The sequence below is a fragment of the Lissotriton helveticus genome, chromosome 3_1 (genome assembly GCF_964261635.1).
Source record: "Lissotriton helveticus chromosome 3_1, aLisHel1.1, whole genome shotgun sequence".
In the NCBI taxonomy this organism is placed as follows: domain Eukaryota; kingdom Metazoa; phylum Chordata; class Amphibia; order Caudata; family Salamandridae; genus Lissotriton; species Lissotriton helveticus.
In genome coordinates, this window is record NC_136061.1 from 913,291,907 (window position 1) to 913,551,393 (window position 259,487).

At 47.4% G+C, this 259,487-nt stretch overlaps 1 protein-coding gene across 1 annotated transcript; it reads right to left on the reverse strand.

Annotated features, from left to right (window-relative positions):
* Window positions 1-32,154: 32,154 nt before the first annotated feature.
* On the reverse strand, window positions 32,155-220,625 carry AKIRIN1 (akirin 1). Its single transcript, XM_078681243.1, has 5 exons — window positions 220,056-220,625; window positions 167,406-167,549; window positions 121,529-121,660; window positions 80,188-80,259; window positions 32,155-33,965 (listed from the first exon to the last, which is right to left on the reverse strand). The coding sequence occupies exons 1-5, from the start codon at window positions 220,267-220,269 to the stop codon at window positions 33,955-33,957; spliced, it is 573 nt and encodes a 190-aa protein (XP_078537369.1). The 5' UTR covers window positions 220,270-220,625; the 3' UTR covers window positions 32,155-33,954.
* Window positions 220,626-259,487: the final 38,862 nt, after the last annotated feature.

A 259,487-nucleotide genomic window follows, 5' to 3' on the forward strand; every position in this document is an offset into this window, starting at 1 on the left:
ATTCGTTCAATATGCAGCTGATAATATTGATCACAATATTATTACAATAGATGGTCATGGTACTTTTCATGGGATGGGCATTATCGCCACTGTGACTCCAACTGGAAATGCTTGCAAATTTCATTCGCTCAGAGTATATCATCAGGTGCAGCAGTGGATGGGTATTCATATGGATCCATTACAGTGGAGATTTGAAGTGAAAGATGGAAGATTGGCTCCCATTAGAATGAGTCGAGCACCAGATCATTTATTAAAATTTGTGAAATGTGGCTGTATCAAGAGTGAATGTACGACTCTGCAATGTATATGAAAAAGACAGGGAATAGTGTGCACGGATGCGTGCACGGATTGTCGAGGAATAAGCTGGTGCAATTCCATGGAAGTGGACATGGACGATGATTGAAATCATACTATTATACTAAGGAGTGCTGTTTGAATTTATCTCTAACAATTTTCATTTGTCAGTGTCCTATTGAGAAGTGCTATATTATCTAGTTGAAATTTGTTTATCCTTTTCAAATGAGGTTAAAAAATGTAAATAAAAAATGTTAAAACTATGTTTGGCATATTAATATATAATTATCGTTGTTTAATTGTATTAATCCCAATTTGATATCGTCATCAGAAACAATTTTTGATTTTGATTTTTGACTTTCCCGTCCCTAAAAACATATAAAATGATACCACACATGGGCATATAAACAGTTATACCCTATTTCTCAAGTAATGGGCAGCCATTTTGCCATTTTGAAAAATCTGCCATATTGGATTAACGCGTCATGATAGAGTGGTAGACTTTTCACCATCGTTTTCTATGGAAAATTTTCAATAAGAATCCACTCACATAAATTCTATTGCAAATAGTTCTAGGTTAGCACATTTTTTGAACTAATTTGACTAGACTATACCTGGTTGGCAGGAGCCCAGGGCACACCCAGTCAAAGCACATCAGCAGTTCAGCAAAAAGTGGGGGCATACCAATGCAAGAAAGATGGTACTTTCCCACACTCTTCTAACATCAAGAGTGTGTAGAGCTTGTTCTTCCACTGAATCAGGTTGAGGAAAGAAAACATGCAACTCAACTGACACCACTTTAGGAAAAATGTAGGGTTAGTACGAAGAACCACTTCGTCTCTGTGAAGCTGAAAGAAGGGTTCTTGTAAGGTTGTTAATGCCTGAAGTTCACCATCACTCCTTTGTGAAGTAATTGCGATGAGGAAAGCAACGTCCATGATAGAAATTGGAGTTGACACCTATGCATTGGCTCAAAAGGTGGACCCATTAACCCTGTAAGTACTATGTTGAGATTCCACAGTGGTGCTGGTGGAAGCCTTGGTAGTATTACCCTTTTTTAATCCTTCCATAAAGGCTTTAATAACTGGTACTCCGAATAGAGACAAGTTTTGTTTATTTTGTAAGTACGCAGCTATTGCAGCTAGATGTACGCAGACAGATGTGTAGGCTAATCCAGATTGCTGTAAGTGTAATAAGTAACAGAAGATGTTCTGTATGGAAGCATCTAGTGGATTGATATTGTTATTATTACAATATATAACACCTTTTCCATTTAGCTGCATAACATGCTCTTGTAGTAGGTCTTCTGGCCTCTTTCAGGATATTCATAAAGCCTGGTGGAAGATTTAAATAACCAAACTCTATGACTTCAGGAGCCACATGGCTAGGTTGAGTTCTTTGGGGTCTGGGTGTCCATGGCTCTGTGTGAGGAGACTGTGGGGTGGGATTTTTCCATGGCTCTATGTGAGGAGACTGCAGGTGAGATGCAGCTTTTGGTGTGTGGAACTACTAACAGCTCCAACAGGGTTGACAAGCAGGAGTTATTGGGATCAGTGTGAGACATGTTTGCCAGAGCATCTGAACTACTAGTTGGACGAGTGGGAGAGTCGGAAAAACGTAGGCAAATATCCTTGACCAGTTCATCCATAGGGCTTTGCCCTTGGATAGTGGGTGTGGGAACCTGGAGGCAAAGTTTTAACATTTTGCTTTTTCTGCTGTTGCAAATAGGTCTATGTGAGGGAATCCCCGTTGTTGAAAGTACGGTAAGAGAACCTGAGGATTAAGTTCCCACTTGTGGGTTTGCGGTCTCTTTCTGCTTAGGAGATAGGCAATCTGATTGTTTACTCCTGGAAGGTGTTCGCTAGGAGATAAATTCTGTGGTATATTGCCCATTTCCAAATATTTTGTGCTAGGTGCAACAGTTTGAGAGAATGTGTCCACCCGTTTTTATATGTTATACATTGCTGTCATGTTGTCTATGCAAACTAGGACAGCTTTGTCTATTAGGAGAATTTTGAAGGCTTTGAGCGCTAGAAAGACTGCTAGTAGCTCTGATTGGTTTATGTGGAGATCTTTTTGCCGCTGACTCCACAAGCAGTGTATTGTGTGTTATTGTAGGTGAGCACCACAACCAGTCATTTTGTTCTATAGTCTGTGGAACAGGGTCGACGAAGCGCCACCCTTTGGACAGATTTTGTGGCTTCCACCACTTCAGAGTGATGGGTGCAGCCGTACACCAATATTAGATCGGTTAGACGACCCTGTGATTGGTTCCACTGTCTCGCTAAACATTGCTGAAAGGGGATGCATGTGAAGCTTTGCATGAGGTACGATTATTATGCAAGGCGCCATCATTTCCAACAGTTGCATGAAAGCTTTGACTGGTGAATGAATTTACATTGATAGAGCGCATGGCAACCAGAAGGCCTCCCAGCGCTAGGAGCGATCTCATCACATTACAGCCATTAGATGTTAAGGGAACAGGAAGGTGTTCAGGAGTTTCCGGAAGGATAAATAGTTGTCCTCCAAACGGATATGGTTGGGTAGCTGATTGCAGTATTTCGCTGCATTGTATGAAAACATGCGCCCCCACACCGAGCTTGATTTATCCTGGGAACAGCAGCCAGATGTTTATTCCCAGAACACAAGGACCTATTGGGACAGTAGGAGGAGATGATAGATTGGAGAATCGGTGGACCCTTGCACCACAAAGTATTATGGGCAATGCACAGAGCTTTAAATTGCACTCTCCCCGCGACCGGTAGCCAAGAGAGAGAGGTGATGGACGACTTTGTAGGGATTTGCATTAGAAGGCGTGCTGCACAGTTTTAAAGTCTGTAGTTTTTTTTATCGTTGACCTCGGGGATCCTAAGTAAAGCACGTTGGTGTAGTCAAGCCGAGACAGCATGAGGACATGCACCAGCAGTCTCCTAGCAATGAAGGGCAGCAGGGGAAGGATTTTCCTTACCATCTTTAAAATCCCATAACAGGTACCTGCCACCTTCCAAGCTTGGTCCTTAAAGTTTAAATTATGGTCCAGCCAAATACCAAGGCTTTTAATCTGATCTTTGGGGAGCAGCATAATGCCCAGGCACCCAGGCCAGAATGAGCAGGTGTTAAAGATGGGTGTTTTGCCCAGGAACATCAGCTCCGTTTTTGCCCCATTGAGTTTTAGAAAGGAGCCTTCCATCCATGCGGAGACTTTTTCCAGACATTCAGCCAAGTTGGTGTCCGAATTACTAGAATGTTTAAAGGAAACGATCAACTGTGTGTAGTCAGCATAGGTGACAATCCGGATGCCAAAAGGTTTGACGACACCCGCCAGAGAGCTCATATAAATATTAAAAAGCTTGGGGCTCAGGGAGGATCCCTGAGGCACCCCACATCTTAGAGGCATGCTTTCCGAGGTGAAGTTATCCTCAAATACTTGGAACGATCTGTCGTTTAAAAAGGGCTCTAGCCACTTAAGTGCTAATGATTGGTTGGCCCGAAACTGATTGAGAAGGGACTGAATGTTGCGAATTCTGTCTGTTTTGGGAGATGCTACAGCTTTTTGAGTATCTTAAGTGGCTCCCAGATAGAATTGTGTGTTTGAAGATGAGACTTCGACACATTAACTGTAAACCCCAGTTGATGGAGCAGGTGAATTGCAGTTTGAATGTGTTGGAGACACTTCTGGTAACTGTTGGCTTTGATGAGCCAATCGTCCAGATAGGGAAAGACATGGATCTGCTGTCTTCTCAGACTCTGCTTTCCAATGCTTTCCAAAATACTTAAAAAAAACTCCATAGGTATTTGATCAGGCCCTGCTGCCTTTCCAGAGGGTAAACTCATAAGGGCAGCTTCAATCTCCTGAGAATCTAATGGTAAATCTAATCTCTGCCGTTCTTCCTCTACTAACATCACTTTTTCAATACTTTCTAAATAAAATGCAATTTCCCCAGGATCTTTTTCTTGCTGCTCTTCGTATAATTTCATATAGAAATGTCTAAAGACTTCTCTAATCTCCTGCGTATCTGTTACCTCAGTCCCTAAACTATCTTTAATTGCCCTAATCTGTCCTATCGCTGTTTTTTGCCTTGCTCGCACTGCTAACGTTCGCCCCACCCTTTCACTAGCTTCATAGCTACGTATATTTTTGCCGCCTTAGTTGCTATATTTTCCTCTGCCTCACTCCTTATCTTTGCTAATTTAATAAGCGAAGCCTCCAATGATTTCCCTGTTACTATACATTCATTTAACTCTTCCTCAGCAAGGAGCATTTGTGATTTTACTATTTGAATTCTATGTTGTTCCTGTTTATGTTTATTCGCACTGTAACTGAGAGTCTCCCCTCTTATCCCCGCCTTGAAGCTATCCCATACAATACCATCTGATGCAGTACCTCTATTTATTGACAAATACTCCCCAATCCATTGCATCATATGTTGAATATAAACCTCATCCTCCAAAAGCACTCACGTCTGAGCATACCCTGCCACACTACCACCCCCTTTTGTACCGCTTTTGGCTGCCATTAGTGTGGCAGGGTATGCTCAGACGTGAGTCCCTTGCTCACTTTGCCACTGGATTCAAGCAAGCCGGCCTGAAGACGGCTGTAATGCCAGAAACCGGTCCTCGGAAGCTTGTTTCCGGTCCAGGGAAGGTATGGCCTGGTAGTTCGGGCTGGACTGTTCCCATGAGGCACAGGGTCAGACTGATTTGCATATAGCCATGTCTGAACTTGGGTGGCCGAGTGAGCTAAAGAATGGTGATGGATTAAACCCAGATCAGTTGACTGGCGGTGAGTGTTTGATTTGCTCAAACGCTCCGTCCATCATCCCCTTTTGTATCGCTTTGTTCGCCCTAAGTGTGGCAGGGTATGCTCAGACGGGAGTCCCTTGCTCACTTGGCCACTGGATTCAAGATAGCCTGGCTGATGAGGATTATGAATCCGAAACCGGTCCCAGGATGCTTGTTTCCGGTCCGGGGAAGACATGGCTTGGCAGTTCGGGCTGGACTGTTCCCATGAGAAACAGGGTCAGACTGATTTGCATATAGCCATGTCTGAACTGGGGTGGCCGAGTGAGCTAAAGAATGGTGATGGATTAAACCCAGATCAGTTGACTGAGGGTGAGTGTGTGATTTGCTCAAACGCTCCGTTCATCATCCCCTTTTGTATCACTTTGTTCGCCCTAAGTGTGGCAGGGTATGCTCAGACGTGAGTCCCTTGCTCACTTGGCCACTGGATTCAAGATAGCCTGGCTGATTAGGATTATGAATCCGAAACCGGTCCCAGGATGCTTGTTTCCGGTCCGGGGAAGACATGGCTTGGCAGTTCGGGCTGGACTGTTCCCATGAGAAACAGGGTCAGACTGATTTGCATATAGCCATGTCTGAACTGGGGTGGCCGAGTGAGCTAAAGAATGGTGATGGATTAAACCCAGATCAGTTGACTGGGGGTGATTGTTTGATTTGCTCAAACGCTCCGTCCATCATCCCCTTTTGTATCGTCTTCTCAGATGGGCTGCAACTACTGGTAAACACTCTGGGAGCAGTGATGACTCCAAACTGTAGTACATTGAATTCATAGTGCTGTCCTGTTATCAAAAACCTGAGATACTTGCGATGAGCGGGTTGAATTGGAATATGGAAATATGTGTCCTTTAAGTCTAGATTAGCCATAAAATCGCCTTGTTGTAGAAGTGGGAGCACCTGCTGAAGTGTCATAATGTGGAAATGATCAGACAGTATGTACTGATCGAGTTCTCTGAAGTCTAGAATAGGCCTCACCGAGTCGTCCTTCTTGGGAATGAAAAATTACAGGGAGAAAACCCCTGACCCTTGATATTTTAGAGGGTCTGGTTCTAGGGCTTCTTTGAGCAGTAGAGACTGTACTTCATGTTTGAGTAACTGTATAATGTTCTGGTGACATTTTGTGAACACGAGATGGAATGTTTGGAGAATTGTTGATAAGCTGCAGCCAATAACCATTTAGAATAATTCCTAATACTTCTTTGTCTGTTGACTGCTACATGGGAAGGAACTGTTGAAGACGTCCCCCGCGCAGGTGTTGAATAATAGGGAGAGTTATGTGGAGCAAAACCGTTGCCTTTACCATTGTTTCCTCTATATCCTCCTCTGAAGAAACCTCCTTTGGAGGAGGATTGATGGTTTCCTTTATACAAGGAAGTATTGGACCGAAGATGTATTTCTGGAGACACCACGGTAAAAGGAGCAATGAAAAGAACCACGGTTAGAAGGAGACTGTAATGCTCCCATAGATATGGCTACCTCTGTCTTGTTTCATCTTTTCTAAGGCCTAATCTCCTTCAGGTCCAAAAAGGTGTTGCTTATCAAATGGAGCATTTAGAATAAATTATTAACTTCTAGTTTGAAACCATTAATTCTTAACCAAGCGTTTCTCCTGAGTAACACACTGGTATTAATTTCTCTGGCTGCATTGTCAGCCACATCTAATTGATGAATTAGAGGAGAGTTTCCCTTCTTGCACTAAATCTTGTGCTTTAGCCTTGTGTTCATCCGGGAGATATTGTAGCACTTGCTCGATTTCATCCAAGTGAGCTCTATTGTATCTGGCTAAAAAGGCTTGGGTGTTAGCAATACACCAGTGATTTGTGCAGCTACTCTCTTACCAGAAACATCTAGCAACTTAGATTCTTTGTCTGGAGGGGGAGCATCTCCAGAGGTTTGCGAAGTAGCCCTTTTACGAGCGCTAGAAACCACTAGGAAGTCTGAGGCAACTTGTCCTTTAATGTATACTGGATCAGATGGAGCTCGTTTGTACTTTTTGTCTATTCTCGGAGTGAGAATTTGAGCTCTGACAGGGTCTTTAAATATATCATCACATGTCTCATCATGCCCTTAAGCATGGGGAGAGACTGGGTAGACCTGTGTGTGCTGCCAAATGTTTCAAACAAGAAATCGACCTCAAGTGAGTCTTTGTGTAACTACTCCATGGTACTGTGCAGCTCTAGCCAAGTTCTAAATACCCTACATTATCATCAGGAGGGGAAGGCTTTGCAGGGTAAAGATTTGGGTCATTATCTGCGGGCTGATCAAAATCGTAATCCCTCCAACGGTCTACTGGTAATGGATTATCCTTCTTATCTACATCATCTAAATTATGTTGGTGATAATCATCAGGCTGTGAGGGTGGAGAGTCCTGCAGTATAGTAGGCAGTGGCTCTAGTGCAGGAGAAAGTGGTGGTGGTGTAGGGGCACATATTGGAACAGAAGGAGAGGGATAAATACCAGTATTATTCTTCTGTAGTGGTATTGTATATGGAATGTCATCAGACTCTGATTTATGCTTCTGAGGCAGTCTAGTGATCAGACATCCTGTATCTGGATTGATGTACAATTCTTTTTGTCTAGGATCTGTTTTGAGAGGTGGAAAGTCAATAAATCTGATCCTGTGTTCTAGGAGGAATGTCTTTCGATTTCGGCACCGACTACTTCGGTACCGGAATATATTGCCCTTTCGGTGCGGAAGGTTTCGGCTCCGAAGACACTTTGGATTTGGACGTTGAATGTTTTGTAGTGTAGTTCCTATTATCCCAATAGGCTCTGCGCATTGGAATAATATCTTCAATAGTATAGACGGAGGACTGTGGTTAACTAGGTCTTCTACTGACGATATTAGACTTAAAGTTATGTGTGTGCCAGCTAGCTCAGAGTTCACTAGAAACTTTCTCGAATAGGCAAGGAGTTGTTTAACCTCCCTGGATAGACAAGAAGGGATTTAGATTCTGACAACCATAGAACATGACAACTTTGCTCTCCCCTAATCAAGAGTATATCTCTAGAGTCGTGTGAAAACAAAAGACAACTAGTTTACTCAGTCAGTACGTGCATTCTTAGTTTCACCAGTTTGTAGAGAAATAAGAGATGGGCGTGTTTCAATAAAAAGATGTTAATTATTGATCAGTCTCTTTTCTCATACAAGAGAAATTAATCGCTATTATTGCAATACTTATAGTTAAGTAAAGTGCATACAGTAAAAGCAGAATTATAAAATAATACTGTAAAAGTATTTATATGGTTTCTTAGCCATATGATACTTAAAATGGATAAAAGATATACATGGATATATACATTGACTAATCGTTCTCAACTGGTGCTTCTAACTACGCCTACCCCGGTGTACCTGACCTAAGCCTAATACTTGGGCGGGAGTAAATAAGTAGCAGTTTAAGTTAAGATAGTTTTGCTAAGGATCTGACTCAAGAATTCTCTGTAAGGGGTTAGTCAGTTCAGTACCTGGGATTTAGAAGGCTGGAGGGTTGGTATCTCTGTCTCAGGACTCGATATCCCAGTTACCCGCGAGGGCGGCTGGGAACGCCGGAGGCTGGATTTCTCGGCAGGAGAAGAGGCAGCGTCTCTCTCAGCGCGTCAAAAGGGAGGGGCAGCGTCCGTGGGCTTTTCTGCATCAGCTGGGCTCTCCGGCAAGTAGCGCTGCTCCAAGCTCGTCACCACCGTGTCTTAGCTTAGGGTAGCGTCGGTATATTTATACCTGAAAGGTGCCGTGTTTGACATAAGGATGGACATAAGACGTCAGCAAGAATGTCATAAGGACTGGTCGTTCTTACATTCTTTGCAGGAGTTCTCGAGCGAAATAAAAACAATAGCTGCGGGGGATTTCCCAGGTCTGCTGGAGGTTTGATTTGTTTTGAGAACTCGGTGTGCTTTCTAGGGGGCTGGAGGGATAGTGCTAGCTTAATGTGACAGCATGCGCTATGACCTAATCTGAAAACGGGTTTCTGTGCCGGTGTATGGACATTAGTAAATTAATAACCAGACAAGGGTCAGAAATAGGAGTATCAATATAGGTACCTTGATAAACACACTACACCCACTCCACGATTTTATGTACATATTTACTAAACTAAGCAATAGTAAACATAACTAACAGTGCATGTGTATACCGAACCACCCCAAAAGTAATTTTTGTTTGTTTTGAAAAATGGCGTATGCAAAATGCACGAAATGAGTATAGGTACTGTATGCATTCAAGCAGTATAATCATTCAAAAGGGAGATGCATATTATATATCTGCATGAATGATTTGCGAAATTACACATGAAATGGCTCTTGATACAGAAAAAAATTGCGAGACCATCTCATCACATATAAGCACAATTAATTGCATATAAACTAGAGGTTGAGGTATTTGTAATGTCTCTAGAATTCCTAAGAATAGAAGCTCTGTTCTCTAAGAATAGTTTTACTTTAAGCAGAAGATAAGTGCCAAAAAAGGTAAATATTTTGGAATTTGGAAAAAAAGTTTGCGCTATTCAGGGGAGAAGAGAAAAAATAGTTCACAGTCACTTTGTTTTCAAAAGACTGAAGGCCAAATTCAGAGTTCAGGGAACGCCGTGTGAAAGATTGTTTTCAAAGTCATTCTCTCTGTTCCGGTGAAAACATCATTTCAGACAGATTCTCGAAAAAACAGTCTACAGCTTCTGGTGAAAGTTCGACTAGGTTGGAAAATGTCGCTACCATGCAGTCATGCGCATGATTGCTTTCAATGATGGTTCGATCAGAACTGCTTACAGAAGGTCGTACCTGGTCGATGCTGCTTTCATCTTGTACTTCACTACCCTTCAATCGTAGCGGTGAAGGTTCCACGAATGCCGTCATCAGGATAGGTAGCCGCTGGGGACAGCACAATGCATGAGCCTTTACTGGACCCAACAAAGTATCTGCATCCAATGGTACTTCTGATTGTAGTGCAAGACAGGTGTCCAACACGCATTCTTCGCCGCATAGCATGCACCTTAATACAGGCATAACACAATTCTGCCAGATGGGTCTGAATGAAAGAAACCAGGTCATATTCAGATCTCGTAGCCGGGCTAAGCCAAGGACTTTAGTTATGCGGCCCCGGTAGCGGAAAGCTAGGATCGTTTCTTCCATTGTTGCTGGAGTCTTGTCTGTGACATAGCTTGCCATAACGAAGCAAGAGTAGCAAGAATAAAATGCCTGCTACGAGTCCCAACAGGAGTGGAAGTCCGCCAAAGATGGAATGGACGAAATTTGGAAAAATACCCAGGATCGCTTTGAATGGTGTTAAAGCTCCTGAAAAAACTGTCTTAAATACACTTTCGATACCACTTGTATCAGAAATATTTAAGATTTCGTTCAGCATTTCTGCGAAGTGTAGGGGGCAATTTGTTGATAACATTGAATGAATCTCTGCCGTTGTCCTTGCAACTTGGAGATCGTACGTTTCTTTTGATGACGTCAACTGGGTTGGCGTCTGTAGGAGCACAGTCTTCATTCTGCTTAAAGTATCAATTCGAATAGAAGAGATTTTTAAACTGGACCATAACCTTCCCTCCCTGTCTGGAGCATCATTCGGGAACAATACTCTTTCACAGCACATGACCCTGGAAGTCACGCTTACAAGATAAGGTTTTCCTGGCAGCAAGCCACAACATCTATGATCTACAATTAGAATGTAACTCCCGTTCGAAAGTCTTCTAAAGAATGGTTCTATTTGTGTTGCAGGTGTGCCTAACTGGTGACATGAAAGGTTATTGGAAGTCCCTTCACAGGCCCCATGCAAACTAATACCCTGACACAGAAGTATGTCACTTAGTGATTTTTCACAATTATTACCACTAAGAAATACACTCTGTCCGTTATTACTGACACATGTGTGTGTATAGGGCAAGTTCCATGTGGACTTAATGTATCCTTTACCCAACCTTTCATACTGGCCTGCCTGTATATATTTTTGGCAGTATTGAAACTGGAAAGTTATCGGAATATTTATTATCCCATGTATTATCCATTCAATGACAGGTCGTTCTGACATTGTCCATGGTAATCTCTCAAGTTTTTCAATGCTCAGAATTGTATAGTCAGCACCCTTTTGTGCCAAACTGATTTGTTTATCAGTAAGGTTAAAGATATTAAATAGTGACGTTGTGTTGATTAGACGCCAAGGCACATAGCCTGAACGCAGATTTTGTAACGTCCAGCCAAGCTGTACAATAGATTGTAATTGAGACTGACCGTGTTGTAACATCAGTAAGTCTTGTTCTATTATATCGATTGCAGAAGATACAATACTGTCCAGTGAATATATTCTGGAAGACAGAGTCATTAACCCATTGTCCACAACAGAAAGTGATTTTTCCAAATTAACACGGTCAATTTCCCGTATTTTTTCTGCTGTCTCAATTTGAGTTACTTTCCAAGCTTCGTTGTAAGCTGCATATATAGAGGCCGCTATGAAACGTTTTTGACGCTGTTTGCGTGGTCCCATGATGAAATCACGCAAGTCAGCACCTTCTTTAAGTAAAGTTAAGTGTTGCTTAATTTCTGACAGTGTGGATGTATGTAGCCATTGAAGGCAGAGTTTCCCCACACTGTAAGTGGTTACAATCCCTGGATGTTGTCTCTGGGAGTATCTTGGGTCTGGCCTGGTCAATGTGGACCCCTGTATTTTGTTCAGGAATCTGTCTTGACAGTTATTTGTGTCTGTGGGCCAGATCAACCATTGTTTCCAATCAGCATGTGTTCTGTTTTGGTTTAAAATATGGGATACGTCTATCTCAACATCCGTAGTGCTATTACTGGTAGGTGTTGGTTTTGGGATAGACGGTTTATTTAAGTCTTTAATTTTGGCTAGGCCAAGACAGGATGTTTGTTGAATTGTATCATTCAAAAATATAATTTGTTCTGGGATCATGCAGGCTCTAAATAATGATTCTGTACCTTGCACTTGCCAATCTTTTGTGCCCCAGATCGTTTTTGTTTCAATGTTATTATTCCAGAAATCAAAACCGAATGTATTCATTTTTTCAAAGAATGAGTGAATATATCAATTTTGTGTTTGTAAGCATGGTTTTCACTCCTGTCTTATTTAACAATTTGAAATAAAATGATTCTGCATTACTTGTGTTGAACCCTGAAAAATATGAATATTTATCAAAAAATGTCTTTGAACTGCCTTTTGGTGGAGTTGCACAATGTTCCCATTGGTTAAAATTTAAAACATTTCTAGGTTGAGTAGATTTATGCAGATAATGGTTACCATAATGGTTGTAACAAAACATTTGATCGTAATTAGATGAACCTTGTAAATAATCATGTTCTGTGAATTTAGCTGACATTACTAGATCAGACATCATATCATTAATACTTTCAAAGTCCCAATCATCAGCAAATGTGCTTGGTTTTACAAAGTCACTTAAAGAAATCTTGAATTGATGAGGATACTTCAGGAGCTCAACCGGACCATTGATTTCGTAATCAGTTTTGTCCCATGCTACCCCACCGGGTATAGGATTGGCTGTGAAGTTTACTGAAGAAAGTTCTCTTTTCTCGATGTGTGAAGACTTGTGTGGTTTTAGGACCAAGTTGATGTTCTGACTTGCTGTGTCCATTGTAGCATATTTTCCCTCAATGAAATGTCCCAAGCATAGTACCATGATGAGCCAAAGTATGAGGATGAATACTCCTAGTGCCACCCAAAGTTCAATCCATGGAGAAATCAGATAGGTTTCTTTTAGTTGATGAAAGAGTTCCTTTGTTTTATCTTTAAAAGTTTTTGTTGTCCGCTGTTCCTCAGGTTCACTCTGATCCTCAGAAAAATCATCGAAGTTGATGAAGTAGCCGGATGCTGTTCTGTCAATTGTTTCAATTGCTTCTGGACTCCTTTTCGTTTTTGGAATGTTCTTTATTTCATTAGCATAGTCTGTGGTTACATCATTGTAGACTGGTGTTTCTTGATTTAAGATTTTAATTTGGGTTTCAAGAGGTTTAAGTTCCATTGCTTTGTTGCATAGTCCTTGTTGAATCACTGTAGGTTTATCAATTGTGATTAGTCTTTCAGTTTGAACCTCTGTGTTTGTAGCAAACTTTGTGTTCTGCTACTTCTTGGGAGTCCACTTGGCCTACTACTTGTTATCAGCCACATGATTGTGGTTTAACCAGGTCGATGGATACAACTCTGTTCTCCTTTTTACCAGCAAGGGGCGGTAGTACTACTGATCTTGTCCCGTTGACAGACAAGACAGGAACTGCTTTCCTGTAAGAAGGCCCAAATTCCTTCTTCACCGCAATCTTCTCTCTGACCAGATCCCCGATTTTTGGAATCCAGACAGGCCTTGCTGGGACAGGTGGTTTCTCTTCAGTGGTTATTGGCTGCTGTTTCAACTTTATGTTGCTCAGGTCTTTTCTTGTTTCATTTAAGTCCTGTAAAATAGCCAAACGATCTTTGATATCAAAGCATTTTTCTTTAACCACTGAAGTTTGACTATCAAGGTCCTGGATTAACATTCTAGTCCCAAACAATAGTTCGTACGGACTGAGACCTCTTAGAGAATTTCTTAGCAGATTATTAAGACTACGTTGGACGCTTATTAAATGTTTGACCCACCCAGCTCCCGAACCCAATACCTTTGCGGTTATAGAATGCTTTATGTCACGGTTTTTTCTTTCCACAAATCCGTTTCCCTCAGGATGAAAGGGACAAGAGTACCACAACGCAATGCCCATGCTGGTCATGGCCTCCTTATAAGCTCGAGAGCTAAAAGCAGGACCCTGGTCAGAATGTAGCATGCCAATTGCGTATGTGCCGATAAAGACTAGCAAATCTTTTATAACAGTTCTGACGTCAGCCGAGAGCTGTGGTCTATATTATAAGTGAAAATAGTCTCTACATGTTAATATGACGCATTATTCATACTGGGTATTTTCTGTCGATAGCCTAATCCTTATTGGGTGAAACGCCATGGCAATACACCGTCTCGGTCCCCACTGCGATCTCTGTTGCAGTGTGGACAGTTTTTTGCAAATATGTGATGTTGCAGGCTCATTCCTGGCCACCAGTATGTTGATTGTAATTCTTCTAGAGAATGCTTAAGTGTAATGTGTCTAAGACCCTCACCCATATGTGCGTCTGCTATTAACAAGCCTCTCCTGTCCATGTTTGGAATCACTCTATCCCCCACTCCAGGGATTCGAGCAAAAGGAACGGAGTTTGCATCGATTATGTATGTATAATTGAGTGGATACATGATGGGTAGTGCTGAGCAGTCGCCTTTTGATGACGTTTTTACCACCAGCATTGTTTCCCCGTCAATGTATTTTACTGAATGCTTTTTTGTAGCTACGGAAGCTGATTTAGTTGTTTCCGCTGTGGCTGTCTCAGCCAATGAATTCCCTGCAACGTGAACGCCATCACGCTGATGACTCAGTGAGTGTATCACGTGAGTCTTTGGTAGTTCTTTCTTTAAAAGAACTATTTGTTCCCAAAGCGATTTTTGCTTGATTGTGGCACCTGTGTCATCTTTGTACCCGTTTTCAACCCATTTTTGCAAGTCGTTATTGTACGATTTGACGCAGTAATATGAATCGCACACTATTAGTGTCGGGAATTCGCGATCCGCATTATCTAGCGACATTTTTAACGCTATTATTTCAGTTTGTTGTTCAGAATTATTTTCCACTGAGTGTTTTTGAAAACAGAGGTTTTAATTTACCTCCGCGCCACACGTCTTTTGTAATCTCGCATGTGGCGTTATAAGCTTGCTCCCCCCAAACTGAGGGTTGAGCATGTCCGTCTGTATATATTACACAGGCGTACTGTTGTATGGGCAGAATGTCGCCAGGCAGAGGATATTCTCTTTCATATTCTAGATTTTTTAATTTTGTCATTTCTGGATCAAAATAGTATTTCACTCTGTCTGTAGCAAGATAATCTTCCCATTGTATCCATTTTGGATTTAGTGCCATTGTAGGTAAATAACATGGGCTTGTTAATGCCTCAAAGGCTGATTCTGATGTTCTGACTGTAATTTGTTTGCCGTCAGCTTGGTTTCTTTCTCTTGCTACAGCTGTCTGAACCGCGTGAACAATGTTTTCCTTAATGCTGAATGTTTTTTCAGCTTCTGTGTACAAGTGTGATTTGTATGCTATTGGTACCGTTTCTCCCTCATTAGAGGTTAGGTATGTGAATCCGCATCTTCCTGGGATGACTCGAATCACAAGGTTGCGTGTTTTATCGCGTGTTTGCAGTTTTGTTTTAACTAACATGTCTGTTTGTAAAGATCTCAAAATTTCTGTGTGTTTTTGAGTGCAATTGATTCTTTTAAAATCTGGTTTTATTAGATCATAGAGAGGTTTAACCCTCTCTGCATAGTTTATAATGTAAGTTCTTCCGAAATTCAGGAAACCTAGAATTGATTGCAAGTTTTTCAGTGTTCTAGGTGCTTGGATTACAGCACATTTCTCTAGGAAATTGTCAGCCAGGCTTTTGCCTTCACTTGATAATTCATATCCTAAAAATAGGACAGTCAGATGGGCAATTCTTGACTTCTTGAAGTTGAATTTGTAACCCTCTGCTGCGAACCCAAGTATTATGGTGTTCACTCTTTTCAAGTGAGTATCCAAGTCATCGTCTGTTAGATGGATGTCATCGACATAAGATAATGCCTCATCATCATATATTTGTAGTAACTCTGTTACTCTCGCTGAGAATAATCCTGGGCTGTTCTTGAACCCTTGGGGCAAACGACAGAAATTTTTTCTGCGAGCCATTTATTGAGAAAGCGGTCAAATATCTGCTTTCTGGTGCTATATTTTGACAAAAGAATCCATTAGAGATGTCTAATGTTTTGTATTTTTTGCGCACTATGCTATTCATTAGTGCTGCACTGTGTGAGTTTTGTACTGCAAACGTTTTGCAGCATGAGTTAAGGTGTCTGTAGTCCAAAACTAGACGATATGAATCATCTGGTTTGGAGACAGGAAACAAAGGATTGTTCATTTGTGAGGTGCATGTTTCAATCACCCCCTGGTATTCAAGTTGATCTAAGATCTCCCTGACCTGTTTTTTAGCTTCTAGCTTAATTGGGTACTGCCTCTGTGCAGTCGGTTGAGATTTTAACTGGATTTTGTGAGTAGGAGAGTCCTCATCCCATCCCACATGATTTTTATATAGTGCAGGAGCCTGGGCTACTGCCCACTTTCTTGCAAGTGTATATTTTTTATGAATTGGAATATGATTTGAGAAGGCAGGCATAATCAGTTCTTCGCCATGAGGGCACTCCCTGACAAACTGTGGTGGCCAGTCTTTTTCAGCTAGAAGGATGTCATAGCCCTTGGAGAGATTATCCCAAAATAGACCCCTTATTTTCCTAGTCTTATCTCCCTCTATACGTAAGGATATTTCATATATTTTATGAGGTTTGCTAACTCTGGTATCTGCAGTTTCCACCTGAATGTACTCATTCGTGTCCACTGTCTCCAGATAATTCATCAGGATCTTGCGAGCTATGCTCACTTCTCCTGCGATGTCTAGCATTGTCTGAGCCCACTCTCCGTTTTTCAGCTGAGTCCTCAGGATCCTCGGCATGTTTGATTATTTTAATGCTGGCTACCTTCTTCTTTGGAAATTGTAACTTTTTATTCTGATGAGCAGATTCTTTGTCTTTGGACTTGACGTGCTCTTCCCTGTGTTCTGACCGTCCTCTTCTTTCCGATTTCTGCGAGGAAGTCTGAAAAGATCGAGATGGACGTGTATCAATATCTTGATATCTATCAGGTTTCTTCAAATTATCCCTATTTCTAAGGTTGTATTTTTTCTCAGAGGGCTCCCTCTGGGGAGACTTGTTTCCTTGGTCCGGAGACCTTTCTCTCCGCCGAGGAGACCTTCCTCTGGACTGGAATCTTTTTTCTTTGGGAGTGGATTGTTTATTTCATCCCAGTTCTTTTTTGAAGATTATTTTTAATAAATACTTTTTCAGGATTTTCAATTAGTTGGGGTTTCACTGGTTTCCCACCCAAACTATCTCTTCCTAGTTCTTCATAGGATTTTTCTATGATTCTGGCAAGTTCAAATGGTTGGTCTGCTATATCTGTTTCCTTTAATCTTTGGCGGATCGCCACATTTGCTGCTTCCCCCTTTATGTTTGCTAGTAATATTGCTGAGACCTGCTTGAAGTCTTTCAGTAATTTCATACCCAGAGTTAAAGCAGGTTCTGGACCGTATTCATTTTGAATCTGTTTTAGCACCTCTGGTATTACCGCCATGGACGGAACACCATGTGTTTTTGTGTAAATGGAAGCAAAGACTGTACCCCAAGTGTCACAGTCCTCCACATGTGGTGCGATCCCCATTGGAAGACATAGTCAGAATTCTGTGTTTCTCAACAGGGGTGGTATCTGGAAATACCGCCTCTATTTGAGTGATTTTTTGTGCTAACCAGAATGGAATTTGTTCCCGTTTAATGGGTATTTTACCTAGACAGGACTGTATGTCCTGTGGTGTGATTTTATTTGTGTTGCCCTGATGAGGGGTCAGCTGTGGAATTTTAATAGCTGGTTGGACTGTTGAAGTCCGCATTACATATTGGACTAGTTGTCTGTGTATTTTAATCAGTTGTTTTAACTGTGTTAAAAGTTCTGGTATTGACATTTTTTCAATGTCTGGATGTGGTGTGTATCCGGCTAGAACCGGCCACGTCGCTCCTGGTCTACCTAGTGGACCGAGCCTGGTGATGTGATCATTATGTTTTAGGGCGCCTTTAAACCAGAGCAGGTGCTCTTGGTATTTGAGTGGTATTTCCACCTCCTCGAAAGGGGTGTACTCATTCGGAGGTTCCTCTATCTTGTAATAATGGAATTCCTTTGTTACAGCGTTTGCTGCTGGAAAATGTATCCATGAATAGAATACCTCTGTCTGCAGATATTCGTGTGCCTCGATTACGAATATGACTGTACCACCTCTCGGTGTTAGTCCATTTTCTATAAGTTTTAAAGTTATAGTTTTTCTTATGCTGACCGGGATGAGTATTGCACCCGGGTCAGTTTGCAGGAGACTTGTGTCATCCGCTAGGAGTTGAGCTGCTATTCTAGCTGCCTCCCTTTCTTCTTCATGGTCTGACATTTTACTGACAAGAAGGTTTTTTTTGTTGCAGATCAGGTTTCCACGGAAACAAAGATTAGATGCACAATATTTTGGAACACTTTATCCTTCAACGTTGAATAAACCAAAAAACTATACATAGGAGTCTCCTCCTACTAAGTTTGGCGGATTTAACCTTTCACCCACTCCAGACGTCTTTGGAGTTTTATGGGAAAAAGGGGTGTGTGTGAAAAAGCACGACTGAGTTACTCTAATGTCTTGCGTTAGATTTATCGCCTATCCAAACCGTTGGGCGCCATGTAGTGTAGTTCCTATTATCCCAATAGGCTCTGCGCATTGGAATAATATCTTCAATAGTATAGACGTAGGACTGTGGTTAACTAGGTCTTCTACTGACGATATTAGACTTAAAGTTATGTGTGTGCCAGCTAGCTCAGAGTTCACTAGAAACTTTCTCGAATAGGCAAGGAGGAGTTTAACCTCCCTGGATAGACAAGAAGGGATTTAGTTTCTGACAACCATAGAACATGACAACTTTGCTCTCCCCTAATCAAGAGTATATCTCTAGGGTGGACAGCAGCATGGCCGGCTAAGACGTGTCTTGCCGGAGCTCCGGCTGGGCTGCTCACTAATCCGTCGTTTGACAACACCCCGGGGATCACACCTTTCACCAGACGGTGTACGAACGTATCCAGCATCAGGTGGTCGCTTTGAGGCACCGACACCAGCGTGGACCTCCCCAAATCCTGTGGACCAAGCTCCGGACCGGGAGCGCCCGTGGTGGGCAAGATGGAGGCGAGGGACTAGGCGGCTGTAGCAGCGGAGCGAAACGGGCCTGTACGCCTGCCCGATCGCTGTGGCGGAGCCGGAATCACGGCGAAACCGGGACCGGACCTGGACCCCATTCTGGTGCTGATAGTGGTGTTCACACGGGAGCGGTAGAGCCAGATCCAAGTCCGGCCGCCTTTACCAAGATGGCGGCCGGTTGATTGATGATCCGGTACTCGGAGACCGAAGGAGGAGCGGGATAGGGCACACCCACGCGTCGCAACCCTTGGAGGTGGAGGTGACCGGGAACGGAGGGCCCCCTCCCCCCCCCACCGACGAAGGGACCGAGAGACTGAATCGGCGGAGCCTGTCCACGCCTCACTGGAGGAATCTGAGTGACACCAGCGACTGAGGTGAGCCCAGGGGGAGACGCGCCGAAGGAGGGGGCAGCCTAGGGAGAGGCCTTGCTGTAGTGGCCTACGAGGCAGGTGATTACCCCCGAGCCCACGTATGTAACACCCGAATCGGCGGCCCTCACCCCACACCCACCGACACGAACCACCGCTCCGCGGGGAGGACCCCCGGGGCACTGGGACCGGCGGCAGGGAAAGGCGGACGCCGGCAGCGAACATAGACCCCTTCTGGGGCGGCGCCGATCAGATACCCGGTCCACACAGCACGGAGCAACAGCGAGGGCACGAGAGAGGCTAGGGGTGTGCCACTGGTCACTGATTTCCCCGCAAAGAAGACGCTAAACCCGGCCGGACGGGGAAAAAGACCCTGCAGACATAGTGGGAAAACCAGGTCCCGGAAGTGGAGGCAGTGCCCCCCTGTCACCTCAAAACATCCGAGGTAACACTTTAGGGGGGCCGGCGCTACACGGGAGACGCTTGGGAAATCTACACGACTCGGGCAGAGGGCGAGGGGACAAGGCGGCCTTCACTGCCAACCCTAACACCAAGAGCCGCACAGCGGGAGACAGCGCGAAAAAGACAGTGAGCCCCTGATAGCAGAGGCGCTCCAGGGACAACACCAAGGAACAGGCTCCGGAGCGACAGGAGGCCGGGCGCAGGGAAGAACAGCCCCTGGAGACACAGAGGGGGGGTGGCCAGGTCGCTCCAAGCGGAACCCTGAGGTGGACGAGGTACCAGCCAACCTAAAGAGTACCACCAAACAAAACCCGGGCGGTGAACTACCCTCCCCTGGAGACACTGTCTTACAGACTGCAGAGCTTCGAGTGGCGGCAACCTCGAAAGGGACGGCGCCGGGAGTAAAACCTCCTATAAACAACGAGTTTCAAACGCAACAGGCGGCTCACCCGTAGCGCTTCCCGCCCCGATACGAGGATCACCATGGGGAAAAGAGACCCGATCACTAAGACAACGAAACAGGGCCCTATGGATAATTTTGCGACATCAAGGCCGGCAGCGGAGCAGCGGCCGGAAACACCTGGACCACAAACCGAAACAGCAATGCTACTGGCAGCCATCCAGGCCTCTAGGAGTGACATCCAGGAATCACGGGCGGCACTGGAGGTAAAAATTGGGGAAGTAGGATCCGAGATAACGTTGCTGCGCCAGGACTTTCGAAATCTAACTGAGCGAGGGACAGTGGCCGAAACCAGAGTCACGGACAATGAGGCATCGATTACTGCATTGAAAAAGGACATGGCAGAGCTTCAGGCTTCGCATCGCCACCTGCAATGGAAAGTGGACGATGCCGAAAATAGATCTCGGCGCAATAACCTTCGATTTGTAGGTTTTAGAGAGGGACTCGAGGGGAGGGATATGGCCTCCTTCCTCCACACATGGCTAAAGACTACTTTCCCGGCGGCACAGTTCTCTGCATGCTTCGTCATTGAGAGGGCGCACAGGGCGCTCCTGGCCAAACCACCAGAGGGAGCAAGACCGAGACCAGTCATAGCGAGATTCCTGAACTATGCTGACAGGGACCTAATACTTCGAGAAGCCAGGAAACTGGAGGAAATCCGCTTCGAAAATGCCACGATCATGATCTTCCCAGACTATAGCCAGGAAGTGTCAAAACAGCGCCGTTCCTTTGACTCAGTGAAGATGAAACTACGATCCATGAACATAGCCTACATGCTCCTTTTTCCGGCGAAGCTCAAAGTAATCTATAAAGACAACTCCATTTTTTTCACCTGGCAATGGCTTGAAGAACGCCCTATCCTGAACAGTAGGGAGGCAGCCGGAAGAGAAGCCATGGACAGATCACTGAGGGAAAAGGCGCGCTGGGAACAGCCGAAACCACAACGTAGGCGATCTGGAAAGAATAGGAGACGTAAGCCGGCGACGCCCTATCAGACTCGGGGTGCCAGTGAAAGAAGAGAGGGCAGATCGACATCTCCGAGTAACAACTCAGTAGCGGGCTCCAGGTTCAGCTGCCTGCGGAATGGCATCCGCTCGGAAGGAGACGAGGAGGAGGAATCGGAGGGACATGAATCCGGAAGAGACGGGGAGGACGGTCTTGGCGATTCGGTCCACCCTCTGGTCACCGAAATACAGTTGTTGGAGCAGGACTCGTCGGGGCGGGGTCCCGCAACAGACACTCAGGACTCGCACTCATGAGCACAGATCTCCCGAGGACACTGAGATAGCAGCCCGGTTACCGGGAACACGCAAGTTGACACGCCCTCCTATGTTGTTTTTCTTGTTTGCACAGTTGTTTGGTGTGTGATGGGGGGATATGTGGGAGGGCGACAGGCCTTCTCCCGCGGATGGTTAGGTCCCCGGTTGGGACGCGACTGGAAGGGGAGGGAGGTGGGGAGGGGGAGGTAGGGAGGGGATGGATTTTCTGCACACGCAAGTTGGGGGACCAGGGGAGTTGGGGAGGGAGACGGGAACCAGTTGAGAAACAGCAACAACACACCATGCCGTACCGTAAGCCACCCTTGCTCGGGTGACCCACTTGGAAGGATAGAGGAAATACACAATGGCAGACACACTAGATAACACTAGATAACGCACACACAGGTGACGCAGGAGTCACCGTACTATCATGGAATGTTAACGGTCTTGGGTCGAAAATTAAACGAAGCCTGGTAAATGCCTACCTTAAAAGGCTAGCGCCGGACATTATCCTACTCCAGGAAACCCCTCAGAGGCAATCAATGCGCTTTTATAGCGAGAGGCAGGCACATGGTGCTAGCACACGCAGGCTACACGACGGATTCCAGGGGGGCTGCGATCCTCATTAAAAAATCTACGCCGTTCACTACCACTCGTACATGGCTAGACCCGCAGGGGTCATACGCAGGAGTACAGGGAGTCTGGAGGAGGCGCAGGTACACAATCATCTCAGTCTATGCCCCCCCAAAACTGCAGGCACGCACCCTCAAGGCAATCACCGCTATCCTTCTAGATACGGCGGACACGATTCAGATAGTGGGGGGGGTTTCAACGACGTGATGTGTGCCGCAAGGGATAGATCGGGGACGCCACCCACAACAGGACGTGACACAGCACTAGCCCGGCAGATGCAAATCATAGGCCTCACTGATGTCTGGAGATGGCTACACCCTACACGGGAGGCCTACTCCTTCTACTCCGGGGCCCATAGTGTATTTTCCAGGCTGGATTATATATTCACGTCCCGACAGGATGTCTCTGTGAATGATCTAGCAGAATACAAGGCACGGGGAATCTCAGATCACTCCCCACTGTTTGCACATTTGGGACGGAGGAGGAGGGAGAGGAAAATGGAATGGCGCCTAGCAGCCTGGGAGATCCAAACACCAGAAATATTGAAGGGTATCAGAGCAGACAAAGGTATATGTGGATGAAAATGAGGGCACGGTCCAATCAGGGGTCACACTCTGGGAAGCAATGAAGCCAGTCCTCAGGGATCGCATACAAAGTAGGTTGGGAGAGGCCAATAGGAAGCTACAGGACACGGTCACTAGCGAAGAGGTTTCGATCTTAGCCCTCGAAGCGGAATACCACCAGAGGAAGGACGAGGCAATACTTAGGAAACTGTTAGACACACAGAGACACTATAGGGAACTTGTCACTGGGGAAGCATGCACACAGGCGCTGGCGACGCTCCACCGATTATATGACGTGGGGGATAAATCGGGTAAACTTTTGGCATGGCTGAGCAGGAAAGAAAGGGCAGCAAGATGGCTGGATAAGATTACACTACTGGAGAATAGGTCAGCAGGCACGGACGAGGCTATAGCAGAGGCCTTTGCAACGTACTACGAAAACTTCTATAGGGCCAGGAACCTGGGTGGCGAGGCTGAAGCACGCCACTATATGTGCGACATGGAGGTGCCGACCCTGTCCCCTGAGGACGCCACGGCCTTGGACGATGAGATGACACTAGAGGAAATAGCGGAGGCTGTGGCATCCCTGAAACCGGGGAAGACGCCGGGGCCCAACGGCTTCCCGGCGGAATTCTTCAAACGGACGGCTGACCTGTTACAACGTCACATAAAAACCCTATTTGTCGAGGCATTTCATGCGGCGAGCCTGCCTCCCGACCTCGCCTTAGCCACAATTGTCCCAATATACAAGGAGGGCAAACCTAGGGACGTATGTGCCTCCTACCGCCCAATTTCCCTCCTCAATATGGAGACAAAGATTTTGGCCACTATTCTTGCCAGACGCCTGCGGAGGGTAATTTCGGATCTGGTACACGCGGACCAGTCCGGTTTCCTCCCGGATAGGGCAACCAAATTGAATCTCCGCCGCACACATAACTGGCTGCAGGAAGTCCGAGGGAGGAGCGAGCCACACTGGTTCCTCTCGTTGGATGCAGAAAAGGCCTTCGATGCGGTCCATTGGCCGTTCTTGCTCGAGACGTTGCGGAGGTTCGGCTTTGGCCCCAAGTTCTTGAAGTGGATTCAGCTCCTGTACTCAGCCCCGAGGGCACGTGTGCGGGTCAATGGGAGGTTGTCGCGCGAATTCCACATCGGCAGAGGAACGCGCCAGGGGTGCCCACTGTCCCCCCTACTCTTCACACTAACAATAGAAATCTTAGCGATCAGGATTAGACGGAATCAGGGAATTAGGGGCTTCACATGGGGGAGTCTGAGGATAACAAGGAGAAAATTTCACTATATGCCGATGACGTCCTGTTTGTTACAGACCCGGACGCCACAATTCCGGTGCTGTTCAAAGAACTGGCTGATTTCGGTGCAAGGGCAGGTCACACTATTAATTGGCATAAATCGGTTCTATATGACCCGCAAGGCTTGGAGCGAAGGGACTGCCTGCCAGGACTTCTCATTCATACCACAGAGGGCTTCCAATATTTGGGAGTGTACATAACACTAGACAGGACGCTCTCCTTTAATAATAATGTGGCCCGCATCATGGCAAGCGCGAAGACAGAAATGGATCGGTGGCGACAGCTCCCGCTCACCTTATTGGGTCGCGCAGCGCTATATAAAATGGTCCTGCTCCCAAAGTTCCTCTATGCCCTTCAAAACGAATATTATCCGCTACCGGCTAACACTTTGAATAAAATCCATGCGGACCTGCGTGCATTCTTATGGCTGGGGAAACAGCAGAGAGTGGCCTTATCCACACTGCAGCGACACCAGTACAGTGGAGGGATTTCCCTTCCCAACCTAGAAGCATATTATTGGGCGGAGCATCTTACTCCGATTAATGACTGGCTACACTCGGCAATGGATCACCCTACCTATGCACTAGAAAGGTCGAAATGGTCTACTACCAACGTACTGTACTACTTGTACAGAGGGACTGGAGGGAAGCAACTTCTGCCGGCCACTAGGATTACGCTGACTGCGTGGCATAAGGCGACCAAACGCATGGGATGGGACAAGCGGCCCACCCGGCAGACGCCACTATGGCACTGTAAATGGCTGGGTGAACTCAACAAATTGAAAGGCTTCCGAAGATGGGATGACATTGGCATTTCAACAATAGGGGACGTGATCTCCAGGGGAGAACTGAAAACGTTTCACGTGCTTCAGGGAGATTATGGCTTACATAACACACAGTATTACAAATACACGCAACTGAGACACGCCTGGAGGGCACAAAATATCACTCTGACAGACATCCCAGAATACGCTCCACTGGAGGGTAGGTTACTGCAGGAGCAGATTGGGGGCGGGGCAGTATCTCTCACATATAGAACACTGACCAACAATATGTTAGGTACACTACAAGACTTGCGAAACAAGTGGGAGGCAGACACGGGGGTCATGGAGGACCTAGACTGGGAGATGGTTCTTATGCACCCGCGCGAGGTAGCGATTAAGTCTAGGCTTCGACTCATACAGCTGAAGGTGCTCCACAGAGCCTATTTCAATAGGGTACGCCTTTTTAAAATGGGGAAGGTCACAGACACAGCGTGCCTTAGGTGCCACCAGCAGGATGGCGACTTCTATCACACACTCTGGGGTTGCGAAATCATACAAGCGTACTGGGGAGAAATATTTGTAAAATTAGATGAGGTACTGGAAACGACTACCATGCGACCCAAGGTTGGCTTTGTTGGGTATGACAACCGAAGTGGACCTGGCCCGCCCCTTGATCATCTTCCTAGTCCTGGCTTTGGTGGTGGCGAAGAGAGACATTGCACGATACTGGGGGGCTGCCGAACCGCCAGACTTGGAGGAATGGAGGAGGGGACTAGACTTATACATGGCGGCAGAGAGAGTGACTTATAAAGCCAGGGGTTGCCCCAAAAAGTTTCGGAGAGTGTGGGCAAAGTGGAGACAATACCATGGACTAGAGTGAAGCCACAGGGAACCTGAGTGGGAGTTTCGGAGAACTTACCTGGTGACACAGGCCCAACAGCGGCGACTGGAGGTGGCCATGTCCCAGACCGTACTGTACAACCCAGATCTGAATAGTGGGTGGGGATACGCCAGGAGGGGGTGGGAAGGACCCGGGGGGGGGGAGGTGGACATGGAGGTGGCTGTTTCGGGGGTTGTTCTTTCATTTCTAAGTTACCTACAACGATGTTTGTTAAAACTCCACGTATTTAGTTGATTCATGTGGAATCCTGAGAGGCTAAAAAAGAAAAAGTTGCGTAACTGACGGGCAATGGCTGAATGTTGAAGCCAGTCTGTGTGCTCATTTTTTCATTTGTGATACTTTTAATGCAACAATAAAAAGTAATAAAAAAAAATTAAAAAAAGAGTATATCTCTAGAGTCGTGTGAAAACAAAAGACAACTAGTTTACTCAGTCAGTACGAGCATTCTTAGTTTCACCAGTTTGTAGAGAAATAAGAGATGGGCGTGTTTCAATAAAAAGATGTTATTTATTGATCAGTCTCTTTTCTCATACAAGAGAAATGAATCGCTATTATTGCAATACTTATAGTTAAGTAAAGTGCATACAGTAAAAACAGAATTATAAAATACTGTAAAAGCATTTATACGGTTTCTTAGCCATATGATACTTAAAATGGAAAAAAGATATACATACATATATACATTGACTAATCGTTCTCAACTGGTGCTTCTAACTACGCCTACCCCGGTGTACCTGACCTAAGCCTAATACTTGGGCGGGAGTAAATAAGTAGCAGTTTAAGTTAAGATAGTTTTGCTAAGGATCTGACTCAAGAATTCTCTGTAAGGGGTTAGTCAGTTCAGTACTTGGGATTTAGAAGGCTGGAGCGTTGGTATCTGTCTCAGGACTCGATATCCCAGTTACCCGCGAGGGCGGCTGGGAACGCCGGAGGCTGGATTTCTCGGCAGGAGAAGAGGCAGCGTCTCTCTCAGCGCGTCAAAAGGGAGGTTCAGCGTCCGTGGGCTTTTCTGCATCAGCTGGGCTCTCCGGCAAGTAGCGCTGCTCCAAGCTCGTCACCACCGTGTCTTAGCTTAGGGTAGCGTCGGTATATTTATACCTGAAAGGTGCAGTGTTTGACGTAAGGATGGACATAAGACGTCAGCAAGAATGTCATAAGGACTGGTCGTTCTTACATTCTTTGCAGGAGTTCTCGAGCGAAATCAAAACAATAGCTGCGGGGGATTTCCCAGGTCTGCTGGAGGTTTGATTTGTTTTGAGAACTCGGTGTGCTTTCTAGGGGGCTGGAGGGATAGTGCTTGCTTAATGTGACAGCATGCGCTATGACCTAATCTGAAAACGGGTTTCTGTGCCGGTGTATGGACATTAGTGAATTAATAACCGGACAAGGGTCAGAAATAGGAGTATCAATATAGGTACCTAGATAAACACACTACAGTTTCAGCTCCGAAGCGTGTTTCGGCTCAAACGCCCTGGTTTCAGCTCCAACTCCATTTTAGGTTAACTCCGTCCCGAGCCGGAAGGCTTGATTACTTGTTTCAGTGCTGGACCCAAAGGCGAGGCGTTAGAAACAGTCTCTGTGCTGACCGTGACCCGTAGGTAGGGGTGGAACCGAAGCCTTTTGTTTGATAGGATTTGGATTTCGGGGCAAGGGGTGTTCTGTACTCACGCGACCTTCACCTTGGCCCAATGGCAAGTCCTCTTCTGTCTTTGAGTCGGTTTCATGCACCGAGATAGACTGCTGCTCCACCTACTCTTCGGCACCTTGTGCATCACATTACTCCTGCTCAGAACCTTCGCCGAAGATGTCCAGTGTATACTTGACATTCTGGCTCTGCATTTCAGGACATTGAGCCCGGCGATCGTGGAGTCTTTTTGGATCGTAACGATCAGCATGTGTCACAGTACTGTTCCTTGTGCTCGGGAGACAAGCACAAGTTGCACACTTCATGTGAGTCGATGCGCGAGTACTTCACGTGGCACAGGGGATAGAATTTGAACTGAGTCTGTTCCATCCACTGCAAGGTGGACAGACGGCGTAAGGACCGACGGGCTTCCATGAGTTCCCCGATCTAAACTGACGTTTTTCTTCGACAGATGCAATACTCGGAGAAGTGGGATACGTGCACGAAAACAAAACCATAGAGGGTAGAGTGGGTTGCGATCAGAGGGGAACCCGAAGAACGGCTTCGAACCCGAGCGTAGCAATTCACGTTTGAACCCGTTGGCGAAAAAAAAACTATCGAACAATGGGGTGGATGCCCATGCACATTTGTTACCGAAAGGAGTCACCTTCTCTTGTGACTGGAAGGACTTCTTCGAAGAAAAACAAGTTGAAATCCAGTACACTAGATAGATGGATTCTACTTCAATCTGAGCCAGATTTTAAAGGCATATTTTCAGATCCCCCACAGTTTGCTTATAAAAGGTCTTGTAATCATAAAGAGATTTTGAATAGACCTCAACGAAAATCAGAAGTTCCCCTGAAGGGCAAGACTAAATGCATGAACTGCTCACACTGTAATAATGTAATCACTGGCAAAATGCAACTCAACCCCGATCAGGTAAATCGATCTCTTTAAATTTCAATGCCAATTGCAACAGTCACCATGGTATTTATTTAATCAAATGCCCGTGTGATTTGTATTATGTCGGGAAGACTGAGAGAATTCTTCGCACTCGCATTACTGAGTAAAAGAGTCGGATCAGGACTAAAACAATCAGTTCCCAGTTAGCACAACATTGGCATGCAGAAAGACACTATCACTCAGTTGAGATTTGGGGTTCTTGAGAATCGTCCAGATAGAGATATGTCCAAACTTTTATCACAACGTGAAACTCACTGGATCTGGTACCTGCAGACACTGTCTTGTTTTCTATAATGTGATTTCATGTGCTCTCAAACTTGAATTGCCTTGTTTTTCACAATATGCATCTTGTTTGGGATTTATGCTGGATAGGCGGTTGATTTCAGCATGTTTATGTACCTAGCTTTGTGATTGTTTTACTGTTTTGCTTTATTGTACATTTGTTGACGTTTCATCTTGTTTATTCCTTCATCATATATCACGATCATGTTCACTTTGGCCCCCTTTTATGACTTAATGTTTTTTTCCAAACTATTTATCTTCTTGGCAGGTTTTTGTGCTTATTTAGTTTGTTGTTTTGTTTTTTCCCTTTGTGGGTTGCACGGATACACACACTCTGTCATGGCCGCTCCATTTTTCGAGCACAGTCTCTCTTCAATTACTATCACGTCCACTTTGAACTCGCTTTTAATGAGCACACACGCCGCTGCGCCTTCGCTGCAACTGGCGTTTTTGCACTGGAATCTCCAACCCTCAGCGCTATTTTTTTCAGTGAGTGCCCACAATAGTTGATTTCTTCTTAAGCCGTCTACTTTATTTTAACCGCTGAACTCACCAAAGACCTTGTTTATAGGATAACCGTCGCAGTGCGAAATTGGGCACAAGCCGCTGCGCCTTCGGTGCTCCGGGTTTCCCAACTGAGTCTATAGCATCACAGCGTTTGAACGACTGGTGAGTGTTCAGCACGCATCCGTTTGATATATTCAGAGATGTCGTTCTATTTGAACTCGAGATTTCATTGTAGCACTTGTTCCACAGGTCACTCGTTCGTATCACATTCTTTCACGTATGGCTGATTGCTTTGGATCTAGGTAAGCGCTTTGGTTCAGCCCACTTGTGCTCCCTTTTTCCTCTACGGTTTGTGACTTTCTGGTGTTCATTATTGGACACTCCTTTTTACAGATTTTCGTTTTTGTAAGTGGTTGCCTTACTTGGTGTTCTGAGGAGATTCCTCTTGAAGCCGCGGTATGTCGCATAGCTTTCTTTTCCAGTGATGGCACTGATGCTGGTTGTTTGATCACTAATGTGGGTGATGGTTGTTAGGTAACAGATGTGCACATGTATCACCTTATCCTATATCTTGTTTTTTCACTTCCTTGTCTCTGGTTCACATCATTTTCACTTTTTTTGGTTTGACTTTTCACGCATGTCATGGCCAGACTGAACGTCGTACTTTTCCCCTCCCTCTTTTGAATAAGCCTGATATCTTGTATACTCGTTAGATTCTTATAAAATGTATTAATGTTCTGCAGATTCCCCTGACGAAGGGCTCTTTTCTTTAGCCTGAAATGCATTGGGACTTTTAATCAACTATTGATGCTGACGTTAAGCACACCTATTTTGATTTTGTGAACTGCTTCTTCAATTTTCAAGAATAAACAACTCACAGCCATCAATCATTCGAAGACTGGATGAATACGTTTGGAGATTATTATTGTTGGGACTGTTGAAAAATGTATCAAGTCATCAGACTCTCTAACAATGATGTATTTATATTCTGTACACTTGTCAGCGACACCCCTGTAGTGCACTGGGTATTCCCAGATAGAGATCTGGGAACCTTTTTCTCAGTTTGAAAGCAGACTGCGTGCAGGGCCCCCAACCTGGTGCACACATAATTGTGATAATTTATGGTTTGAAAGGTTGAATTGTTGACTTTGTCTACATTAGATTATTGAGTGCATTACAGCTGCATATTGTTTATTGTTCACAAAATCAATGTACAGCATGTGAATCCAGAAAAGATTCAGGCTTCAAAATGAAATGGTTTCAATCAATCAATCAGGAGCCTGTAGGAGTAGTTTTGCAGCTTGAATAATTTACTGGATTCCCATGCAATCCACCCACGTCCCCGGGAGATAAAGGAACAGAAGTGAACAAAGAACCAAAAAAAAGATTAGTCTGAAGATGGCGACCGCGCATGGAAGCTTACGGGGAAGGTGTAGGATGTCAGCACATGCAAATGGTGGGATGGCTGACGCCCCCAGAAAAAAATAAAAAATAGAGGACTACTAACGCAAAGGAGACTTCTGGACACAACCACTAGATAATGCACAGCATGTGAATCCAGAAAATGATGTAACACTACTCCTACAGACAAGAAACAATGTTGTTACCCGTAGCAATCAGTTTGTAGCATCTAGTGCTATAGATTGATATACATACTACCAACCTCCCTGGAAGAAAGCACTAGGTAATATGTGAACAAGGTATATTTTTATTTTCTCCTTAATACCTGCAAACCTACAGGTACACAAACAATATAACACTTTACTTTCTATACACAAAACCTTACCCCCTAAACGGGAAAAACAATCTAAGGTGAAATCGCTGTCCTGGTACATTGAGGAATTCAGAGGAGGGATCAGAACTTCCATGTAAATAACCTAACCTCTTCCCCCCCCACCCCCCCCAACAGTAGATTTCCTATAGCTATGATAATGGTCTGTAACTCAGCATTTGGCTAGGCATGTGGCGAGTGATGAACACTGATGAAACAAGTCATGAGTGCCTAGGGTAGATTTGTAAAGCCAAACCAGGGAAATTTCTTCTGCAATCAGGGTTCCATCACTCTGTTGGATGTTTCCTTTGACAATGTACAAATATCACTAAGCTTGTTTGATAAGACTTGTTGCTGGCGAGCTGGCTTTACTCCATAAAATATTTTGTGATAGTGATTGTTATGGAAGCTAGTATGGTAGTAATGTCATTAACGTCTTCAAATAGGTTATCGGTGGACACTGTTTAGTACTTGTAATTGAAAGCCTGGGTTGATAACCTTTATAGAGACTAAGCTGTCATAAGTAAGAAACAGGTGTGATGGGATGAGTAGAAAAGTGGGGGTTAATGATGAAACCTACCCTGAAATGCCTGAATCCTCTTTGGTCCACCCTCGAAAATGTCTTTCACGAATTGTTTATTATTGTTGAGCTCACTGTTCCCTTTATATTTAGTCACCTTTAGGACTATGCCAATTATTCAAATCATTTCAAGTGGAGGATCCAAAACTATGTTGTCCTCACAGATAAGTGTAATGTATCTGCTATGGTAGGGATTTTGCAATAGTAGTGCAAAATGTACTTTGTATTTCTAGCTCTTTTTAATCATTAGGTATTGTATAGTGTGTTTTCACTTGCCTTAGTATCTCGTGCAAACCTACTACACAGGATGACGTTTGCCTGTCTTTGTGTTGGCGTTATCAGCATTCACTTTTTCTGTACAGCATGTTTATAGTGCTAGCTGATATATTGTCTCTGTATTTTCAAATATTATTGTGTGTTTTCTTTGCTGGTGGGAACTGGGATTATGGAAGAGAGAGGCACATCATGTGTTTTGCGCAGGTCTAAACCAAGGTTCTGTGAATAAGCCTCAGAATTTACCAATTTTGCCCCTAGCACTACTTGGAGTCCTTGTAGACATTGAAACAACTAACTGTATTCAAGAGTTTACTACTAGCAACACTGACCCATAAGCTGGAGATTTATCAGGGAGAGGTTTTGTAGTATTGGAGTTAAACAGATAAAATTTCCCAAACAGAAATCACACTTCATGATGTATTATGAACACAACGACTCAGGACAAATAAATAATTGGATTATTTTATTAGACTGCAACTAAGCTTGTTAACACTATCTATTTAAAGACTGTACAAAGAGTATGGTGCACTTTTTGGTTAGGTTCAATCAAAACATTCACAGATGGCAATCCTTAAATGTGGATGAAGAACATGACAATATTTCTCACATGCGATCTGCACAAACAGCATTTATCCGAGACGACCACCCGAGTGGGCCTGACCATGTAAGCCAAATGAAAAAACTTAATAAAATCATCAAAATTATATAAAAAGGCTATCCATTTTATTTTAACTAAAAATACAAATTTTTCCTACAAGAGGTCATTTGAGAAATCACTTAATACATGAAACAAGGCATTGTACAGTATGGTCCTTGAGAAATTTACAAAAAAAATATGTTTAGTGTACAGTCAAATACCTCTGAAAAAAGGCGTTTCAATATTCAACTTTAATCACAAATGTACAGGAATTTGGGATTACACATGCAATTTACTACAGTAGATGCATAAATTGCATGATTTAACTTAAGATACATGCAAATGCTGGATTTAAATTTCTGTGAAATATAAAAATAATAAAATACCACCTAATACTTAAAAAAAAAAAAAAGTATATATATATAAATCTTGAATACTCGGCTATCAAATTAGTTTAGTAACGTTGAGCAATTATATTAAGACACTGCTCAAAACATGCTTTTCAATGTGCCAGTTAGACCGTCTGCTCTGCAATGTTTGCTACCAGGTAGGAAGCACTTTTCTCTGATAAGGGAACAGTTCATTTAAACATTTTAACCTTCATTTGATGCCATTTTATTGCCAATCGTAAACTTTTGTGGGATGCTATTGGTGTTGTAATCCATAAAACTACACAGTTAAATTTTTATTAACTGTGTTCTGAATTCAAATGTTAAATTTATCAGACTAAACTAATCGTTACCAGTGCAAAAAAACACCCCACTGACCTATCAAAGCCATTCTTTCCGTAAACATTCATAGGCAATCATGGGTTAACGAAACTCAAATGCTCATGGCTGCACACATACACACACTTCTTTTTGCAAAAGGCACCAAAAATCCAGACATATAAAGAACAAAAACAGAGGCACCAAGTTTGCAACGACCCCATGTGCTTATGGAAATCAAAAATGCATTGCAGCAAGCTGCTAGGGAGTACATTTTTTATCCTGTAATTTGAACAGTTTTCCAATTGAATGCAAAAGAAAAACGGTGTCCCTTTAGGCTCCTCCTCAATACAATCTTACTACAAACAATATTAGTATGCTGTGCCTAAAAGAAATAAAAAAAATATATACATATTCAAGGAAAATGTGAAGTCGGTCAATTTTCATCATTCAAATACAAACCACCATCAAGAATCATCCTCTGGATTCAATGTTACTAAACATAATTGTAGTGCATCAAATCTCGTAACCAGGAACCCTCATATGAAGTATACAAATCTGAAACAAAAATGAAATAATTTCTTCTGGAATTGTATCATGTAAAAAGGTAAAGTTCCATTTGTTTAGTGACACTAAATGGAGGATGATATAAGCTGCTGCTGAGAAAGCTTCTTCTGGGTTGAAATGACATGGCAGGGTACAGTCACTTATTGAGCGAGCAAAAAAATAAATCTATTTGTGCCAACTGGATAATCGAGAATGAGGGTTTTGTTCCAGAGTGAAAATAAACCAGCAATGGTTCCCAAGACACAAAGGTTGAATAAAAATGTGGCACCAGTTTGCAAAAATGTACAGCAGCTGTTGTCTTGAGGTCAAAAGATGGTAACCCAGGCGTGTCAGACGGCTTCAGGATACATCTGCAGGAAGAAAACAATGGTTTTATTGGTAAATGCTAAATGTCACTGTTCCTTTAATTAAATAACAGTACACTACTGTAATGTTATGTCGTAAAACTCTAACACCTATGGTTCCCTTCTTTAATATGCCTGAGAGGACATTCTCTTTCAAACTCAGATGGAACTACATCCATGACCTACAAGAGCAGAGGTATGTCTCTGCCTCAATCTGATCACTATACAGCCCATCACAAGAAAGACCAAAAAAACTACAAAGACAGGAAATTTGCAAGTTATTGTAATCTATTCTTTACATTAAACCCCACTGAAAAGGGACATTTTGCTGACCAAAGTGGAATCTCGATACTGGAGTTCCACCATCTGCCCTCATCAATGGAACTCAATCTTGCTCCATTAAATGCACTACAAAAATCTTGTAATGACCATTGGCATCAGCCCTCTGTACATGTTCATTTATCAATAATAAAGAATCACTAACTTCAGCTTGACTGTCCATCTCCTGTTACCCGTTGCACCAAATAAAAGCTTTAGCTCTTTTAGTTCAGCTTTACTCATGATGAAAATAGCTCTGAGAGGCAGTGTATTAAGCAGTATGAAATTATCAAGTGATGGACTGCTAGGAACATGTTTTTTCATAAGCTTGCGGCATACAGGAGAGATGCAACACAACATCTCGGGGCCGAGTCTGTAAGGAACAGCACAATTTTAACAACCATCTAAATAATAAAGCAGGTGTAATCTCCTTGTAGCCCGCTTCAATAATGTGCAGTTCTCAATCTCGATAACTGTATTTCTGCCGGCATGGTATCCCTTCTCTGTCCCGCCACTTCCCTGTCCACGAATCCTTACCTGTCACTCCATACAGGGTGGTTCACTTCCCTAGCAGCCCTACATTCTAGCTTTTATTGCAAACAGGTAAAGTAGTAGTAGTATGGTCCGAATAAGAGATTCAATGTCCTACCACCTTAGCGAAGCCCACATCTCCCCCCTCCGTTACCGATCGGATGCCAAAGGCTACAGCGAGGCAGGTCATCACACTCCACCTGTCCCTCCCCCTATCCACCTTAATTCTTGAGCCTCATTGCCTTTTCTTGATCTTGGAGGGAAATGCTCTGGTCTGATCACAATTAGACCACTACAATCCAACAAATGTAGCAGCACCAGAGTGTCTTAAGTAAACTTGAACTTCCCCAAAATACAGCTGTATTATGGGGCTGTTGAAACAACAGTGCAGCTTTACTACAGAAGATAAACTGGCAAGGTTTGAGGTAATCAGCATTGAATTAATGGCACTCGATCATAAACCTTTGGCAGAAAACACTACAATTTGTTTTTGCAGGAAACACGGCAAATTGTTTTGGCCTTCAAATGTATGTATAATACTTCTGCGCGGATGCTATTGACAATCATATGCAAACTGTTGCTTGGACAAGATTAGTGAAAATACCTTTTCAGTGGCTCTGGTTGAATCACGGTACAGCGCCTTTCTGATACTATGTACAGAAATGAACATTCTTGGGTTTCAAACACAAAGATCTAGCTTAATAAAATAAGATGGTGCGTTATATCCTTAATGTGGCACAATGAATCCCCTAGCACTAAGAAGCTTTAATCTATGCGTGCTTTAGAAATAAAATATCCCATAATATGCTGCACAGCTCACGTTGATTAAGTTCCCTGGAGTCTTCTGATGACCTTCCTTGGTGATTTCTGTCTTTTCTTCTCTTCTTTCTCCAAAAATGTCTGGAGCCCAAACGGGAACGATCCAGACCCGACCGCGGAAAAAAAGAATCTGAAGATGGCGCCCAAGAGTGGGAGCTTCCGCAGGAAGCATGCCGACGTCACCGGAAATGCACCCAAAGGGGGTGTGACGCAGACGCCCATCTGGGCTACAAAAAAAACAAAACAAAAAAAAAACCAAAGAAAAGACTACGAATCCGGACCCAACCACAAGACCGCGGAATAACGCACAGCATAGTGAATCCAGAAAGATTCACGCTGCAAAGCTTTTTTTGCTCGTTGCTGCCAGACGCCACGAATTTCCTGCTGACCCTTGCTGCTTGCAACGGACCCGCCCGCCTCCCGCTGCCCTGCCGCTCTCCTTCCACCTGGAGCGGGGCCGCCGAGTGGAGACCGGTGAGGGGCGGACTACATTTCCCAGACGCCCTAGCAGTGAGCCGCATCACCTGTGAGCGCCAGGAGGCGCTTAAAAGAGTCATCAGCCCCATTGTGAGGGGGAATATCTTTTTTTGCTCTTGTTGCTGCCAGACGCCACAAATTTCCTGCTGACCCTCGCTGCTTGCTACGGACACGCCCGCCTGTCTCCCGCTGCCCTGCCGCTCTCCTTCCACCTGGAGCGGGGCCGCCGAGTGGAGACCGGCGAGGGGCGGACTACGTTTCCCAGACGCCCTAGCGGTGAGCCGCATCACCTGTGAGCGCCAGGAGGCGCTTAAAAGAGTCCTCAGCCCCGTCTCACGGGACGCCGGGCGAAGCCCGGGCCAAGGGCGGGCCCGTTTTAGCCCGTTATAGACTGGTAAGACTGGACTGGGCCACGTTATTTGCATTTTCTATTCCAGATCGCTCTCTGCTGTCTGAAATTTTGAAATTTCTCCTATACTGTTATTCTGTGACAGTATACTTCTATTTATCATCATTTGTGTTTAGCCATGACCAGAGGGTCTAGAAGCAAAACAGCGCTGAACGCCGCTCAGATAACAGGTCCAATAGATCTTTTCATCACCAGGACAAATGAGGCGATAGACCAGAGTATAATTATGTTGGAGCGCAGGGTATCTCATGAGCTGGCAATAGAGAGAAGGTCTTCTATAGGCCCTCTTGCTTCTGCCCTAACCCCGGCTCAGCCAGGATCGATCACCCCCCTGTTGTTGCCATCTGAAACCATAGCAGTGATCCACACTGTCCCTAGTACGGTGGATCTCTCTGCTACCCAGTTGTCCCTCGATTCGGATTTAACTGATGATCTAGAAAAAACACCTGATTTACATCAATGTCAAGCTCATGCTGAACCTCCGGAAAAAAATGCTAAGGGGAGGAGGGAGGGCGCCATAGCAAAGCAGGCAAAGAAAAAAAAGATTAACTTCAACTTAAACAAATCTATACCTCCCCCAAATATCCCTACACTGGGCTTAAATCAGTCCATCCAGTGCCCCCTAAATGCTAGCAATACCCCTCTGTTTAATACTTCAGGATTGCCCGAGAACCCAAATATCACGGGGGGGGGGTAGGGGGCATATGTAAATCTTGTGCATCCAACACCCAATTACTAAACAGTATGGGGGAGCTACTTAAACGCTACTTACAGCCAGTAGAGCGAAGTCTAATGAACATTGAAAAACAACTAGCGAAGCTGAATACACCACCTTTCACCCGGAAAACATTAGGCCCATCTAATGCAGGGGGGGGGGGGGGGGGGGGAATCCAAAGTCATTAGTACATCAGCCCAACTAGCTCAACCTGATTCCCGTGCTAATCCGATACAAGCTGCAAAAGTTGCAAACGCGCAACCAGAGCGGAAAACAACACAAGATACCACCCAGGTTACTTTACGATCCAGGCAGGCAAAGCCCAATACAACTCAAGAAAACTCTCAGGCTACTCCTGGTCCGTCAAAGGGTCCAATTCAGACAGTTAAGTCGAAAGCTACACCACTCATACCTCCTAAAGGGCTGGTTTCGCAGCCTTTGGGCGATGGAAAGAAGGGAGTGAGGTTCAGGCGTCCGACACATCTTCCACCTGAGGCGACCCCATATACTGTCATCCTTACTGGGGTCCCAGAGTTGTCGGAAAACAGACAAACCTTCCTGGTCCCTTAGAAACAAGGTGCTGCAGTGGCCGAGTATAAACAGACCGTTCCAACCACCAAATTCCGGCCGAATTTCTTCGGTACGAAGAGTATCGTGGATTGGTGAATCAAGAAAAAGCATACAGGGTGATTGCGTTATAATCAACTGCGACGATTCCTCCACGGTTGATTATATCTGCTCCTGGCCTACCCTGGCAAAAAAGGGAGGGATCGACGCCCACCGCCTCTCCTTTTTTTACTCACCATCAAACACCTTTGACCATGGAGAACCCCCAAGTTGGGAGGAGGGTCCTGACTGGTCTTGGAACCAAGTGGGCCATTGGAGCAGGAATAGGACTAGAGACTGGGAAGCTCGGTCTTGGCTTCCTAGAAGAGAACAGTCTAATTGGGAAGGCTGGAGGGGTATTTCAACTAGAAATAGATACGACTGCCTAGACATGGTCGATTGACCACTAGGGTATCCAATTGGGGTAAAACAGCATCATAGAATCTATTCTACTTCTCCAAACTTAGGAAGAGCACCCAACCCGTGCAACAAAATACATTCTCCCCGTCACACCAGCCCAACCCTGCTAAGTACCAATCTCGCCCCCCTTTGGCCATCACCATTGGCATCACCCTCCTCATATCAATCAGCTATAGGCTCCACATTTGAGGGGCCCGACGTTATAGATGCCAATGAGGAATATGACATGTCCCCCCATGAGGAAACTAATATAGGAACCCGAGATACGATAGGGCACAGTGCAGTTAATAGTGCGAGCCCACACTTACGGGAAAAAGATACAACACAAATAGCGAGGAGAGCCAGCGTGGCCCTAACATCATGGAACATTGCTGGTCTCTCCAAGAAATCGAAGGACCAAACATTCTTATCCTTCGCCGATAAATTTTACATCATATGCCTCCATGAGTGTTGGGATCAGGAGGAGTCCCACATTGAGGGCTTCAGTACCCTCTTCATCCCGTCTATTTGGGGTAATCGAGGTAGGAGATCTGGAGGCCTCTGTACGTGTGTTTCTAATCTGGCAAATTTGACAGTGAAGAGATTTGAAAATGAGGAGGTCAATAACAGGGAGTGTAAATCCCTGCAGGGTTTCTCTGTTAAAGGGAAATGGCTGAGCCTTTTTCTGATCAACTTATATAATAACATCTTGAAAGAAGAAGCCAAAGCACTCAGAGGATTTAACTCATATTTTAAAGAGAGGAATGGGCGAAGTTGACTGTATAATAGTAGGAGACTTCAACTGTCATTTATGTCCTCATAGTGGCTCTGACATTTGTGGCATAACAAATCTAAAAGGGGAATCTAGCACGCATTTTTAACATACCATTTTTGGTAACATGCTAAACCAATTAATGCATGACTGGGACCTAGGCTATGCCAATGAACTCTGAGCCCGCGGTCGATTTTCAACCGACCTTCCATGGTCGAGGGGCAGGCACCATTATAGATTTTATGTTGTTGTCTAACAACAAACAGGGTTCTGTACAGGGTTTTAAAACAGAAGAGCTAGTAATGAGTGACCACTTCCCAACTAGCATCAGTCTTGATGCGGGCAACATTGATAGCCACGCACCAAGCCTGTCTGAAAAATTATATCGTCATTCAATTTCCCTGTCCAGAAGAAATGGGTATGCCATTAAGTGGGCCAAGGTTGACCCGAATAACTTTTTAAAGGAGGTAATCATGAAAGACCGTGAGCATTTCATGACGTGTCTGGAACAACATCCCAATCCCCATAAGATTAGAGTGGCCTACGACAAGATAGTTGCTACTATAAATGATAAATTGACTAGGAAACGAAAAGACGTTGAAATGGTTAGATCAAACGGCTGGTTCAATTCTGCCTGCACCAGAGCCCAGAAAGCTCTCTTACAGGCTGTAAAGACCCTCCCGAAAGATATTAAGCTAGTTAGAACAGCTAGGCAGGACTATAAACAGGCACTACAAAACAGGAAAAACGAACTGAAAAATCTTGCCTGGGAGGCGTTTATCAAGGCTAGCGCTCTTCGATAATATTTCATTCTGGAGAGAAGTTAATGCCCCGTTCTTCGTGGAGAGAAAGACTGACTCTCTGGAGGTAGCTATAGCCGAGGAAGTGTGGGTCAGTTATTTTACGGCATTGTACAAAAATGATGAATTACCGATGTCAAACTCCTGCGCGACATTATCACATATTGCCACTGCCCCGCAGCCTGAAGTACCACACACTACAGACACTTTTCCATTGAATATAGTTTTCTCTCCATTAGAGGTTGAGCAGGCCATCCGAGAGAGTGCCAATTCTAAAGCCCCAGGGCCAGATGTTATCCCCATCGATTTATTTAAAGAAAACATGGATCTATGGGCCCCGCTCCTCACAAATGTTTTGAATGCTTATAGTCAAACAGGCTTTCCAGCCACATGGCAGGAAGCCATTGTAATTCCTATCTACAAAAAAGGAGATAGACAGGACCCTAAATGCTACAGGCCAATCTCCCTGCTTGACACTCTGATGAAAGTAGCAGGGAGAGTCCTACTTACCAAACTACAATCCTGGGCCAAAACTGAGGGGGTCCTATCTAAATTCCGATATGGATTTAAGAGGGGGCTGGGCACAGTTGAGCAGGGACTTAATCTGGCACTAATAACTAGCAAATATATGGTGGCCAAAAAGGGGAATTTATACATGACGTTTGTCGATTTAAGCTCGGCTTTTGACTGCTTGAATCACAAAGTCTTATGGATTACCCTGACCAATATGGGGATAGACCCATCAGTGTTGAATTTTATATAAGAACTCTATAGAGGTGCAGGAGCAACGGTCCGTCATGGAAAAAATGGAGAACGCACCAAGAAGTTCCCTATAGAAAAGGGCGTTCGACAGGGCTGTATCCTCGCACCTTTTCTTTTTAATTTGTATATTAACAAAGTGGCAGACTTTTTGGTTAATCTGGAAGTTGACTATCCAAAAATAAACGGCTCGTCGGTACCTATATTACTCTATGCCGACGATGCCGTAATAATGTCACGAACTCAGGTGGGCCTTCAAAAGGCATTAACGGGGTTTTCCAACTTTTATGGGCTCTAGAGATCTGAAGACAAACGTGGGAAAAACTTTTACCATGTGTTGCACGTTAAAAAAGTAATTCCAAAATAGACTGCAAAACTTTTGTTAATCAGACAAAGATAGGCGTGACAAAAACTTTTTCATATTTAGGCATCACTTTTAATAATAGAGGAACCTGGACTACAGCTACCGCTACCCGCAACCTGGCCTTCTCCCGCACCATTGGCGCAGTAAAACAATTTGCCAAGAGACTGGGTGGTAAACCCATAGACACTCTGCTTAAGATTTTTGCAGCTAAATGTGTCTCTACTGCGACCTATGGGGCTGGTATTTGGAGGATGACCGACTGCACACAAATTCAAATAGCGGAAAATGCCTTTTTCAGGTATCTGTTAGCTGTTCCAAGATCAATCTCTACAACCATATGCCATAAAGAACTAGATCGGGTTCATATTACAGATTTAATTAAGATAAGACCAGTCATGTTGTGGCACAAGATATGGTCCTCTAAGGACACAGCTTTTAGCAGGGAAGTGATCCAAGACTGTATGAACCAATCAGCGGCTAGGAAATTCACCTGGCTATACTATGTTAAAAAATTTCTGAACTCTGTTGGCCATCCAGAACTTTATGTAACCCCCAGCTCATGTGCTTTAATGTCGAAAAAAGTTTTAAAAGAAACTTGCCTTGAGCTGTTAGAAGATAGGCGGTGGTACCTGGATGGAAATAAGTCCACGATCGTTTCTCATCGTCACATTCTACATGGTCCAGGTTTACACCCATACCTGGCCCCGGTACTTTCCAGCTACCCCAGAATGCTACTAACAAGGATGAGGACCGATTGTTTTTATAGGCTGATATCATTTCCTGCCCCGAATGACTGGTCTGCCAGGCTAAAAAATTGTCCATGTGATGATCTATCTACGCAGTCAAACATCCACTGCATCTTTTTTTGCAAATACTATGAGTGGGGCAGAAAGAGGTACTTGTTGCCCCTCCTAAAGATGTGGGGATTGAGACAATGCAAACCAGCTCTGATCAGAATATATATGTTACAAGATGAATCTACTATGGTTGCAGCTGTTAAATTTCTGAAGTATGTAGTAAGATGTAGAGGCTCGATGGCATAATGATTGTATGACTGTACTGCATACTATTCGATTCAACAGTATTTATTAACTATCTTGGACTTCTCTAGTGTTTTTTAAAATGGTTTTTTAATGCCCCCTTCTTTTAATGTTTTTATGTAAAATAATGCATCAAATCATACCATAGTATTTGTGGATGAAATGTTTTCTTTAAAAAAAAATGTATGTGCTTTTATGGTCTTTTAACAAATACCGAATAAAGCTATCTTTGACTTTGAACATACACTCTGGTTTCAAAAACTCTAAATGGGCTAAAACAGTAAGTGTTGAAATATTTGCATAGCTGGATAGCTTGAAAATGAGCACTGGCACCAGCAGTAAGGATAAGTTACTTACCTGTAATCCTAGTTCTCTTCCAGGGGTATCCTCATCAAAGTCATAAGCACTGAATATTCCCGCCCATGTGCGGGACCCCGGAAACAATATAAAAATATATATGTAAAAAACACATATCTCGCTCCACATATATGTATGTACATATATTATTTTTCTCACACCAATGCAGCTCCATAACTGAGGTTAAAACAATGTAAACACATATACATGCACTGCAATTAGTAAGGAAGCAAAAGAAAAAACACATTAGATCAAATAACCTTTGAACTTTGAGTTTTAATTAGTAGACCACTCATAAATCCTGAAAATTGCTTGCAAATAGACATTGTTAGCCCTCAGGCTGCATTGCAAAACAATAGCATAGAAAATGAAACCATTTTCAACAAAAAACTGGCACCGTGCCTTTAAGGCAGCCATGACCCCAGGCTTTCCATCATGCCTCAGGGGTGACAGTTAGGTCAGTTGTTCTTTGCATAACCCTGAAGACGGGGCTCAACCACAAGATTGAAATAGTACAACATCTCATTTACCTGGGGAGGCGGGTGGGTTGCTTATGAGTTTGATGAGGATACCCCTGGAAGAGAACTAGGATTACAGGTAAGTAACATATGCTTCTCTTCCAGGGGATCCTCATCAGTAGTCATAAGCACTGAATAGAATAGCAAGCCCAACAACCACTTGCAGGTAAATGAGAAGTATATGACCCCAACCAAGTCATGACAGCCAAATAATTCAGCTGTTAAACAGATTCCTCAGTGAGGCCTGGCCCACCTGGGTATCTGCTCTAGTGTCAGAATCAAGACAGTAATGTTTGGTAAATGTATGGACAGACCTCCAGGTCGCCGCTTTACAGATCTCAGACATGGGTACATCATGTAGGTAAGCCGCCGTGGCCGCTCTACCTCTAGTGGAATGTGCCTTAGGAGTAAACCCCAAAGGTCTTTGCGCCAATTGGTAAGCAAGTTTGATGCACGAAACGATCCACCTGGAAATGGAACGTTTCGATGCTGCATGGCCAGTTCTGATCGATCCATAGTTAATAAACAATTGATCAGAATGTCGAATAGACTTTGACCTGTCTAGATAGAACTTTAACACCCTCTTCAGATCTAAAGAGTGTAACGCCCTCAGCTGGAGTAGAGGGATTAGGAAAGAAAGTGGGTAAAGAGATAGACTGATTGACATGAAAATCTGACACCACTTTCGGCAGGAAAGAAGGGTGCGTTCTGAGCACCACTCTGTTCAAATGAAAAACTGTATACGGTTCTTTAGTACACAGGGCCTGAATTTCACTCACCCTACGGGCTGACGTAATCGCTACCAAAAAAGCTGCTTTCCAGGAAATATGCTGTAAAGTAGCTTTATGAATGGGCTCAAAAGGTGGGCCCATCAACTTTGATAGGACTAGGTTCAGTTCCCAGGGAGGAGAAGGAGGCCGTACAGGAGGGTATACCTTTTTCAGACCTTGCAGGAAATCTTTTACTGCTGGCAACTAAAAAAAAAAGAGGTTTGTGAAGGTGATCGCCTATAAGCAGTTATAGCGGCTAAATGCACCTTAAGGGAGTTAAACTTCAAACCTGCTTTAGCAAGATACAATAAGTATGGAAGAACTGCCTCTTCCTGACTCTTCACCGGATTATGACCATTCTGCACGCACCACATACAGAACCTCTTCCACTTGCATGCGTAAGAATGTCTCGGGGAAGGACGTCGTGCTTCTCTCAGAATGGACATGCAGTCTTGTGGCAGTCCTAGATGGCCGTACTGAATGACCTCAGGAGCCATGCTGCCAAGTTCAGTGACGGAAGGTTGGGATGGTGAATCCTCCCGTTCATCTTCGATAACAGGTCCGGCCTGCATGGAAGCCTCTTGTGAGGAGACACTGACAGGTGAAGGAGATCCGTGTACCACCATTGCCTCGGCCAGTCGGGGGCAATCAGGATCATTGTTGTGCACGTGTGATTCAGCTTGCTCACCACCTTCGGGATCAGAGGAAGGGGTGGAAAGGCGTACACAAATTCCCCTGACCAATCGATCAAAAGAGCATTCCCCCTCGTTCCTGGTCGATAGAACCTCGAGGAGAAGCTTGGGCATTTGCTGTTTACGTCGTCCGCGAAGAGATCTATAGAAGGACGACCCCAAGCCTGGAAAACGTCGTCTAGTACTTCGTCGTTGAGAACCCAGTCCTCTCTGTCCTCGAAGTGTCGACTTAGTGCGTCCGCCCTCACGTTTTGCTCTCCTGGGAGGTGGACTGCTTGAACAGACAACTTGCGAGCCAGAAGCCAATGCCAGATGCCCTGAGCTTCTAGTGACAGAGTCCTTGAGCGGGTTTCTCCCTGCTTGTTTAAATAGTACATAGTGGTGGTGTTGTCCGTTTGTTCTAGCACCACCTCTGTCTGAATCGAGGGAAGGAAAGCTTTTAGAGCCAGGTGGACTGCTCTCAACTCCAGCAAGTTGATGTGGTAGGTGCTTTCTTTTGACGACCACAGACCTTGCACCTGAAGAGGGCCCATGTGCGCCCCCCAGCCTTGCAATGATGCGTCTGTGATGATCGTTTGCGTAGGAGGAGATTGATGGAAGAGAACTCCCACTTGCATGTTTTCCTTCTTCGTCCACCACGGAATGGAAGCTCGTGCTACCTCCGACAAAGTGATCTGATCGTCCCATCGATCTGATTGCTGGTCCCATTTGTCCTCCAGATCCTGCTGAAGAGGACGCATCCGAAGTCTGGCGCTCGGTACCAAAAATATGCAGGAAGCCATCGACCCCAAGAGGGAGACTATCTTTCGAACTTTGAGTCCTGTTGCGAAGAACTTGCTGGCACTTGAGCGCTATTGAAAACTGTCTCTCCTCCGAAGGAAACACTTTTCCTACCTCGGAGTCTAGCAGAGCTCCTAGGAAGTGAATCTTCTGAGTGGGATGGGAGACAGACTTCGTGAAGTTGACATGCAGGCCTAGACGTTGACTAAGTTCTATGCATGTCTGGAATAGATTCCGTACATTGTCTGGAGTTGGACCTTTCAACAGCCAATCGTCTAAGTATGGGTATACGAAGACTCCCCTGCGGCGCAGAGCTGCCGCCACCACTGCGACACTTTGTGAACACTCAGGGGGGCCGACTTCAACCCAAAAGGAAGGACTTTGAACTGGTAGTGAGAGGTCCCCACCCGGAACCGAAGGAATCTTCTGTGATCTGGTCGTATCGGGACATGAAAATATGCGTCTTGAAGGTCCACCGAACACATCCAATCCCCCTTCCTGAGATGTGGATATATTTGATGGAGCGCCAACATGCGGAATTTTTCTTTTCGTACATGTAGATTGAGTGTTCTCAAGTCCAGAATAGGTCTATTCTGCCTTCTGGTCCTGTTTTCTGACCAGAAAATACCTCGAGTATACTCCTTTCCCCCTTTGAGCCACCGGAACCCTCTCGATGGCTGATTTCTCGAGGAGTGTCGCTACTTCTTTCTTTAACATTTGTAGCTGGTGGCTTGACGTTGACATCGGAGGAACTGGCGGAGGTAGACAATGGAAACGAAGACAGTACCCATTCTGCAGCGTAGACAACACCCATTGATCTTTTGTAATGGCCTGCCACTCTGTTCTGTGATGTGCAATGCTTCCCCCCACTGGAGTGGGCTACGGCGCTGGGGGAAGTGAAGACTCATTGCTTCTGCTGAGACTTATTGAAGTTGTTGCCTTGGCGCTGATTCCCATTTCCTTTGGAATTGCGCTTGCCTTTGTATTGTGATTTCTGTTGGCCTTGTTGGTTCTGGCCCTTCTGCCATTGAGGGGTTTGAACCCTCTGCTTCGAAGTTCCCTTGTTGTCCGAACGGAACTTCTTCCTAAATTCCTTTTTCTTTTCAAGCCCCACGGCTTTGAGGGTGTCCAACTCAGTCTTCATACGCTGCATCTCCTCATCAGCACTCGCACCAAAGAGAGACTTGCCCGAAAAAGGAAGATTTAGAATCCTGGCTTGAGCCTCGGGTTTTAATGCCGTAAGGCGCAACCATGAGGATTTCCTCGCTGTGATTCCATGCGCATAACCATGCACAGCCAGCGTTGCCCCATCTGCCGCCGCTCCTATAATCTGATTGGAGACTTGACTGCCCTCAATCAGAACCTCCTCAAAGTCCTTTCTATCCTCCTGAGGAAGTTTTTCAGAAAATCTCTGAAGTGAGTCCCACAGAGATCTATCATATCTGCCGAGCAGCGCTTCCGCATTGGAGACTTTGAGGAAAGAAGCTGAGGTGTTACAAACTCTTCTCCCCCAGGAATCTTGCACCTTGCTGTCCTTATCCGGAGGCACCGTGGATGAGGAAGCTACCGCATTGGATTTTCTAGCTGCCGCAATGATTACTGAATCAGGCGGGGGATCAGATTTGAGGAACAGAGGATCCTCATCAGGAGGACGATACTTCTTGAGAATCCTCGCTGGGACGGACTTCACCGTTGCCGGCGTCAGGAAGACTTCATTTACTGGGTCCGTTATACCCGGGACCATCGGCAACAAAGGTTTGGGTGCCGTTCTGTGCTGTAGGGTTTCAAATATGACTGTCGTCTTGATCTGTGGAGCAGTCATAGGCACTCCTAGCTTCAGGGCTCCCCTGCCCAAGATATCCTGGAATGAAAAAATATCCTCAGTTGGAGATATCCTTGAGCGTGGACTGTTTGTCAAGGTCGGAGAGTAATCCCTGTGAGAGCGGGTCTTCGAAGAACTTTAAGAACTACGAGTCCTCCTGGACCTAGATCTTCTACTTGAGCACGTTCTAGAGTGCGATCGGTCTCTGCGACGAGATCCTCTCTTACTTGAGTGCCTAGAACGTGACCGTTCCTTACGGCGATGAGCCTGGTCTCGATGTGCTTTCAGCCGATCAGCTGTCTCCTTGTCCTTGGTGAAGAGGTCTATACCACCGTGGGGAAAGACGAACAGGAGGAGATTTGTGTGCGGAATCCTTCACTGGAGAACGTGATCGTGGAGGTTGATCCGCTTGGTCCTGTTGCGATTTTGCAGGGGACTTGGATCTCTCCCTATCCGAAACACTGTTTCGTCCATCCGAAGATCCGCCACTGAGATGCTGAGGAGGATGAGGATAGGCTCACTATAGATCTAGAGGAAGACCTGGAACGAGATCTCTCTTCTGTGACTCTCCTTCTCTTGGCAGGAGGCTCCTGTAGTGGAGATTGTCCCACCTCCGCAGCTGATGCAGATCCTGGAGAACCTAACTGAGACATTAATACTTGAGACTGGTCCAATGGTTCACCCTCCTTTTCCTGCAGCACCTGCTGCAAAGGCGACCTCTCCTGTGATCTTGAAGGAGAGATGTTCAGGAGCTGCGAAACACTCCGTTCTCTGGATCTCTGCTGATCCATCGACAGTGGCTGTATCGACGCCGAGCAGGTAGAAGCTCCCTCGACGTCGACCGTGGCTTCCTCGATGCCGACCTCGGGTGACGAGTGTCCTTCGGCATAGAGCCCCTCACCGTCGAAGGTTGTCTACTCGACGACGACTGAGGCTGCTTCGACGCCGATCGCCGGTGCTCTGTCGGCGACGGGGTGTGCCTTGAGGCCGAATGCCGCTTACCCGAATGCGACGGAGGCTGCCTCGACGTCGAACGCCATTGATCGGGCGTCGACGTGGGCTGCTTTGACGTCGATCGACTATGTGTCGATAGAGGCACCCTCGACGCCGAACGACCATGACTAGTCGTCGACGGAGGATGGCTCGACGCCGAACGCCGGTGGCCAGGCGTCGACGGAGAATGCCTCGACGTCATAGCATGACGATGCTGCTTCGACGTCAGGTGGCTCGCCGTCGAACTGTTCTGCTTCGACGGTGACCTATCCCTCGACGCTGTCTGTAGCGGAGGTACCTTCGATGTTGACGCTGAAGACATCTTCTTCGTCGCCGACTGCTTCTCCAACGCCGATCTCGACGCCGAATGTGAACCAGTCGGGGCTTCTTTCGACGTCGACCGCGTCTTCCGACTTTTCTGCTTCTTGGGAGATCTTCCTCTCTCAGAAAGCCCATAAACACGAATTCTCTCACGTTCTTTCAGAGTTCTGGATGATAAAACCTGGCAGTGTTCACAGGTTTTCGATGAGTGAGATTCTGGTAGGCACAGGATACACACTGAATGAGTGTCAGTCTTGGCCATCTTCCTTCCACATGAAGGGCACTTGTCAAAGAGTGAAGGCATCTGACAGAAAAATTACCTTTTTTAAGCCAAAAAAAGGTAGAAGTAACACCCTAAGTCAAAAAGACGTCGAGTGAAAGCAAAAAATTGTAGATAAGAATATTTTTTGACAAAAAGTCAAAAAGAAAGGGAGCTGTTTCACCAGGGTCCTGACTGAAGGAGCCGGAAAGAACAACTGACCTAACTGTCACCCCTGAGGCATGATGGGAAGCCTGGGGTCATGGCTGCCTTAAAGGCACGGTGCCAGTTTTTTGTTGAAAATGGTTTCATTTTCTATGCTATTGTTTTGCAATGCAGCCTGAGGGCTAACAATGTCTATTTGCAAGCAATTTTCAGGATTATGAGTGGTCTACTCATTAAAACACAAAGTTCAAAGGTTATTTGATCTAATGTGTTTTTTCTTTTGCTTCCTTACTAATTGCAGTGCATGTATATGTGTTTACATTGTTTTAGCCTCAGTTATGGATCTGCATTGGTGTGAGAAAAATAATATATGTACATACATATATGTGGAGCGAGATATATGTGTTTTTTACATATATATTTTTATATTGTTTCCGGGGTCCCGCACATGGGCGGGAATATTCAGTGCTTATGACTTTGATGAGGATCCCCTGGAAGAGAATTTTAGACTGAGGTGCTATGAGTGTACCGGGAGGACAGGGGCTAACGTATAGTTTACGTGTCAGTGTAGTTTTGCAGCTTGAAGAATTTTCTGAATTCACATGCTGTGCATTATTCCACCATCTAGTGGTTGGATCCGGAATGGTTGTATTTCTTTTTTGTGTTGTTGGTGGTGGGCGTCGACATACAACCATTTGGTGTCCTTTGTGCTTTCTCCGGAAGCTCCCACCTTAGGTCACCATCTACAGATTTTTTTTCTTCTTTTACTCGAGTCTCATCTTTCTGGTGGTGGAGGGTGGGTTTGCTAGTGAATCCAGAAACTTCTTCAAGTGGCAAAACCACACCGACAGGTAAGAAACTATCTGTTTAGCAGCGTCTTTGCTGGATTCACAAGCTGTGCATAGATTTTGTAGCGGTTTGCTAGTCTTTATGGCGGTGCTATTCTTTTTGCTCCTTCCAGGCAACTTTTGACTGTGAGAAGTGAAAAAACTCTTTCCAGTTTCTCCTCTTGTAGAGGCTACAATTGCTGCTAATTGAACCTTTAATGACGTGTAGCTTGGATTACCTTGTAATAAATGCGGCAGGTATTTTAGAACGGTTTCCCTTGGGATCGAGAGGTTTTCTTCACGGCACCATTGAAAGTATCTCTTCCATTTTGCTGTGTAACATTTTCTTGCTGTTCGTTTTCTTGAGTCCATTGTACTTTCTAGCAGTTTGAGGTGTGCAAATTCTAAGTCCTCAGGAGCCATGCCGTTAGGCTTAGGCTCTCGGGTGCTGGGTGAAGTACCCATTCGTTTTGCATTGTTAATAGGTCTTATCTTTTTGGAAGCCTGTGCACGGTTCCCTGTATGATCTCCATTATCTCCGAGAACCAGGTTTGTCTGGCCCATTGTGGTCCAATGAGAATCATGGTCATGTGGCTGATCTTGCATTTGTCGATCACTTTGTGGTGATGTGGTATTGGGGGGAAAAGCGTAAACAAATATCCCTGACCAGTTTATCCATAGCGCATTCCCTAGGGTCTGCTTGCAAGGTTGTCTGGATGCGAAGTGTTGGTATTTTGCATTGTGGTAAGTTGCAAATAGGTCAATTTGTGGAGTCCCTCATTTCCTGAATATTTTGTGTAGTTCTGATTGATTCAGTTCCCATTCGTGGGATGCTGACGTCTGCCTCTACATTGTCTTTTCCTGGCAAGTGTACCGCAATTATGTCTATTATCTTTGGGATTGCTCATTTCCATAGTTGTTGAGCCAGCGTGGAGTGCTAAAGACTGTTCCTCCTTGCTTATGTAAAACATGGTGGTTGTTTGGTCTGTGTTTATTAACACTTTCTTTCCGTAAAGCTCCTTCTGCAAGGCTTTTAAGGCTAGGAACACAGTTTTTAGCTCCAGGAAATTGATGTGTTTTACTGCTTACTCGTGTTTCACAACCCTCTTACTCTGAGGCTGTTCATATGTGCTTTCCATCTTATCTGGGAAGCATATGTTGTTATGGTTACTGTTGGAGTTGGTTGTGTGAAAAATCTTCCCTGCACTAGGTTTGTTTTGGTCCACCATAACATCACCTGATTAACTGTTTGTGTGACTACCACTATATCACCCAACTCTGTGTTGCCTGTGACCATTGCTCTTGAAGTCATTCCTGGAACAGCCTCATGTGCAAGCGAATGTTGGGGATTAAATGAATGCATGAATCCATCATTCCTAGACTCTTCCTCACTGTCAGAGCTTACCCCTTGTGGTACAGATGTGTCTCCTCCCGCAGCAGTGCTAATGTTCTCTTTTCGCTTGGGAACACCTTCCCTACTATAGTAATGTACAATATACGATGGTCCCAGTAAATAGTATTTTGCCACAGGACACGCAAAACATACAGTAACAAATTATAAACAAATAATGCAGAAATTTAGTGATTGACCAGTGTTATTTAATCACACCGGCAGGTTCTCAAATGCATACATTTACAAAGTAAAATTTGTACATCCCCGGCTCCGGCGGCAGGTCAGCCCAGCACCATGTGACTCTGGGCAATAGCTCGCTTAATCTTCCCGACGGCCCCCCAGCGCCTAGAGACCCTTACGGGTGATTGCGCGCTTTACAAATGTGGACTTTACTTTTACACAAAAGTGCCCAGAGAGACGGGGAAAAGAAGGATTGATATAGGGGTTGTGGGTTGGTTTCGTGAGGATGAAGTGAAATGAAGGGTAAAGGAATTGTGCAAGCAGTTAATTCCTAGTCTAACAGAAAAACAGGACTTTATACTTCCTCCATACACATTAGTTTGCATGATTTAACATAACCAAGCTACACAGAAAAAATACAGTTGAACAATCTCTGTTGTATTGTGGCTGGCACAGAAAGATGTGTTGAGGTTTCAACCCCAATTATGTTGTAGGTTTATTGGTACCTTACGTGGGGGTCTTCATCAGGGCTAAGATAAGGCAGTGGGCACCGTATAAGGCCCTACAGGGAGGGCTGGGGTGTAAAAGATCAGGCATGTGGGCTCCAATACAGAGAGAGCATTTGTAAAAAAGGGTTCTTCTATAGTTAATGCCTCAAGCTCACCCTTTCTTCTGAGTGATGTGATAGCAACGAGGAAAGCAACTTTCCATGTGAGAAATTGCAGTTCACATTTATGCAATGGCTGAAAGGGTGGACCCATTAGTCTGGTGAGAACAATATTGAGATTCTACACGGGAGCAGGTGGACATCTCAGGGGGAATGACTAGAGTCCCTTCATAAAGGCTTTGATAAAAGGCACTCTAAAAAGAGATATCAGTGGTCTATTCCGGAGGTATGCAGCTATTGCCGCCAGATGTAAGTTTATGGAAGTGTACGCTAAATTAGAACGTTGTAGATGTAACAAATAATGTTTTGTACAGAAGCATCAAGCGGGTTGATGGGGTTGTTATTACATTAGATAACAAACCGCTTCCATTTTGCTGCATAGCAGGCTCTGGTGGTAGGGAGTCTAGCCTTTTTGATAATATTCATGCAGTCTGGCGGTAAATTAAGATAGCCAAACTCGAATATTTCAGGAGCCAGATCGACAGATTGAGTTGACTGGGGTGTGGATATCTTATGTCTCCATGGCTCGGTGTGAGATGATTGGTTGTAAGACATAGCTTCTGGTAAGAAACTACCGAGAGTTCGAATAGGGATGTGAACCAAGGCGGACGTGCCCACATGGGAGCAACTAGGTTTAGCGTCAGGGACGCTTGTTTGAGTTTCCGAACCACTGATGTAATGAGTGGGAGAGGCGGAAAAGTGTAAGCAAATATCCCTGACCAATTCATCCATAGTGCATTGCCTCTGGACAATGGGCGAGGATACCTGGACGCAAAGTTTAGGCATTTTGCGTTTTGGTATGTAGCAAACAGGTCTATGTGAGGGATGCCCCAACATTGAAAGTATGGAAGGAGGACCAGAGGGTGGAGTTCCCATTTGTATATTTGCTGCCTCTGTCTGCTGAGATCTGAAATCTGGTTTACGACTCCTGGGAGGTGTTCGGCTAGGAGGTAAAGTCTGTGGCGAACGGCCCTCCTCCAGATGTCTTGGGCTAAGTAGGTCATTTGGAGAGAGTGTCCCCTTCTGTTTATGTATGTAACACATGGCTGCCATGTTGTCTGTACGAATTATGACAGCTGTGACCTCTGGGTGAGTTTAAAACACCTTGAGTGCTAGGAATATTGCAAGAAGCTCTAGGTGATTGATGTGAAACAACTTTTGTTGTTGGCTCCACAAGCGGTGCACTGTGTGCGGTTGTAGATGAGTACGACCGCTTACCAACACTAGATTGGTCAATAGACCTTGTGACTGGTTCCACTGAGTGGCTAAGCATTCTTGAAACGGACTCATGTGCACTCTGGCATGGGGAACAATCATAATGCAGGATGTCATCATCCCCAGTAGCTGCTTGTAAATTCGAGCTGGAATCCAATAATTGGATTGAAAGCGGAGAACTAAAGCCTATTTCGAATTCTGGCTACACTGGAAAAAGCGAGAGCTTTTTGAGTATCTATTGTGGCTCCTAGGCAGTCCTTTGTATTGGCTGGTTGGAGATGTGACTTTGGCACATTGATAGTGAACCCAAGTTAATGCAGTAACTGATTGTCCTAAAAGTGCACTGCAGACATTGTAGCTACATGTTGGCTTTGATTATACAATCGTCCATGTACGGGAAGACATGGATGCTTGGTCTCTTCAGGTGACAAGACACTTTTTGAAAACTCTGGGGGCAATGGTGATCTCAAATGGGAGTACCCGGAACTGATAATGTTGATCGGTTACCACAAACCTGAGGAATTTGCGATGAGCAGGGTGAACTGGTATATGAAAGTAGGTGTCTTTTAGATCTAGAGTAGATAGAAAGTCGCCTTTTTGTTGTAGAGGATGTACCTGTTGAAGTGTCACCATGTGGAAATGGTCTGACTTAATGTACCGGTTGAGTTGTCTAAGATCTAAAATTGGTCTGAGGGAACCATCTTTTTTGGCATTAGGAAATAAAAGGAGTATACGCCCGACCCGTGATGTTGGGGTGGCACAGGCTCTATAGCCCCTTTTAGAAGCAGAGACTGCACCTATTGTTTGAGTTGTAGATGATCTGGTGATAGTTTGTGTGGCTTTGGTGGGATATTTGGAGGAGTGTTGATAAATTCCAGGCAGTAACCAGGCAGTAACCAGAATGGATAATTTGGAGTACCCAACAACTGTCTGTTGTTATCGACTGCCAGACCGGCCGAAAATCTGACAGTGTTAAGTGGTCAGGGGGAAGTCAAGGTAAGTCACTGCTTTGTGTTGGCGGGGGAGATGCGAGTGTTCGAACCCCTGCCCCTGCCTTTACCGTTGTTACCACTGTAACCTCCCCTGAAATAACCCCTAGAAGAAAAGGGTTGGCTATTGCCCTTATAGGTGGCTTCTGAATAGGTATTCTTGGAACCTCCTTGGTAAAAGGAGCGTCAAAAGGAACCACGACTGTGTGGACTGAAGGCCTCCCACAGATTTGGCTACCTCAGTATCTTTCTTCATTTTTTAAGTAAAGAGTCTACTACTGGGCAAAATAGATGTTCCTTGTCGAATGGGGTATTTAATATGGAGGTTTGAACCTCAGGTTTAAACCAGATATGAGGAGCCAGGCATGCCTCCTTAAAAGGACACTAGTGTTGATAGCTCAAGCAGCAGTGTCCGCAGCATCTAGAGAACATCTCATTTGATTGTTGGAAATAAGTTGCCCTTCATGAACCAGATCTTGTGCTTTTGATTTGTTTTCCTGGGGTAAATATGGGATTAGTTGGTCCATTTCATCTAAGTGCGCACAGCCGTATCGCGTTAGCAATGCCCGAGTGTTGGAGGCACGCCAGAAATTGGCTGCCTGAAGCTACCCTTTTCCCAGAAGCGTCAATACGTTTTGATTCCTAATCGAGGTGGAGCATCTCCTGATGTCGGAGTTGGCTCTCTTTCTTGCACTTGACACAACCAGGGAGTCTAGTGGCAATTGTCCCCTTATAATGGGTCATGGTGCTGGCTTGTAATTCTTGTCCACTCTAGGGGTAAGAATACGAGCTCTGACTGGGTCATTAAAAGTGTCATCTACATACTGGACCATCCTTTTTAGCATGGGTAGTGTATGTGATGACTTCTGTGTGCCACTGAGGGTTTCAAAGAGAAAATCCTCTTCGAATGACTGCGTGTGTAGCTGCACCCCATGGTAGTTGGCTGCCCTACCCAGTAACTCAATGCATCATACACTATCATGTATTTTCAAAATGTAATAACTCCCAAAAATCCTAGGTTTGTGATCTCTGCTATAAAGGAATGAATATGCTACTTACCAGTATGCATCTGTTCTTGGCATGTAGGGCTGCTAACATTCATATCTTAGCATTAGATCGCCGCCTAGTGTTGGGCTCGGATGATTGCACATTGTTGTCCTGGAAGAGTCTTCGAAGTATCCTGAGATAGGTGGCTCCTCCCCTGGACTACAGTGCGCATGGGCATCGGCTCCATCCCCAGATTGTTTTTCGCCATTGTGGCAGAAGATGGAGTGAAAAGTGTAAAGGATGTCCATGCTAATGAATAAATACAATAGTATATCTGCAGCTGCGACAGGCACCGGGGAGGAGGGCGGGCGATATGAATGTTAGCAGCCCTACATGCCAAGAACAGATGCATACTGGTAAGTAGCATATTCAGTTCGAGGCATGTGGGCTGCTAAATTCATATCTTAGCATAGAATACATAGCAGTCCCTCCATCAGCGGCGGTTGCCCGTGCCAGCTGCAGAAACCTGAAAAAGTGTCTTCAGAACAGCCTGTCCTACAGCAGCTTGCTGCTTGGAATGCACATCAACACAGTAGTGTTTAGTAAAGGTGTGTGGTGTAACCCACGTGGCTGCTCTGCAAATATCCTCTAAAGGAATGTTCCCTAGGAAAGCCATGGATGCCCCCAGTTTGCGTGTGGAGTGCGCTCTGGGGGGTATTGTTAAAGTGCGCTTGGCTTTTTGATAACATATCTGGATGCATTTAACAATCCATCTGGCTATCCCTGCTTTGGAAATCGGGTTGCCTTTGTGTTGTGGTGCGAAGGCAACAAAGAGTTGTTTTGTTTTTCTAAAGGGTTGTGTTCTGTCTATGTAGTACATCAACGCCCTCCGTACATCTAAGGTATGGAGCATTCTTTCCGCCACCGTTTGCGGGTTTTGAAAGAATGCTGGTAAGTCAATAGTTTGGTTTAGATGAAACTGTGACACCACCTTCGGAAGGAATTTGGGGTTAGTGCGTAGCACTACCCTATTTGGATGGATTTGAATGAATGGCTCTTGGATTGTGAGCGCCTGCAGCTCACTGACACGCCTCAGAGACGTAATAGCTACAAGGAAAGCTACTTTCCACGTAAGGAACTGGAGTTCACACGAGTGCAGTGGCTCAAATGGCGGTCCCATCAGTCTGGTGAGAACGACATTGAGGTTCCACACCGGAGCTGGCGGTGTTCTTGGGGGAATGACTCGTTTCAGACCTTCAAGGAAGGCTTTAATGGCAGGCACCCTGAAGACAGAGAGGTGCTGCCTGTTCTGGAGATAAGCCGCTATGGCGGATAGATGTATCCGAATGGAAGTGTACGCTAGATTGCACTTGTAAAGATGCAACAGATAGCAGATGATGTTGGGGATAGATGCATCTAGCGGGTTGATGTCATTGGCTGTACAGTAAATGACAAAACGCTTCCACTTTGCAGCATAGCATGCTCTAGTAGTTGGTTTCCTCGCCTCCTTGATGATGTGCATGCACTCCGGAGGTAGGTTAAGGTATCCAAACTCTAGGACTTCAGGAGCCAGATCGCCAGGTTGAGCTGTTGTGGATCTGGATGCTGAATGTCTCCATGGTTCTGCGTCAAAAGACTGGGCGTGAGGCGCAGTCTTTGATGCGGCACCACTGAGAGTTCGAGGAACGTGGTGTACCAAGCCTGGCGCGCCCACGTTGGAGCAACCAGGATGAGAGTCATCTCGTGCTGCCTTAGCTTTCTTGCGACCAGCGGTATTAGAGGGGCTGGCGGAAAAGCGTACGCAAATTTGCCTGACCAGTTCATCCATATCGCATTCCCCTGCGACTGTGGGTGAGGGAACCTGGCGGCAAAGAGTTGGCATTTTGCGTTCTCTGCTGTGGCAAACAGGTCTATCTCCGGATGACCCCACTGCTGGAAGTACGGGTGGAGAACAGATGGGTGTATCTCCCACTCGTGCATTTGATGGCTGTATCTGCTGAGCAGATCCGCCATCTGATTGTCCTTTCCTGGGAGGTGTTCTGCCATGAGGAAAATGTTCCTCTGAATGGCCCACTTCCACATGCTCTGAGCCAGATGAGACAGCTGTGGCGAGTGGGTGCCCCCCTGCTTTTGAATGTAGTACATCGCGGTCATGTTGTCCGTCCGGACTAGCACGACTTTGTTGCACAGATGTACAATGAAGGACTTGAGCGCCATGAAGATTGCCATCAGTTCCAGATAGTTGATGTGCATCTTTTGTTGCTGCGTCGTCCATAGTCCCTGCACTGTGTAAGTGAGCACATGAGCTCCCCATCCCTGGAGAGATGCGTCCGTTGTCAGGACAATCTGCGGCACGGGCTCTTGGAACAGTCGGCCCTTGCAAAGGTTGTGTGGAGTCCACCAATGCAGAGAGTCGTATGCCCGACTGGTAACCAACACTAGGTCTGTCAATTGCCCACGAGCCTGTGTCCACTGATTCGCTAAGCACTCCTGGAGCGGGCGCATATGTAGCCGTGCGTGAGGGACTTATAAAGATGCAGGAGGCCATCATGCCTATCAATTGCATGAACACTCTCGCTGGAAGCGAGTGTTGTGGCCTGAACTTTTGGATCAGAGCCTGCATGCTGTCTATCCTGACTTGGTTTGGCTGAGCCATGGCCGTCAGGGTGTTGATCGTTGCACCTAGGAACTGCCGGACATGCGCCGGCTGAAGATGCGATTTTGGGTAGTTCAGAGAGAAACCCAGATCGTGAAGAAGGTGAATTGTAGTCGACATGTCTGCGGCGCACTGTTGCTCTGACTTGGCTTGCACGAGCCAGTCGTCTAGGTAGGGGTAGACATGGATGTTCTGCCTCCTGAGGTGCGCCGCTACTGTCGCCAGACACTTGGTGAACACCCTCGGGGCTGTTGTGACTCCGAAGGGTAGGACTTTGAACTGGTAGTGCCTGCCTTGAATAGTGAACCTGAGGTATTTCCTGTGTGACGGGTGTAGTGGAATGTGGAAATAAGCATCCTTGAGATCTAAGGTTGCTAAGAAGTCTCCCTGGTTTAGCAAGGGAAGAATCTGTTGCAGTGTAAGCATGTGGAAATGTTCTGATAGTATGTACAGGTTGAGGGGACGTAGATCTAGAATGGGCCTGAGAGATCCGTCCTTCTTTGGAATAAGGAAGTACAGGGAATATACCCCCGTGCCTTCCTCCCCCACCGGCACGAGCTCGATTGCTCCCTTTTGCAGCATCACCACTACTTCCTGCTGCAATAAGAGCAAGTGCTCTGCGGACATAGGCCGTTGCCTTGGCGGGATGTTGGGTGGAGTGGACTTCAACTCTAGGCAATAACCATACTGGACTAGTTGTCGCACCCACCTGTCTGTGGTGATGTTTCTCCAGACGGGCAGGAACTGCTGCAGTCTCCCCCCGACAGGTGTTAGGTGGTCGGGGGGCAGTGACAGAGAGTCACTGTTTGCTGGGAGTAGAGGTGCGGGAGCTGTTGTTTCCTCTGCCGCGACCTCTGTTGCTGTTATTCCTGTAACCTCCCTTGTTCTGTTTAGTGAATGAGGATTGTGCCCCACCTTTTGCGAACTGGGATTGTTGACCCATTTGTCCTCTGGTGACTCCACGTGCACCTGAGCGACGAAAATTGCTGCCACGAAACTGTTGTGACTGTAGGGCCCCCATAGACTTAGCAGTTTCTGTGTCTTTCTTTATTTTCTCTAGGGTGGTGTCAACATCCGGACCAAACAGACTATCAGGATTGACTGGCTGATTAAGAATTGTTGTCTGAATATCCGGTTTAAACCCTGAGATGCGGAGCCACGCTTGTCGTCTCAGCATAACGCTAGTGTTGATAGCTCTAGCAGCTGTGTCCGCAGCGTCAAGTGCACACTTGATGGCTGCGTTTGAGATTAGCTTCCCTTCCTCAATAAGCAGTTTGGTGCCCTCTTGGAACTGTGGAGGCAGGTGTTGTACAATCTGTTCTAGGGTGTCGTAGTGCGCCCTATCATAACGCGCCAAGAGCGCCTGTGTATTGGCGATGCGCCAAAAGTTTGATGCCTGTGCAGCTACTCTTTTGCCCCCTGCCTCTAGCACTTTGGATTCCTTATCCGGGGGAGGAGCATCACCCGTAGTCTGGGAGTTGGCACGTTTCCTGGCATTGGCGACCACAAGAGAGTCCAGTGGCAATTGTCCCCGAATGTATGCGGGGTCTCCAGGAGCAGGTCTGTACTTTTTTTCAATGCGAGGGTTGACCACTCTCGCTCTCGTAGGCTCCTTAAATATGTCCCCAGCATGCTTGAGGACTCCTTTAAGCATAGGCAGTGTCTTTACTGTCCTTTCAGAGACTGAAAAAGTGTCGAAAAGGAAGTCTTCCTCAACAGGGTCGGCATGCATGTCCACATCGTGATTGGCTGCCGCCCTTTCGAGTAGTGCATGAAAGCCTGCTGAATCCTCAGTCGGGGATGCCCGTGCATTAAAAGGCTGCGGGTCCTGCCCCGCACCTTGGGTGTTCTGGTCACCAGTGTCATCATATGAATCCGGTTGCACATCAGGTTCATTGATTGGGAAATTGTACTGCTCGTCCTCATCATACCCCTCACCCGCAGAGTGTTCTGGGGAGGGAGTAGGGCTCCGTCTCGGAGGAGGCTGGATTGGTTCCGTGAGGCCTGAGGCGTCAAGGGGCACCCTCTTCTTCTTTAGTGGGATGACATAGGGGTCCACTGGCTCTGAAGTGATTTTCCTCTTATAGAGGGTCAGTTTGCCTGTGTCAGCGTCGATGAAATGCTCCGAATCGTCCTCGGATTCGAGTACCTGACGTGGAAGTGGGCCAGTCGGTGAAGAAATCACCTGTTTCGGTGCCGATTTGGTTGAAAATGCTTTTGGCGCCTCCTTCGGCGGCAAAATAAAGAGAAGTTTCCCAGACGGCTTCTCCGGAGTGTCTTTTCGCGGCTGCGTTGACGGTATCGGAGCCGACGGGGCAAAGGCCTTCTCCCTGATTCTTTTCAGTGATTCGGCTATGGGGGACGGCACACTCACAGTTTGTGTCGGCGCTGACGAGGATGGTCTGATTTTCCCCTCGGATCCGACGTCCTTGTGGGCCTTGTGCGCTTTGGGCGCGGATCCTGTCTTTACCGCCTCCGATTCCTGCGTTCGGGGCACAGACTTCTTTCCGTGTGCCTGCGTAGCCTCCTTGGAGCCGACTTTGGCGGGTTTTGACGGCGTCGTAGCCGCTGACCCGTGCCGACCATCTTTCTTGGAGGACCCCTCCTCTGGCGTCGGTTTCGATTTCGCAGCATCGGAATCGACGGACTTCTTCGACTTCTGCGGACCGGAGGTCGACGGAGTCGATGGGGTAGCGGGCACGGTCGCTTTCACCGGCACGGTAGCCATCTTAGGGACACTCGAGTCCTTAACTTTCGGTTTCGTTTTCGGGTCGGCCATTTTAGGTGTTGTCGATCCCGATGGTTTCGGTTTCGAAACAGTCTGCCCAGCAAGTAAGTCCGTGGCCGGGCCCGAAGGCGGGGCTGTGGCTTGCGGCAACGGGTCCTGGGTAAGGCCGACAGGCGATCCCGTGTCCCGGTCGGTATCCTCGTAACCTTCGGGGCAGAGCTCGTCCCCTGAGCTGTCTGCCGCGGCCCCATAAATCTCATCGTCGTCTCCTACCTCGTCGACGTATTCAAGGCCTTGACCCGCGACTCCGTCGTCGTCTCCCGGATCCGCCTCGACCTCCGTCTCGGGTGGGGAGATTTGGAGATGATGACCCTGGTCCTCTTCGTCTTGGTCGCCGAAGATGTTCTCCGGATCCGGGGCCGCTTGTTTAGCTTCCATGCGCATCGCGCGCCGAAGCTTGAGAGTCTTCTTTGAGCGGAATTGTGCACACAACTTGCACTTGCCGTCGTGGTGGTCAGGCGAAAGGCATTTGTTACACACGGGGTGTAGATCGATGTGTGGGTACTTGGACCCACAGAGCGGGCAGTACTTAAACGGGCTCCGCTCCATGGCCGAAAAGGCTTGCAGTCGTGTCGCGATGAGAAGGCCTCAAAGTTCCGAGAGCGAAGAAAACTCCGCTTATTCCGGCTCCAAGAGACGGAAGACTCGAGACCGTGCGCAGACAATACCGACGCAAGAAAATCGAGGCCTTTTGGCCGCTAAAAGTTAGTTTTTCTTGGTTCCGACAGTAAGACGTCGAGACCACATCCGAACCCAATGGCGGAAAAAAACAATCTGGGGATGGAGCCGATGCCCATGCGCACTGTAGTCCAGGGGAGGAGCCACCTATCTCAGGATACTTCGAAGACTCTTCCAGGACAACAATGTGCAATCATCCGAGCCCAACACTAGGCGGCGATCTAATGCTAAGATATGAATTTAGCAGCCCACATGCCTCGAACCTCAAAATATGTTTCATGTTTTGCATTCATGTCCAACATTGCAAGAGGCTCGAACCAAACGATGTAATTATGTAACCTCAAACGCTCTGATTCTCATGTAAAGAGCTCGGATACCTCAGTTTCTAGCCAGCGCTATATGAAACTTCGCAAATAAAATAAATCTGGTGCAGAGGGTTTGGTAGAGTACAAGTCAGGATCATTGCCCGTGGGCGAATTGGTGTTATAATCGTCCCATGGGTCTTCTAATGGCTGATCATCATCCCTATCCTGATCATCATCCCTATCCTGATCATCATCCCCATAATCCTGGTTGTCAGGTGTATGTGGTGGTTAATGTTCAGGTGAAAATTGTTGATGCTGTGGGGAAGGTGGTGATGAAAAAAGAGGCGGTAGAGGAGGGAGAGGGTTGGTTCAAACAGATCTCTTCTTCAAAGGGATGTGATATTCTTCTTCTGAATCAGCCCTTTTTAGGTCGAGCAGACCTAAAAAGCATGCGAAGCATGCTTTGTCTGCGAAGACAACTATTGCTGGCGTGTCTGGGGGAATGTGAGACAGCGATCGCCCACGCGCCTCGCTGTTTCAGATTCCTCCTCGAGAGCGCGCACGTCGCCGTGCACATCCCCTGCCTCTGATTCTCACCTAAACACGCAGTCAGGCACACACAGACGCGGGCACATACAAGCGCACGCACACACAGCCACACACGCACATGCACCCCCACCCTCCCCCACACACAGCCACACACGCACCCCCACCACTCACGGGCGCGCACGCACACACACACACACACACACACACACACACACACACACACACACACACACACACACACACACACACACACACACAGATACAACCCCCCCTCCCACTCACCGTGCTCTTTCTGCCTCGTCCATGTCCCTCTCTCCGTCGGCAGCCATTGGGTGTGTTTCGGCATGGGAGCTCCACAGCGCTGGTGGTCACTCGGGACGGGACCCGGGACTTCAGCTGCCTTAGCGCCGGGGCTCCCTCTCCAGCAAAAAGCGCGCATGCACGGGCAGCCCCCGCCCTCAGTCGCAGCCCAGTCCTGAGAGCTGCTTTCGGTTTCGCTGTAACTCTGTCTGAGGTTCATCCGCCCGGCACGTAGGTCTTCAAATAAACGGGACAAATCCCCCCTCTGTACTAATTTACATCAGTTGTGGCCGTGAAATGCTCCGATGCACAGGACGGAAGAGAAGGTGATACGAGGGACGCTGGTCTTGGACGCTGGCTGCCACGGCGCACCGTCGATGGACAGGAACAAAAGAGGTAAGGACCCCGAGCCTTTAATTCACTGCTGCCTCCTCTGAGTCCCGGCCCGGAGCCTCTAACGGATCCAGAGTGGTGCAGGGCTACCGTCCTCCCCTCAGCAGTGCCAGCATCCCTGCGGCAGGGGACCCTGCAGGACATGCAGAGGCAGCTCAGATCAGCGGTGCACTGCCACATTCAGAGATGCCAGTGTGACACTGGCATCTCTGAATGTGGCAGTGCACCGCTGATCTGGGTCTCCGGATTCTCCCCAAAGCAGCGCGCCCGGCCAGAAAACTGCGTGGAAACATTTCAAAACAGAGGCATGGGAAACACGTTAAACATGTGTTGGCAGAGAACCAGTGGAAAAAAAAGTGCCACACGGTTTAAACTGAGCATGCATGGTAGCTGCTGCTTGCTGGCACAGCTGGGAGCTTGTCGTGCTGTCCTTATTGCATCTTGGTTGCATCACGCAGGCCAGGGTGATGCTGTTTCTGGCGCTAGGGTTCGCGAGCTGCAACGTGGGGGGTTTCGGTGTGATGGTGTGGACAAGGCAGGCTATGTCTAGGCACTGTAACTGTCATGCTAAATGAACCGTGAGGCCTCTCCGTGCTGTAATGTGTGCCTCAGCTGTAACAATTCACTGAAATTGGGACTTAAGAGGTGTCACCCGTAGTTACTTCTTTTGTCATGCTAGTGTTTCACTTCCTCCAAATGTCATCAGTTCCTTCATATTCTTCTTCTGCCTCTCGTTCTCCCATCAACCTTTTCCCCTTACTTTCACTATTTTTAGTCGACGGTTGCCTTCCACCTCTACTTTCACACTTTCTCCGTGTCACACGTGTTCCTACACTGTAAACCACCCCCCCACCCAACATCTGTACTAATTAACACCAGTTTCTGCTCCCTACTATCCATTTTCTGATGGCTCTCGCCATTTCGCCTTGTGAAAATCTCCTTTGACTTTAACCCATTACACCTTTCCCCTCGTGGTCACTTCTTGCTACTCTGACCCATTCTGTCTGCCCTGCACCTTTGCTGCGGACTGCTCACAAACTTCTCCCATTGGAACCCCCTCCTCCTCCTATTACACATCCCAGAAAGCCAAGAGAAAACAAGTGAGCTACCCACGTATGGGATTTGGAAGACCGGAAGTTCCGCATCCATGTTGTGTACCCACCGCACATTGTGATCACTGCCCATGCTGTCATATTTGCACATGTCCCGGGTCCACGTTTCACTCTGTAGCATCTTTACGTACACCGCTGAGGGCAGGTACAAGGGGGAGAGAGTCGTAGGAAAAAGGGTTGTTTTTTCTGTATGCCTTCTTAGTGTTACATATTGCAATTGCTTCCATATAGCGCTTCAAAGTCCTGACGAGGCGCTATGCTTGTATTCCTCCTAGAAACTTTGCCCAGTGGTCCTGTTGGCTCTTTTTTAGGTCTCCCACCAGGCACACACACCACCAGCCGTCAGTGCACGCTTCCACCAGGCACACACACCACCAGCCGTCAATGCACGCTTCCACCAGGCACACACACCACCAGCCGTCAGTGCACGCTTCCACCAGGCACACACACCACCCGCCGTCAGTGCACGCTTCCACCAGGCACACACACCACCAGCCGTCAGTGCACGCTTCCACCAGGCACACACCCCACCAGCCGCCAGTGCACGCATCCACCAGGCACACACACCACCAGCAGGCATCAGTGCACGCATCAATTGTTAACGCATCCACAATTTACTATTGTAGCAATCGCAGTATGGTGCACTTTACTTCTAAACATGTCAGTGCACACTTTTCCACCAGGCACACACACCACCAGCCTTCAGTGCATGCTTCCAGACGCACACACACCACCAGCCGTCAGTGCACGCTTTCACCAGGGATACACACCACTGGCCGTCAGTGCACACTCACCAGGCACAGACACAACCAGCCGTCCGTGCGCGCTTTCACCGGACACAAACACCACCAGCCGTCAGTGCACGCTTCTACCACACACACACCACCAGACGTCAGTGCATGATTTCACCTGGCACACACACACACACCACCAGCCGTCAGTGCACACTTTCACCGGGCACAAACAGCACCAGCCTTCAGTGCACGCTTCCACCAGGCACACACCACCAGCTGTCAGTGCACGCTTTCATCAAGCACACACACACACACCACCAGCCGTCAGTGCACGCTTTCATCAGGCACACACCACCAGCCGTCAGTGCACGCTTTCACCAGGCACACACCACCAGCAGTCAGTGCACGCTTCCATCAGGCACACACCACCATCCGTCAGTGCACGCTTTCACCAAACACACACACCACCAGCTGTCCGTGCACGCTTTCACCAAGCACACACAATACCAGCCGTCAGGGCACACTTCCACCAGGCACACACACCACCAACCGTCAGTGCACACTTCCACCAGGCACACACACCACCAGCCATCAGTGCACCATTTCTACAGGCACACACACCACCAGCCATTAGTGCACACATCAATTGTTAACGCATCCACAATTAACTATTGTAGAAATCGCAGTATGGCACACTTTACTTTCCGCGCAACCACTGCATCACTCAGCGCAACCACAGCATCACTGGTTCAAATATGTTCTCTCAATGTTTCAAGCTTTATTACAAATGTCACAAAAAGATGTTAATATTTCACTTCTGTTCTTGGATTTTCGTCACAATAAAATACACTGAACATAATCTTCACAAAAGTTATTTACAAAAGTTTAAGCTATTGCCATTATAAATTAGAATCACTTTTAAGTAATTATTAAAAAGAAATAAAAGCCATTGTTATTTGTAATATCAACACATGTAAGTCACGTAAATACAAAACATGTTGCATTACCAATGCTATAGGTGTCACATTTGTGAAAGTTATAACTATTGGCATTGTAAATGACAAAGCTATTAATTACGTTATTTAAAAAAAAAAACATAAATAAAAAATTTGTCATTTACCATACCAATAGCTCAAACTTTCCTAATGCGAGACCTATTGCATTGCAAATGCTTGTTTTTTTTTAGAGTCACTTTAGTGGTGATATGGCCAGCCTGTGGATGGATATACAAAATCTTTTGTTTCGGATCTGGTTTTACGGTTGGGGTCTCGAAACTGGGCTTTGCAGTTGTTTTCTGCACTTCTGTCTGTTTCGGTGCCAAAATTTTCGGTGCAGGAGTGGAAACTGCTGATGTCTTCGGTTCGGACGATTTTTGTGGCGCCTAATGGTGAGGGTCGGTGCTGGACTTGTGTTTTGACCCCGAAGGTCCAGGCTCTGAATCCGGTTTGGAGGGAGTCTTTTCGGATCCGGAAGGCTTTTTGATAGGCTTCGGTGCCGAGCCAGAGGACGGGGCGTCAGAAGCGCGATCTCTGTGCCGACCGGGGCCAGAGGGCACGGGTTGGACCAGAGCCTTCTTTTTACTTGGAATTGTTTCTTGGGACGAGGGTGGAGCTGTACTCATGGTACGTTGACCATGTGAGATGTCTTCCTCTCGGTCAGAGTTGCGGTCTTAGATGGCAATCGGCTCCTGCTCCTCCTCGGTTCCCATGGCCTCGCCGTCGGATTGTTAACCGAAGATGAACGGAATAGAGCTTGTGTGCTGGCTCTGCATGTCGTGATGTCAAGGCAGACGGTCACAGAGTGTCTGTTTGGGGCTGAAAGAAAGGCACGCGGGGGACAAACACTGATTACACACTACGCGAGTCGGTGCGCGGGTATTTTGCGTGACAGAGGGCAGAATTTGAAGGGAGTTTGGTCCATCGAGAGCAGGTCGACCCGACGCGGGGAGGCCCGATGGCCTTCCACAAACTTTACGTTCGAATGATTATTTTAAGTTTTCACGATGCGCGATAGAAAGCAAGACGCGATTAAAAACACTACCGTCGAGGGTGAGTATCTTGTGCACCGAGGGGAACCGAAGGAACGGTGTCCAACCGGAGCGCAACGATATACATCCGAACCAGATGGCGGAAAAATAAACAATCTAACAATGGAGTCGATGTCCAAATTACCGAAAGGAGGAGTCACCTACTTGTGACTGGAAAGACTTCTTTGAAGAAAAACAAAGTGCAAACATCCGGGCACAACACCAGATGGCGATCTATGCACAGCATATGATCTACAGCTCATATGCCTCTTTCCCTTGATCCAGTACACTTGGTAGCATGGGTAGAACCTGGCTCCTGGATTGCTTAGGCAGTAAAGTTGCTACTAGAAAGCATGATTGTGGCTTTTCCTCCTCACGTTGCACTCCATATGTGTCTGCTGCCCTTTTTATGACTTTGTTGTACATCCCAATGTCATCGGTGGTGAAGGCCTTAAGGCCTTCACCACCTCTTCTGGCGATTCGGCATTAAGATCCTGCCATTGTAGATCTTGAACCCAGAGGTCGCCGAGCCCACATACGTTGGTGCAACATCGTCTTCATCCTCGAAGGAAAAATCCTCTTCTTTGTCGAGCGGTTCGGGAGTCGTTGGCGGCTGCACTTCCTCAACCAATTTCTCTGCTTCCGTCAATGCTTTCGACGGTATCTTGAAATGCTTCAAGCGGTCGTCGAATTCCTTTTTCCGTTGCAAAATATTCACCATCTCCACCTCTAGCCTCTTTCTTGTTTCGGCATCAAGACCCTCAGCTTTTCTCCTCATGCTAGACGACGCTGTCGTCGAAGGCTGTTTGGACTTCTCTTGTTTCATCGTTGAGGCGTCTTTTTCGTGACAGTCTTTTGGCGTCTTCAATTTTGAGAGTTTGTGCCCTCAGAGTCTTTATCTAAGGATCCAACTGATATTTTTTTTTTTTTTTTTTTGGAGGAGGCTGCGTTGTCGACTGTTTCGACGCCAAGGATCCTTTTGAGGTCTTTGAGACATTTTTTCGTGTCTCATCCTGTTTTTGTGAGGTTGACAGCTTTTTTTTTTTTAAACTATCATTTTATAATTAACAATCCACATATATCATGATGCTTGGTGTGCAGGAACATTAAACGCAGGTTCAAAAATAAACAAATAAGAACACAAATTATAATTAAACCGATACATTCCTTTATCTGACATGGCTGATGGTTATCTTCCAATTGCAGTATGTGGATTCCTACTTCCCTGTTTGAATGCCCATTTTTGCCAAGCCAACCCTGTTTTGCTACCATGGATGTAATATATCATAAAGGATCCTCTCTTCTCTCCACTGGCTATACACTCAGACTCTGTCCCTCTGTGACGGGTGATGCATCTGGTGTCTCTTGGGACCGGAGGTATCCCCCATATTTATTTGGGAAATTTATTAAGCGCTCAAATACCCGAGGGTGTCTCGGCGCTGAGTGTTTTTTGAACTAGTTCATGAGAAGTTATTGCTTAAACAGCCAGGTCTTTATCTGTCTGCGGAAAGAAAGAAGGGAAGTAGAGGTTTTGATATGATGTGGAAGACTGTTCCATAGTTTGATGGTGGTCACTATGAAGGATCTGTCTCCCCAGGAGACTTTCTTAGTCCTGGGGACCTGTATGAGACCAGCAGTTGAAGTTCGAAGGGATCTAGCAGGTTTATAAGGGCAAAGTGAGTCTTTCAGAAATTCTGGGCCTTGAGCGCGAATTGCCTTATATGCAATGCAAAGAGCTTTAAATTTAGTTCTCTTCTTTACTGGTAACCAGTGAAGCTTTCGAATTGTGCCAGATATGGAGGTATACTTGGGGCTTGCTGTGATCAATCTGGCCGCAGCATTCTGCACCAGTTGCAATTTTTTTAGAACACCTTCTTGAGCATTGACTAGAAGGGCATTGCAGTAGTCTATGCGGGCCATGACAAGTGCGCTGATCAGAGTTTTTGCCATATTCATGGGGAGATAGGGTAGGAGTTTTTTTATCATTCTCATGGTGTAGAATGAGGAGGATACTACCGCATTAACGTGGTGCATGAACGTGAGTTTAGTATCCAGTATAACTCCAAGATTTCTTGCCTTGGTCACTGGGGGAGGGGGTGGTCCGAGGGCATCAGGCCACCATGTGGGGGACCAGGCAGGGGAGAGGTTACCAAACAACATCACCTCCGTTTTATCGGAGTTTAGTTTCAAACAATTTGTGGACATCCAATTGCTTATTGCCAGCATTCCCAGATTAAAATTAGAGGCCACTTCATCTCCATTTTTGTTTATGGCTAAGACAATCTGGGTGTCGTCAGCGTAAGATGTTACCGCCAGGTGATGGATTTTTATGATCCTCGCTAAGTCTGACACATAAATGTTGAATAGTGTAGGACTTAGCGAGGATCCCTGGGGAACACCGCAGGGGAGAGTGAAAGGAGGTGAGTTAAAATTGCCGAAGGCAACTGACTGTACTCGATCAGCGAGAAATGAGGCGATGAGGTCTTTCGCCGCCCCTGTAATGCCTGCCGCTGTGACACGGTCGATCAAGATGGAGTGATCGACCGTGTCAAAGGCTGCAGACAGGTCCAGTAAAATAAGCACTGCTGATCCTCCATCATCGAGAGTCTTCCTGATTTCCTCTGTAGCTTTAATAAGCGCAGTTTCCGTCCCGTGTCCCTTCCGGAAGCCAAATTGTGTGTCATCCAGACAGTTGTTTTGGTCTATAAAATCTGAGATTTGAGTGTTCATGATTTTTTCCACAATTTTGGCGGGGAGCGGGAGGCAGGCGATTGGTCGATAATTGGCGACTATCGACGGATCTAGTGAGCTTTTCTTGATGAGAGGTTTGATGGTGGCTTTCTTCCAGATGGAGGGGAAGGTAGTGGACAAGAACATGGCATTAAAAATTTCAGTGAGTTTTGGGCCTATAATTTCTGGAAAGTTTTTGAGAATAGAAGGGGGGCATGGGTCTTCCGGAGATCCAGAGTTCGTGGTACATATGAGATGGGATACCAGTTCTGAAGAAATCTGGGTGAATTCTTGGAAGGAGCCAGAAGGGCTTGAGTGAGGGGGACTAGAACATGCCCGGGCCAGTGGAGTGTGGGCATTGGGAGTGAAGGGTGGGTGTCCAATGCTGGTAGCATGGGCTTTAAATTGGGTAAAAATATCTGTGACTTTTGTTTGGAAATGATTTGCCAAGGAGTTACATAACTCTTGGGTGTGTGTGATTGGGGTGGTCGCTGCTTGTCCAGAGAGGCGCGTCACTACCTGGAAAAGTTGTTTAGTCGAGTCTTGTGCAAGATTGATTTGATTGCTATAAAATTTACTTTTCTCCATGATAATTAGTTGTTTGTAATTGGATATCATGTTTTTGTAGAGGGATTTTTGATCTGGGTCGTAGTCACGTCTCCATTTGCGTTCCTGACGCCTACACTTTTGTTTTTCCTGTCTAAGCGTATCATTGAACCAGGGTGAGGATTTAAGAATCCTGTTGGTGGATTGTTTCTTTAGTGGAACTGTCAGATTGACAGTGTTTAGTATCCAGTTAGTGTAGTTATTAGCACCTAGTTCAGGATCAGTCAAAGTGGGTGGCAAGGAAGTTAATAGTGAGGACTGAGAAGCGGAGATGTCGATGCTTTTCCATGCTCTAAATTGATTCGTGGGAGGGGGAGTATTAACTAGGGGGGGAGTAGGTTGTAGGAAAAAGTCAAAAAGAATGGCAGAGTGGTCCGTCCAGGTGAAGGGAAGGAGGTCCTTTACCACAAGTGATTTCTCGCTGGAGAAAAGACCATCCAAAAGATGGCCCGCAGTATGCGTGGAACCAGTGACTAGTTGTGGGAGTCCTATTGCATCTAATTCAGATAACAGGGCGGTGGTGTCGGGGTTATCCTGCAGCTCAAGGTGGAAATTAAAATCACCCAAAATGGTGTAGTAGCTTTCACCTGCCAATGGTTCTAAAAAAATGGGTAAGTTAACGAGAAAAGGACTGCGAGGTCCAGGGGGGCGGTAAATAAGTATGCCTTTGAAAGGGGGAGCATTTGGAATAGAGATAGTGAAAGACAAAGCTTCACAACATGGGGTGGGAATGGTTTCTGTTCGTACTGTTAGGTTTCTACGGTATATAATGGCTAATCCGCCTCCTTTTTTTGGGGGTGGTCTGTCCAGTCTAACATTTGAATATCCTTCGGGGGTGGCCGTAACGAAGTCAGGTCCACAGGAGAGATCGCCCCATGTTTCAGTGATGAAGAGGAGATCGATATTGTAAACCTCAATGAAATTGGAGATCTCATATTTTTGCTTGGGCAAGGAGCGTACATTTAATAGTGCAGCTATATATGGTTTAGGCGGTATGATCTTTTTATTTGTGTTAGTTATTGGTGAGCATCGGTAATTATTAGTGATAAAGAAGCAACTAGGGCAAATATAGGGAAGAAAGTATGGCTGTTTAGCCAAATCGAGACGCTGGCATTGATGAGAAGTGGTATTTAGCAAATGCAGATAGTCGGAGTCATACTTAAGGATTGTTGCTGGCGTAGGAGTAGAAAAACTGGCAGGGGAGGTGGCCCTGGGCCCGGTGCGGACGGGCTTGCCTTAGGCGCACCTTCGGCGCGCTGACGGCGCGCCCGCTGCGCTCGTCCGCTGCGCGGCCGGGGGTTGCACATATTATATAGGGGAGGTGAGGGGGCGTGTCCAGAGCAGTGGGTGTCGCCTGGCTGGCGAAATGGCGGCAGTTTAGAAACCCGCAGCAGCGCTCAATCAGCTGCGCGGGGAAGCCCTGACCTTGGTTCAAAGTGAGCGGAGAGCAGGAACCACAGGTAAACACAGTATCACACAAAAGAATTTTTAAAAATGAATTAGACAAAATGCGGAGTGCTCCCGGCTGTGCCTCAGGAGTTCTAACAACACTATATCTTTAGATCGCGACGTGGGTGGTTGAAGTTCTGCAAACAGTTTGCTCGTGGTCTCACAGGTTGATGGCTCTTACCTCTTTCGATGTCTTCTTCTCAACCTCTACGACTGGGAGGTCCATGTCCTCATCCATATCAGAGCCTCCTCTTCGCTGGAAAGGCCCAGATCATGAAGCGACTGTGCTGGCCCCTGGCCCTGCATGTTGTAGTTGGCCTTTCTGTCTCTCGCTTACCCACAAGGTTTTTGGGGTGAAGAACAAGCATGTGTTGCAATCTTCACTTCGGCGATCCAGCAGCAGGCAAAGGTTGCAGACTAGATGCTGATCTTTGAGCGTATATATGACAATTCTTGCAGAAATTGAAAGGTGCCCTGTCCATTACCGCGCAGAGGGACCCCCCCCGCATGCGCATTCTCGGTGTCGAAGTTCCAGACTTTACCCTTTTCGGCGCACTCTGGCTCGTTGGATAGTAGTCCGGTAGGTTAAAAAGCCTTTTATCGCAGTTTTGTATAAGTTTCACCTATTTTTGTCGATTTGGCTCTCCAAATCTCTGGAGCTCCTGACGTACCGATCCAGATCCAACTGCGGAAAAAAAGAATCTGAATATGGCGACCAAAGGTGGGAGCTTCCGGAGGAAGCACATCAACGTCACAGGAGGACACCAAATGGTGGTATGTCGACCCCTACTAACCACAACAAAACAAGCATTTACAATGCAACGGTCTCGGCATTGCAAAAGTTAGAGCTATTAGCATTGTACATGACATGATTAATTTAACACGTGAATGTCGAAAGATTTTTAGGCAATGAGCTGTCCTTAGCCCCAGGTGTATGGTATGTGGGAGAATGCACTGAACTGCCCGCAACACATATCATTCGTTTGTTTTTGTTCCTTGTGTATCACTATTGGTCCTTTTGTGAAGCGCTCTGACACCTTCGAGTAAAGTCCGCGCTATATAAAATTGCATAAATAAATTCACGCGGTCTTTGGGAGGCACGGCGGCCTCATTAAGTGATTACTTGGGGGGGTGTAATGAGGAGGTAATGTCCTGGTTGCTAGGTTTATGGCATGACATATAGCGGTCGCAGATGCTTCGGGCACTTGCACAAAGCAGCGCAGCAAACTGAAAGCAGGAAAACTCGGTGAATCTTATCTTTTTTTTTTTTTTTGTTTTATATAGCGCGAACTAGACCCGAACCGAATCAGGTATCAGAGCGCTTTACATAGCACCAGTTACGTTACATGAGAACAGAGACACATTCATTTTTAGGCACGGGGAGATTAAGTGATTTGCCCAGAATCACAAGGAGGTTACCGAGACTCGAACCCAGGTCCCCAGGTCCGAGGTCGAGCACCCTAGCCGTTAGGCCAACTCCTCTCCCCTAACCTTACTTATAAGTGCTGCTCTGCACCAATCTGAAATGTGGAATAACAAGGTGGGAGAATATATAACAAGAAAAATAAAGAAATGAAAGAAATACAAAGAGATGCAAACTTAGAGGTATTACAAAAACATAGGGGTCAAAAAAGGGAGCAAGGAAAAGAGACAGACTGAAGAATAAAAAAGGATAGACGGTGATTGGAGATGAATAATGGAATGAGAAAGACGGTGAGTCTGTTCTTTGGTTTAGAAGAATATAGAAAGGGAGAGAGTTAGAAATAGACAGAGCTGTTGAAATAGAAACAGATTTTTTTTTTGTCAAAAATAAATTGAAAAAAATAAAAACAACCCGAGTGAGAAAGAGATAGGGATATAGAAAATTAAATGAATAACGAAAGAAAAACAACAAAATGAGGAGCGAGAAATAGAACGAGGGTGGATGAACGAGAGATAGGGGAAGGGAGGGCAGCGAAGGGGAATGGAGAGAGAAATATGTAGAGCGAGAAACAGAGGGCGAAGGAGAGCGCGAATGCCCCAGAGCTATCTCTTACTGCACAGAGACGGTTCCTTGGATTGCTGGTCAGGAGCTGATGGATCCCTGGGTGGAAGGGGCTGCTGGACAGGAGCTGGGGGCACGGCTGGAAGGGGCTGCTGCAGGAAGGGGCTGCTGCGACGGGGCGGTGAAATGCACTACTGCAGGCAACAGCACTGGTGCACACGGCTGCTGGAGGAACAGAGAGGCACAGGGCTTCACCTGCCGGGGATGGAGGCCATCGCCATCCATGCTGAGAGTTGGGAGGGATGGTCGGGGCTGGGCAGGAGCGGGGTTGGAGGCGGCAGGCCGGGGGTGCCGGGCTCTATATGGGCGGAGATGACACAGATACACAAATCATAACAACATAGGAGTGACCAATGTAATTCAAGCTTCTGCATATGCCGAGTCAAAAAACCACAAAGAAACGCACTGAAATACGCTCTATGGTGAGCAGAGGAAGTACAGGCAAACAGAGGAGAAAAAAGCCCAGGGACAGCCATGGTGAACAAGAAAGCAGGCATAGAGGGCATATAAAAACTTGGCGGCAAAGGGCAAATCGAGTGAAGAAGTGGTAACAAAGCAACACCGTGCAGTGTGAGCATATTACTTGAATTGTTCAAGTTAGGAAACAAGGGCACACAGAGCAGCATCAGCACGGAGAACAATAGCACTGCGCAAGGTAATGAAAACATTGGCACAGTAAGCAGAAAAGCTGGTCAAGTACTGGGGTGTGTCGTAGAATAAAGCACTGCAAGCCTCGGGTAAATCTTCAATGATACAGACAGTGTGAGACCCGCGCGGCCGTGAAACTGATGCGGCTGCGCGTCCGCGAAAGTGAAAGTATCTTGACACCTTCGGGTAAAGTTTGCGCTATATAAAATCGCACAAATAAATTCACGCGGTCTTTGTACAGCGCCTCAAGGGACTCTAAAGCGCTACACGTTAAAGGGCTGCATCAACCAGAGAGAGTACTGTGGAAACGGGACCGACGACCGAGGAAACAGTGAGCGCCAGGCTGAGAGGAAACACTCCGGATAACATCCTCGGTGGTGAATATACACAAACGCACACACATAAACAGAGAGGGTGGAGAATGCAGCGTGGGGGGGGCTGTATGTGCGTGCGTGGGTGGGTGCATGGGCGCTTGTGTCTGTCTGGTCTGAGAGAATGCAGCGAGCGCGTTCGCGTGCACGTTTCGAATCGCCTCCAAGGCGATGCGCGCGGCCAGGAATGTCTCCTGGAAAGGAGACACGGCCACAATAAGTTGTCGGCGGAGACGCGCTTCCGCGCGTTCAGCCGAGCCCTAAAAACTAAAAAATACAATTATTCCGGACCCAACCACTAGATGGCGGAGTAATGCAGAACATGTGAATCCAGAAAAGATTCAAGCTACAAAACTGCATTTCAGTGGTCCCTCTCCCACTAGGCACTGGCACTATGATTAACTGATCTGGCAGTCGCCACTGATCAGTAGATGTACACCCACGTCTCTGAGATATGGTAAGTCACAACTTCAACCACTTGCACTAAAGAGCTGGTTGAAAATTTGTACTGTATTATTTAACTAGCAGCCCGTCCCGACGTTGTCCGGGTATGAATTGCTGCTGGATTAACCTGCAGAACCCGTACCTCAAATTCACGGGTACCATTTCCGCCGTTTCTCTCCCCTTCCTTGACCTCACCATCAGGCTTGATCCTTCAGAGATTACCACTACTCTCTATAGGAAAGAAACCGACAGGAACAGTCTCCTCCCTTATCAGAGCCACCACACTCGAGCCTTGAGGGATAACCTACCCTTTGGACAATTTCTCCGAATTCGCAGAAATTGCATGTCATTGACTGATTTTGTACGTGAAGCTTCTACCCTCCAACATAAACTCCAGGATAAAGGCTACCCGACCAGACTTTTGAAACAATCATTAAAAAGGGCACGCAACAACAATAGAGAAGCCTTGTTGGAGACGAATACTAAGCCAATAGATGATGTCATTACTTGCGTGACAACATACACCAAGAATTCCACCTTCATCAAGAAGACGATCAACTCACACTGGGGCACTCTGAACTCCGCTGGGCAGGATATCCCACGTCCACGCTTTGCTTTCAAAAGAACTGCTAACCTTAAGGACACCCTGACCCACACTCGACCCAAGAAGTCAAGCATCCACCGTGAGAACACCCTTTGGGACTTGCCACCAGTGGTTGGGCACTTCAGTTGTGGCAGCTGCATCGTCTGCCCTCAAGCCATACAAAGCAAAGAGATCAAGCTGACAACAACGTTTACCTGGCACATGAACAAACACACCAACTGTAACAGTAGCCGATGCATATACATGCTCATATGTCCCTGTGGGCTTAAATACATAGGCATGACTATGCGAACTGTGAAAACACGGATAATTGAGCATAATAGTAACATTCGCTGTACTAAGACACACACCAGGCTCTATGAACACTGCAAAGAAGCGGGACACAGGGCAGACAACCTTCAATGGATAGTCTTGGAATGTCACCCCTCCATCAACCAACATGCACTATATAGACTGGAACAGAGGTGGGTGCACCGTCTACAATTGGACACCTGTGGTTTGAACGATTCCATTCCGTGGAATCAACTAGCAAGATGACTCCGCCAGTTGACCACCCCAAATCTGCCTAGTGCTTAAGAGACTGGTCATCCTTCCTTTATATAATTTGCACAACAATATCACACCAGTCCTACGGACACAGAGGCACTTTTAATCTGAGGCTATACTAGTCCCATGGGCACCGTGGTATCTCCACCCCTGAGTCAACCCCCGGGTCATTCTGTCCCATCTGGCCTTGTTATTTACCCAACCATGGCCACTATATCTCTAAGTCAGTTATCGGTCCTCCAACTACGGGTGGTCCCAGCCTGGGTGGAGCTGCCCCACATAATACATTGGATGCGCCTGTGATACCCCTAACCGCACACACCTCCTGGTTACCCCACTAACGTCTGGTTAGTCCCCTGTTTTGACTGCGGCTCCGACATGTCTCGGGATACTCCCGGTAGTGGCATCTTCAATTTCTCAAAATAGAAAAACGTCGCCTGTCACCATCTGTGATAGTAAAATTATAGTAAATATATGGAACCTTACTCTGAGGAACCTTTTTTGCGACTGAGTGGATCTTTGGCGCTGCCTCGCTGTGCTTTGCGAGTCACGTCACTCCACCCTACTCCCTATGCACGCCTATTACCGCGGTTGCATTTTCACGTCCTTTGACCTGTAAAGCCAAACTACACTTCCCATCATCACTACCGAGTGGCCCCTGATTGGCGCCCCTGGCGACTCCGTCACGATGGCCACGCCCCACTCGCACGCCCTGCTCTTAATGGCGGCTGTGTTCCTGCTCTTCACCGGCTGTTCCGCGTGTAGCACACGCCGTCCGTATGGGGGTAGGTGATATCGGCGCAATCTCCCCGCCGCTAAGGTAAGCCCGCTGGACCGAGCAATCGCTCGCCGCCGCTCCCTGATAACGGCATACATGCAGGGGCCCACGTGGGGCGCCCCGCACCGCCGGGCTGTCTAGGCTGTGCATTCAGCTAGCTTGTAGCTGCCCCTCGAGCCATCATTTCTCTTAAGTTTTAACCCCTAACTACCGATGGTTCAATCATTGAACACCTCTGCTTTCTGGTGTTCATAAGCGGGTTAAGACACCCCTGTGGTTGCACACCATAGAGTTACGTGACAGCCTGGCGAGGTGGAGCCACCGGTGGTCCCTTGCCTTACATTAATTACGTCCCTGGTGACAACCCCATGTGTTGATCCTGCTTTTACATGCTTCCTTCCCCTGTTCATTCCTCCCACAGGGCTAGGTCCCTAGCGCAGTCCCCACAGGAACTAGCCGCGCAGACTGCCATTGGGCTCACAAGGGTAGGTTACATGAATCATATAACAACCATCCCACAGAGTGTCTGTCTTCCTCCTTTTGGCTTAGTGGCTTTCCATTTTTAATGAATATCTTCTATCACGGTGGCTGTAGTGTTAGTAAACAACATACCACCTTTTAATGAGTAGTACTCACACATGCCCCAAATGCTCTCTGGGTCATGTCATGTTGCATGTAATAACGGTCTCTCTCCCCTCACCACATTGCACTCCAATATTCCTCTGACACCTAGTAGATCATGTATAACTGGGTGCGTGATTGACTTTTGGGGTGAAGACAACGCTTAGTTTGTCAGCGTTGTAATCAATAACGATAATGTAGCAATTGTTATGTTTACTTGATCCCTAGGTCTGACGGTAATGCAGTATTCCTCGCCCGCTATAGACCTAGACCTCTCACCCTGTAGCTCACCTTTTGGGCACATAAGGATTATATGAGCACTTTTTCGGTCCTGAAGAATTGCCCTGCCGGGCATGAAACATGTTGACCAAGTGGAGGGTTGATATGAGGCCACACTAATAGTTACGTTGGTCCTCAGTACCCCTCTCTGCACTTTTTAACAAAGTGGCTAGCCACATGAATAAAGGTTCCCTCGTGGACTATCCAACTTTTTTTAAATTATTCACCTTTTGCTCACTACCTCACTTTTTCTAGCCTTACAAGTTTCTACATATCACGGCAAGGAACAAAAGACCTCCGTAAAAGAGTGACACTTGTTGTCACCCGTCGGGCATTGCAGCGCCGGCTCGACGTAGGAGCAGGAAGCCGATGATTTAAACAACATCCCAAGTAGGCTGAATGAGACATGTCATCCAGCTCATCAGTTGTGTGAGGCTTCCTTAGTTCAGTCAAGGAACTTGCTGACCTTCTAGCATTTCACACCCCCTTGCTGACTCTCAGCTAGCTGGGAGAGAGACCTTATTACCTGTTTAACCCTAGGGGAACTGTGTACAACCTTGCTTCTTCCATGAATTGCTGCCGGCCAGTAGAATACTGTTTTGTAGGATTTCGTTTTGATAGCATTTCTTATCTGTGACAGGCCTGTGAAACCCTCCGATTCACAGTGCACTGCTGATGCACTTAAGAGTGCGCGTTCAGTAGTGTGTGAACTCGAGTTTCCCTACTTTATTTTTCCTTGCAATATTATATAGCGCGAACTCGACAAACATGGCATGAGCACAATTTACATTACAGAAGAACACATTCATTTGTGGTAGGCACGGGGAGACAAAGTGATTTGCCTGGAATCAGAGGATGTTGAGCTGATGCCGAGATTCGAACGTAGCTCCCCAGCTCTAAAGTTCGCAATTCTAGAACTTGTGGCGGGATGTGTGTCTAAAAGTTTATGTCGGTGCTGGCCATCAATGAGAGAGACCTGTGCATATGAGTATGTTGCTGGAGATGTGGGCCGCCGTGCCACCAATGTACTTACCGGGGGAGGGTAAACACCCATTATTCTGCAACTTTCTTTCCGCATACCATGACTCCGCATACTTTCATTACGAAAGTACCATGACTCCGCAATGCCATTATAATGCATGGCATTACATTTTATATACTTTTACCACGCATACATTTACAACGAAATTCGTTGTAAATTCATGAATGGTAAAAGCATGTTTTTTTAATGTTTGGATAAGGTAAGTATGGGTACTGAGGTATATGTTTTGGGGTGTTTGGGTATTTTAAGGGTTCAGATATAGTTTTGGGTTATGGGGTACAGGGGTGGGTTTAGGAATAGGTATGGGTTTTGGGGTACAGGGGTATTTTTAGGGTTCAGGGCTAGGTTTGGGGTACAGGGGTATTTTAGGGTTCAGGGGTAGGTTTGGGTTTTGGAGTACAGGGTTATTTTTATGGTTCAGGGCTAGGTTGGAGTTTTGGGGTACAGGGATATTTGTAGGGTTCAGGGATAGGTTTGGGTTTTGGACAGGGGTATTTTAAGGGTTCAGGGCTAGGTTTGGGTTTTGGGGTACAGGGGTAATTTAGGGTTCAGGTGTAGGTGTGGGTTTTGGGGTACAGGGGTATTTTTAGGGTTCAGGGCTAGGTTTGGGTTTTGTGGTACATGGGTTATTTTTATGGTTCAGGGCTAGGTTTGAGTTTTGGGGTACAGGGGTATTTTTAGGGTTCAGGGGTAGGTTTGGGTTTTGGGGTACAGGGGTATTTTAAGGGTTCAGGGGTAGGTTTGGGATTTGAGGTACAGGGGTATTTATAGGGTTCAGGGCTAGGTTTGGGGTACAGGGGTATTTTTAGGGTTTAGGGATAGGTTTGGGTTTTGAGGTACAGGGTATATTTATAGGGTTAAGATGGGTTCGTGTTTAAGGGTATTGGGGTATTCTACGGAGTAAGGGTGGGTTATGATTATGGGGTGCAGGGGTATTTAAAGGGAGCAGGGTGGACACCCGGAGCTGGAATGTACAGAACCTGGGAAGAAAAAACAATGAAATATTGGGCACAACGCTCGCTTTTTTTTCTTGTAATCCTGCGCCCCACACACGCCCACATCCCCAGCACACGCCCACAGCACACGATATAAGACATGGCATGAAGGGCGGAACGTACCACACGCCCCCAGCATTTGTCACGCCCCCCAGCACACGCCCACAGCACAACGTAGACACGCCCACAAGGGACTACTTTGCTGGCACGGTTCTTTTACCTTTTAAATGTATATGGTGGGCGTCTGCATAGCCTATGTCCTTCTGCTGCAACTGCCCTTTCCAACCCTGTATTGGGTGTTGTGATTGGTGCTGTGGTTCCTGAGATTACCCGCCTCAAAGGTTTGGGCTCTCTCTTTATTACATTAGTATAGATTAGGGGGGGTGTAATGGAATGCTGGCAGTTTTTTCCTTTCCGTATATCTTCTACTGGAGTGCTGTTCCCAACACCCACTTCACAGGGACAGATTCAGTAACTGGGAACTTTCACTAGTCAAACAAATATCATTGCCCTAGTAGGCACCCAAAAAGATTTTTCACAACCAATCAGATTTGTACATTTTCAAAAAGCAAAATGAAACACTCACAGCTGGCAGGCCGTGCTCCATACCGCCGCATGATCTGGTCATGTGTGAATTTCACGAAAGAATCATATTGTTCTGCAGAAAAAAACATAATGGAATACTGGTTTAATATAAAACTCACCATGGCCTAAACATGTTCGCAAATGAATTTCATCTTTTTTTTTTAACAGAGTGCACGGTTCTCCATCTGAAGGTCTGTTTGGTGGGTTTTCAAATTCGAAATCATGACGATTTAAATACTGTAATTAATGTTTCTTTTTGGGGGTGAGGGGATTTTTTAGGCTTGCTATATGTATCCCCTTAAAAGCTGCAAACCTAGTTTGTACACTCATAATAGGTTTGATTCCTTGACAAAGCCTGACATGGTGCATATAACTGAGAAAGAAACCGGACCAATGGAAAAATGCTTAGAAAACAAATGTTTACGAAAGCTGAAGACTGGTTTTGAACTGGAATGTGAAACAGAGGTGGTCTGTAAAACTCAAATATATCCCAACCCAACACCACCCCTTAGAGCAGAGGTCTTCAAACTGTGGGGCGCACCCCCCTGGGGCCCGTGACTGCATTCCTAGGGGGGCGCAAATGCCTCAGCAAAGAATTGTAAATTAAGTTTGCCTGGAAGTGTGGCCTTTTTTATTTGGTGCATTTCCAGGCCGTTTTTATTTACAAACAGACTTGAAGTGTAAAATATAGAAACCCCTTGCTATCTGGGTTGGGGTCACAGTGTGGTGGCAGGGTAAAATAAGTGGCTAATTAGAACAAATGATTCTGTAAGGATTTTGTTATTTTATACCCAGTTCCAAAGGAAAAAGAATAACCCACACACAATGGATAAAACAAATGCAAGTTAAACAACCTGTTTATTCTGGGCAAATCATTTAATCTCCTGTGACTACAAACAAAAGTTACCTTGTGTAATGTAATTTGTGCTCATGTAAAGCGCTGCAACATCCTGGGTCAAATGTGCGCTATATAAACCTACCACAAAGAAAAGGAATCTTATTGTGCCAAATGTGACATCTCAGTTGGTTAATGTGATCACTGTAGATGTCGGTGTGTGAGACCAGATAGGCACAGTATTGTATCCTAGTTGGCGCAGTGTGGAATACTGAATTTTTTATTTATAGTGCTCTGAAGTCCCGTCCTGTGACAGAAAGTCATTGTGGTTAGGCTTAACGAAGCTTAACTCAGTTGTCTAAAACCAAGAGACTGAACAACCAAAGTACCCTCAAGACATTGTAGCTGCCTTGTGAAAATCACTGCAAGTTAGCCTTATGATTCAACAAAAAACCTACAATCTTGAATGTGCAACCATTTTTTTCTGTTCCAGGTTTTTATGATTTATATAAAAGAAGGATATTAGAACTAGGGCTCACGGTTTTATGGTATTTATTTTTTTTGACATTTCCATCTGTATTTATCCATATTTATTATGGGTTTTGTGAAAAAAATAAATTAGAAACTGGTATATTTCAACATTTTTTGAATCAATAAATCTGCAGTCATGCTTGAATGCCTGCCAGGTTTCAGTGATAGAAACACCTGAAGAAGACATATCAATGCACTTATATGAAAATATGCACATTTCAGGATTAGCCTTGTGCAGATCTACAGCTGTTTATGCCTCTTTACTGAAATTCCTCTCTTTTTTAACCCCCTTACCTAGCAATCTACACAGTTATTGGCCTGGCAGTCACGGCAAATTGTAATTAGAATCACTCAAAAAACACCCAAATTCTATTTTTATCCACATTTAAAAAATAAACATTCAAGAAAATAAATGGTTTCGGTCTGCATTTATCCGTAAAAATCAGTAAGGAACCCGGGGAGCCGTAATTAGAACACACCTAATCAGTAACCTATGACTGTTTCAGCAATTGGCATGGTATACCATTAGGACAAAAGAAATAATGAACTGCACCATACCTTCTGGTTTTTTAATAAATGTATAGAACAGGTTGATTGATGAAGTGAAAGAAATTCCTCTTCATAAAGGGGGTAATGATCCAATTCTCCCAAACACCATCTGTGTTGCCTAGGACAGCCCATCAACCTTTGTCAATTGCAAAGTGTAGGAACAGTTGCCCCCACTTTATGCCTAATGTGGATGTACTTTGACTGTGCCTTGGGCACCTGCAAACCAGGTACCCAGGGTCTATGTTATTTTCCTAAACTGTACTGTTGGAAAACCCAATTGGCAATTCTCTGGCCACATGCAAGTCCCCTATTAAAGGTACCATAGGTCCCAAGGGCCCTGGGACCAGGGACGGCCTCTAATGACTGTAGCACCTATTGTGCCACCCTTTGAGTACCTTTACACAAAAACATTGCCATTGCAGGCTGCGTGTTTTGGTGCAGAATAAAGTGAAGAGTCAACATGGAACACATCCCTGTGTGCCATGCATACAAACCACTGCCCTGGCATAGTTAAGCCACCACTCTAGCAAGGTGGCCTATACCAGTGGTGAGAGTAGAGGTGCACGAGCCTTGTACCCACACAGTGTCTAAGTCAATTCATTGTATGTGCAGTAATGCCATAAACAGTATATGGTCGGGGTTTGTCATTACAAACTCCACAGTTCCATAATGACTACTGAAAACTGGGAAGTTTGCTTTGAAACTTCTTAGCACATTAAACCCACACTGATGCAGTGTGGGATTTAATGAAAAATGCACTCAAGAGGGCATCATAGAGATGCCCCCTGAAAAACGACCTACCTAGTGACCTGGCTGAGTGGCTGCTCGCCAGCTGCCACCACCAGACATGTTTCTAGACCCCTGGGTCGAGAATCGGCCGCTCTCTGGGTCCTGGAACAAATCCTGGGATGGGGTGCCAAGCCTCCTTCCCCAGGATGGGCTTGCCACCTTTGTGAGCTACTCCACCCATTTCCTGCTTCCAGAAAGTGGCCTCCGCCGGCAGTTCTGACCCCCACTTTCGGCGGGAGAATCAGTTGGAAAACAAGTTAGGAGGAGAGGTGACCCCCACCTTTGTCAACCCCACCCCTCAGGCAGGGAAGGCAAGGCGAAGCACAGCTCTCAATCCCCACCATCTTGAAGATGTGAGGACCCAGACAACCAGATTGAGGCTTATGCCCCCCTCCCACTGGAGGGTGGCATAATAGGGGGTGTACCCACCCCAAGGAAGGGACCAATTGGTTCTGACCTGCACCTACCTGTAATGCCCCTAAATTTGGAATTTTGGGGCAACCCTGAACCTTGCCTCCTCAGACAAGAAGAAACCAGAAGGATAGAAGAGCCGAGCTGAAGAAGGAGCATACCAACTGACTTGGCCAAAGCCCTACCGGCCTGTTCCGACCTCGACCTGCTACAGCCAAATCTCAGAGAATCCTGCAGCCCCCGAGAACCCAGAGGACCTGCCCTGTCTTCCCAAACCAGACTGTCTCCAGTGAGCACCGGATTTGCTCACCCACAGACTCTGGCTCCAGCCAAATACGCAAATCTGCACCACTCTGCACCAGTCGCCCACGGCCTGAGTGGCCCAACACTACGAGGTCTCCTTCCCAGCAAACCTGACCTGGGATCTGGTGATCCTTGACCCACGCGACCGGAGCCGGTAGGAGAAACCCGATGCCAAAAGACAACCCTGCACCCAACGTATCACGGCCTTGGGTAGCCGAACTGACCGTGTCCCGGCATCCCCAGGCATCCCAACTTACCTCTCCAACAAGTGGTCACCTCCAGAAGTTCTTCGTCCCCAAGCCTGCAGTTTTATTTGCAACCGGATAATCCACGGAGAAACCAATAGGGCACCCATACCCAGCTGCCCTTGTGCGACTGTAGATGCACCTTGTGTGCTAAATCGGATCCCCCTTTGCCCGGAGCCTAACACCAGGACCTTTGCTCCCAGAACCTTGTGGCCTGCTCGTGAGCAGCTACCAATCGGAGGCCCGCTATCCCCCATTAGGTAACATTGGGCCTCCGCACTCTGCACCCGGCCGCCCGGGTCCGCTGAGGGTGCTTTGAGGGTTATTTGTGTGTGCATCCTCGACCCTTGTCCTAACCTAAGAATACCAACTCTAAAACCTACGTACTTACCGATAACACTATTTTCCCCCCTAGGGCTGCTTTTCTGTGAAAAAGCTTCCTAGAGTGGAGTTGGTTTGTATGGAACCCTAAGAAACTGCAAATGTAAAAAAACGGATTTACTTTCCTTTTCTCTAGGAAATGTCAGTGTGATATCTAGGCATATCACACTGGTTAGAAAAAGTAACTTAAAAAAGTAATCTGAAAAGTAACGTACACCGTAATCTGAAAAGAAACTGTAAAGTAATTTTGACTGTGGACTTACTTATACACCAACCAGTTGAATTCTACTGCGTTTCAACTGCATTACTCTTGCAAAGTATTATTCACTTAGATGTGCCAGGCCTGGCTTGGTTCTACAAATAAACATACAACTAAATAATGTTTTTTTACAAATTGGTCTGAGTTCAGTCTTTAAGTGTGTGACATTTCTTGCCGGAGTGTGTACAATTAATGCTTAAGACTACCCTCTGATTAAGCTTTACTGGTCGCCCACACTACCACAAAGAGAGAGTAAGGTATCTACTTTTACCTCTGCCTAGCTTTGGGGGTCCACTGGACTCTATGAACAATATACCTTACTTTGGTAAAGTATATACAGAGCCAGCTTCCTATACATAGCATTCATCAATCCAGCAATGGTGAGGGGTTTGTTGGCTTCAGGAAGTTACATGAACATCATTGCGTCTTGGAGATGGTAAGGGTTATTAAGGGAGGATGACGATGGGAAAGCGGCTAAAAAAAACATTACCTTTTTGCCGCATCTCTCCATCATAGCCTTTCCCTCGCTCAGCCACAGGAAGCACACACAGGCTTCTAGTCACCCAATCACAATGCTGCCTGGTCTGAGCGCGTGTTTCGGTGCTCAGACGCTGACTGGCGGCCTGGGCATGTTCTCCACGTAGGCTGTAATGCAGCCTGCATGGAGAACATGCGAAGTGCGCAAGACTGTTTTGGGCCGTCCAAGCAGGCATTGCGCACTTTAGGAGGGTGCTACCACTTCTCCACTGCCCCCTTAAGCAAAGCTGTGGGCAGAAGTAGGAGTAATTTTATTTTCCCTGTTTCTCACCGCAAAAAAGCAGTGAGGGGACGCTCCTCCGCCTTAGCGGAGGAGCCGCCACTGCTTGCACTCCGTGTACAATCACAGCAAACCTACTTCCCAGCACTGTTACCTCCATGCATTGTGTCACTAAAGACACATATTTACCACACACTCAATCTGCAAGCAATGCTTATTAATATAGCCTTTCTATGTTGTACCGGAGTGTGCTAACGGTATGTGCTGGGATTGTGTGCGAGTGTGTTTGCAATCACCTTGCTCACACTTCACCCTTCATGTATTGGGTTCTCTCAAGCACACATACACCCAGCACGTGTTTCGTTGCGCATGCACTGCATAGCACTAACTCTCTCATGTAATGTATTCCTCACCAGCATACATAGACAAGTACATGCACTAACCATTTTCGTACTACACACTACGGCTCTGCCCCTCTAATATAACCTTTCAAGGCACACATACATCCAGCACAGAGTCACTACTGGGCAGCACTCTACATCTATCTGATGTAGGCTAAGGGTGATTGAAGCAAACAGCATCAGCATTTAAAAAAAGGTGAGTTAGCCTGTAGAACTTACTCCAGTAACACAGGATAAGGAAACAAGTTACTTACCTGTAACTTCAGTTATCCAGTATTGGTATCTTTCATAGATTCACATGCCTGAATCATTCCCCGTCGCAGGAGTCCCACGGTATATAAAAAAGCAGTGCCAAAAGGAGTAGTTTCTTACCTGTAACTCCAGTTCTGTAGTAGGGATATCTCGGTTATAGTAATAATCTAGTGAATAGTCCCGCTCATGTGCGGGGACCCCGGAGCAATCAAAAATAATCTCTTAAGCGGTCTTCTGTGCAGTCCTGCATAGACACTTAATAGAGAATTAAAGAGAAATAATGCATGCAAGGCTACACTGTCCAGTACTTCAACTAGAAATGCAAAAGATATTCCACCAATATCATATTCAGCACAGTCTGCCAAGTTTCACCCATAGAGAAACACCCCCCCTTCACCAAATCCTTGGAATGAGAGAGGAAGGTATGGACAGACAAGCCCCCATAGGCTGCCATTATGTGGCTTAAAAAGGGATACCGTGCCTTTAAGGAAACTTTCCAGAACTCTTGGTATCCCAGAATGCACAGCAACTCCCTCCACTTTCAGTTCTTTTTGGAGGTGTATAAAGCTAGACCTGTAGCATTCGATATTCCATCATTTTCTCCACCGGGGAGAAGGGCGGACGCTTAGGACTATAACAGAGATACCCCTACTACAGAACTGGAGTTACAGGTAAGAAACTCCTCCTTCTGTAGTAGGGGATCTCTGTGTATAGTCATAATCTAGTGAATAGAATGGCAAGCCCATCTCCACAACCAAACCTGCGGTGGAGAAAAAAGACAACACCACTACTGTGCAAACAGATTTCGCAACAAAGCCTGCCCAACCTGAGCATATGCTCTTGCATCAGCGTCCAGACAGTAGTGCTTCGCAAAGGTATGGACCGACTTCCACGTGGCAGCCCTGCAGATGTCTGCAATGGGAACATTACGGAGCAAAGCTGTCGTAGCCGCTTTCCCCATGGTGAAATGAGCCTTAGGCTTACCCCCTAAGGTCTTATTAGCCTTTTGATAACATAACTGGATACAGGACACAATCCACCTAGAGATGGACTGTTTAGAGGTAGCAAGACCAGTCCTGACCGACCCATAGTTGATAAACAATTGGTCTGACCTACGAATATCCTTGGATTTATCCAGATAGAATTTCAACACCCTTCTGACATCCAGGGAATGAAGAGATCTTTCCGCTGGAGTGGAAGGATTCTGAAAAAACGTAGGTAAAGTTATAGTCTGGTTAACATGAAAATCAGAAATCACCTTAGAAAGGAACTTAGGGTGGGTACGCATCACAACCTTCGCAGCATGAAATACAGTATAAGGTTCCTGGCAACACAATGCCTGAATTTCACTCACCCTGCGGGCCGATGTAGTGGCCACGAGGAACGCCTCCTTCCAAGACCAGGTGCTGCAGTGAAGCCTTGTGAATAGGCTCGAAAGGTTCCTTTATCAGCCTAGACAGCACCACATTCAGTTCCCACGAAGGCGAATGAAGCCGAACAGGAGGGAACACTTTCTACAACCCTTCCAAAAAATCCTTAATCACAGGAATCTGGAAGAAGGACGTCTGCGAAGGGCATTTTCTGTAAGCAGTCAATGCAGCCAGATGAACCTTAATGGAATGGAAATTAAGGCCAGACTGAGCTAGATGCAGAAGGTATGGAAGGATGACATCCTCCTTGCAGGTCATCGGATCATAGTTCTTAGACATGCACCAGATGCAGAATCTCTTCCATTTGTAAGCATAAGAGGTCCTAGTAGAAGGCCTCTTAGCCTCCTTTAATATGTCCATGCAATCCTCAGGAAGATTTAAGTGGCCATATTGCACTATCTCAGGAGCCATGCCGCCAAACTCAACGATGAGAGGTTGGGGTGCACCATCTGCCCCCCGAACTTCGTGAGAAGGTCGGGCCGACACGGCAGCCGCCGATGAGGTAGGATCAACCGGTGAAGCAGGTCCGTGAACCACCACTGCCTGGGCCATTCCGGAGCAATGAGGATCATCCGCACCCGGGACTGGGCCAGCTTGATGAGCACTGCCGGAATCAGGGGAATGGGTGGAAAAGCGTACAGAAAGCTGTTCGACCAGCTGATCCATAACGCGTTCCCTAGAGTACCCGGCTGATAATACCTTGAGGCGAAGCCGCGGCATTTGCTGTTTTCGGCGGTGGTGAACAGATCTACGTCTGGAGTGCCCCACATAGCGAAGATGTCGTCAAGCACCTCGTCGTTTATGACCCACTCGTGGTTTTCGTGAAGCAACCTGCTGAGGGCGTCCGCCTGAACATTCTGCACACCGGGCAGATGAGTTGCCGTTATCGTCAGTCCTCTGGCTAACAGCCAGTAACCAGATCGCCTGCGCTTCCTGTGACAGTGTGCGCAATCTTGAGCCCCCCTGCTTGTTGAGGTAATACATCGTGGTCGTATTGTCTGTCTGCACAAGCAAGGAGTTGGTCTGGAAGGACGGATGAAAGGCCTTCAGTGCCAAGTGAACAGCTTAGAGTTCCAAGAAATTGATGTGATACGTGTACTCTGCCAGAGACCACGTCCCTTGGATCTGTAGATGGTCGGAATGTGCTCCCCAGCCCAGGATCCGTCACGATAGTCTGAGTCGGGATGTCCTTGTGGAAAGGCACCCCTGCGAGGAGATTCTCTGCCGAGCACACCATCTCAGGGACTGTTGGGCGTGAAGAGCCAACCGGATCCTGTCGTCCCAGCACCCTTTCCTCTGGTCCCACTGGTCCTCCAAACATTCCAGCAGCGGCCTCATGTGTAGGCGCGCATGCGGAGTGAGGAAGATGCAAGAGGTCATCGACCCCAGTAGAGAAGACACAGTCCTCACTGTTGTAGATGGAGCAGCTATGAGAGCCTAAGCCTTCCGAAGGAGCGATAAGTGTCTCTCCTCCGAAGGAGACACGCTCGCTGACAGCGTATTGATGGAGGCTCCCAAGTACTGCAGGCACTGGATCGGAATCGGTACAGACTTGGACAAATTTATGTGCAACCCCAGTCTGTTCAGCAGGACGGCCGTCCTGTTGAAGTGCAATTGTGCTTCCTGGAAGGTGGAGGCGTTGATCAACCAGTCGTCCAGGTACGGGTAGACAAATACCTTGGTCTTTCTCAGGTGCGCTGCCACCACAGCCATGCATTTCGAAAAAGTCCTGGGTGCAGACTTCAGTCCAAACAGTAGTACGGTGTACTAATAGTGATTGGTGCCGACGAGGAAGCGTAGGAACTTTCGGTGTTTCCGTGCAATGGGCACATGGAAGTACGCATCTTGCAGATCTATCGTGCACAGCCAGTCTCCTCTCTGCAGCTGAGGATAAATCTGGTGCAAAGACAGCATGCAAAACTTTTCCCAGCGAATCCACTGGTTTCCTTGTCGCAAATCCAGAATGGGCCTAAACTTGTTCTTGTCCTTCCGTACTAGAAAGAAGCTGGAGTAAAGACCCTTTCCCCTTTGAGACAGAGGGACGTCTTTTATCGCCCTTTTTCTTAACAGGGTATCGGCCTCCGCCTGGAGCTCACGCAGCTGGAAGTGCGAGGCAACCAGTGGAATTGCTGGAGGCGGGCTGGTGAAACGAAGACTGTATCCATTGCAAACAATATTCCACACCCACTTGTCCTGAGTAATGTTTCTCCACTCTGCCAAGTAATGTTGGATGCTTCCCCCCACCGGAGCGGGTAACGGATGAAGGGGAAGTTGCCTCCGCGACTAAAGGCCCGGCTGGGTCTAGGCCCTGAGGTGCTGAGTGTTGACCACCTCAACCCCTTTGGCGCTTTTGGAACGGTCTTCGCTGGAACTGCTGATGCTGCTGTTGTTGCTGTCCAGCCTGCCGACCTTGCCCTCTACCTTGCGCCCCGTACCGCCTCTGGAACGGGCAGAAGGTCTTTTTCTGTTCCTTAGGCTTCTCCAACCCGACAGCCGTCAGGGTTTCCGCCTCCACCTACATGCGGGCCATCTCGTCGTCCGCATGTTTCCCGAAGAGGGTCTCGCCCGAAAAGGGTAGATTGGCAACTCTCTGCTGCTCCTCTGGCTTAAAGGATGTGAGAAGTAACAAGGCGTAGCGCCTCAGGTTGACCAATGGCAGTACCCGTGGGCTGCCAATAGGGAGGAATCCGCAGCCGAGCTTATCACCTGGTTGGAGACCAGCAGTCCTTCGGTAAGGATCTCTTGGATATCTTCCCTTGTCTTCCGGGGAAGGTGTTCTGCGCTGTTGGAGGGACTCCCACAGAGCCCGAGCATAACGTTCCAACAGTGCTGAAGCACTTGCGGCCTTCGTTGAAGTGGAGGTCGTCCCGCAAACCTTCCTGCCTGCCGAATCCATCCAGCGGCTCTCCTTGTCAGGAGTCACTGTCGATGACTGGGTGGCGGCGTGCTGTTTTCTTGCTGCCGTCACAATCACAGAGTCCGGTGCAGGATCCAAACGAAGAAACGCTGGGTCAGAGTCAGGAGCCTTATATTTCTTCAGCAGCCTGGAAGGAGCCGATCTCGTAGCCGCAGGGGTGAGGAACAGCTCCATGGCAGGTTCCACCAGCCCAGGCACCAGGGGCAGCAAAGGGCAAGATAACTGCTTCTTGTGCAGAGGTTCGAAAATGACGGAAGTCGATGGTGTGGGCACAGTGAGCGTGATGCCCAGCTTAGTCGCTGCTCGCAGCAACACGTCCTGGAAGGAGACTGTCGTCTACCGGAGACACCCTCGTCCAAGGGGAGTCCGACAGAGTAGGTGAGTAGTCCCTGGCACTGTATGAATCCGTGTGGCGGGATCTTGACCGGTCCCTCCTGTGGCGCCATCAGGATCTCCTAGAAGAGCGACGGCGACTCCTGGATCTATCCCTCTGTCTGGAGCGAGATCTCGACCTCCGTGGCCTCGGACGGTCCACGGGCCGTAGAGGAGGGAGCTGTGGAGGCCTAAACGGGAGCCTAGGTTGTGGTGGCCCCCGTAGGCGGCGTCGGGAGATGTGGCAATGAGACCGACCTCGGCAGAGGTGGTGGTGTAGGAGGAGGACGATGAGGAGGAGGAGGTGGAGGAGGTGGAGGAGGCGCCTGTTTACGCGGAGGAGGGTCCTTGGGTAACAGAGGAGGTGTAAGTGACCTTGGCTTGGAGGGCGAATAGACTTCAGAGTGCTCCTAGCTCGGAGACTCTTCCACTCCTTTTCTTCGCCTGACCTGAAGGGGGCGACCTCGAGGGCGCACCCCTGGTAGCCGAACGACAGCGCCGCCGCGACAGTGGACTCATGGAAACCGAGGACTCAGTCCTGGCCTCCTGGAAGACGATGCTTTTCTCCTAGACGCTGAGCGACGTCGACGACCGTCTTCGACGTCGACGACCGTCTTCGACGTCGACGACAGTCTTCGACGTCGACGACAGTCTTCGACGTCGACGACAGTCTTCGACGTCGACGACCGTCTTCGACGCCGACGACCGTCTTCGACGTCGACGACCGTCTTCGACGTCGACGACCGTCTTCGACGTCGACGACCGTCTTCGACGTCGACGACCGTCTTCGACGTCGACGACAGTCTTCGACGTCGACGACAGTCTTCGACGTCGACGACAGTCTTCGACGTCGACGACAGTCGTCGACGTCGAAGACGGTCGTCGACGTCGAAGACGGTCGTCGACGTCGAAGACGGTCGTCGACGTCGAAGACGGTCGTCGACGTCGAAGACTGTCTTCGACGTCAACGACCGTCTTCGACGTCGACGTCGAAGACTGTCGTCGACGTCGAAGACTGTCGTCGACGTCGAAGACTGTCGTCGACGTCGAAGACTGACGTCGAAGACTGTCGTCGACGTCGAAGACTGTCGTCGACGTCGAAGACTGTCGTCGACGTCGAAGACAGTCTTCGACGTCGACGACAGTCTTCGACGTCGACGACAGTCTTCGACGTCGACGACAGTCTTCGACGTCGACGTCAGTCTTCGACGTCGACGACAGTCTTCGACGTCGACGACAGTCTTCGACGTCGACGACAGTCTTCGACGTCGACGACAGTCTTCGACGTCGACGACAGTCTTCGACGTCGACGACAGTCTTCGACGTCGACGACAGTCTTCGACGTCGACGACAGTCTTCGACGTCGACGACAGTCTTCGACGTCGACGACAGTCTTCGACGTCAGTCTTCGACGTCGACGACAGTCTTCGACGTCGACGACAGTCTTCGACGTCGACGACAGTCTTCGACGTCGACGTCGAAGACGGTCGTTGACGTCGAAGACAGTCTTCGACGTCGATGACCGTCTTCGACGTCGAACGCCGAGTCGCCGTTGATGGTGAACGGCGGTGTCGCCTCGACAGCGAGCGCCTTCCTCTTGAACCCTCGACGTCGAAGATGGCTCGACGGCAATGCGGTCCTCGACGTCAACCTCGTCTGAGGTCTCGACGTCAATCCCCTCGACGTCGAACATAGATGTCGCTTCGACCCAGAGCCCTGGGGAGACGGGGAGCAGACCGTGGCCATTCCTCTCGACGCCGAAGCTATAGACACCGACGGAGACCGGTGGCATTTTCTGGCCTTCTCCTTGCTGGGGAGCCCCCCCAGAGGCCGACGCACAGGCAGAGGAAGAGGTCCCATCATGCCCAGACCCACCTGGACCCTGCTGCTTTCTTTGCTCCAGTCCTTGGAGCCTGATCTTCTGTCTGTCCTTCAGGGTCCTGCTGGAGAACTGCTGGCAGATCTCACACCATCAAGGAACATGAGAAGAAGGGAGACACAGGATACACACCCTGTGTGGATCTGATTTTTCCTTTTTCCCGGCACACTCAGGACATTTATCAAATAAGGCAGCCATATTTGACAAAAAAGCACTAGAAAACTCCAGCAAAGCAAAGCAGAAGCAAAAATAAGTCGAGTGAACACTAACACTTTAAAAGTGCCAACAAATTACACAAAACACCCAAAAAGGGAGAGCTCAATGCTCCAGGGTCCTGCTAGCAGGAGCCGGAAAAAAGACTTGAAAGTGGAGGGAGTTGCTGTGCATTCTGGGATACCAAGAGTGTTCTGGAAAGTTTCCTTAAAGGCACGGTATCCCTTTTTAAGCCATATAATGGCAGCCTATGGGGGGGCTTGTCAGTCCATACCTTCGTCTCTATCATTCCAAGGATTTGGTGAAGGGGGGTGAAACTTGGCAGACTGTGCTGAATAGGATATTGGTGGAATATCTTTTGCATTTCTAGTTGAAGTACTGGACAGTGTAGCCTTGCATGTATAGGCTGCATTATTTGTCTTTAATTCTCTCTTAAGTGTCTATGCAGGACTGCACAGAAGACAGTTTAGGAGATTATTTTTGATTGCTCCGGGGTCCCCGCACATGAGCGGGACTATTCACTAGATTATGACTATACACAGATATACCCTACTACAGAAGTAAATTACAGTAGTAGGCCCTATGAGAAGGCCTCAGGCCTACATTGTAGTAGCCTATCTACCTCATTATGCTAAAAAGACCAAAGTCTTTGTTCCAACCAATCAGCTCACAGCACCCTCTAGAACCCTCTCTGCAGAGCCAGTTCTCCTCAGATTTTAGTTAGCACAAGTGGGAATGAGTATCCCAAAATGAGAGAACTGACTCTCCGGGGATGAGGGTGGGTGCATGTGAATCTATGAAAGATACCAATACTGGATAACTGAAGTTACAGGTAAGTAACTTGTTTTCTTATCCAGTATTGGGGAATCTTTCATAGATTCACATGCCTTAATCAGAATAGCAAGCAGTAAGCCAGGCAAAAGTCGGTTGAGGATGGTGGGAGACTTATCGTGGTACACTCCCATAAACTTATGTTTAACAACCAACAATTGCAAAGTAAATGATCCACTAATAAAAAAAACATGACTAAATTCCAAAGAGTAGTCATATAGTATTCCAAAGGAAAGGAATATTAGCATAACAAAGTAAACTGTAATACATGTATTTCTGTTATCTTTACAGAAATATTGAATAGTAAACACTCATTCTAAAATGAACCCAACATTTTTACCTGAATATGTTTTTAAGGAAACAGGTGACCTAAAACCGCTTGACCAACTGCCGCATCCTCTTGATTTGCTGATTGCAGGCAGTAATGTCTTGTAAACGTGTGGACATTCTTCCATGTCGCAGCATGGCAAATGTTCTCTAGCGTCACTCCTGCAAACAATGCTGTAGACGCTGCCACAGCCCTTGTAGAGTGAGACCTTACAGGCCTTTGTAGTGGTCGGTTAGCCTTAAGGGAGAAATGGATCGCAGAGGCTATCCATATGGAAATTGTGGCTTTAGTGACCGCTTTTCCTAGTGTAGTTTGGCCATAAGCCACGTATAGCTGATCTGACTTCCTGAAGTTCTTTGAAGATAAAACTTTAAACATCGTTTAATGTCCAAAAAATGTAGTGTTCTTTCCGCCGGGGTTGTAGGATTTGGGAAGAAAACCCGCAATTTCGCTGGTTTATTCAGATGGAACTGAGAAGGCACTTTGGGTATGAAAGTTGGATTCGTTCGAAGAGTGACATACTCTTGAGAAAAATGTAAGACAGGTTCTTTGATAGTGAAAGCCTGAATTTCTCCTATTCTCCTGGCAGAAGTTAGGGCTAAAAGTAGGGCGACCTTCCATGTCAAGAATTTGAGGTCTGCTTTGTGGATCGGTTCAAACGGGTGCTTCATCAGCTGTGAGAGGACCGTGTTGAGTTCCCATTCTGGTGGTGAAGGTTTAACTGGAGGATAAGTCCGGAAAAGACCCCCCATGAATTGTTTTATTAGCGATGAAGAGCATAGTGATGGAGTGTCCGCCACTTTCCTGAACGTGGATAAAGCTGCTAAATGGACCTTTATGGACGAGAAAGAAAGACCAGAGCGAGCCAAATGTAAAAGATAAAGCAGGAGCAGAAACTCTTCCATTTGAGACGATAAGTCTTCGACGTGCTCTGGGCTTGTGCTTTTTTTCAAGATGTCCCGGCAGTCTTAAGGAATTTGGAGGTGTTGAAATTCTAATAAGTTAGGAGCCATGTGTGCAATTTCAGAGATTGAGGGTCTGTGTGAAGTATCTGAGCCCGTTGTGTGACAGTAGTGTTGAAGCCGTTAGAAGTTTGATCGGAGGCTCCTGTGACAGCAACATGAGCTCCTGAAACCAATATTGACGAGGCCATCTGGGAGCAATTAGAAGGAGATGGCAGCTCTCCAATTTCTTCTTGCGCAACACTCGCGGAATCAGTGGGATCGGAGGAAAGGCGTATGCATAGATCCCTGACCAACGCATGGACAGGGCATTCCCTCTTGATGGTGTCTGCTGGCGTAATATTGGCACTTCTTGTTCTGCTGGGTCGCAAATAAGTCCAACGTTGGTTTGCCCCAAGTCTGACACACCTTGATCAATTGCGTGTTGTCCAGCTCCCACTCGTGGCAATCCGACAAGGATCTGCTTAGTTTGTCTGCCAGGGCATTGTGCAGACCCCCGACAACATCCGCCTTGAGTTATGTTGTGAAGCATCAGCCATTCTCATAACTCTTGAGCCTCTTGATAGTGTAGCTGACCTTGTCCCTCCTTGTTTGTTTACATAAAACATGCTGGTGGTATTGTCCGTTCGGTCCAGGACTGAAGACCCCGCGATTCTGAGGAGGAACGCTTGTAGAGATAGAAAGATGGCTCTCAACTCTAGACCGTTGATGTGGCATTTCTTGTGTTTGAGACCATTTGCCTTGCACCGGCAAGTCTTGGAGATGGCCTCCCCAGCCCTCCATGGACGCATCCGTCGTCAGGGTGAAGTCTGGAGTTTGCAAGAATGTGAGTCCTTGTCTTAGATTGTGTAGCTGTGTCCACCATTGAAGAGCATCCACCATGCGTGGGGTCACTTTGATAATGTCCTCGAAGGAGCCTGTTGCTTGTTGCCATTGAAGATGTAGCTCCTCCTGTAGAGGCCGCATTTTGAGACGTGCCAGCGGAATGAGATTTATGGCTGAAGAACACATTCCCAGAAGTGAAGCGAAGAGGCGAACAGAAAGTGACTCTTTTTGATAGCTTTATGTCCAATGCCTGTAGACGGAGCTGCCTTTCTTGAGACAAGAATGCCTTGCTTTGTATCGTGTCCAGACAAGCTCCTAGGAAAAGCAGGATTCTTCTTGGGATCAATTGAGACTTGTTTTCGTTGACAGTGAGACCTAGGGATGCAAAGAGATTGCGGCACACTTATGTCGTTCTGCACCCTGCATTTTGATGGACCTTTGACTTGCCAGTCGTCCAAGTACCGGAAAACCTGGATCCCTGATGAGCGTAGTGCTGCCGCTACCGGGGCCAGGCACTTTGTAAAAATCCTTGGAGCCGACTTGAGACCAAATGGGAGTACTTTGAACTGATAATGGGCGCCAGCCACAGTGAAACGGAGATACTTTCGATGTTTTGGGTGAATTGGGATGAGGAAGCATGCGTCTTCTATGTCCAAAGAAGCAATAAAATCTCCCTTGTTGAGGCAATTTAAAATTTCCGATCGAGTGACCATGCGGAAACCCTGCTTCTTGAGATATTTGTTGAGATTGCGCAGGACTAGGATCGGTCGCCATACCCCTGATTTCTTTTTTATGGGGAAAAAACGGGAATAGAAGCCTGTCCGCCTCTGATGTACTGGATCTTTTTCTATAGCGTTCTTGAGGAGCATTGAATGAACTTCCTTTACTTGAACAATAAGTTAAGACAAGGGGAGGGGGACCCCTGGGCAGAGTTATTGGTGGTTTGGTGACAAACACCAGGGTGTGACCATGTTGAACTAAGTCCAGTACCCACTGAACGGATGTAATCCGCTGCCACTGTTTTTTAAAGGCAGATATCTTCGCGCCCACAGGGAGGGAAGTAAATACGGTTGGCGCCCGGCTGATCTCACTGTTTTCTGTGAGTGTCTCGCCCTGGATTGTTTGTGCGCTTTCGTCCGCCGTGGCGAGAGAAACTAGCTGTTCCCGACTGGCGATAAGAAGACTGATAATTTTGCCAGTACTGAGGCTGATATGGTCTGCCTGGTTGGTAGTAGCTTCCTCTAGAGAAGTATCCACACCCTCTAGCACCTCTAAAAGATCCTCTCTTATACAGTAATGAACCTAGGGATCTTCCAGTGTCAGTATCCGTCTTGATTGCCTGGAGAGCCTCGTCTATGTGTTTCCCAAATAGAGACTCTCAGTCATAAGCCATGTCCAGGATCTTTAGTTGGACTTCGGGCCTAAAGGTGGTAGCCTTTAGCCAGCCTTGTCGTCTGAGAACTGCAGCTTCTGCCAGCTGTCTAAAGTTCGTATTTGCAATAGCCAAAGCGCAGCAGATGGTTTCTGCAGCTGCACGTTCCCCCTCCCTTAAGATCTTGCGTGCCTCCTGCCTTTTATCCTCTGGGATTAGATTAATCATACCAGCCATCTCAGACCACATTTGGCGATTATACATTTGGCAATCATAGCGCCCTATATTCGCCAAGAATTTGCAGCTCTGATCGAGGCAGCAGCCATGGTGGATTTTTTTTTACCGATAAGGTCCAAACGACGCCCCTCCTTATCCGGTGGTGTAGTGATGGGGGTGGCTGGGTTTTTCGTCCTTTGTTGCGCGGCTTGCGAGATGACGGAATCCGGCCACGGGTGTTCAATGAGGCATGCAGGACTATTGAGAGGAGCGTGATATTTTTTTATCAATCCTTGGTAACACGGCCGGCACAGAAGCAGGTTTTTTCATCACTTTGACGCCTTCTTTCCTGGTATAATCTATAATAGGAATGGGTCTTGACACCTTCCTAGTTTCTTTTTTAAAATCATGAAGAAAACATTCCGTCTGTTCCACTGTTACTGGCAACTGAAATCTAGTTGCAGCTCGCTGCATGAGATAATGGAATCCACCTAGGTCTTCAGGCGGCGAGTCTGAAGGTTGTGGGGTTGGTGGAGACAGCATGGAAATAACAGTCATCCCACGGATCCAACGGAGGATTATTAGGTAACTCTCCTTCCTCTACTTCTTCATCCAAAGAGGTGATCGGGGTCTGTGTAGGCAAAGCAGGTTGTGGGGTTTCCGTGACTGGAGACCTGGGCAATGGAACCTCAGGTTGAGGAACGGGGACAGCAGGTTGGGCTTGAGGCACGACCTGTTGAGGTGGAAAACGTTGTTTATAGTCTGCCAACATAGCCTGTAAATCTTGGGTGAGGCTTGGTGGTAAATGACTGGCCTCTGAAACTTGAGACCGCCTCTGGTATTCTGTATGATGAGGTACTACAATGTCCTCCTGATGATAATGCCCGGAATAAGTATCCTCTTCTTCATCAACATCCTCCTGGCATTTAATATTCAATTCTGAGGGATGGTGAGCTATTCCGAAAGCTCCCTCATTGTCATCATCCTCAAAATCCTCCTCTTCGTCATCAGCATAAGTCTCTAGGAGATGAGAGGGCATAAGTGGCGAGATGCAAGATCCTTGCTGTCTCTGGTATGATACTAATTGAAAGGTCTTTGAAGAAAGTGGTGTAGAGAAAGCCTGTTTCGCAGTTAAAGGCTTAACTGAAGCAGTATCTATTAGTCTTGATGACACCGGTGATAATGGTGACTTTGGTACCTGTACTGTCACAGTCGTCGACGACAGGTTCATCGTAGACAGGTTCATCGTAAACGGGGTCGACGACAAAGGATTAGTCGTCGATGGACTCTACAATCGTCGACGGGGCCGCCGTCGACGGACTTGTCGATGTCGTAGACGGGCTCATCGTCGATGGACCTTGCTTCTTCCTCGACGAGACTGTCGTCGACGGTACCGTAGATGACTTCGTCGACGGGGGCTTCTTTGTCGACGAGTGCTTCTTCGTCGATGAGGCTGTCGTCGACGAGTTCTTTTAGCCACAATGCAGATTCTAGTAGACTTCATAGCCGTCGAAGAAGTAGTAGAAGTTGAGATGGTAGTCACAGATGAGGAGACAGAAGAGCTCTTACTCATGGTTTTCCTTGAGAGCTGAGGCTCCAGCGATAGAAGATGGAGATCTCTGTGAAGAGCCTGAAGTGGAGTGGGAAGTCTTAACATGTTTTCTCCCCTCACTTGGATAATTCTCTTGAGATTTCGCTCTCTTACTGGAGGTAGAGGCTCTGTCTTCATCAGTAGAAGAGGATTTTAGCCATAAAAGGACTCTGGCCTCCCTATCCCTTAAGAGTCTTGAAAGGGAAAGTGCAGTAGATCTTACAATTTTTTGCCTCAAGTTTAGGATAAAGGGAATAAATGCAGTCCTTATGTTGGCCATCAACATGGGCCCTTTTCTTCTCGCATGATCTGCAAGGCCATCTTGTCAGACATCCTGAAGCTTACAGAAAACGGAGTCAAGACTCAGGGAGACTCCCTTCCACACGACGTGCGGTGAAAATCTGAGGAGAACTGGTTCTGCAGAGAGGGTTCTAGAGGGTGCTGTAAGTTGATTGGTTGGAGCAAAGACTTTGGTCTTTTTAGCATAATATGGTAGATAGGCTACTACAATCTAGGCCTTAGGCCTTCTCATAGGGCCTACTACTACTACTACTTTTGGCACTGCTTTTTTATATACCATGGGGCTCCCGCCTCGGCGACGTGGAATGATTCAGGCATGTGAATCTATGAAGGATACCCCAATACTGGATAACAATCCTTGGCATCGCCAATAGGTCTCACCTTTGGGACCATAAAAAGTGTTTAGCCATGCAGCATATTATCCTGGGTGCTGTGCACCACGGGTTGAATAGCTATAAAACTACTACACACTGGGTCATTCAAACTGATTCGGGAATACATGCTTGCCTCGGCCGCATGCTTCTTCCTAGTCAGCATCTGGGAATTCAAAGCAACGCAGGAGGCCAGGGGTGGATTGAAAGCCACTACAGGAGGGTGGGAGAGAACTGAAAGCAACGTCAGGAGAATGAGGGGGAATTGAAAGTAGCGATGGGTGGGGAGGTAAATTGAAAGTAGCGATGGGAGGACAGGGGGAGGGGGGGGATTAAAAACTCAACGATGGGAGGGTGAGAAGGTTTGAAAACATGGTTCCAGCCTGCAGCCGATCACATGCTCATCACAGCACTCTTGCGATTCGCAGATACTGTGTTAGTAATTAGGGTGGGCATATATTATTAAAGAGGACACCCTCTACTACTCCAGGGGGCTTGGCTCGTGGTGTAACAGAAAGCGTGTCTCTGCAACTGTAACCACGCCCAACCACAGCACTGTCCAGCCCTGGACACCCTTCTCCAACTCAAGGCAACAATTCAGACATGAGCGCTACTGCTCGGCTACTCATAATGCCTGGTCCTCCCACTTTCTTGCTTACGTAGTAATTAAAAACTAAGTTTTTACATGTTTTGGTATAAAAGGTAAAACTTCGACCTGCACACAGATCCCCCCGTGAGTTTGGCTGAAGTCACGCTTCAACTGTATATCCTGCCTAGTGATTCAGCTTCAGAGATCAAAGCCAATAGTTTTGGGTTCAAATCTCCACATACTCACTTGAAAAACCTGTAAGGCGTTGGGCACAAGGATTACTCTTCATATGGCTACCAATTATTAGAACCATTAAGTTTAAAGCCAAATCTTTGTGAACCACAGCCGTAAAGACTGCAATCCTCTTGTTCATTTGTCCAACATCCATCGATCTAGCTTTTGATAGGGACATTTCACCTTAAAACCATGCCATGGGAAATTTTCTAAAAAGTGATAGTTTACCAGTCATCCCCATCAATGGCTGTGATTTAGTCATAGTCTGAAGGTAGCCATAGCAGACTGGCCTTCAGATGGGCAATTCAGTGAAACTGGACCTTTGTCCCACAGACAACTGGAGGGAAAAAGCTATAAAATGTTTCATGCTGATAAACCAATGGCACAGGAACGGATTCTAGAAGGTGGAAATGTAACTATTTTTCATGAGGAGACGCAGTTGAGATGGGAAGAGATAAGCCCACTACCAAGAAAATGGACAAGGGCATGTAGTGGGCTGGACAAATGGAAGGCAAACCTAACGCGATTGATAAGAGTGCCAAAGCAGATGAATGCAGCTAACATCGAAGCAGAGAAAAGGAAACAAGAGTGATCTACGGTTTGGATCAAAGATAACATATGACATACAGTAAACAAATGCATGGCTTCAACTTTGCTCCCCCTGCTGGACCTCGGTTAGACCCTGATAAATTATGCAATCTCCACAGTCGCTCTTACAACTCTAAGAGTTTAATGATTTATCGCTAGACAGTTAAGGGAAGAGAAATTTACTTAAAAGGCCAGACAAAGATGAAATGTTAAAGTCAAGGTTGTATCAAGTGGTGTAGATTTACAAAAAATATCTGTTCAGCAAGGAGTTTAAGAATGCAACACGTTAACAGGGGAATCAATGGAGGTCTTCACCAAACTGACACCAGCTGAACAGGGTACGGAAAGGAACAATGTGCAGGCACAAAGACCGGAAATTTGTGTTGCTCTCACAGATGCCGGATTGCAAGCACAAATAGGTAAAAAGACGGTCCATTTGAAGGAACCTTTAGCGCAAAATTTGTTATTGCCGTAGGCAGCTGGATTGGGGATGTAAATGATCTTGACAGTAGGGGAGATGTGGCCACCACTATAGAGGCTATGCTGTAGTAATCCTTGCTTACTACTCTCGGAGCTGTAATCCATTTGGCTTTTCATTAGTATCTTCATGCACACTGAATTTTTGAGATTCAGGAGTGATCCACCGACTGCCAGGGGATGGATTTTCTCAGACAAAATGAACAAAAACTATTACTACCCTTGGTTAACAGTTTTTTCAACATCATTAAGTAAATGTTGTTCAGGGCAAATTCTTGCCTATAAAGCTGCCAAATATATCCATTAGAGGTGCATTGAAGTCCATGAAGAAAATTAGTTGCCTACCTGTAACTACGATTCTCCAGTATTGTTTTTTCTCATCGATTCACATGCTTGAATCAACCCAGTCGTCACTAAGAGTCCCACTGTATAATTCTAAAGCAGTAAACATCACAATCATAGGCTACAATGCAATGAACAGTCACTGAAATAGCCTAACTTCTTTTGTAAAAAAAAAAACCAAAAAACTTAAGTAATAACCAAACAGATGACCGCACCCTGTAGAACACGAACACTCCCAAGAGAGTCTAAGTTCTTCAAATGTTCAAGCATAAGTGTGAAGCTATATTCTTGAGCAAATAAGGGAAGCCTCTCCGGGGAGGAGGATGGGTCGCATGTGAATCTATGAAAGATACCAATACTGCAGAAAAGTAGTTACAGGTAACTCATTTTGTTTTTCAGTATTGGATCACATGCTTAACAGAGTAGACAGCAGTTGTATAAACTAAACATTTAGAGAATATAAATACCCTTTGTGGAGGATGGGTAACAATATACACATTTATAAATTTCCGCTCCAGGATGCACTAAAACCGGATCACTCCCAGACGGATGCCCTTCGTGGTGATGCGCCACGTCAATGTAACCGCTCCTTACTTCTTACTGGTCTCAAAAAGAATGCAGGCACTCGCGGGAAGAGTTACGATGTTGTTTATTTACCAACAGCAGACAAACATGTTTCGATATTCCTTCTTCAGTGTATACTCTCGGCACTGATAGAGGCCATTTTTAACCTAGTCCCATTGTATAGCATGGACATAGAAAGAGGGCTTCCGTGACATAGTAATCTCAATTCATTATTCAGATATTCTGACAACATTTTAGAAGACATTATTTTATCTCTTTATAGTGTATAATCCTCAATCTGTAAACTCAGCTGATAGTGCTTTCTGAATACATCTTAAATCGCCATTTTCATTCGAACTATTTTCAATCATCATTTTCTTCCCGATTCATGAAACATATATTGTTATATCTCAGTGATTTTACGTTGCCTATATGATCTACAAGACGCCTATTTCGTCCTTTCTTATGGATTATTCATCTTAATGTAATCTCGCGAGACCTCGGAGTATAGCGTTTCATGATTTATTTGTGGATCGGCAAGTCTCACTATGTCCCACATACATATAGCATCATAAATTGACCTTTAAATTTACATTATATTCCGTTTAGGAGCAACTTCGTTTTCTGACTACTCAGTTTATTTCCAAAAAGAAGAGGGTGGTTTACGTTTCGAAGGTGCCAAGAACAAAAATGTTTCCATTTCAATCTATAGGTTTTGTTGTTGGACTCAGCTTTAGCTCTGGACAAAACACCCCTACAGTCCTGAGGGATGTCTAGATCCTTGAACTCAATGAATTCAGGTGCCAAGCATGCAACTGAAGAGAAGCTGGATGCGAATGCAGGATTGGTCCTTTGTTCATGGTCAATAGGGTTGTGGTCACTGGAAGGCAAATAGGAGCTCTGTGAACCAGTCTTGGCAGGGCCAACACAGAGCTTTGAGGATCAGCTGGCACTGTTCACTTTTCATCTTCATGAGAACCCTGGAAATAAGAGGGCATGGGGGAAAAGCATAAGCAAAGATTCCTGAGCATCGTATCGAAAACTCATTCCCCCATGGCTCTCTCTGAGGTTCCCAGCTGGCGAAGAACCAGCATTTTTGGTTCTCTTGAGATGCGAAGTGGTCTAAGTTGGGTGTTCCCCATTTCGGTAATATGGAGTTGAGAATTAGCGGACTGAGTTCCCACTTCAGACATGTCTGACCGATTCTGCTCAAGGTGTCTGCTAGATTGTTCTTGACGCCCGGAAGATGGTTCACCTTGATGAGATGCAGTGTAGTAATGCCCTTTTCCAGATTTTCTGAGCTTCCAAGGATAAAGTCTGAGACCTTGTCCCTCCCAGATTGTTGAAGTAGTGAATGTAGGTGGTGTTGTCCATTCGAATGAGGATGGAGGATGCTTGTATATGTGGAAGAAACAATTGAAGAGCTAGGAAAATTGCCCTCACTAGCAGGAAGTTGATGTGCATCTTGGAAAAAGACAGTTCATTTGCTGCTCACTTGGAGGTCCTGAAGGCGAGCTTAACAGCCTTCTAGTGAGGCATCCACGGTCAGAACTAATTTAGAAGTGGAGAGAGAAAGGTCTGACCCGCAGAGAGATTGCTGGTGAACTCCCACCGGAGAAGTGCTTTTTTCATGGTCGGAGTGATCTGAATAATGTCAACTGATCCAGTCACTTGAAGCCATTGGTTATCTAACTTTTCTTTGAAGGGCCTCATTCTGAGACGTGTGGAGTATCATGAGAATGGCTGAGGACATCATGCCGACAAGGATTTGAGGAGACAAACAGACGCGAACTCTTCGTTGGATAGTTTGTCAGCAAGCGACTTCAATGTGTTTTGCCTTTCTTCGACAAGAATGCCTTGTTTTGGAGGGTATCTTAGGTTGCTGCAAGAAAAGTTATCCATTGAGAGGGTGTGAGAACAGAGTTTTTGTAATTGACTGAAAGCCCCAGAGAGCGAAATAGTTGTAGGAAGATTGATATGGATTCCGAAGTCTGGTGAAGAGAAGATGCTTTCACCAACCAGTTTGAGAGACGGGAAGATCTGTAGACCCCGTATCTTAGGTGTGCTGTCACAGGAGCAAGAAATTTGGTGAATAGTAGAGGAGCTGAGCGGGGACCGAAGGGGAGGACTCTGAATTGATAGGGAGCACATGCCACACTGAAACAGAGAAACCTATGGTGTTTGCGATGGATAGGAATATGGAAATATGCATCCTGTAGATTGATGCTGGCTAGAAAATCCGAATGGTTCAGCAACTGTAATATCTCCTGGAGAGCTACTATGTGGAAGGATTTTTTCTGTAGGTATTTGTTGAGCTTTCTGAGGTCCAGAATGGGACGCCATTCTCCAGAATTTCTTTACAAGAAAAAAGCAGGAGTAGAAGACCATTCCTCTCCGAGTGAGGAACTCTCTCAAAGGTTCCTTTTTGCAGCAAGATAAATGCCTCCTTCCTGAATAACTGAAGATAAGATGGCAGAGATATTTGTGGTGGATGAGGAGGTGGTACTGTGACAAACTCCTTCCTCCCAATTATGGTCAGTTAAAGGTATTGCCCTTACAGCTTTTCGTGACGGTTCTTTAAAATCAAAGAAAGCAATCAGAGTGCTTGACTCATGGGCAGCTGAAACTGAGGCAGCTCTTTCAAGTAATGCATGGAAACCACATATGTCCTCCCACAGAGAATTCATTGTTTGAGGAGTTGGAGAAGCAGGTGAGTGAATAATGTATTCTTACCAATCACTACTAGCTGTCTAGCGCTCCAAATTTCACCTTCCTCTACGTCACCAGAGGATATATCCTTCCGCGGAGGAATAATATCTGTTCCAGGCATCATTCTAGATATACGAGGAGGCATGAGTGGTGGAGAAGCTGGCAGAGGTGGACCTGCACCCACATATGAAGGGAAACTAGTGCAATAATCCTGTAACATGGCTTGCAGAGCCTAAACCAATGCTACAGCAATGCTAACCAGGGGATCATAAGCAGGTTCCATATACTGTAAGGTTTTAGCATGCTGCTGATGAAACTCTTGTAGCTAATAGTACTCATATTCATGCTTATCCTCTTGATATTTCACATTAAGTTGTGAAGGACTATGTGTGGGGCCAATAGACCATCACCTGACTCTTCCAAGAAAGGTGTAGGAGGTAAAGGTGAAACCACAGAAGGGTTCTGAAGAAAACGCCTCATCGACGGGAACGCCGATGAAACAAAGAGGAGTAAGTTGCAACACTGAAGGGCTTTTTAAGCCAGGTGAAGTAGGCATTGTTGTCAGTTTCACAGACGGTAGCGGTGGTTGTGTTGATGATAGGAATTAATGGTGAAGTAGTCTCCTTCAATGAAGTTAATACACTCACTGTCGTCGACTAGGATGTTGTCGACTAGTATGTTGTCGGCAATGAGGAGCTACTCTGTGATGAAGGTACCTTCGCCGGCGGTAAGGAGGAGCCACAGTCGACAGTGAATCTGAAACCTTCGGCAATGGTGTTTTTTTTTCCCCAGACGATGAGAACGGTGACAACGATGAAGGAGAAATACGCTCTGATGGTGACTTTTGCGTCAACTCTGATCTCGCAGACTGTGCAGTCGACGACAAGTGTTTTTTAGTGATCTGAATCTTCATTATAGAAGGCTCTGAAGAGGTTTTTCATGTTTTGAGGCCGGATGGAATTTTTCCTCAGTAGGAAATGAACGCTTTCCTTTTTTTTGAGGAGCTTGCAGCTTCATGGTCAGACTTTATGGAAGCTTTATTATGGCCTTCAGGAGATTCCTGTGACACCTCTCCTTTCATGTTTTTGCAGAGAGATTTGAGAGGTAAAACTTTCATCGACTACATCAGATTTATTTTTAAGCCTCTGTAACCAAATAAGCAACCTACCCTCTGTTTTTTAGGCTTTTAGTTGAAAAGGTCCTACACATTTTGCAGTCCTTTACTTTATGCTGAGGATACAAACAGTAAATTCAGTTTCCATATGGGTCTTCAGTATGAAGTCTCTTGTTACCGCAAGAACCACGTAATCTGAAGAGGCCATTCTTAGAATAATCAGACATGGTTTTCTTGAAATTCGAGAATAATATCAGAAAAATGAAAGAAAAAAAACTGAGCAAAGCTCAGGGAGAGTCCCTGTCATACGACGTGCGGTAGAAAATCTGAGAAACTTAGCCTCTTTGGGGAGTGTTCTACAGGGTGCGGTCGTCCGATTGCTTATTACTTAAGATTGGTTCTTTTTTTATTTTACAAAAGAAGGTAGACAGGCTATTGTAGTGACTGCTCATTGCATTGTAGCCTACGATTGTGATGTTTACTGCTTTAGAATGACACAGTGGGACTCCCACAGCGACGGGATTATTCAAGCATGTGAACCTATAAACGATCCAATACTGGAGAAATTTCTCTTAGCACGTCAGTTAGGGACAGACTGAATTGGGACACCTGCTGCTTTGGATCCTCTGCTGCGCTCTGCGACGGTAGAAAGAAACCTTCTGGAGCCTCCGTCATCAACCAAGCAACGAAGAAATCAGGAACTGAAGTATTCAATGGGTTTATGTTTTTTACTTTGTTCACAAGCAATTATGTAAAGCAGTATTGCTGATTGTCTATGGCAGGCCCTACAAAATTGTTTGACAAATCTAACGCACGGCCGATAACTTTTGCCTTCTACCTCTCAACTACTGTCGCACAAGTTACTACTTGTGTAACGATATATCTGTAAGAGACATTAGTTAGTATTAGATTCCTTACCTTAGAATATCCCCAGGCGTCAGACTGGATCAGGAAACTTTTGCGTAGCAGTACCCTTGCGCGTCGGTAGGCGTCGTCTGCAGCTCCGCGTCCGTCGTCGGCGTCGTGATGACGTCGGAGTACTTAGACGCCGCCTCCGCGTGCTGACGTCAGTTCTTAGACACAGCTTTTCCGCGCCAGAAACGCAGAGCCATGTTAAAAACCAACACTGGTGCCATTGAAACTAGGGCCCTGAAGGGGACAACCCTAACCCTAGATATTGGTTCACAGAACGGGGAGGATGGGTGGGTCGGTAAGGAATCTAATACTAACTAATGTTTCTTACAGATATATCGTTACACAAGTAGTAACTTGTGCATCTGAACGAGACACGTTAGTATTAGATTCCTTACCTTAGAATAGATACCCCAGCAATACCAACCCCGGTGGTGGGTCTGCGAACCAAAATCACACCAGAAAGTCCCGGAGGACGGAACGGCCAAAGAAGCCATCCCTCCGGACTTGGCTGTCCAGGCAGTAGTGTCTTGCGAACGTGTGCAGCGATGCCCACGTAGCTGCCTGACAGATGTCTTGTAAAGGCACTCCCCTGCCCAGGGCAGTGGTAGTCGCCGTGGCTCGGGTAGAATGAGCCCGCAATCCAGCAGGAGGCTCCTTCCTAGCCAGGGAGTAGCATGCCTGGATACACAGGATGATCCACCGGGAGATGGTCCTCTTGTGCACCGCTTTCCCCTTCTTCGCGCCCACGTAACCAACAAAGAGTTGGTCATCCACCCGGAACTGGCGTGTGTGATCCAAGTAAAATGAGAGCGCACGTTTTGGGTCCAGACGATGGAGCCGCTCTTCCTCTTTAGAGGGATGCGGTGGCGGGAAGAAGGTTGGCAAGGTGTGGAAGGCCATGACAACCTTGGGCAGGAAAGAAGGTTTGGTACGCAGCACCACTTTGTCCGGATGGACAGAAAGGAAAGTTGGGGTACAAGAAAGGGCCTGGAGCTCACTCACTCTCCTGGCAGAGGTGATGGCAACCAGGAAAGCAGTCTTCAAGGTCAGAAGGCGAAGAGGACAGTTGTGAAGTGGCTCAAAGGGAGCGCACATCAGAAAGGTAAGAACCAGGTTCAAGTCCCGCTGGGGCATCACAAACGGAACAGGAGGAAATGTGTGTGTGAGGCCCTTAAGAAATCTATTAACAATAGGGGACTTGAACAAAGAAGGTTGATCAGGCAGCCTGAGAAAGGCTGAAAGGGCAGAAAGGTAGCCCTTGATAGTGCCCACAGCAGAGCCCTGCTGGGCAAGAGAAAGAAGGAAGAGAAGGACTTCAGAAAGAGGGGCATTGAGGGGATCCACAGTCTTTGCTGTGCACCATGCCACAAATCTGTTCCACCTGCAGGCGTATACCGACTTTGTGGAGGGACGCCTGGCTGCCAGAATGATGTTACAAACTTCAGGAGGCAAGTCAAATGGCCTCAACTGTCGCCGCTCAATCTCCAAGCATGGAGGTGGAGACTGGACAGGTTCGGGTGGAGGACCGTCCCCTGCTGCTGCGACAGAAGGTCCTCCTGAAGAGGCAGACGAACCGGGGGATCGACTGACATACTGAGTAGCTCTGGATACCAGTACCTTCGTGCCCAGTCCGGAGCCACAAGGATGACTTGGGCCCGGTCGCGCTTGATCTTCTTCAGCACTCTGGGCAGAAGTGGTATAGGCGGAAAGGCGTACAACAGACCGCACCTCCACTCGCGACGAAAAGCGTCTCCGAGCGAGTGCCGCCTTGGAAATTCCAACGCGCAGAACTGATGACATTGCGCGTTCTCTTCGGTGGCGAATAGATCTAACCAAGGCTCTCCCCATCGCTGAAAGAGGCCTTGCGCCACGTCCGAGTTCAGACGCCATTCGTGATCCATCATGCACAGACGACTGAGCTCGTCCGCCCTGGCGTTCAGAGAACTTGCCAGGTGTTGAGCCACCAGGGTCACGCCCTGGCGTTCCAGCCATCGCCAAAGGCGAAGAGCCTCTTGACAAAGGATCCACGACCCCACCCCGCCTTGTTTGTTGCAGTACCACATGGCGGTGGTGTTGTCCGTGAATACCTGCACTACACTCCCCCGGACAGAGGGGAGGAATGCCTTCAGTGCCAGACGAATCGCCCGGAGCTCCAACAGGTTGATGTGGAGTCGGGTCTCCGCTGGAGACCAGAGGCCTCTGATCTCCGCCTCTCCCCAGCCCTGGAGAGACGCGTCCGTCACAACTACGTGCTCCAGTTGGGGAAGGGAGAGGGATCTGCCGCTGACCCAATCGCGGTCCGTAAGCCACCACTGCAGCTGTCTCGCAGTGCCCTCCGAGATCAGGACGTGGTCGGATAGATCGCCCTGATGCTGGGCCCACTGAAACTTCAGGTCCCACTGCAGAGCCCGCATCCGCCACCTGGCGTGATGCACCAGTAGGATGCAGGAGGCCATCAGCCCCAGAAGCCGCAGCGTCAACCTGACCGAAACCCGGGATAACGGCTGAAAGATGGGAATCAGAGCCTGAATATCCCGGACCCGCTGTTCGGGCGGATAAACCCGAAACCGCGCCGAGTCCAGAACCGCTCCGATGAAGAGGAGCTTCTGAGAGGGGCACAGGTGTGACTTCGGCACATTGATGGAGAACCCCAGCTGGTGCAGGAGGTGGCTGACAACTGTCTGGGGCGAGCCCGCCTTCAACAGCCAGTCGTCGAGGTAGGGGAAGACTGAAACCCCTAACCTGCGCAGATGAGCTGCGACCACCGCCATCACCTTTGTGAACACCCGTGGGGCGCTGGTAAGGCCGAAGGGGAGCACGGTAAATTGAAAGTGCTCGTGGCCCACCATGAACCGCAGGTAGCGCCGGTGGGCAGGCAGGACGGGGATATAAAAGTAAGCATCCTGCAAGTCCAACGCTACCATCCAGTCTCCTGGGTCCAGGGCAGCCAGAACCTGAGCCAGTGTCAGCATTTTGAACTTCTCCTTCCGGAGGAAGCCGTTGACGTTCCTTAGGTCCAAGATAGGGCGTAGGCCCCCTTTGCCCTTCTTGGGTACCAGAAAGTAGTGGGAGTAGCAACCACACCCTACTTCTGGCCCAGGAACGCGCTCGATGGCCCCCTTGGCCAAGAGGGCCGTAACTTCCTCCTGCAGAAGTTGCAAATGATCCCCCGATACACGGTGGTTCTGCGGTGGCATGGCTGGAGGAGTCGCCTCGAAGGGGAGGGAGTAGCCCCTTCGGACGATTTGCAGCACCCACCTGTCCGATGTGACAGTGCGCCAGTGGAGGTGGTGATGGCGAACCCTGCCCCCCACTGGCGTCACATGGGCCTGAAAGCACGGACTAGGAGGGTTTTGAGGCGGATGCTGCGGGGGAAGGTGTGGACTGACCTTGCCGCTGTCCCCGACCGCCCGGACGGCGGTTCCCACGGCCGCCACCGCGTTGGGTATTGCCCTGCGGTGCGTGGCTTTCGGCGCGTGTGGGCGCACCCCTTCCGTGGCCACGAAAGGAGTGAAAGGCAGCCGATTGCTGGCGCTGGACCGAGAGGCCCAAGGACTTGGCCGTAGCCCTGGAGTCCTTCAAGCGCTCAAGCGCATGGTCTGCCTTGTCGCCAAAGAGGCGACGGCCATCGAACGGCATGTCCATGAGCGTGCTCTGAACATCTGCCGAGAAGTTGGCTGACCTCAGCCAGGCGTGGCGTCTGACCGCCACCGTCGTTGCCATCGCTCTACCCAGCGAGTCAGTGGTATCCAGCCCACACCGGATGAAATACTTGGCTGCATCCCAGCCCTCCACAAGGGCTTGGCCGAGTTTGGCCCGTACCTCCAACGGACACTCTGGCAGCACTTCCGCGACCTTATCCCACACAGAGTGGGTGTAACGTCCAAAGAGGCAGGCGGTGTTGGAAGACCGCAGTCCTAGACTAAGGGATGAGAAGATCTTCTTCCCATACTGGTCATACCTCTTGGATTCCCGGTCCGGCGGGGCAGACGGGAATGCGGTCTGGGAATTGGAGGCCTGGATGACCAGGCTCTCGGGGGTAGGGTGGGAGGACAGGAAACATGGGTCGCCCGGGGCTGGGCGGTGGCGTCTGGCCACGTTCCTATCTACGGGCGAACCCGTAGCGGGCTTGGACCAAGTGCCCAGAAGAACATCGGTCAAGGCCTCATTAAAGGGCAGCAGAGGCTCGGCTGAGCTTGACTGCGGTTTAAGGACCTCAGTGAGGAGGTTAGTCATCACGGCCGCGACGGGGAGCTCAAGGCCCAAGGCCTTGGCAGCCCTCATCAGCACCACACTATATGTTGCCCCCTCCTCCGAAGCCACGGTAGGAGGGGAGACAAACCCAGTGTCTGGAGAGGTGTCCAGGCCACTGGCCTCCCCAAGGTCTCCTGTCCAGTCCTCCTGAGACTGACACTCCCTGGTCAGAGGGTCCTCAGACCCCTCCCAGTCCTCTTAATCACCCATCTCCTGAAATTCAGGGTTTTCAACCAATGGGGCCTGTTCATAAAAGTGAAATTCACCAAACGACGTCTGGAGCGGCGCCCAACGGGGCCGTTCCGACGGCTGAACAGGAACGAATGTAGGACCGGGGCCGGCGCCGCCCGAGGACGGCGCCGGAGGCGACACCTGAGGGTCCGACACCAGGGAGGTCGTCAGATCCACCGGCGACGATCCCGAACCCGAAGGAGGACCAGCGGCGTCCTGCGGCGCCGTGCCTGAAGGCGCCGGCGGCGTCGGAACAACTGGACCCCTCGGCGCTGGCGGGATAATGGGGGCCTGCGGCGCCGGGCCCGAAGGCGCCGGCGGGGCCGGAGCCGCCGACCCACTAGGGCCCCCAGACGGGTCCGCTGGGCCCGAAGGCGCCACAGAGCCCGTCGGAGGAGAGTTTCCTCATGGCCATGAGGAAGCGCTCGATCTCCTCCGGCGTCGCGTTCAGCCCAGGGACCGGAGGGTGTGGAGCTGCACGCAGCGCCCGCGACTCCGACGGAGCCGCGTGGGTGGTGTCACCCGAACCCCCGGCCGCATCGCGCGAGCGTCGGGGGGAGTCCGAGGAGCGATGACGCCACTTGGACTTCTTGTGCCTCTTACCTGACGACGACTTCGACCCGGAGGAGTGCGGCCTACTGTCGGAGCTGTGGTGGCTCCGAGCCCGCGACCTTTCCCTCGACCTCCCATGGGATCGGGACCTCGCACCGCGCGTGGTCGACTGCCGGAGCTCGAGGCGCCTACGGGACCGCTCCCGCCTGGCCTTCGAGGAGAGGGCCCGGCAGTCAGAGCAGGCCTTGTCGTCGTGGTCGACGCCCAAACGGGACAAACAGACGCGGTGAGGATCCGTGACCGACAGACGGTCGCAATCGTCACAGTGCTTGAAGCCGGGCATCCCTACGGCACCGTTCGGAGTCGAGAGACTTCGAAAGCAATCAAAAAGGATCAAAAAAAGTTAGTCAAAAATGACTAGGGTTACTACTTTTTCCAGATCTGCGCTTGCTGGCGCCGAAAAAAGAATAACTGACGTCAGCACGCGGAGGCGGCGTCTAAGTACTCCGACGACGTCATCACGGCGCCGACGACGGACGCGGAGCGGCAGATGACGCCTACCGACGCGCAAGGGTACTGCTACGCAAAAGTTTCCGGATCCAGTCTGACGCCTGGGGATATTCTAAGGTAAGGAATCCAATACTAACGTGTCTTTCAGATTCTCCCACTACCTCCTAACTACTGTCTCTCCCACTACCTCCTAACTCCGTCTGACTACCGCTTCCTTCGTACCTATTTACATGACTCATATTCTCATGTCTCTGGCCCCTTTCTCTCATATCATCTTGTGACCACATTCCCTCTTTTCTTCTCCTCTGCTGAATCCTCCCCTTACCCTTTCCCAACAACGCGTCCTTCCACTCCTCCCTTTCCACGTCTCTCCCTCCACAGCTTCAATACACTGCCCTCCCTTGACTTCTCACGTGACTATCTGATTTACCTCTCTTTCTTTGCCCAATACGCCTCCTCTCAATTTCCCTTCCCCCACCCAGTACCTTTATCTAAACATGGTCCCAACAATGCAGCCCCCAGGCAGGAGATACATGCCTCTGTTCAAAACTTATGCACCTCATGCAACCTTCCCCCCCTCTCCGCTCCTACTCTTTCCAGCTTCTGTCCTCCGTCCTCAGCCCTCACATGCCCATGCCCTTTGTCCCCACTCTTTTTTTCTGTGAACCTTAGACAGACTTCCTTTTGTCTCTATGGTTGTCTCTTCCCTTAACCTCACTCCCTCTCCTACCCTACCCCCCCACTACTTTCTCTCACCTTTCACTCCTCCCCCAATTGTATTGCTGATTGTTTTATTTAATGTTTACTTGTTGATTTTCTTCTAGTATATTGTTGAACCACATTGTTGCACTTCCTGTCGTATCACCCATTGTCTCCTACCGCATCCTCCCTCTATTTATGTCTCTCCCTCCCTCCTCTCTCAATGTTTTGAGACTGAACTATTTTGTCTGATGCCCGATGGAGCTACTTGGTTTACCTATAGGGGAGATGGGCCTTGGATTCCCTCCTTGGTCGTCACCTACCCAGTCGGTCTTTAGGCAGACTTCTTTTCGTCTCTCCTTATTGTCTCTTCCCTAGCTCCTATAGTCTTTCCCCTAAATCCCTCACCTTGCCTGCTACTCTGCCTACCCTCTGTCCTTTGTGCCCTTTGACTAAGCACTCCTTCTCCCCTTGTTGGGGAAAGATCCAATATTTATACTCTGGAGTCTCAGCGAACCCGCTGAGTGAGTCCACTGCGCCAAGGGAGCCACTCACACTTGAGGTATGGTATGGCACCCCTTGCCAAAGCACTCCCTCTCCCCTTTTTGGGGAAGGATCCAGTATGTAGGCCTCGGAGTCTCAGAGACCTCTCCGAGAGAGTCCACTGCGTAAAAGGAGCCTCTCGCAATAGAGATAGGGAAGGGATACCACTTCACCAGGGATCACAGCTTACTGGACTTTAGACGTTGCCTTGACACGTCTACCGGTTTGTGTCCCCGTCACCCTTCCCCTCTTCTCCCCATGCTGTGACTCTCACCCTACCCTCCTCTTTCCCACCTTCATTATCTGTCTACTTCCCCCTACTCCAACCCCCCCTGAATCTCTCACCTTGTCTTCTTTTCCCCTTACGTATTTGTGCTTATTGTTTATCTCGACCTTAAAAGTAACTATGTTGCCATGCTCTAAGAACTGTGTAACCTTTGTAACGATGTAACCTGTAACTATGATCTGATGCTCATGTAAAGCGCTCAGATACCTCCGTGTCTAGCCAGCACTATAAAAAACTTTTAAAATAAATAAATAAATAAAACTGGAGTGATCAGCTAAGGATACGCTACATAGCAGTAACTGTAGTACGCATAAGGTACTCCTTCATACTGAAAAAACACACGAAAGACAAGTGTAAGAAAGCTACTCATAGTAGGATCTTGGTCACTCAACTGAACTCATTCAGCACCAAAAAGCCTGCTCGGAAGATGTTGCTGATGAACACAGTGAAAGTACCTGCAAGCAGAAGGGAAAGAGTCTATGCCACTCATGAGTGACCAGGAGGCATGGAATACTAATGCCCACAGATGTCAGGAGGTGCAGGAGAGTGGACAATGACCATGGAGCTGCTGCTGTGTGTAAGACGACGCTGAGGATGAGCAGGAGCTGTTCACAAGCTGCCCCACGCCGGATGTCAAGAGCCGAGGGATCAGTGTCCATTTGGAGCACCAAAAAGCCTTGGCAACTGCAAACATGGTAGGTGAAAAGGGTAGTATTGGGACCAGCAAGGTCTAAGTGAATCGCCACGAGCAAGGCAGGCTCAGTAGGCCCCGAACAAGCAGGGGAGCCAACGTAAGCCAATGACGACCCTCAAGAGCACCCACAGGAGTCGCAATAGGACCTCGAGCAGTTCACCAAAGATGCAGGCCCACTGTGCAGAGGATGCGGTGAGAATGAAGATCTTGGCTGCACAGAAGGTGCTTGAGGCTTGAGCTTTTTGGAGCTCGAAGAGTTCTAGTGAAGAGAGTCAACAAACCGTGGCAACGGCAAGTCGACCTGGTGCACCGGTTCGGTTCCTGTAGTTCCGACAAGGGATACTAGCCTAAAACTTGGTGAGAAGACCGTGCCGGCCTAGAGGGAGTTGTAGGACCACCACTTATGTTGCTGAGCCTTTCGGAGTCCATGTGAGCTCAGGATCAGCAGATCGATCAGCTGTGTTGCGGTACCTGCGATTGCAGTAAGTGACTTCTTCATTTAAGGGAGATTCTTTCAGGTGTCCAGAGTGCCCAGACGGTCGAAGATGAAGTGGTTTTGGATCTCAATCTTGTTCCATGGTGAATCTAGGGACCCACCCACAGGTAAGCCCTTAAGTAGCCTTAGGAAACGCTTGGGATTATTCAGGAGTCCCTCCCAGAGGAGCTGGACAGTGGGCAGGGTAATCCTATGTCCTTTGTCCAGTTTCACACCAGAGCGGGAGCCAGCGGCTCCCTGCACTTGAGTATCCAAGGAGGGTACCAAATGTGCCCTTCAAGAAGTCTCAGTAGCGCTGCCAAGCGCCCACACACTGCCCCAATACACTAAACAATGTCTGGGTGGGAGGTTGTCACACAGGACATCTATTGTTCTGCCTTCCCCTGCTCAGCAGCAGGAGGGCAGAAACATGTTTCTGGTCGGCAGCAGCCCTAGCTTGCTGTCCAGTTCTGGAAGACTGGTACCAAGAGCACAGAGGGCCTCCCGGTGGAGCTTTACAGAGCATGGATCAATACCTCCCACACCATTATGGTGTGGGGGTAGGATTCCAACAAGTTTAGAGATGATCATCGCGTAATGACGCATGGCCACTCTATATGTCATAATGGCTAATGCACGTACAACCCGGGGTAATGGACTCTGAAGGTCGTAGGGGTGACCCACTCATGCAGGGGCACCCTCACACTTCGAACAGAGCACCCTGCCTTCAGGATTGAAAGGCCTGCCTTAGGGGTGGCTTATAGGTTTAAAGTGTAGTGACCTCAGATAAAAGAAAACGTATATATCTGTCATAAGTGATGCTAGCACCAGCTTACACAGGCTGCAATGGCAGGCCTGTAGTCACAATCCGAGTGGTCTCTCATGGGTAGCTTAATACATGCTTCAGCCCATGGGAGACCCCGGGTGTACCTATACCCTAGGTACCATATACTAGGGACTGAGAAGGGTACACCAGTAGCCAGTCCGGAGTGTACCTAGGTGCCCACCATGTCCAATTTAGGGGAGAAAGCACAGAAACTGAGGTCCTGGGTAGCAGGAATTCAACCAGACTAGTCCACCAGCATAACACAAAGCAAAAAACAAAAAAAACACAAAAAGGTGGGGGTAACCATAATAGCAGATCCTACTTTCCTACAGTGGAGTTCTGCAGTAAAATAAAATTCCCCTCCCCACCGTACTGTAGAGTAAAATAGAGTAGCATAGACCGTCCAGGCCTAAAGGACATTACAAAAAGCAGCCACGGCATCGCCTCATAACACGCAACACAAAGGCACAAGCGTAAAAGCCAATTGTTCAGAAGCTATACCCAGTGACTATGTTAGGATTTTACAAAGCTGCTTCAAAGGTGAACAAGCAGTGTGGATTTTCAACTGTTGCCGGACATGTGAAGGCAGAAGGGAGCATCGGTCCGGGGTACTTACTGGGGCAATGTAGTCAAACAGAGACAAAACTGTTTTATAGTGATGTACGTTCTGATACAAAAAACTTAACAAAAAAAAAATAGATGCAGCATTAGTCAACACTATACAATATTGTAACATTACATTTTCGGAGAAGCTTTCATGTGGACTTATGTTTGACAATTCTCACATTGGCCTCCTAAAAGAAAAAGCAACACATTTCTGAAATTATCTAAAACGCCCAGTCTTTACTCAACACTCAAAACGCTCACTCAAAAGTGAAACGTTTCTGACAAACAAATTCCTTACCTTCGGTAACGATGCATCTGTAAAAGAAATAGGTTAGTTGTAGATTTCCTACCTTAGAATTTTCTAGATCTGGAGATTTTTCTTTAGCAGTACCCCTGCACGTCGGTAGGTGGCGTCTGTAGACTCTGCATCAGTCGTCGGCAGGATGACGTCGCAGTGCCTACTTAGACACCGCCCCTGCGAGCTGACGTTAGTTCTGACACAACTTTCCATGCCAGAAGTGCAGAGCCATGTAAGACACTGACTACTGGTGCGCCACAACTATGGCCCTGTAAGGGCGTCGCTATCCCTAGACATCAGTTCGCAGAGCTGGGAGAATGAGTGGGCGGTAAGGAATCTACAACTAACATGCGTCTCTTATAGATACATTTGTTACTTAAGGTAAGTAACTTGTTCATCTGAAAGAGGCAGTTTGTTATAGATTCCTTACCTTAGAATGGATACCCCACCAATATCATCCCCGGAGGAGGGTCTGGGAACCAAGTTCAGACGAGAAAGTCCTGGAGGACCAAACGGGCAAAATAGCCGTCCCTTTGGACTTGGCTGTCCAGGCAGTGATGTCTGGTAAACGTGTGCAGAGATGCCAATGTTACTGCCTGTCAGTAATGGGTGTATGTATGACCGAGTTCTTTTCTGGAAACATTCTGGTAGTTATGAGTTGTTGCTGATTCTTCTTACTGGAGTGGAAGCAGAGGTTGTTAGAATAATTGTCTTGATTGTTTGGGGTGGATACTGGTCCGAAGGGCTGCCGGCAGGCCTGCTTACTTGGACCAGGTCCATAAATTCATTGTGTGAAATGTTTTGGAAGGAACAGAGGCTGGGTTACAGTATTCTTGGATTGTTGTTTTGTAAAAGGATCAGCGTTGGTGCTTTGTCTTTGTTTTAAGTATGAGCACCAACGTGTCTGCTTTGACCATGTAATGATTTGCCAGGTGGTCTGTGAAATCTTTAATAATGGGATGTGCTCCTTCTAGACAATTTGGTTTAAGAAATTCTTGGAGTATTTTATAGAATTTATTTGCACATTTAGCATTTTCAATTCTGTCTGAATAGTATCTTTTTTGATAGAGGACTTGTATAATCTGTTAGTTTTCTGTAGGCGAAGTTTGTCTTGATTAGCGTTTGTTTTGAGCCGCTTTCTAATTTGTTTTTAGTTTGTTTAGTTTGTTCTAATTTTAAGTCTTCTCTGTAATCCTTAAAGGTGCTCGTTTTCTTTTGTTCTGTTGTGAGGTTTTTAGTGGTATCAGGATATTTAAAGCTTCCTGTAGCCACTCAGTTTTTTAACAGAATTTATTATTTCTGGATCTGTACTGGATGTTAGTTGTGGTTCTAAGTGTTCCAAATTGGGTTTGTCCCACGATTGATAGGTGGATGCACATAAGGTTGTTTTAGGTGCATCACTTAGTGTTGTTTTATATTGGAAAACATGCAAATGGTGGTTTGACCATGTGACCGGAGTTATAGTTTGAAAGGTAACCAGTTCAGTAATAGCAAAAATGTAATCTACGATTTGTCCAGCGTTGTTCGTGGGTTTGTGGACGATCTGATGCAGGTTCAGTGCGTCTAGGCCAGCGATGATTGTTTGAGTGGGGCATATTGGGTTGGTCAAACCAAATGTTAACATCCCCCAAAATGCATAGGTTGGAGTGGAGTGTTATAAGGACTGAAACCATGTCTGGGAATGTCGCATTGCTAGGTGGAGGTATGTAAAGGAGTAGGAAGTTACAGGAGGAAGATAGTGTAGGATTGCATCTGGTGAAAAGAGCCTCGCAATTTTTTATGGAGAGGTCGTCAACTTTAGTGATATGTAATGTTAGCCTGAACACCACAGCTAGGCCACCTCCTTTTGTGACTATGTAATTGTGGGTGATCACTTGGTAGCCTAGAGGAACAGTTTCATGCCATATCCTCTCCCAACCATGATTTAGTTATGAATACTATGTCTAGTTTTGCATCAGTGAGAAGGTCGTGGGGGTGAGGTTTGTTTTTAAAGAGTGAGCAAGCATTTATTAGTAGACAGTTTAGAGAATGTGCTTTGGCGATAGTCTGGTTTTGTAGAAGAGTGAGCAGTATTTTGTTGGCTTGCAGCAGCTGGTTTTAGCTGTACGAGGATAGCAATATTGTAGCTGTTCTGTATCGTGTTCCTCGCCCAGCAGGGTAAGGAGGCATTTTGATGGGTCTGCATGTGAAGGTGGTGGAGGCGGTGTTTGAGGTTGAGTTGAGTTGATGCACTGTGTTGTTTTTTTGGTGTAACCTTGTTGTGCAGTAGACCTGGAAAAGCAAAGTTGTGAGGTGTGGCACGTTGTTTATATTGTTTTTGTGTGTTTAGGGAGAAAGGTGTATGAGTTAGGGGTGATGGTGTAGCATGTGGGTCATGTAGTAAGGATCTAAATTGTCCAATGGATGAGAGATGATTAGAATAGAGTTGCTGTGTGTGTGTTCGGTATGGTGGAAGAGAGAAAGCGTGGCACTAGAGTATGCTTATTTGTGTAGTTTGAAAGGTGGGTGTATGGTTGTATTTTGTGATGGTAAGTATTATGAGGGGGTGGGCATGGCACTGCGGTGCTCATGACTGCTCCCGGCCATCATAAATCACGGTGGGCGTGGGCTCATGACGGCCGGGAGCCGTCAGAACTCCACCTACTGATTAATTCTCCCTCACAGGCGAGGAATTAATAGCGCATGGGAAGAGCGGCAACGTTCTGACGGCTCCCGCCAGTCAGGAGCACACGCCTACAGTGACGCATGTAGGGAGCCGTCATGAGCACCGAAGGTGTTCATATGTGTAGTGGAGTGTAAGTGTTGTAGTAAAAAGAAAAGGAGGGTGTTGGTCAGAGAAATGATGGAAGGTTGCGTATTGGTTTATTAATGACAAAAAGTGGTCCGTTAGGAGTAATTAGGATGGGAAGTGTGTTTTTGGATGGGATATAGTTAAGTATGTAGTAGATTTGGGTTGTGTTTGTGACGATTCAGTTGGTTAGTGGTATAGGAAATATATATTTCTTGCTTCTCCCTATTCATGTTTATCCAGCCCAGGAGCATTTCGGCCTCAAACTGTTCTGATTGGTTGAGTTTTAGCATGGTACTGCTTAGTTAAGGGGATATAGATATAGATATATATTTTTTTTCTTTAAGCCCTCCAATGGCAGTGGATGTGCTTTCTTTCTCATTTTCTTGTATGCGCTTTCACCTTACATCTCCGTAGCTCATACATTGCTTCCCCATCACACCCTTCCTGCTCAACTTATTAACCTTCGCTTTGGTGGTGCTTACTTTTCTACTCGCTCTCAACACCGCTCAAACACTGCTCTCTTGCTCATCGTAACTTTTTATTTAGTGAAAAAATAATAATTGGCACCAGCAGTTACAAGTTGCTGCCAGCTGCTCCTTTCTTAAAATATACCTTCATTATGTCTTTTTTTTTTACTATACATAGTTTGTTACATATACAAGACATTTAGAATGCTCTCCCTCATCTGTGCAAACAAAAGCATTAGAGCAAAAGTTTTACAACCCAGCTGAAGGAGGTTAGTCAATAGTACAAGTTCGGGAACCGCTGGCAGAGGGTAAGGCTACTGAAGGCGGCACTAGCAAATCTTAGAGCTGAGCAATTATCGTCTGTTTTGCTGGTTATCTCTATGTTACTTAATTGGCAAACTAGGGCTTTGTGATTGTAATAACTGGTAAAGCAGATGGTACTACTATGGTTGACACATTTCTTGCAACCACATGACCTTACACAAAATTTGCACCAAAATATTAGGACAAGAGAGTATGCACTGAGCAAGAATGCAAAATATCTGGAAAGGGCTGTTGATGAGTAACAGTTTTATTTAAAATTAAAAAGAAAAAAAAGCCCTTCAACCACTGTTTTAGGTATGAAGCCCTGTAAATTATTAGGAACTCTGAAATTAAAAATGCACTTCCAGCATGGAACTATGATCCAGGTCTCCAAATTAAAAGAAAAATCAACTGCAGGTATGGATCTCCTGGCAGGGGCTGCACATGACGGCCTAGAATTTCCTGATGTCTAGAAAACATGTTTTCAGTGTATGAGCAACTAGGAACCCAGAAAATTAATTTTTGAAAGCAACGTTAGACAACATTCTAGCGGAACAACGACATAACATGAGTATTTGGATTGCTTAAAAAGTAAGCACCCTGAAGCCAAAAAGCACGCTGTCGGGCCAGGATGCAGGAGGGCATGAACATGGGTAGGTGGAGGGTACCTTGGTAGGCCAGAAGTGGAATATGCATTTCTCATGCAAGGTATTGCAATTTAGGTGAACAGACAGTCTGTCCATCTAGCCACTAACCTGAAACAAGCAACCATCTCATGAAGCAGATTCATGTGTTTTTAAATTAAGAACACTATTCTCTCATTTAGTCCACATGGATTGCTCCATCCAAAAATTCGATTGTTTCACAAGGACAGCCAAAAAGACACACATGAAGCGAAATTTCAAATGAGAAAAAATATACACATTAGATACATGACTAGATTAAAATCACTAACCTGCTAGCTTTAAATTGAGAATTTGTTCATATTCTTCTCTTATCTTTTCATCGTGATCTTTAAGAAGGCGCTCGCACAAAATTCCAACCTGCCTTAAAGTGAAACTGGGCTGGTCTTTTTTTACAGATGTGCCTAGAGAGTAAGAAAGACACCATCACTGATATTCTACTATCAAATGTTGAATGAATGTCACACACGAAAAAGAATTTCAAATACGTATAATATTCTGAAAACGTGCTTCAATTATAATTGACGAAAGTGCAGTCATCCGTCACTCATTTCATAATTCCAATGCAAAAAAAGGACACCTTCATATCCAGAGATAATTCAGATATTTCCACTGTCTTTTGTTGTATTAGCACAATACAGCATATCAGATAACTATTATTGGCAAAATTAGCTTGGTCCCTAGAGGTGATGTTATTCAATCTCCTAGTCGAAAGGCGAGAGGGAGAGGGGAGGGTGAGGGGAGGGAGAGGGGAGGGTGAGGGGAGGGAGAGGGGGGAAGGGAGAGGGGGGGAGGAAGAGGGGAGAGAGAGAGAGAGAAGGGGAGAGAGAGAGAGAAGGGGAGAGAGAGAGAAGGGGAGAGAGAGAGAGAGAGAAGGGGAGAGAGAGAGCGAGAAGGGGAGAGAGAGAGCGAGAAGGGGAGAGAGAGAGCGAGAAGGGGAGAGAGAGAGCGAGAGAGAAGGGGGAGAGAGAGAGAGAGAGAGAAGGGGAGAGAGAGAGAGAGAGAGAAGGGGGAGAGAGAGAGAGAGAGAGAAGGGGAGAGAGAGAGAGAGAGAGAGAGAAGGGGAGGGAGAGAGAAGGGGAGGGAGAGAGGGAGACGCAAACGAATTGATAGCACCCACACCACTATTCTATTTCAAAGCCAATTTGTCAGCATATTGCAAGAATTATTTGTCAGTTTTTACAAATTTTAGGATGCCAATTTTTGAAAACAGAATGTCACTGTTTTAATAAAAGTGACAAATATTTCAAAGACCTTTTTTGCAAGCAATGCAGGGAAAAGTATGGTAATACAGCCAAATAGCCTGCAGCCCTGTGAGAGAGTTATTGTACTCTTTTTTAGGAAAATGAAGTAACTAGGGACAAAAATAATTTATTTCTTTTTCTCATCTGCAGGGAGAATTGCATTGGACTATGATGAAGATTCCCCTGGAGAAATGCTAAGAGTAAAAATAAGCAACATTTCAGTGTACTGCAGGGGATCTTTATTTATAGTCATAAGCACCGAAGAGCAGCAAGCCCATCCCTACGGGTAAAAAAAGATTACATTATGCAACAAAACTCCACAAGAAAGGTTGGCCACCTTGGGCATCTACCTTAAAATCTGAATCAAAATGTCTCGGCAAAGGTATGTACAAACCTCCAAGTGCCCGTTTCACTTATCTTACTAAGGGACATTTTCTATAGTAAAGCAGCAACAACCACTTTACCACTTGTATAAGATTAGTCTACATTATAAAAAAAAAAATACACAAAAAAATCCATCTAGAAAGACTGTTTCAAAGTGGCTAACCCAAATATGAATGGACCACAGAATAAGAAAAAGGCGGCTTAATGGTCTACTCTTCCTAGCCTTATCCAGGCACAACTTAAAATCCATTTTGAAGTCCAGAGAATATAAATCTCTACAGAAAAAGAGGAATTTTAGAAAAAAAATAGGAAGGGTATTTAAATAGTCCAACCTTTGAGTAGAATCTTGTATGCTTTTGCATAACAAATTTACTCGGGGACTGTATACAGCCCACTACAGTGCTGGTCTAACCCTGGTGGTGTAGTGATAGCTACACAGAAGGTGACCTTCCAAAATATATGCAGCAAGGTACACTTAAAAACTTGTTCCAAAGGAGGGCACATTAGTTTCTCGATCACCAGAGTTCCCATGCAGGAGAAGATCTCCTTATTGGAGGAAATACTAATTCTTCAAGGCAATCCCTTAATAAATGGGACAATGAAAATTAAATAAAAAAAGTTTGTCAAGGACGTTTTCAATAAGCACTATTGGCAGCAAGATGTACATTTAGCAAGAAAACTGCAACTCAGCCTTGACCAAATAGATAAGCTACGAGAGTTCTGCCACTTTCTGGCATGCACCTGCCCTCCCCAGATGTCCAAACACCCTTGTGGAAGGTGCTCATATTGCTAGAATTCAGGAGCCAGGCTACCAAGTTCATCGATAAGAGTCTTGGGGAGTAACAATTGACCCTCAAGCTTTAGAGATACAGTTTGTACTGTAGTCTCCTAAGTAGAAGCAATTCCAGGGATATCAGAATTATCTGAGAGTCAAGTTTCTTGTCAAATTGATGGCAGTTCAAATACAGGGAAGGTGGTAAATATTGGAGGGTGGGAAGTCCCAATGCATAAACGGATGCCCTTGATAAGCTTATCGAAAAGACACTGCCCTACCCAGTTGGTAAAACACAGGAGCCACTGTTTGTACATTTTTTTCTTCGTTGGTTCAAATAATAAAAAACCTTATTAAAATAAAGAAATAAAAATGTTACTCTGTCTGAAATACATTCAAACATCAATATTTTTTAAATGCTCTGGATAAAAGCCTCATCACTAGTCGTAAATAAGGGGCATTAATCCTCAAAGGGCAAATCAATCTCCGCTTTTGTAAAGGTTTAATGACTAAATACACTCAACAGCAGTACAGTAAGTTTACTATTTGGAACATCTCCGCCACTGTGCAACACCAAACAGGTCTCTTTTTGTCTTTACTACAACACAGCACGAGCTTGCTGGTTGCGAAAGACCAATTGTGAAAACCTAAGAATACGCTTAGAGTCTGCCCTTTGTTTACCACTGGTTGGCTTTATTGCCCCTCATTTGTTTGCTTCATGATCGATGGCTTGTATTTCTCATGTGTATATCCCTCCCCAAAAAACACAGCCTCTTAACAATTCTTTTGATTCCCTAACTTTTATCTTGCCATAACTCACATCAACAGCCATTTTTTTCATTCAGCACTCCATGAGAATGCATACTTTTTCTAGCCACCTCCCTCTTGTTCTGCTTCCCCCTTTAAATAAAAGCCGCCCTCAGCATTGTGTTCCTAACCACCCGAACCCCAATGGATTATCTGTAGAAGTACAGCAACATTTTTTCTGGAGTATCTCAGAGAAGCAGAATTTAACAGTTTTTGCTTTTACTCCTGCATTCCACATACTGCAGAAGATCAAATGGCTTAGTCTTTTGGAAAGTAAATTATGCCTTGGCAAACGTTTACCTATATATTTTGACAATACCTTATTTAATTCTTTTCAGAGTTATCAATTTAAACATACTTGAAAAATAAACCTTGCCATTTATAAAGACTGAAAATAACAATTGAAAGTACAGTTTTGTGTGTTATTTTCCTCCAGTATTTTGAAATGTGTTTTTTTGTTTTACATTTTCGAACAATACATTACTAACACTGACAAATCCGAGGCTCTGCAGTCACATTAGATAGGTAAGACCTATAAGATTTGCCAATTCAGGTCTTTTTTGATCTATAACATTTTTGCTTAAATCTGGATACTAGAGTGCGGGTGTTCGGTTGGAAAATATATATTTTAGCTGAAAACCTTATACCTGTCGAACCATACTTTCAGTGGCATCATTTAAAGGTCAAAAGATATTGACAGACTAAAACATTGATTTTAAGATTATCTGGCCTTCTCTACTTCCATTATTTAAAACTTTCACCAGAGCAACTATGCGGTCTGTTTACAAGTCTTTCAGGACAAACTTTTAGAATGCTTTGAAAATACCCCATACTTGACAAGTGAGGTGGGGAATAATCTATCAACGAAACAAAGATGCTATGTCAGGATTGGGGACGAGTCCTTGCTTTAATTCTTAAATTCATAACACAGCAGTCATCACAACACTACTATTCCCATGAACACCGTGGTAACAACAAAGTTTATAAGTTCTTTCTCAGTCTATGCAGCCGGGTCCCAAGATAGTTCTCTGTTGCTGCTACTACTTCTTTTTTTCTGCTGGTCAGCAGCCAGTAAAGTCGTGTTTTCTTTCCCTCCTTGATTGTACTTGTTATGCAGCTTTTTCATGATTACTTCGTGCAGATTTGCCCTCCAATAATGTGCTCTGCGGCACGTGTATCCCTCATATCGGGAGTGCAGCGCGTGCTGTCGGAGCCAGATAGCAACAGAGCCTTCTCCTGCTGCACAGGTTGACATCGTGCCTAGAGCCGGATGTGTATATTTCCCCTTATACATTTCTTGATGACCATCTGGGGTCTGTATGGTGACTTTTGAACGCCCCGCAGTGTCTGTATATTCTAAGAGCCTTGCAAAGCTTTCAGTGGGGACACTGTCCCGGGAAGCCGGATTTAACCCTCTCCATCCAACAGGGTGTTTTGTAACCCCTGGGCTACCACCCCTTAAAAAGTGTGCATTTTGGCCACCCACATAGCCTGGGCTACCTCTCAGCATTAAACCTATACACACTCACATGTGACTTTACTGGGGCCATCTCAGTCCCATACACATAAGCCTGTGAATATACACACACAAATATATTTAGATACATACAATCTCAATGTTGTGGTGTGCAGCGCAATTCTCAGGTGGCGATACAGCCATGCAGTTCCTACAGGCCCCATATGAGTACGACTACTTACTGTTCCTCCAGTGGGACAAGAACTTTTATGAGGCTATAGACACCTCTATCTACAGGGCCATCAACGACCTTATGGTCCCCATGCAGCAATGCTTCTCCGCCCAGATAGCTAGGGAGTGCACCAAAATTGCCCAGAGTAATGTAGCAGTGCCAGCTAAGCCCACACAGGAAGCTGTTTAGGGAGGGTCCCTGTCCACCAAGAAGAAGTGTGGGGTCGGGGTATATAAAGACAGGTTTGATCGCTTGAAACATGCCTTCTTGGCCCATTCCTCGACTCAGGATGACCACTTGGGCCACTAAGCGTTTACCTGACCCTCCCAGTTCTGACACCCCTGATCCTCAAGTTGGTGAATCCCCAGACAAAGAAGCGGTTCCTCCAGACCCTGGTGTACAGCTTCTGATTCGCTCCCAAGGATGTATCGGATATGCAGGACAAGGATATTATTGTCCCCGGCAGGTCTGCAGAGTGAGTCCCAGGCAAGAAAGTGGGCAGCTATGCTGTGCAGAGGTTGCGGAAACCCGTGGAAAAGAAGGCTTGCAATCACCTTCGGGCGGAATTTCCTCGCCCCTCTCAGGATGGAAAGGCGGTCCTAACACCAAACACAGACACCAAGGTGGCCACTTTTCTCCCCAAATCTATCAAGAACCAAAGAAGAGCATAGATGGGTCCTGGCGCTCATCCTGGGACAAACGGTTCAACGCCATTGACACCAACACTCGCACAATCTTTTATCCATCTTTTGCAGAGTATCCTAAGCTCTGTGTGGTGCAATGTCTTGAAACATGAACAAATGACTATGTTCGACCTCCCGGGGAGAGAACTCTTCATTGGAATGAGAAAACCTTATAAGGCGGTGTCTTTCCCTACCATGCCCGTTGGGGGATGCAAGAAGCTGGCATTGATACCAAAAGGTTTGGGGCACATTCAGCACAGGGAGCAATGGATTCAAAAGCCTTTTGTTTGGGCGCATATCTTGAGGATCTCATGTGGTCTGCAGACTTCTCTTCGGACTTTAAGACCTTGTATTTTAAGCCAGTGATTGATGTAGCCAAGTTGGTAGTGAGTAAGCTTTGAACTAGCACAATCCTAGCCGCCAGTCCTGAGCTAGAATGAAAATTTGTCGAGCTTAAGTGAAGGGAAGTTTTGTGGAAATACAAAATTCTGTATGTAGTTTTCACATTGCTGCAATGCTGCTGCCTTAGCATAGCGTCGAGAAGTGTGGCTCAGTGGTTAGAGGCGGCAGACCCGGAAGCTGAGATCGGCCGTGGACCAGGGTTCGATTCCCTGCCTCGGCAGGTCTCGGGCTCTAAAATTCCACGGACTCGACAATTCTCGCTCCGGTGCCTACTCGACTCACGGGGTCACACTCTGCGACTCTGGGCAATAGCTTGCTTAATCTCCACTACGGCCCCTCGCGGCGGGATGCCTGGCTTTCACCTTGCGGATACCCTGCCGGGGTATCTCACAGGGGAATACCAGGACGGGTTCCCTAAGCAAGCGCTTAGATACCGTGTCGGTGATTCGCGCTATATAAATACATGTACATGTACATGTATTTTGTATTACTGGACGCAATTTACTTTGCACTATCGAAACCTACAAGCTGTAATTCAATAAAAAGTTAAGTTGCTGTTTTGTCATCAGGTGACACAATGTTTCAGGCGCCTCAGTCAAGGACGAGGTTATGCAATTTCTGTACCTTCCTCACATAGATATGCTGATGTCTGCACATTCTTTTCTTGCTTGTGCACAAGGTTCTAACAGGTTCTAACCAGCTGAAAATGTGCCCATGTATTTTTATGCTGTATCTATATATACTATAAAACAAAGTTCTGCAGCACACTTATAGAAAAAGTTATTTAAATGCAGGAGATGTCTCAATGGACATATAGTTCAAAGTTCATACGCGAAGAAGTGGTCCATCATAGTGTTATTCTTTCTTTTATTGTTCATACATAAGCCAGCCGACACGTGTTTCGTCGCAAGAAATCACAATATTTCCAGCGACTCCTCAGGGCTGGGGAGGATACAAAAGATCAGATGGGGTATATAGTACTATAACATGACTTACTGTAATAGTGACTTTAAATGGTGTGATGGTGAGGGGTGAATCCAGACGGTGGGAAGTGCGAAGAAAAACATATTACGTGGATGCACACAAACACCACCCTTAAACCAAGCAAGAATCAACATGTTAGGTGTGGACAGGGTGGTGGGTCGTCAGTGTCTAGTAATGTGGTACAATTGTATCAACTTGGAGTTTCAAGCAGTGATTGGAAAACACATCCTATTAGTGACGCAAATCAAGTGAGTAAGTGAAATTGGAATGTTCCTAGAAAGAAGTGGGTTTGAAGACGAGGTCAATAAAACTTTAGTGGGGAGTATGACGGAGTGCATCCTACCTGTAGGTGGATGGCATAAAACTACAGGTCTGTGTTGTCAATAAGGGAGAACGATGAAAAAAAGAGGGGGAGAAGGGGAGAGATAAAAAACCATACAAGTCACAGGATATTGTGACTTACAATGTAGTAAGGGTTGAAATTTACGTGAGAGCGGCTGACCCGGTTAGGGGAGAAAAAGAAATAAAGAGAATCTTACCGCGGTGCCGGTGATAATTCCGACCCGGCTCCGCTCAAGACCGGGTAATGATGTAAGTTTAAAAAGGATTGTGCCAGTGTAAATCTTGAATATCTCCAGAATACTGTAAAAAAGGGGGGGGGGGATGAGAAAATTTATCATAGGTGGAGGAGAGCACATAGTTGACACAGTAGGCTAGTATCTAATGGGAATTTGTCAGTCTCATCCCCCCCCCTTTTTTACAGTATTCTGGAGATATTCAAGATTTACACTGGCACAATCCTTTTTAAACTTACATCATTACCCGGTCTTGAGCGGAGCCGGGTCGGAATTATCACCGGCACCGCGGTAAGATTCTCTTTATTTCTTTTTCTTCCCTAACCGGGTCAGCCGCTCTCACGTAAATTTCAACCCTTACTACATTGTAAGTCACAATATCCTGTGACTTATATGGTTTTTTTATCTCTCCCCTTCTCCCCCTCTTTTTTTCATCGTTCTCCCTTATTGACAACACAGACCTGTAGTTTTATGCCATCCACCTACAGGTAGGATGCACTCCGTCATACTCCCCACTAAAGTTTTATTGACCTCGTCTTCAAACCCACTTCTTTCTAGGAACATTCCAATTTCACTTACTCTCTTGATCTTGCGTCACTAATAGGATGTGTTTTCCAATCACTGCTTGAAACTCCAAGTTGATACAATTGTACCACATTATTAGACACTGACGACCCACCACCCTGTCCACACCTAACATGTTGATTCTTGCTTGGTTTAAGGGTGGTGTTTGTGTGCATCCACTTAATATGTTTTTCTTCGCACTTCCCACCGTCTGGATTCACCCCTCACCATCACACCATTTAAAGTCACTATTACAGTAAGTCATGTTATAGTACTATATACCCCATCTGATCTTTTGTATCCTCCCCAGCCCTGAGGAGTCGCTGGAAATATTGTGATTTCTTGCGACGAAACACGTGTCGGCTGGCTTATGTATGAACAATAAAAGAAAGAATAACACTATGATGGACCACTTCTTCGCGTATGAACTTTGAACTATATGTCCATTGAGACATCTCCTGCATTTAAATAACTTTTTCTATAAGTGTGCTGCAGAACTTTGTTTTACTGTTACTTAATGTGTCCACAAAACACATTTTGAGGGGTTACAGGGTGTTGCCTCTCATCCGCACGCACCTTTTGCTTGAAGCATTCACTTGTACGTTAACCGAGTAGTGCGCCTAGAATTTCCCTCACGCCGGAAACCCTGTTCTTTTGAAGCATCTATATATACTATGTTTTAATAGTTGTTAGCAGCTCACTCTGCTGTGGTCGCTAGCCGACTGACACAGACTGTGCCCGCTCTGAGCGTAATAAAAGTTCTCTCTCTGACTGCCTCGGTCTTATTGTATTTGGTGGCTGATGTGACCTGTGGGGGACAACCATAATAGGGAGGGGGGGTGGGGGGGGGTGTAAAGAAACCCAGACCCTACAATTGGAGCCCAAACGTGTGGCCACTTCAAGGAATGATCCTTCAGTCCACATCCTGTATGGGCTAAGGCTGGATGACTTCAAATGGCGACAGACGATCACAAAGGGCCCCTGATTGATGAGAATAGTTTCTCTACATGCCATCCGAAGTCTCCGACAGAGGTCTTCCAGCACGGGATCGATCTTCCAGACAGTGGACCTGACCTGTCCTGAGGGGAAGCATTTGTCTCGATTGTGGGTGGTCGGGCAGAGAACATCGATCGATCTCATCAGGTGGGGTTGTTCCAAATAGAGTATGTTTATAAGTAACTTGGTTTGTTTGGGTCTTCACTATTTGATACTTATAAGTCCTCAAGGCTTAGTAAAGATTTGCTGGTTTGTTTGACTTCGGTTGAAGACCATCTGTACAGAATTACATGATGCCAAGATTTAGCAAATTAAGTAAGTGTTTTGGGTGTTGTTCTTGGCCTTTCTTGGAACAGAGACAACCTACATAGACAACCTTCGCCAGATGAAAATAGTCCTCCATGGGACATGACAAAATTTGGGTATAAGGCTGTTTTGTTCTCTGATATTTGGTGTAAATGGACGAAAGGCAATACAAATCTTCGATGGCCTAAGAATGGTTCCTTTGATCCTCAAAAATTAGAATGTTTGCAGCAATGTTAGTTTCAGAAAAAAGCCAGGCAGGCCATGTTTGAAAAGGAACAGAATAATAGAAATAAGGAAAAACAGAAAAGTGTTACTGACAAAGCTAGATAATTACATCTTACAAAGACCACTGCAGTTTTAGATGAACAAGAGAGAAACTACTATGAAAATAAATAATGTTATCCCACCCAAGATTTCATTTTTTTTTTTACTTACAGTCTCAGGAGGATGAGGTTTTGGAATGTTTGCTTGATAGTAGACCGACAGCTCCACCACCACTCTATGCCAACACTACAGTGAATGCGAAAGTCCCCATCCCTCCTATTGGCCCTCCCCCTTTCTCAGACACAAATATCACAGAGCCCAAACGGCGTCTTCGGTTCAAAGGGCAACCAGAAAGAGAGATGTAGTGGAAACCATGTATGAAAATTGGATGATGGATAATTTAATATCTTTACAGGAAACAATTGGGCAATTTGACCAGTACAGGCAAAATATGATTTTGGAATTTCTTTTGGGAGCCCTAGAGGGGTTTTATCGGACTTCTTCTGATGACCTAATACTGCCATGGGTGAACAAGTTGTGGTGCCACTCCAGTGCTAAAATGCTACCAACTCCTGAGGTTCCCCTACATGTATCACGGATAGTCAAAGATAGGAATAGAATACACTATTTTGTTAGAGAAAGTAGGCAGATGGCCCCTATCACCCCTTCTCGAATGCGCACTAGCCAGGTATTGGAAGCCCTATAATAACGATATTGAGAAAACTTGGTGTGGTTGAAATGCTTGTCCCTACCAACACAGGCAAACAGGACTCCGCATTTCCTATGAGGGAAATAGCACCCATACCTGCCATACGCAATCCTAATGGCGAGTAAACAACACTCGGCAAGAGACAGTTTGTTTACTCCCTTGGAAGAAAGGTGTACTCTGTGCCATTAAAAGAAATTTGCCTGATCCAAGGGAAAATCCTACTGGGTTTTTTAAATAATTAAAATGGACTACACCCGTCACAATGATGACATTGGCTGATGTTCACAATTTTGTATCAACCATGTTGCCTGACAATATATGGGACAGTATGAGGCAGACTAATGACGCTCAACATTTTGGCTCTAACTGAGATGTGCTTAAAGGACACGATTGTGACCGCAAACCTGGTGAGGCTCCTCATGAGTTGATTCAAGCCTAATAATGGAGCTTCAACAGCAAATTCCTCCCCATTCATTACATTTGGACAAACTTGCTACTTGCGTGCAGAAACATGACGAAGTGTCCGGTTTCTGGGGCGTGGCTTAGCGGCGAACCGAGATGGTCGCTTAATTTTGCAGCTCCGAGATCCCATCTCCCATAACGTCTATCCGCCACCCTAATCCGTCACCCCGAGGGGTGAGGACGCACCGGAGACCCCGCTGTGTGGGTTCCTGTTGACTTTGATCCTGTCCGGCCCTCGCAGACCGGCTCTCCGAGGTAGACGCCCCCCATGTTTCTCGCTCACGCCTGTCAGACCTAAAGAATACCGTGGGCCTGCAATGTAGGGAAAAATGGCCACAACGGAGAGAAATAAGCACTGAGGCACTAGAGGGCCAAAAGTTGCGCAGACCAATAAACTCGATCGGTACACGGTACCTAAGGAAATGGTATTGAGCCATCAGCCTAGAGGTTCATCCCTGGGGGGTGATGAGGAGCAGGAACTTTCGTTAAAAGACGTCATGGACGCTATTACTAGCATCAAAACCTCCCTCGAGCATTAGATGGACACAATAGCTCTTGTAGTAACTCTGATCAGAGCTGACCTTCCCAAATAAAACGAAAAAGTCAAGCAGGATGAAATTGTCACCACCAGTCTGTCACGCAACTCCAAGGAGATGTCATAGACCTACAGTACTTTCGTAAATCTACCGAAATGAAGCTAGATGATTACGAAGGACGCCTTTGGCGCAATACTTTGGGTATTTTGGGGGTCCCGGAACAGGCGTAGGGGCAGTCTCCTGACCTCTTCATTAAAGACTTGATCCTACAGCATGGTTCTTCGAACATCCTGAGGAGGCAGCAGGTTGGATTGAGAGTAAGAGGACCCGGAGCTACCGAGACCAACAATCTGGAAAAGTGTTTTTTCAGTGAAGAGTTGCAGCCCACGGGATGAGCCACGGAGACAGCAAGAAGAGACCTAGCCGGACTGGATGGCCCGAAAAGGGATTGTGCTGGTATTGGTGGGGCCTGCTCTTGATATCCTGAAAGGAACTTCTTCACAATTGATGGGTGCCAAGACTTTGTGGTGTGCCCTTTCCCTGGGGGTCCATCATTGATTCGGGATAGAAGGTGGGAGAATGGTGAGCTCCATCCCCCACCCCCTCTTTTTTCTCCTTTTAGTTTTTCGCTAGGGTGACAGGAACTCTGCAAGTTTAGAATGGGCAGTTTTGAGGCCAGAGTGCAGGGCAGCAGGGTGGGGGGTTGTTGGGAGGGCAAATTTCTGTTTTTTTGTTGCAATTGTTACATCAGTGCGATATATTGGGTCACCCATAGAAGGGGTGCTGAAAGAGTGCATGCGGAGGATTTAGTGACCAACGGATCGAGTAATAAATCTAATGGGGGATATAAACCTTAAGTTGGAATGTCAAAGGGTTGGGGGACAAAATCAAGTGGAGTGCGGTTTTCCAATACATTAAAAGGCATACTCGTGATATTGTTCTGCTCCAGGAGACATCTGGTTGGGAACCTATGTAAGGCTATGCACAGGGGGGGGGATACAAGATGATTGCACATTCAGGATTCACCTCTGGTTCCAGAGGGGTGGGTATCATGAGGAACGCGTTCCCACTTGCTACAAACTCCAAGTGGGTGGATGATCGAGGCAGATATGTTGCTGTTTCTGGGGTGCGATAGGGCCGTCTCATCACCTTTATGTCCGTGTATGTCCCCCGGGCTTAGAGGGAACTACGTTTGCTGACTTCGGTGCGGTCCTGCTCGCCAATCCAGAGGAGCGGTTAGTCCTTGGAGGTGACTTTAATGCAGTGGTCTCGGGAATGTTAGACAGATATCCCCCTCGGGAGGTGGGGCCATCTGCCCGTTGGCTGCCGGATTTCCTTGAGGCGATGGGACTAGTTGATGGATGGAGAGCTTATCATCCAGACCAGATACAACACACCTTTCATTCTGGGGCGCACCACAGTCTCTCCTGTTTGGATTATTGTCTCATTCCAACCGAGCAAGCCACCTACATATATGAAATCAAACACTTGGCTAGAGGCATCTCCGATCACTCGCCTGTCTGGGTCCACATGATCATCAGTCCAGGCAAGGTGGGGAGGTTGGCCCCAATTAACCCTTGGTACCTTCGGAACCCTAAAATCTGTAAAGACCTTATTAAGACTATTGGTGACTATTTCTCTGACAATGTGTGGTCAGTGACCTCTTCCCTGACCTTGTGGGAAGCCTTCAAGATGGTAATTCGGGGGCAGGCATGTCATTGACATCTGGCTCCAAGAAGGACAACCAGAAAGAAGTTCTTGAGCTCTAATCTGAGATTTATAGACTAGAGAGTGACCTAGAATTCGGGGTGACGCCAGAGAAGCTTCACCTTCTGAGCCTAAAGCAGCACGATTGCAAGGCTTTAGTCTCAGATAGGGCCAAGGCCCTGAGCAGGAAACAGCAGGGTAGGATCTACGATCTGGGAGACAAAGCAGGGAAGTTCATAGCATGGCTGGACAGAAGGGAATGGGCGAGAAGGCTGGTCCCAGAACTCAGGGTAGAAAGTGGCAGCTTGGTTACGGAGACGCAGGAAATAGTGGACAGGTCTGCTGCCCACTTCCAAACTTTCAATACGACAGTAACCTCACACATGGAGGTAGACTCTCAGGAACTGCTGCATGATATTAAGCTCCCCACCTCTCCCTTAAAGATCGGGACTACATGGATAGCCCCCTAACAACAGATGAGATAGCGCAAGCTATCCGCTCATTAAATTTGGGATAGCTCTGGGTCCAAATGGCCTCCCCATAGAGCTATACAAACTGAGGCACAATAAACTTGCCCCCTATTTGAAATCTATGTTTGAGGGATCTAGAGAAGTAGGAATATTGCCCAGGGAGCAGAGAATAGCTACCATTGTCACCATCCATAAAGAAGGTAAGCCCAAAGCGGACTGTGCCTCGTACAGGCCCATCTCTCTTCTAAACGCTGAACCTAAAATATTGGCCAAACTCGTAGCTAACCATTTGGTGAAAGTGATTAGTGGCTTAGTGGTTCCGGATCAATCCGGCTTTATGGCCCATAGAAATAGCCCTAAACCTATGCAGAGTCCATGGAGTAATAGGTTAAGCTCACACCCTTCGGGAGCCAGTTGTGATTGTATCCTTAGACACAACCATGGCCTTTGATACCATTGAGTGGCCCTACCTCTGGGCGGTTTTGGCAAAGTTGGATTTGGTCCGGAATACATCCAATGGGTACATCTCTTGTATTCTGAACCGCTGGCTCACGTGGTGGTGAATAACAAACTATCAGCTGCATTTTCACTGAATCGGAGAACTCGCCAGAGTTTCCCACTGTCCCCTCTTCTTTTTTTCCCTGGCCCTAGAACTCCTGTCAGTCTGGATCCGTTGGGATCCAATGATCTGGGGGCTGCGGTGGTCCCCCGGCTGGGAGGAGAGCATATCACTTTATGTGGACGACATATTACTCTACTTGGCCTTCCCTAGGAAATCCCTAGCTGTGGTGCTGGACATTCTTGCAGTCTTTGGTAGGTTCTTTGGATTCTCCATCAATTGGGTAAAATCAGGTTATTCATCTTGAGAGGGGACCCTCCCGTCCCTCCTCGAAACTGCCCAATACAAATTAATACGGTGGAATTTAAATATTTGGGGATTTTTATTTTGCTTGACCCCTCAATCCGCTATGCCCATAACCTTCTTCCCCCTCTCCGCAAACTTAAAAGTGATATTGCCAGTTGGAAGACGCTTCCCATCTCCCTTTTGGGCAGAGTCGCCCTGTTTAAAATGATGTCCTTATCGAGGTTCCTCTACGTCCTGCAGAACACCTTAGACCTAGTACCGACACGTTATTTCAAGGAGATTGAGGGCCTGCAGAGGGACTTATTATGGTACGGCAAAACTCGAATTGTGCTGAGTAAATTAACGCTAAACTGGTATGATGAAGGCATTAGCTTCCCAGATATCAAGAAATACTATTGGTCATCTCATCCGGCAGCCGTCAATCATGGCACATATGGCCGTGCTGATCCCGGCTACGCCATGGAAAGGTGGCTCCTCCCGGGTTGTAATTACAGTAGAGCATTGTATTCCAGACCTAAATGATTCATTTTAACAGGCCCCACGAAACACACGTTCAAGTTTGGCACGAAGCTACTAACTCTTGGCTGGAGACACAAATTAACATTGGCCCCCCTCTTTGGGACTCAGAGAAACTGGGTGATTTGTGGAAAATGAAAGGGTTCGACAGATGGGAGCTTATTGGGATTTCATGTGTTGAGGATATTTGGGGAAGAGGAGGGATCAAGTCTTTTAGTATGCTTCAGAATGAGTATGAGCTAGCAGACACTGAACATTATAGATACATACAGACCCTTCACTCACTCCAGTCTACATTGCCTAGAGGGACTGACCCCCCCCCCCCCCCCCCCCCCGAGGCCTCTCCCCTGGAGGACAGAATTTTAGACGGCCACCTTCCCGACAAAACCATCTCCTTAATATACAAGAAATTAATTAATCACATGGCGGATCCCCTCATGGCACTATGGGAGAAATGGGGGCACGATAGGGTGGAGCTGGATGAGGAGGACTGGCAGGCAGCAGTGTCTTCCCCCAGGGTGGTGGCTAACCCAGCACACCTGCGACTAGTACAGCTTAAGATTCTTCATAGGATTTACATAACGGGTCCCAGATTAATGCGCATGGGGTGGTCTGACAGTGGAGAATGCAGAAGGCGCTGCGACCATACCAGAACGCTCATACACACTATTTGGGAATGCACATATATTAGCGCTTACTGGGCCAGAATACATGACACGATCAACGAGGTGTTGCAGGTCTGCCTCCACCCGGAGGCGAGACGATGCCTCCTAAACATCTGGGAGCCCAGAGATTTAAACGCTCATCAGACACAATGGGCCACGCTGGCATTCATGTTGGCAAAAAGAAACATTGCCCAACTATGGGGGGCAATACCCCCATACACCCACCCACAATAGAAGCCTGGGAAAGAAACCTTGATTGGTGCATGTTTAGAGAAAAGAAAGTATACTTAGCAAGGGGATGCCCTAAGAAGTAGTCCCGTATTTGGAGTCCGTGGAATATCAAGAGGGGCGATCTGTGCACCACCCCGAAGTATCGAACAAGACAACCCTATTTCCCCATAATGTTCCTTTCTTATGTACGAAATGTATATCCTTCCATCCATACGTATTGTAATTTATAAGCGGTCTGGTCCTCTGTATTGTACTAGCTAAGCCGATATAAAGATTTATTTTAAAAAAGTGTCCAATTTCCATACTCGTTTTGAGACTATTTTTACAGACTTCAGTGTCCGAGTTCTGTACACGGAGGCAGGTCAGCGACTCTTTACTGATAGATTTGTCAGTAATTTAGATGAAGGTATCAGATCAAAATTGATAAAAGGCAAAAGTGCTCGGCAGTCTAAAAAGCCTGGGAAATATTACTTATGGCCCAATACTATGAAAAGTGATGGAAAGATGAGGAGCAATTGCAAACACAACAGTGATGGACAGAATGTGGATCAATGTCACACATTCACCCCAGTCAAAAGATCTGGGCCCAAATCCATCGTTTTTCCACTCCACACCACCCTGGGTTAGACAATGGCGATATGCAAATCAGCGCTGACCCTGTGCCCCATGGGAACAGTCCAGTCCGAACTACAAAAGCCATGTCCTTCCCAGAACGGAAACAAGCATCCGAGGACCGGCCCGGTTTCGAGGTAACACCTCTCATCAGCCCGGCTAGCTTGACTCCAGTGGTGTGGAGTGCCTGGGACTCACGTCTGAGCATCCCCAGTACACTTAGAGCGGCAATTGCAAACACAACAGTGATGGACAGAATGTGGATCAATGTCACACATTCACCCCAGTCAAAAGATCTGGGCCCAAATCCATCGTTTTTCCACTCCACACCACCCTGGGTTAGACAATGGCGATATGCAAATCAGCGCTGACCCTGTGCCCCATGGGAACAGTCCAGTCCGAACTACAAAAGCCATGTCCTTCCCAGAACGGAAACAAGCAACCGAGGACCGGCCCGGTTTGTGTGACATTGATCCACATTCTGTCCATCATTGTTGTGTTTGCAGTTACCGCTCTTAGTGTACTGGGGATGCTCAGACGTGAGTCCCAGTTACTCCGCACCACTGGAATCAAGCTAGCCGGGCTGAAGAGAGGTGTTACCTCGAAACCGGGCCGGTCCTCGGATGCTTGTTTCCGTTCTGGGAAGGACATGGCTTTTGTAGTTCGGACTGGACTGTTCCCATGGGGCACAGGGTCAGCGCTGATTTGCATATTGCCATTGTCTAACCCAGGGTGGTGTGGAGTGGAAAAACGATGGATTTGGGCCCAGATCTTTGGACTGGGGTGAATGTGTGACATTGATCCACATTCTGTCCATCATTGTTGTGTTTGCAGTTACCGCTCTTAGTGTACTGGGGATGCTCAGACGTGAGTCCCAGTTACTCCGCACCACTGGAATCAAGCTAGCCGGGCTGAAGAGAGGTGTTACCTCGAAACCGGGCCGGTCCTCGGATGCTTGTTTCCGTTCTGGGAAGGACATGGCTTTTGTAGTTCGGACTGGACTGTTTCCATGGGGCACAGGGTCAGCGCTGATTTGCATATTGCCATTGTCTAACCCAGGGTGGTGTGGAGTGGAAAAACGATGGATTTGGGCCCAGATCTTTGGACTGGGGTGAATGTGTGACATTGATCCACATTCTGTCCATCATTGTTGTGTTTGCAGTTACCGCTCTTAGTGTACTGGGGATGCTCAGACGTGAGTCCCAGTTACTCCGCACCACTGGAATCAAGCTAGCCGGGCTGAAGAGAGGTGTTACCTCGAAACCGGGCCGGTCCTCGGATGCTTGTTTCCGTTCTGGGAAGGACATGGCTTTTGTAGTTCGGACTGGACTGTTCCCATGGGGCACAGGGTCAGCGCTGATTTGCATATTGCCATTGTCTAACCCAGGGTGGTGTGGAGTGGAAAAACGATGGATTTGGGCCCAGATCTTTGGACTGGGGTGAATGTGTGACATTGATCCACATTCTGTCCATCATTGTTGTGTTTGCAGTTACCGCTCTTAGTGTACTGGGGATGCTCAGACGTGAGTCCCAGTTACTCCGCACCACTGGAATCAAGCTAGCCGGGCTGAAGAGAGGTGTTACCTCGAAACCGGGCCGGTCCTCGGATGCTTGTTTCCGTTCTGGGAAGGACATGGCTTTTGTAGTTCGGACTGGACTGTTCCCATGGGGCACAGGGTCAGCGCTGATTTGCATATTGCCATTGTCTAACCCAGGGTGGTGTGGAGTGGAAAAACGATGGATTTGGGCCCAGATCTTTGGACTGGGGTGAATGTGTGACATTGATCCACATTCTGTCCATCATTGTTGTGTTTGCAGTTACCGCTCTTAGTGTACTGGGGATGCTCAGACGTGAGTCCCAGTTACTCCGCACCACTGGAATCAAGCTAGCCGGGCTGAAGAGAGGTGTTACCTCGAAACCGGGCCGGTCCTCGGATGCTTGTTTCCGTTCTGGGAAGGACATGGCTTTTGTAGTTCGGACTGGACTGTTCCCATGGGGCACAGGGTCAGCGCTGATTTGCATATTGCCATTGTCTAACCCAGGGTGGTGTGGAGTGGAAAAACGATGGATTTGGGCCCAGATCTTTGGACTGGGGTGAATGTGTGACATTGATCCACATTCTGTCCATCATTGTTGTGTTTGCAGTTACCGCTCTTAGTGTACTGGGGATGCTCAGACGTGAGTCCCAGTTACTCCGCACCACTGGAATCAAGCTAGCCGGGCTGAAGAGAGGTGTTACCTCGAAACCGGGCCGGTCCTCGGATGCTTGTTTCCGTTCTGGGAAGGACATGGCTTTTGTAGTTCGGACTGGACTGTTCCCATGGGGCACAGGGTCAGCGCTGATTTGCATATTGCCATTGTCTAACCCAGGGTGGTGTGGAGTGGAAAAACGATGGATTTGGGCCCAGATCTTTGGACTGGGGTGAATGTGTGACATTGATCCACATTCTGTCCATCATTGTTGTGTTTGCAGTTACCGCTCTTAGTGTACTGGGGATGCTCAGATGTGAGTCCCAGTTACTCCGCACCACTGGAATCAAGCTAGCCGGGCTGAAGAGAGGTGTTACCTCGAAACCGGGCCGGTCCTCGGATGCTTGTTTCCGTTCTGGGAAGGACATGGCTTTTGTAGTTCGGACTGGACTGTTCCCATGGGGCACAGGGTCAGCGCTGATTTGCATATTGCCATTGTCTAACCCAGGGTGGTGTGGAGTGGAAAAACGATGGATTTGGGCCCAGATCTTTGGACTGGGGTGAATGTGTGACATTGATCCACATTCTGTCCATCATTGTTGTGTTTGCAGTTACCGCTCTTAGTGTACTGGGGATGCTCAGACGTGAGTCCCAGTTACTCCGCACCACTGGAATCAAGCTAGCCGGGCTGAAGAGAGGTGTTACCTCGAAACCGGGCCGGTCCTCGGATGCTTGTTTCCGTTCTGGGAAGGACATGGCTTTTGTAGTTCGGACTGGACTGTTCCCATGGGGCACAGGGTCAGCGCTGATTTGCATATTGCCATTGTCTAACCCAGGGTGGTGTGGAGTGGAAAAACGATGGATTTGGGCCCAGATCTTTGGACTGGGGTGAATGTGTGACATTGATCCACATTCTGTCCATCATTGTTGTGTTTGCGGAAAGATGAGGAGGTCAAGGAAAGTAAGTAACTGAAGGATTTAAAAACAAACGCATTGGTTCAGCAAGTCTACCAGTGTAGAGGACGGAGTGGTCCCCAGGGTATAGGTAGGGGTAGTGGTCAGGTACAGACTGGACAAGGAAACACAGCATATTTGTCCCCTAACCAGTGTGCCTACTGTGAAAAGGAGGGCCACTGGCGAGCAGAATGCCCCCTGTTAAGTGAAGGAAATGGTAGATTGGAAAACAATGGAAGAGGGCAAGGGGTTCTCAAATCAATGGGCAGCAGTTCCTTGTTGATACAGGTGGCGCACGCACTTCTGTTAAACATGACAGTTCCCAGGGCTCCTCTTTCCGGGCACAAGATTGTTTCAGTAGAATTCTCTGAAGTCCTGTAGTGAGTCCTTTCTCTAAACCCATGGATATTACTATTGGTCCTATTTCTGTCAACGCCCCTTTCGTGCTTACATCTGGCTGTGGGAAGGGTTTGCTAGGACTAGATTTGTTGAAAAGATTTCATGCCTCCATGTATTGTTCACCTGATGGTGTATATATTACAATAGAGAAACATGTTTCCCCAAATTATTTTGTCACAATGGCTCACAAGCCTCCTGAACTTGCCGCTCTTGATGATATACTTTGGGCTTAGGGCTACAATAACGTAGGACAAATTAATATTGACCCCCATCCACATTCAAGTTTAACCTAAAGCTAGGTTACCTCGCATTCCACAATACAAAATATCGAAGGATGGAGAAGAGGGACTTAAGCAGGTTGTATCAGTCCTTGTGCACTCTGGCATGGTCTCTGAAATATCAGGCAGTCCCTGTAATAGTCATATTCCTCCAGTAGTGAAAAAGAGCTCCAATGATGCACCTGATATCTATAGAGTAAGGGTTTACGAGCAGTGAACAATATTGTAATACCTCCGTTCCCAGTTGTTCCCGATATGAATGCTATATTTACTATGATTTCTCCATCGGCTCAATGTTTTTCTGTTGTTGATCTCAAACATGCTTTTTAGCATTCCTATAGCTCAAGAAAGCCAGTACCTTTTCACATTTACCCTAGCCGGCCGAAGTTTTACATCAAGAAGAGCTCCTCAGGGCTATACCGAAAGCCCTAGTATCTACAGTCAAGCTTTAAGTTAACAGTTAGATGAATTTACACCCCCAGTCTCGAGCGTTTTAATCCAATATATTGATGATTTGCTCATAGCCTCCGATACACATCAGCAATGCAAACAGGACACAGTTGCCTTGTTGGCGTTCCTCTCCTCTAGAGGCCATAAAATATCACTTACTAAACTAATATTGTTAGGAGGTCGCCTCCTGTCAAAGGATGGTAAACTGCTGCATTCTCAAAGAAAAGATTACGGTTAATGTATAATATGAAACGCCCAACTACACAATCTGAATTTAGCGGGTTCTTGGGTTTAATATCCTTTTGTAGGCAATGAATCCCTAACTTTTCATTGTTAGCTAAACCTTTGATTGCTCTCATTCTAAAAGATATTCAAGACCCTGTCCCATGGAAGGAGGATTTTCAAACACCATTCGTAGAATTAAAACAATCTCTTTGTGACGTGCCTGTTTTGGGCACGTCCAACTACAATAAAGACTTCACTCTGTTTGTGCATGAGCAAGAGGGATGTGCGCTGATAATTTGACCGAGGATTACAGAGGGAAAAACAGGCCGTGCGCTTATTTTTCCCAACTCTGGATCCAGTAGCAAGAGCTCTCCCAAGTTGCTTGCGCAGCTTCAGCGGCAGTAGCAATAGGACAGAGTGAAGGTTTGGTATTAGGCAAAAAGTGGACTGTCATGGTCCCGCATGCAGTGGATGTACTCTTGAATAAAACGCAAACACACCACCTTATAGCTGCACGATTAACGGGCTATGAATTGACTCTTAGGAGTCCCAATATTGTCCTGAAAAGATGTAATGTTCTGAACCGCGCTACATTATTACCTCTCCCCTCGAATGAAAACAGTGTGGATCACAACTGTTTGTTTAGAACAGAGGAAGAAACGAAGGGACAGGTAGACTTGATGGATATTCCCCTATCTGACCCCAAAGGAAAACAGTTTGTAGACGTTAATCTTTTAAATTGCCCGATGGTTCCACAACTGCTGCCTATGCAATTACAACCCTGGAGAAAGTCGTAGAGACAAAAAAGATCTCAATTATGTACAGGCTGCGGAACGCATTGTCTTGACTAGGGCCTGTCAATTGAGTGAAGGATATTGAGTAAATGCGTCCACTGATTTCCAATATGCATTAGAAGTGGCTCACAATTTTGGAAGACTATGGGCAGATAGAGAATTTTTAACATCTCATGGTACCGAGATTCAACATGACAACTTGGTGTTAAAATTAGTAGATGCAGTTACTCTCCCTGAGAAAATAGCCCTTGTAAAATGTAGCGCACAAGAAAGTAGTAGATTATGTTGGCCGTGGTAATGCTTTTGTTGATGAAGTAGCCAAACAAACAGCTAGAGATCATGGTGGCCAAATGTACATAACTGGTGATGCTAGATGGGTGCCAGAGGTCGGGGCTTGCGAAGACACTAATTGTAAACAGTTTATTGGCTTTTGAGTTGTATACTTCTTCATACATGTAGAAAATACAATGGTGTTCTCCTATTATTCTAAAAACCGTAAGCGCTTGTACAAACAATTCAAAGTGCCAGAACCCAACTCCACCCCTCCCTCCCCACAGCACGTCGCCGAGTTGGACGTTATGTTATGTGTTCCCCGTTATCTTATCTTTGGTTATTTTTATCTGGTATTTCTGCGCGAAAGGGTATAGCTAACAACCATGTTTTGATCTTAGTCTCTTAAGGGTCTCCTCTCATTATCCCTTTCAGGCTGGGCTTCTTCTGCCCCATCTAGGTCTGGTGTCCGCATGTTATCTAACAGCCCTCCCATGCTCTTGCTGTTTCTAGGTTCCCTATACCTCGCCGTGCTTCTCTCTGCAGGACTCGGTTTTCTGCGTCTGTCCATTTCTCTAGCTCTCTTTTTCCAGGTCCCTATATTTGGCCCCTTCGGGCTTTCCAATCCCTTGCAATTTCTCTTTTTGCTAGGACATACACCAGGTCTTGACACCTCCCAGTAACCTTCTTGGCCGTGTGTGGGAACCAGTGGCGTATGCAGTGTCCAGGGGTATGTGGTACCTCCCGGTCTATATCGCTTTCAACTATGTTTAGCACTTCTTCCCAAAAACCGCCCAGCCATAGGCAATCCCAGAACATAAGTAATACATGTGCCTCCTTTTCTCCACATCTCGGGCAGGCCTCGTCATCTGCGTGGAAGTATTGTCTTATGCGTGCCGGTGTTAAGTGCAGAACATGTGCAGAACATAATAGTTTATGAGTTTAAATCTGGCGTTTCTCGATATCTTAAGGGTATGTTCAATAATAGTTTCCAGATCTTTTTCTGGGATTGGCAGCCCCAGATCTCCCTCCCATTATGTTCCCAACCGCTCCAGGGGCAACTGGACATCTCTTTTGATTGCCCTATAAATGCAGTGTAGGATGGTGGAATCTGACTATATGGTTACCCCCACTTTTTTCCTAGTGTTTTGCTGGTTTTCGACTTAATTGGCCTGGGACCCTGCTATTCAGGGCCCCGTCTATCTGCTTTCTCTATAAAATGGACTCCATGTACTTTAGGTACATACCAGATTGGTTACTGGGTCACCCTTGTGAGCCCCTGTATAGTGTACCATAGGTACCCAGGGCATAGGTGCACCCTAGGCCTATCAGGGGCTGCAGCATGTGTTGTGCCACACCTGGTTTGCCTTCCAAACTGACACCACAGGTCTGTTCACACAGCCTGAGGAAGGTGGTGTAATCACCCTTTACTTCGATATAGTATACCTATATCTATATACATATATAGACACATATACACCTATAAGTCACTCCTATGGCAGGCCTTAACAATCCTGGAGGCAAAGTGCTTGGTTTTATGTGAGAGGGTGCCCTAGCATGAGCGGCGCCCCTCTGCAGCTTTCAGAACCATCTCCTTATAGCTGTTCTATGATATAGCCATACCATATACTCTTAAGTGCATTATAACCCTCGCGGTTAATGCTAACTTTGGTTTGGCTTAATCAAAACATGCAGTGTAAGGTGTCAAACACTTTGGAATGCTACCCCCCGCCAGTCCTGGCGGCGGGGGTAGCATTCCACACTTCTAGAGGGAGAAGACATGTAGTTACTGGTTTACCCAGTTAAAGTTAAACAGAGCCTCAGCACCACAAAATGGATGCTGCTGCCACAGACACGAGTCTGACCTCCTGTTGCTGGACGAAACTCTGACAGGGGAGGCCTGGACAATAGGTGTCCTGTCCAGGGAGGTGCCAGCACCTCCCTAGACAGGCTTTAGTGTATTGGGGCAGGGAGGGCTGCATTCAGTGAATGCTTTCTAGACACTGCCTGGGGCACACAAGGCGCTCCATGCATTTCCCAGTTCAAACCGGTTGCCGGGGCACTCTGCCCCAGCTCTGGCGGAAACTGGACAAAGGGAAAGGAGTGTAACCACCCCCGTCCCAGGTCCACCCATAGGTGGGACCGTAAGGGTAGTCCAGCCCCTAAACTTAGTATAAGTATAGGAGCCCAGTCACTAGGACTTTAGATTACCCTGGACGAAACTCTGAAACATAAATCCTGGACCTTCGACATTCCATTTCGACTGGAAGACATCTCCCTTGTGGTCAAGGAGTGACCACTCTGTTCAAACAGGCACCAACAGCAACTTTGCTGGTCTGCTTTTTCGAGGCTCCCGACGGATCCCGAAGAATCTTTGACACAGGACACGGACTACCAGACATCTGACCCCGACCTTCGCTCACAGCAAAGCAGAGACCCGTGGCGGACACAAGAGACATGGGACCCTAACTCCTGGACATCCTGCATTTTGCAAGCTGCACTCACTTCACGAGGTAACTCTAAGTCGTGCATTGGGGTGCTTGAAGCCCCAGACACAAGCACCATTTGCACCGAAGCTCAGAGGCCCCCACTCCACGAGGGACCCGTGGGCCCCGCTTTTGCATTTCAGCTCGCCGCTTCTTTGTGGTTCCTAGTCCGTTGGCTAGTGAGCCCCCAAGGACTTTCCTTTACATCTAACTTGCTTCCCTGGTTGCTCCAGGCTTCCTCTAACTTCCCTACAAAGGAGAAGTTCCTCAGACCTTGCTGGTCTGCGCCGAAGCCAATCTCGACATCCTGCGTGGGGTGCGTTTGCCAAGGCTTGTTGGGTCCAGTCCGGATACCGACAACGCAGTCAACTAGATCCTTCGTGGGACAGCTCGAATCCAGCTCCTGGTCGTCGTTGATGCCTCCTGGTCCTCGTGGCTGAAGAGAAACTTCACATCTTCACCTGAAATCACCCGACATCTGGTGGCATCTTCCTATCGTCGCCCAGGTCACTGGCAAGTGTCCCAGACACTGTCCCTTCTGCTTTTAAACTCTACAGATCTTCGATCCACCCTTGGATCCACCCGGACGCTTATCCTCTGGTCGCCTGCAGCACTTCTTTGCAGCTCTCCATTGAAAACGACGACGAAACCCGACACGAAAAGACACCTATGCACCCGGCTTCCCTGGGCGAGGTAACATGAGTACTCCAGTGCCCCCGTGGGTCTTGACTCTCGAAGTGTCCTAGTTTAAAAGGGTTCCATCCTTGTCCATTCGGAAGTGTCCTTAAATTGTATATTTGTAACTTCTACGTTTCCCATAGAAAGTCAATGTTAACCCGCGGCTGTGTTTCAACACTGCACGCGTCTCCCGTGGGCCTCCTACTTCCTAACCTTTGGTTGTTTAGAGTAGCCCCAGCGATTCCACAGGCCCCAGGCCTGCTTTCTAATTCTCTTGTGGTTCTTATACCACTATTTTAGTATATGGTTTGTGAGGGCCCCTAGGGCATAACGTATACTGTGCAACTTATCGTATAGTAATTGAGTAACTTGTATTGTACTTTTACCTCTGACCTCATAAAGAGTGCAGAGGGGTTGTGTTTAGAATAAATACATATATATTTGATATATACCTTGTGTGGTGTCCTTTCATTTGGTACTCAAGGGATTATAATTGGTCAAACAACTTGCTTAATACGCTCTCTGAAGTCTTAGCCTGATGACTGCTGGTCCATGCTACCACTAGGATAGCTTTCTATAAGGTTGACTTTACAACCACCATCAATACGGGTCGATTAGACTGGTGCAAGGTGCCCACTAGAACTAGTGGACATCATATGCCAGGCTAACTTCTCACATGCAGGATACAGTCTTAATTCAGCCTACGGAGTGAGCCACATACCCTCAACAGTCCAGCGCTCTGGGTTCTGTCATTCCTGTGCCCCAGTTTTTCTTGAGTGCCTCAGTGAGCGCCCTATGCAGCAAAAAGTGTCCTTGGGGAAGGTCAAACCCCTCCCGGAATTCCTCACATTGAAGCAACTGAGAGTTTCTAAATAGTGGGCTTGTGTAGACACACTAGATGCAGTAAGAGATATACAGACAGAAGTTCCTCAGAAGGAAAAAGAATTGCGGATGCAAATAGGCGTGTAGATGATGAAGGATGTTGGGTAGATCTGTTGGATAGACCGAGATGGTTGCTTCCCAATGCTTATGTTCCCATTTTAGTGACCATGGCCCCTGGCCCTGTTCACATTAGCGCTCAAGGAATACGAAAAGTGTTAGATCATGTTCGGCACAATGACAACATCCTGAAGACTGATATCTCTCTAGTGCAAAGATGTATGGTTTGTGCTCAGCATAATGTAGGACAAGGACTACATTGAATTAGAAAGATGCAAATAGTTTTAAATACTTTCTTGTAGTGGTGTGTATGTTTAGCAAGTGGGTTGAGGCTTACCAAACAATAACACCACTTAGACCACCACTGCCAAAGTATCGTTAGAGGAGTATTTCCCAGGTATGGGAAGCCATTCTGCATTAGAAGTAATGGCAATAAAGTGCACTGGGTTGGGAATTGAACTGAAATGTCACGCAGCGAATCACCACCAGTCAGCGGGTCTTGTTGATAGATATAACAAAACATTGAAAAAAAGGTTAGCGAACATTTGTGCCAGTCCTGGATTGAAATGGCCAGATGCCTTACCCCTAGCGTGGCTGTCCATTCGTACCACCCCACACACACGCCTGGGCCTCTCACCTTATGAGATGGTAATGGACCACCCAGTTAATGTCTGGGCCGTTCCAAGATAAAAGGAATTGTCTGGTTTGGAGTAGCCATTGCTCGTTGACTATTGTGAACAATTGACCAAGACTTTGTATTTGCTCCACAAACAGGTCAGGGCCCGTCTTCCAAAACCATCTGAGGGTCCGGGCCACTGCATCAAACCCGGTAACTGAATCCTGACGAAGAATTTCCAGGGGAAACGCAGCCTCCAGCCCAGATGGAAAGAGCATTTCCAGGTCCTTCTTTCAACAGACAGCTCTTAAGGTGGAAGGAAAGAAAAATTGGATTCACGCCCATTGTAAGAGTTTCCCTTGCAATTGCCCTACGATCAGTGGGTAAAAGGAGGGAAGTTGACAGAGTGCGAGTAAGTATCAGAGTACGTCCCTTTTAGTGATGGGATTGTGAGAAGTTGGCCTGGTATATGATGTTCACTATTCTAGTGAACACCTTGCACCAGTCCAAACAACCCTTATGGTGATGGTTGTAAGTCAACCTTATAGACCAGCTATCCTAGTGGTAGCGTGGACAGAACAGTCTTAGGCTAAAAGACTCTGGAGGGCGTGTAAAGACAGCTGTTTTACCATATGTAACCCCTTGAATATCAAATGAAAGGACACCACACAGGATATATATAAAATATATATTTATTTATTTACTAACACTCCTCTGAACTCTTTATGAGATCAGAGGCCAAAGCACATAACAAGTTACTCTTAGAAATACTTTAAATAGCACAATTTACAGTTAGGCCCTAGGGGCGCGTAAAACCATATACTAAGTAAGTGGTATAAGAACCACGACTGGAGAAAAGGAAAGGCCTAGGGAATCGCTGGGGCTACACTGTCTCACCCTTAGGTTAGGAGTGGGAGGCCCACAGGCGGCCCGTGCAGTGTCAGTACACTCACGCGAGAGTCAATAGGAACTTAAAAGGTAAGTAAATGGAGTTTTAGGAAACTTCCGGTCTAACTAGGAAGATACAACTAGCAAAACTAGACACCTCGGGTTCGCTCATGACGTCTTCCTCTGCCCGACGAACATTCCATTGCATCTTCCAGGTATAAATATACCTTCACATACCATGGCAAACCACGGCTCTGCTACACAGCTCGATACGGCTCGCCACAGCAAGTTCGGAAGGAATTGGAGTCCCTGCCTGGCGCACTGACCAGACGCGGTAATCCTGCTCGCAGGGAATCCAGTTTCCAGTGTCCTGACTCTCTTCGCGGAGTGTTGGGGATTGAGATCCGGAAAGAGATTCTCACCTCTCTTATTCTAAGGTATGGAGCAGACTAGAACCTAGAGGGACTCTTGGCAATACAAACTAAAGCTTACCATACTATAGAAAACAGCACCTACTTCTTACCTCGTACTACACTTAGGTTAGGTACACTGGGGTAGAACTATTTAGAAGCACCAGACGAGTATTCACATTTTAGCCTGTGTTATTTATGTATGTTTATAAGAATATATGTCATAGCTAAAACACCATGCTATTGCAGTATTATTTCTTCTTACTGCTCACGCTGTACGTATATTTTGCATACTGTCTTGGGAATGTAACCGCTCACATCTCTTGCACGAGAAATAAGACTTCAATAAATCCTTTTATTGAAACGCCTGTCTATTTCTGTGCAACTCGGAAGAAACTAAGCATGCACGATTGACTGAGTGAAACGGTTATCTATTGTTTCCATGATTCTGAGAACTGTTCCGATTCGAAGGGAAACAAAGTTGTCATGTTTATGTGGTTGTCAGAAACTACTCCCTTCTTGTTTATTTGAGAGGTTTCAAGTGACCTCTGAGTTAGCTGGCACAGAAAGTAATTGAGTTTAATATACTCGATAGAGGCATACGGACCTCAGTCCGACTCAAACACTAGTGTATATTATTCCAATGCGCAGAGCCTATAAGGGAAATAGGAACTACACTACAATACCAGTACTTACACGCTCACTCATTGATTCATAGATCTACACACACACATTCACTCACCCAAACAGCCACTCATACACCCACTCAGTCACTAATACAGCCACTGACATCCTGACATATCCACCCATGCAGCCATTCACACCGGTGATTAATCACACACAATCTTGAATTTAAAGTGCTAGGTCTTTTTAAACCAGGCAATCCACCAATATATGCCTTTTTCTCCTGTAACCTTCCATACTCCAATACAGTAAAAATATCATTGAAAAGTGCAAGTGCATATAAGCCAACAATTTAACCCCAAAAAATAATATCTTTCCAGTAGAACAATTCATTGTGTTGTATGCTCCTCAATAAGTGTAAACATTCACTACAATTAGAAAAAAAGGAATGATTAAAAACATGAAATTAACGGTCTTACATAGGTGCAGATTCTAATTTTACATATCTCTTCTTATACCTCAAGACATGCAAGTATTAAGATCCTCCTGTACGGTTAAACCCTGGGGTTCCTTGCAGTTGAACTCTAATATAAAATACGTTTATAATTTCCTGAGTTCTCTTTCCCTGTAGCCCCGCTCCTTTTCCTGGGGACTTCGGGTGTACTGCAGGCTCACAGGGTTGCTTTGGTGATGGGTTTCCGAATGTCTTGCAATTGGATAAGTTCTGTCTTGATTTACTATTGCTCTCCTATGCTGCAGGATTAGTTTGTATACAGGTAAGGTTGTACTTCCTATATATATTTTGGGACAGGAGCACTGTAATAAATACACAATAAAACTCGATCTACAGGTCAGAAAACTTCTAATAGTAATGGTTTCGTTAAAAAAAATTCTAAAATTTGTGCAATTCATGACATGCTGGCCAGCTTTGCATTTTGAGCATTTTTTAAAACCTGGTTTCTGTTGTAGCCTTTCTTTCTTGATATTCACTCCTGACAAATGATATCTTTCAAAGATTTAGATCTTTTGTGTGTGATGTCTGGATGTCTTTTCACTCTAGAGCCTGACACTGGGTCATTTCTTATCAGATGCCAATGCTTATTCAAAAAAGATTTTTATGTTTAACAATGAATTTTGTTATGAATCTAGAATGGTCTTGATTTTTCTGTCCTTCTCTATTTTTTTCCCCTTGGTTTGGTTCTAGACGGTTCAAACTGAATTTTGTGTCTTTCTAGATTCCTCGTCTTGGTTGATGTCCCCTTTATAACAACAGGAGAATACCCCTCTGGATAAATCTATGTGTCATATCTTTCTCTATTGCATCGTATTCCTCCTAGTTGCTACATGTTCTCCTTGCTCTATATACCTCCCCAAGGGGATACTCCTAATTAGTGCGGCAGGATGAGCACTTTCAGCGTGGAGAACTGTATTCCCAGCGGTAGCGTTTTCCAGTTTCCCTCCTACTGGTTTTGCCCGGATATCCAGAAAGTCTATAGTAGTCCTACTATAATAACCTACAAATTCTAGATTCAGCTAATTCTGGTTATGGTCCTTGATGAACAGTTCTAGGTCTGTCTCCGTGCCTTGCCACAGCACGAAGACGTCATCAATAAACCGGACCCATAGCAACACATGTTCAGACCAGTGTTCCAAGGGACTGCCTCCGAGCACCTGTTCCTCCCACCAGCCAAGATGTAAATTAGCATAGCTGGAGGCGAAACCAGTGCCCATCGCAGTCCCATGTTCCTGTTGGAAGAGATCACCACCAAAGAGAAAAAAAAATATTTTTGTTAGGCACCATTCCATTAGTTCTAAAATCATTTTAGGGTTTCAGAAATTGTACTGGTCTTCTATTCAAAAAAATTTCAGTTGCTCTAAGACCATCTGCATGTCGTATACTTATGTATAAGGTCGAAATGTCAAGTGTTGACAGTATCATGGTGTCTTCATTCCATTGTATGTCAAAAATATATTTTAGAAAAAATTTCAGTTGCTCTAAGACCATCTGCATGTCGTATACTTATGTATAAGGTCGAAATGTCAAGTGTTGACAGTATCATGGTGTCTTCATTCCATTGTATGTCAAAAATATATTTTAGAAAGTCTGTGGAGTCCTTAATATATGAGGATAAAGATCTTACAATCGGATTTAAAAAGTAATCGATGTGTAAGTTTGTTTGAAAACGCATTGATGTACAAGACGAGATGATCGGTCTTCCGGGTGGACTAGTGAGACTCATGCACTTTTGGGAGGATGTAGAATACTGGAATTGCTGGTTTTTCCTTTTTGATGAATTTTAAAACTTATCCCAGCTCAGTAAGCCTTCCTCCTTCCAGACATCCAACCTCAAAGAATTGTTCCTTCACTTTGTCATATTCCTTTAAACTGATCCGGCTGTAGCAATGGTGATTGTTTAAGTGGCTGAGAGCTTCCTTCTTGTACAGTTCCCTGCCCCACAGCAAAATATTTCCTCCCTTATCTGAGGGTTCGATCAGCACTCCATCCTCTTTTTGTAGTTTGTTTACCGTTTTGTGGAAAAGCGCTTTCCTTGGATACGTTTTCTTTTTCTTTTGATTTACTACAAAATATAGTCGTTTTAAATCCTTGGTGACATTCTCCCCAAACATGTCCAGGTTGTCTCTTATTGATTGGGGTAAAAATCTAGATGTTGGTCGGAATGATGGGGTATGGTCCCCTCTTTCCATCCCTGTAATCAGATACTAGTTGTTCCTCACTCCCAGGTAGACTGTCATCATTCAACAATGAAATCAAATCTGTCAAGGCAGGTGCATCATTTACATTCAAAAATGTTTGGTCATTTGAGGAGTCTGGTGCTCGTTCCTGTGATGATCGATTGACATCATATTGATTTAGATGCATTTTAGACAATTTGAGTTTGCGAGTGAAACAGTACAAGTCCATTCTGCTATTGGGATAATTGTATTCCTTATAGTCACAGAAAGACAGTCCTAATTTCAATACTGATTCTTCGTCTTCTGTTAACTTCACAGTACTCAAATTAATAATCGTGTTATTGTCCACAATTTTTTGGTTTGTCTCTTCGTGTTGGAGCACAGTGATCTTTTTCTTTGCCAGCCTTGCGCTTCTCCTGTATCCCGCGCCTCCTCTTCTTTGCTTCCTCTTCCCTGACTTTTTCCTCTCCCACGTCCTCTTCCCATGCGATGGTCTGTTTGTTGCTCCAAGAGCATAAAACGGAATTCCTCAGTTACAACCAGTCTTACATCTCTGGTCCCTCTGCTGCCTTGCTCTTCCTGTTCTTGTTCTTGTTCAGAGCCGGTGTGTGAGCTTGCTTCGCTCTGTGAGAAGAGCTTGTTGGTCCATCTGGCCGCTAAGGATCTTCTGTCGCCTTTCCAGGTCAAATTTTCTGGCAAACTTATAGATCCGTCCTGATTCATAATCTATGCGATCTCTTATGAATTTTGTGGCCTTCCTGTGTTTAATGCGCTTTTCATATTCCTCCAGCCTATTCTTTAATTCGCCTTTAAATGGGCTCACTTTGGCTTTATCATCGTTTTTCTCCAAAATGTCATTTAACTCTTATTTTTGCAACCACCTCCAGTCGTTCCTTTTCTGCATACTTGACTAGAATGCGGATCATATTAGTGGAGCTGGCTGCAATATTCTCCGCCCATTCGCAAAGCATTTCTGACTAGGGGTTTTCATACGTGGGGGTAATCATTAGCCTTAGTCCCCGAGGTACGAGTCCCACCTGTACTGTCGCAGAGATGCCACTTCCCACCTGCATGAGTTCTCTCTTTCAGTTTTCATATTCCTGTAGTTGTTTGCCTAAGTCACTGCTCCCCCTAGGGGCCATGGCTCCCCTTTCCTTATGCACTGGTCGAGCAGTTTCCTCGAAGAGTTTCAGGGTTTCTTGGTCCCTTGCTGCACACTCTTCGTCGCTCATTATTGTAGCCGGTGTCAATTTCCCCTCGCTGAGGCACTATTCTTTATTCCGTCTGAATTTTCAGTACCGGATGCATGCACGTATGCCTCCTTACTCCCCAGCCCAACTACTGCTTTCACTTCTCCCCGTATAATTGAGTTTCGTCGCGTTCACTCGCAGCGGTTCTGTGATCCTCCGATCTCCGGCTCCCAGTGTGCGCCCGAGGTAATTTCACTCCGTACGGCTTTGCGATGAAGTTCAGAGGGCAGCAAAGCAGGGGGTACGCCGGTCTCCTTTGTTCTCCACAGTATGGCGATTTACACTGGCGTGCTTCCTGAACATTGGTGGCGCCGGTCAAGAGACGTTTCGCCACGTCTCTAAATACCCATTATAAGATTATGCTTCTTTTTGAAAATAATCATCCGGCACTCCAGGGAAATATATATCTCCAACGATCCCTTGCCCCGGGAACCAGAAAGGGAACGGACTCCTTATTTCGTGCAAGTATTTCTTTATATTTTGTCGTGCTGTGCAAACAATGACGCGTTTCGGCCCCTAGAGACCTTGATTATATATATATATATATATATATATATATATATATATATATATATATATATATATATATATATATATATACATATACATACACACACACAAATACATATACATATACATACACACACACATATATATATATATATATATATATACACACACACACACACACATATATACATATACACACACAACAAATATATACACACACAAACAGTAAAGTAAAATCAAAACTAGTTAATTATAAAGTAAATATGCAGGTGTGCAAAGTGTACTATCGCATATAGTTTCACAGATGAGTCTGGGGAGGGCCATAACTCACAAGAGGAAAAGCCTCGAGCGGTTATGATGTCCTCCGTCCTCGTTCAACAATGATAATAAACAGCATATTACTATGCAAGCATTTTATGCCATGACATGTTTTCCATGAGCACCTGTAGTTAAAACGTGTTTATAACAAAAAGCAGGATGCAGGGAGTTAAGTGTTTGAATTAAGTAACATCCCATTGAAGAAGCCTATTGACTACTAGGAAAATAGTTTCCTTGTAACATGCACTATTGAGGCTGTGAGCAGTGTTTTTCAAATGTCAATTTTGCTGAACTGTGCTATTAACATGGAACTTGACTATTGCACTGTAGTTATAAATGGGTGACACTTTTTTACTAGCACAGTAGGTATAAAAAAAATATATATATATATTTTTTAGAGTGGAATTTGGCTACATTAATTTTCACTCCCATGGTGTGGCACGTACATGTGTCCAATTGAGGGTGGCAAAGGAATTGGGAACAAGCATTTACAATGCAATGGTCTCGGCATTATTAAAGGTAGAGCTATTGGCATTGCTCATGACATTTGTGTTTTTTTTTAAATCATAAATAAATGGCATTGTCATTTACATTGCCAATAGCTTAATCGCTTGCATATGCGAGACCTATTGCATTAGCACCCACACACAGAGTAAGTAGTAGAGTAGGAGAGTGAGTATTTGTTTGCGAGTAGGAGAGAGTTATTAGTAAAGAGAGTATTAGAGAGCGAGTAGTAAAAAGTTAAAGAGTTAAAAGTTAATTAGTGAGTATTAAATAGTGAGAGAGTGTGTGGCTCCAGAGTCCTAGAGCCACACACATTTACATGCACAGCCACACCCTTACATATACAAAGTGTATTTTTAGTTTCAGTAGTAAAGAGGGAGTAGTATAGAGTGACTGAGTGAGTAATGTTGAGTAGTAGTGCGAGAGAGAGTGTGTGTGCGTGCGAGAGAGAGAAGTGTGTGTGCGTGCGAGAGAGAGAAGTGTGTGTGCGAGAGAGAGAAGTGTGTGTGCGTGCGAGAGAGAGAAGTGTGTGTGCGTGCGAGAGTGCGTGAGAGAGAGAGAGAGAGAGAGAGAGAGAGAGAGAGAGAGAGAGAGAGAGAGAGAGAGAGAGAGAGAGAGAGAGAGAGAGAGAGAGAGAGAGAGAGAGAGAGAGAGAGACACACACACACACACAGGAAGAAGCACTGGCCTACAAAGGCCTGGCAAACTTGTAATGTTTTGAAAGTGTGATCCTATAGGGTTTGGGCATGAGCCATTAAGGTTGGGCGTGGCTTTTGAGAGTTGACTTTGTCAAAGCAGCTCAGGAACTACAGTTAGCATCGGGTACTTTTGTTGGTTCTGTAGGGGTTGTTGCCTCCCATGGAAGCTGAAAACAGCGCACTGAGTTACAGTGCAGAGCTACCACCCATGACCTGGAAAGCTACCTGTAAGGTGTTCCAAATCACATGGCTGCTCATCGTGCAAAAATGTCTCAGCACCCGATGTGGCCGTGTGAAGAGTGTCAATACCATGTAGCACACAAACAGCACCGTCTGAGCAAGATGCTGGGTCCACATCAGCTGAAAAACGGAATCTTCAAATATATCATTTTTTGTCATTAACTCCTGTCCATAAATATATTCTCTAACATGTGGAAATGTCATGTTTTGTGCATGCCAACTAACCATTGTTAAAATGCAAAGTGTCTGCTTCCATTCGAATTGCAACTTCGAACAAGAACACATTGAGCGGTCAGAAAATCCACCTGCAAGCAAGTACAATGTGTAATGGTATACTGTGTCTCTAATGGAGCGTGCAGCATGGCAGGACAAACAAATCACAAGTGCCCAGGATATTGAGCACCAAACACCTAATAAAATGTATATTGGAGAGTCAGACTCACAAATTCTTTCATCGTGTCGCAAACCCTGCTCTGCACCTTAGCATATGGTGCATGTGCTTCCCAGGTAAATAAACTCTCCACTGACTGGGTCCAACCCTGCGCAAGGTAATGTACACTAAAGACAATACTAACAGCGTGCCTACATAATTGGCAGTGACATTTTGCATCACTCGCCACTTCAAGGCTGTAAAACTACCTCCTCATAACTATGAGCCCTAAAAATTCACTAGATGCACTGCTTGTATTTCTATTTAAAGCTTGTTATAAAAAAGATAAGTTGATTCCTGAACGATAAACGGAAGCAGAAAAGGTGGGCACTCCTAAATGAACATCTACACAGGCAGGGTTAATTAAATAGTCCATCATTTTAAAGGTGTTGGAAAGGCGATCCCAAGGGAGACAGAAGATGTCTGACTGCCCGCCCCGAGACTCACCTCTCTCTATGGAATAGGCAGAGCGCCGTAGGGAGGCCTCCTTGGCGAGGCTCCTCTCCTACAATCGTACCAGCTGAGCAATCACACTACTACAGACGGACACCACACAACGGGATATTCACAAGTATCTTTATATAAGAAATGAAGGCACGTTCTTAGCAGGTTAGCAGGCAGGGATCGAGGGATCCTTAAAGTCGTGGTTTCCGGACTAGTGGGGTAGCGGGACAATCTTGGCACCAACTAGTGCGTGGATAGTTCAGGGGGTCAGGCCGCGACAGCGTCAGCAGGGCCTCGAAGGTGGTTCAGCTTGGTCAGGCCGCGACAGCGTCAGCAGGGCCTCGAATTTTCTGTTCACTGTATAGGAGGCCGTGGTCCCAGTATATCCAGTGGGACCCCGAGGTGTCCCCGGCAGCTTGGGCCGTGGCTTGCTGTCGGGTCCCCTCGAGGGAGGGGCAGGCCTTCTGTTCCTGCCGGAATTGTTCTCGGGTGGGACCACCCTCCTGGCGCCATTGGGCTAGTTCGGGTATGTCGCTGAGTTCGGCGCTGCCTTCTCGGTCATGCTCTGATGGCTCGGGCTCGGATTCTTCATTGACTGCGGGCGGTGGTGGCGCGGGCCACTCCGGCTCTTCAGTCGAGGGGGCCTCGGGTGCCGCCGGGGCCCGGGCAGTCATAGATCGGGTCGTAGCGCAGACCCAAGTGAAGTCCGGGTCCCCAGAGGATCCACTTTGCCCAGATGTGTTCAAGGACCTGGCGGTACATGATATCTCACCGCTATGCTCTTTGATCAACTCGTCATTAACATCGGGCGAGGTTCCACTGAGGTGGAAGCGAGCCATGGTTCGGCCGATCCTTAAGAAACCCAGTCTGGACGGCAGCAAGCCTGAGAGCTATCGGCCGATTTCACTCTTGCCGTGGCCGGCTAAGGTTACGGAGGCGCATGTAAATGCTGTCCTCTCGGAACATCTCCGCCGCGCAGATTTCCTCGACGCTACGCAGAATGGGTTTAGGGCTGGTCATAGCACGGAGACGGCTCTGCTTTACATGGTGGAGCATCTTCGCTCCGTGCTTGACGCGGGACAAACGGCAGCGCTTGTGCTATTAGATCTGAGCGCTGCCTTTGACACCGTATCGCACCCTATCCTTCTGCGGCGCCTAGAGGAGGCTGGGGTCACCGGTATCGCTCTCCAGTGGTTCCGGTCGTTTTTAGCCAACCGGGCCTTTAGCGTGACCGTCCCACCGTATCAGTCCAAATTCCATCCGTTGAACCTGGGGGTCCCCCAAGGCTCCTCGCTGAGCCCTACGTTATTTAATCTGTACGTAAGGCCGCTAGCTGAGGTTGTCAGGCAATGGGGTATGACGATGGTGTCACACGCCGATGACACCCAGCTAGCGGTTACGATCAGCGGGGATGCCGAAGTCGATGCTCCCAGGTTTCAACAAGGACTGCGGGCGGTCGCCAGCTGGATGACGTCCAACTGTCTCCAGCTGAATGCTAGTAAGACCGAGGTCATGGTTTTTGGCAGACAGCCGGAGCTATGGGGAGAGAGATGGTGGCCTGGGGATCTGGGTCCTGCTCCCATCCCAGTCGCCGAGCTCAAGAACCTCGGGGTCTGGCTGGACCCTTCCCTTACGTTTGTGTGCCATACCAAACGCACGGCAGCATGCTGTTTTGGCATCCTGCGCGGGCTCCGTCCAGTGCTCAAGTTCTTCGATGCCTCCACCAGACAACTCATGATCCAAGCCACTGTCACCTCCAGGCTGGATTATGCGAGTTCCTTACTGGTTGGTCTGAATCAGGCAGAGATCGGGCGCTTACAAAGGATACAGAACGCCGCAGCTAGAGCGGTGGTAGGCCTCCCCAGATTCTGTCCCACTTCTGGTACCCTGCGGTCGCTGCATTGGCTCCCGGTGGCTCAGCGGATCCAGTTTAAGGTCCTCTGTGTCGCCTATAAAATTCTGAAAGGGTCCCCAGCAACGATTCTCATGGCCCTCCTCGCCCACTACACCCCAGATCGACCCTTAAGATCTGCGGACCTAGAACTAGCTGTGGTGCCGCGTTTCAAGCGGAGTAGAGCTGGAGGACGCTCCTTTCGAGTGCGAGCGGCGGTCCTGTGGAACTCCCTGCCCCCGGCGATTCGTGCTATGAGGGATCTGATTTCCTTTCGCCGTGCGGTGAAAACCTTTTTATTCCCTTAGCTGTTCTTTTGTCTTTTTTTGTTTAGTTGTGTTGTGCAGCTGCCTTGTCGGGCGCCAGGACGCTCCTTAGCTGGAGCATCTGTGCGCCAAATAAAAAACGCATAACATAACATAACATAGTCCCATCATTCCTAGATGTTCTCTCCGCTCGACTTGGGCCCAGGGAGAGCTCTCGAGGTCGTTTCCGAGGAGGCAGTCCACGGGGGCGTCGTCCCGGACGGTCACTTTGAGGGTACCCGACACCCCCCCCCCCCCCCACTCGAAGGGGATTCGGGCCATCTGACACAGAGTCTCGGAGTTGTCGGCGGCCCTCACAGGGCATCGCACGTTGCGTATGATCTGTTCGGGGGTCACCAAGTGGCAGCGGACGGCCGTCACACTGGCTCCCGTGTCTCGGAGGGCTTCGGTCCGTCGTCCATTGATGTGGACCCACGGACGGTATTTTTGAGTGTTGCTCGGTAGAGGGGCTTGGGGGACCATGCCTCTTTCACCCAGGCAGGCTAGGGCCATGGCGGCCGGTTCATACTCGGTCTGATCTTCATCGTAGACCTCTTCGCCTTCTTCTTCACCTTCCCCCAGGGCCGCGGCAGCGAACTGGCGGGTCGGAGGCCCGGTGGTGCCGGGCGCTGGTTCATGGGGCAGAGGGGGTCACTGGCATAGTGACCGGGCCGCTGGCATCTGTGGCAAGTAATGTTCGGGCAGGGCCCCGGCCGTGCTGGAGGGGGTCCTTTTCTGGTCAGGGTTGGGGAATGTTTATTCTGGGGGGACCCCCGAGGCAGGCTCCGGCCCGGGGCCGCCGGGAAGTCTCGGCTCCTGTTCTGGCCTCCTCCGCCTCCACGCTGGCGGGGGTGCCCCTGGCCGTTCTGTCCCGTTTCTCCTATCGGGGTCCGGGGGACCCGGGTGCTTACCCATCGATCAGCCTCGACTGCGAGTTTTCGGGGCTCGGTCAGCTTGCTGTCGAGGAGATGCTGTCTGAGTTCGACAAAGCAGTTGTTGGAGAGGTGCTCCCAAACGATGAGGTCGAACAGCTGCTCGTAGGTGGACACTTTGCTGCCCTTTATCCATCCTTCCAGGGCCCGGCTATAAAAGTTTACGTATTCCACCCACGTGGTACCGGGGATCTTTTTGCAATCTCTGAACCTCTGTCGGTACATCTCGGGGGTGAGGCCATACCGGGTGAGCAGGGCGTCCTTCATGTGGTCATAGGAGGACATCACTTCCTCGGCCAGCTCGAGCAGGGTGTCCCTCCCTTCGCTGACAAACCTCCCCCATAAGCCGGCACCCCAATCTTTTCGCGGGATGCGGTGCGCAGTCATGGCAACTTCATACGCCTTGAACCATTGCTGGATATCGTCATTCTTGTAGTATTCCTTGACGATATCTTTGGGAATGTGGACCTTCGGGTCGGCAGGAGGGTCCCGGGTTATCGCGGCGCCAGCCTCTTCGGTCTTGGACTTGATCTCTAGTTCTTTGAGGCCACGCTCGTGTTCGTACGTGAGCTTTTTTTCTTCCAATTCCCTTTGCCTCCGCCTCTCTTCCAGATCTCCTTCTAATCGTAGTTGCTCAATGGCCATTTTCTTTTCTGCTAATTGAAGTTCTCCATCCAGCCGGAGTCGGGCGAGCTCTAGTTCATGGAGCCGACTCCTCTCTCGCTCCCGGGCGTCTTCGTGGGAGAGGCCCGGTTCTCTGTTGGCGGTTCTTTCTTCCACTGGGGCTAGGACCATACTCAGGGGTACTTCTAGGATAATGTCATCGTTAGCCTGGGGTGGGGTCGCTCTGGTCTCCACCCATGTTTGCAGCGCGTCTTTGAAATCGTCTTTTGTGCTTAGTCCGGTGGTAGCGATACCCAGGGCTTTGCAGAATTGTTTGAGTTCTTTATGAGTGTACTCCTCTAATCGTTCCTTCTGGAATTCTGTGGTCGTTCCGGTTTCCTTAGTAGTCATCGTGGTTGTGGGTCTCTGTTAGTAGTGGCGAATTACTCGCTGTACGATTTGCGCGGGCTCGGATCCCGTCGCTTGCCACCAATGTTTGAAAGGCGATCCCAGGGGAGACAGAAGATGTCTGACTGCCCGCCCCGAGACTCACCTCTCTCTATGGAATAGGCCGAGCGCCGTAGGGAGGCCTCCTTGGCGAGGCTCCTCTCCTACAATCGTACCAGCTGAGCAATCACACTACTACAGACGGACACCACACGACGGGATATTCACAAGTATCTTTATATAAGAAATGAAGGCACGTTCTTAGCAGGTTAGCAGGCAGGGATCGAGGGATCCTTAAAGTCGTGGTTTCGGGACTAGTGGGGTAGCGGGACAATCTTGGCACCAACTAGTGCGTGGATAGTTCAGGGGGTCAGGCCGCGACAGCAGGGCCTCGAAGGTGGTTCAGCTTGGTCGGGCCGCGACAGCGTCAGCAGGGCCTCGAAGGTGGTTCAGCTTGGTCAGGCAGCGACAGCGTCAGCAGGGCCTCGAAGGTGGTTCAGCTTGGTCAGGCCGCGACAGCGTCAGCAGGGCCTCGAAGGTAGTTATTTATTTATTTATTATTTATTAAAACATTTATATAGCGCGAACAAAGGCCCTAGGGCATCTCGACGCTGAAGTTTCTGCAGTGTATAACCATCAAGGGGACTGAAGTTTCACTGTTTAAACAGCCAGGTCTTAAGCTGTTTGCGAAACATCCAGAGGGAGGTACTCGTTTTAATTGCAAGTGGGACAGTATTCCACAGTTTTGGGGCAGCTACAAGGAATCTTCTATCACCCCACGCTATTGATTTGGTGCGTGGTACCATTAGGTCCTGTAAAGAAGATGAACGCAACGTTCTAGCAGGACAGTAAGGGATGAGATTTTGGGTAAAGAAAGCAGGTCCGATATTATGTAAAGCTTTATATACCAGGTAGAGGGACTTGAATTCTATCCTCTCTCTCACCGGTAGCCAATGCAGCTGTCTTATGGTGGCTGACACTGACTGATATTTTGGAATGCGCCCAAGTAGCCTGGCGGCAGCATTCTGAATAATTTGCATTTTTTGAAGCGCCTTCTCTTGGGCGCCCAAGAACAGAGCGTTGCAGTAGTCTAAGGTGGACAGAACCAGGGAAGTGACCAGGGTTTTTCCAGCATTTTCAGGTAGGAAAGGCAAGATTTTTTTTATGAGCCGTAGTTTATAAAAAGCTGAGGAGGAGATCTGATTTGCATGAGGTAGGAAATTCAGGCGGTTATCGAACACCACCCCTAAGTTCCTCACCTTGTCGATCGGGTCCGGAGACTGGCCCATGGATGAAGGCCACCAGAGTGAGGGCCATTCCGGGGATAATTTGCCAAAAATGACAACTTAAGATTTGTCGGAATTCAGTTTCAGGCAATTGGCAGCCATTCAGCTCCCAATTGCCTGCATGCCTTGATTGAAATTACTGGCAATCTTAGGCCCATCATTCCTGACTGCTAGGACCAGCTGGGTGTCATCTGCATAGGAGGTAAGGCTCATCCCATGTGCCTTGATGACTCTGGCAAGGTCCGACACATAAATGTTAAATAGAGTCGCACTAAGAGATGAGCCTTGAGGAACTCCGCATGGCAGTGACAAAGGAGATGATTTGAAAGGTCCGATAGTAACCACCTGGGACCTTCCTGCTAGAAATGAAGCGATAAGTTCTCTGGCACTCCCTCGAATGCCCATGCCTCCGACACGATCGACCAAAGTAGCATGGTCGACCGTGTCGAAGGCTGCCGATAGGTCCAACAGAATAAGAACTGCTGTTCCTCCTTCATCCCGGATAGATCCGATATCATCCGCTGCCTTAACCAGGGCAGTCTCCGTTCCGTGGAATTGGCGGAAGCCAAACTGTGATTCATCCAATAACCTATTTTCCTCGACGAAGGAGGATAGTTGAAGGTTCATGATTTTTTCAACTACTTTCGCTAGGAGTGGAAGACTAGCGATAGGACGATAGCTTTTAGGTTCATCCTTGTCGAGGTTGGGTTTTTTAAGGAGAGGTTTTACGAGGGTCTTTTTTAAAAACTCAGGGTAAATGCCCATGCAGAACATGGAATTGCAGATCGCGGTCATAGAGGGGAGAACTGTTTCAATAATCGGGCGTAGGATTTTCAAGGGACATGGGTCCGAGGCAGAGCCCGATTTAATGTTTGATATGATATTCCGTACCTGAGAGGGACCTACTTCTGTGAACTGCAGGAAGTTGGGACCATAATGTGGAGGGAGAGAGGTAGGAAGGGTGATTGCATTATTTGCGAAGACTCAATAGATGTCCTCGACTTTACTAAAGAAAAAATTCGCTAGGTCGTTGCAAAGAGATTGGGAAGAGGGGGGGGTCAAGTCAGAAGAAAACCCAGCTAGCTGTTTGGTGGTTTCATACAACAGTTTACTAGAATTTTTGGCTGATTCTATTTTTTCACAGTAATATTTTTTCTTTGCCTCACAGATTAAGATTTTGTATTTGGTCATTGCAGCTTTATACTTGGATTTGGCTTCGTCTGTATAATCTATCCGCCAGTGCCTCTCGCTGTTCCTGCACTGTTGCTTCTGAATACGTAGCTCAACTGTGTACCAAGGGGCCGACGGGGCAGCTCTGTTACGGGATCGTTGTTTAGTCTGAACTAGTTCAGAGGCTGCAGAGCTTACCCAGTCATAGAATTGAGATATTGCAATGTTGGGATCGGTGGATAACAACGGGGTGGTATCGGTGAGATTTGATTCTAATCTAGAGGTATCTATGTCGTCCCATGCCAAATAGGGTTGGCTGGGTTTAGGGCGTGATTTGCCTGCAGGAGAATCCTGTACTGATAATGATGCCAGAATAAGATGGTGGTCAGTCCAGGTCAGAGGAAGTATTTGGGTGACTTGTAGGCCCACTGTATTAGTGAATATGCCATCCAAGGTGTGGCCACCATCATGCGTGGGAGATGTAACCAGAGGGTGAAGGCCAAAAGTGGTCATATCTGCTAAAAGAGTAGCAGTATCGGGATTTTCTGGTAAATCAAAATGAAAATTAAAATCACCCAGGATCGTGAGAGAATTATCAAGGGCGGATACTTCCAGTGTAGCTCTAAGATCTAAAATGAATTCGTTCCTGGGCCCCGGAGGGCGGTATAAAAGGATACCTTTGAATGTGTAGGTTGGGGACAGATTAATGGCGAATTCTAGGGCTTCACAAGAGGATCAGGTGATCATTTTGGTCCTGACGGAAAAAGTATCACGTGCAATAATGGCAATGCCACCCCCTTTTTTCTTGAGTTGTCTGTCCAGTCTGTATATAACGAACCCGCTAGGTACAGCAATCACCACGTCAGGATTGGACGCTTCATCCATCCAGGTTTCAGTTATGAAAAGTAAGTCTATTTTGTGGTCACAGATCAGCTCGTTAATGTCCTGGCGATGTTTGCCTGCTGAGCGGACATTGGAGAGGGCAATAATGTAAGATTTCATATTACAGGGGGACAGGTTATGGGTAGAAGGTATAGGGGATTTACAGCCCAAGCAGCGTGAGACCGGGCTGGTGAGCAAGGAATAAGGTTTTGAAATAGTGCAAACCTGGTTCAGCTTGGTCAGGCCGCGACTGCGTCAGCAAGGCCTCGAAGGTGGTTCAGCTTGGTCAGGCCGCGACAGCGTCAGCAGGGCATCGAAGGTGGTTCAGCTTGGTCAGGCCGCGACAGCGTCAGCAGAGCCTCGAAGGTGGTTCAGCTTGGTCAGGCCGCGACAGCGTCAGCAGGGCCTCGACTCCAAGATACAACTGGAGTCCTAATCCAGGGCTGGCCCAGATATAGGACTGGAGTCCTTTGATGTCCGGACCCTCGCGCCTGGGGGTCAGAGGGGCCGGGATGAAGGTGTCCAGACACCCAGCAGGGGGGTGGAGCCAGGGCCCAGGGAGGCTGGAGGGCGATCGATACCAGGCGTCCGGGGATGGCTGGAGGCCCATCGAAACTCCCCTCCTCCGGGATCCGCCAAGTGGCCACTCTACCACCTGGGAGGATCTTGGTGCCTCGATGTCGGGGCTTCGCTGGGGCCGGGGCCAGGGATGGCTGCGGCCACGTGCTCGGGACGTGATGGGCCCAAGATGGAGTCGGGCCGGAAATGGTGGCCTGGCAGGGTCGCCAGACCGGCAGTGTTGGCGAGCAGGGTCCGCTGGGGTCCCAGGGGGGGAGAGCCGTGGGTTGCCAGGGGGGCTGCTCTCGTCGATGGTTCGTGTTCAGGGGGGTCGACGGCGGGTCGACGGAGGCCGATGTCGTCCCGGGCCCGCCATGCGGGAGGGGTAGGACCACGCCACGAGGCCGGGACCAACAAAAGGACTGGCAGCAGATCGCCGAAAATAAGATTTATAAACCAGATATATATTATTTGGTCCAAACACCGTTTGAAGGTAGAAACCATGATTTTGCTCTCACGGGTCTGTCTTTTCATTTGTGAACCAGCCTCTTAAGCTGTTGCGGACTACACTGCATGTCTCGCGCACCTCTCAGCTCGGCAAAATGGTAACACTGCCAAAATGTCCTCCCCCCACACCCCCTCGCTCCGCTGTAGACTGCAAGAAACACTGCACCCTTTCCTCCTAGCTTTCCAATACATTTCACATTGATTATCTCCCTTTCTTTTGATGCTTCACAAATCAAGGCTATGGGTCCGATTGCGCATATCTACCCTCAGATAGCACTGTTTCTACCGATCGGGTAATTTGCGCTGCTAGCAGCGCCTCTATAGTTCTTCTGGGGCTTTGTTCCGACTGTTGTCAAACGAGACGCTTATCTGAGAGATGCATTAAAACATGGACATTTCGTACAAGAGATCGCGTGTTAATCCATGCCATGTTTAATATGAAACCTTTACAAGTCTAAGTTTTCCATTGAAATAATGTTTACAATGAATTTATGCTGCTATGCACAAAAAACACAGTATATCAACCCCACCTGATAATTCAACACCTTCCTATGGCAATAGCAGAGTCAGGCACGAATATACACCTCAATCCATATATAAGATATTGGTGTAACCAAACTAAATACACTCTGATGTTTATGTGCAATAATTGTGTTTTAGGCAAAGATAAAGTCATTTTCCTTTTAACCAGCAAATGCTGCGGCTGAACACGGATTTCTAGGCTGCTGTTACATGCGCTGTTAAATCGAGTTTAGAACCCCAGGGCCCCTCCCCGAGTAAGCCTTAGCGCTGCCCGCATTTGCTACCTGTGTAAAAGGGGTCTACTTATGCTCTGTTTTTGGCTCTAAGAGGAGGGTCAAAGCCAGGCCCTCAGAGCCAAACCTCCTCTATGACAATCAGCACAGTAAGCTGTGTCTGCCGTGGGGTTCCTAAGAAGCCCCCACGGCACTTTGCAAGGGAGACGCGGGAAGCCAGCGGAGCTGCACAATTAGAACAGCTCCTACTGATTTTACAAAGGCGAGGACTTCTTGCGCCAATCAGACACAGTGAGCAACACACACTTTATTAGCCGTGTTTACCACCTTGGAAAACATGAGTACAGAGCGGAGTTGGCCTAACGGATAGGGCGCTTGACCTCGGACCTGGAAGAACTGGGTTAGAGTCTCGGTAATGACGCTGAACATCCGGTGATTCTGGGCAAGTCAATTAATCTCCCTGTGCCTAACAAAAACAAGAGGTAGCAAAAGGTACATTACATGAGGAATATACTGGGACCTCGGCGAGAGGGAGGGTGTCCCTGAACATCACCATGTTTCTACGAGGCGAGGCAGAAATGCCTTGGAGAAACCAGCGTCATTTCCAGATTCGGGTGCGTGGTTTTCGTTCTCTCCTCTTCCCATTGGCTGGAAGGTAAAATTCCAGCCAATGGGAAGAGGAGAGAACTAAAACAAGAAAGAGGAGAAAAAAACACGCCCCCGAATCTGGAAAAGACGGGGCTTGAACCGAGTGACGCCCCTCTCCTCCAATGGCTGGCCTCAGTTTAGGAAGACAGCCAATGGAAAAGAGGGGCAGGTTCAAGCCCCCTACTCCAAAACATTAAATCTCGGAACTCCGCCCACACTGCTACGCAGTGCGACGCAGTCCTCGACCTAAAAAGGACTCCTCAATAAGCCAACTATCATTTTGCATCAATGTGAAACAGTGTATTAAATGCCAGACTAACCGATCAACGGATATTAGATTGATACCAAATGTTAGGTCCGTTGAATACAGCAAACAGAATGATATATATATATGTACTGTATTACAAGTTAAAGTAATATGCAAAATAAATACCTGGAGAACTAGGTGCTGCAAGCGATGAGCAGTGGGGTTGCACTTCATTTGAAGGGCATGCTTCACTTAGATTAAAAGCACCTTCCAGCTGTCTTCTTCTCTGGTAGCGGCTGTACTCTTGTTTGATGTTCTCAAATATTTGCTCTGTTGAATAAAATTAGATGTACATAACAATCCTTAAAAGCATTTTGCACAAAAATTACAGAAGAAATTTACATAGAATAGCAATTAATGTAATTTAAATGAGTTAATTTCAAAGCTATTCCACCATTATTCGTATGAGCATATTACAAAATCAAAAAAACAAGCATTGGCTTTGCCAATGCAGCCCTATTGCCATTGATGAACACGTTCCATACCTTTGGTAATGCATTATCTGGTAGAGACAATATCAATCTTGCTTTTAAGCTTCTGCAAATATTTGCACCCAATCAGAGAGCAGTCTAGGAGCATTATACATAGCCCCATATTGCTAATTTTTGAAAACATGTGTACACATTTTTGTACTGGAACCACTGTCAGTAGTGCAATCCGAGCTTACAACATTTACTTAAAATGTTCACCCTAATTATGAAGGTTTAGCAGTAATGAACCATGAATACAAACTTGACCAGCATTTACATATGGACAAAAATAATACCTTAATTGCAGACAATGCCCTTCCCTGATCCATAATATGGTACTGCAAACTGGCATGCACAGGGTTTGGGCTGTAGGGGGTTTGGACTTACTTGTCCCAAAGACAAAATACACATGAAGACTGATTACCCTTGACCTCAAAAATTCAGTAAATAATTAAAACACACAATAAAAATCCAATACCTGTTTATAAAAATAGGACAATATTTAGAGCTAAAATGACACCAAAACTAAAATAAATCCACTTTAGTAAACCAGGGATATGAATTTTTAAAGAGTAAACACTTTACTATGGCTTAGAAACCAATGGTCCCACTTTGGGACATTTGGTCGTTCTGACCGAGACAAAGTCAAAGTTTGAGGCTGACCGTGATGGGAGTTCTGGTCGGATACACTAAGCGGGAGGCCCTGGGGTCAAGTTCACCTTCACATTTAGAAACTTTTCAGGAGGATTGCTCACCAGACGTCGTGCAGCCTCCTCCAGCAGGCTGGATTCCGTGAGGGTTTGCCAGATAGCCTTTCTATGAGAGTCCGGTAACCCACGGGAGCTTTTTCACAAACGTTCACCAAGTTTTTCCAAACTTCTGGAACTTGTTCCTGAAGTTCCTCTTTACGGTCCAGAGTGTCCAAAACACAATCCAAGGGTCTGGAATCTCCAAGATGGTCCATGAAAGGTTGAGAAGCCATTTTGCACAATGCACCTGGACAACACCCTTAAAGGTCCACTGGATACACTCCATGCAGGGGAATCTTGGTGGAGTTATTTGATGCAGGTGAGCTCCGTTAACCTATAGCTTGCAGGGAGCCCACTCTTTATTCCTCTTTAAACAAGGTACATTCAGAGGGCTGTAGTTCCAGATAATGCAGCAGGCGCAGTTAGTCAGAATGCAGGGCCTGATGGTGCCAATCAAGTTTCAAACTTGGCAAACCATCTTCTTTCAGTTTCAAGCAGCAGAGCGGAGATGCACTGCCCTTCTCAGATACTTATTCATTGTTCTCTGGGGTCCCACAGGAGGGCACTCCTGTCCAATAAGGTGCAGGGCAACACCCCAGAGCATGACCATTTCCTTCACAATGGTCTCCCAGAAAACACTATTTCTCCAAAATTCTATATTTTAGTCTCAGCAGAGAGGCAAGAGCTTGCTAAAACAATATCCAGGATGGCGCATCTCCATATTCTCACTCCTCATGGCATCTGCACATTTCTTCGTTAAGCCTGCCATCTTGCCGGGTATAAAGAGTAGAGGGTGTAAATGAAACTGGCTTCTTCTGCCCGTCCCCTCTTCCTCTTGAAGATCATGGTTTACAACCCCTCCCCCTTGCTCTGGCCTACCCTTGCAGCAGAACCCTCTCCTCCCAGAATGGTTCTTCACCCCAGGGGCTACATATCACCTCATCAAAGCAGCCTGGTTAATCCAAGTAACTCTGACCAATTAGAACAGATCACTGGAAGGCTGAATTTTGGCTTACAGAAAAGAAAGTCTTATAACTACTTGTCTGTACATTTTAGGATACATTCAAAAATAGCATATTGTTGGATTTATCAATGCCATTCTAGTAAGTCCTTGAATAATATTTTCTGTGTGCCCTGGTAGGAGTTATTAATTAATAACTTCTTGCCATGTTAATTTATGTGGCTCGTGATCTGCAATTGGGAAAATGATCGGCAATTTCTCCAACACCAGAGCTTCTACAAATTCTTTTATAAGGCCCCTGCCTATATCTACAGGACCGCCCACCTAGGGGAGACGTTAGGGGTTCTAAATATGTATAAATATTGCAGATCCTTATATACACCCCTAGTAGAAAAGTCTATCTTGGGAAGCACTTTACTACAATGTGGGATGTAAAATGTGAAATTTCACTAAACCCAAGCCATATAAAACCCATTTTATAAGGGTCCTCCTTATAAGTGCCTGACCCTCCCACCCCCATCTCCTCCCACCACTGACACACTTAGGGAAGACTCTGGGTACCTAATATGCCAAATTATTGTAGTTTAATAATTTTGAACTACCACAAACACCAAAGTCGAGTTTGGCACAATTCACATCGTGAGAGCAATCCTGCAATACAGGGGTGCTTTCAAACTGACCTCAGGCCTCAGCAGTGCACACATTTTAATACAGAAAAAGCTGATGGCCTCTAAACTGCCATGTCCTACTATATACTAGGGACGTAAAGGTAGTTTAGACCCACCGTCCTATTATGTACTAGGGCCATATAGGGATGTCATGACAATCAATGGGGTACCCTAACCTCAATTGAGTTTTTATCATAGCACTGGCTGTGGTTAGGAATAGCCCAGGGACAGTCCGATTCAGTTACCACCAGTAACAGTCAGGAAAAAAAATGGGGGGGGGGGGCACAGGGATAACTTTACTACACAGAAGTTCTAATGAACTTGTATCATTGCTGTCGGATTCACCCATGGTGTCCTCCCCATCAACCCAAAGTCAGATATACGTGGTCAGACAGGTCCCTCTACCCCCTTCAACAATCACCTATTAAGTGACAGGACACAGGTGGGGTCTGGCTCAGCCCAAAGACATATCCGCACCCAGGAAAAACCCTGATCAATCCCACAGATAGTTGCATCACAAAGCAGTCAGAGGAAATTCGCCCTAATAAGAAACGTTTGGCCCAAGGCGCGCATTCCCCAATATTACCACAAAGCTAGATGCCACATGTAGATAGGAACACTCAGCCAATCAGAACACAACATGCACACCACATTGCGATCATGCCCCCCCTCCACACCAGACCTATGGATATACACACACACAGGCCAAAGGTCGAAGCCACCCTTATCAGATGTCCAAACCTGTTCATTTTGGACGGATAAGTTTTAAAAAATGCAGAATTGTTTTACTGTACCTCACGAGATTTATATATTGTCAGCCGAAACATTGTACAACGAAAGACCTTTGGGTTGTGCATGATTTTGGTAGGCTTTGGGAGAAAAGAGGATTTCTGACCAGTAACGGTGTCAAAATACAACAGGGTACCTGAATCGTGCGCTTCCTCAATGCATTTGCTTTGCACAAGGTTTTAGCAATCATTAATGGTGCTGCTCTGACTAGTGATGTAAGTAAGGGGTAACAACTTTGCTGATCAAACTGCTAATACTACTGCCTTAGTTGAAACAAGTACTATATATGTGGCTCAACCAGAGTAAACGCCACAAGCAGCTGAGGCGGAGAGCCTTTTGCATTGCCCTGATTAAAATACAGCATTTTATTTGTACAATTAGGAGAAAGACACCTTGCCTGCATCGTCTACGACTGAAGGACACAGTCTCCAGACCTCAGACTGGGTGTTTACCTAGAACTTCCAGCGCAACAATGGTCTTCAGCAGAGGTGGAAGGGCCCACTCGGGTACTGCTGATTACTTGCAGCTGTGAAATTTGATTCTTGCAAGCTACGCGAGGGGAACGCCTGCACAGATGTGTGAAGAACAGAAAGCGCAGATCAGATCTACGGCAAGCAGTGCATACTGACAAGCACAGATATAACTTGCATCCAAGACCGAACTATGAGACAACCTTCTGAGTCTTGAAAGACTGGACTCAAAGCCTCACATGTGCTGATAACTTCTGGAGTCCTTGTGAAAAATGTGGTGAATAGGGATACAAATTCAAAACAAGCATTTACAATGCAATGGTCTCGGCATTATTAAAGGTAGAGCTATTGGCATTGCTCATGACTTTTTTTTTTTAAATCATAAATAAATGGCATTGTCATTTACATTGCCAATAGCTTAATTGTTAAATAAATGGCATTGCCATTTACAATGCCAATAGCTTAATAGCTCGCAAATGCATGACCTATTGCATTTCCACCCACACTGAGCCACACACACAAAGCCACCCACACACATACAGAGCCACACACACACAGCCACGCACACCCAGAGCCACGCACACCCAGAGCCACGCACACCCAGAGCCACGCACACCCAGAGCCACGCACACCCAGAGCCACGCACACCCAGAGCCACGCACACCCAGAGCCACGCACACCCAGAGCCACGCACACCCAGAGCCACGCACACCCAGAGCCACGCACACCCAGAGCCACGCACACCCAGAGCCACGCACACCCAGAGCCACCCACACCCAGAGCCACGCACACCCACACCCAGAGCCACGCACACCCACACCCAGAGCCACGCACACCCACACCCAGAGCCACGCACACCCACACCCAGAGCCACGCACACCCACACCCAGAGCCACGCACACCCACACCCAGAGCCACGCACACCCACACCCAGAGCCACGCACACCCACACCCAGAGCCACCCAGAGCCACGCACACCCACACCCAGAGCCACGCACACCCACACCCAGAGCCACGCACACCCACACCCAGAGCCACGCACACCCACACCCAGAGCCACGCACACCCACACCCAGAGCCACCCACACCCAGAGCCACCCACACCCAGAGCCACCCACACCCACACCCAGAGCCACCCACACCCAGAGCCACCCACACCCAGAGCCACCCACACCCAGAGCCACCCACACCCAGAGCCACCCACACCCACACCCAGAGCCACCCACACCCACACCCAGAGCCATGCACACCCACACCCACACCCACGCACACCCAGAGCCACGCACACCCAGAGCCACACACACCCAGAGCCACACACACCCAGAGCCACGCACACCCAGAAACACGCACACCCACACCCAGAGCCACGCACACCCACACCCACACCCAAAGCCACCCACACCCAGAGCCACGCACAGCCACACCCAGAGCCACGCACAGCCACACCCAGAGCCACGCACAGCCACACCCAGAGCCACGCACAGCCACACCCAGAGCCACGCACACCCACACCCAGAGCCACGCACACCCAGAGCCACGCACACCCAGAGCCACGCACACCCAGAGCCACGCACACCCAGAGCCACGCACACCCAGAGCCACGCACACACACACCCAGAGCCACGCACACACACACCCAGAGCCACGCACACACACACCCAGAGCCACGCACACACACACCCAGAGCCGCACACACACACCCAGAGCCACGCACACACACCCAGAGCCACGCACACACACCCAGAGCCACGCACACACACACCCAGAGCCACGCACACCCAGAGCCACACGCACACCCAGAGCCACGCACACCCACACCCAGAGCCGCACACACACACCCAGAGCCACGCACACCCACACCCAGAGCCGCACACACACACCCAGAGCCGCACACACACACCCAGAGCCACACGCACACCCAGAGCCACGCACACCCAGAGCCACGCACACCCAGAGCCACGCACACCCAGAACCGCACACACACAGAGCCACGCACACACACACCCAGAGCCGCACACACACACCCAGAGCCACACACACACAGCCACACCCAGAGCCCCACACACACACACACCCAGAGCCCCACACACCCAGAGCCCCACACACCCAGAGCCCCACACACACACACACACACCCAGAGCCACACACACACCCAGAGCCACACACACACACACCCAGAGCCACACACACACACACACCCAGAGCCACACACACCCAGAGCCACACACACCCAGAGCCACACCCAGAGCCACACACACACACCCACACCCAGAGCCACACACACACACACACACCCAGAGCCACACCCACCCAGAGAGCCACACCCAGAGCTACACACACACACACACCCAGAGCCACACCCACACCCAGAGCCACGCACACACACACCCAGAGCCACGCACACCCACACCCAGAGCCACGCACACCCACACCCAGCGCCACGCACACCCACACCCAGCGCCACCCACACCCACACCCACACCCAGAGCCACCCACACCCACACCCAGAGCCACCCACACGCACACCCGGAGCCACGCACACCCAGAGCCACGCACACCCAGAGCCACGCACACCCAGAGCCACGCACACCCAGAGCCACGCACACCCAGAGCCACGCACACCCAGAGCCACGCACACCCAGAGCCACGCACACCCAGAGCCACGCACACACCCACCCAGAGCCACGCACACACCCACCCAGAGCCACGCACACACACACCCAGAGCCACGCACACACACACCCAGAGCCACGCACACACACACCCAGAGCCACGCACACACACACCCAGAGCCACGCACACACACACCCAGAGCCACGCACACACACACCCAGAGCCACGCACACACACACCCAGAGCCACGCACACACACACCCAGAGCCACGCACACACACACCCAGAGCCACACACACACACACACACACCCAGAGCCACACACCCACACACACACACACACACACACAGCCACACACCCAGAGCCACACACACACACACACACACCCAGAGCCCCACACACCCAGAGCCACACACACACACCCAGAGCCACACACACACACCCACACCCAGAGCCACACACACACACCCACACCCAGAGCCACACACACACCCACCCACACACCCAGGGCCACACACACACCCACAGCCACACACACACACCCACACCCAGAGCCACACACACACACCCACAGAGCCACACCCAGAGCCACACACACACACCCACAGAGCCACACACACACACACACACCCACAGAGCCACACACACCCACAGAGCCACACACACCCACAGAGCCACACACACCCAGAGCCACACACACCCACAGAGCCACACACACCCACAGAGCCACACACACACCCACAGAGCCACACACACACCCACAGAGCCACACACACCCACCCACAGAGCCACACACACCCACCCACAGAGCCACACACACCCACAGAGCCACACACACACACACACACCCACCCAGAGCCACACACACACACACACCCAGAGCCCCCCACACACACACACCCAGAGCCCCCCCCACACACACACACACACCCAGAGCCCCACACACACACACACACACACACACCCAGAGCCCCCCACACACACACACCCAAAGCCACACACACACACACACCCAGAGCCACACCCAGAGCCACACACACACCCAGAGCCCCACACACACACACACACACCCAGAGCCCCCCACACACACACACACACCCAGAGCCACATCCACACACCCAGAGCCACACACACACACACACCCAGAGCCACACACACACACCCCCAGAGCCACACCCACACACCCCCAGAGCCACACCCACACACCCCCAGAGCCACACCCACACACCCCCAGAGCCACACCCACACACCCCCAGAGCCACACCCACACACACACACCCCCAGAGCCACACCCACACACACACCCAGAGCCACACACACACCCACAGAGCCACACACACACCCACAGAGCCACACACACACACACCCACAGAGCCACCCATACACCCCCAGAGCCACCCCCACACACCCCCAGAGCCACACCCACACACCCCCAGAGCCACACCCACACACCCCCAGAGCCACACCCACACACCCCCAGAGCCACACCCACACCCCCCCAGAGCCACACCCACACCCCCCCAGAGCCACACCCCCAGAGCCACACCCACACACCCCCAGAGCCACACCCACACACCCCCAGAGCCACACCCACAGAGCCACACCCACACACCCACAGAGCCACCCACACACACACACACCCCAGAGCCCCACACACACACACCCAGAGCCCCACACACACACACCCAGAGCCCCACACACACACACACCCACCCAGAGCCACACACATACACCCGCCCAGAGCCCCACACACACACACACCCACCCAGAGCCACACACATACACCCACCCAGAGCCACACACACACACCCACCCAGAGCCACACACCCAGAGCCACACCCAGAGCCCCACACACACACCCACCCAGAGCCACACACACACACCCAGAGCCCCACACCCAGAGCCCCACACACACACACCCACCCAGAGCCACACACACACCCACCCAGAGCCCCCCCCCCCACACACACACAGAGCCCCCCACACACTCCCACCCACCCACACCCACACCCCCAGAGCCACCCACACCCACACACCCCCAGAGCCACACACACCCACACACCCCCAGAGCCACACACACCCACACACCCCCAGAGCCACACACACCCACACACCCACAGAGCCACACCCACACCCACACACCCCCAGAGCCACACCCACACCCACACACGCCCAGAGCCACACACCCCCACACACCCCCAGAGCCACACACCCCCACACACCCCCAGAGCCACACACACCCACAGAGCCACACCCACACACACCCCCAGAGCCACACACACCCCCAGAGCCACACCCACACCCAGAGCCACACCCACCCACACCCAGAGCCACACCCACACCCAGAGCCACACCCACCCACACCCAGAGCCACACCCACCCACACCCAGAGCCACCCACACCCAGAGCCACACACACCCAGAGCCACACACACCCAGAGCCACACACACCCAGAGCCACACACACCCAGAGCCACACACACCCAGAGCCACACACACCCAGAGCCACACACACCCAGAGCCACACACACCCAGAGCCACACACACCCAGAACCACACACACCCAGAACCACACACACAGAGCCACACACACCCAGAGCCTCACACACCCAGAGCCTCACACACCCACACACCCAGAGCCACACACACCCACCCAGAGCCTCACACACCCACACACCCAGAGCCACACACACCCACCCAGAGCCACACACCCACACACCCAGAGCCACACACACCCAGAGCCACACACACCCACACACCCAGAGCCACACCCACACACCCAGAGCCACACACACACACCCACACACCCAGAGCCACACACACCCACACACCCAGAGCCACACACACACACCCACACACCCAGAGCCACACACACCCACACACCCAGAGCCACACACACCCAGAGCCACACACACCCAGAGCCACACACACCCAGAGCCACACACACCCAGAGCCACCCAGAGCCACACACACCCAGAGCCACACACACCCAGAGCCACCCAGAGCCACACACACCCAGAGCCACACACACCCAGAGCCACACACACCCAGAGCCACACACACCCAGAGCCACACACACCCAGAGCCACACACACCCAGAGCCACACACACCCACCCAGAGCCACACACACCCACACACCCAGAGCCACACACCCACACACCCAGAGCCACACACCCACACCCAGAGCCACACACCCACACCCAGAGCCACACACACCCACACCCAGAGCCACACACACCCACACACCCAGAGCCACACACCCACACCCAGAGCCACACACACCCACACACCCAGAGCCACACACACCCAGAGCCACACACACCCACACACCCAGAGCCACACACACACACACACCCAGAGCCACACACACACACACACCCAGAGCCACACACCCAGAGCCACACACACACACACACCCAGAGCCACACACACACACACACACACCCAGAGCCACACACACCCAGAGCCACACACACCCAGAGCCACACACACCCAGAGCCACACACACCCAGAGCCACACACACCCAGAGCCACACACACCCAGAGCCACACACACCCAGAACCACACACACCCAGAACCACACACACCCAGAACCACACACACAGAGCCACACACACCCAGAGCCTCACACACCCAGAGCCTCACACACCCACACACCCAGAGCCACACACACCCACCCAGAGCCTCACACACCCACACACCCAGAGCCACACACACCCAGAGCCACACACACCCACACACCCAGAGCCACACCCACAGAGCCACACCCACACACCCACAGAGCCACCCACACACACACACACCCCAGAGCCCCACACACACACACCCAGAGCCCCACACACACACACCCAGAGCCCCACACACACACACACCCACCCAGAGCCACACACATACACCCGCCCAGAGCCCCACACACACACACACCCACCCAGAGCCACACACATACACCCACCCAGAGCCACACACACACACCCACCCAGAGCCACACACCCAGAGCCACACCCAGAGCCCCACACACACACCCACCCAGAGCCACACACACACACCCAGAGCCCCACACCCAGAGCCCCACACACACACACCCACCCAGAGCCACACACACACCCACCCAGAGCCCCCCCCCCACACACACACAGAGCCCCCCACACACTCCCACCCACCCACACCCACACCCCCAGAGCCACCCACACCCACACACCCCCAGAGCCACACACACCCACACACCCCCAGAGCCACACACACCCACACACCCCCAGAGCCACACACACCCACACACCCACAGAGCCACACCCACACCCACACACCCCCAGAGCCACACCCACACCCACACACCCCCAGAGCCACACACCCCCACACACCCCCAGAGCCACACACCCCCACACACCCCCAGAGCCACACACACCCACAGAGCCACACCCACACACACCCCCAGAGCCACACACACCCCCAGAGCCACACCCACACCCAGAGCCACACCCACCCACACCCAGAGCCACACCCACACCCAGAGCCACACCCACCCACACCCAGAGCCACACCCACCCACACCCAGAGCCACCCACACCCAGAGCCACACACACCCAGAGCCACACACACCCAGAGCCACACACACCCAGAGCCACACACACCCAGAGCCACACACACCCAGAGCCACACACACCCAGAGCCACACACACCCAGAGCCACACACACCCAGAACCACACACACCCAGAACCACACACACCCAGAACCACACACACAGAGCCACACACACCCAGAGCCTCACACACCCAGAGCCTCACACACCCACACACCCAGAGCCACACACACCCACCCAGAGCCTCACACACCCACACACCCAGAGCCACACACACCCACCCAGAGCCACACACCCACACACCCAGAGCCACACACACCCAGAGCCACACACACCCACACACCCAGAGCCACACCCACACACCCAGAGCCACACACACACACCCACACACCCAGAGCCACACACACACACCCACACACCCAGAGCCACACACACACACCCACACACCCAGAGCCACACACACCCACACACCCAGAGCCACACACACCCAGAGCCACACACACCCAGAGCCACACACACCCAGAGCCACACACACCCAGAGCCACACACACCCAGAGCCACCCAGAGCCACACACCCAGAGCCACACACACCCAGAGCCACCCAGAGCCACACACACCCAGAGCCACACACACCCAGAGCCACACACACCCAGAGCCACACACACCCAGAGCCACACCCACCCAGAGCCACACCCACCCAGAGCCACACACACCCACCCAGAGCCACACACACCCACACACCCAGAGCCACACACCCACACACCCAGAGCCACACACCCACACCCAGAGCCACACACCCACACCCAGAGCCACACACACCCACACCCAGAGCCACACACACCCACACACCCAGAGCCACACACCCACACCCAGAGCCACACACACCCACACACCCAGAGCCACACACACCCAGAGCCACACACACCCACACACCCAGAGCCACACACACACACACACCCAGAGCCACACACACACACACACCCAGAGCCACACACCCAGAGCCACACACACACACACACCCAGAGCCACACACACACACACACACCCAGAGCCACACACACCCAGAGCCACACACACCCAGAGCCACACACACCCAGAGCCACACACACCCAGAGCCACACACACCCAGAGCCACACACACCCACAGCCACACACACCCAGAGCCACACACACCCACACACCCACAGCCCCACACACCCAGAGCCCCACACACCCAGAGCCCCACACACCCAGAGCCCCACACACCCAGAGCCCCACACACCCACACACCCAGAGCCCCACACACCCACACACCCAGAGCCCCACACACCCACACACCCAGAGCCCCACACACCCACACACCCAGAGCCCCACACACCCAGATCCACACACACCCACACACCCAGAGCCACACACACCCACACACCCAGAGCCACACACACCCACACACCCAGAGCCCCACACACCCACACACCCAGAGCCACACACACCCAGAGCCACACACACCCAGAGCCACACACACCCAGAGCCACACACACCCAGAGCCACACACACCCAGAGCCACACACACCCAGAGCCACACACACACCCACACTCCCAGAGCCACACACACCCAGAGCCACACACACCCACACACCCAGAGCCACACACACCCACACACCCAGAACCACACACACACACACACCCAGAGCCACACACACCCAGAGCCACACACACCCACACACCCAGAGCCACACACACCCACACACCCAGAGCCACACACACCCAGAGCCCCACACACCCAGAGCCCCACACACCCAGAGCCCCACACACCCAGAGCCCCACACACCCAGAGCCACACACACCCAGAGCCACACACACCCAGAGCCACACACACCCAGAGCCACACACACCCACACACCCAGAGCCACACACACCCAGAGCCCCACACACCCAGAGCCCCACACACCCAGAGCCCCACACACCCAGAGCCCCACACACCCAGAGCCCCACACACCCAGAGCCCCACACACCCAGAGCCCCACACACCCAGAGCCCCACACACCCACACACCCAGAGCCCCACACACCCAGAGCCCCACACACCCAGAGCCCCACACACCCACACCCAGAGCCACACACACACCCAGAGCCACACACACACCCAGAGCCACACACACCCACACACACCCACACACCCAGAGCCACACACACCCAGAGCCACACACACCCAGAGCCACACACACCCAGAGCCACACACCCACACACCCAGAGCCACACACCCAGAGCCACACACCCAGAGCCACACACCCAGAGCCACACACCCAGAGCCACACACCCAGAGCCACACACACCCAGAGCCCCACACACCCAGAGCCCCACACACCCAGAGCCCCACACACCCAGAGCCCCACACACCCAGAGCCCCACACACCCAGAGCCCCACACACCCAGAGCCCCACACACCCAGAGCCCCACACACCCAGAGCCCCACACACCCACACACCCAGAGCCCCACACACCCACACACCCAGAGCCCCACACACCCACACACCCAGAGCCCCACACACCCAGAACCCCACACACCCAGAGCCCCACACACCCAGAGCCCCACACACCCAGAGCCCCACACACCCACACACCCAGAGCCCCACACACCCAGAGCCCCACACACCCAGAGCCCCACACACCCAGAGCCCCACACACCCAGAGCCCCACACACCCAGAGCCCCACACACCCAGAGCCCCACACACCCAGAGCCCCACACACCCAGAGCCCCACACACCCAGAGCCCCACACACCCAGAGCCCCACACACCCACACACCCAGAGCCCCACACACCCACACACCCAGAGCCCCACACACCCACACACCCAGAGCCCCACACACCCACACACCCAGAGCCCCACACCCACACACCCAGAGCCCCACACACCCAGAGCCCCACACACCCACACACCCAGAGCCCCACACACCCAGAGCCCCACACACCCAGAGCCCCACACACCCACACACCCAGAGCCCCACACACCCAGAGCCCCACACACCCAGAGCCCCACACAGCCACACACCCAGAGCGCCACACACAGCCACACACACCCAGAGCGCCACACACAGCCACACACACCCAGAGTCACACACACCCAGAGCCACACACACCCAGAGCCACACACACCCACACACCCAGAGCCACACACACACCCAGAGCCACACACACCCACACACCCAGAGCCACACACCCCCAGAGCCCCACACACCCACACCCCCACACACCCACACACCCAGAGCCCCACACACCCAGAGCCCCACACACCCAGAGCCCCACACACCCAGAGCCCCACACACCCAGAGCCCCACACACCCAGAGCCCCACACACCCAGAGCCCCACACACCCACACACCCAGAGCCCCACACACCCACACACCCAGAGCCCCACACACCCAGAGCCACACACACCCACACACCCAGAGCCACACACACCCACACACCCAGAGCCCCACACACCCAGAGCCCCACACACCCAGAGCCCCACACACCCAGAGCCCCACACACCCACACACCCAGAGCCCCACACACCCAGAGCCCCACACACCCAGAGCCCCACACACCCAGAGCCCCACACACCCAGAGCCCCACACACCCAGAGCCCCACACACCCAGAGCCCCACACACCCAGAGCCCCACACACCCAGAGCCCCACACACCCAGAGCCCCACACACCCAGAGCCCCACACACCCAGAGCCCCACACACCCAGAGCCCCACACACCCAGAGCCCCACACACCCAGAGCCCCACACACCCAGAGCCCCACACACCCACACACCCAGAGCCCCACACACCCACACACCCAGAGCCCCACACACCCAGAACCACACACACCCACACACCCAGAGCCACACACACCCACACACCCAGAGCCACACACACCCAGAGCCACACACACACCCAGAGCCACACACACACACCCAGAGCCACACACACACACCCAGAGCCACACACACACCCAGAGCCACACACACACCCAGAGCCACACACACACCCAGAGCCACACACACACCCAGAGCCACACACACACCCAGAGCCACACACACACCCAGAGCCACACACACACCCAGAGCCCCACACACCCAGAGCCCCACACACCCACACACCCAGAGCCCCACACACCCACACACCCAGAGCCCCACACACCCACACACCCAGAGCCCCACACACCCAGAGCCCCACACACCCAGAGCCCCACACACCCAGAGCCCCACACACCCAGAGCCCCACACACCCAGAGCCCCACACACCCAGAGCCCCACACACCCACACACCCAGAGCCCCACACCCACACACCCAGAGCCCCACACACCCACACACCCAGAGCCCCACACACCCAGAGCCCCACACACCCACACACCCAGAGCCACACACACCCACACACCCACACACCCAGAGCGCCACACACAGCCACACACACCCAGAGCGCCACACACAGCCACACACACCCAGAGCGCCACACACAGCCACACACACCCAGAGCGCCACACACCCAGAGCCACACACACCCACACACCCAGAGCCACACACACCCACACACCCAGAGCCCCACACACCCAGAGCCCCACACACCCAGAGCCCCACACACCCAGAGCCCCACACACCCAGAGCCCCACACACCCAGAGCCCCACACACCCAGAGCCCCACACACCCAGAGCCCCACACACCCACACACCCAGAGCCACACACACCCACACACCCAGAGCCCCACACACCCACACACCCAGAGCCCCACACACCCACACACCCAGAGCCCCACACACACCCAGAGCCCCACACACACCCAGAGCCACACACACACCCAGAGCCACACACACACCCAGAGCCACACACACACCCAGAGCCACACACACACCCAGAGCCACACACACACCCAGAGCCACACACACACCCAGAGCCACACACACACCCAGAGCCACACACACACCCAGAGCCACACACACACACACCCAGAGCCACACACCCAGAGCCACACACACCCAGAGCCACACACCCAGAGCCACACACCCAGAGCCCCACACACCCAGAGCCCCACACACCCACACACCCAGAGCCCCACACACCCAGAGCCCCACACACCCAGAGCCCCACACACCCAGAGCCCCACACACCCAGAGCCCCACACACCCAGAGCCCCACACACCCAGAGCCCCACACACCCAGAGCCCCACACACCCAGAGCCCCACACACCCAGAGCCCCACACACCCAGAGCCCCACACACCCAGAGCCCCACACACCCAGAGCCCCACACACCCAGAGCCCCACACACCCAGAGCCCCACACACCCAGAGCCCCACACACCCACACACCCAGAGCCCCACACACCCACACACCCAGAGCCCCACACACCCAGAGCCCCACACACCCACACACCCAGAGCCCCACACACCCACACACCCAGAGCCCCACACCCACACACCCAGAGCCCCACACACCCACACACCCACACACCCAGAGCCCCAGAGCCCCACACACCGAGCCCCACACACCCAGAGCCCCACACACCCAGAGCCCCACACACCCAGAGCCCCACACACCCAGAGCCCCACACACCCAGAGCCCCACACACCCAGAGCCCCACACACCCAGAGCCCCACACACCCAGAGCGCCACACACAGCCACACACACCCAGAGCGCCACACACAGCCACACACACCCAGAGCGCCACACACAGCCACACACACCCAGAGTCACACACACCCAGAGCCACACACACCCACACACCCAGAGCCACACACACCCACACACCCAGAGCCACACACCCCCAGAGCCCCACACACCCAGAGCCCCACACACCCACACACCCAGAGCCCCACACACCCACACACCCACACACCCAGAGCCCCACACACCCAGAGCCACACACACCCACACACCCAGAGCCACACACACCCACACACCCAGAGCCACCCACACACCCACACACCCAGAGCCACCCACACACCCACACACCCAGAGCCACCCACACCCAGAGCCCCACACACCCACACACCCAGAGCCCCACACACCCAGAGCCCCACACACCCACACACCCAGAGCCCCACACACCCAGAGCCCCACACACCCACACACCCAGAGCCCCACACACCCAGAGCCCCACACACCCACACACCCAGAGCCCCACACACCCAGAGCCACACACACCCACACACCCAGAGCCACACACACCCACACCCAGAGCCACCCACACACCCACACACCCAGAGCCACCCACACACCCAGAGCCCCACACACCCACACACCCAGAGCCACCCACAGACCCAGAGCCCCACACACCCAGAGCCACCCACAGACCCAGAGCCCCACACACCCAGAGCCCCACACACCCACACACCCACACACCCACACACCCACACACCCAGAGCCCCACACACCCACACACCCAGAGCCCCACACACCCAGAGCCCCACAAACCCAGAGCCACACACACCCACACACCCAGAGCCACCCACACACCCACACACCCAGAGCCACCCACACACCCAGAGCCCCACATACCCACACACCCAGAGCCACCCACACACCCAGAGCCACACACACCCACACACCCAGAGCCACCCACACACCCAGAGCCACCCACACACCCACACACCCAGAGCCACCCACACCCAGAGCCCCACACACCCACACACCCAGAGCCCCACACACCCACACACCCAGAGCCGCACACACCCACACACCCAGAGCCCCACACACCCACACACCCAGAGCCCCACACACCCAGAGCCCCACACACCCACACACCCAGAGCCCCACACACCCACACACCCAGAGCCCCACACACCCAGAGCCCCACACACCCACACACCCAGAGCCCCACACACCCAGAGCCACACACACCCACACCCAGAGCCACCCACACACCCACACACCCAGAGCCACCCAGAGCCCCACACACCCACACACCCAGAGCCACCCACAGACCCAGAGCCCCACACACCCAGAGCCACCCACAGACCCAGAGCCCCACACACCCAGAGCCCCACACACCCACACACCCACACACCCACACACCCAGAGCCCCACAAACCCAGAGCCACACACACCCACACACCCAGAGCCACCCACACACCCACACACCCAGAGCCACCCACACACCCAGAGCCCCACATACCCACACACCCAGAGCCACCCACACACCCAGAGCCCCACACACCCACACACCCAGAGCCACCCACACACCCAGAGCCACCCACACACCCAGAGCCCCACACACCCAGAGCCCCACACACCCAGAGCCCCACACACACCCAGAGCCACCCACACACCCAGAGCCACCCACACACCCAGAGCCCCACACACCCAGAGCCCCACACACCCAGAGCCCCACACACCCAGAGCCCCACACACCCACACCCACACACCCAGAGCCCCACACACCCACACACCCAGAGCCCCACACACCCACACACCCAGAGCCCCACACACCCACACACCCAGAGCCCCACACACCCACACACCCAGAGCCCCACACACCCACACACCCAGAGCCCCACACACCCACACACCCAGAGCCCCACACACCCAGAGCCCCACACACCCAGAGCCCCACACACCCACACACCCAGAGCCCCACACACCCAGAGCCCCACACACCCAGAGCCCCACACACCCAGAGCCCCACACACCCAGAGCCCCACACACCCAGAGCCCCACACACCCAGAGCCCCACACACCCAGAGCCCCACACACCCAGAGCCCCACACACCCAGAGCCCCACACACCCAGAGCCCCACACACCCAGAGCCCCACACACCCAGAGCCCCACACACCCAGAGCCCCACACACACACCCACACACCCAGAGCCCCACACACACACCCACACACCCAGAGCCCCACACACACACCCACACACCCAGAGCCCCACACACACACCCACACACCCAGAGCCCCACACACCCACACACCCACACACCCAGAGCCCCACACACACACCCACACACCCACACACCCAGAGCCCCACACACACACCCACACACCCAGAGCCCCACACACACACCCACACCCACACACCCAGAGCCCCACACACACACCCACACCCACACACCCAGAGCCCCACACACACACCCACACCCACACACCCAGAGCCCCACACACACACCCACACACCCAGAGCCCCACACACACACCCACACACCCAGAGCCCCACACACCCACACACCCAGAGCCCCACACACCCAGAGCCCCACACACCCACGGGGCCGGGGAGCAAACACAGCCAGGGGGCCGGGGAGCAAACACAGCCAGGGGGCCGGGGAGCAAACACAGCCAGGGGGCCGGGGAGCAAACACAGCCAGGGGGCCGGGGAGCAAACACAGCCAGGGGGCCGGGGAGCAAACACAGCCAGGGGGCCGGGGAGCAAACACAGCCAGGGGGCAGGGGAGCAAACACAGCCAGGGGGCAGGGGAGCAAACACAGCCAGGGGGCAGGGGAGCAAACACAGCCAGGGGGCAGGGGAGCAAACACGGGCAGGGGAGCAAACACAGCCAGGGGGCAGGGGAGCAAACACAGCCAGGGGGCAGGGGAGCAAACACAGCCAGGGGGCAGGGGAGCAAACAGGGGGCAGGGGAGCAAGCACAGCCCTCTGGAGCGCCTCGGTACGGCTATCGGCAACGGTCCTACCAACTCCCACGCATCCCGCGTGAGACGCGAGCCTGCCTGTCCTGAGGTGTGACGGTGCCTGGCACAGGCTCCGTGGTTCCCTTGTCCCTTGAGTGGAGTAGTGTGGCTCACTGGTTAGAGGCAGCAGGCCTGAGAGCAGAAGTCAGCCCGGGACCAGGGTTCAATTCCCGACGCGGCAGGGTCGTGGACCTTGGTCAACGGACTTGATAATTCTCGCTTCGGTCCTTACTCTAATCAGGGGTTCCACTCTGCAACTCTGGGCATTAGCTTGCCTAATTTCCACAACGGCCCCACCAATTCCGGGGATGCCTGGCTCCACCTTGGGGATTCCCAACAAGGGACCATCCCACAGGGAAAGCCAGGACGGGTTCCCCAGAGTTATACAGCGCCGGGACGCCCCGTTGCTGGGGCAGCTGTGCGCTTTACAAGTATACTACATTTACATTTCCCGCCCGGCTCCCCTCCCGTCCCACTCATGTGACTGGTGTTGGTTGGCATGAGGCCCGGGGTCCCACACTGTGTGAGCCCCAGTTCCTGCCGAGCTCGGCTGTGCTTTCCTGATGTTGTTTTGCCGGGTCCGCGCGCGGAGATGTGCATCCGTCGAGTGAGCCATGGAGAGGGACATAGATCATACCTGGAGCAACAGTCTCACAGGGCTCAGAAAATCACCAAATGTCCACTTCTCGCCTTACACCAAGGGCAGGGGTATGTCTCCTGGCAAAAGATCACAGAAAGCAAAAGTTCAAAGAAACTCTCTCCTAACAGAACATAGTCACAGAACACACTGAAAAAACGTACAATATCGTAAGCAAAAGTTCGGGCGGCCCCTCAATTTATATACCTGCAAAACGGGTCCCCGTCACGCCACACAGATCTTCAGGAATTCAATCTGTTAACGTCCACATAACACGTAGAAAGCACGCCTCCGGACGTACAAAAGGACGTTCGCAGTGACGTCACCTACGTCCATCCGGCGGCAAAGAGGGCAGACTAAAGTTTGTGGCGTCCTATAACTAGAACGACCAAGTCACCCAAAGCAAATATGATGACGGACGAAACCTCCGGACCTTCAAATGTGCCCCAAAATTCCTCCCAAGCAAAATTAATAAATAATCGAACCATCAAATAAAAATAAAAAAAGAATCAAAACCCCAACAAATCATAAAGGATGCCTCCAATGCGAAACCACCCAGATAATTGCGCAGATCAAAGTAGCGATCCAAGTGGCAGACAGAATCACATCGATCAGAACGGGGGACCCGCGGAGATCAAACAAAGACCTCAACACAATCAAACAAGCAGGTCACAGTAACCACATGGGCATAATACACGCCACAGTTAACCTTACGCGGTCAAATTAAAATTACAAGGACCGAGAAACCCAACGTTCCTCATCAGTCGAGCAACCATATAAGATAACAAGTAAAACAAGACCAAGACGATCCTCACCGGCAGGCGAGAAAAAAAAATGGCGGCCCAAAGCTCCGAAAATTTTCGGATTCGGGGGCGTCTTTGGCCGTCTCCAAAAGGGGCGGAGCTTAAAAGTGGAAAGAACAGCACCAACACGCCCCTGAATCCGAAAGAGACGGGGCTTCTTTCGAGGGACGCCTCTCTCCTTCAATGGCTGGCCTCGGTTTAGGAAGCCAGCCAATGGAGGAGAGACGAGGAGAGAGGCGGGTTTAAGCTGCCACACTAAGACACATTATTTCTCCGGTCTTCCGGCTGGCAAGCCAGCCTACGGTCCCTCGACCTAAAAAGGAAAATCTTCCTGAAATTTATGAAGTTTACTTGACCTGCAGCAGGACCAGGTTACCCACTTTTGGCATCGCTTTTGCAAAGTGCAAAAGTAAACTCAAGGCAGTTAACATAGGTCCTATGCGAACGATGTTTACTGAAATGTGTGAGGGAAATACATGGACTAGCATGAAGGCCAAGTTCCGAAAGGGAGGACATAAACGAGTAAACCATCTATAAGACTAATGACATCAGACAGATCAAGGTGGTAGGAGAGGCGCTTAGAATTAATGTCTTCATTCGGACACGGTTTGCTGTACATTTGCAATAATACAAGCACACCTATTATTAAAATAAATATACTTTTTTTGAAGTTTTATGTAGCACGAACTCAACACAAAGATATTAGAACGTTTTACATGAGCACCAGTTACCTTACAAGTTCACTTGAATTTTTTTGGCACTGAGAGATTAAATGATTTGTCCATGATCTCACGATGCTGAGCCGATGCGCACTTACTTGAACATGGTTCCAAAGTTGCAAAGTCGACAGCTCTGGCTGTAAAGCCACATTTTCTCCAATATAACACTTATAAAATGTACACTGTGACCAGGATTCTAACACTTGCAGGGTCACTTTATGATGTTCTGAGGGCAGTTTGCTTTTAACTAGGGAAATGTATTGCTGATGTAGGGGTCGAAGAGATGTATTAGCGAACCTTTTTTACACATTAGCAGAACCAAACATTTAAAAAAGCTAATCTGGTACGACTTTTGTGATTAACATAAAACTGTAATATTAAGCTGCCAAACTCCATTGGCTCTTTTACTGTGCTCCCTCGTAACGCACAAACCATTTGCTAGATCACCTTCTGAAAAACGATACCATTAGCAGGACAATAGAATACTGAACTACATGGCTGAGAGTGGCAAGTGTTTGATTTCTCACTGGAAGCTAGATATGCCCTGAGAAAGACTGACACTCACGGGTAAATCATTCTGCATTGGTTTAACATCATTATTCTGTGCAAAAAACCTAACGTAAAGGGAAGTCCAAAGCAAAGACTTTCCAACCGAGGAAACTGGTTCCTAGTAAGTCTGTGACTCAACTGAAGTGTGCAAATGACTTAACTACAGCCTAGTCCCACTGCAACCCGGTGGGAGCAGGGGGTACATGACAGGGGAGGAAGTGGGAGAGGGAGAGGGATATAGAGAACCTAGGTTGAGATGGAGTTTCCGGTTGACAGGCAAGCCATTGATGTTCATCCTCGATTAAGCCTGTCCAAACTGTATCTTCGCTAATTAGATTATTATTCTTAATTGGAGCAGGTAAGGTAAGAGGCTGGCTGAAGAGGTACTCGTCTGTCCATGAGACAGAGAGAGAATTAAACCTGTCCCTTAGTAACATTTATAAATGGACCCACAAGGGCTGTATCTTGCCACAGAGTATCGGAGTATCACCTTAGTAACAGGCACATAATATTCTTGTGATCAGAACTCATGTATCACCGTTATCTATGCAGCCGTCTCTAATACCAGTGAAGGAAAGGTGTTGCCATGGCAATATACACAATATTGTACTGTACACCAACAATATACATATTAAATTAGAAAGGCACGGATAGCAGAATGTTCTAATGAACATCCCATTCTGCGCTCTAAGTGTAGGAAAGGGCCTCCACAGGCTTCAGATGGCTCACCAGTTCTAACTATGCATCTTTTACAACAGTCACTCATGCACACTACGGTAAAGGGACCTTGCAAAAACCCTAAAGTGCAGAAGATACGCCTGGTGGATCACGGCACAGTACCCTTAAGACACAGGGCCATGTCAACAGCAGCGACAACCCAGCTGCAAGAGAGACAACTCCACACCACTTCTGCAAGCATGGGCCTCAGTTAGCATATTCATGCCTGTTACCCATGTTAAGTCCGAACTCTCCAACGCCACTCCTTTCTCTCATGCATAGATTTTAAAAGAAATTGCTTACTGTGTGGTATAAATAACCACTCTGGGAAGCTTAATTGAACTCTCCCTTAAAGTAGCCCAATTCACACCTTCAACTAATGGGGTTGCACTCGGACCAGAACAAGCTGCAAGAACTGACATTCAAAAAGCCCTAAATAAACATAAACAGAGTTACATTTCCACTTACTGGCATTTTAGTAGGAAATGGCCTTGGGTTCTGGGAAAGCGGAGAGGGTAAATGGAGAGATGGCACGAATAATGAAATACAAGCCTGAAAAAATGACAAAATGATGATATAATGCTGTCAAAAATGTGCTGCATTACGGTGAGTAATTTGCTTTTCATGGTGCATAATTTAGCCAACCCTGCCGCATAATTAGTTACTCTTCAGCCGCATAATTCCAGTGGCCAAATGTATTTCCCACATCGAACGGTAACTCCGTGTCTTTGCCACCCCGGCAGCCCCGCGAAAGGCCCAGAGTTTCCCAGGCTGTCCTCTTACGGCTTCATCGGGCCCGTAGTTAATAAACTCCCTCAAGGCGAGGCCTCTGCTCGCAGATGACGGTGATAGATCGCACGCGGGCCGGGCGGTGATTAAACATAATTTATTCAGCGATGGAATCGGGCCACGGAACGAAAGAAACCGCCGTTCAGGAAAACCGCTACAGAAGGATTTCGGAGACCTCGAAACTAAAGGAGAATAGAAAAAAATAGAGAAGAAAAAAAGAAAGCTCTCGGGATGTGAAAAATTACCTGGAGAAATGGCAACAGCGATGCGGCAGGCGGTGTTGTGGCGGGGGTCCTTCGCCGGGTCTGCTCTCCGCCCAGGCTCAGCACCGACATTGTAGGCATGGAAGTAGGCACAAACAACGGCACAAACAGGGGTGCAGGAGCACTAAAAACGGCACAAACGGGGGCAGAGGCAGAGGCTCGAGGCTCACCTTCACTGCGGGGAAAAGAAAATGGCGGCCGCAGGCTTCCGAATTTTTCAGAATCGGGGGCGTGGTTCTGCGGTTTTCAGTGACGCATGACGTCACTGTCTAAAGAACAGCAAAACGTACGCCCCCGAATCCGAAAAAGACGGGGCTAAATTGGAGCGACGCATCTCTCCTCCAATGGCTGGCCTCCATTTAGGAAGCCAGCCAATGGAGGAGAGACGGGGCAGGGAGGCGGGTTAAACAGCACACTAAGAGACATTAAATCTCCGACCCCAGACTGCGCAAGCGCAGCCTTTAGGTCCTCGACCTAAAACAACGGTGTTGTCAAAGCTTAATTAACAGTATTGATAACATATACAATTAGAGAGAGACATATGAGAGAGCTCAAAAACAGACTATTAAGTTTCCCTTCTCTTGTTATGATTCTTATTGCTTCTCCCGGTTTCTTATGTTAATGCAATTTGTACAGCACAAGTATACACAAAAGATGTCTTGGCGCTATCTGCTTCTGAGCCAGACATGCCTACTTATTGAAAAGCCAGGTTTTTAGCGGTTAGCAGGTAAGGGTGGATAGGGCGCTGATAGGAGGTAGGTTATTCCACAGCTTGGTAGTACCCACTACAAAGCTTCTGCCTCCCCAGTTTGTTCTGTAAATGAACAGGTTTGCCCCTTGGGAACGCAAATGTCTGCCGTGTGTGTATATATCAGCAACCAGTGTTTCAAAAATCAGGGCCTCACTTGTGTATTGCCTTATACGCTATACACAGCGCTTTACATTTTATTCGGCTTCTGATAGCCAGCCAATGCAACCGTATTATAAGCTTTGATACAGAATTAAATCTGAGAGTCCCAAAGAAAATTCTTGCGGCTGCATTCTGTACCATTTAAAGCTTATTGGAAATAGATTCCTGAGAATTGATCAATAGACTATTGCAATAGTCCAGTTTAGACATAACTAAAGGAGTGACTATTGTCCTTCTTGCTTCCGCCGGAATAAATGGAAAAGTTTTTTTTACCATTCTAAGTAAGTAAAAGCAGGAAGAGACCAGAGAGTTGACTTGGGGCTTATAGTTCAGCTTGTTGTCTAAAATGACTCCCAGATTTTTTGCCTTAGTCACTGGGATTGGCGGATATCCCAGTTAATCAGGCCACCAACTAGAGGACCAGACAAGGAGTCAATTTCCAAACACTATCACCTCAGTCTTCGTAGAATTCCGTTTAAGGCAGTGTCTGGACATCCATGAGCTAATTCTAGCATGCCATCATGCAAGGTGGGCGATACCTCTGTCCCGTTTTTATAGATGGACAGAACTATTTGGGCATCATCCGCATAGGAGGTAAGCGCCAGGCCAAAGAATTTGACTAAGAGCGCACGTTCTGTGACGTAAATATTAAACAGCGTGGGGCGATAGATGAGCCTGTGGCAGAAGGTGGCGGATACAAAATTGCCCATGCTTACTGATTGCATGTGCTCAGACAGAAAGGATATCAGCAGAGATTTAGACCTATTCCTGAAGCCTAGAGTGGTGATACAGTTTATCAACAGCCCGTGTTCAACAGTATCAAAGACTGCTTATAAATCCAGAAGAATGTGAGCGGCCCCCCCACCTCTGTCTAGGGCAGAGCTTTCCAAAGTCTGTCGCGACACGCTGCTGTGTCTCCTGCCATGTTTGGGTGGGTCGCGCAACGACAAGGAGACGCACTCTAGTCTTCGATTGAGCAGGAAGGTACTGCGCAGGTCAGTGGAGCAGTACGCGGAGGAAGGCAGGGGAGACAGTTCGGCGTATGCGCGCGGCTTCGTGCCCTTTGCCGCACGTGTCAAATGCGCAGTCCCGTCCACAGAACCCCCTCAGCTCCCCATTCCCGGCGCTTGGTACATTTTGACACGAGTGGTAGAGCGGGGACAAGGAGGAATGGCGGGGAGTAGATGGTAAGTGTTATGGAGCAGCTTTCAGAATGCTGGTATCATAAACGTGAGTGTAGCTGAAAGGGTGGGTTGCTAGACGGACATGTATGGCTCACAAAAATGTCTTGGGGTGCAAAAAGTCCCTGAATGGTTTTGGTAATTTGTGTATTCTTTACAGACGTTATTGCAATCAAGTATGCGGCAACATTTTCCCTATTAATAGCATTATTTCAATGGCACAAGGATGACAAATGATTGGATGTGTCCCTGTCCCACTGACCTTTTGGCGGAACAAGTTTAATATACTCTGACTCTGCTGCAACCCACAATAATCGAGCACCGTGATGTTGACGAGAAGGGACAGATACATACAAAAACGTGACTTAATACATGGAGCTGATCATGGGGGAAGAGAGTGCAGCATTGAATGCATTGTGTTCACTGCAAAAAAGCCTAGAATAGATGTAAAAGATGATGCATGAAGACGCCACGTCAGTAGAGTGAGTAGCGGCGATAGTGCATGCCAGTTACACCCTATTTCACTCATTCTTATTGCCTCCCTCCCTCATTTTTCTATCCTTGTTCGTCCTAAACCCTCTTCTTTGTTGCTCTTTCTTTTCATTCTATATCCTTCCTCTCATATCCATCACTAATCTTCATGTTTCTATCCATCTTCCACTTGTTTGTTCTTTCCATGCCAACCTTATTTCTGGTTCTTCGCTATCTCCTCGGCTCATTCTGATCTCCCTTTCTTTTTCTGACACTTTCTCTTTTTAGGTTTCGCCTAGCATCCGCTGCGCAGCAGCGTTAGCGCAGGCGAAATCAGTTGATCTACAGTATGGGGCTTTGTCCCGCCTCTGTCTTCCATTAGCTAGCTCCATAAATGGAGGCTAGCCATTGGAAGAGATTGGCTTTCAATCACTCTTTCCCCGTCACAACGCGATTCCGGGGCGTTTCCGTGTCTTTTAAGTCCCGCCCTCTCCTCTTCCCATTGGGAGGGGAGAGCATTAAAACACGACCCCGAATCCCTACAGGGCGTGCTATTGACATCTAAACCCATCAACTGTGGGACATACAAGTGCACAGGTACATACTGTGAACAGAGGGCATGCTCCGGCTTCAGCGATCAACATCCAAAGACCACTTAATCGTTGTTTCAGCTGATTGCACTCTCTGCGGCAATGCAGCCAATTAACAATTGACCAAAGGGCTCCTAGCCAATGGTACAGTTAGGATTTATGGAATCAATCTTGGACTGCTAGATAAAACATGCTTACACTGACCTGATTGGCTGCGAACACCTCGATAACAGGGTCTAGTCCGATTTGCCGTAATTTCTGTATTTGCGATGAAAGTCCGAACAGACTGTCAGTGGAAAAATCGATATGTATTTGCTTTGGGTTCTTTACACTAAGAGCACCCGCGGTTTAAAATACAGTGAAAACACCAAACGGTTCAAGCGCGTTTACAGTCCGAAAGATAGTGGCGCTTTATGGAATGTACTCTGTGTCTACATCCTCCAATGCTGCAGCAGATCGCTAGGACATGTAAAACCCGAGCCATTTACAAATTCAGACAGTCTCATAGAGAAGGGAAGTCATTGTGAATGCGGTTTATCCAGCACCTTTCGCTTGATGCTAGCACAACATAAGCTGTGAGTTAGCGCTCTAGTGCTTTGTTAGAGCGTCCTGTTTACATTCCGTGTGCTCCGGAAGCGGAAGTAAAATTCCCGTGTGTGCTTTGGTTTGACGGCACGCGCCACCTCCAGCGTTCCTGCAACATGTAGAAGGTCACTCACGTGGAATGGCACCCGGGTGTTTTGTGGGGTGCTGACCTGTGTGGAAACATACAACCTGCAGGGCTGTGCGCTAGGGCCGCCTCTGCCGTCATGTGCACGCTCCAGAGCGGGTGACTGCTCTTGCCTCCGCTGCTCTCGCACCACCTTCCTCGGGTATCGGCCCTACCCCACCGCGGGGTCTCTGCTGCGGCGTAAACGAGAAGTCCCTGACCTGGAGTACCTGCAGGAGCGGGCCCAGGCCAGTAAAGGCTTCCGCCGCTTCATCGCAGACCCTGAGTTGGCGCGGAAGGTGTTGCGCTGTCTGGAGCCTGCCGACCTGAACCGCCAAAGGGGCTCACAACTGGGAATGCAACCCTGGTAGGTGTCTGTAGCCTTCCACTTCTTTTAGTCGTAATGGAAGACTGAGAAGAGTTCCTACAAGGTTCAATGAATTTGTTAGATATTAAGTTTAATTTTTATTTTGTTTTGTTGATAAGGGGGGAAGGTGATGTAGTAATGAGGTAATGCTTATGTATAGAATGTTAACCCAGCAGATTGTATTCTATGTTATGTTGTGTATTCCTTTGAATTGATTAGAGTGTTCTGCGCTCGAGGTTCGTTCAGGGACTGTAGTTACTGAACCGACTCCGGGCTGATAGGACGCTCCTGACTGTGGGTGAATACCTGTTGGAAATAAACCTCAAAATACTTTATTTGTAACGACCATTGTATTCATTAGTGTCTGACCTTAGAGGTCCCATCTTGTACCGTGCGGCTGTTACCTCGCACAGCTTTGACGGTTTGGCATAGTGTTGACCTGCATCTTTCTATTTTATCCGGAGTCTGAGTCTGTTACTTATTTAGGACGTATGGTGTGCAATAAGGGTATATTGCCCAAGCCAGAGTTAATAGAGACTCCCCGAACAAGGAGGATGTGAGGTTTTTGTAGGTCTTGCGGAATGTTATGTGTAGTTTGTGGCTGCTTTAAATGGAACAGAAAATTATAATTGGATGCTGATTATCAACGCCGCCCTTTGAGTGAGGTTGACCCGTCTCTCAGGGTGGTTATCACCACCGATGCGAGCCATGAAGGAGTGGGCACTGAGCTTTCTCAGATTGAAAGTAATGGAAAAGAAGTTACTAACGCATGTGGTTTGAGATCCTCACACATTCAGACGAGTGTTTTTTTGGCGATTGAGAAAAGGTAATAGTGTGTGTAGGTTGTGAATTACTTAAGGCAGTTTGTCTGGGGGACTGCGTTTACCTTAAGAACTGACTATAAGCCTCTTGTCAAATTTACCCGTAGTGCAATGACCAAAGTGACGCCGTGCATCACTAGATTGTTATTGCACCTATTGGATTATGCACAAGTAGTCCGTGTCCGTGTTCGATGCTGTCCAATGTTGCTTACAGATCCTACCGCTCTGCCTCTCCCTATTTCCTCAGTGCCTCGATGCTTCAAGGAAACACTCCCTATACACCCTCCCTCTCGCCGTCCCGCTGTCCGTGCCTTCTCCCTCCCGCCCGCCCACTGTCCGTGCCTCCTCCCTCCTGCCCACTCTCCGTGCCTCCTCCCTCCCGCCCACTGTCCGTGTTCGATGCTGTCCAATGTCGCTTATAGATCCTACCGCTCTGCCTCTCCCTATTTCCTCAGTGCCTCGATGCTTCAAGGAAACGTGTACGGATGGTCCTAACGTGAAACAACATCCCTTTCGTTTGGGACGTATGTTTTATAGTTTCTTGGTGACGGCTGCTCGGAGGTTGGGGTCCTTGCTAGCCTTCCTTTCGCGCGGTGAATTGTGGGCGTCTTCCTTTCTGCTCCGGAACCTGAAGCTGACACGATGGGTGAGTCCGGGCTCCCGGTGGTTTTCTAATTGTTTAATCGTATGCGGAGAAGTATTGTATGGTGTTTGTCCGAGGAGTGGACATTGGGTCTTCCTGGGGGCATGGACGCCGGCGGGGGCACGTGCTAATGGCCCTCACCAAGGGTGTTCAGCTCTGAGCCGTCATGCGGCTATGGTGTGACTGGTGGGGGGTCAGAGCATTTCAGGTGTGCGCAACACAGTCCACTTTCCGACTCCTGCCGTGCTGGATGTTCTCAGCCGACTCGTGGCTCCAAGGTGATTTATGGGCAGCGCGGACACTAAGCCTTTCATCTCTGACCTTTGCCCCCCCCTCCCCCTCCTTCGGTCCGGAGGCCCTGCACATGTGCTGCACAGCTAAGCAGTCGGTGTAACCTGCACGGACAGGTCTACAAAGCCAAACGGTGACATTGAAAGATGCCCCCTCGACGTGCCCTGGTAGAGAGGCCTTTCTGACAGAAGCAACCGCCCGCCTCCCTTACGAGCCCCCCATAATGCTAGACAACCCTGCAGAACACAAGTTTACGACTGAGATTTTAGGTGCAGAGGGCAGGGGTGAACACACGGGGTGTGTGTGTGTGTGTGGCTCTGGGTGTGTGTGGCTGGCTCTGGGTGTGCGTGGCTGGCTCTGGGTGTGCGTGGCTGGCTCTGGGTGTGCGTGGCTGGCTCTGGGTGTGCGTGGCTGGCTCTGGGTGTGCGTGGCTGGCTCTGAGTGTGCGTGAGTGTGGTAGAAATTGCTGTCTGCTGAGCTCGTCCGTAGGGTACAATAGGTCTCACATTTGCGAGAGATTAAGCTATTGGCAATGTATATGACAATGCCATTTATTTATCTGTTTTCAAAACCAACACAAATACAAATTTTGTCATTTACAATGCCAATAGCTCTAACTTTTCCAAAGGCGAAACCGTTGCATTGTAAATGCTTGTATCAACCTTTCCTTTCGCTAATTTGCTCTCATGTAATTTTTGAGATATGAGAGCATACTATCCTATAAATTGGTCTCAGTTTTCCAAAATGGGCTTTCCCCCCTTCTAGTGTGAACTGGCTTGGGTTTGATCATTGTCACAATGTTGGACTGGTAGATTTTTTTTCCAAAGGTTTCTTTTGGTTCTAGGTCTGGTAGTGTCCATTTCTAATCCAACTTGTTTAATAAGTTTTGTTTACCTTACTGGTGCAGCGCGGATTTAACTTGTATACTGGAGGATGGCATTGATCCCTTGGTAAACCAGAGTAGATGGAACATAATTGAACATAGACATCTACAGGACAATTATGTTGTCAGCATATGTATTTGTCCTGATCTCTTTTATGCAGTTAATTTCACCTCAAAGTGCTGAATGGAAAAACACATGACTCGTCTTTATTTTCTGTTGTCTTTTGGCACGCTGAGGAGAGCGGACCCACCAGAGTTCAATGCGCAGAGACAGACTGATAAGTTGCATGATTGTTTTATCACTCACAATACCCCTTCCTGAACGGATTTTTGTATAACACTGTGCATGGTTGAAAGGGTTGGCAGTGCATATACCTGCCCTTTTTGTGCCATAAATCACTGTGGCATGTGTCAATGTGTGCATGATTGTATTCTTGTTTCAGGCACAAACCTAGCCTTACACCCAGTTTTGCCAGTCACTGTCTTTGTTACAACAGATTCACAATTGGTTTATTAACCTTCCTGCTTTCTCACATTTGCTTGAAAATGCACCATTTGCCACTCCCCCGCCCCCCCAAAATGTTCTTGGGGGGGCGGGTGCAATTCCCCCCACCAAATCCCCCATAGGCGGTTCAGGCTCGCTCGCTATGCTCCAAATTGCGTTTCATCCAGCAACTGGTTACCTGGAATGTATTGTGTAAGCTGAACACTCATTACGTTTTCAACCAGCTTAGCAGGCTAAGGAAGATGCAAGATGGGTCGGTAGTTCTTCGATCAGTAGCATCTAAGTTGGGTTTCTTTTACAACGGAAGAATTGAGGCCTTCTTCCATTGAGTTGGGAAGACACCTGTGCACTACATCTACATCTTTGTGATGAGCTAGTAGACCTAAATGGCAAGTGTATGCCCAGACCTGGGCCCCCGTGCTCGCTATAACACTGGATTCAAGCAAGTCTGCTGATAAGGGGTGATAACCAGCATTCTGGGACCGGTTTTGGGGTATCTGGTCCAGGGAGCACCTGGCCTGGCGGTTCAGGCTGGAGCATTGGGGAATCGGGGTCCAATTGATTTGCATATTGCTGGGTCCAAACTGGGGTGACATGGTGAGCAAAGAAAAAAAACCAAAGGATTTAACCCAGATCGGTTTTGTGGGTGAAGGTTTGAGTTTAGGTTGCACCCCCACGCATCACTGCTGCAGCCCAGAGATGCATCAGAGCAGCACCACCAGGCCAGCTGTCCTGTGAGGGGTGGGCATCACCCCAGATCCAAACTGTGTGAAAGAGGAGACCCGGGAGTTTAAAAGGGGCAAGCGGGGCATTGAGGAGCAAGCAGCGGAGTCTGAAGCAGGATAAAGAGCCCACACGAACCCCCCACCCCATAAAGGTTATAGAAAGGTCAATACTTAAAAAAATTGAGCTATCACAAGAGGAAGGGGTGAACGCCGCTGTTTAAAAACTAATCGTGTATCACTGCAAGCAACTTTGCCTGTTAAAGACTGTTTACAAGGGCACATGGCACGCAACTCTGCCTTTAAAAGACTGGTTGTTAGAGGAGCATGCGGAGAACAACTCCATCTTTAAAAGTTGTTAAGAAGAGGTTGAGGTGAACAATGCAGTCTTGAAACGATTGCTTTATTCCAAAGAGCATGTGGCAAAGAGCAATTCCGCTGTTGAAAGATCATATTACGCAAGCATGCAACGCCGCCTTTGATGGATTAATGCTTTGATCAAAAAGTCATAGTGGGCTACGTGGAGCGAGATAACTGCAGGAGCCACCCATGGGCACTTTCACTTATAAGAGGCACAAGCGGAATTAGCAGCACACACAGGCTGCAAAATACACTAGAGCGACCCCATGGCCTTATAGCCAATGGTGAAAATGAGCGCGAGGAAGAGCTCACGCAGGCCCCATCCAATTGCTATACAAAGGCTTCTAGGAGCAACAGCCCCCTGGAAACACACAGAGACAGCCTAGTAGTGCGCCGCAACTCGCGGGGCCAAGGGGCAGCTAACGACAAACAGATATTAGGCAGCTGAGCAGGCCTGCAAAGTGCACACAGGGAAAACCCAGGGGGGGGAGAGACAACCCGCAGTGTCAGAGGCCAGGAGAAACCAAGCCAACAGATAGGAAAAGCCCCTACGAGGTGACACGACCCAAGCAGGTTGGAAGGTCACAGACAGGCCTGCAGGGGGAAACCCCACAGATAGAGCGCAGGGACAGCCAGTTGATGATGGCACATCTTGTCTGCGCTAGTTTAAACTTAATAAAATAAATAAATAAATGAAATGCGCTGCCAGAAAGCAACAGAAAAGACAGAGCAAAGAGCAGGTGACGACCCCCTCGGGAGTGACACCCAGCACAAGCAAGAGGGCCATGGCAGACAATGGCGAGCAGATAAGCGTAAAGTGTACTGGCGTGTTTAAAATAGTTTGCACCACTGCTATTTGCCAGCACGGGATAGAGGTTGAGTCAGATGCTGGGGGGCACGCGGGAACGACAAGGCAATGAGTCCTGGGGGAGCCGAAACTAATAGTTGGGGGACACGCAAGCACCACATACGCAGACACACAGGTCCTAAGCAAAAAGATAACCATGAGGCGGGCTACATTAATGGCGGTTTGTGCAGACACGTGTTGGTTACCGGTGATCCAGATCGATCTGAGGAACATCAGTCTTGTTAGTACGAATGGAGGGAATACAGACCTCTCATCCACCAAACTAATCTCCTTGACAAGTTAAAGATTTACCGATCTTCGGGGGCGGATTAGACAGTTAACCAAAGATCAGGAGAAATAGTGCCACCGCATCTACTGGCTATCTACAGACACAGAGTACCAGCCATTAAACGATCAAGTTAAAGACAGAAAATGTTAAAAAATAAAAGGAGATCTTTGCATCAATAGGACAACCTAAACATCGTACTCGTTTCTGACAAGGATAAACAAACTGGAAAACAAAGTTCAATGGGACTTTAAATCCAAGAGAATTATTTCTTGGAGGTTGAAACACTCGTGTTTGGTCTATTAATATCAGATCAGCAGGTACACAAAAGATCCTGATAACCAGAACCTTCTGGTCAACCAGTTATCCATACATACCGAGTTGCAGTCAGGTCACAATCCAGTCAAGATCAAATAGACTTAAATTAAAACCACTGGTAAAGGATATCCTGAGGAAGGCAACTTGCCGAACCGCGTTGGTGGTAGTCAAGAAACATTACCAGTGATGACAGCTATGAATTGTGAATTATAATTCCTATACAATAGTTGCTGTAACCAATGTACAGAATCTGCACTAGATGTATCGGCATCAGTCAGGATAGTCTTGGAAAATAATAAAGTAGTGGTTTTTGATTAAATACATGTCCAACATTAAGTACAAATGTATACATTATTCGGAGATAACTGATTATGTAAATATATGTGATATGATGACCGTTTTTTACTAATATTTAAAAGAAAGAAAAAATGTTACCAAAAAAACTGATAGAAAATAATAAAAAAACAAATCTTTATATCATTGTATCTCTTAGTGTGTTATATAGTCTTGGGTTTTTTGTTTTTTTCATGAACAATATTGTTCAGAGTCTAACACTGAGCTTGGTGATACCATTCAAACCCTCCCTCCCCTTTTCTCATTAGCTGTGGTTATTTTGCTCCAGCATCTGCGGGAGATTTGTTGTGTGCGGAGGTGGGATGTAGTCTTTTTGAAGGTGAAGTGGATGCATCTGTGGTCGGTCCAGTGTAGCCCAGTGGAGTGGCTGAAGGAGACGTGGTTGCTGGCGGAGAAGATGGGGTCGAGCGAGTGGCCAGATAGGTGGGTGGGGGTGTTCACCAGTTGCTTGAGTCCGAGGTTGGCGAGGTTGTCGAGCAGGGTGGTAGTGGTGTTGTCGTTTTTCTCCAGGTGGAAGTTCAGGTCCCCTAGGAGGATGTATTCTGGTGAGGCTAGGGCGTGCGGGCTGATGAAGTCGGCGATGGTTTAGCTGAATTATGTGCGCGGGCCCGGGGGTCTGTAGATGAGCGTTCCTCTAAGGGTGGTCTTGGGGTCGGTGTGAATCTGGAAGTGTAGGTGTTCGGCAGCGGAGAGTGTGTCTTCTTCGTTGGTCGTGATGTTGATGGTGTTCCTGTAGATGATGGCGATTCCTCCTCCGGTTTGGTTGACGCGGTCATGCTGGGTGATCTTGTAGCCGTCCGGGATGGCTATGGCGATGTCGGGGGCCGAGGAGGCGTTCATCCAGGTTTCCGTGAGGAAGGCCACGTCTGGTGCTGTTGTGTCGAGGAGGTCCCAGAGTTCGACGGCGTGCTTGTGGACGGAGCGGGTGTGGACGAGGATGCACTTGAGTTGGTTGTTGTCGATGTTAGGTCTGCAGGTTCGGAGGCAGGTGAATTTGCAGGCTTGACAGTTGAAGGGTCCGTGGGTTCGCTTCGGGGTGGCTCAGTAGCAGGCGGGTGGTCGTCTGGTGTTGAGTGCGTTGAGGGTGGCGGAGTCGTATCTCCGTCGGGTAGCTTGGCTTCGGCCGGGCCAGGGGTTCTGGCGCTGGGCGCAGACGGGCTTGCCTTGGGCGCGCCAGCGGCAGGCCCACAGCGCGCGTCTGCGTGGCCTCCATATGAGGGGCTGTGGGAGGGAGGAGCAGGCGGGAGCGGGGTGGCGAATGTGAACAGCGGGGGGCGGGGTAGCAGGGTCGCAGCTGCGGGAAAGGTGGCACAGAGCGGAAAACGGGGAAGAGGATACAGAAGGTAAATCGGGGCACAAAGGGCACAACAGGTGAAGGGGGTACAAAATAAAGGCAACAAGGCAGCAAGAACGGAAAACGGAAAGAACGGATAACGGGGAAAAACAAGGCACAGAAGGCAAATCGGGGTAAAGGGGGCACAACAGTAGAAAGAAAGGTGGTAAAAAACAGATGGCAACAGGCAACAAAATGTAAAGGCACATGGCAACAGGGGAAACGGGGGACAAAGACCAGAGGAGGCGAAAGGGGACGGCGAAGGACTCGCGTTACAGCTGGCATGAGCAGGCGACAGCTAACAGCGGGGGCAGCGACACAGGGGGACCGTGTGACGGCTGGGGGGGGCGACCTACCTGATGGCAGGTTCAAAGGTAGGTCACAATAAAAGTGTATTTTATTGTGACCAAAATCCAAGAACAGAAGTGAAATATTAACATCTTTTTGTTAAATGTGTAATAAAGCTTGAAACATTGAGAGAACATATTTGAACCAGGTGTTGTTGAATGGTTGCACAGATTGATGCTGTGGTTGCGCATAGTGATTGTTGTAGTGCCCCCGAGTGATGCTGTGGTGGTGCTGAGTGATGCTGTATGCTATGTTTTGTTTTGCTATCCTGTTTTGTTATGCTATATTTCGCTATCCTTTGCTTTGATTTGTTATGCTATGTTTTGTTATGCTATGCTGTTTTGTTATGCTATGCTATTCTATGTTTTGCTATGCTATGTTGTGTTTTATTATGCTTTGTTATGCTATGCTTTGTTGTGTTTGGTATGCTATGTTTGGCTTTGCTATTATATGTTTTGTTATGTTATGGTATGTTTTATGCGGTTTTGTTATCCTATGCTTTGTTTAGTTATGCTATGTTTAGTTTTGCTATCCTATGCTTTGTTTTGCTATGCTATGTTGGGGCGGTAGAGTGGGGGCGGTAGAGTGGTAAAGTGAGGGTGGTAAAGTGAGGGCGGTAGAGTGGTAAAGCGAGGGCGGTAGAGTGGTAAAGCGAGGGCGGCAGAGCGAGGGCGGTAGAGTGGTAGATTGAGGACGGTAGAGTAGTAGATTAAGGGCGGTAGAGAGGTAGATTGAGGGCGGTAGAGTGAGGGCAGTAGAGAGGGTGGTAGAGTGAGGGCGGTAGCGTGAGGGCGGTAGCGTGAGGGCGGTAAAGTGAGGGCAGTAGAGTGGTAGAGTGAGGGTGGTAGAGTGCTACTGTTAAATGTTGTTAGAAACCATGGAGAAGAAATCTAGAGTCGAAGCCTAACCGCCGCCGTTCTCACAGAAATAGCATGTTTTACGTAATTTCCAACTCACGTGGATAGCAGGAACAGCAAAGCAAACTCTAGAGTGGAAATGCATGATCAGAGTTAAGCATCTATCAAGTGAGGAAGCAATTAGGTGAAGGTGAGAGGCAGGCAGGGGAGGGAAGGGATAGAGAACAAGCATTTGCAATGCAATAGGTCTCGCATTAGGAAAGTTTGAGCTATTGGTATTGTAAATGGCAAAGTTTTTATTTATGTTTCTTTTTTTTTTAAGTAGCTAAATTAATAGCTTCGTCATTTACAATGCCAATAGTTATAACTTTCGCAAATGTGATACCTATAGCATTTGTAATGCAATATGTTTTGTATTTACAAACTGCGAGAGGACAAAAAAAAGCTCCGGACCACCGCCTCCTCCCAGGCCTTCAAAAGGGACCTCAAAGTTCTCCTCCTCCAGAGACACCTCCAAAAGTAATTCACGTCCTCTTGCTATTTGTGAGGAAGACTTCCCACTACTGATAATTTCTACTTTCCATGACCATGGAAGTGCCTTCCCAGTGTATGCCTGTGATTGGAGGGTCTGCCTTTTTGCAGTATTTTCCATGTACTGGTGTTCGGTGCCCTTTTGTAACATGCACACACCACTCTGCCCTTGCAACACACGGCTGCTACCTCTCACATGTCTTTGCCTTTGATACTTGCACAAGTGCCACCTTGCCCATGTAACGCTTGTTCCTGAGCCTGAGTGTCTAGCACTTATTGCAGGACTATACCTCTAATTATACTCTGTTTTCTCTTATAACTGCACACTTGTCACTTTCATTTCCTCTTGTGCACTTTTGACTACCTCATGTATTTTGGTTGCTCACAATTTTTACTCAAGTATTTTGTTTGCTCACGATTGTCACTATTACCTTTACTACCTCATGTATTTTTGGTTGCTCATAGTTTTTACTACCTCATGTATTTTGTTTGCTCACAATTGTCACTATTACCTTATGTAAGTAACGTATGTTTTTGCAACCTGTTCTTTTGTAATGTTCTCATTATGTTTCATTTCTGTTCCTAATGTGAAGCGCTCTGACGCCTTCGGGTAAAGTCCGCGCTATATAAAAATGCATAAATACATAAATAAATAAATACCGCCTTCGGGTAAAGTCCGCGCTATATAAAAATGCATAAATAAATAAATACCGCCTTCGGGTAAAGTCCGCGCTATATAAAAATGCATAAATAAATAAATAAATACCGCAAATCAAACGTCCTCGTCACTCTGCCGGCCTGCGACCAGGAAGTCAGGCAGGCCGGCGCGACAACCGGAAACAGGAAGTAGGAGGGCGGGAGCCTACCCCGCCTCCCACGGAAGAGCCGCGCTTGTTTTTGGAGCACCGGAGCAGGCAGGAGCCTACCCTGCGCCCCGGTGCCGAAGGAGGGAAGAAGAGTCCTGCTGCCGGGCCCTGCAGCTGCGGAGAGCCGCACGAAGGAAGCCGGTGAGTGGGTTGCGGGGGGGAGCATGTGTGTGTGCGCGCGCGCGCGCGGGGGGGGGGGCTGTGTATGTGTGTGTGCGCGTGTGTGTGTGTGTGTGTGTCTTGGAGTGCGTGTGTGTGACTGTGGGGGAGGGGGTGTGTGTGTGAGCGAAGTGTCTGTCTGCGCGCGCATGTGTACGGCGCGGGACGCGACGTGCGCGTTCGCGCACACGAATCCAGGCTAACAAAGCTCGTACACCCTCTTGTCCTCCTTCCCCCCAGACTGATCGCTATACGTCTCCAGCTGGACACATGCATCCGCTTGCGGATGCATTGCCAGCGAGACCCAAAAAGGATGTGAGAACAAATGAGAGAGCATGAAGAGAGGAAGATGTTACATTACCTTACTAAGGCGGCCCAGTGAGGGTGAAATCAGCCTTTCATGGGTGTTTTCTAGCTCAGGGTGGGCATGGCCTGACAATTCATGTTATGCTGTTCATATTGAAGCAGGACCAATACAGATTTGCACATGGCTGCGGGGAGAACGTTTAATTAGAAAAATAAAATTGTGTGTTTAACATGGACGGGACGCAAAGGGAGTAAATGTATTGTAGTTTCTTAATGACGTTTTAAACTTGCCAGAACAAGGCCTTAAGTGAGAGTAATAAAGCAACAAGCTCTTGGAATTGCTGTGGCGGGGGAGCGCATTCCTTTGAAGTCTGATGCTAGGCTGATGGTGTTTGATGTGCACGCGCCTGGCTCACATGAACTGTGTCTAATCCGCAGCTTGGGGAGACTTTTCGGAAGCCTTACTAGAATCTCGCGGAACAATGGTTATGCATTGCTTCAGAGAGACCTAAAAAGTGTACATCAATTGAAAGAGCAGTCCCTTAGCAGAATGCAGGCCCTGCAAAAGAGAAAACATGACAAGAAGGTGAGCAACAAAGGAGATAGGGAGGGGCACGCTACCAAGTCACGAACAATTATCAGGAGCAAAAGAGGTTGGATTGGAGGAGGTGAGGTAAGGAAGTGGGTTTTGGAAAAGAAACAAGCATTTGCAATGCAATAGGTCTCGCATTTATTAAAGTTAGAGCTGTTGGCGTTGTAAATTAATGTTTTTTACTTTTGTTTTTTTATTTGCAGTGGAGTAATTATATTTTCAGTTCATGAAACTTTATTTCAGCACAACGGCCATAAAAGCACAATTTGAAAACTAGTTACAAATTAGATAAAATACAATAGATAAAAAGCAAGACAAAAGGATTTACATTCCAAGCTCTGGAACGACATTCCCAGGCATCAGCCATCCTGCAGAACAGGGCATAAAGTGCATGTGCATTTAGAGGTTAGTTCCAAGCGAATATTTGCTCCTTTTTCAGTTACAAGTTTAAAAATGTCACTACACATTGAGTAATGACTAAAAAAGTAAGATATAAAAAGATTTACACGGCTGGCAATTTGCCTCCAGTTATCAATGCAGTGCATAAATAAAACCACATACATTAGGAGGAAAGGTCTATGCACTTCAGAGACAGGCATATTAAGAAATAGTTCAAATATCTCCAGAACATCAGATAAATACAATTTGTGCAAAGAACATCTGTTATATCATAGACAATTGCCACTCCTATTTGAAGCCTTATTAAAATGGCTCTGCGCGTGCACCACATGGTAAATAAGAAGCGTGAAATTAAAAAAACAAAGGGCATGCATGTGTCAAGATTTTAAAATTCTATACACGCTATGACAATGTCTCAACCCCAAGTTCCTGCAAAGTTGTAGTAGCCATCACGACTTAGCCTTCCTGTATCCCTGGCAGAAAAATCTAACATGGAGATCAATCTCATCTACGTTAAGGCACGCAGGGCACTTTGCGTTTGTTTGGCCCTCCCACTTTTTTGTAAATGAACGCAGTGGAAGGACTCCATGCCTAAATTGCAGATAAAGCTTCTTCTTGGAGAAGGCAAGGAAGTGGCTTTTGGAAAAGAAACAAGCATTTGCAATGCAAATGGTCTTGCATTTATTAAAGTTAGAGTTGTTGGCGTTGTAAATGACAATGTTTTTTTTTTTATTTGCAGTGGAGTAATTATATTTGGATAGCGCTATTGCCTTCGGTGTAAGCAAAAGTAAAAAACATTGTCATTTTCAATGTCAATTCTAACTTTTAACAAATGTGAGACCTATTGCATTGCAAATGCGTGTTTAAATAGCCTGCTTTGTACAAACTTCCATGCGCACAGGAGAGGTGTGTTTCATAATTGTGGCTCAATATATATTCCCTGTGGAATCAGTTATTTATGACACCAGTTTCAGGACACACTGTCACAGCAGAGCAAAGAACTGTAGATGTCTTCAAAGAATTAATGAAGTTTTAATTTTAAAAAACCGACATGCCTTGCTTTCGCACAGAAGCTTTCATAAATTGTGTACTCAAGGCTAAATAGGCATTGTTGAAAGTGTTCACTGCCCAAATGAATTCCCAATTGCTATTTACTTAGTGTCCATTTGAGAAGTACAAAAAAAATCATTTACCAAGGCCTTTGGCTTGCAGAAAAATGGTCCAGCCTTGGAGCTGCATGACTTAAAAGATAATGGCCACTGCATCTGACATTCTCCTAGTTCGAAAAAGGCTGCACGAAGGATAAGTAATGTTTTATTTATTTGTTTTGCTTTATCATGGATTAAAGTAGGCTTAGGCGAACTTTAAACAAATGTTTAGTCCTCTTACTTTGGCCATTCATTGTGTTCTTTCAATAAATTTTACATCAAAAGAAGGGTAAAGAATACCTAAATGCTAACAGAAGAGTTTGTGTTACAGTTATAGCAGAGTCCGTTGTAAGCCCGGAAATCACTCACTTATATTAACAGTCAAACCCCCCAGGCTGCATGTTTCAAAAGTAGAAGGCAGCTGCAGCCAAAACAGACCTGTTTTGAATGCACAGCAAATGGCGCAAGATAAGAGCAAGATTTACAGCGCTGTTTACAACAGAGCTCTGTAAACCACAAGGATTGGTCTCAAGTGTTCCTTCCTAAAGAAATAAATAGTGCTCACAAGCTCTGAGTAACAACGCATGTTAATGGAGCAGTCCTTGAAAATGGGCGCAAGCGCTGCCTAGGCGAGAGTTAACATACTGAAAGGGTAAGCAACGGACGGGGAACACAGGGCATAGACAGGTGGAGTTAGGATTTGAAAAGGAAGCAGTATGAGTACACGAAAAATAGAAACATGCACCCCCACCCAAATTGAGTGCAGAAAGAGAAAAGTATTTTCCTAAATGTTAGCAATGTAAACAGCGAAAGTATACAATTTAGCTGATGAAAACGTTGATAAAGAAGCTATGCTTAACGGGAGTGACAAACAAGGGGAAGGAAAATAATTGATCAAAAAACAAGCAAATGACACTGACAAGAAAGCCAACCAATGGTGAGCAGTTGGCAGACCCTAAAACCCACTTCAAGTATTATTTACAGTCCACAATAGGTCTTCAAATACAAACAGCTAAAAGCTTTCTGTAAGGAGATCCAATTATAATGGAAGATCTGACAAGTTGCAAAAAAACAAAACAAGCATTTGCAATGCAATAGGTCTCGCATTATGAAAGTTTGAGCTATTGGTCTTGTAAATGACAATTTTTTTATTTATGTGTTGATTTTGAAAATAGCTAAATTAATAGCTTTGTCATTTTCAATGCCAATAGTTATAACTTTCGCACATGTGACGACTATAGCATTTGTAATGCAACATGTTTTGTATTTACGTGACTTAGATGTATTGATATTACAAATAGCAATGGCTTTTAATTTTTTTAAATAATTAATACTTAAATAAAAGTGATTGTAATTTATATTGGCAATAGCTTAAACTTTTGTAAATAACGTTTGTGAAGATTATGTTCAGTGTATTTTATTGTGATGAAAATCCAACAGAAGTGAAATAACATCTTTTTGTGACATTTGTAATAAAGCTTAAAACATTGAGAGAACATAATTGAACCAGTTGTTGTTGAATGGTGGTGCTGAGTGGTGCTGTGGTGGTGCTGAGTGGTGCTGTGGTGGTGCTGAGTGGTGCTGTGGTGGTGCTGAGTGATGCTGTGGTGGTGCTGAGTGATGCTGTGGTGGTGCTGAGTGATGCTGTGGTGGTGCTGCTGAGTTCTCTCTGCACTCTGCACTCTGCATATGGTATGTTATGCTTACATACGTTCCATATATTATCCATGTATATGCCACATTTAGTTAAGAATATATGTTCTGTTTAGTTACATTACTTTGTTTGTATACCCTTTTATGCTGCTCTAAAGTTATATCAATGGGTGAAATGCGGAGCCTGGGTAGCAGGAAGGACAAGATAAGAGAGTGCATCGAGTGCGGACTTGTGAGCAAGCGCCTTAAGCCATCAGGATGCTACTTCAAGGCACGTAGACAGGGTCGTAATACCCAATGATACTCGTAAAGGTAGCTACAAAAAATGGCGTTAGGTTGTGCACACACCCTGCAAAGATGCGTGTAGCGCCTGAAGTCACAAGTTGAACCTGGTGTTGTTCGCTACAATAGACGATAGTTATCAGTGAGGTTTGTTCCACCATGAAACGAAAGTTGGCTGCCGAGAGTAACAAGGCAGTGCTGGGAGGGGGGCTGCGCACCAACTGAAGTGCTCTGGTTGCACGGCCTGCGGCCGTGTGAAGTGATAAGCCTTTGAAGTATGGGAGTGTGGGAGGAGTGCTGCTACGGCCTGGGGGAAGCTGGCTGGGGAGGGGTAGGAGAAATGAATGTAAGGCTGTGGGGAACAGAGTTTATGGCCCAAAAGCGCGTGCCTGTGGCCACGTGAACTTCAAGAAAACTGCAAGGAACGAAGCCCTTGGTTTGACGAGGATTTCGAGCACTTGAATTCTCGATCCCTCAATGCGCTTGCGCGCATTGTAGGTCACGAGACCTAAAAACACATCTAATAACTTAAATGGTAAATGATCTCTGTGGTCGTGTTCAATTTAACCCTAATGAATACATATTTTTTTTCCAGAATTTCAGTCAGTCATTTAATTCAAGTACATATTTGAAGTCCAAATTTAGATAACCCTTCAAATTGTGAAATTAAAATCACCCTTCACTATGTCCCAAAATAACGCTATTGGCAGAAAAAGTAATTGGCATAGGGATAAAAGCATTCCATATCGATCCATGGTATGTAGTGTAAACATGCAGTAATTAACACGAAGACCATTATGATGAAATCTGAATATAATGTTATTTAACCCCTTGTGTGCTTCAGACGGCCCCCGGCCGTCCAACGTCACGGTGGGCGTGTGCTGACGACAGCCAGGGGCTGTCCCTATCCCGATCACTAATTAAACCCCCTGCACAGCGCAAACATGTGCTCAGCGCGGAACGGGCTAAAAAAATATTTAATTAAGAATTGAATGAGGACCTTTAAAGCAATACATAAAGTGCAACTCATAACATGCCAGTGCTTTAGAAAGTAATCACCATGGCTCATGTTGCTAACTCTTCATGACTGGGCTGGCAAAGTTCTGACACTTAGTTCAGCAAGGTGACTATGTTAGGGATTTCACTGTGGGTGCCTCATCTACCAGGACATATGTGCAATCCACATAAGCTGTAAATACAAACTGATCGCATCTAACTAACCATGGAAAGAATATGGCACACTAGAATGAAATATGTTAGACTGGACTTCACTTAGGAAGGAGTGTAAAATTAGAATAAAGTCTTAACTTAGCGTTTATGGTGGGGATAAATTCACTAGTAAGTTAATTATATTAATATGCATCTCACTACAAAGGGTCTGTCGGCAAAACTGATATCGATATAGAATGTAAGAGTTGCTAGTGCAATGACATATCTTAGGGTTATGCGTAAATCCAATACCGGTGCACGTATACCTGCACAGCGCTTGCACTGTGCTTGTGAAATCTCTTGTATTTAATATATCTTAAAGGGGGCTCTCACCAGTTCCCACAAGCCGAATTGCTGTGTTCATCTGCTTTTGTGTGGAACTATTTTTTTTTACTTCCCCCAGTTGCACGCATTTACAAAACTTCTAAAGCTGGGAGACCGCTTTCAACAGTATGCTGGAATGCTTTCTTTTTTTTACTTAGTTGTGTAACGCAGATGCCTTAGAACGTTTGTGGCATTTCCTATTCATGTCTCAGTGCCTTTCTTTGCACTTTGTAGGCATTATCGGATTGAATTTTCAACTTAACCTCTTCCGTGTGTCAGACAGCCCCCAGCCGCCTGGAATCACGGTGGGCGTGTGCGGAGGACAGCCGGAACCTCGCAAGCGTCAAATTCCTCAGCACCGCAGGGGAATTCCGGCCGCAGCGAAGCCGTTAATTTATTTGGTTTTTATGATCAAATTCTAAATGTTGTAATAAACATTGTGGGTTTAACAAAGTTGATATACAAGAGCTTTGCGATATTTAACTACTAAACAGGCAGCCAGAAGTGCAGTTACCTTGCAGACAACTGGGTCATGATCTCAATGGTGTAGGAGCAACGGGCTCAAAAGTTGTCAGAACCCCTCTAAACACCCAATATTGCTATATTTTATTACTATACAGGCAGCCATAATTGCAGTTACTTTGCAGTTAAAAGGAAATTGATTTGAATGGTGCAGCAGGTGTAGTGACTGGGGCCAAAAGCTCTAGGGGCTCCAGTAAACCCAGATTATTGCTAGATGTTACTATTAAACAAAACAGTCACACGTGCATTTATATTATTTCACTGGCAGTAATGCAACTGAGGCGCACCTCATTCAACAGTATACTCAGAGTATATGGTGACACGGATAGAGAGGACGTTCATACATGCGGCATATCAGAGCCCATCACCCACGCCTTCAAAAACGGAAACAAGCAAATATTTTTTTAGGAATACATACGCTCATTATTTGAAAAACGAGTTCCAGGCCGTAATCTCAATCCTACCAAAGAAAGAAAGGAAAACTAAGGTGGAAATGATATTAAACATTAGAGTGACCTAAGGGTAAGGCTTGATAAGTCCTAACAAATTGTTATCCTAAATCACACCATGGATTCCTGTCACTGGTATGACTATATCTATTTCCCGATGTTCTAGGTTAACCATCTGAGAAGATTATAACTTACTTGAGAACTTAGTCTTGAGTTAAGGATATTTTATGATGGCTCCGTGATGCTTTTTGAAACAAAACGATTACATCACTATGGTTCCGTGTAACGGAGGTTACTAAGACATGGAATATGGGCTGGACATATGAATTAAAGTAAAGAGGAGCTACAAAGTATATGGACGAAGTTTTTCGCCTAACGGGCGTATCAAATCTCTGTTATTCGAAAGAAGATTACGGACATAGACGTTAATAAACCTGCACTACAAATATTCAGAAGCCTTGAGAAAGTCACATGACGTGACGAAACACGTGTCGGCTGTTGTTGCTTGAGGATCAAGAAGAGGACATACATATTTCATTTGTCCTTTATATTTTGTTCATCACCCTCTCTTGACCAGTTTTTCACCAATGTAATTTGTATCATTCTGTGATTGTTTTGTATATCAATTTTTGATGGGGTTTCTAATGTGTGTTAATTAAATCTATTCATTTATATGAACCAAAATTGTTATTTGTGGCTGAATGTTCAGGAACTGTGCGCAATTTTAGTCCTCTACGGTAAAAATATAAGTAATTAAATTATTACATTTGAGTGCCGGGATATTGGATTATTCATCACAAGTGCATTTATCTAGCAGGCAATAGGGTCCTGATTTGAATGAATGGTGCAGCAGGTGCAGAAGCTCCTGGACCAAAAGCTCTTACTACTGAACAAGCGGTCTCAAGTGCAATTATTTTGCAGACAACAGGGTCTGAATTAAATGGTTCATAAGGTAAAGTGGCAGCAGAGCCTAAAGTTCTAGGGATCTCACTAAACACATAATATCGCTAAATTGTACTACTAAACAGGCAGTCACAAGTGCAGTTATCTAGCAGGCACTAGGGCCATGATTTCAATGGTGCAGTGGCACCGGGCACAACAGCTGTCAGAACTCCTCGAAACACATAATATTGCTATTACATCAATAACTTATACTATTTAATTCCTTCATTTTTCAAAATGTTGCTATTACTTACCTGCAATATACCACTAGTAACAGCACAATATATTGCCTTTTTGTACATAAAGGCTTCATAACACTTTAACCTACTTTCTATAACGTATATTGTACAACTACGCAGCAAGCTAGACTTTCAACAAAAAACAGCTCATTATTAATCAAACAGGCGAAACCTAATGCATTTACTAAGCCAAGTCATGTTACTTCAGTATTCGACAGGAAAGCAGTATGTTTGTGTTTGTCTAGCTACAGTAGCTTAAGGGACCCGAGCGACAGTACACAATACCAACACAAAGGATGTCAAGGTGCCTTAATGATTTTTAATTAAGGAAGAACAGGCCAAAAAAATAAACTAACAAATGTCAAAAATTAGTAATTGACTCACAAACAGTTATGGAAGATCTTAAATCCTTCGCAATGGACAACTATGATGTATATGACTAGTATTGGCATAAAACGTACAGCAAAAACAAAAAATAGAAGCACGCTAGGAAAAGAATGTTTGTGTGATGCAGTATAACCGAAATAAAGCTGTGATAAATAGGTGAATTATCAGGGTCAGAGACACACATTACTGACTTGCATATATGTGTGCCTGTGGGCGATTATAGTGTTTGGAAAAATAAAAATCGAAATCTACGTTAATCAAAAATCACATATCGGTTTTCATAGGATCATACTTCAAGGTAGGGAGTCTGTCATGAGAAGCAGCACTCAAATAAACAACAACTATACAATTAATACGGACAGACAAGGGAATGTACAAAGACGTAGTAGACACGAACACAGCCATTATCCTGTAACAATTTGCTCATGAGTGACAAGTTATCCAAATGATTCAATAACAAGCATTTACAATGCAATGGTTTTGCCTTTGTTAAAGTTAGAGCTATTGGCATTGCTCTTGACATTATTTTTATTTATGTTTTTTTAAACATAAATAAATGGCATTGTCATTTACAATGCCAATAGCTTAATCTCTCGCAAATGTGAGACCTATTGTACCCTATGGACGAGCTCAGCAGACAGCAATTACTACCACACACACACACCCAGAGCCACACACACACACCCAGAGCCACACATACACACACCCAGAGCCAGCCACACACACCCACCCAGAGCCACACCCACCCACCCAGAGCCACACACACACACACACACACCCAGAGCCACACCCACACACACCCAGAGCCACACACACACACACACACCCAGAGCCATACACACCCACCCAAAACACTCAGCCAAACCATACGCCTACCTGGCCGTAAACGCATCAACCCGTGCCCATTGAGATGGAGCCAGAATGCGGCATTGTTGTATCAGCCAAACCTGATGCCGAGCCAGACTTGAATGGTCTTAGTGGGGTCAGGCTGTAGGAGGATGTGCGGCTAAAGTAGGCCCCCATTCAGTGCAGATTGCTCACGCATCACCTTAGTGCGAAAGTGCCTGCGTATAAGTAACTGGTGATTATGTGATGCAACTTAAGAGACAGTCTCAGCGTGGACCAACTATATAGGAGGTTTCCGTGTGGCTTGTGCAGGCCCAACTAATCAAAAGACAAGCTAGACAATGGCTTCAATTGAAAGCCGATGGCAACAGACCTCTAAGCACTTAAGGCATTACCTCCGAGTAGGGCTCTAGTCTAACTGGTGCCACATGTATCGGAAACCACATCTGCTGTAAGCCGCTAAGTGCTACTGATGCCTCAGCGCTTACTGACCCACAGCCAGCTAACCCTAATACAATCTACTCGTGGCTGGGACTCAACTGTGCCGCAAGAGCGCGAGACATCCTAGCCTGACAACTCACTAGGTCAATCGGGCCACAGTCCTACTACTCTAAGTTCGACTGGACAATAAAACTAAATTGCTTTTGCTACCAGTTCTGACACGTGTATACATACTTTAGCTTAAGTACAGGCGAAAGTCCCCCCTGTTCCTTCACGAATGACATTGGAGCCGTGCAAACGAGGACTTGTGACCCTGTGTAAGATGAGATCTGCTTTGTCTGTAAAAATGGTTCAGAAACAGTAGCATTGCTATCCCAATCTAAATACGTAAATGGCAGCCATGTGGAGGGATCTGAGCTTTCCATAGAACATTTAAAATATTATACTCAGACATTAACACCAAACCTGCCAAAACATCGAGACAGCCTTTGAAGTACTAACATGACTGTAGTATGTGACTGTGTCACCATCGATGACAGCCCCGACAGAGGGTTGAACCTGTAAAATAGTTTATATCGCACCAATGCATCCCCCAGAGCCAAGAGAACAAAAGGGGAATTATTCTGACTTTGACCAGACACAAACAAACGAATACATTGGGTTTTTTTTTGTTAAGAGTTTTATATAGCGCGAACTTGAACCGAATAGGTTATCAGAGCGCTTTACATAGCACCAGTTACGTTACATAAGGCCACACATTCATTTTTGTCAGGCACGGGGAGATTAAGTGATTTGCCCAGAATCAAAGGATGTTTAGCGACCTTACCGAGACTCGAACCCAGTTCCCCAGGTCCGGGGTCGAGCGCCCTAGCAGTTAGGCCTTTGTCAGGTGGGACTTGAAAAACTTGTTGCTACTCTCAAGCGACTTTAAGACTGTAACACAACCCAATAAGAACAGACTCGTAGCCCTACATGACCCACCTGGGGTTTGAACCGGCAAACCTGGCTATTCTAAGTGCCACATTCCAACCGCTTGAGCTCCCTCATAGGCGAGAAGCAACGAAGTTCGGTTAAATAGACCTCAGTATGCGAGAACGCAGAAACCATCAAACAATGTTTCGAATAGCCGGTAACAAGGTGCCCAACTTTCTTAAATAATGTAAAATGAACTGTGCCGGGTATTGTAAAGATTGCCATTCAGCGCTGAGGCGGCTGGTGTGGGCCTCCCAGTGCCGTGACCCCGCACCTTAACAAGCGATCTGAAGTTTCCGGCTTCAGGTGAACTGCGAGCAGCCATGTGCGCCGCAAGATATCAAAGTTCTGACACCCATTGCTGCTTGCACCAAACTCACACCGCCATATCTCAGTCGAGCAGCAGGCTATAGCTAATATACCGGCGGGCGGGGTCGCAACCAGCAATGTGCGCCTCCTCGATAGTGACATGTTGACTGAAATACCGGCGCATCAGAGTAACACCCGGGCTCGCCGCGCCACACACCGACAGGGGCTAATTCCGTAGCGTAACTGTTGCCTCAAATAGTCTCTATCTACAGCCCTCAGCGCGGGTCTGAATGGTCCCAATGGACTCCATTCATCACTGGCCCGTCACGCTAGGCATGGTGGTGATAGAGTCACTCAGCTGCCTCAACCTGCCACCCGCAATACCGTAACTGATGTTCTGCTATGCCCAGGGTGATGAAGCTGGGGCGGGCGCATCCTGTTAGTGGCGCGGGGAGGGACCAAAGTCTGCTGTGGCACGCTCTACGCAAATGCTGGCATGATGAATAGGGCCACTGCATCGCGTCTCTCGCTGCCCCCTGCGGCTCGCTCCAGGCGAAACCAGGGAACCATGCCTTACAGCGCGATGTGGACAGGGTGTCCCATGAACAAAGGAGACCGCAACCACGCCGACGAGGCCCGGTATTAATTACGGGACGCGGGCCCGATGAGTGGGAAGCCCCCCGCACACGCTCACCACCCAAGGCATCTAACTCCACACGCCTACCAACACGGGCTCCAGGAACTGGCTGCCCGACCAAGTGGAGCATTGCTCTGCCCCAGTAAGCTGTGACGAAGCGCAGTGTCTGAAGTAGTGCTGTTAAGGCCGTTACTTTTACCGCTCTTTCGTATTTCTTTTAAAATATCTGCTAGGCAGTACACATTAATGTTTTTTTTTTTAAAGTTGTATATAGCGCTAACGAGACCCGAAGGGGTTAGAGCGCTTTACATGAGCACATGTTGCGTTACAGACGGACACATTCATGTTGTTAGGCACGGGGAGATTAAGCGTCCTGCCGAGACTCGATCCCGGTTTCCCAGCCTCGAGGTCGACCACTGTCAGTGCCTGAGTTTCGCAGGCTGTGCTTAAGGAAGGCGAGTGCCGGCTCAATGCCGGACCAGATTCGGGGGCGTTCCCGGCTTTCGGCTGACGTCGCGTGACGTCGGCAAAAGCCAAAGAATGTCGGGAACGCCCCCGTGTCTGGTCCGGCATTGACGGACAGGCCCCTCGTCCAATGGCAAGGCTCCATTTACGGAGCCAGCCAATGAATGAGGAGGGCCGACCCAAAGCACACTACAATTCTCATCAGGTTTTCGCCTGCGCGAAAAAGATGCGCAGAGCGCATCTTTTTGGCGAGGCAAAACCTAAAAAGGGAGAAGCGTAGACATTTGCAAATGTATTAACACAGCCTTGACAGCAATTAGGCACAACTTTCTTGGCCACTAAATCATTATCAGTATGTAGGCAACAACCAGCAAAGTGTAGCAAAAAAAAGGGGTGAGGCATAACTAAAACAGACAAGGGCAATCCTGTGGCCTAACGGCTAGAGCGGTCGACCTTAACATCCTGGGATTATGGGCAAATCACTTAATCTCCCCGTGCTAACAAAAAAATTAATGTGTCCATCTGTAATGCAAGTGCTGCTCATGTAAAGCGCTCCGATACCTTCGGGTCAAATTCGCGCTATTGAAAACAACATTCACCCCTTTAAGCATAATTTAACAACGTTTCTGTATTAAGGCAGCAAGCTCACATTTCACACCAGTAATTTAACAGACAAATTCAAAAAATAAAAAAAGTATGACTGCAAAAAAGTAGGAAAAATATACGTGTAAGAGTAGAAACAGTCGTACTGAGGAAGCATTGCTTAATGAGCCAGCTGCCTGGCTAATATGGATTGCCTGAAGACAATATAGAATTAGGAATGGTGATGCATTACGCGCAGCAACTAATTTCCTGAGGAAAAAGGTAAGTAAAGAAAATTATGGATTATGTCGTAGAACAATGAGGATGCCAAGGGGATTTATTTACCTACAAACGAAAGCCGAACATGCTGACTAAAAACAAACCCATCGTGTCAAAAAAAAAACAACAACAAAAAACGGAGGAAGAACCTCGTACATGTATTTGTTGCAGAAAAAACGTGACTTCACATTTGAATGGCCATCACTACCTTTACGGCCAACCAACGATCTCTTTGTCTAGTCACCTGTGGCATATCTAGAAAGATCCTCTAGCCCAGAACAGATAGTGTTCCACTTATCTTAGATAGCACAATAAATCAGTACCCTACCCAGTGATGGACTGAAACCATTACAAAGATTCATCCACGTTTTGACAGCACAACGTGCTTGCCATAACATAAAAATTCTGGACAGATACGAAACAGCCTCAATCCTAATCTCAGAATATTCGGATGCAGGTTTAAAAATCATATCTGTGTCCTCAATCACATAAAAGTTCCTAACAACGAGTATCCATCTGTCACAAAAATATCGTTCTTTCATCAATGCAAAACGAGTTCAAGTTAAAACAAGACAGAAGGATCGGCAAGGGATAAATAGGCATGGTCAACTAGGATTTTCAACAGATGCTTTGTTTTCTGTGTCTCATAAATCGCCTATGCCGCGCCCTCCAAAAATGTATATTTAACGCCCAGGAGTAAGAAGTGGTGGTGGGATGGTAGAGCTCGACTGCTGGCGATACTTACATCCAGAAACGTAACTCTCTGTGCACCTACCCACACCAAAATATTGACCAACTGTGAAGCCCTGCGCCCACACCCCACGAAACAGCGTTCCTCATTTAGAAGACGGACACAGATTGAATTGCGAGCTTTTTCTGCGGTGATGGTCATTTCTAAAAATTACTATTGAATTCTGGTTTTCAACTTTGATAGACCACCATCAATTAATCACGTTGACCCAGATCGCTGTCCCCGGATAACCTCCATGTCGTTGCTTTCCCTGTGCCGCCCGGCCTGAGCCTCCTCTGCGGTTACCTGGGGTGAGGCGTCGCTCCCCAACGAAAGGCAGAGGCGGTGGTGTTCCATGAGGTTGTTCCTCGCCGTGGGACATCAGACCGCACCGCTGCGGGGAATGTCCCCCAGGGGACCCAGGCAGCGGGGCGCACCTCCTGCGCTTAGGGGACTGGGACTGCGGGCTAAGCAGGGCCTCGAACTCCATGGGCCGCTTCAGAGTGGCACCGCACGCCATATCCGCAGCCGCTTACACCGAGCCCCTGGGCAACGAGAGGACGGAGAGGCGCCCGGACACAGTCAAGGGAGCGGACAGAGATAAATCCACACGCAGCCCACCGCCGCCCTGAGCAGCACTTTCACTTTGACGAAGAAACAGCAATGGCGTCTCTCTCCCGGCAGCCTGCCAACCGTCTTCGATTGGGACGTCACCTAAACGTCACACAGGGTACGCCTACAACAGTAAAGCGGGCCGGGGAGGGGGCTTCCCAGGGTCACACGCTTGGGTTTCCTATGAGACCGGTTTTACTCCGACCAAGACACTGGTACTTTAGCTAGAGGCTTATATTTTTCCGTTACTTGCCCGGAATAGGCAATGGAGCTCACTCCTCCACTTTTTTTTTTTTTACATGGCTGACGCCTTCGTTACAGTGGTATCGGCAATAGGCGAGACTTATAAAACGTAGCGGCCATATTTCAATGATCAGGAGGAGCCTTCACGGGGTCTATGCTGTTTAATATTTTTTAAGATGTGTTCAAAATCCATGTACTTTCTTTTAATTTTTCATATTTAACTAGTTTGTATAACAATTCAAGGAATAGGTTTGGTCGCTTTCAAAATACGGTTCCTACAAATAGACTGACCGTTTATAAGATTATCCTTTCAAGCTTTGCAAATAAGAAGCTGTGGTTTACTGTGTCTGTAGGCAACGCATTGCATACAAACAAATCAATGGTTTGTTTTTCGTTCTAAGTTTGCCGATCTGGTTACCGAGGCTTGTACTTGCAGACGCTGCAACTGGGACTGTCTCTCCTCTCTGTCTCTTAACCGTTCATGTTTTAGGTTTGGTCTTACTTATTCACTGTGAGCTCTAAACAGACGCTGGCCATCACAACTGGCAAATTTTTAAAGGAGTGGCAGAAAATAAAGCTTTGTGCCAGTGTGACAGAAGACCGCGTCACAGAGTTAAAAGAAATAAGCATTGGCATAGCCAATAGGTCTTGCCTTTGGGAACTTATAAGTGTTTAGCCAGAGATATTGACTTTGCATATGTTTTTAAGCTGTGCTGTACAGAAGTCTGCAGCAAGCATGCTTAAACGTTATAATAAAGAAGTATGAGAAGTATTTTTGTTACTTTAGATATGACTAAGAAAGTATTATGTACAACTGAACAACCATATTAAAAGCCATGAGTGACGGGATTAGACCGGTGTGCGCAATGATGCACCAGCTGTAGGTAATCACAACCATGTTAGAGGACCATCAAAGAGACTAGCCCAACAGTCAAGAAGGTAAAGGTTCCAGTTGCGTGAGTGATAGAAAGAAACCCATCCAAAGATAGTCGATTTTCAAAAAGGGACTTCGGAAGCGAGGGCGGTGAGGTAATGTGACAATAGCCCAAAGGATGTGAATGTTAGGATTTGAAGGGTAAGCAGGCCCGTGATGGTAGTGAAAGCGCTCATCAGCTGGGCCTACCTAATACATAGCTGCCAAGGTTTCAGATTGCTATGTGTGACATTTTCATAATTTCATTGTGATTATGAGTGACATTTCAATGATTATGAGTGACACTTTCTTGCAATCAAAATCCAGCATGAAGACGAGGGAAACTTACAAATATCATAAATTACACCCATTTTTGGACCCCGACCGAGTCTGTAACAGGGTATGAGAGACGTCAACACGGATCTCAGAAGTCAACTGACTATCGGATTTCGGCTGCCGCAGAGTCACAGCATGGCATGGTTGGGCAGTAATGATAAGGCAGCTGCTAGATCAGTACTGAAGCTTTTATTGAAGTAGTAGGACAGACGCTATTGTTATCAGGGACAAAGGATGAGGATGTTTGTCTCTTTTAGCTAAACAAGCCCATGTCATGATAAAGAACCATAGCTAATTCTGTTTTTTTGGGCTACAACACTTTCTATGATGGTATTTTAAGCACATACTTACACTGGTTTAAGTAAAACCACAAGTGCCAGAATACAGTGTGTTGTATTCTAAAAAGGCAGAACTCGCAGGAGTCTCACATGGCATGGACATACTTAGCAGATATGTGCATCGCAGAAAATAGTTCCTGAAGGAGCATTGGTCTTAATTTCGGTAGTGCCTCATCCTAGGAGAGTATGGGCATTTTTAAATGGTTTTAACATTTTTTAATGAAGCACCCTTTCAATGTGTAGCTTGGATTCCTGAGCATCATTCCCAATCAAAGCACTTCACTCACGATTATGGAAAGAAACAACAGATTGCTACACAAAAGTCTTTCTTGAAGCAGAAATAAAGCAGGACTGCATTTAAAAAAAATGCTATTTACATATTATACCCTTTCCGGTCAGTAGTACCTCATCTTGGAGATACCCAGGAAAAATAGTTAAAACAACCTGAAACACATTGTGTCAGTGTTTGAAACAAAGTGAAGCACATCGTGTAGGCAGTGTGCCTGCAATAGTTATAACTGCCCTAAAAGCATGTGAATATAAAAGACAATAAAAATGTTAATAGAAATTATTTTGTGCAGAAGCCCACATTTTACTTTGATAATGATGAATGAAATGTATTGATTATGATGAGGCATTTTAGGGTTCATCTGCCACAGGGAAGCAGGCCAGCTTCAGTTTCACAAAGTGGAACACGTAAGGATTGTGAAACGACTTTTGGGCAACTGCCTTCAACTTGCATCTAATCTAAATACACGATGTACACAATAAAAATGTTCTATAACGAAGTAAGTTCAAAAGAATTGATTAAACTAAAAAATAATCAGTTTGTGACCTCACCCTCAGTGCGTATTCTAGCTCGCACCTACCTTTCTGTGTGCTGCGCAGCGCTCCCGCCCACCCTCTTCTGTGTATGATAAGGATCTCTATAGGGGATGACTCGGCTGATTCTCCCGTAGGTCTGTCAGAGCAGAGAGCAAGCAGAGGCCGGGCTCCTCCATGAGGTTCTTTCCTTGCAGAGAGCGGGAGGCTTGACATCGAAAGTGGACGGGCCTCCGAATCAGAATGGGAAGACGTGCTAAAAGAGAGCCAATGGTACAGAGGCAATAGTCTCATAAGGTGCTCTGCTTCACATCAGCTTGGGAGCTGCGTTCATTGTCTGGATCAATGTGCAGGCACACCACAGACACTAAATCCAGTTCGCACTCAGTTGCTGAACCCTCACGGTACTCTGAGCCGGGTTCGCTTGCACTGTACCAGAGTGAAAGACACGCACAGTCTAGAATTAAATTTAATTCCAAACAAGCGATTTTTGACGGCCCAGCCGGGACAAGCATAAGACAGTTCTGCGAGCGCCATAATTACAGCGCCGGCTCCGGCGATAACCAGGCCCTTGCTACTTCCTTCCAAAACAATCTCCCCGCCTAGGCAGCAGCAGGATGTGACGTCACCCCGGGGTGCCAGACTTTCATTGTAATCTGATTACGCTGTAATGGTAGGAGGCTCGGAGGCATTGCACACCTCCATTTAGTCAGGCTGTTTGAAAACTGCGCAGGTGAACACGTGATGCACGACTGTAACTTTGAGCTGCCTGCCAGCCTCAGCTAAGCTACGAGCCGGTAAGAGAAGGGCGAGGGCTGCCAGCTGCCAAACACCATGATATTACAGATTTAGGCAGCACTTCACTGAGGCTGAGACACCATGTAAATGCGTGACAATGCATTTCAGTGCGGTGATGCGGATCACCACACTGAAATGCGTTAGAGTCACGCCTGATGCGTGATACTTGGCAGGACTGCCTAATATAACCGTAGTGATATGGTGGAAAAAAAGGATCCACCCTCCGGTTCAAATCTAAAATTGAGAATGAGAAAGGTTGGTCTGGCCCAAAGTGGTATATCATTTGAAAAAGACACAAGGGACGAAGGGTGTCCTTCTTACCTTGCATAACAGGAATAGAAGGAATGACTCAATGTGGGTCCTGGCTCACTGTGCCACTGAATCAAGCTATCCTGGCTGAAGAGGAGTGAAACCCCGAAACCAGTCCTAGGATGCTTGTTTTCAGTTCAGGGAGGACCTGGCTTGGCAAATCGGGCTGGACTGTTCCCATGAGGCACAGGGTCAATACTGATTTGCATATGGCCAGGTCTAAACAGGGGTGGCATGGCGAGCAAAAGAACGATAGATTTAACCCAGATCTCTTGACTGGGAGTGAATGCTTTGATTTGTTCTGCATTCTGTCCATCAATTGTGTGTCTTTTGCTTTCTCGCCCTAAGTGCGCACGGTATACCCAGACATGGGTCCTGGGCTCACTGGGCCACTGGAATCAAGCTATCCTGGATGAAGAGGGAAGAAATCTCGAAACCGGTCCTAAGATGCTTCTTTCCGGTCTAGAGGGGACCTTAATTGGCAGTTCGGGCTGGACTGTTCCCATGAGGCACAGGGTCAAGACTGATTTGCATATGGCCAGCTCTAAACTGGGGTGGCATGGTGAGCAAAATAATTATGGATTTAACGCAGATCTCTTGACTGGGGGTGAATGTTTTGATTTGTTCTGCATTCCGTCCATCAATTGTGTGTCTTTTGCTTTCAGTCTTAAGTGCGCCAGGTGTGCCCAGACGTGGGCCCTGGGCTCACTTTGCCACTGGAATCAAGCTATCCTGGCTGAAGAGGGGTGAATCCCTGAAACCGGTCCTAGGATGCCTGTTTCCCGTCCAGGGAGGACCTGGCTTGGCAGTTCGGGCTGGACTGTTCCCATGAGGCACAGGGTCAAGACTGATTTGCATATGGCCAGGTCTAAACTGGGGTGGCATGGTGAGCAAAAGAATGGTAAATTTAACCCAGATCTCTTGACTAGGGGTGAATGTTTAGATTTGTTCTGCATTCCATTCATCAATTGTGTGTCTTTTGCTTTCTCGCCCTAAGTGCGCCAGGTATGCCCAGACGTGGGTCCTGGGCTCACTGTGCCACTGGAATCAAGCTACCCTGGCTGAAGAGGGGTGAAACCCCGAAACCGGTCCCAGGATGCTTGTTTCCAGCCCAGGGAGGACCTGGCTTGGCAATTCGGGCTGGACTGTTCCCATGAGGCACAGGGACAAGACTGATTTGCATATGGCCAGGTCTAAACTGGGGTGGCATAGTGAGCAAAATAATGATGTTTGTTTGTTTTTTGTTTTTTTGATTTATTTTATTAGCGGTACAAGAGTATACAGCTTACAGACGGAAACATAGAACATAATACAATTACATGGTTTACATGCGTCATAGTCTTTGAACAAAATGAAGCCAAGTCCATCTAATACATACATTTCCATGTTACATCGGCCGCAACTGATATAGCCCAGTATTTGTACATAAAGCTTCAATCAATATATGCAACAAAAGAAGAAAAAAAAGGAAAAGAAAAAAACACGGAAAAATAAATATTACAATTCCACATCCAAATAAGATAACACTTGGCCCCAGATTTGTAGGCCCAGCTTCCGCTTACGTCTGCCTTTTAGAGCATACAGACTGTACTCCGTATTGAATTTTGCCAAAAGCCTAGCCCTCCATGCATCAAAGGATGGGGGGTCCTTTTGCAGCCAACTTGAAGCTATGCATAGCCTTAACACTGCTGTAGCTAAGAAAATCAAATATATAGCATTCCTGGGTACTTTATCTTTATTTGCAACCATCTCTACACCCAGCAGAATCTGCATAGGGGACAAATCTATAGGCGACCCCATAATGGCCGTTAAAAATTTATCGACATGCTCCAATAGTTCTTTTAATTGTGGACAAGTACAAAAGATATGCAGAACATCTGCATCAGGGTTATCACATCGAAAACATTTACCCTCCTGTCCGCCACCCCATTTAGCAATCTTATGTGGTGTCAAATATAGATCAAATATAGTTTTGTAATATTGGGCAGACAGGTTGGCGGCCATAAATAATCGGCTGGCTAAGTCAATAGAGGTCTCCAAAGAAATACCAGAGCATCCTAATCTACTCTCCCACTTACGATTATGTGCTTCCAAATCATTGGGTTTTGCTTCTAGCATACCAGTGTACAGCACCCCAATTCTTACTGCCTTCCGAATGGCTTCTATAAGGGGATTACTCCGAATATTCCAGCGAGCAGGGAGCAAATGATTTCTGATTTGTAAGTATTTAAAAAAATCTGCCCGGGGAATTTGATATTGCTAAAGAATTACACAAGTTTGAGAGGTGCACTCAGTAATATGATTAACAAGAAAAGTTCATGAAATGTATGGATCTTCTGTTCCTAATTTATTGGTTTCTTTATTTCTTTCTTTATAAAATACAGAGGCACAGCCAACGCGTTTCATTCCCCTTCGTGCCTTGGGAATTTCGTCAGGGCTGCAAGAGAATTTTTTACATACATAAACATATTTGTGTCATATGTTAAAACAAACATTGACATTCATTACACATAAATAAAAAATTACTTAAGTATACACCAATAGTCAAAGAGATTTCTTAAAAGTTACATCTGCCAAACGGCAAATACATCATCTATCTGAAAACACGCATGCCCTCACCCATGCGTGGTCTCAGACTTGAACTTAAAAAGGAGTGTGTCCCAAATACACACACCAGGGTGTTGAGTCAAAGCAAATCCATGTGTGTTAAGGTGCCCAATGGGGAAAAAAGGACACCCAAGTTCAAGAGCCAAATGGAACCAGAAAACGTAGTGCCAATAAGCCAGGATGAACAAGTGGGGAAGAGGATAAGAAAAAATGAGAAAGAAGAATAAGGGAATCGTGTATACATATTACGGCGCACCAAGATGTAAAAAAGATATATAAACAGGGGGAAGTAGACGGAAACATTCCTCCCTAGTGGTAACCCAGACTTTTGTAAGAAAAAATATATTGAATCCTAAAGGATTCTCACCAAAAGTTTCACCGTCTCAGTCCCATAATTCAAGGGAAAAACAGCATGTTCACCGTAGGCGCAGATTAAATGTATTGTCAATAATCCGACTATCCAGTACCTGAAATCGAGAATAATAGTGAAAACCACTGGTTCAAACCATGTACAGCTCGAACACTATTCCTAGAAGCCTAGGTAGATGTGTACACGAAGCAATATTGCATGCCAACATATGATAGGAATGTATTCAACATTAGGTCCATAATCATGGAGTAACATTTATGAAAAAGGATCCATTAAAAGAGTACATTTTCTTGGTATATTAGTTTTTATGTTGAAAGTCAGTAAGACATCCGAAATATATAAAATCAGATAATTCCCAGATACATTAATAATCAATAATCCGACTATCCAGTACCTGAAATCGAGAATAATAGTGAGAACCACTGGTTCAAACCGTGTGCAGCTCGGACACTATTCCTAGAAGCCTAGGTGGATGTGTACACGAAGCAATAATACATGCCAACATATGATAGGAATGTACTCAACATTAGGTCCATAATCATGGAGTAACATACATGAAAAAGCATCCATTAAAAAAGAATACATTTTTTTGGTATATTAGTTTTCATGTTGAAAGTCAGTAAGACATCCGAAACATCTAAAATAAGATAATTCCCAGATGCATTAATAGTCAATTGTTACATAATGGAGGAGCCAAATACCTTCATATAGGCTAGTTTTCCAGAAAGAAATCCAAATACGTTCCTCCGTGTAAGGGAAATAATAATGTTCACAGACAGAGCGTGCGGTAGTTCTTGCCCCCTGCATAAGAGATATATATACATATTGTATTGGTACAAACTAGTTAGGGTAAAATCGTGCCAAGTGATAACAGTCTTTATATGTGACTTCTAACATCACCATTGAGAATAAATCCCGTTTTAGACGTATGTCACGTGGATGGCATATAAATAACTGCCATCTAATACAGTTGTCAACAATTATGTGTTCATGTAATATATGTAAATAAAGACTTAGCTGTCTCTGTTCCCAAAATGTAAATAATTCAGGCGGCATGGAAAAGGTAGAGTTGGAGAGACCGGTATCCGGCCTGGATATATAAACGAATTACATCAAACATCCGTGCAAGTATATTATACCCCAAGGTCCCCCCCTGGCATCTATCTCTCGTATTAATTCTAGTATCCCTGAGCTTTGTATGCTAAAAATAAGAAGTAGATGATTTACCGAGGGGCGGTGTTATGTCCTGTGCGCCAACAGTTACTTCAAGTAGGTGTAAACTCGATACTGGATGGCGTCTATTTAGATAGCCAAGAGCAGTGTGAAGCACTGCCGTAATACCTAGAACGAGAGATAGTAAATGATGATAATCCGGTCCCGAATGAATGTGCTTAGTCGCATATCTGAGCATAAAGTATCTGGTCTCCTGGTGCATACCTCGGATAGGGTTTGCGGCACCGTCTGCTCCTCCGTCCGTGTTCGGAAAAATGATCCTCAAACACCCGCCATTCCCAGAGTTGTTCCTCTAATCGGGAACCCGATCACGTGAGCCCTCGACGTAACAGTGCTCAGTCCAGTCTGTGCAGCGTGAGTCCGCGCGCAAATGGCGGCCATATTGAAATGGTGATTTAGTAAGCCAAATTCCACCAAAAATATGGGTAGAATAACAGTAATAGATAAGGAGATCGATAGTAACATCCCCCGTGAAAAGAATACCTCAGCTGAGTAAAAATGATCACTTGCTGACAAATTTCGAAAGCTTAAAAAACAAACTTCAATTACTTGATAAATTCAATAAATTCAATATATAAGTGCCCTAGTTCTTACCTAGGGCGAAGGACATCCAAGTATTAACCTGATGTCACAGATTTCATATTTATATATCGCCTGCACAGTCCAAACGATGAATTCAAATGATGGTAGAGCAGATTCATGTTTGTACTAATTAGAAAAAGGTGGTTAGTGAAAAGAAAAAACAGTGAAAGGCAATAGACCCCCCATTGTACTGGGTGAATAGAGGGACAAAGATATGAAAAAAGAAAAATTATAACCAGATGTGGATTACCGGAATGCAAGAAAATAAATAGGTCTGCAAAAGACAATACATTTTTACAAATTGGTTGCTTCAACAGAAATCTCACCAATCAATTAGACAGAAAACGTACAATTCATAGACGTTCAGTGAGTTATTTCAAGGCTATTCACAATGTGCAGATCAAAATAACACTATGAGTGTAACTGGATGGATGGCATCTAAGCACTAATCAAAAAATAGTGCAGCTCTTTGTCAGTATTATGCCCCATCTGTGTGGCCCTCAAACGGCAAATCCATTTAGCCTCCCTCTGTCTCACCGCTAGTTCCCGGTCGCCCCCTCTTTTATCCTGGGGCACATGATCTATTCCGTGAAACCAGACGGAAGTTTCTCCTGAATGTTTGTCATTGTAATGTGTGCTTACTGGGTAGCGATTGTCTCTACCAATGATAGCCCTCCGATGTTCTTGAATGCGTATTTTTAGAGGGCGTACTGTGCTTCCTACGTAAATAATGTTACAACTACATCCCAGTACGTATACCACATGAGTGGTATTGCGATTTATAAAACTGTTGATCTTATAATTTTTGGATGTGTTGTATGTGAAATTAGTGGACCTATTTAGACCTGATTCACAACAATTGCACGACGCGTATGTGAAAAAACCCAATGGTTTAGAGGGAAACCACGAATCCCGTGGGGTGGTTACATAGCTTTGACATAGATTGTCCCGCAGAGATCTATCCTTACGATAAGAGACAAGTGGCCTTGTTGATATGAACTCTCGTAGGCCAGGAACGTTCTTGAGAATATCCCAATGTTTGTCAAGTATCTTGTAAATCTTATTGCTGTTTGAATTATATTGGGTCGTAAAGGTGACACCTCGTTCCTTCCTACTAGAAGTGTCGTCACGTTTGGTCGCTAGTGTGTCCTCTCTACGTAAGTTTCTAGCTTTTTGGATGGCAGTGTCTACAACTTTATGACTGTAACCTCTTTTGAGGAACCTAGTTCTTGCCACATTTAGATTCTGAGCGTAGGAATCCTCCTCGCTGCAGTTTCTCCACAGTCTCACCATCTCGCCATATGGTATGTTATTGATGACTGAATGTGGGTGTGTGCTCTCCGCATGCAGTACAGCATTACAAGATGTTTCCTTCCTGTACAGAGTGCTCTGTACCACGCCTTCCTTAATAAAGAAGTGGATATCAGAAAATTAATGGATTCTTTGTCATGTGTCATGGTTATTTTCACGTTAAATTCGTTATGGTTCAAATATGTGTAGAATTGGTTCAAAGATTCAGTGGAGCCGACCAAAGTACAATAATGTCATCAATGTACCTCCCCCAGAAAACAATGTATTCAGTCCAGGGGGAGGCACATTTGTTCCATGCGTGAGTCTTCTCGTATTGGCCCATAAACAAACAGGCATAAGAAGGCGCTGCCTTTGATCCCATTGCGTTGCCACGGGTCTGGTGAATCGTGTAAAAAATAGTTCTTACATAGTATTATCTCCATCATCTCTAATAGCTTGTTGTTAAAGTCATATTTGTCTGCTGGTTCCCTGTCTAGGAAAGATTGTAGTGCCGCTAGACCAACATCCTTGTGTATACAGGTGTATAAGCTCTCAACGTCAAACGTGACGAAAGAGAGCTCCTCAGACCATTGATAGTCATTCAGTTTGACTAGGATGTCTTTACTATCCCTTATGTATGAGGGAATTCGGAGATTTTCTCAGTAGGGGAACCCACTCCGGAGATGATTGGACGTCCTGGTGGAAAGGCCCCTCCTTTATGGACTTTGGGCAAAACATAGATACAGGGGTACTTGGGTTTCATCACCCTGAGGTATCTGAATTCGTTTTCGGATATAAGGCCTGTCTCTTTCCACTCGATCAATATGGCAGTGATCATACATGTGACATCATTGATCGGATTAGTGGGGATTTGTCTGTAACAACTAGTATCACTGAGCTGTCGATTGATTTCAGCCATATAGTCACAGAGGTTCATAATCACAACATTACCGCCTTTATCTGCTTCCTTGATCACAATAGTTTTGTCAGATTTAAGTTTTTCAAGGGCTTTTTGTTGTTTGGCGGTAATGTTGTGATTAGAAATAGTGGACAGGGATCCAGTGTCCTCCAATTTGTATAGGTCACTTGACACATGTTCATAAAAATTATCAATGTTTGGATGATAATTATAAGTTGGTACAAATGTGGATTTTGGTTTTAATTGACTATCCATGTTAGGATTCTGTTCTATATCTAACTCTCTAAGCATGGTTGTCATGTCCTGTTCCTCTTCCTCATCCAGATTGTACAACAGTAAGGTAGTACGAATGTCGGCCACCGAATGTGGAGTATGTGAGTGTGCATCCCTTTGTGAACGTTCTTTCGGTGTTTGGCGTGAGAAGAAGTCTTTTAGTTTTAAAAGTCTTGTGAATTTAAAAAGATCAATGTGCACATTAGTCATATCAACATTTTGGGAAGGACAAAAACTGAGACCCTTACCCAGAACGGCACATTCATCTTCATCTAATACTTTATTTGATAGATTCACAATCTTCAGGTCATTAGTACAAATTGGGTCAACAATTTCCTGTACAGGGCATACTAAACATGTCATTTCTGTTTGGTTCCTGTCGTTACCTTGCCCGCTGCTCCCTTCTCTGTACCTGCCTTTTGACCTCCTTCCGCCCTCCTTGTTTTAGTGGTACCCTTGGTTTTAGTTGTTCCTTTTTTTGCTGTAAACGGCTGCTTGTGCGTATCTTGGCGAGCTCCTTCTGGAAAGAAGAAGCTCCCTCTCCTAAAGGGATCTCAGCTACAGAGTTGGACCTAGTACTACTTACAGAGGCGGTAGAAGCACTGCGCTCAGATCGTGCATCTTCACTTGTCTCTCTTTCCTCACGCGTTCTCTTTCTTTCCTCCACCCCTTGGACCTGATCGAATTTCTTGGCGAACGTATAAATACGTCCTTCTCTGTAGTCCCTGTCGTCCCTCCTAATTTTCTTAAGTTTTTTCTCCTTTAGATATTGTTGATGTTCCTCCATTACTTTTTTTAGGATAATGAAGTTCTTTTCAATGAGATCTTTAGATTCTAAACCATTTATCTCTAGTAACAGTGCATCAATTTCAGCCATTAATTTCCCCCCTTTCTCTTCGGCATGGCGAATTAGTATTTTCATCATAACTTGCGAGGCATGTTCTAGATTGCCCTCCCACTCATTAAGGAGATCTTCCCCTAAATCCTCAAAGGTGGGAAATAGTAAAATCCTCAATCCTCAATCCTCAATTTGATATTGCTCCCTGATCTGATCAAATGATTTCAAACCTGCTTCTGTGTACAAATCCCCAACTATTTTTATACCCTTACTCCGCCAGCTGTGGACTGTCCCACCCCAGAATATGCTCGGGAAACATACAGTAGCTGTTAATGGGGTGTACCAAGAGACCTTCTCAAAAACATACATTTTCTTAATAGCGAGGAAAAATAAAACTAGACCATAACGATGGACCCTTTCTACTAACAGCACCTGATATCCTATTCCCCCTAATCCAATATATCTTTCCCTCAAGTTACAATCGAGGTTTGTGTGCACACTGTATGGCACCCACTGTTACTATGCCTTTTCCCTAAAGAACTAGATACAAGTAAACAAACGCAGAGTGCACCTTTGCGTTTGTTTACTTATTTTCTTAATAGCTTTCCACACTTTCCAAGCTGCTACTACTATCTTGAATCTTGTACGCTTGTAATAGCTTCCATCTAGGCGTATAAACAAACAGTTTTTAGCATCTGACCCCAGCAGCATCTGATATATGGAAGGAGATTCAGCGGCCTCCATTGGTCCTACTCCTGTAAGGAGTATATTCATATGTTGGAGCATGCAAGCATAATAGTACAGTGTGAAATCAGGTACTGACCACCCCCAACCCCTTTAGGTAGTACCATGTAACAAAGTACTCTACGGGCTTTCCCGCATGCCCATATAAAATTCATGCATATAGACTGTAGTTGCGCCAAATAGGTGCGTGGGACTTCTAGTGGAACACATCTAAAGAAATACAAAATTTGGGGCAAAATCATCATTTTCAACACGTTGCACCTGCCAACTAATGACAGATGCAAGCATTCACACTGATCAAGTTGTCTGCGGGCCCCTTGCAGAAGCTTCTCCCAATTAGCGCCAATCAGCGCTGATGCCGAAGTCCTTATTAGTATTCCTAAATATGTTACTTCCGGTAATACCCTTGTGTTAGAAGCGGCTGTCTCTAGTTGGCAGAGGTATACACTTCTGACAAATAGGGACACACCTTTTCTAGTCAGGGCAAGGGGATCACACACTTAGATAACCCCTGCTCACCCCCTTGGTAGCTTGGCAAAGCAGACAGGCTTATCTCAGAGGCAGTGCGTTAAGCATTTATGACCACATACAGTAATAAAGTGAATACACTACAAATGGACACAACACAGTAGTATTATAAAAATAAGGATTTTTATATAAGGCTTAGCACAAGACCAAATAACGACAAAAATATACCACAATCTTAATAAATACTCTTGGAAGGAAAAATAATAGTTCAAGCGTAGTTTCTTCTTAGCACAAAGTCTTTAGTATCAAAAGCAACTCTTCTTCTCTAAAACACAGTTCTTGGCAACAATGTAACCCACACGGGAGTCACACGACGTCGAGGCAAAGTTAGTCCAAAGGTTCGGCGTCGACCGCGAGGAGCGCTATGTCGAGCCCGGAGTCGCACAGACCCCCACAACACAGTACCTTGGAAAAGTGAAGCACTCGATGATCAGCGGCGTCGAGATGTCCGGCGTCGCGTCTTCGGCGTCGATCGGGCCTCGGAGTCGGGGCGATCTGCAGCGGCGTCGACCAAAGTCAGGCAGGAGCAGCGCTCACGAGGTGAAGCAGGATACGGCGTCGTCGATGTCGATGTTGCAAGAGTGAGCGCCGCTCACGGCATCGAGAGGGCTCGATGTTGATGCGATCAGCAGCGGCGTCGACACAGGGTCACTTGGAGCTGGAGCCGAACTCGCTACTCACTGGCGTCGCTACTGGCGTCGATCGGGCCCGGCGGCCGGCGTCGAAGGTGCGGGACACTGGAGCCGTTACTCACGATGTCGAGCTGGATTCGGCGGCGTCCGTCGGCGTCGAGATTGCTGGATTCTTCAGAGGTGCTGGATTTCAGGTTCCAGCAACAAGCACTTTTAGCAAATAGATGAAGTCCTTTAGCCCTGTGACTTCAACAGGAGACTGGCACTTCTTCCAGCCCTTGGAGATTTTCTTAGCAAAGATTGAGAGTACACACACAGTTCCTCTCTCCTGGTTCCTTGGCAAAAATAAAGAAGCAATGCAGGATTCCCCCAACAAACAGCACTCTGGCAGAAGGGGTAGGCAGTCCTTAGATCAGCAGGCTTCTTGTCCTTGGTTCAGGTTTCCTTGTCAGAAGTGATCTAAATTCTTGGTTCAGGGGTCCTTCTCTTATACCCCTTTTTGGCTTTGATCCCTTTGTCCATGCAGGGGAATTTCCCCCCATCTTGGGTTTGTTGTGGGTGTTGCCAGGCCGAAGCACCTGGCCTATTCACTGTGCAGGGCAGAGTCTTCAGCCGCCCAGCAGGAGCGGAGCCAGCATTGTCACTGGCAGGGGCAGGGCCATCAGTTGCCCGGCAGGAGGTGGGCCAGGAAAGTTCCAGGCAGGCACAGAGTCATCAGTCGCCTGGCAGGGGGGCGGAGCCAGCATTGTATCAGGCAGGGCAGGCTATCAGGAGCTACTCTTCCCCTACTCTCAATGCAAATGCCCCACTCATACCACACTGACTCATTCAGACCTCTGGAGCCACCCAGCTCCTGTCACACGCACACCAGAACCAGCAGAGACCGGTAGACAGTTAGACAAGAAAATAGCTACTTTCTAAAAGTGCTATTTTCAAACACAGAGTCCAAAAACCATCCACACAAACGGATGCGTTATTAAACCCTGAGTTCAGGGATACCAAACTCGACATTGCACCATGCTCCCCGAGCCCGCTAGGATTATAGCATTAATAATCCTGGCAGCCCATTCTAACTGATGGAGAGCAGGTTACCTTACAATAGTGAAAAACGAATATGGCTGTAATTCACTATTAGGACATGCCAACCTTTTCAGGCTTGTCCTACCTTATGCTTACAATGCACCCTGCCCTTGGGCCTACCATAGGGGTGACTAACATGAAGTTAAGGGAAGGTTTAGGGACTGGCAAGTAGGTGTACTTGCACAGTCTGCGTGACAGTACCAGACTGCACGTGGTCTAGCAATGGTAGACCTTCAGACATACTTTTACTAGGCCGCTCTTGTGGGTGGCACAACACGTGCTGCAGGCCCACTAGCAGCATTTGTATTTACAAGCCCTGGCACTCCTGGTGCACTCTACTAGGGACTGACAGTAAACCAAATAAGCCAAACATGGAATTCAATCAATACAGCAATTTCACATAGGGAGTACTTGCACTGTGGCACTGATCAGCAGTGGCACAGTGCCCAAAGCATTTACCAGCAAAAACATCGTAAACAGAGGAGGCAAACAGAAAAAATGGAGGAGAGACTCATGCCAATGATGCCAGGTCTAACACCTTGGATCATAAAAGTTCTTCACATTATGACATAAAATCAGCGCTTTTGTCCGTATTTAATTTATACCCTGAAACTGACCCATATTCTGCCGCAAGCTGTTCTACCGCCAGTATTGCGGCCGCAGGTTTAGAAGAGACCACAGCCACGTCATCTGCATAGGCCAAGACGCAGTATTGTTGCTGCTGAATAATTATGGATTGTATCTGTGGGCTGGACTCAAGCATTTTCTAAAAAGGATCAATATATAACGAAAATAATATTGGGAAACAGGGACAGCCATGTCTAGTACCACGCTGAATTACTACTGCTTTTGACTCAAGGCCCAAGATACATATCTTAGCAACAGGTTGGGAGTATAGCGTTTGTATAGCACCTATATATTGCTGCCCGAAGCCCCGACGCCGCATTACTTCCCATAAAAAACACCATGACACTCGGTCGAAAGCCTTCTCGGCATCTAACAAAATAAGGCTCAATGGGTCGCCAGTGCTATTGGAGTCTAATAATGCAATGACTCTGCTAACATGGTTTGTTGTGCCCCGCTTGGGAATAAATCCATGTTGTCTTATAAAGACAAGAGACGATATTACCGTGGCTAGCCGAGTAGCTAGAATTTTGGAATAGATTTTGCCATCCGTATTTAATAAAGATATAGGTCGGTACGATGCTGGAAACTCCGCCGGTTTATCTTTTTTCCGAAACACGACAATTCTGGCTTCGGCCCGTGATTTTGGGGGCAATCCACCTTGGGCTCTTCTGACTGTTAATAACATATAATCTTTTATAGACTCAAAAAAAGCTTTATATACTTCCAATGGTAATTTATCCGGACCCGCAGCCTTACTCACTGCAAGTTCATTTATAGCCTGTTCAAGTTCCAGCATTGTAATCGGGGCATCTAATCTCATTGCATCCTCCTCCCCCATATCCCGCTCACACTGTTGAGATACCCATTCCCTAACTTTTTGAAAATCATGATGATCGTCCGTGTATAATGTCTCGTAAAAACTTCTAAAGACTTCCAATATACCATTCTCAGTCTCAACCCGCCGGCCACTACCGTCCAGAATATAGTTAATTCTCTCCGCTGCTGCCTTCATCCTTAGTTTTTGTGCCAGACACCTACCACTAGCTTCCCCATATTCGTAATTAAGATGCTGCCTAACTACATATTTTTTAGCAGCCTCTTGGCTCCATTGGAGATTTATTTTCGCCTTGGTAATTGCCACTTCGGCTACTATTGCCCCAATATCTATACCGGCATGAATTCCCTGCGCTAGAGCCTCTTCAGTTCTTGCCAGGCCCTGATATAACTCCTGCAGTTTTAACGCCTGTTGCTTTTGGTTGTACAATCCGTAACTAAAAGTTTCTCCCCTAAAGGCGGCCTTGAATGCATCCCATACAAACTCTGGGTCGGTACTACCCCGGTTGATGCGAAAAAATTCGGGGATCCAGGTCTTCATGTGTATGATAAACTTCTCATCCAGGAGAAGCTTCCGGTCAAAAGAAAACACCCTGGGTTTGTTCACAACTTCAAAACCTGGAATGGTTATTACCACAGGGCCATGATCATAGGTGACCCTGGGGTAAACCTGAATGTATGCTTTATTCAAAAGATATTGCGGGGCAAAGAAATAGTCAAGTCTCACCAGCTTTTTATGTGGTCCTGAGAAAAAAGTGTATCGCGGCTCGGGACCCCTCAAATGCGCCCAGACATCCACCAACCCATGAGCCGCTATTAATGAAGATAGTGCCTTGAATACTCTAGGTTTCCGGCCCGGATACCTCAAATTGTTCCTTAGTGCTTCTGATTGCAAATGTATGTTCAGGTCGCCGCATATAATCAACGGGGTAGGCCATGTTGCTAATTCCACATTTAAATGCTCCAGAATTGCTGCTTCATCTAGATTTGACCCATATATGGAGCATAATGTCACTATCTTTGCCCCAACCGTAAGCTCTACAATCACCCACCTCCCTAAACCATCCATCGCTACCCGACCAGTGTTCCGAATATGTTTTTTTGCTAGAACTGCGACCCCCCTGGAGGTACATGTTTGTTTAGTGCACGCTACAAGTTCAAAGCCCAATTCATTTAACATTTTCCTTTTAGACCACGGTATGTGGGTCTCTTGCAGAGAAATTACATCACACTGGAGTATCTGGAGCTCCTTAAAAACCGCTGCCTTTTATTAAGAGCATTCAAACCCCTAACGTTAAATGTACCCAATCTAATAGCCTTAACCGACATCGAAACCAGAGTTGCCACCCTGAAAAGGACACATAAACCACTTAAAAAAAAACTGCCAATACTGCTGTAAGCTGAACTCATGCACCACTTTTATTTTTATTTTAACCCCCACACCCTCTACCCCTCCCCCCTGCGCCCCCTTCCTCCCCAAGCCCGACCCCTCCCCACCCCCGCACCCCCACCACCCAAACTGAGGCTTAAGGACCATGTCCTCTGTGATGAAAAAGTGATATGTGCAATGCCCCCCCCCTTGGTTCCCCCACCACCCAAACCCTCTCTCTCCCAGAGCATCCTACTGAGGTACAATTTTATATACTAAATTCCTGTTACCTATATTAAAAATCATACAGTAGCGAGCGGGCATCTCCCGCATACCCCGGATATTAAAGAATCGTCAATAAAGAATAAATAGAAGCACAAAAAAAGTCCAAAAGAAAGAAAAAAACAGCAAAAAGAAGAAGAGAAGAACCATCCCTGGGAGAGAGTGAACTTTCACTATACTTTCACTATACAGTGATATGCAAGAGAGCAGGCATTTAACATTTTTACCCCTTGTCCATATCGTTTAAAAAGTCCTGTGCAGTAATCTCCGATGTAAAGTATCAAGTTTGGCCCTTAAAGATGATCTTTAGTTTTGCAGGATTAAGAAGAAATACCTGGGCCCCTTTTGCTTGCAAAGGTATAATTAGCTTCCGAAGTTGCCAACGTTGATGTACCGTTGCCGGACAAAAATCAGGGCGCACAAAAAACTCACACCCCATTCCAACCTGTTTCTTCTCAGGTCGTGCCAAATCATAAATTGCCTCCCGCAACAGATAGTTATTTAAGCAGATTAAAATTGCCCTAGGGTATGTGTTTTGATCTAGTTGGCACCCATTCCTTCGCTGCCGCACTACAAATGGAAACCTGTGCGCCATGATCACCTCGGTTTCCCAACTCCAGTCCTTGAGCTCAGGGAAGGTTTCCTTGAAAAGTTGAACAATAAATTTCCTTGGGTCTGCCCCTTCCTTTGACTCTGCTATGCCCAAGACGCGCAAATTATTCCACCGCGAGCGGTTTTCTAGATCCGTAAGCTTCCAATCCACATCCATTTTAGACTTTTGCAAAGTCTCTATAGCTGATTGCTGTTTCACTAGGCAGTCCTCGGCCGAAGAAACCCGTTTTTCAACCCCAACCACCCGAGTGGAAACCTCTGCGCAAGTGTTAACCAAGCGCCGCACTGTGCTTTGGAGTTTCCTCACAGCCCTTTGTGTTCGCAGACCCTCTGCCTTAGTCTCTGCCCGATGGGCCATAATGCTCTTATAAATCATACCAAGGGTGATAGTATCTTCCTCAGGATCATCATCCAAGTTTGGCTGAGTAAACAGTAGGCTCTGCTCGTGTAGTGGCCCATCCTCAGTTTCAAAAAGCTTCCTCACTGTCTCGTGAGATAAGGATTGCTCTAAATCATCACCTTCCTCTTCGTCTGGAGCATCCCCCCCAGTCTCCCGCATTACTAAAGCTATCATTATCCTCATCTTCATCATTCTCTTTACCAGAAGCCGTTGATAGATCCGACATGGAGTAGAACTTGTCTTCGAACCCAGCATACTCCACATCGCTACCCTTGTCCGTTGCTGGTATAGTAGGAGCTGAACTCAGCCCTGCCAGAGGACCACTAACACCTGCGGTTGCTGCAACAGAAACTACTGACTCATCAATCACTAAAATGCTTGCATTGCATGGTGAGCTTGCTGATACAGCTGCCTCCGGAACACCTCCTACACCAGAGTCTGTTTCATCATTAGCGGTCCCAGTTAGAGCCCCGGGAGCAGCCTGATCACTAATGGCAACCTCTGTGCCAGTTTTCGCTTACAGCCCCTGTTGTTTGTTGAAGATTGCTGGGACAGTCCGAAGTTTTACTGGATTATCCTGCTTCTGTGATACTGCCTGTGAGCTATGGCAGTCGCTGACTCCTGTTGCACCATAGCACCTCCAGCGGGGTTCTGGGTGCCCCCTGCTTTATGCAATGTTATAGCTACATTACTGTTAAGGCTGCCTTTACCGCCCCCGGTATCTCTGCTTTCACTTCTGGGTGTGCCAATGAGCCCCGCACTCTCTACTTCCCCGCTGTGACCCAGGGCTATGCTGCCTCCCTCCGTCCCCGTACCTGCAACTTGTATTTGCCGCTGCCCCGCCACGGGCCCTTGCACCACCTCTGCCCTTTGGCACCATTCGATTCAATCGGCCGCTCCCGTTAAGTCCAAGTCGAGTGTGACTCTTCTACAGGTTGCCGCACTCAGCTCCCTCTCCCCCCAGCGCTGACTGCTGCTCTCGGTATTCCTCCGGCTCCTCACACTGCGCACACCTCCGTTTCTTGCTGCCGCGCTCTCTATGAGCCGGAGCCCAAGCCTGCAATACGCTGCAGTCCCAATCTGCCACAGGTGAGGAGACCGCTCCGGCTACTCCGCCTACACCGCTTCTCATCCGGCGTCTCACCCGATTCCACGTCCTCCGTGACCTCCACACCTGCAGCCTTCAAGCCGGCATAGAAAACGACAGAGAACAGCGCTGCCACCAAGCTCCGGTACGTCGTCGGTACTTTGCCGATTTCCGAGCCTCCTGCTCTCGAGCAATTCACCCACCAGTCAAGTGTTTAAGGAGAACCATGGAGAGCTGTGCACACACCACCTCACACGGCCACTGCTGCGGCCGCCAACTTGCCCCCTTCCGCATCGCTTCTAAAATAATGATGTTTGAATTGTTCTGCATTCCGTCCATCAATTGTGTGTCTAATGAATGATTCAATGCCCTTGTCGGGGGGAGTCTCGAGGAGAAATACAGATCCACAATCTGGTTGTGATCTTGTGAGGAACAGAATTACCATCATATTGATTCTGCATAAAAAGGGTGAAGGTCCAGTTGAAATAGAATGCCATGCCTCTAGTTAAAGCTGATATTCTATAGTCTCAACATAAGGAATCAGGCGCCATGGCGCCCAAGCAGCCTCTCACCTCAATAGGAGAGTTAAAGATCCACCATCTGGTTGTGATCTTGATAGGAACAGAATTCCCATCAGTTAGGTTCTGTAATGGGGGGGAATCAGTGTAAATTAGATCACTGTTAAAGTAGTGTGGAGAAAACGAGTGCAGCAGCTTAAGGCTGCCTCTCACCATAACTGTGGCCTTGGAAGTTCTGTCAGTTACGAGCGCGGTGTAAAAATGTCGCTCTGATGAAGGAACTGACGTGGGAATAATGCTGACTCACCAGGCTCCTACGTCCATGCTGGTGTGCAGCTGCCAAGTACTGTCGGGGCTGGTGTGCCGGAACAGCACAACTGACAGATCATATGGGAAAGCGCGGGATGATGATTTCAACAGATGTGATGTGGACGCTACAACATTCGGATATGAATGAAGAACAAAAAGAGCTGAATTTGTTCGTAATAATGGTTGCGCTAAACATGATATATACTTAAAATGGTGACATTGGGTGTCTGCTCAATTTAAATCATGAAGGAATTTTCACGTAAACAACAATTTAAATAATTTAGACGAAAATGTTTGGATACGAATGACGAGCGCACAGGGCTCAAATGCAGAGGCGAGGTCTATGAAGCATGATAGCAAGTGCTCGTAAACAAAGGGATTGGCTGAGGGGAAAGAGGAATGCAGGAGGGGTGCTATGTCTGGCTTCTATCAGAGTGGTGGTGAAAGTAACCTGATACTGGAATGCAGCCTGCTGTGCAGTTGGCACATTGCACACCGCTAATTACTGTGCTCGCTCCCGAGACACATATGCTATGGGAGGTGACATTTAAAGATAAGGCGGGACATACCTGAGCCTTTGGCCATTTGCATGCTTTCTTTTGTGGAAGCATTATACAATGGCCATTCAAATGCGTGGCAGTAAAAAAAAACACCAGGAAAAGCTCTGGGAGTTGGAAGTCCTTACAATAAGCCTCGCAGAGCAGCGCATGCGTGCTGGCTCAGGCGAGACCTAAAAAGACAGTGGAAATGACTCACCACCATGCATACACAAAAATAAACAAAGATCAATTTGATTTTTCATTCATTTGGGAACTTTGTGTATTTCAAACAATTCTTTTTAAGACTTAGAATTGAGTATAACAATTTAATGTACATCATTCTCTGATCAGTTCATTGATTTAATTCTTAGGATTGTGCTACAATACTGAAATTATTATTATAAATGAATTTCTATTGTGTAACTGTTGTGCATTCCACTTTGATTAGTATATCTTGTGCCTTTCTCGTGCTGCTGCGCGAATATTGTTTATATTTAATTTGTATGTTCGATTCTTCATGCGTTTCCTCTTGGAAACCGGCACTCTTGCCTTTGCTTGCTGAGGAGAAGCATTGAAGAATGATGTGCTCTGTTGGTGTCTCGCCTTTCGAATAAACCTACAAAATTACTTCAGATTGGTGTATTTATTACTCAACAATTATTGCGACGAGTTATTGTTGAGACACCACCAAAGAACCCACGGATTTCATGCTAAAATTGTACTTTTCGCAATTTTGAAGATGTAGAATTTTATTTCTTCACTACACAAGGACCTGCGACACATCGACTTCGCCGGAGAATTAACTCCTGTTTGCACCTCTGGATTATCGTCGGCGCAGCAGGCATTAATATGTCTGAATCGCGCCTTTTGCATTCGTCTGTGGGAAACGTCCTTTGAATTGGATGCCATCACAAGAGATGATCCTGTGACGGGCTGTGAGCGCGCACCATCTCTTCCACTGTCGGAATTCCAGCTTCCAGTGTCGTCATAAGGAGCCAAGCGTCAGCGTACATGCACGGTGCACTATGGTGACATGCATCGTTACGTAATACGGCGCCATCTTGGATTGTATCAAAGTCAAAAAGAAGTTTATGATGACCATTTGGTCGTCAAACTACATAAAACACCATAAAACAGCTTGGATTGGAATTCTGCCAGCAACCTCTATTCAATGCCTGAGTACTTGCATTACGAGGTCACGTAAGGGGATGTATGACATTACAACGCATGCTTTTACTACACATGCCTTTACATCGCAGGTTTTACAACGCATGCTGTTACAACGCATAGCGTTAAGGGTTGCTGGATAGTGAATAGTTTAATTTACTATTCCAACTCCAGTCCCCGTGGATAGTAGGGAAGGTGTTCGATAGTAAATTAAATCCATTCCCTATCCTAGAGCGCCCCTCAGTGCAATGCGTTGTAATGACATGCATTGTAATAGTTGCGTCGTAAAGGCACTGCGTGGTAAAAGTTGCGTTGAAAAGGATGTTTCCCCACGTAAGGTCAATTACTTGACGCCATTTTGGGTTCACATTGATCGGGACCTTGTTTATCGTTTTTCATGAATTTTACGAGTGCATCTTTTCTGGTACTGTATTAGCATTATTTATTATTACTGCCTTTTGTGAACAACAATATTTGGTACTAGTTTTGGGCAAGATTATTATATAAGAATTGAGCAAAAGTGCACATTTAATTTTCCACAGTGTGCACATTCTCTTTCACCTACACCATGGCTACACAGAACTTTACAGTACAACCGCCTCAAGCTTTCTGGCCTGCATTGGACAGCCCATGTATGAATTGGATTAAATGGAAATCCTATTTTTTGAACTTCATTAATGGCATAGATGAGAAAAATAAGATGTCAGCTAAAAGAAAGAAAACTATATTTTTACATTCTATTGGTCCAGGGGGACTTGAGGCTTTCAAAGAGATGCAGAAAGGCGTTGTGAGTGGTGATACTAATGTGTTTAATGCAATACTTCAAGATTTTGATAACCATTTCGCACCTAAAGTTTGCATAGGCATTGTAAGGTACACATTTTTACATAGAAAACAAGAGTTAAATGGGTCAATTGATGAGTATGTTCCTGCCCTTAGACGAATCGCCGATGATTGTAAATGTGACCATTTACAACATCAATTTATTAGGCACCTGGTGGTCATGCACACCAGGGATCCTGCTATTCAAGATCGCTTATGGATTAATGGTGATGCAGAATTGAACGACATATTAGCTATTGTAAGAAAGGCGGAGTTATCAAGCCGCAGCACAAACATTCTTAAGGGTGATTCTAAAACTGAATCTGAAAATATCGTTAGGAAGATTAAGAATAGGACTACAGATAAGACCAGGAAGGTTAGTCCTAAAAGATAAGTTTCCCTTAAAAAAAGTGGTACCTTTAGATGCTATCGCTGTGACAGTAGTTTCCACTTAGCTTCTAGCAAATTTTGTCCTGCCTTGAAACAAAAATGTTCCAATTGTAATATCGTAGGACATTTTGCTAAGGTGTGCAATAGGAGGAAGAATGTTGTAGTAAAATGTGTTGATGATTAATCCAATTCTAGTGATGCAGAGCAGCTGATCAAAAATGATCTTCTCACCGTATCACATGCTCACAGTATCACATGTGGGAAAGATTCTAATGATTATGACTCCATGGAATTATTTTTGTTTAATATTATTGACAAGAAAATAGATAACAAAAACGAAACCCTTATGCTCTATTTTTTTAGGTGGAGTCAATGTATTGATGCAAGCAGATTCAGGATCACCTACAACATAGCCGATGAAGAAACATGGTTGAATACATTTGCAAATAAGTTAGGGCAAGAACTTCTCCCAACTGACATTCACCCAGAAGGTTTCTCGGGTGAAAAGATTGATATGGTTAGTTTCCATTCCTTGTTGTTTGGATTTAAAGGAAGAGAGTCCTTTGAGAAACTACATGTGGCTAAAAAAGGTCCTGCGGTCTTAGGCTGAAAAGATCAACGTAATTTAGATATAATTCTCAACCCAAACAGTGCTAATCCTGTCATGTTATTGCATGACAATACAAATCTAATTTTAAATACATTTCCTAAAGTGTTTTGTAAAGAACTAGGCAAAATTAATGATTTTGAACACTATATCATATTGAAACCTGATGCTTGTCCCAAAGTTCCTTTATAAAAAAAAAATGTTTTATTGATCATCATCAATTCATTATTTCATCATTTCATTGTTACACAGAATAAATAAAATAAACCATATATTTTCATTTTGGAAAACAGAAAAGAGATATGAGAACAAGCCAATTTTCGCTTTAAACATATCATTGCATTTTAACCGCCATATCGAGTATCTTCTTCTACCTTCATGATGTACGGAGCTCCTCGTACACCATAGCATTATTATTGATATCAAATCCTATTAATCCCCCCTTCAGACAGCTCTTCTCCACTCCTATCAATCTTTCCTCCTCGCTAGCGATAGTCCCTAAGCATGGACACGATGCTCCTGGCTCTTCCCCTCTAATTTCTCTCCATACTCTTTTTCCATTCTGAAACTGGAGCCCAAATTTGTTTCCCCAATTGCTTTGCTTTCCATCCTTTCTTCTCATATAATGCCTTCTCGAGATTGTATGTAGCTAATAACTGTGACATCCATTGTTGAAACGTTGGGGGGTTTGGATCTTTCCATAGAGATGCTATACATATCCTACTTATGGCCATCACCAGAAATATAAATTCCTGGTGAGCTGCAGGGACCCCTTCTCTCGTTACCCCCAATACCATCACTTCATTAGTTAAGCTTATATGGATCCCCATTGCTCTACCCATAAACTGTTCTATTGAGCTTTTAAATGGATCTAAGATAGGGCATGAAGCAAACATATGGATTGTATCTGCTTCCATACTTTGGCATCGCGGGCAGCTTATACCACTTGTTCCCCCCCAGCGAGCTATTCTATGTGGTGTATAATATAGCTCAAAAATGGTCTTATAGTGTTGCGCCTGGAGGTTCGCTACCTTTAATACTGTGTTTGCAAGTTCGAGCGAGGTTTCGAACTTGTTCCCGACTATATTCAATTTCGTTCTCCATTTTTCCGAGACTTTCCCCCGATCATCTTCCTTATACTGGCTCAGTTCTTCATATATATGTGAGATTGAGCATTCCTCATCGCTTTGCAATCGCTCCATAACTTCTTCTCTTTTGAATACCTCATTACCTCCTTGCTTCTTTAGTAAAGCTGATCTAATCTGCAGGTATTTGTAAAAGTCTCTGCGCTCTAGATTATATAGATGTTGCGCCTTATCAAAAGTGATTGAGCCTGTAGCATCAGTAAAATCCCCGATAGTTTTTACACCAAGCTCATCCCAGCGTCTCATTACATTGTCATGAAACACCTCCGGTAATGAGGGGTTCTTGAATAGGGGGGTATAGTAGTTCATTCTTCCAAGTTCAAGCTTTTTCCAGACCGATGTCCAGACTGATATTGCGGACCCCAGTGTCTAGAGCTTTACTTTCTTGTAGTAGTTTGCTTCACTGAATGTTAAAAGCCATTTGTTGGCGTCAGTTATTATAAGTTCGTAAATATTAGGGATACCCTCATTACCTCTCCATTTATCTTGAATAGTGCCCCCCAATAGCCCTCTGGTATATTGGAGGACCGACGCCCAATAATATGTATGTATACTTGTAAAGCGCACTGTTACCTCGTTACGTGGTGTCCTGGCGCTGTATACCGCTGGGGAACCCGTCCTGGCTTTCCCTGTGAGAGGGCACCCCAAGGTGAAGCCAGGCATCCCCAGCGTTGCTGGGGCCGTTGTGGAGATTAAGCAAGCTATTGCCCAGAGTTGCAGAGTGGGACCCATGATTAGCGTAGGCACCTAAGCGAGAATTGTCGAGTCCGCGGACATTGACCCAAGACCCTGCCGCGTCGGGAATTGAACCCTGGTCCCAGGCCGACCTCTGCTTCAGGGTCTGCCGCTTCTAACCGGTGAGCCACACTTCTCCACCAATATGCCCTGAAGTCAGGTACTGTCAAGCCCCCCCGATCTCTTGCTAGGGACATGAACTTAATAGCCCTTCGCGCTCTGCTTTTCGCCCAAATTAAGCGGTTGGCGACTCCCTCAATCTCTTTGAACCAATTACTATTGAATTTTAATGGAATTGTCCTAAAGAGATATAGAACTTTAGGGAGGAATATTTTTATTATATTGCAGCGACCTATTATCGTCAGGTGCAGATTATCCATTCTATCTAGACCTTCTTTTAGACTTTTGAATCACAGGGGCCAAATTTTTTTCCACCATCTTAGTTAGGTCTGAAGTTATTGTTATTCCAAGATATACCGCTGTGTCTGTTACTCTTTGGTCTGCAAGTGTGATTTTGTTATTGACCACAATTTGTGTCTTGCCTTGATTTAGTTTATAGCCAGACAATGCCCCGTAGATGTCTGCCTCTCTTTCTATTTCCGCCAGAGCCGAAACAGGTTCTGATGATGTAATTGCTAAGTCATCTGCATAACCAAAAATTTTTGTTTCATACCCATTCAGTATTATTGGCAGGATGTTTCTGTTTAATTCTATTCTCCAGATAAAGGAGTCAATATAAAAGGCAAAGAGTAGCGGGGAACAAGGACACCCTTGTCGAGTTCCCCGTCCAATGTTAATTACCCCACTCACCTCGCCCATTGCTCGAAGTCTAATCTTGGGGTTTATGTAGAATTCCTGTAAAGCCCCTATGCACCGTTTTCCAACATTTGCTTTTTCTAATGCTGACCATAGGAAGCCCCACGAGACCCTATCGAAAGCTTTCTCAGCGTCCAGCAATATAAGGGTCATAGGATCTCGTGAGGCTGCCGAGCCATCGAATAGCATACATACTCTCCTGATGTGGTCTGCCGTACCCCTCCCTGGGATGAACCCATGCTGTCTAGGGAAGATTTCCTTCCCAATTATCGAGCTTAGGCGATTCGCTAAGATTTTTGAGTATATTTTAGTGTCACTATTCATAAGGCTAATTGGTCTGTAAGAACCTGGGTCTGTTGGGGGCTTGTTTTTTTCAGAAATACCACCATTGTAGCCTCCCCCCAAGATGACGGGGATGTTGCTCCCTTCTGGGTTTGGATCATGAATTTACTAATAGCCTCTTTTAATGCTGGAAAAAATTTCGTACAAAATTTCTTATAAAATTCGAGTGGGATAAGATCGGGCCCAACCGCCTTCCCGGCTGGGAGATCATTGATTGCCCCCTGTATTTCCTCAGGGGAAAAACAAGCCTCCATTGCCGCTGTGTCTTCCATTGTTAGTCTCTCGATTGAAGCAGACTCAAGGTAGTAGTCTATTTCCTCTCTGCCCATCCCCCTTTCTGGGTTATATAGCTTTTGATAGAAGTCCTGGAATATCAGGCAGATATCCTTAGGAGTGATAGCAGTTACCCCAGCATCTGATATCAACTCAGGTATATCCCCTCTAGTTGCTGCCTGCTGAGTTCTAACTGCTAGTATGTGCCCTACTTGTTCGTATATTCGTATTGATCCTGCTTCCAGGCCAGAAATTTTCCAGCCGCCTTAGAGGCTATCCATTCCCCCACCACAGCCTTAGCTAAAGACAATTTCTGTGCTATCTCTTTAATGTCGTGCTTAGCACAAATCGCCTTGACCAATTCTTCCTCTAGTGTGGTGATTAATCTTATCTTCACCTCCATCTCAACCTTTTCTGTCTTATTGCGTCTGATAGAGTAGCTCATGGTCTCTCCCCTGATACTAACCTTCAAGGCGTCCCAAACTATCCCAGCCTGCGCAGACCCTCTATTTATTTCGAGAAAGTTCTTAAGCCAGCCTTCCATGTATGTCACATATTTACGATCTTGTAATAGAGCTCGCTCAAATGACCAGCTAGTTGGTTGTATCTGAGAATTTGGAATTGAGATCTCTAATATGAGAGGGTTGTGATCCGACATAACCCGTGACAACCTGTTTATTTTAGAGATGGGAATTAATGTAGGCAATATCAGGAAGTAATCTAAGCGCACTATGGCCTTATGTGGTGATGAATAATATGTGCTGCCTCCCCCGCATGCGTTTTGTTGTTCCCACATATCAATAAGTCTGTTGTCATTCATTAATTGAAACAAAGCTATATGGCTTTTCCTCTTTCGGCCTACAAAGCTGTCAGGATTATTCTTCCATAGGCTATTTAACCCATTAATATTAAGATCTCCACACATTATTATTGGGAGAGCCCAATTGGCCATTTGTATATTAATTTGATTTAATGTTTCCGGATCATCCACTGTGGGAGCATGTATTGAACATAAGGTGAAATTCAATCCCTGTGTTTGACATTCTACCATAGCCCAGCGGCCATAAGTGTCTGCAAGTTGTTTTTTTAACTACTACTGCCTTGGCCCGAGCAAGTATCGCCACCCCCTTGTTCTAGTTCCTTGTGTTGTGCATGTTAAAAGTTGATAACCCAGCTGTTCCAATAAAACTTGCGAGAGACCTCAACATGGGTTTCCTGTAAACATATCATATTGGAGCGCACAGTTCTTAAATATTCTTTCACATCTCTATGTTTCCTTGCGTCATTCAGCCCACATATATTAATAGTGGATATCCGCATGAGGTTTCTTTAAGTTCACCTTCTTTCCTCCTATGTACTCTATTCTGATTGTCATTGTTAACTGATGATGATGATGATTTTGTCTCTTCTTTTACCCCCACACCCAAGCCCAACCCTCTCTGCAGTCCCTCCCCCCTCGCTCCCCCCCACCCTCCACCCCACAAGATGAAGCAAGCAGACTTAAGGTCTCTATGATGGAGTCTGAAAGTCGGCCTCCCTTTGCCGCATTTTGCATGAATTTAGACCTTCATGGTGTGCTGAGTAAACCTTCCCCCTGTGCCACCCCCTATACCAACACCTCCCCTATTATATGCTAAGCTGTGCAGAGTTCCACTCCCCTTTTCCCTTACCCCCCTCTTTATGTGTTCCCCTCATTCTGTTTGTATAAATACGCCGATACGGGGGGGAAATTAAGTCAACATGTGCCATCCGTCTTCTCACTGGGATGTAGGCTTTCCATTTCCCGGCTTGAAAGTATCCATATAGGCCTTAGCTTGTATTTCGGATGTAAAAACCCTAGTGTTATTTTTGTAGATGATCTTCAGCCTCGCCGGGTTCATTAGATAGGCCTGCAGGCCCATCTGTCGGCATGGTTCCACCAACTCCCTCAGCCGCCATCGCCTCTCCAATGTAATATGACAAAAGTCAGGGGTGGTAAAGAATGACTGATTCTCGAAGGAGCGCTTGGCATTCGGGCGGGCTTTAGAATAAACCTCTTCTCTCAATAGGAAATTCCCAAAGTAATTTAATATTGCTCTCGGTCTTGCTGCTCCTTCCTGAGCTCTCGATTGGGTTTTTTTCAGAGCCAGCGGAAAGCGGTGAACCCTTTGAATTTCCTTTTCCCACGCCCATCGGTTTAATTCCGGGAAAGCTCCTTTCATTAGTTTCAGGACATAGGCCCTGATGTCGTCGCCTTCTACCCCTTCTTCAATTCCCAGAACCCTGAGATTATTTTGTCTCTGACGATTTTCTACATCTTCCAGTTTCCATTGTACATCTGAAAACTGTTTATCATGGGTACTGAGTTTGGCTGAGTCTTTCACCTGGCAATCTTCAAGGAGGCTTGTGCGATCTTCCAGTTGGGGCAATCTTGTATTAGTGTCTGTACAGATTTTAGCCACCTTCCTTACAGCCCCTTGTAGATTCTTGGTTGCCAGCCTGTTCTTTTTTCCCTCCGTTCTTGTCCCTTCCTGAAGTTGCTTAATTGATTCAAGTATCATCCGAAGTGAGGGGGCATCGTCATCCGCCTTTGCCATGCCATGCTGTTTGCTCTGGATAAACGCTCCTAGTGGCTGAGTAATCCCAGTTCAATATTGCGTCCGAGTTGGCTCTGCTAGTCCGGCGTTGTTCACTACTAGTTTTCTCCAGGGAGTGGGAATCTCTCTGTCTCCTTGACAGTCTCTTTTTCCTTACTACCGTATCCTTATCCTTTGGTGGTATCCCAGTGCCCGCCTCTGAGCTGGGAATTGAGCTGGAACGTGATGCAATTTTGCTATCTTCAGCTCCCGAGGGGGTGACTTCCGACCCGTCCGTAACTGAGTAGAAGTTGTCCCCAAAGTCCTGAGTATCCTCTGGACCACTGGGGCTACTGCTAGCAGTGATCTCCTGCACTAGCGTGTTTGTTGTCAGATGTTCTCCACCTGAGGGGTCTTCAGGATTTGGAGTTGCCCTCTCTCCCACAAGAGCCTCTTGTCGGCCTAGATGTTCTTGAGTCGGTTCATGGGACTGGGCAACAACAGCAGTTTTCTCACCCCCCCCCATCCTATTTGAATTGATTTCAATGCCTTCGCTGTCTTCTGCTGTCTCCCCCCACTGTGATCCAGGGGTAATTGCTTTCTGTCCTGCCCCAGTAGTAACTGTCTGGACCACTCGAGAATCCTCCTGTACAGACTACTTCCCTTTGGGGGTTGCCGCATTTTTACCTAGTGCCGGTGAGCCTTTTTTCGAGGGGCCCGTCTGGATGGCCGGAGAGAAAAAGCCAGTTCTACTCTTATGGCCCCCAATGTTCGCTTCCCCTGGTTTTGGCCCTCTCCCCCGTGTGTTGCTCCCTGTACCAGTCATTTTTTTTTGTGAATCAGCACTCTCACCTGGAGTATTCCCGGTGCCTTTTCCAGTCTCTTTCCCAAGTCCTTTATCTGTGCTGCATCTTTTTGGGGTATTGATCCTTGTTCTGTTTCTGCGGCCTTTCCCCGTCCTCCACGGGTTACTTTCGGCGCCATCCTAGCAAAGTCAGCAAAGTCGCAAGTCAATCCAGCCCCCTCGGCTCGCTGCGCCGTAGGAATCCCCAGGAGAGCTCTGCTTGCGATGCTTGGGGCTCCGCTACCCTGGCTGTCACCACTTCCACCTCCACCAGTTCCGCCGGCTCCGCCAACTCCGCAGACTCTCCTTTGCCGTGCGCGATAACCCCACAGCTCCACCAGCACCGCCGACACCGTAATCAAGATCTCTGTGAACAGCTTCTCCGCCGCCACAAACAAATCGCCACTGTACACCTCTGTCATCGAGGGTGAGTTCCATTTCGATATGTTATCTTTAAGATATCAGCACACCATTTCTTTTATTTTTTCGGAATCCTAGAGGTAATGGGCCTTTGTGGGATGTCGACGTTTCGACCCTTCTGCGCCTGTGAGTGAGGTCGTGGCGGGTCTTTATCAAGACAGGGATGTGTTGCATGACAGTCCACGAATTGCAGGTCGTGTTGAATCGCCTGTGCAGTGGAGGCTCAATGGCCGTAAAATCCCATTACAAGTTGTCAAGGGATTTGATCATAGGCTCCTAGTTCCATAGATCCACTGCCTCCTGTCAGCTGACAAACGAAAATAAATGTTCGGAATCTCTAGACACCTACCAGGACACGGCCTACCCTAAATAGAACTGTGTATATATGTATAGATTGAGTGTACAGATTTGATCCCACACTGTACATATTGTTTCACCACGTGATCACTATTCACTATTGTCACCATTTTTGCACTTAAAATTCACTTGGACAGTCTCTAGTCTGTATTGTATGCAAAACCAATTGACTGAATTTAATTCAGATAAACAGAAAAAAAGACAAAAAAGCAATAAATAAGACCTCGAGTCATTTATTGTGAGGTTCTTGAATTGTGTTGTCAAAAGAGGGGGTTCCTCCATTTCAGTAATAGTACTTTTGAATCACTCATGTTTCTTACCCGACAGAACCACCTTCTATATTAACCGCTTTTAGGCAAGCCATTACAGCAGGTCTACAGGAACAAATGCCTAATAACTTGAACTCCAGTTTTAATAGTAACCGTCTCTCAGCCAACAGGACTGGACAAGTACAGACTGGGTGTGTGATTGATTCCCAGTATGAATAGCAGAGTATGCACAACTTGTTAGGGGGTTTAGTCGCCCTTTTGGTATACAATCCAGACTAGGCAGGCCACCTAGTCAATACCGGATGAGTATCTTTTTCACCTTATTCGAAATGCAGACACTCAGGATTGGTTACAGGCCTGCTTTCTGGTAGTTGTTTAAAATCTGCCAGGCATATGCACAAATTGCTAGACCATTTTTATCTTTCAGTCGCTATTTCCACCACACAATTTTTGAAGGTTCTTCACCGAAAGGTTCAGGTATGCATGGGCTGCTGGCGTGCTACATTAGTTTGGTATCTCTAACAATAGTTGGTTTTTGTACTATGAAATTATTAGTCTACCTCTCCCGCCAGGCGAGCGTGCATGGTCCTCTCGAAGCCAAGACTGTATTGTGATTTCATGTCACGCCCTCAACTCCCCAGACTACATCCTCCTAGGAGACCACAACTTCCACCTGGAGAACAACAATGACAGCAACACCACCACCCTGCTAGACAACCTCGCCAACCTCGGACTCAAGCAACTAGTGAACACCCCCACCCACTACGCCGGCCACACGCTTGACCCCGTCTTCTCCTTCAGCAAGCACATCTCCTTCAGCCACTCCACCGGACTCCACTGGACAGACCACAGCTGCGTCCACTTCTCCTTCAAGAAAACCACGACCCACCACCACCCGCAACAGGTCCCCCGCAGAAGCTGGAGCAAGATCACCGCTGACCTGCTCACCACCTCCCTCAGCCAGAACCCTCCCACCATCACGACGGACCCCAACGAAGCAGCGAACAACCTCACACAATGGCTCACCAACTGCGCCGACGAACTCGCATCGCTGAAGAAACCTCCCAGCAGACCCTACAGCAAGAAAGCCTCGTGGTTCACGGACGACCTCATAAACTCAAAGAAAACCTGCCGCTCCCTGGAGAAAACCTGGCGCCAGGACCAGACAACAGAGAACATGACATCCCTCAAGAACACCACCCACAAGCACCACCAACTGATCCGCACCACCAAGAGAACTACCTACAAACAACGTCTGGACAACAACACCCACAACAGCAAGGAACTCTTCAGCATCATTAAAGAGCTCTCCAACCCAAGCGCCGGCAACAACGACATTACACCCTCGCAAGACCTCTGCAACTCACTCGCCTCGTTCTTTCACCGCAAGATAGCCGACATACACAACAGCTTCGGCGCACAGACCAACCACCCAACCACCGAACCAGCGCACCCAACCGCCACCCTCCGCACCTGGAACCCGATCAGCGCCGAAGACACCGCCCGAACTATGAGCACCATCCACTCCGGCTCCCCCACCGACCCATGCCCTCACCACATCTTTAACAAAGCCGACTCCATCATCGCACCCCATCTCCGGGACGTCATCAACAGCTCCTTCGCATCAGCCACCTTGCCGGAGAACTGGAAGCACGCCGAACTCAGCGCCCTCCTGAAAAAACCCACCGCAGACCCCACGGACCTCAAGAACTTCCGACCCATCTCGCTCCTCCTGCCAAAGTCTTCGAGAAGACGGTCAACCAACAACGCTCCGCCTTCCTCGAGACAAACGGATCCCTCGAACCGTCACAGTCCGGTTTCCGAGCAAACCACAGCACCGAGACCGCCCTCATCGCAGCTACCGACGACATCAGGTCTCTGCTCGACAACGGGGAAACCACTGCACTCATCCTCCTGGACCTCTCAGCAGCCTTCGACACGGTATGCCACCACACCCTGACACAGCGCCTCAGCAACATCTGAATTCAAGGAAAGGCCTTGGAGTGGATCGTCTCTTTCCTCGTCGGTAGAACCCAGAGAGTCCGCCTCCCCCCGTTCCGGTCTGCGGCTACCGAAGTCATCTGCGGCGTCCCACAAGGATCCTCGCTCAGCCCCACCCTCTTCAATGTCTACATGAGCCCCCTCTCAGCCGTCACACGCAAACACAACCTCAACATCTTCTCCTACGCCGACGACACGCAGCTGATCCTCTCCCTCACCAACGACCCGGACACCGCCAGAGCCAGCCTCCAGGAAGGAATGAAGGACATTGCGGAATGGATGATGCTCAGCCGTCTGAAACTGAACTCAGACAAGACGGAAGTCCTCATCCTGGGACCCTCCCCCTCGGCCTGGAACGACTCCTGGTGGCCACCTGCCCTGGTCACCGCCCCTGAACCCACAGACCACGCACACATCCTGGGCTTCATCCTGGACTCCACCCTCACGATGACCAAGCAAGTCAACGCCGTCTCATCATCCTGTTTCAACACCCTGCGCATGCTCCGAAAAATCTTCCGATGGATCCCCACCACTACCAGGAAGACGGTCACCCAGGCCCTTGTCACCAGCCGCCTGGACTACGGAAACACCCTCTACGCCGGAACCACAGCCAAGCTCCAGAAAAGACTAAAGCGCATACAGAACGTCTCGGCAAGACTCATCCTGGACATCCCCCGCCACTGCCACATCTCTGCCCATCTGAAGAATCTGCACTGGCTCTCCGTCAGCAAGAGAATCACATTCCGACTCCTCACCCACGCACACAAGGCTCTCCACGATGCGGGCCCCACGTACCTCAACAACCGCCTCGCATTCTACACACCAACCTGCCAGCTCCGCTCCGCCAGCCTCGCCCTCGCCACCGTCCCACGAATTCGCAAAGCCACCGCCGGAGGAAGATCCTTCTCCTACCTGGCAGCCAAGACTTGGAACTCCCTCCCCACCCACCTCCGGCTGACCCAGGATCACCTCGCCTTCAGGAAACAACTCAAGACCTGGCTGTTCGAGCAGTAGCGACCCCCCCCCCAGCGCCTTGAGACCCTAACGGGTGAGTAGCGCGCTTTACAAATTCCTCGATTGATCGATTGTACGTTTAACTGATATTCCACGCTCGGGCAGCAGAACGACATCTGCAGGTCTCTTGGCAACTTGGTCAGTTGCAGTGGAGACTTGTGTATGTCGGACGGTCCCAGTCGTGGGTTTGATTATCCTGTAATTTTCACATTTAAACATCTCCCTGCCTTCGCTTGGATTACTACATATTGGTGATGATCTGGGCACTTCTTTACACCCACCAAATCACCTATTTATTCTCTCGGATCACGCTACTTGGGTTCGCTGCTCGTTTGTCTCTTCGGAGTTACATTGCTGGAGTTTCCTGATTCAGAATTCATTCGCTTTGGTGTAGCGAAGATCAGTCATTCTTCACGATGGAGCCCTTCTACATCGAATCTCACTCGCTTTGGTGTAGCAAGGTTTCACATTTTTTTCTCCGGATGTTCATTGGCTATTGCGCTGCATTTTACGAGAGCATGAGCTCACCTGTCCTTCTACATATAGCCCTCAGCGCATGCTTTCCCAAGCACATACAAGTGCACTGCACCCTGGGAGCTCCATGTCTTTGGTTAGGCAAGCGTACATTACCTCTCCTCAATAACATGCACGCTTACGTTTGCACTCTGCGTGCCCCTTCACATGCACGCATTTATCTTCTCCTCAAGGCACAACGAGTCTTTCTGGCTACGGTTAATGGAAAGCAGGTTCATTTTTTATTTTGTTCTGTTTTATAAGCTGGAAGCTCTTGGGTTTGCTTCTACACTCAGGCAGACAGAAAGACAGCATGTATTTATTTATTTAGCTATTTTATCATTTTGTTCTTTCCTTTTTGTCTGCCCAGCTGTCAGTTTACTGGTTTTACTGTGATTGTCCACCACAACTCTTTTGTTTTTCTTTGTCCTCTCGCAATTTGATCAAGTCAAATACATTTTAATTTCACTTATGGTTTTCAACACAATAGATCACTTTGCCACTACCCTTCTTACAACTACCTGACAAGCCCAATGTTAAGTGGTGTCAATGGGTGAGAATAGTTGAGAATTACTTTGTGGCAATTTATTCAAAGCAGTTTTCTCAAATAGGCAAGCAGTATGATGAGGAACCTAGTATCATGCTTGAACGTCACAATGTTTAAAAAAGAAAAACAAAGTGCTGATAAAACTGTCGAGGAGTATGTAGCAGAGCTAAGAATTTTAGCCTCAACTTGTGAATTTGGTGCAAGCGTGGACATTTCCTTTACGAGATCAATTTGTTTTTGCATGCTATTCTCAAAAAAATCAGGAAAGACTCCTTAGTTGCAGAAATGCTACTTTACCTGAAACATTGATCTGGCAAAAATAATAGAATGTTCAATGTTTTCCACTAGAGCTATCCATGAGGGTCAATCGGTCAGCTCAGTTAGTTTATGCAACAAGGATGCTATTGGTCTAATAAACACTGGCACTGATCCTGTTCAACAACCATTCAAGTAATCTCGAATATGCTTTTGGTGTGGGTCAAAATCACACATAGGCAATTCTCCTAACTGTCCTGCTATCGGCAAAAGATGTATGTCCTACAAAAAACATGGGACATTATCAAGCTGGTTGTAAAAGTGCAAAAAGATTATCCAGGGTTAACAGCATTGAAGTCTCTGAAGATGTTCTAAGTCCTTCTGAGAAACTTAGTAACGTAGCTCTGACAATTGAATGTAACACCGTGTTTGGAGTCCATGGTGTGATGTCATAATAGGAGATGTACCCCTACAAGTCATGGCTGACTCTGGTTCACCAATCACAATCTTTTCTGATGTCACTTTTCAGGAGAAATGGAAATGTTCAGTTGTACTTTCTAAAACAGATATCAATCCTAAAGCTTTTAGGGAAGCTGAGATTGATATGCTTGGTTATTTTAAGTCAAAAGTAGTGTGCTTTGGTCAACATACCATCACTAAAGTGTACGTGGCAATTAAAGGGGGGAACATAGTAGGCTGGCAAGATTTGATGATATTGGGACTTTATCTAAAACCTGGGTTAGATAATCCTGTGGTTGTAGGTAATCTTTCAGAAGGTTAGGTGGAGGATGTGTATTGTAGATACTGTTGTAGATTTTAACAACTCTTCTTTCCCAGGTACTCTTCAGATATTGATACCATTATCATACAGTTTCCCACCATTTTTTCTGATAAGTGGGGACTGTTCTAGGTTTTGAACACCATATTAATTTGAAATCAGATGTTCAACCTGTTGTACGTAAGGTCTGACCTTTGCCTCTGGGTGTCAGAGACGAATTGAAAAAGGTTTTAAAGAACCTTTGCTCTGAGGGAATAATTGTACCTTTATTTTATTTTTATTTATTTTATTTGAAAAGTTTTATAAAGAGCGAACAAGACCCAAATGGGTATCAGAGCGCTGAACAGAAATGGGAAAACAGGGGTAACAAACTCAAAGGGGCAGTACGTGAAGGTTACAACAAAGTGGGGAAACAGAGTATGTTAAGAGTTGGTGGTATCAGAGGTGTCCTACAGCACGAAAACAGTTAACCGAAACAGCATACAATAAAGCGCACTCATGCATTACAATAAGAGTCAGAATATTAACAAGCAAGAGTGTGAGAGTCAGTGGATGGTGTTAAAGTTTGTTCATGAGTAGCCGTTTGACCAGTTTCCTGAAAGATAGTGTGGAGGAATTGGATCTGATCGCAGGAGGTAGGGAGTTCCAGATTCTTGGAGCCAGACCGGAGAAAGTATAGATTGTAGGATTTATTCTTTTTGAATCTTGGTGGTTTTAAGAGTAGGGTGGACGTACGTCTAAGGTTTCGGTCAGCGCCCGAGAGTTCAAGCTTGTTTGCCAAGTCGATCGGAGTGTTATAATGAATGGCTTTATGGGTCAGGCAAGCTATCTTGAATCGGATTCGGTCTTCAATAGATAGCCAATTTAGTTGCAAAAAGTCAGGGGAGATGTGGTCAAGCTTTCTGGAGCCCGTGATGAGTCTCGTTGATGCGTTCATTGTAGCTCGGAGTGGGGCCAAGCTAGCTTTGGGAACTTCAGCGAGGGTCACCAGACCATAATCCAAGCTCGAGAAACCAAGGATTGAACGCCGGCTTGATGATTTCGGGGGGGGGGGGAAAGGTTGGATTTTCTTAAGGGTGTTAAGTTGAAAGTTGGCTCCCCTATTAGCTGCACTGATGTGCGCTTGCATGTTTAAGTGCTTATCCAAGGTGATGCCTAGAGATTTGGCAGAGTCTACAACATGAGGGGTGCAGTCCCGAGCGGTGAGTTGTTTAAGCCAATCCAGGGTAGGAGCCAAGTGATGGGGTGGGGGGGGGGGAATTAAAAGGAATTCAGTTTTGAGAGTATTTACCAGCAGATGGTACTTAGCTAACCATTGTTGGGTTTGTGCCAGTGCAGCATTTAGTGTTTTTATGTCCTCTTGAGAGGAGATCTTCAGGTACAATTGCGTGTCATCTGCATGCATGTGGTACTGAATGTTAGCAGGTTCAGAATGACAGAAAGAGGTTCCATGAAAAGGTTGAAGAGAGTGGGAGAGAGAGCAGATCCTTGAGAACTCCTATCGTGACAGGGGTACTGGAAGCAAGGGCCTGGTTGATTTTGATCCTTTGTTTACGGTTATGCAGGAAGGAGGCGAACCAATATAGACTGGGCCGGAGAGACCCTAAGATGAAGAAGATCAATCAGGTCCTCATGTTTGATGGTATCAAAGGCTGAGACAGGTCCAGAAGGCTCAGGATACAAGGGACATTTTGGTCAAGAGATCTCAAGGCGTCATCTACAATGTGTGTTAGAGCCGTTTCAGTACTGTGGCCTGATCTAAAACCTTAAGGAGTTGATATTTCTGAATGTGTTTGCATAACTGCGATTGGACACATTTTCGAGCAGCTTAGCTAGAGTCATAA

Coding starts and splice junctions, on each gene's coding strand:
- AKIRIN1 (XM_078681243.1), bottom strand. CDS start 220,269: ATGGCGTGCGGTGCCACTCTGAAGCGGCCCATGGAGTTCGAGGCCCTG. Junction 167,550..220,055: donor GGAGCGACGCCTCACCCCAG/GTAACCGCAGAG, acceptor TTTATTCAACAG/AGCAAATATTTGAGAACATC. Junction 121,661..167,405: donor TGCAGCACCTAGTTCTCCAG/GTATTTATTTTG, acceptor CTTACTCTCTAG/GCACATCTGTAAAAAAAGAC.